The sequence below is a fragment of the Mastigoproctus giganteus genome, unplaced genomic scaffold (genome assembly GCF_048544385.1).
Source record: "Mastigoproctus giganteus isolate SK-2022 unplaced genomic scaffold, ASM4854438v1 scaffold_15, whole genome shotgun sequence".
NCBI lineage: Eukaryota > Metazoa > Arthropoda > Arachnida > Uropygi > Thelyphonidae > Mastigoproctus > Mastigoproctus giganteus.
The window spans coordinates 1,808,772-2,097,129 of NW_028328292.1; the positions used below are offsets into that span (position 1 = coordinate 1,808,772).

The window sequence follows — 288,358 nt, forward strand, 5'->3', positions numbered from 1 at the left end:
GTTCTTTCCTCATTTTCTGGTTCGCTGTTTGACATGGTGGAGATTCAGTTTTGGTGGATGGACAAGTATGGATTTACAGGCACTTCAGATAAGCAGGCAGATTTCAGTCTTTCTTTTTACCAACTACAAGAAGCAAAATGACATGCACACTTGTTCTTCTTAAGATTTAGGCAGTGCATTTTGTGTGAGAAATTCAGGTCAAGAAACAGTTGTTTTCTCCTGGGCGAAAAACGTTTGCTTTTGCTGTGTCTCCCAAGGATTGGAAACAAAGGCTAGGGGTAGCAGAGAGGAAATCACTTTATAGCAGGAGGAGAACAATAGTCTAGACTCTAGGATACTTGAAAGCCCTTAGGCAGTCAAAGAGACCAATGGTCAGCGATCACCTTGTTGCGATGGCAGGCAGTAGTCGAAGAGACACAGTGAGCATATATCATGCATGTAAAAGTTAGAACAAAATTAAATTAAAATATTTATCTCTGGAGTCTTGTATCAAAAAACAACTTATTAACTTCTCAGGACTCTGGACCACTGCTGAAGAACATTGTCAGATTCCAATAAATCACTGTTTTAGAGACAAAATGAGAGGACAAAAATCACTCGGCTAACTAGTCTGATTGTGGGCAGAGAAATGTGATTGGTGAATGTGGCCATCTGTCTGTCTCACATGGGAGTCACCAGAGTCCCCATTCCTCACTACAATACAGGACTCAAATGGGCAAAAGAACATCGGCACTGGACCCCGAATGATTGGAGATGGGTCTCTTGGTCCGATGAGTCCCGTTTTCCAGTTATTTCTAGCGGACAGGAGGGTGCATATCTGGTGGAAACCGCACAAAGTTATGTGCCTGTCATGTCAACAAGGAACTGGTCAGGCAGGTGGACTGTCGGTAATAGTCTGGGCTGTGTTCAAATGGCACACGTTAGGACCTCTGATATGTCTAGTCCCATCTCTGCAGTGGTCCAGGTTATGTGTCCGTCCTTGCAGACCATCTGCATCCCTTCATGGTCATCGTGCACCCACAGGGCAGTGGACTCTTCCATTAGGACAATGTGCTTTCCCCCCAGAGCCGTGGTTCGAAGAGCATTTTGCAGATTTTATTACCATGTAATGGTCCCCTCGTTCATTGGACATGAAACCCCGTGGAGCATCTTTGGAATGCTGTGGAAAGATCCATTTGAGCTTTGGATCCTCTAACCAGGAATGCAACGGGAATTATGGACAGCAGTGCAGCAAGCATGGATATTTACCTATGGAATGCTTTCATGATCTAGTGGACTCAATGCCTCACCGTGTGACTGCCCTTATCCAGGCGAAAGGTGGGCCTACCTGTTACTAGGTAGGTATCCCATGATTTTTGTACATTAGGGTACAGACACAAATACAGGTTTTTACCAGCAAAAACTCTCCTCATCTCTCAATGAGATTATTGTGTACTACAAAAAAACATTTGAGCACAGGTTAGGATACTGACATAGAGGACAATATAGAGGGTTGATTCAGCCTTTTGATAATGATTTTGACATTAATCCTGCTTGTAACGTACAGCAGCAGTGTAAATCTTTTTTTTTCTGCACAGGTGCTGTCATGAACAGGTGCATCAGTTGTAGAAGTTGTTTTAAGTGGACAGAAAACACCGAAGAAACTGCAACCTGCTCCAAGTTGGACGAGGGAGATAGCAAATAGTGGTTGCTAGTTTTTGGTGAAAACCGAAAGAGCTATAGGGTTTTCTCACGTGTGGGAACCTCCCAGTCAACTTTGTCGCATAATCAACGAAAATTTGCAGCTAGAGAAGCACAAGGCCTGTGCACACCACCCAGGAGCAAGGTACATTGCAGAGCAGCAGGTCAGTGCTCTAACTTTATGAAAAATATCTGGCAGCTGAAAGGTGGAAATCGTAGCAACATTGGACGAAGCGTGGGTATACCTATCAGACTGAAACAAAATTCAGGCAATTTATTACTGTCCACGGGGTGACAAGGCCTTTCCAACATGGGCACGTTAGTGCAAGGAAAGTTTTGGCTGAAGTTTTATTGTTGTAGCCAGTTTTTGTTATAACAGCAAATTTGAGTTGCATAGAGCTAAAAATGTAAAAGTCAACTTAGTGTATTACCAGACTGAAGTTCTACAGCTTGTTTGAACGTCAAATACCCACATACGGTTCTGATGCTGAAAAGGTCTGGGTGCACCAGGATAAGATGTCCAGCCACACATCACATTCCACCTATACTTTTTTGCGGAGAATGGAAGCAGCAACAGGTATTCATTCGATCCTGTTTGAAGATATACCTGTTAAATCACCTGACAGCACCCAAGGACTTTTGAAAAGAGCTCTTGGAAACCTGTTTGAAGCCCCTGAACTGTTGAAGGTTTGTGGAAAGTCTGCCAGCAGGAATGGGACAAGATAGACTTGGCAGTGTTGCACCACGTTTTACTTTAATGGAAATTGCAAAGCCGTGCGATAGTCCATGAGCAGGGAAAACAAATAGAACACAACTGGTGGTGGCAGCACAGAATTTCGTAGTTATAAAGGACTGTCAAAATCGTTATCAAAAGGCTGAATCAACCCTCCATATAGTAGTGCATTGGTATTCAACCTATTTTGCTGCCATACCTATGTAAACATGATTGATGAATAAAACAGAACATGACTAACACAAATTTGTCATACAGATATTAAACAAAATTGTGACCTCAATAGCAGCAAAGCTCTCAAGAGTTAGTGTGATTTTACACAGGCTACAGTAATGATGTGAAGTATTATATTAGAATAGTTTTCAGATCATATGTCACATAAACATATGATCACAAAAGTTGACAGTTATTATGGTGCCATGTTCACAACTGGATAATGGAGATGCATTTAAAAACATATACACCATGGATCATCACGGTGATACAAACTGCATCATCCCAAATGTGAAGTAGAAGTGTAATGGAAATGGAATGTCTTTCATGATATGCCATTGGACTGAATTTTAGTAAAATGCATGGATTGTCTAAAATATCACAATAGGACAATATCATACTTCCTTTGCAGCTGGAATTTTATGGGAAGGGCCACACATTTCAACAGAACAATGCAAGAGGCCTGCAGAAAAGATTCTCTCACTTGAATGGCTTGCTCACAGCTCTGAGCAATTGTGGAATGAATTGGAAAGGCATGTGTAAGATTCAGTTAAAAATGCTGACTTCACAAGCTGTGTTAAAAAGATTTCCAAAGGCGTGTGTAAGATTCAGTTAAAAAGGCTGATTTCACAAGCTGTGTTAAAAAGATTTCCTTCACAGGGAAAGGTGGCAAAATATAGTATTTCAATTGAAAGTGTCCAACAATTGGTATAAAGTTTGCCCTACAGATTATCTGCTATCTTTGTGTTTAAAATACAAAAGGCACAAATTTTTATCAACTTGTTTTTATTTTGAAAAACTTAAGAAATATCGCAAAAATATAACTTTGAACAATTCAAAGCATCTATAAATGTATTTTATTTATTAAAAATTTAAAATGAATATTACTCAGTGGCCCATCAAAGTTTTTTTCTACAGCTTTGCTGGTGGATTATTCTCATTTTCTGTAAAAGGAGGAAGTTTGTTGTGATCTAAAACAAAAAAAAAAAATTACATATAATACGAGGTCACAAACATTTTATAACTAGATATGTTTTGTTACAAAACCCTGTAAATACATTTCTTTCAAATTTTATTTGCTTAACAACACTTGCCTTGTAGATAAATCATACTTAAATTATCTAAGGGCAATATCCTTAATATTTAAATCAGCCAAAGGCATTATTTCATCAGATGTGTTAAAAAAAAAAAAAAGACCATAAAGGCCATTGTTACAGGTGGCAATAAGTTCATTTAGTACAATCAATGGAAAGTATTCACATTTGGTAGTATGCTATGGAGACAAAATAAATGGAAACTGTGCAAAAAAAAAAAAAAACTGTTCCAAGTCTATCAGGGAGAAGAGCACTGAAGCTGGTACTATGTTACATTTATATTTGATATGCAGTACATGACCAAAAGTCAGAGGCTCAAATGAGGTGGCTAGGTTATAGGAAAACTGCAACTAATTATTCTCTATCCTGCATAAAAAGTCACCCATCAATTGACCAATGATTAATTCTACTTTCAGGTAACAAACCTTTTAAACTGTAGTGCAGCAACAAAAATCAAAACAATAGAGTTAGATTCATGCCCACACCTTGTACCTAGGTTCTAGGTCTACACATTTTACTGAACTCTGTTATAATTTTAGTGACATTATTGCAGGCAGTAAGTCTTTTGCAACCCTTTCATCTCATGAACTGCCTCATTAAAATAAAAGCAGAATAATTTTTATACTTATAAATGACACAAGCCACTATGATTCATAGAAAATAATTATGAAAGCAAGAAACACCTTCTTTATAGTGATGCATAATTTTGGTTTGCCTGTATATGTGCCCTTAAGATAATGGCTTTCATTCAGTTATTGGTATGTTTCCTAAGTTCTAGGTCTACAAAGTTACTCAGTATTCACAGACTATTCTAAACATTCAAGTAATTAAATACCTGATCAGCATTAAGTAATGAGTACAATTAGAGATAAATGAGTTTTTTTTTTTTTTTTTACTTGCAGCATCCTTGAAATTTCAATTATGTAAGACTAAGTAAAACAAGCCTGAGGTTTCTGTCCATTGAATGTAACATTTTTGAGATAGAGTTATCAGCATTATTCATTTCCGACATATAGGAGCACTCAAAAATGACACTAATTGCAATGTATCAACATTTTATAGAGAGCCCAAATATAAAATGCATGCACTTACCACTTGTGTTAACTACTTCTTGTGGAAGTTTAATTTCCCTTTCAAATATACGGCCCAAGTAAAGTTTAGGATTTAAGTAAAGAAGTAACAATAAAAAGGTAAAATTTTTTTTAAATGTGAGTAAAAAGGTTTAAAATTTTAAGAAGCTAAAAACAGCCTACAAATGGTCATTGTAAGACAATATCTGGCTGAGTGTATAAGGCACAACCAGATTACTAAAAGCGGTAAAATATAAATCACGTTCGTGTCTAAAACGTGGACACTCAGTTAAATATGACGAATAGTTAAAAAGGTGTCAATTCTCACACATAGGAGAGTCATCTGCCCTCACCCCCAAAGGGCAGTGTGGGACTTGAGAGATACCAATGCTGTAACTATGAATTGCAATTGTTCCTAGTTTAGAGTTACTTTCAAAAAATGTCTGCAGATATTTATAGAATTCTCTCACATATGTACATTGTTCTACCATTAATATCCGGACACCCCTCTGTTGATAATTAGTCAAATCCTACCCAAGCATAGTGTATCAGATAACTAATATGGGGTTACCATATTATAACATGGTGGGTAGTGGTCATCCAACAGTCACTATTCACTCTTACTAATGTCAGACACCACCTAGCCTGGCATCAGGCCCACTGTTCTTAGAGCATAGATCAATGGAAAGCTGTGCTTCAAAGTGAGGCATGGTATGTGGTCTACCTGTCTGACAGTCATGCCTGGGTGTGGTGAAAAGTTATCTGCTGGACTGTATTGTCACAACAATGGTGTTTAGTGAAAGCACAATTGGCTGAGGCAGGTTTTCATGGTTTGACCTGGAACCACTGGTTATTTTGGACAAAAGCACAAATTCTGAGGTCTATCTAGATGTCCTGGATAATAATGTTACCTATGTTGTGGCAGCACATCGGGGAAGGCACATACCTGTATCAGCAGGACAAAACTCCATGTCGTACTGCTTGTGTTGTGATGGACTGGCTAACCCAGAGCCACGACATCAATCCCATAGAGAACCTCTGGGATGTGTGTGTTGTGAGGAGAGTCTGCCCACTTTGAAGGCCGAATGGCAGAAGATATCGTAAGACATTTCAAAAACTGGTAATTAAAATTACTGGCTAATTACTATGGAATAAACTGGTGGAGTGTGTTCCATAGTAATTAGAGGCTGTCAAAGTCTAAAGGTTTCAGCATACATTATTAGTTTTCCTGTAAATAAAGGTTAATTGTAGATATGTAGATATAAAATTTTTCTAAGAAAGGAAAGTGCACCTTCCATTCTATGGTTGCCAAATTAAATTAAATGAAGAAAAATAGAAAAATATTTTTCTATTTTTCTTCATTTAATTTAATTAGGCAACTTTAATTCAATCAGGAAGCTTCATTTAAAGTTGCCTAATTAAATTAAATTAAATTAAATGAAGAAAAATAGAAAAATATTTTTCTTAATTTAATTTAATTTAATTTGCCAACTTTAATTTAATCAGGAAGAAAAATATTTTTCTTCATTTAATTTAATTAGGCAACCATAGAATGGAAGGTGCACTTTCCTTCCTTAGAAAAATTTTTATAGCCCATAACTTAGTTTTAAACCCAAAATCCCTGTAAGTTATTAGAATCCTATAACTACTATGCATGTGGTAAAACTCTCCACCAGCTAAGCGGATTACTATGAGGTGAGTGCTGAAAATTAAGCTAAGCTATACATACGATCTAGTTATTACATTACAGCACATAAAAAAAAAAAAAAAAAAAAAAAAAAAAAACCCGAGTCATTTGGATCATTTAAATACAACTGTTACAGCAATATATTCAATGTGTTTTTCCTTCAGGAAAATCATTGAATATATCTTTTCACATCATCAGTTATAGAAAATCTCCAGAGTTCATACAGATGTTAAAATTTTAGTTTTTGCAATTCTGATTGTTCTTTGGTTAAAAAAAAAAAAAAAACTGAAAATAAAAGGAATTTAAATAAATGTTGCACTTTTATATACAGTCTGTCCCCGACATACATAAGAGATACGTTCCAAGGCTTCTTACGTAAGTTGAGTTTTACGTAACTGGGAAATGACTAATAAAATATTGTTACTATATCCCTAATATGCCAAAATTACAAAAACAATATCCTCAGAAGAAAGAAGAAAAATAGTTAAATACCATAACAATTATAAACTTTATCTAGGGACAGCAGTGAAGTACTACCACTTTCACTTATTTATTCCCTTAGGTGGCACCATGATACGGTCAAAATGAAATTTTCTTTAAAGAACTCCACAGGGTTGGAAAAAAAAAAAAAAAAAAGATTCTTGTTTGTACTCTGGCATGACCACCAGGGCAGGAGAGTTTACAATAAATCATCAATACAAACATAATCGGCGAAGGTAAAGAAAGCCCACACGAGAAGCACACAAAAGTTTGATGAAATTTACCAGTAAAAGTATTTTGCGTAACGGCATTTGTATTGTTGCTCGCTCAGTAAACACACAGTGGGTGGTATCAGTCAGGAGTAGAAATTGAATCCCACTCAAAGTGGAGGGGGTAACCTGACCTTTTTTCTTTAGAATCACTGGTGGACTAGTGGATAAACTGTTTATTAAGAAAAAAAAAAGGCAAAGGTAAAGAAAGCCCACACGTCTATCCACTGGCAAACTTCGAAAAAGTTTACCAATGAAACTACGTTACGAACATTTACGATGCCAGAACTTACAATATGACTCTGTCTGTGATTCTAAAGAAAAAGGTCGGGTTACCCCCTCCACTTTGGGAGGGTTTCAGTCTCCCATGGAATTCAATTTCTACTCCTGACCAATAACACTCACCCTCTGTTTACAGAGTGAGCAACAATACAAATGCCATTATGGAAAAGTACTTTTACTGGTAAATTTCATCAAACTTTTGCATGCTTCTCATGTGGGCTTTCTTTACCTTAGCCACGTAATCATATTTAGCAGTCATGGGCTTGAACCCCGGTCCACTCAAAGAGTGTGTGCTACTGCACTCACGCCCCTGACCACTCGGCTACAGATGCTGTCACACCTTATGACATGTGAATGAAGCATGTACTACATGATGATAGTTTGAAGCAAAGTCGTTGAAAATGGTTGGACAACGTGAATTTCAACTTCACCACAATAACTTGATGTGTAATAAATATTACGTACAAAACGCAAACAAAACTGAAGACTCTATAATCAGGAAGGAAAGGATGTAGAGATGAAGCGCTAAAGTGTAATTCTCCTAAGAAATAGCTGATGGGACACAGTCCATGTGGCTTGAATGTTGTGGGGGTTTCTCTGAAGTGCTCTGATGTAGTTCACCTGTTTCTTAAGAATTTTTAAAGCAGAAAATGAAATGTTAACTCTAATTGTTTACCTAGATGCCAGTTACGCTGCAGGTTATTATCCAACATAGTATGGGAATAAAAATTTATACTTATTGCTCCTTCATTTGAATTCACTCTTAAAAATTATACAGAAAGTATCTATGATTTTACCAAAAAAATTTATGCAAGTCTGAAGTAACGTAAGTCAGGGACTAACTGTATATATAGACAGGGTGTCTCAAAAATATTGGTACAAACGTTTAGGGGAGGTAGGTAACATCTCAAGGAATGTGAATTGCATGGGAACCCATAACCGGAAACGTCACAGTAAGTCGGTACACGGCGCTGTTCATCAGTTCGCAAGAGGGAAAATTTCTGGTTTCTCATTCAAGCAGTAGTCGCCGCACGAAGAGCATGCATCGATATACGAACTGTGAGCTGGCAGACATGCACCTAGTGTATGGATTAGCAGAGGGCAATAGACGAGCCGCTCAACAAATTTTTGGAGAACGCTTCCCAGACAGACATGTACCAGACCAGCATTTGTTTGCGGTGTGCATCAAAATTTGTGCGATTATGGGTCATTTAGAGGTAACAGGAGTAGTGCGGGCAGACCACTTTCGACGTGAACTCCTCCCATGGAAGAAAATGTGTTGAATGCCGTCCAGAATAATCCTACTACCAGCACTCATGCCGTTGCCTCTGCCTTAGGAGTGTCTCGTTGCAGTGTACAGCGTGTGGCACGATGATTCCTTACACCACTTTCATCTCCAAAGGGTTCAGTTACTGCTCCCCCAAGATCATCCTGCACGTGTGGCTTTTGCGCAGTGGTTTCTCTAAGAAAGTGTTCAAGACTTGAATTTTCCAGCCTATGTTTTGTTCATGGATGAGGCTTATTTCACTCGGGAAGGCTTATTCAATCAGCACAATGCTCATGTGTGGGCTCACGACAACCTACACGGTTGCGCCCTCATGCGGCACAACATCACTTTGCAATAAATGTGTGGGCAGGTATGGTCGGTGACTGCTTAGTCAGCCCATACCTGTTACTATCCCGCATAAATTCTGCTAAATATCGGATCTTTCTTGAACAAGTTCTACTAGGATTACTTGATGGTGTTACAGCAAATTTGAGACGCAACATTTGGTTTCAATATGATAGGACGCCTGCCCATGATGGAAGGCATGTTTGTGACTATTTGAACAGGCGTTTTGGGCGTCGATGGATTGGCCATGGCAGACCCGTTGCCTGGCCTCCACGCTCACCTGATTTATCGAGCCTTGATTTCTTTCTGTGGGGTGGGGCCCTCAAATCTATCGTGTATAAATCACCTGTGGAGACAGAAATGGATCTCGTGGCGAGACTCGTCTGCGCTGCTGCTACTGTAAAAAAAAAAAACTCCAGGTGTATTCGCCCGTGTCCGCCAATCCATGCTGTGTCGGTGTCAACGCATGCATCGCGTCTCATGGTGGAACCTTCGAGCATCTGTTGTAACATCATGAAATGCATCCATCTCGTACTCCATTGTTAATATTATGTCAAATAAATGTTTGCCACTAATTACTGTCTTGTGTCATTTCTGCTTCTTGTGCCTCTGCTACTACTTTCCCGTGACGTTTCCGGTTATGGGTTCCTATGCGATTCACATTCCTCCCCTAAACGTTTGTAACAATATTTTTGAGACACCCTGTATACATGGTGATTCACTACCAGTGCAACAAACTTGCAGGAGGTGTAGCGGGAACAAAGACGAATCGGAATCACATAGCATTGCAGGGTCCGCCTTCGTCATGCGGTAGAGGACGTTGAACGGGAGGGTGCGTGAACAGCGATCCCGCTGGAAGTCAGCATTTGCGAACCATTTCTGTTGAAGAAACCAAGTAGCAAAAGTCCTCCGGAGTGGATAATCCGCAGGCTACAATGTTTGGACGCGTTGCAGGTGGTATTAACTCATTTGGTTTGTTGACAGTATCCTCCATACAGTGGATTGGAAATACCCATCTGGCGCCACGCATTGCCTGCGTTAGGTTTTCCAAGTCAAACTTCTCTTGGCATGGTTCATCCTCAACCTCGTCCTCAAGAGGTGGAACAAACAACCTCTTCGAGTTCATCACCTGTTAGTGTTGTTGCCTGTCCATCAATTGAATCACTGAAGTCCTTGAAACCTACGCCCCCTACTCTCCCGGCCAAGTCCTTTATTCCTGTGATGGTTTTTTGTGCTGTTCGTCAGACAAACAGCACAAAAAAAGACTGAAGTCATGCACGACTTCTGACAACAAGTTCTTCCAACAGGTGTTTACAGACTGTCCTTGATGGATACCAGCACATGTTTTATTAGGAAGAGACTGTCAGCTATGGTAAAGTCCTTCAAAAACTGAATAACGTAGGTTGCTGTTGCTGTCCACAGCCTCAACGATTCGGTCCCTATGCCTCTTTGTGTAGTTGGCCTTTATTACCCTCTGGTTAAATGGCTGGATAAGGGAGGTAGTGTTAGGGGGTAGAAAGACTACCTCTATGTCTTCATTTGCATAGTCTTGTGCATCGCTTCGGTGTCCTGGGGTATTGTCAAGTAGGAGGAGGACTTTAAAAGGAAGCTCCTTTTCCTCTAGGTATTCCTTGACTTCGGAAATAAAGCAGTGGTGGAACCATTTAAGGAAGATGCCCTTCATCGTCCAGGCTTTTGCATTCCACATCCAGTACACAGGCAGTATATTCTTGTTACGTCCGCTAAGAGCTCTTGGGTTCTGCATGTGGAAAACTGAGCCAGGAATTGTCATATGGCCTGCTGCATTGTTGCAAATTAGTAGCGTACCCTGATTTTTTCGTGCCACCTTGAATCCTTGGGCCTTCTCTTCGACGGCTATATTGGGGTTGTCACAGACATTCTCTCAGATATGCCAGACAAGCTGTACTTGCTACCTGGGAGTCTAAAACCCTGAGGGAACTGATATGTGGTGGAACCCATGTTTGATCTCCAGAGCTAAGTTCCGGTTAACCCTTCCCCATCTCTTTCATCATGAAGTATGACTGATGACTTTTGAGATTGTGATGAACATCATGGCGAGATCCAATTTTCTTACATTTCCAATCTACATTTCGAGAGTACAGCTCTAAAACTGTGTTCGTAGGCCGGCCGCTAGTTAGTACACTGGACCGAACCTATTGATAACTCTTTAAGAAGCTTCCGGATCAGCTAGTGTATATAATCTTGCTACCTCTACTCTGTCAGATATGCGCCTCCATAGCCAGATGGGCTACAGAGGCACATATCTCTGTGAGTGACCAACCCAAATTTTTGGTTGGTCACTCACACACTAGCAAGGCTTTCGTGGATTTATGGATGATTGTTTTCTACATCAGCATGTTCGGGAGGCAACTAGAGGGAGTAATACTCTTGATTTGATTATCAGTAGTGATTCTTCGTGCATTAAGAATCTGCAGATAAAGGAACCACTAGGTGGCAGTGATCACAGTTTGTCGAAGTGGGATTTACTCAAAGCGGTAACTACCATCAGGAGTAAAGGGAAGGGTTTTTGCTTTCATAAAGGCAACTATGGTGGTATGAGACAGTATTTAAATTCTATACGGTGAGGCCAACTGATGATGTTACCAACAGAAAATTAAAAATAGGAAGCATTCAAAGAATTTATCTTGGACGCTACTAGGCTTTACATACCAACTAAAAAATATTGTCCAATATGTAGGCCTAAATGGATGTCAGATGAACTAATGAGACATGGCAGAGAAGAAAAATGCATGGGATACATATAAATTAATGGGCAACATGGAAGCCTATGACAGATATAAGATGGTCTGTAACCAAGTCACAAAGGAGATTGGACAGATTATGAGAAATATTTGACAAAGGATGCAAAGAAAAACAGTAAACTCTAGAAGGAAAGAGATGAATCAGATTGGTCCACTGGATATTGATTGTTCAACTGTTGATGATCATGCTCAGGTGGCTAACAAACTAAATCAGTATTTTGCATCTACATTCACACATGAGAAGTTATTCGGGGAGGGGAATGCCAGAGGTGAGATAGATGATTTGTAATAACTGAGAGGAAAATGGAGGAAAAATTGTAGAAGATAAACATAAAAAAGGCACCCGCGGTGGATGGGATCTATCCAGTTATATTAAAGGAGGCAGCAAAGGAAGTAAGCAAACCCTTAGCCATCATTATAAGAGCTTCTTTGAACTCAGGGGGAGGTACCCATGGACTGGAAATGTGCAAATGTGACCAAAATTCACAAAGGAGGATCAAAGGGCGAACCAAGTAATTATAGACATGTTAGTTTAACTTCTGTTCCAGGAAAATTAATGGAGGCACTGGTTAAAGGACTGCAGGATCATCTAGACAAGATTTCAGTTATAGCTCGGACACAGCATGGTTTTGTTAAGGGAAAGTCTTGCTTAACCAGTTTGATTGGATACTAAATATGATGTGGTCACAAATGAACTGGATGCAGGGAATAACTTTGATATCGTATATTTGGATCTTAGAAAGGCCTTTGATACTGCTGCACTTGGAAGACTGCTGAAGAAATTTGAGCAGTGTGGCATTGGAGGCAAATTGCTGCTTTGGATAAAGGGATGGTTGATTGGGAGAAGACAGAGTGGTAATCAATGGATACTGCTCATCATGGACCAATGTTATTAGTGGAGCCCCTCAGGGTTCAATGTTGGGTCCATTTTTGTTTTCTGTATATATAAATGATATTGATGATGGTGTATCAAGCTTAATGTCCAAGTTTGCAGACAATAGAATGGTTGGCAGGGTTGTTAATGACACTAATGACAGTACGCTGCTGCAACAGGATTTAGAAAAGTTGAGCAGATGGGCTGAGAGGTGGCAAATGAAGTTAAACATTGACAAATCTAAAGTACTACATATGGGAAGCAGTAACCCCAGAGTAATGCATCAACTCTGTGGAAAGGGTTTTTGCTTCCGTAAAGGCGAGTACAGTGGTCTCCGACAGTTTATAAATTCTGTACAGTGGGATCAACTGACGATGTTACCAACAGTAAATTCTAAGTGGGACGCATTCAAGGAATTAATCGTGGAAGCTACTAAAAGTTTCATACCTATTAAGAAATATTGTTCAAGGTTTAGGCCTAAATGGTTGTCAAATGAACTAATGAGACTCGTAACAGAGAAGAAAAATGCATGGGATGCATATAAATTATCAAGCGACTCAGAAGCCTATGGCAGATATAAGTTAATCTGTAATCAGGTCACAAAGGAGGTTCGGCAGGCGAAGGCAGATTACGAGAAATCCTTGGCAAAAGATGCTATGAAAAACAGCAAGGATTTCTTTACTTATATAAACTCTAAAAGGAAGGGTATGAATCTGATTGGTCCACTTCACATCGATGGTTCGACTGTTGATGATCCTGCTCAGATAGCAAACAAACTGAATGAGTATTTTGCATCTACATTCACATGTGAGGAATTATTAAGGTTTGAAAATGGCAGAAGGTTATCAAATTGTAGCAGGATGCTTAATGATCTTGTAATAACTGAGAGCAAAGTGGAAGAGAAATTGTTGAAGTTAAACGTAAGAAAAGCATCTGGGGTGGATGGGATCTATCCAGTTATATTAAAGGAGGCGGCAAGGCAACTAAGCAAACCCTTAGCCATAATTATGAGAGCATCCTTGGACTCAGGGGAGGTTCCCATGGACTGGAGATGTGCAAATGTATCCCCAATTCACAAAGGGGGATCGAAGGGTGACACAAGTAATTACAGACCAGTTAGTTTAACTTCTGTTCCGGGTAAAATAATGGAGTCGCTGGTTAAAGATGCATTGCAGGATCATCTAGACAAGACTGCAGCAATAATTCAGACACAGCATGGGTTTGTTAAGGGAAAGTCTTGTCTGACAAATTTGATAGGATATTATGATGTGGTTACAAAGGAACTGGATACAAAAAACAATTTTGATATCATATATTTGGATTTCAGGAAAGCTTTTGACACTTTTGCGCATGGAAGCCTATTGTACAAATTGGAGCAGAATGGTATTAAGGGTAAGTTGCTACAATGGATAAAAGGATGGTTAAGTGTGAGAAGACAGAGGGTGGTAATCAATGGGTGCTGCTCTTCTTGGACTAATGTTATTAGTGGTGTCCCACAGGGTTCGGTGTTAGGTCCACTGTTGTTTTGTATATTTATCAATGATATTGATGAAGGTATATCAGGCTTAATGTCGAAGTTTGCAGATGATACAAAGGTTGGCAGGGTTGTTAATGACAGTAATGGCAGTCTGCTACTGCAACAGTATCTAGATAATTTAGGCAGATGGGCTAAGAAGTGGCAACTGAAGTTTAACCTTGACAAATGCAAAGTACTGCATATGGGTAGAAATAACCCCAGAGAAACGTACCAACTGTGTGGTACTACACTTAAGGTGGTAGAAAATGAAAAAGACCTGGGAGTAATTGTGCAGTCAGATATGAAGTTCTCTGAGCAATGCAGACAGGCTGCCAGGGCAGGTCATGGGGTTTTGTCAATGATATATAGGAATTTTGCTAGCAGGGAAAAGGAGGTGATTATCCCTCTGTATAAGGCAATGGTCAGGCCACGCCTTGAGTACTGCGTACAGGTCTGGAGACCTCATTTTAGGAAGGATGTAGATTTATTTGAGTGGGTACAGAGAAGGGCAACAAGATTGGTGAGGGGAATGAAAGGATCCTCTTACCAAGAGAGGCTTAAGTTCTGCAAATTGCAGTGGCTGGAGACTAGGCACCTGCGCGGTGATCTGATTGAGGTATATAAGGCCTTGAATGGATTGAGCACGCTGAATTCTGATGGGATCCTTCCACTTGTTCAGATTACGAACCTAAGGGGGCATAAATTCAAATTAAGAAAAGACAGATGTAGAATAGATGTGCGGAAATTTGCCTTTAGCCAGCGGGTGGTTAATTGCTGGAACAAACTTCCATCTGTCGTTGTGGAAGTTGATAGCTTGAATAAATTTAAGGAGGAACTGGACAGGCATTTGGAGGGAATGGTGTGATTTTTTTTTTTTTTTGGCTGATGCTGCATAAGCTCATACATTTGCTTTCTTGCATCACATGCCACTACTACTACTACTACACAGACAGTGGTAGAGAACAAAAAGGACCTGGTGGTAATTGTGCAGGCAGATATGAAGTTTTCTGAGCAGTGCAGACAGTCTGCAAGAGTAGCAGACTGTCTGCTCATGGTGTCTTGTAAATGATATACATGTATTTTTCTAGCAGGGCTAAGGAGGTGATTATCCCCTTGTACAAGGCAATGGTCAGACCACACCTTGAGTACTGTACACAGGTCTGGAGGCCTCATTTTAAGCAGGATGTAGAGTTGTTGGAACAAGTACAGAAAAGGGCAACAAGATTAGTGAATGGGTTGCTCTTACGAAGAAAGGCTTAAGTTTTGCAAATTACAGTGTCTGGAGACGAGGTGATCTGATTGAGGTGTATAAATCTTTGAATGGTTTGAGCATTTGAGCATGCTCAGTGCTGATGGGATTCTTCCTCTTGCTCAGAGTAATCACCTGAGAGGGCATAAATTCAAATTGAGGAAAGACAGATGTAGGATATATGTGTGTGGAAGTTCACCTTTGGCCAGGTAGTTGGTTAGCGGAACAGACTTCCATCCTTTGTTGTGGAAGGTGATAGTCTAAATAAATTTAAGGCAGAGCTGGACAGGTATTTGGAACGAACGAACGGAGGGGTGAAATGAGAAGGGTTTTTTTTTTTTTTTGGCTGATGCTATATAAGCTTGCTTTCTTGCATCATATGCCTCTACTAATGCTAAAGGTTGCGTTTGGCACAAAGGTCTTATAAAAAGATTCCATCTTATGGTTTGCCAACTGTTTTTTGTAATTGGTTATCCAGTTTTCTCTCTAATCGCTCACTGAGGGTGATGGTAGATGGCTCTCTGTCTTCTTACTTCTCCACTAATGCTGGTGTCCCCCAAGGTTCAGTACTTTCCCCCACTCTCTTCCTCTTGTATATTAATGACCTTCTTCCATTGACAGTAAATCCTATCCATAGTGTTGCTGATGGCTGCATTCCACTTTCCATTTTGAAAAACCTTGACCTGCTTAATCAGCTTCAACTTCTCAAATATCCGCTACCAATTCGTCAAATGCTGATCTCCAGGTAATCCTCCAGTGGGGCAAAGACAACTTAGTTGAATTCAATCCTTCTAAAACTCAGTCTTGTCTTATATCTCGCAAAAAGGATTCTTCTGCTCCTATACTTATCTTTAGCGACACTCCGATTTCTAGGCAAAATGATATATCTCTTTTGGGGATTACCCTGACTTCTAATCTCTCTTGGCACAAGCACATTACAAATATTGCTCCCTCTGCATCTAAAAAACTTGGTTTTCTCTTTCGCTCTCAGCATTACTTTTCTTCCAAACAGCTGTTCACTCTGTACAAATTGCAAATTCGCCCTACCATGGAATATTGTTCCCACATCTGGGGTAGTGCCCTCAAAACCTCTCTCAGGCTTCTATCTGCCATTCAGAAAGCAGTTAGGTTAATTAATGACTCAACTCTAACAGAGTCTCTCCACTTGCTGTCTCATAGACTTACTGTTTCTGCTGCATGCCTTTTCTACAGATACTTCCATGGGCACCGTTCTTCTGAATTGGCTTCTATAATATCCGCTCCCTCTCCTTCAAAACAGTCTGAATGCGTGCCGCCACCAACCAACATCCATTTACTGTTCAACTTCAACCTCACAGAACCAACTTTTCATCTTCCTCGTTTATTCATTCAGCTGTTGTTTTCTGGAACACCCTTTCTTCATACATATTTCCTAAAAATTACAGTCTACAGAAGTTCAAGTCTAAAGTCAACAAATATCTTCTTTTGTCTTCTCAACCTCCAACCCAAGAACGGTACTTAGTACTATAGGTTCTAATACCTCTCATGTGTTTGGGGTTTTCATATTAAAAAAAAAAAAAAAAAAGGTACGCTGAAGCATCTTATTCAAGAATAATGGCCGCCTCATCGGCATTGAAAACTTGTCTAGGTTCATGTCTCTTCTCCTCGATTGAATTGTGCAGGGCAGGCCTTAGCAGTTTCGTGATAAGCTGAATCAGATTCACCTGTAATATTGACATTATGCAGTGAATAACGCCTCTCGAATTTCTGGAACCAGCCTTTTCTAGCAATGAAAGTACAGTCAGTCCTCGTATATTCACGTAGTGGTTACACATGTTTACACTACACGAATTCGATCATACACGATTTATAAATAGGGCAATGACATCACACATAACACGAACCGAATTCGCTTATGCACAATTCGCCTTGTGTTTACAAGAAATGGCAGTCGAATGTGAAATCACCCCAACTGAACACACGATAGGAATGAAGAGAAGATTCTGAAAATGTATTTGTTTTTTATATCAGTGAAGGGGAAACACTTTTACCATAATAATATAAAAACCGAAACAATTCCAGCTATTGGTATTATTGCAAATGCAATTAGATCGAGTTTACTACTGTTTATAATAGATTCCACTAACAGAAACGTAACTGGAAATTGTTTTTATTGTTTTATGGTAGTTTTTTTTTTTTTTTTTTTTTTTGATTTGGTAGTTGTTGGCGCATCGGCTTCTGTGGCCATATTGCACCTCCCAAGGTTTTTGCAGTACTTTGATCCAAGCCCGAGGCGGGAATCGAACCCGCGACCTTTGGGTTGCCGGGCAGGTACTTTACCCACTCGGCTAGCCCGGTCGGCTTTATGGTAGTAACCCCCAGTGCTTTAGTAAAATGTGAGCTAGTGAAGTGTTAATGGTGTGTCTCTGCCTTTACGGTGTTGTTTATTCAGTTGCCACACAAGCACAGCTTTGTTTATGTGTATCAAGCGTGCCTTCTCATTTTATAATTGTGCTTTATTCCCTAAAAATGAGTAAAATACTTAAAAGGTGTGAAAAGGAAGCATCCTGGTGAAGACACTACAGATTTAGAGAGAAAAAGAAAAGCAATATCGATAGACACATACCAACTAGGTTAAAAAATCTTACATGGGAAAATTTGTAGCAGCCTGATACTAGTGTTTATGGCCAAAATCACACCAGCCTCCATAATCGTCTGGCCTCCTGCTCACCGGGGTTTCCTCGGTAAGGCTTATAGCCAGTTCGCCTCTATCGATAGAGAAAAAATATCAAATTGTGAAACATTTTGAGCGAAATGAAAGACCATGTGATATTGCACGTGCTACAAGCCTAAATGAGGCAATGCCGAGAATTAGAATGAATGCAGAGAAAATAAAAAGAACTTCTCAAAGTGTAACAAAATCCATTAGATGAAGACACAAAGAATTGGAAGAGATGGAACGACTGTCATCTGTTTGGATAGAAAATCAAAGGAAGAACAAGTTTGCTTATGAAAGAAGCAAAAGCATTATCAATATTTTATTACGATTATTTATTATGTTTGGTAATGTTTTGGTTACAAATGTGTGTTCAATCTTGGGTGTAAAGTAAAGTAAAAAGTAAACTGCAGCCATTATCAACCCACTGCAGGATAGAAGCCTCCTCAACAATTCAAGTTGAAGGAAATGTACCATAATCTGCCACGCTGGTCCAGTGCAGGTTGGCAGATCGACCATATTTAGCAATCAGGGGCTTAAACCCCGGTCTACTCAAAGGGCATGTGCTACTGCACTCCTGCTCATGACCACTTAGCTACGGAAGCCTTGGGTGATCGGCACCTAACCCTATTTTTCCCATAGGGCCTGTTATTTATATTGTATGACTTTGCATTGCACAGGAGTTTCTAGGAACACATTTATCGTGCTATATGAGTACTGACTGTAGTTTCCGCAGTGCTGCTGGTACAGGGGATTTGATGCTTAAAAATGTGTTAAAGAACATGGGCCTTAGCAGAAATCATAATGTTCACAGGCAAGTTTTTCTTGTGCTAGTCTTCGATCCAAATGAACAGTGCATTCGCCATTTTTAACATCACTTCATTATGTACAGTGGCGGACAAAAAAACTGCATCACTTGTGAATTTTGCAAATAATGTTTTGCATTGCATTGTGGGTTGCAGAAATGTTCGAAGTGCATTTGTTATATGGGATATATATCTCTGTGAATAAAATCCAATAAAAAGACTCCACCTGATATACCTAATTTCCATAAATATTTTCCCAAAGAGTAAAATGTGTAATTAATGGAAATATGAGAAATCATGCAAATGAAAATCACAACAACCAAACATACATTTTATTGCATTTATGTGCACAAACAGAAATGACAAGTTAAAAGTTATAGTATTATGTACTGTAAATCAGCAAAATAAGTCCTCAATATTTTGTTGTTCCTCCTCAAGCTGCAATTACAGCCTTGCAACGATCACATAGAGTTAATCAACTTTTGGATATACGGTTGCCCAATTTCATGGTACCACACCCTTACAATGCTCTCCTGCAGCTGAATCTTACTTGTTGGTTTCTTCTGAGCAATTTTAGATGACATTAGGTACCAGCAATTTTCAATGGGGTTCGAATCTGCACTGTTGCCAAGCCAGTCCAACACTGTAATGCCAAAATTTCTGAGGTATGGCTGCACCTTAAAGAAGAAAAATGAGGGAAAACATTGGTGTCAGTATGTTTTAAGTCTTGTGAGATAAGAATATAAACTCATCATTAAATTTAAATAGCATGAAACTTACCAATTTTGCTGTTTGGCAAGGTGCTGAGTCGTGTTGAAGAATGCAGGTTTGGACGTCTCTGTGGTGATCCCTATTAACAGGTTTCAGGCATTCCTCCAAGATAGCAGTGTAGGTTTCTGCATTCATCGTTCGTTAATAAACTTAATTTGTCCCACCCCTTTGCTTGTTAACAATGCATCACCAGACCATCTGACTGGCAAGGAACTTTACAGTCAGTGTTATGCAGTCAGGATGGTATGCCTCCGATTTTTTCTTCTGACATATCGCTTCCCCTCTGAGCCATGCAGGTTGAATTTTGATTTGTCATAAAAGATGGCGCTGTCACGTTGCTCTTTTGTCCATGAAACATGCGTTTTAGCCCAAGCAAGTATCTTCTTCCTCATTTGTTAGGTCAACAAAGGCTTCTTCTTGCCTTGCAATTATTGTCTGATGCAACAGAAGCATTATCTGACACAATACCTTTGCTTTGCGACAAACAAAATGACTGTAATCAAATATCTTATACGTTTCACTACAAACATTACTTTTTTTTTTTAAGATGATACAGTTTTTTGTCTGCCAGTGTACATAAGCCAGCATATTTAGCAGTAAGAATTCTACCAGTTTGCACTGCCTCACTGATCTCCGTTTCTTGTTTTCTTGTGTATCGTATGATACTTTTGTTGATACCTTCGTTCAAAGTCATCACTTTCTTGGCCATTTTGGGCTTCTGTCCATCACCAAATGGACTTCATTTAAAGCCCAAGGGTATTCACATAAGCACAGTAATATTTTAAGCAGAAGTAGCCTAACAGACATACACAACACACAAAGGTCACAAGCCATCCTACTCCGATGACACTCACCACAAGACTGAAGACGCACGTGCCCTACTATCAACTGAGAGTGAGTGCTGTGTGCAGCAGCCAAAATTTTTCAATTTTACTGCCATTATATTCATATATTCCATTTTTCAGATTTTAATTCAGAATAACTTTACTCTTGTTTGAGTTCTTTTTTAGTAGTCTCTCTAATGGAAGGATTATGGAAACCATTGTAAATTATGTTTTGTCTATTGTACACAAAAATATATTGTAAATAGTAAATACATGGGGAAGAAAATCACTTACCTGGTATCTGCCACATAAGTGGTGTGTATAAGTGGCCCCCACAGTCTACTATTATGATGGTTCCAGATATAAAAGAAGCACCAGGTGATAGCAGGAAACATACTGCAGCTGACACCTGCATTGTAACAAAAAAAAAAAAAAAAAAAAAAATGCTTATAAACAAATAGCTAAAACTAAACAAATAAAATTCTATTTATACTCTGCACATCTACTGCAACAAGAAGAGGTTATAAGTCTACCTGCCCCCAACCTCAAGAGGGCTTCTTAAGGTTATTCTAGTTCCTTTGTTCCCCCCCCCCCACCTCTCCCCATACACTGGTTATGCTTTCTATTTTTCCCACTGGTTATGCTTTCTATTTTTCCCACTGGTTATGCTTTCTATTTTTCCCACTGGTTATGCTTTCTATTTTTTGGAACTGAAATCCTATGCACCACACTTCTGTACATTCTGGGATTTCAATACAGATTTTGCCATCTTTATTTTTTTGAACTGTTACTTCTACTGCTTTTATACACAATGTCACATTTTATACTTTATATTGCATTACAGTCATGTTATTTCATTTCTATGTTATAGTTTTGTTTAATTTCAGCATGTCTAATGCTACAGTTTTCTCCATTCCAGTCTTGTGTTCTTTAAGATAGCATATATATTTACTGTATTCAACCTGTATTCATTAGCATGAATACAGATGATCTGCAGCTAAACAATGATCATAAATTAATTTATTCTGTAAGTGACATACAGTGCAAGGAAGATGTAGCAATAAATTTTTGAAACAGTTTGAGTGAAAATTTAAATGATTGAGAAGCATTATTCAGTAGAGTTATGTGGACAAAATTTAAGAGAAAAACTTGGATTATGAATATAATCTTGGAGGCAAACAGTGAGGTTTAAGAAAAACAGGCTATTCCAGGATCAAATATTTATGTTAAGGCAAATTACAGAAAAGACGTGGGTACATAACAACAACCTGCACTTTGAATTTGTTGATCTTAAAAATGCCTAGAAAAAGTACCAAAATATACAGGTAGTTCTTGACTTTACGAGTTAATTCGTTCCTAGCACTGGCTCGTAAAGCGGGAATTTGTTTCCCCATAGACATAAAGTTAAAAATAGGGGTTATGTTCTCAACAAAGAAATTAGTTAGCTAATTAGTTTATGTTTAAACAATGATTGATTTATCCAAAGAAATAAAAACGTAGCCTGTGAAATTAAGCAAATTATAATAATAGAGAAATTATTTATGACTTACAAATGTTAAAGAACATTTCTTCATCATCATCATCAACTAAATGCACACTCTTTGATTTGTTGCACAAGGAGTAGTCTTCTTCAGAAATGCTTCAAGAGGCATTTCTTTCCAAGATAATCTTCTCTTTTCTTTATAAATTTCAATAGCATGTTGAAATGCACTATATTCGTGTGTTTTTTTACGAAACGCACGAATTGCAACTAACACGATTTGTTCAGAGTAACAAGTTTACAAAGCATAAAAAAAAAAAAGAATGAAGAGAAAATTCTGAAAATTTATTGGTTTTTTATACGACTGAAGATTTCAGTAAAGGGGAAACATGTTTCACCATAATAACGTAAAAAAACCCACACAATTTAGTTATCAGTATTATTGCAAATGCAATAACATCGAGTTTACTACCTGTTTATAACTGCTTGCAGTAACAGAAAAGCCCAATAAACCGGAAAGTGCAAATTGTTTTTATTGTTTTATGGTTGTGACCTTCAGAAACGTGCTTTAGAAAAATATCATAAAGCTGTTCAAAATTGGTTCTTATAACAGAGCATATGATAACGATGAAAGTGTAGTGTATTTTAATGATTTGAATTGGTAACTAATACAATTTACACTATAAAAACGACCTTTTAGGGAGTTATACTGCGAAAATTTCAACTTCCGAGGTCATGGAATGAATTACCAAAAAAACAATGTGTATCGGGTTCACATTACGATATTTTTGCGATATGATGGTGTCTCTGGAACGGATTAATATCGTAAAGCGGAGGCACACTGTATCGTATAGCTACGAGCATGGTTTGAAATGCGGTATTTATGAATGTTCAACATTAATTTTTTGCAATTAATGTTTATATTTTTGATTTTGTTGATACTTGATAAAAAATAAAAAAAAAAACTCTTAAACCCGGGAACTCGTAAAGCGGGAACTGCCTGTATTTCAAATTTTAGAAAATTATCGCATCAAAGTTAATCTTCTAAGGGCAATTAAGTCCGTATAAAAATGACAACTGACAAATCTATAAGGACTGAAGGAAGCACTGGAAAATGGCTTAAAATGAAAGTATAAGCATGGCAGGACTGCACTTTTTTTGGCCAACACTTTTTATAATTTTCCAAAATCATTTTAATGAAAAACTGTAAATTATAATTATAGAAAAAGTTTAATACAGAAGATGTAAAAACTGGATCATTAAACTGTAACAAAACAAATCTGTGTTTTTATTTACATTAACTGTTTCTTATATGCATTTTTTGTGCTGAATCCAATCATGCCATTGATTTTTCTCTAATATCAATATTTTGGTGGCAGTTGAAGGTTTATATTTTTGACACATTCATATGTATTACATAAGTACATACCAATACTGTGATATATAACAGCCTTCAGTATTCGTATAATAAATTTTTTTTTTTTTTTAGTTTTCTATGACTGCCAAATGAAGGTAAGTTATCTCCAGATTCATTCTGCTATGTTTGTCAACATAATATAAATCTAAAGCATCATTGGTAGCACCATGTTTAGCAGTAAATATGAAGCCTATTTTGGAAAGCCTATGAGTGACCAAGACAAATTGTGGGCACCTTGTGTCTGCTGTCGTAGTCGCAAGTCAACAAAGAAATGGTTTCACGGCAATCTTTATAATGTACGCATTTTGCTATACCTCAAATATGGTTGATTCATTGATTGATTTAGAGATTTATTAGGTGCATCAGCAACTATAGCCATAGTACGCCACTCAAATATGGAGAGAGCCCACAAACAATCACAATGACTGCTACTTTTGAATGGCGAATATATCAAAGTTTACAAGTAGAAAGTCTGGGGTGGAAAAGCTATAGTGTATCTCAACATACCATCCTCTTTTGCTCTGGTGTCACACAATTTCCCATTCCACCTTCCAGAGAAGAAGCTTCAGAACTGGATGACGAATCTGGTGAACAGGATAAATTGGATTACACCTCAGAAGTCTATTCAAGTAAAAGTTGGTTAACTTAATGCAAGTAAAATTGGATGACTTAGTGCTGCAAGACTTGGGTCTAATCAAATCCACTGCAGAGCTCCTCACATCTCATTTAAAACAGTGGAATCTACTGGATCCCAACTCCTGCAAGACTTCCACAAAAAGAAAACAGATATCGCTTACACACAGTTTTACATTGTAGCAGAATCCCTGGACTGTTTTGACTGGTATTGGTCACAATCCAGAAGAGTGGTATCTTTATATAAAATAAAAGTTTGAAAGCTGTTACTTTGCAATGGGAATATGCACTCACTGATTCCTGTTGTGCACACTATTTGTATTAAAGAAGAATGTGTTTGAGAAGATTAAGTATGACTAGTATAAATGGGATACTTCTGGAGACTTCAAGATGCTGGGTTTATGATCTCCTAAGAATCACAGCTTTATAAAGTGTACTACTTGGTGCATGTTTGAAGAGCCATGAGTAGTGGAGCATAATAAAATCAGAGGATGGCATGTCTGCTTTCGATGCAAAGAGTGCAAGGATATTAAGCTAGCTCAGCATTCTGATGGCATACATGAGGACTTGAAGAACTGGGTTGATGCCCTCAAAGGGAATTAAAATGAGGGATCATCAAGTACTCGGCTGCCCAGTTCAACAGAAGAGCCTATACTCACACATTTGACAATACAGCAACATCTCCAAAGGTAGAAAGCATGGGTCCCACAGGGTGTAGCTACTGTCAGTAACTATTGTTGGGGGAAACAAAAAATATATAGTGCATAAATGATTAGTGGAATATGACCAGGGTGTGTCTGCCAAGGGCAAAAACATTAACAATGCAGAGAAGTATTATCTATCTTTAAAGAGCACAAAAAGTGATATTGTACATATTGGTACTAATAATATCAAAAAGAGATCTGAGGATTTACTTAACAAGTATTGGCAATGATGAGAAAAAATGTGAGTTAGGCTTAAATTTGACAGTTTCCAGAATTTAGCTCAGACATAATAGGAAGGGGTACATGATGAGAGTCCAGTCAATTGTTTCAGGCCCCAGAGAGATTGTATACAAGGCTCATGGGTAGAATTTTTCTCAGTATTGTCTCTGCTTGTACAGAAGAGGTTATCACAGGGTCGGGATAAACTAAAATAGAAAGGGTGCAAGAACATTTCCTAATGCTATCAAGGTAGTGTTGGGTGAGTCAAAAAACTACTAGCTTGGGAGGATACATAGACCACAGTTTAACAGCATCCTCAAGCACAGGTGAAACTGGTACACTACTAGAGATTACATCTTGCTTGGGGGGGGGGGTCCACATGGCACAAGCAACTATGTAGGCTGCGTTAGAGTTAAAAAGAGTAAAAACAGTTGCACATATACTTACTTGTACACTAATGCTAGGAGCATAGGAAATAAATTTGACTAATCTGAAGTACTGGTTAAGCCATCAAATTGAACACTGTAGAGATATCAGAAACACTGTGCCACTCAGACATAAGGGATGCAAAATTTGAAAATGAGTTCAGTGTGTATAGAAAGGGCATTGTGTATCAGTTAAAGTGGCAGTGGAGGTTTCCCTAAACTCTGCAAGATTTTTCTTATGATAAACAGATACTGTAGAGTCAGTCAGTATATGTAATGTGGGTGTGTGGTATAGTGTTGTTATGTTTTATGACTGGCCACTTAGCTGCCAGGGAGCAGCAAAAGCATAAGCACACCTGGCCTTCAGCCTTTGGCATGTGGAGGTGGGCCATTTGTTATATGTAAACTCAGATAGGGTGGTCCTCCATTTGCCTCACTCCACACTGGGATTTCTTTCCCAAGAGAGGGAAATCCCATACTCAGAAGTGGAGTGCCCCAGTGTCAGCATGTTATCAAGTTGATTTGCCAACTAGCAACATGAGTAGCTAAGAAGAAAGATTATGTTACTTGAATATTCTGAGTGAAATGAACCATCGGGGCATGTTGATGAGTGGGCTGTAGGGTAGTATATCTGAGAGCAAAGACAACTTGGATGAACTCTGAAAAGTGTTTCTGAGTCAGTCAGAAAGGGATGTTCTTTGTCACTCAGACAGAACCTCATCTTGATCTGAAGGATGCTCCTAGGGAGATGAGAGGACACTGTAATAGTACACGAGCCGTCTTCTACGTTTCCACACAGGCAGTAAGGATTATTACCAATCCCAAGGGAGTGAAGTTTGCCATTTAGGGACCAATGTTTGGTGATGAGAAAGGTAGTAGTATAAAGTCCCAGTGAAAGCCAGGAATTCTTCTTTATGTTCACAGTGTTCACTGCTGTGGCAAATTTTTTTGTAGTAGCTCCTTCCTCTGTGGCACCTACCTCTCCTGCAGTTTAGCATGAATGGTTTCCTTTTCCTCTTTTCTAATGTCACTTGCAATGTCAGTTATAATTTCTGCAACCTGAGCAGAATACGCAACAACAATTTAGGTCTTTGTATATCTCCTCCAGTCAAAAGGTAGGGTACCAACAATGACCAAGAACATGGTGTAGGTACAGTAGTGCAGGCTCTTGCTATCAAATAGGAGTGTGTGTGTGTGTGTGTGTGTGTGTGTGTGTGTGTGTGTGTGTGTGTGTGTGTGTGTGTGTGTGTGTGTGTGTGTGTGAGAGAGAGAGAGAGAGAGAGAGAGAGAGAGAGAGAGTTTTTTATCTTGCCTTTTGTGTATCTGATGTGAGGAAGGAAGGACAGTTTGTTGTCTACAATGATACATAGAGATTCCATTGCATGTCTTATGGACTGACCAGCTGATCTCACCAAAGGTGGTCTGGTTACACTGGGTTACCTTTTAGAAAGATAGTTTTGGATTTTTCCACAAAGATACGGAGCTTGTAATTGACAAACCACTGCTGTAACTGCTTAAGGACCTGGTTGGCATCATCTTCAAAACTAGAATGTGATTGAGTTCCAAAAATGAGATCAAATTATCAGCAATGGATACCATGTTCATAAAATCCAGTTCCTTAGAAAGCCATTCATCAAGGATAATGGGCTACAAGAAAGGGGCCCAAGACAGAGCAGCCCTAGGTGATCTGCGTAGTAACTTCAAAATGCATAGTATCTTCAAAATCCATGATGGTGAGGGCAGACTACACAGATCTACTACTGAATGGTAACAGTCTTGCTAGTTGAGTAGCTGTGAATAATCCTACAAAGGTTAGGGGGGGTGCCCTCATTCAGGAGAAACACTACAGGACACTTTCTTACCAAATGGAATCAAAGGTTTCTTCAAAATCCATGATGATGGCTAAAAGATATTTCTATGAAGTATATAGTCCACAATGGTCATAATCTTGTGTAGGGCATCCTCAGTGCAGTGGCCCTGCTTAAATCTGAACTGTCAGTTTGACAGAAGGATAGCTTCAAGGTAGTGAGTAGACACACAGGGACACAAGTTTAAATTAAAAAAGGATGGTTACAAGGACGATGTGTGAAAATTTGCTTTCAACCAGAGAGTAATTGACTGTTGAGAAACCTTCAATCTGGTGCTGTGGCAGTGGATAGTGTGAATAAATTTAAGGAAGGATTAGACAAACTATTATGATATAGACAAATGGTGTGGGTAGGGTTTTTTTTTTTTTTTGTTTGTTTTCAGCTGTATAAGCTTACTTCCTTGCATCATTTATTACTATTAATATGTATTAGATTTGTGGAGCAGTGTGGCATTAGAGACAAACTAGTTATTTCTATGGATAAAGGGATGATTGAGTGGTAGAAGACAGAGGGTAGTTATAAATGGCCACTACTCTTCTTGGGCTAATGTTATTAGTGGAGTCCCTCAAGGTTCAGTGCTGGGCACCTTACTGTTTTACAGTATTTACTAACAATATTGATGAAGGCATAACAAGTTTATTGTCTAAGTTTGCAGATGATACAAATGTTGGCAGACTAGTTAATGACAAGAATCAAGACATACTAGAAAAATGCAATAATACCAATTAAATGGCACCACACTGAAGGTAGTGGAAAACAAAAGAAGACCAACAGATAATTATACAGTTTGAAATGAAGTCCTCTGAGAAGTGCGAGAGGCTACAAGAATAGCTCATGGGGTTCTCAATAATATACAGGAACTCTGCCAGCACAGACAAGGAGGTGATTATCCTATTGTATAAGGCAAAGATTAGGCCACATCTTGCATACATCATACAGGTCTGAAGGCCCCATTTTAAGAAAGATGCAGATCTCTTTCAACAGGAGCAGAGAAGAGCAACAGGATTAGTCAAGAACACAAAGGGATACTCTTATCACAAGACTTCAGTTCTCCAAAATTTCAACAATTGGAAACCAGGCACTTGTAGGGAGACTTGAATGAAGTGTTTATAAAAGCTTTAAATGGATTGAATAAACTTAATGATGATGGTATTCTTGAAATTCTCTGGTACAAAATGGTATTCTCTTTCTTAGACAACACACACACACACACACACGCACACACACACGCACACACACACAGGTGGGCATAAATTGAGAAAGGATGCCTGCAGGATAAGATGTGAAAAAATTTGCTGTCAGCCAGTAACTGATCATTGGAACAAACTACCATCTGGTGCTGTAAAAGCGGGTAGTTTGAATAAATTTCAAGAATTGAAAATATTATTAGAGATAAACACAGAGGTGAGGAGCATTCTGATTTTATTTTATTTTGATTATTAGGGTACCTCAGCAGTGCTAGCAAAATTGTACCTGTCATGTATAACCCTAACTGTACCATCAATTTCTATATATTTCATGGTATACTTAGTGTTCCTTTTTCTTTAATAGCCTTGAAACATAGCCACATTTGTCATTATAGTAACCACCTGGCAATCATTTCATTTTGTAGTGAATGGTCTTGATAACATTATTAGTTAAAATTATAAAAAAAATAGTTGAAAAGTTCATTGAAAATTAGGGAAAAATAAGATGCAGAATGTTGATCAAGCTTCATTATTTGCACTCTCACCTGGAATTTTTCCAGACTAAAGGTAAGCAATGTCAGCAAAGAGCATAAGGTGAGATTCCACCAGGACATACAGTCAATGGTGAAGAGGTACCAAGAAAGGCAGGATAAAGCTATGACGAATAGCTATATTTGATTCTCTGTTCGGAATGATCATTCTGATCACATAAGATAAAAATCATTCAAATATACATTTTTTTAAGGAAATTTTTTTTTTTTTGATTATCCTGAGCAGAGTTTCTGCCTTTTAACTTGTGATAAACACTCAATTCTATATAGAAGATAAATATGAATAATAAATATGATATAGTATTATTACATATTTACTTTTCTTCATTTCTTTAATTCTAGGCAAATCATTAATGATATTCAAAAACTAACATGATATTTGGAATCGGTAACCAATTCATAAAAAAAAAAAAAAAAACACTAAGAAATACGGAAATGATATTTTGCTATTGAACAGTAGCTTATAAGATCTACAAGATTCTGTAAACAAATTAGATATAACTTTTAAACAGTTTGCCATTAAAATTAGTTCATTAAAATAAAAGTTATGAAAGCTGTGAGAGACAAGGAAAATTTATGATAAAATCCAAACAAACTAGTTAGTATGTAGTTTAGTTAGCATGTACATATTACAGTACGAATTAATTCTTCCGATTATCACGTATATTCTTCCGAATTTCACATATCATTTAATTTTTTAATTGGTAAGGTAATAAAGGGTAAATTTGTACTTAATATATCTTTACTTTTATAGCCTGTGGATAATATTCCTCCTATTTTCGCTAATTAGAATTGTTGTTTAATTGAATTAAAATTCAATTCACAAACGTGATCACAATGACCGGCGCTTATTAAACATCGTATAATAATCGTGAACGGTACTTTACAATGGTGACTCCATCGTAATGTGATTTGATTGTACGGTAAACCAATTGTAAAGGGGGGGGCGCATTGTATTTTTAACTATTTACATGAAACTTCGGTTAATTGGGGCAGCTGCTTAATCGGGCCAAAATGCACTAGTCACGATGTGTCCCAAATAACCGGAATCGACTGTATTTGGATTTCAAGAAAGGTTTTGACACTGTTGTGCATGGAAGACTATTATACAAATTGGAGCAGAATGGTATTAAGGGTAAGTTGCTACAATGAATAAAAGGATGGCTAAGTGGGAAAAGACAGAGGGTGGTAATCAATGGGTGCTGCTCTTTGTGGACTAATGTTATTAGTGGAGTCCCACAGGGTTCGGTGTTGGGTCCATTGTTGTTTTGTATATTTATCAATGATATTGATGAAGGTATATCAGGCTTAGTGTCGAAGTTTGCAGATGATACAAAGGTTGGCAGGGTTGTTAATGACAGTAATGGCAGTATGCTACTGAAACAGGATCTAGATAATTTGGGCAGATGGGCTAAGAGTGGCAACTGAAGTTTAACCTTGACAAATGCAAAGTACTGCATGTGGGTAGAAGTAACCCGAGAAAAAAATACCAACTGTGTGGTACTACACTTAAGGTGGTAGAAAATGAAAAAGACCTGGGAGTAATTGTGCAGTCAGATATGAAGTTTTCTGAGCAATGCAGACAGGCTGCCAGGGCAGGTCATGGGGGTTTTGTCAATGATATATAGGAATTTTGCTAGAAGGGAAAAGGAGGTGATTATCCCTCTGTATAAGGCAATGGTCAGGCCACGCCTTGAGTACTGCGTACAGGTCTGGGGGCCTCATTTTAGGAAGGATGTAGATTTACTTGAGCGTGTACAGAGAAGGGCAACAAGATTGGTGAGGGGAATGAAGGGATCCTCTTACCAAGAGAGGCTTAAGTTCTGCAAATTGCAGTGGCTGGAGACTAGGCACCTGCGCGGTGATCTGGTCGAGGTGTATAAGGCCTTGAATGGGTTGAGCATGCTGAATTCTGATGGGATCCTTCCACTTGTTCAGATTACGAACCTAAGGGGGCATAAATTCAAATTAAGAAAAGACAGATGTAGAATAGATGTGCGAAAATTTGCCTTTAGCCAGCAGGTGGTTAATTGATGGAACAAACTTCCATCTGTCGTTGTGGAAGTTGATAGGTTGAATAAATTTAAGGAGAAACTGGACACACATTTGGAGAGAATGGTGTGATTTTTTTATTTTTTTTTTATTTTGGCTGATGCTGCATAAGCTCATACACTTGCTTTCTTGCATCACATACTACTACTACTACACCATAAGTATCATTTTGGAACCACTTCCTGATTTTGGGATTTATACAGGTTACATTTGGAATAAGTTTTTTGATTATGACAACTTTACCTTTATTGTTCCAAAGGATTTGCTAAAGTTGATGACATTGTACAGCAGATATCTTTTTAAGGGCTCAAAAGGTGATATTGTTGATGACATTGGTAATGACATTAAGAGTAGGAGACCTGCAGAATTACTTAACAAGTCACCACAGGTCACTTTTAAAAAAAAGTGATGAATTAGGGTTAAATTAGGGTTAAAAAGTGTCTGCAATTCTGCCCAGACATGATAGGAAGGAATATATGATGACAGCCTTGTCAATCAATTTGGCCCTGAAGAGATTGTGCAAGGATTGTAAGGTAGAATTTTTCTCAGCATAGTCTGTGCTTGTTAACAGGAGAGACTACTTCTACAGGGATGGGTTACAGCTAAATAGAAAGGGTGCAAGAATATTTGCTGATGCTATCGAGGCAGTGTTAGGTGGGTGGGAAACTGCTAGCTTGGGGGGGGGATACGCAGACTAATAGATTAACAGTAGTTGCAGTCAGATGAGAAAGTGATTCTTGCACTGCCTCTATTGGAATGAGCAGCAGCCTGGAAGGCAAGTTTCTGCTGGGAGTCATCAAGTCTCAAGAGCTACTGGGAGTCATCAAGAAACAAGTAAACACAGGGGCTGTGTTAGGGTAACTAAGAGTAAGATCAAGTGCATGTATACAGTCAATTCTGCTATAATGCGGTACATGTGTTCCTAAAAATCTCCACGTTATGGCATTTCTTGCATTAACAACAGGGCTTAAGGGAAAAATATGGATGGGGCAGAGCAATCGAAAAATGTTGTGTGGTAAGTAAAACACTAAAAAAAATTAGAAACCCAATAAAATTGCTAACACAGGTTTAAACATCTTCAATTTCTAATAAATAAATATTACAGTAAATATAACACTGTAATATATATTTACTAATTAATATTTCTGTTCACTGACATTTTTTTTTCCCAATTTTAAAATTTAAAACAGTAAAAAAGATAAGCAATCAAAAATGAGGAATGTGGCATGCACCAATAACAAACTGCACAGTAACAGTTTTGCTTATTAAAAATAGGAATGAAGAGATGATTCTAAAAATTTTCGTTTTTTATATGATTAAAAATTTAAGGAAGGAGAAACACATTTCATCTTAATAAAGTAAAAACTCAAAATTCCAGCTATCAGTATTATCACAAATGCAATAAGATCCAGTTTACTACCTGTTTATAATAGATTGCACTAACAGAAAAGCCCAATAAACCGGGAACTGCAAATTCTTTTATGGTAGTGGCCTCCAGAAATATGCTCCTCTGCTCACGGCTATCACACCTCACGAAATTTCTGTTCGAAAATCACGTTATACCTGCATTGTTTCTTAATGTATCAGTGCATTGGAGCACACTTGCATTGCCAAAATGAGCATTATAGCAGAACTGACTGTACTTGCATGAACACCAATGATATGAATATAAATAAATTTGATGAATTTGAAGTGCTGGCCAAGACATCAAAGGCAGATACTGTTCAGATATCAGAGATGTGGTGTCACACAGATATAGGGAATGCCGAATTGGAATTTGGGGAGTACAGAAAGGATAGACAGGATAAGAATGTAGGAGGAGTTATGCTGTTAGTTAAGAAACACATAAAATATAAGGAAGTGCATCCAGTTGACACTGGATGCACTTCCTTACAACATTGCACTGGTGGACAGTGCAATGTTGAGTCAGTTTGGTGTGACATAAGCATGGGAAAGCAAAAATGAGGGAAAGAGTGTGTTATAGGCTTAATGACTCTGATGAGTAAAATGAACAATTATACAGAGAAATAGAGTGGGCCAGTAAATCAGAGTGTCTTATAATAGGGAATTTTAACTTCCCAGATATAGACTGGAACTTGTGAGTTGGTCACTCACACAATAGCAAGGCTTTTGTGGATTTATTGGATGATTGTTTTCTACAGCAGCATGTTAGAGAAGCAACAAGAGGGAGTAACACTCTTGATCTGATTATCAGCAGTGATTATTCATGCATTAAGAATAAACAGATAAAGGAACCACTAGCAGGCAGTGATCACAGTGTACTGGAGGGATTTACTTAAAGATGTAACTACCATTAAGGGTAAAGAGAAGGGTTTTTGTAAAGGTGACTACAGTGGTCTCAGACAGTTTTTAAAATCTATACAGTAGGACCAACTAATGATGTTACCAACAGCAAATTCTAAATAGGAAGCATTCAAGGAATTAATCTTGGAAGCTACAAAACTTTTCATACCAACTAAAAAATACTTATATATAAAACTAGGAAATTCAAGGTTTCGGGTGTCAGATTAACTAATGAGACTTGTGACAGAGAAAAAAAATGAGTAGGATGCATATATATTATCATAAATTATAAATTATCAGGCAAAACAGAAGCCCACAGTAGATATAAGCCATATCATTAAATCATCATATCATAAAATCAAGTCATAAAGGAGGTTAGGCAAGCAAAGGTAGATTGTGAGAAATCTTTGGCAAAGGATGCAAAGAAAAACAGCAGACTTCTTTACTTTTATCAACTCTAGAAAGTAGGGGATGAATCAATTTGGTCAACTTGATATCAATGGTTTGACTGTTGATGATTCTGAGCAGATAGCTGACAAACAATGAGTATTTTGCATCTACATTCACACATGAGGAATTCTCTAGGGAAGTGGAGGACAGAAGCTTATTAAACTCTAACAGGGAGCTAAATTATTTTGTAATAACTAAGAACAAAGTTGAGAACAAACTGTTGAAGTTAAACATAAGAAAGGCACCTGTGGTGGATGGGACCTATCCAGTTATATTAAATGAGGTGGCAAAGGAAGTAAGCAAACCCTTAGCCATAATTATGAGGGCATCTTTGGACTCAGGAGAGGTCTACACAGACTGGAGATGTGCAAATGTATCCCCAATTCACAATGGGGCATCAAAGGGTGACATGAGTAATTACAGATTTGTTAGTTTAACTTGTTCCAGGGAAAATAATGAAGTCACTGGTTAAAAAAGCATTGCAGGATCATCTAGACAAGACTACAGTAATAATTCAGACAGCATGGATTTGTTAAGAGGAAGTCTTGTCTGACCAATTTGATTGGATACTATGGTGTGCTCACAAAGGAAGTGGATGCAAAAATAATTTTGATATCATATACTTGGATTTCAGGAAAGCTTAAGCTTTTGATACTGTTGGGCATGGAAGGCTACTGTATAAATTGGAGCAGTATGGTATTCAGAGCAAGTTGCTACAACAGATAAAAAGATGTATGAGTGAGAGAAGACAGAGAGTGGTAATCAATGGACACTGCTCTTCGTGAACCAATTCAGCTTGACAATATCCTCAGAGAATCAAAAGATCCGGATCCCCTTGTGGACTATCTGCACACTTTCTTCTGATGAATACTTTCGGCAATGGAGTAATGGTTCTATAGCAAATATTAACATCCAACAACTACAATTTGTTCACACACAAAAGTACTCCCACTTTACCAAGATCTATACTGATGGTTCAAAGTCTGACAATCAAGTGGGTGCAGCTACTGTCTTCCATAATACAACTGTTTCAATTTCACTTCCAGCCGAATGCAGCAGTTATATTGTTGAGCTCCATGCCATTAAGCTTGCTCTGAAAAACATCTCACATCTCAATAAAATAATAAATACTGATTCACAGATATATACTGAATAATATATACTGATTCACAGAGTGCTCTTTTAGATTTGAAAAGCACTTCATCACTTAACAATTCTTTATTAAAGCTCATAAGACATAAGCTGATGCATCTTCACAAGCATCAGCAAACTGTTAATCTTCTCTTGGATCCCTGGCCACTGTGGTATTCCAAGAAATGAATGTGCAGATGCTGCAGCAAAACATCCCTCCAACACAGCCTCAACAAATGACCTTGTTGCATATCCTGATTATAGATACAATATACGGAGAACATCTACGGAACAATGAACACTGCTATGGAAAATGCAAACAAATAAACTATTTCAAATAAAACCTGAATAACAATTATGGATTTCTAGCCTTCGTAAAAATAGAAAAGAAGTAATCTTAGCCAGAACCCGAATAGTTCACACTCACCTCATACATGTCTGTCTGCTTACAGGAAATGAACCTCCGCAGTGTGTGCACTGCTCGCAACCACTTACAGTAAAACATATACTCCTTGAATGTAGCCTATTCAACAATGCCCGACGAATGTCTTTTAGTTTAATTTCAGATCTACAACAACCTCTATCTCTCAATGGCATCATAGGCAAAGAAGCAAATCTCTCCGAATTCTTCCTCTATTTAAAACAAATTCGAATGTATGTACTTTTCTAAATGCTGCACAAGCAGTTCTTATATGTAAAGTCAATTGATTTGGGAGGAGCAATATGGCCTAAGTATCCCTTGTGGCAGAAAACACCACCACAACAACAAAACCAACATCGTAGACCAATGTCATTAGTTGAATCCCCCAAAGTTGTGATGAGCACATTGTTGTTTTGTATATTTATGACTGATATTGATGAAGGTATATTAGGCTTAATGTCAAAGTTTGCAGATGACACAAATGTTAGCAGGGTTGTTAATGACAGTATGCTACTGCAACAAGATCTAGAAAAGTTGGGCAGATGGACTGAAAAGTGGCAACTGAAGTTTAACCTTGACAAATGCAAAGTACTGCATACAGCCAGCAGAAACCCCAGAGAAATGTACCAACTGTGTGGTACTCCACTTGGGATAGTGGAGAATGAAAAAGACCTGGGGGTACTTGTGCAGTGAGATGCAGTATTACTGATGACGTTTGAGGTTATGATAAACATCATGGCGAAATCCAATCTTCCTTATATTTCGAGGGTACAGCTCTAAAATGGTGTTCGCAGCAAGCCGGCCACTAGTTAGTACACCGGACCGAACCTATTGGTAACTCTTTAGGAGGCTTCCAGATCAGCTATTGTATAATCCTGCTACCTCTACTCTGCCAGACAGTGACTGGAGGGAGTCCGAGTAGTGTGTATGCAGGGGGCATTGTCGAGGCCACGTTATGTCAAGGATCTGGGCATATTCTTACCATGTGTACACCATATCCAAAAATTTCATTACTTCATACAGCATGTCCCCCCTCCCACCTTTTCTCATTATTGAATACACCATGAATTGTCAAGCTAATAGAGTAAACATATCTGCGAAAAGATCTAAAACTCCTAAACAATTCCTAGTTCATTTCACAAATATGCATGGTCTCAATTCTAATCTCAACAATGTCCATTTCCACTTGCAGTCTGCCAAACCTCATGTACATTTTCTGACAGAATCTCAGGTATCGGTTGATTCAACTACTGCTCATCTCACTTACCCAAACTATTCGCTGTATGATTCCTTTCACCTCAAAGGTGGTACTTGTGCATATGTCTGTTCTGATATTCCCTGTCAGAGATGTGGTAATTTGGAATCTCCTCTTTTCAATCTTCTCTGGCTTAAAATCTCTCTACCTCATTGTGTCAAATTCATCTGTTGTCTCTACCGTTCTCCCAACTCCACTAATCACTTGGAGCTCTTTGACTTCCTCTTTTTGCAACTTCACTTTCTGCAGTCCAACTTTCCTAATAGTGAGGTAATTTTCCTTGGTGACTTTAATGTTCACAATTCCAGCTGGCTTCTGTTTTCTAGTCACACTGACCCAGATGGTTGAGATGCTGAGGCTTTTGCAATTAGTAATGACCTTGCACAGATTGTTCATTTACCTACAAGAATAACGGACAAACCATACAGCCAACACGCTTGATCTTTTTCTCGCAAACAACCCTTCTAAGTACACAGTCAATGTGAGTGGTCCTTTAGGCATCTCACATCACAACCTGGTGATAGTCTCTTCCCCGATGGAGCCTTTATCTCATGGCTATTCCCAACCTCATATTGTTTGGCATTACAAGAATGCAAAATGGGATGACCTGTGAGATTTCTTTTCTTCTTTTCCTTGGTCGGATTACTGTTTCAAAACTTCTGATGTCAATGTTTGCTCAGATTGTGTCAGTGAAATTATTCTTGTAGGAATGGAATTCTTTATCCTTATCTAAACCTTGGTTTTCCAATAAATGTGCTAAGGTTGTTCAAGAGAAGAACATTGCATATTGCAATTGGCTTGTTTCCAATTCTTCAGTTTCATTTTCTACCTACACCAAAGCTCGCAACAATTGTAAAGCAGTTATTAATCAGTCCAAACTAGATTTTGAACAGGCTAAGAGTAGAAAACTTGTTTCTTGCCCTAAAGGAAGCCGAGCATTCTGGTCTCTTGCCAAAGCTATTGGCCACAACTTTTGCCCATTTCTGCTCCCACCTCTGTCAAAATCAGATGGTTCTGTTATCACTTCGGCCAAGGATAAAGCTGACCTGCTAGCATCCCATTTTTCTTCCAACTCATGTATTAATGATCTTGGTAAAACACCTCCCACCATTCCCACCACGCTCCATTCAATGACTCCTGTGGTCTTCCATCAAAAGGATTTTGACAAATCTTATTTCTAAGAAAGCTCTAGATCCTGATGGTATTTCACCACTTGTTCTCAAAACCTGTGCTCCTGAACTTACTTCTGTTCTTTGCCACCTTTTTTCACTTTCTTATTCCAAAGGTGTTTTTCCTTCTGCTTGGAAATTTGCTCATATCCAGCCAGTTCCTAAAAAGGGTGACAAATCCCTCCCATTCAACTATCGTCCCATTGCAATTACTTCTACTTTTTCTAAAGTAATGGAGAAATCAATTAACCGCCAACTCTTAAAACTATATAGAAACCTTCCGTCTGATCAACGATCACCAGTACGGATTCTGTCAGTGTCGATCCACTGGTGATATTCAGGCTTATGTTACCCATTTATGGACAAATTCAATGGAAAAGTTTGGTGAAACACAAGCAGTTGCTCTTGACATCTCAAAGGTTTTCGATCATGTTTGGCATAAAGGACTTCTAAACAAGCTTCCATCTTATGGTTTGTCAAATGTTCTTTGTAATTGGTTATCCAGTTTTCTCTCTGACCACTCACTGAGGGTGATGGTAGATGACTCTGTCTTCTAACTTCACTAATGCTGGTTTCCCCCAAGGTTCAGTTCTTTCCCCTATTCTTTTCCTCTTGTATATTAATGACCTTCTTCCAATGACTGGAAATCCTATCCATAGTTTTGCTGATGATAGCACATTGCATTCCACTTTCCATTTTGAGAACCCTTGCCCTGCTCAATCAGCTTCAACTTCTCGAATATCCGCTACCGATCTCCAGGTAATTCTCTAGTGGGGCAAAGACAATTTAGTTGATTTCAATCCTTCTAAAACTCAGTCTTGTCTTATATCTTGCAAAAAGGATTATTCTGCTCCTATGCTTATCTTTGGTGACCCTCCGATTGCAAAGGCAAAAACTTGGTTTTCTTGGTTTCTAAGCGTCTAAAAAACTTGGTTTTCTCTTTTGCTCTCAGCGTTACTTTTCTTCCAAACAGTTGTTCGCTCTGTACAAATTGCAAATCCGCCCTACCTTGGAATATTGTTCCCACATCTGGGGCGGTGCTCCCAAAACCTCTCTCAGGTTTCTAGATTTCATTCAGAAGAGGGCAGTTAGGTTAATTAATGATTCCTCTCTAACAGTCTCTTCACTCACTGTCTCATAGACAGTACTGTTCCTGCTGCATGCCTTTTCTACAGATACTTCCATGGGCACTGTTCTTCTGAATTGTTTTCTATAATTCCCGCTCTCTCTTTCAAAACAGTCCGAACATGTGCCGTCACCAGCCAACATCCATTTACTGTCCAACTTCAAACTCACAGAACCAACTTTTCATCTTCCCCGTTTATTCATTCAACTGCAGTTGAATGAATAAGTGTATCCTGAAAATTACAGTCTACAGAAGTTTAAGTCTAATGTCAATAAATACAGTGAAACTTCCCTTTAACGGACAGCCATGGGGAACGAAAATGTGTCCGTTAGAGAGAAGTGTCCGCTAACAAGAAGTCTGAGGGAGGGAAAAAAAAAAAAAAAAAATCGTTAAACATTTAATGTAAAATTAAATTAAAATATATACAGATTTTGAACAATATTTTTGTAAATAATATACATACAATTGTGCTATGCATATTATGACTTTATCTTAAGAAAAATACATACAGTAATCACTTATTTTCTTCTGCACCTTCTTCCGGCTGATAATTTTGTTTTCAACATTTGTTTGGAGTGAAGAAACCATCGAAAGTCCTTCAGTATCTTCTTCAGCGGCGAAAAACATTTTTAAACGATTGATTTGTACGAGCGCTTCTTCTATTTTCATCAGTGGTTCGCCGTTAATATGTTCTTTGACAGAATGACCTCCTTCCATTTCTTCATCCTCATGGGGAACTTCTTGAAAAATATCGATGATAATGTCGTAGATATCTACAACACCATCTTCTGTAGTGAGGTTCGAGTCTATATCTTTGTAGCCAGGGTCACTTGTAGCGGAGAAGTATCGTACATTATCAATAGATGTTGAAGTTCTTGTTCTTCTTGGTGCTCCACATTGCTGTTCACAACTTCAATTTTTGCGTTTGAGAAGCCAGACTTTACAAAACAGTTCACGACAGTTTGTTTTCTAATTGCGTTTACTGAAGAGGAAATCCATTGAATCGCATCTAGGATGCTGATTTTCTTTGCAAGGTCACTCGCACATGTTACATCATTCATGTTTGCAACGAGATGTCTTAAAACACGTTTATGTAGTGAAGTTTAAAATTTTTTATTATCCCTTGATCCAAGGGCTGACACTCTGCAGATGTGTTTGGTGGCAGAAAAACGATTTGAATGTTGGACAATTCAATGTGCGGGTGAGATGCAGCATTATCCATGAAAAGAATAATTTTTCTGTTTTGACGAATAATGTTTTGGTTAAAGTGACTTATCCATTCGCTCATGATATCTCGTGTCATCCACGCTTTTTTATTAGACTTCCAGTCAACATTCAAAAGAGTCAACTTTATGCCCTTGAAAGAGGATTTTGTGGTTTTCCTATAACAAGAGGTTGTTCAAAGTCTCCCAGCATATTTGTACACAATAGTACAGTCAATCGTTCCTTAGAAATTTTTCCGCCCTGGCACTTTTCGTTTTTTAGACTCATTGTTTTTTCAGGAAGAGCTTTAAAAAACAACCCTGTTTCGTCACAGTTGTAAATACCCTTAGCTTCAAAATCACGACATAAATCTTCCAATTTGACAGTCACTCTGTTACAACCCCAGTATCAACAGATCCACTTTCACCACTTAGGGTTTTCCAAGAAATTTTATGCGGAGTTTTGAACTTGTCTAGCTATCCCACAGAAGCTTTGAACTCATTTACTCCCATAGATTTCGCAACCTCCAAAGCCTTTTCCCTAATAATAGGCCCATTAATGGGAATTTTTTTAGCACGTTCGCGACAAAACCACTCATACGTAACATTGTCAATTTGAAGTCCAACAGTTTACGGGAATGATTTTGAACCTGATCATTTCCGTGTTGCCAAAATTGTTTGAGCAGTTCATTTTTTTTCTTTAGGATGTCGCTTATCTGTGTCTTCCTGATTTTGAATTTTGCAGCGAGATTGCGAACGCTATTTTTTTGCCGATCATACGCATTAATGAGTTCGACTTTATCTTTTAAAGTTAAATGTTTATGAGAAGACATTGTGCACTTCACACGACACTGAACAAAACTGAAAACTGAAAACTGAAAAGACGAAAGGCCGACCATATTCCCCCCCCTCCTGCACACACCGAATTCATCAGAAGTTTTACATGTGCCTTAAAATTCTTGAAAAAGGGTTTAGAACCACGGCGTAAACCTTGATAAAATTCAGAGAATCGGAAATAGAAAATAAACATACGACTGAGGCAATACGTGGAAGAAAAGTTCCTAGAAAAAGGGCCGTAAGCTCGCCCGCTCTCCGTTATGGGGAGATCAAATTAAGTGCTAATCTAAACGAAATAGTGCAGATTGCCTGTCCGCGTCCGTTACAGAGAATATCCGCTAGACAGAAGCTGCAAACACGTTAAAACCAATGGAGGTGAGTTGGGGAATTTGAAAATGTCCGTTGTAGAGAGATGTCCGTTAACGAGAGGTGTCCGTTAGGAGAAGTTTCACTGTATCTTCTTTCATCTTTTGAACCTCCAACCCAAGCATTGTACTAAGTACTATAGGTTTTAATACCTCTCGTGTTTGGGGTTTTCATTAAAAAAAATATATATATATATGAAGTTTTCTGAGCAATGCAGACAGGGTGCCAGAGCAGGTCATGGTGTTTTGTCAAAAATATGGATTAATTTTGCTAGCAGGCATAAGGAGGTGATTATCTCTTTGTATAAGACGATAGTCAGGCCACACCTTTTGTATGTATAGGTCTGGAGGCCGAGTTTTAGGAAGGATGTAGAGTTGCTAGAATAAGTACAGGGAAGGGCAACAAGATTTTGAGGGAAACAAACAGGTGCTCTTACCAAGAAAGGCTTACTTTCTGCAAATTGCAGTGTCTGGAGACAAGGCACCTGCGAGGTGACCTGATTGAGGTGTAAAATGCCTTGAATGGTTTGAGCAGGCTCAATGTTCACCGCATTCTTTTTCTTGCTCAGATTACGAACCTGAGGGGTCAAACTCAAATTAAGGAAAGACAGTTGTACAACAGATGTGCGAAAATTTGCCTTTAGCTAGCGGGTGGGTGATTGCTGGAACAAACTTCCATCTGTTGTTGTGGAAGTTGATAGCTCAAATATATTCAAGGAAAAACTAGAGAAACCTTTGGAGAGAATGGATGGGTGAAATGGGAAGGGTTTCTTTTTGGCTGATGCTGCATAAGCTTGCTTTCTTGCATCACATGCTTCTACTAATGCTAATTACTCCTTTTCCTTTTTGATATCAATGAATAGGTTAAGCTCAGTGTTAAGATTCTGAGAAGGTCTAACATGAAATATGGCCATAAGGTCCAAAGTAAGCTTACTGGAAAGCACTTGAAGCAGTATGGAAAGGGTGCAACAAGCATGTTATTTATTTTTTTTTTTTTAGGAGCCTTAGCAACTAAGGCCATGTTGCTCCGGGAATATGTGGTGGTCATGGGCTTGAACCCCGGTCTAATCAAGAAGTGTGTGCTACACACTGCTGCTCCTGCCCACCTGGCTATGGAGGCGCTGCAACAAGCATGCACGATGAGAAGTAGCATCTGCCTTTGCATGGAACTCAGTTGCTTATTACCAGAAACCAACTGCATATATGCAGTTGGTTTCTTGATTAAACCGGGTTTCGAGCTCGTCACCACCAAATATGGAGGATGCGGAAAGGTCAGGGAATGACCACCATATATCCCCGGAGAAATATGGCCTTAGTTGCTAATGCTCCTAAAAAAAAAAAAAAAACCAAACCAAACCAAATCTTTATTCTGAGTCTTTTTTTTTTTTTTTTTTTTTTTTAACTTTTCTGAGCTAGGTGGGGACTAAAGAGTAGTTTATGATCTAAAATAAGTGCTTTTATACTTTATCACTGAAACTAGTTTGCTGCTAGGATGACTGGCAGTCCCAGCTCACGGCTTTATCTATGTCCCTTCTCTCACCTTATACATGGTAAAGTGTGTTAGTTGTCTGATGGCACAAGGCGTTTCCCCCATCTCCGCATTGTATTCTTTGTGAGTGATACAGAACTCTGTGGAGGCCAGAGATTTAAAGTGTGTTTGGATTGGTCTGTTGTGTAGTGTTATGTTCTGTTGTTTCTCTGGCCATTTAGCCGTTGGGCCCCTATTGGGACTCATCGTTGCCCATACTTTGCCATGAGGCGGCAGGTTAGGCACCCAGTAAGTACTCTGGCAGGCTCTACCACCTAATTTCCAAGGATTTCAGTGACAAGCCTAAAAAAAAAAGGTGGGGGTGTACACTAGAACATGGCCAAAAGAGATTTACAAAAAAACATGAATTTGAATTAGAATTAGAATTTGGCGACATTGTTAAGGGGTGTACTCTGTTCGTTTAGTCAAAGAAGGGAGGGGAGAGAGAGATGGCGTGTTGGGAGCAACGCCACAGAATATCTTCGTCGGTGTCATGTCCAAGTACTGTCAAATCCGGTAGGAAGGTCAAGCTGCCCATCCTGCTCTGGGGTTGAGATATGTTTGTTGGCAGTGGTTAACCCACCAAGCAAAGGAGTGGGAGAGACACACATTTACTTCATTCATAATCTGCATTCTCACTCTACTTGCATTCTATTTTTATACTTTTTTTTTTTTTCCTCAAGTTTCATATATATATATATATATATATATATATTTCCCCCCCCCACTCCCACTCATTCATCTTTTTCTCACACACCAGGGGGGGGATACAATGATGTGTAATGTAAATTTAAATACTAATTAAAACTAGAATTTGTGGTTTCTGTTCTTTTTCTCACACACTTACACTTTCATTCATTCTTCTGGCTTTCATTTCATTTATTCGACTCTTGCTTTCTGCACTGCACTCTCTGGGCACCTCAACTTGCTGTTATTCTTCAGTTGTGGTGCAGGCCAGTGGAGAATTCAGTGATAGTGTTTGTGTTGTTAGTATATATAAAGCAATGTAATTTATTTTTAACTCTGTATTTTTTCGGCCAATTACATTTGCTCTTCCACTATTCCCATTCACTCTCTCTTTCCCTCATGCTAGGTCACTCTTTCTTTCACCGAAACTGCCATTTATTCTCTTTTACCATAATTCCTAGTTCACTCAGTGCCCAGCCTATTCATTCTACCTTTCATTCTCATTCATTCATTCTTCTTTCATTCTACATTGCATCCCTTTGCTACTAGCTTACTGATATTTTTCAACTAATCTGCTTCCCTGGCTGCCTGTACATCCCCCTCCCTACGTGGTTACTTATTTGGCTTGGGGGCCCCAGGTTCCTACACATGGCAGGGTAGTCCTGGGGAGGTTTGTCATGTCAGGGTGCAGAATACTGCTATCCTGACAGTTTTTAAGTCATCGTCTGGGCGTGGTGGGAAACTTGGAAAATTTTAACTATTGATTAATTGCTTGGGGAGCTGAATTGCCATTCTTTAGATAATTCTGCGCATTTCAAATACTTTCTGTATGAGAGATGTAAAGGCTTTATAATTTTCCCATTCTATGATGAACAGATGTTCTTCTGCCCTGGGAAGGGGGCCAATCTGTGCTATTAGCTCTGTTCTGAGGATGTCATATATTATACATTCATATAGAAAGTGTGCCCAGTCTTCATTCTCACCACAGGTGTGCAGTTTGGGTCATGAGTCAGGCCTAAGGAGGTTAGTTTTGCCTTTAGGGAGCCGTGACCTGTCAATATAAATGTTGCAAAAAGCCCAAGGGCATACCACTTAGGTGGCTTTAGGCTAAAAATTTCCACCCATGGTAGAAACAGTTTGGTAACTAGAAGATGGAAGTCTGTTCCACCAATCAACTACCCGCTGGATAAAGGCAAACTTCGGCACTTCTATCCTACATCTGTCTTTTCTCAATTTGCATTTATGCCCTCTCAGGTGATTATTTTGGGCAAGAGGAAGAATCCCATCAGCATTGAACATGCTCAAACCATTCAAGGCTTTATACGACTCAATCAAATCACCTCGCAGGTGCCTAGTCTCCATACACTGTAATCTGCAAAACTTAAGCCTTTCTTCGTAAAAGCAACCCTTCATTCCATTCACTTTTCTTGTCGCCCTTCTCTGTACTCGTTCCAGCAGCTCTACATCCTTCTTGAAATGACACCTCCAGACCTATATACAGTACTCTAGGGGTGGCCTGACCATTGCCTTATACAAGGGAATAATCACCTCCTTATCCCTGCTAGAAATTTTCCTGTATATCATTGACAAGACACCATGAGCTACTCTTGTAGCCCATCTGCACTGCTCAGAGAACTTCATATCTGCCTGCACAATTACCCGCAGGTCCTTTTCATTCTCTACCACTGTCAGTTAGTACCACAGAGTTGATACGTTGCTCTGGGGTTGCCATGTGTAGTACTTTACATTTGTCAATGTTAAACTTCATTTGCCACCTCTCAGCCCATCTGCTCAACCTTTCCAGATCCTGTTGCAGCAGCATAGTGTCAGTAGTGTCCTTGACAACCCTGCCAACCTTTGTATCGTCTGCAAACTTGGACATTAAGCCCGATATACCATCATCAATATCATTTATAAATACAGAAAACAATAATGGACCCAACACTGAGCCCTGAGGGACTCCACTAATAACATCAGTCCACGATGAGCAGTGTCCATTGATTACCACTCTCTGTCTTCTCCCCCTCAACCACCCCTTTATCCATAGCAGCAATTTGCCTCCAATGTCACACTGCTCCAATTTGTGTAGCAGTCTTCCATGTGCAACAGTATCAAAAGCCTTTCTAAGATCCAAGTATATAATATCAAAGTTATTCCCTGCATCCAGTTCTTTTGTGACTGCATCATAGTATCCAATCAAGTTGGTCAGGCAAGACTTCCCCTTAACAAAACCATGCTGTGTCTGAGCTATAACTGAAGTCTTGTCTAAATGATCCTGCAGTGCTTCTTTAACCAGTGCCTCCATTAATTTTCCTGGAACAGAAGTTAAGCTCACAGTTCTATAATTACTTGTGTCAGCCTTTGATCCTCCTTTGTGAATTGGGGTCACATTTGCACATTTCCAGTCTATGGGTACCTCCCCTGAGTCCAAGGAAGCTCTCATAATTATGGCTAAGGGTTTGCTTACTTCCTTTGCTGCCTCCTTTAATATAACTGGATAGAAACCCTCCACCCCAGGTGCCATTCTTGTGTTTATCTTCAACAATTTCTCCTCCACTTTACTCTCAGTTATTACAAGATTCTCTAGCTTACTGCCAGAGTTGAATACACCTCTGGCATTCCCCTCGCTGAATAACTCCTCATGTGTGAATGTCGATGCAAAATATTCATTTAGTTTGTTAGCTACCTAAGCAGGATCATCAACAGCTGACCCATCGATATCAAGTGGACCAATCTGATTCATCTCCTTCCTTCTAGAGTTTACATAAGTAAAGAACTCTTTGCATCCCTTGCCAAAGATTTCTCGTAATCTGCCTTCGCCTGCCTAACCTCCTTTGTAACTTGGTTACAGATCAACTTGTATCTATCATAGGCTTCTGTGTCACGTGTTAATTTATATGTATCCCATTCATTTTTCTTCTCTGCCATATGTCTCATTAGTTCATCTGACATCTATTTAGGCCTAAACCTTGAACAATATTTCTTAGTTGGTATGTAAAGCCTAGTAGCTTCCAAGATAAGTTCTTTGAATGCTTCCCATTTTGAATTTGCTGTTGGTAACATCATCAGTTGGTCCCACTGTATAGAATTTAAATACTGTCTCAGACCATTGTATTCGCCTTTACGAAAGCAATAGCCCTTCCCTTTACCCCTGATGGTAGTTACCTCTTTGAGTAAATCCCACTTCAGCACACTGTGATCACTGCCACCTAGTGGTTCCTTTATCTGCAGATTCTTAATGCATGTAGAATCACTACTGATAATCAAATTAAGAGTATTACTCCCTCTAGTTGCCTCCCGAATATGCTGATGTAGAAAACAATCATCCAATAATACCCAAAAGCCTTGCTAGTGTGTGAGTGACCAACCCACAAATTCCAGACAATATCTGAGAAATTAAAATCCCCCATTATAAGACTCTCTGATGTACTGGCCCACTCTATTTTCCTGTACAGTTTCTTATTATACTCATCAGAGTCATTAGGCCTATAGCACACTCCTACTCTCAATTTTGATCTCAAAAAGGTTATTTCTCACCAAACTGACTCGACACTGCACTGCACTGTCCAGCGATGTCGACTGGCTTCACTTCCTTGGATTTTGTGTGTTTCTTAACTAAAAGCATAACCCTTCCTCCCTTCCTATCCTGTCTATCCTTTCTGTGAACGTTGTACTCCCCAAATTCCAGTTCTGCATTCCTTATATCTGTGTGACACCACGTCTCTGATATCCCAACAATATCCGCCTTTGATGCTTTGAGCAATACCTCAAATTCATCAAATTTATTTACCCAACTCCTAGCATTGTGTACACGCAAGTATACATGCACCTGTTTCTATTCTTAGCTACCTTAACACAACCCATGTGTTTACTTGTACCGCAATGGCTCCCAGCAGTCTCTGAAATATCCTGCATCTTGTTTTTCAGGCTTCTGCTCATTCCAATAGAAGCAGTGCAAGAATCACTTTCACCTCTGCCAGTGGCTACTGTTAGTCTAGTAGTCTTTGTATCCCCCCAAGCTAGCAGTTTTGCGACCCATCTAACACTGTCTCGATAGCATCAGCAAATATTCTTGCACCCTTTCTATTTAAGTGTATCCCATCCCTGTAGAAGCAGTCTCTCCTGTTAACAAGTACAGTCCAGGCTGAAAAAAAATTCTACCCTTTGAGCCTTGAACAATCTTTCCAGGGCCGAATTGATCGACAAGGCTTTCATCATATACTCCCTCCTGAGAACTACTAGTTCCTCTGGCGTTTATGTGGCAGCTGAGAGTTTGATGGGCACTTCAATTTCATTGTACTCATCAGAGTCATTAGGCCTATAACAAACTCCTACCATCATTTTTGCTTTCCCAGTGCTTATGTCACACCAAACTTACTCAACATTGCACTGTCCATCTATATCAACTGGATGCACGTCCTTGGATTTTGTGTTTCTTAACTAACAGCATAACCCCTCCTCTCTTCCTATCCTTTCTGTACACATTGTACTCCTCAAATTCCAATTCTGCATCCCTTACATCTTAGTGACACCACGTCTCTGATATCTGAACAATATTCGCCTTGGATGTCTTAACCAGCACTTCAAATTCATCAAATTTATTTATATGCTCCTAGCATGGGTGCATGCACCTGTTCTTACTCTTAGTTAATCTAACATGTATTTACTTGTTTCATGACTCCCAGCAGTTCCTGAAATCCCCAGCAACTTGATTTCTGGGCTGCTTCTCATTCCAGTATAAGCAGTGCAAGAATCCCTTTTGTCTCTGTCTGTGGCCACTGTTAACCTTTTAGTCTGTGTATCCCCCCCTCCCGCCAAGCTAACAGTTTTCCGACCCACTGAACATTGCCTCGTAGTATCAGCAAATATTCTTGCACCCTTTCTATTTAAGTGTATCCCATCCCTGTAGAAGCAATCTCTCCTGTTAACAAGCACAGATCACGCTGAGAAAAATTCTACCCCCACGAGCCCTGCACAATCTCTCCAGGGCCGAATTGATTGACAAGTCTGTCATCATATACTCCTTCCTATCGTGTCTGGGCAGGGTTACAGACACTTTCAAATCTAACCTTAACTCGTGACTTTTTTTTCAACATTTACCTGTGCTTTCTAAGTAAATCCACAGATCTCCTACACTTAATGTCATTAGTGCCAATGTGTTCCACAATATCACCTTTTGTGCCCTTAAAAGATGATATCTTCTCTACAACTTCATCAACCTTTGCCCCTAGCAGACATACCCTGGTCCTATTCCACCTATCCTTTTTGCATAATATATTTCCCATTTCCCTGACAATTCAGTCACCAACAATAACTAGCTTTTGTGGGACCAGCGCATTCTGCCCTGAAGATTGCTGCTGTGTTGCCTGGTGCACAAGAGCTCACTCTTGTGCACCAGGCAACATGCACCTTAATTTTGGGGCCGAAATTTGAAAATAAAATGTATTATATAAAGTTATTGAACTCAAGTTTTATTCATCATAAAATTCATACAACTCCTCATCACTGTCAAAACTCCCATCCATTAGCTTATCCTCATCTGTATCTGATGACAAATCACTGTCTTCATATATTGCCTTGTCCTCAGTTCCATCTATGGCATTTGAAATGCCACACTTCTTAAATGACTTGACAACGATCTCAATCTTGATCCCAGGATCTTTTCACCCAAGTACAAACTTCTCCTATAGTTGGTTTCTTCACTCTTCCTGCTGGTGTCAAATTGTCCCTAGAAGACTTCATCCATTGGTTCCATTCGTCTCTCATGGCAGCTTTGAAGGGTTTGTTAATGCTGACATCAAGTGGTTGGAGCTGGGATGTCAAGCCTCCAGGTATGACGGCAAGTTTTGTTTTTTGCTCTGCAGCAATCTTCTTTGTGTTTTTTGTTATGTGTGCCCTGAACTGATCAAGCACCAATAGGGCAGGTTTGCGTAAGAGCTCACCTGGTCTCCTGCTCCAAACTTTCTCAAACCAGATCTTCATCCCATCCTGATCCATCCAACCCTTGTCATGAACGTGGACAATCACTCCTCGAGGAATGTCTTCTTTTGGCATTGTTTTGCGTTTCAAAATCAGCATAGGAGGCAGCTTGGTTCTGTCGGCACAACAAGCTAGAACAACTGTATAATGGCTCTTTTCATGTCCACTTGTCTTCACAGTTACAGTTTTCACCCCCTTCTTATCAACAGTTCTGTTACTTGGGACATCAAATTGAAGGGGGACTTCGTCCATATTTGCAATCTGTCCCAACTCAAACTGATGTGTCTTCCGACATTGAATGACAAAACAATGAAATTCAAGGACCTTCTGCTCATAGCTTTCAGGTATCTTTTGGGCAAGCCTGGTGCGTGTACACATGTTTAGTCCATTCCGTTTCATGAACCTGAAGCACCAATTGTGTCCTTTGAAATCAGTAACTTCTTTTTCATCAGCAATTCTTCTTGCCTCATGCTGAACCATCTTTGTGGACACAGGAATTCCAACTGCCCTTTGTTCTTCAATCCATATCTTCAATTCCCTCTCTAAATCAGGCCATTTTGCTGATTTGCCTCTCATGGCGTTCTGCCGTGGTGTTTTCAGTAGGGTTTCTTCTTCCCATAGCCAGTCTTTGATTGTTTTCTCAGTTGGAGGAGGACCAAACTTACGTTCAGCAGCACGATTTCCATTCACTTTTGCAAACTGGATCACTTTTAACTTGAATTCAGCACTGTATGAAAATCTTTTCTGAGCCATTTGTGGGCAGAACGTGGCAAAACGTAACCTAATATATCGGTAACAAGTGCGAAACAATGAGCGCAAAGACAACAAGTGCGAAAAAGCGGGAAATGCAAGTAAAAAAATCTACAACCACTGTATAAGACGCACCCAGTTTTTAGACCCCAAGTTTTTCGAAAAAGGGTGCGTCTTATACATGGGGAAATACGGTACTTCTATAAAAAAATTATTATGCCAATTAAGTCAATTAAATGGTAAAAATTTAAGAAAAACTTCTCTATTAGCTGGAGCTGTAAAAACTTTGCCTGCACCGAGCTAATCTCATTCCTGAGATTAGCTCGGTTGAGAGATGCTCAACAATGTGACACAATTCTGATTTGAGGGAATGCTTAGGAACCAAAGTAACAAAGTTACACATACATATATAATATATATATTTACATTCTCTTGCCTGGGAGACCATGATCATGAATATACTGAACACACCCTGCACAACAGAAAAGGATATGGAAACAGATAATCAACATATTCGTAAGAGCAGAAAGTAACGCCTATTCATCAAAGGATACTGAATCACCTGAAACTCTGGAAACTAGAATCTACAATAAAAGGAACTAAAAAAGGGCAAGTGCCCAAGCACACCATATTGAAGTGGAAGTTATCACTACACTTTCAAAACTCTTCCCATCTCGAATGCCTGCCTGGCCACATTATTCCATGACTCCTGCCTAAAGAGGACTGGAGAAGCTGCCAATGAGTCTCAGTTCATATACACCTAATGCCCACTACCTAGCTGCTAATCTTGCTTCCAGTCACCAACACAAACTGGATCTGTGTACTGAGGATGCCATTCACAGAATCACTACCACTGCTGAAACTTAAGACTATAAGTATCTTCATGCCATCTGTCAACTGAAGGTGAGTTTGAAACCATTTGGTGGCAGATAATCCCCCAGGAGTTTTGGCAGATGAAGCCCCATAGCCTTTGCAAAATAATCGAAAGTTACTTGGACAGGACTGTAGCTATCTGAACAAGATATAAGACCATAACCAAAAAGATCATTTATGGGCTGTTTTAGGCTATTTTGTTGGACTACTATCTTGGACAAACTCTCTAAAGATTCACTCATGGTTAACATGGTGGCATTTGCAGAAGGTGGATGCTCCCTCTCACAAGGAATTAGAGAACAGAGCAAAAACATCTTTGCAGAACTTTATAACTGGATGTCCATACAAACTAAAGACTTCTTGATCCTAGACAAAAGCCATCTTACTTAAGGACAACTTGGCAAGAACATCAACAGTCAAGCTCAATGACAGGCCCATCCAAGATGTGGAAATATCTGGACATTGTTGTTGATAATAAGCTCTCCTTTTTGTCACACATTAGGCACAAAAAGATTGGAGCTTTTTCATTTTCATTTATGGTCTTGGGGTCTGGTTCAAGTGTGCCAAAAAATTCATTACTTAAAGAAATCTGGAGATCATTCAATGGCATGGCTGATCCTGTTAATCATTACTAGAATATGCAGGACTGTGTGTACCCCTGCCTGATTAATGTATTCATCTGTGGAACTGATGCTGCCTTTATGGTTCAATGAAGAATTAGGTGGTTTGTGCCATTTGAAATGCACCCCCACAGTGAAATTTCGTTCTTGGAAGTAAAGGAACCCCTTGCTTCTTGTGAATTTGAGCTGGGAAAAGCATAGCAGATAGTGGGGGAAAAAATGAGTGGTTCTACTATTGAAGTTGATGCTGAAACACCAGTAGTATATTTCACTGCCTCAGTCATCAGAGGGCATTACCACAAATTAAGGATATAATGGAAATGGAATGTTTTTATTTCAATAGTGAACTTCATTTGACGCAACATCAGTGTTCCACTATTTTCTGGAAGTTACTGAAAGAAGGTATGGTGATGTTCATTATTCAGCAGTAAGACGGTTGAATAGGAGTGAAATGCTGACGTTTTTTTTTTTTTTTTTTACTTATGATCTGAAATAGACATTTTCATGGCAGATAAATGTAAGCCAGTACTTAAAAAGCATAAGTTTAGAGTTTTAATTTAATGTAATTTGTTCACTAAAGCACCGTAGTTCCTGATGAGATTAAGCACCACTGGATAAGATTCTTCTTTGTTTAGATTATATTAAAGTTTGATTCTTGCACTACTTATTTAATTGAAGAACCTTCACAATTAGTGGCTTTTCATTTCATTATTATTTTATTCTATTTTATTTTATAATTTTTTTAAATTATAAAATACATTTAAATGCACTACACGTGAAGGAAATAAGGCAATCTCAGTACACAAATGTCCAAATGTCTTTTTATTGGTGCTTTCTAAATTATTTCAAAATCAACGCAATATACTGCAAAATATATGTATAACTAGCCTTTTTCTTTGGAAAATTTCCTAAAATTAAGCATATATGAACAATATTGATTTAGTCAAAAACAATATTTTCCACAAAATTATTTCTGATGTTATAAAAATTAAGAAAATTTTTTAAAGTATCCTACATGAAATATCTTTTTTGGATTCCTTTATGGTTTAGTTATAATGGATTTAAAATTATTTTTTACAAAATGTCATGAGAGGATGATTATGGTATTAGATTTTCTTGGTAAGAGTACTTATCCATCATTTGTTTAGGAAGGAGGTGGACCTGTTGGAATAAATGCAAGGAGGAGCAATAATTCCAAAAGGTCTACCACCTTCCTAAACAAAAGATGCAAGGAAGCAAGCTTATAAAGCTTATAATGCAAGGAAGCAAGCATCAGCCAAAAAAAAACCTAACCTTATCATCCTCTCCAATATTTAGTTCAAACGTTACTTAAATTAATCCAAACCACTCACTACAACACCAGATGATAGTTTTTTCCAACAAACTACAATGAGTGGACAGAAATCGTGGGATACCTACCTAGTAAAGGGTAGGGCCACCTTTTGCCTGGATAAGGGCAGTCACACGGTGAGGTATTGAGTCCACTAGTTCACGAAAATGTTCCACAGGTATTTCCAACCATGCTTGCTGCAATGCTGTCTATAATTCCGTCGCATTCCAGGGTGGAGGATCCAAAGGTCGAATGGACTTTTCCACAGCATCCCAAAGATGCTCCACAGGGTTCATGTCCAGTGAATGGGGAGGCTTGTTTGTTATTTGGTTTTTAGGAGCATTAGCAACTAAGGCCATATTGCTCCGGGGATATGCGGTGGTCATTCCCTGACCTTTCCGCATCCTCCGTATTTGGTGGTCAGGGGCTCGAACTCCGGTCTAAATCAAGAAGCGTGTGCTACGCACTGCTGCTCCTGCCCACCTGGCTACGGAGGCGCCAATGGGGAGGCAATTCTATGGTGATGTGGAATGCTCTTTGAACCATGTTATAGTCACCACGGCTGTGGGGAGGCACACTGTCCTGCTGGAAGAGTCCATTGCCCTGTGGGTGCACGATGACCATGAAGGGATGCAGATGGTCTGCAAGGATGGACACATAATCTGGACTGTTCAGAGATGCATCTAGATGTACCAGAGGTCTTAATGTGTACCAGTTTAACACACCCCAAACCATTACCGACCATCCACCTGCCTGAACAGTTCCTTGTTGACATGACGGGTGCATAGCTTCGTGTGGTTTCCGCCAAATATGTACCCTCCTGTCTACTCGAAATAACTGGAAATGGGATTCATCAGACTAGGAGACCGACCTCCAATCATCTAAGGTCCAGTGCCAATGTTCTTTTGCCCAGTTAAGGCTTAGGGTCCTGTGTCGTGGTATTAGCAATGGGACTCCAGTGGACCGGTGACTCCATTAACCTATTGTGGCTAATGATCACCTGATGGTCTTGGTCCTGGCACCTTCCTCATTGAAGTCTGCGGTGATTTGTGCCACCGTTGCTCTCCAGTTGGCTGAAACAATGCAAGACAGACATCGACGGCCACATTCATCCACAACCTTTCTCCCCCCACAGCGCTGTCCACGATGAGATGTTATTCCGGAAATGGTGTATTCATGACAACTCTTGATACTGTCGAACATGGATAGTGCAATTTCTGTACCACCTCCACAACAGAGTGACCGATGCTTCAGGCACCCACTATCATCCCTCTTTCAAAATCAGTTAACTCACGACACTTATCCATACTGACATTGAATTACCATCTACGTGAATGCAGTGATGCAGTGTACTTATATACCTGACAACTGGTCAGTTTGTCCACTAGCAAGAGGGGTAACAGCATCATGTCGCCCAAGAACCAGGTATCCCATGAATTCTGTCCTTTCAGTGTATGTATATATTCCCTTTTGACAGTGTTATCTGAGAAAGATTAAAAAGTCATCAACATTTACTTTACTTAATCTATTTAAAGCCTTAAAAACTTCAACCAAGTCTCCTTTCACGTGCTTAGGTTCCAGATGCTACAATTTACAGAACTCAAGTCTTTCTTGGTAAGAGTCTCTTTTGTTTCCCTGATTAATCTTGTTGCTCTTCTTTGCAATCCTTTCAACAGGTCTGCCTCCTTCCTAAAATTAAAGAAGGCTTCCAACACCTGTACATATCCAGACCTGTAAGAAGTAACCAGACTTGTATGCAGTATTCAAGATGTCACCTAACCACTACCTTACACAACAGGGATAATCACCTCTTTGTTCCTGCATGCAAAATTGTTGTGTATCAGTCACTTGCAGGCTGGTGGGAGCTGTTCCATCAGCCTGTCTGCGTTGCTCTGAGAGCTTCATGTTGGACTGTACAATTACCACCCAGGTCTTTCTCATTCTCCTCTACCCTGATTGTGATACCACACAGCTGGTATTGTTAATCTGGGATTACCCCTACTTATCTGAAGTACTTTGCATTAATCAAACTTCAACTGCCCGTCTGCCTAATTTTTCTAGGTCTTGTTGCAATAGAATACTCTGATTATTGTCTACTTACTGCAATAATTAAAGACAAACACCAGTCAAGGAATAAAAAATTTTTACTATAAAAATAATGTGATACACTATCGGAAGACTAAAATATTACAATAAAATAAACTACGATAAAACGTTAAAAATATACCGAAGCAATAAAATTATCTAAAATAAACTGGATTAAAAGCGATAAAACCTGAAGCTTTCGGAGACTGCTGTCTCCTTCTTCAACAGTATACTATTACTGCAATGACACATCCTTAAGTAGCAGACCCATGGCACTCATGCACGTGGTCCATCAGGCACACATGGTCGGCATTCCCCACATACGCATCGGAAATGGAAGTGGCTCGGGAGCGTGTCAAACAGAACCGGTCATCCCGTCTGAGGACAACCGCCTCAAACAGGGGGTGTAAACGTGTCCCCCTGTCCCTGTTAATAGTATTATGACTGGATGAACCGATTCGCAAGCTCTCGAGCCACTTGCATTCCCAAAATCCATGGGTACGGTCCGTAATGACTGCGTCTTCAGGGGAGATCCGATGCTACTTCTCCCAGAAATGCTCTGCCACAGCAGACCTTGCATAATTAGCAGTCTTACAATGACACATCCTTAAGTAGCAGACCCATGGCACTCATGCACATGGTCCATCAGACACATGGTCGGCATTCCCCACGTGCGCATCGGAAACGGAAGTGGCTCGGGAGCGTGTCAAACAGAACCAGTCATCCCGTCACACCCCCTGTTTGAGGAGGTTGTCCTCAGACGGGATGATCGGTTCTGTTTGACACACTCCCGAGCCACTTCCGTTTCCGATGCGCACGTGGGGAATGCCGACCATGTGTCTGATGGACCACGTGCATGAGTGCCATGGGTCTGCTACTTAAGGATGTGTCATTGCAGTAATAGTATACTGTTGAAGAAGGAGACAGCAGTCTCCGAAAGCTTCAGGTTTTATCGCTTTTAATCCAGTTTATTTTAGATAATTTTATTGCTTCGGTATATTTTTAACGTTTTATCGTAGTTTATTTTATCGTAATTTATTGTAATATTTTAGTCTTCCGATAGTGTATCACATTATTTTTATAGTAAAAATTTTTTATTCCTTGGCTGGTGTTTGTCTTTAATTATTGCAGTATGGAATTTCCCAGCCCCATAGGCCTGTTTGAAGATATCTGATTATTGTCACTAGCCAACTTAGACATTAAACTTGATATGCTAATATCAGTAATAAATGCTGAAAAACAATGAAACGCCTAGAGCTGAAAACTGAGGGACTCCACTAATAACATTAGCACATAAAGGGCTGTGGTCATTAATAACCATTCATAGTAGTAATTCGCCCCTAATAAAAGAAAGAAATTGTCCTTAATAAGAAAGGCAAGGCAACAAAATTACTTACCTCTTCAGGTGTTCCTAATCTTTTTGCTGGAATATGGTTCTTAACATAGGAGAACACATCTTTAGGATAATTTCGTGCAGCAGTTTCGGAATAGATCGAACTTCCCTTCAGATACATACAAAAAAAAAAAAAAAAGAAAGGAAATTTGTTTTAATTAAAATGCCTAAAATCAATTTCCTTTAATATATATAAAAAATAACATGTCATACATAGTCACAATTATACAGATGTACATTAAAAAGAGTAATATCGAGAGTAACCAAGAACTAGGCACCATTCTTTGAACTCCACTAAGTATATGTTTTATTACTTAAAAATTATTGGTTTTTTGTTGTATTTATGTTTAAAACTAGTTGCGTGATGAAGTAGATAAAAAAATTTACTTATTCAGGATCGAAATTGCTGAATAACGAGTGTCAGAGTAAGAAGGAATTCTGCCGCTATTGTTGGTGTTAATTGCATAGAGATTTTATATTTCTTTTCATATTCTCTTCTGTAGTTTTGCAAGAATGTAATTACTATTAGAGGTGTAATTAGTAAGACTATAAACTTATTTATATCATTATGAACTTAACTCTATAGCATAATATATATAAAACATAAACTTGGCTGCATAAAATGCATATAATAACATCAACTTCATATTGTAACATGTATTATTGCTGCATAACCAGTGAATAGAGCCATGTTATTATTGCATTTAGATATCTCTTAGCTAAGTACAGTATTCTCAAATTAAGCTGAATTTAAATGGAAATCATGCCTCAGACTAGAACAGCAAAGCAGAGGCTCTAAGTATCAGGAGTGCTGCAGCTCAGGAGAAAACTGAAGGGGACAGTTCACATGTGAATCATGGCCTTACAAATTGTGCTACTTGTTCAATGTTTGTGGCTCAATCTGGAACAAGACATAATACAGACAAAGAAGATATCTTTGTGTGTGTTCTGTGCAAAGAGTGAGATGAAATTAAGTACGAACTCAGCAATCTGATGGGCGTTTATGAGAGCTTGAAGAACAAGGTTGATGCTCTTGAGGGAATTAAAAGGGTGCCCCGAGTTCTTAGTGGCCCACCTCAATGCCAAAGCTCACACTTGGGAATCTGACACCACAACAGCAATCCCAAAGACAGAATGTGCTGGTCCCACAGGAGGTAGTTATTGTCTGCAACTCTATTGTCAGGGAAATGGATAATATATTGTGCAAAAAAGGAAATGGTGAATAGGACCAGGGTATCTCTGCCAGAGGCAAAATCTGATGATGTTATAAACCAGTGGTTTCAACCTTTTTTTTTTTTTTAATAACACCACCCCTAACTCATTTATTTTATTTTGCGGCACCCGTACTCAATTTTCTGCCAGTTAGATCCGATTCTCTGTGTGTGTGTGTGTATATATATATATATATAAAATTCTAATTAAATCCAAATGAATCGAAAATTAGACCGCAGAAATAAGAGCAAAATTAAGTGAAAATAAAAAATAAGGATAGTAGAGCAGACATCAGTGGTAGCAAAAATGCAAAAACCACAACATGTTGCATGTATTTAACTGTAATACTATGTTTCAATAAAAAGAAATGGAAGTATACCAGTAGCGTGGAAAACCAGTAGAGCAAAGAATTTAACACGCAAAATTAAGGATAGAGTAATGTTGGAGAAACATTATTAAATAATTTATAAAATAGAGTCCAAATTAAAGGAAAATTTGGTGGCGCCCCCAGATTTTCGGAAGCACCAGTTTCCGAAACACATGAAATATCACCATATGTAAATGTAACCAGCCAACAATACTGAAATTAATTTAAAATAGAGAAAAAAGTAGAACAAACCATAATATCGATTTGAATAGAAAAGACTAACCATTATGCCCCATCACGAGATGGGACATACTTTTTTCTCTATTTTAAATTAATTTTGGTACTGTTGGCTGGTTACATTTACATATAGTGATATTTCACGTGTTTTGGAAACTGGTGCTTATCTGGGGGAAGCTGGCAAATTTATAGATCACCATAAAATTAAAAAGATGCCGTACACATATTTATAATGAAATAAACATATAAATTAAAAAATAATAATAATAAGTTTAAGCAACTTAAACACAAATTACATAGCACCCTGGAATGTTGTTGTGGCACCTGATTGAAAACCACTGTTATAGACACTAATAATATTAAGAGTAGGAAATCTGAGAATTTACTTAACAAGTACAAAGCAACATTGAGAAAAAGCCAAAAGTCAGGATTAAATTTGAAACTGTCTGTAATTCTGCCTAAATATGACAGGAAGGAGTGCACAATGACAGTCTTGTCAATCAGATCAGCCATGGACAGAGACTGCACAGCTTATGGAAAAGAATTTTTCTCAATATGGTCTGTGCTTGTTAATAGCAAAGACAGTTTTTACAGAGATGGAATACACTTAAATAGAAGGGGTGCAAGAATATATGCTGATGCTATCAAGGCAGTGTGATCAGTACATTCATGTGGGATTTACATAAATTTGTAACTATCATCAAGTGCAATAAGAGGGCTTTTGCTTTCATAAGGGTGACAAACAGCTGATAAATTTTGTTACCAACAGCAAATTCTAAATGGGAAGCATTCAGGGAAGTAATTGTAGAAGTTACTAAATTCCTTATACTAATTAAGAGAAGTTCAAGGATGTTTAATTCTAAGACAAACTAACATTCAAGGCTTAGAATTAAATGGATGACAGACAGATTAACTAATGAAACTCATGGTAGAGAAAAATGCATGTGATGCATAGAAATTATTAGGTGATACAGAAGTCTATAATAGATCAAGTCACAAAGGTTTGGCAAGCCAAAGCAGATTATGAGAAGACTCTAGAATAGAGTGCAAAGAAAAATATCACATACTTCTTTACTTATGTAAGCACTAGAAGGAAGGGGATGAATGTGAATGGTTTAACTGTTGGTGATCCTGCTCAAGTTGCTGATAAAATTAATCAGTATTTTGCATTTACACGAGGAATTCTTTAAGAAAGGGGATACCATAAGTTTATCAAATTCTAACAGTGAGCTAAACAATTTTTTGATAACTGAGAGGAAAGTGAAAAGAACATTGTTGAAGTAAACTATATAAAAAAGTGAGGTGGATGAGATCTATCCAATTATATCAAGGGAGATAGCAAAATAAATTAGCAAACCTTTAGTCCTAATTCAAAGAGCATTGTTGGATTCAGGTCCCTGTGCACTGGAGACATGCAAATGTATTTCCAGTTGACAAAAGGGGGGGAGGGATCAAAAGGTGACATAAATAATTACAGACCTGTTAGCTTAACTTTCATACCAGGGAAAATAATGGAGTCACTGGTTAAGGAAGTAATGCAAGAACATCTAGACAGGCATGTGTTATACTGAAGCCACAGTGCAAAAACTGTTAAGGGATGATCCTGGCTGCCTAACTTGATTGGCTACTATGATGCAGTAACAAAGTAACTGGATTTATTAATGTTTTCTATATTTATTAATGATATGATGAAACATCAAGATTAATGTCTAAGTTTGCAAATGGTACAAAAGTTGGCAGTATGGTTAATAACAGTAATGATGGTATTCTACTTCAACAAGATCTAGAAAAATTAGGCAGATGGGCTGAGAAATGACAACTGAAGTTTAATGTTGACAAACGCAAAGTATTACAACAGTAATCAGAGTAATGTACCAACTATGTAATACTACACTCAGGATAGTGAGAATGAAAAATATCTGGAGGTAATTGTGCAGTGAGATATGAAGTGCTACAAACAGTGCAGACAGGCTGCCACGCCAGCTCATGGGGTTTTGTCAATGACATACAGGAATTCTGCTAGCAAGGATAAGGCAATGGTTAGGCCATATCTTAAATACTGCATACAGGTCTGGAGACCTCATTTTAGGAAGGAGGCAGATCTGTTGAAATGGGTCCAGAGAAGAGCAAAGATTGGTGAGGGGGAAAAAACGGTGCTCTTACCAAGTATGGCTTCAGTTCTGCAAACTGCACTGTCTGAAAACTATGCACCTGCAAGGAGACCTAATTGAAGTATTTAGGGCTTTGAATGGCATGTTTGCACTTGCTACTACAAAAAACTACACACAAGGGGCCATAAATTAAAATTGAAGATAGCTGCAGGATAGATGCATGGCAATCTTCCTTTTTAGTGGGTAGTTGATTGTTGGAACAATTTCCATCAGTTTTCTCGGAAGTAAGTAGTTTCAGTAAATTCAAGGAAGAACTAGACAAACCGTCAGAGAGAATGGACATGTGAAATAGGATCATTTTTTATTTTATTTTATTTTTGATGCTGTATATTTCTTGCATCATTTGTCACTACTAATACTAAATTCTGTTGATAACATGGAATTCACTCATTTTCTAACTCCTCTTTTATATGACCTGTTTTTGGCACATAATAGCCTTAGTTGCTGATATGAAAATAAAACTTAAACTCCTTTTCTAAACAAAGAAATCATTTAGGCAATTCACTCTTGATACTACTTTTGTACCATTCACAAATTGCATCAGGCATCTTGTTATCCCATACCTTATTTTGAAAATAAGTTTGATCTTTTAATTTGATTGTTCATGAGTCGATTGTGGGAGGCGGGGGTTGAACAGGGCCATTACATGAGGATGTGCAAGCTGTACACAATAACACAGAGGTGTCTCATCAAGAGTGCAGAATTTGAAGTTTAACAGTTTACAAATTTTACAATTACAGTAAGTAAAAACTAAAAATGAGAATGATTATTCTCAATTCAGCTAGTACTTTACTATAAACATTACTAAAATTTACTTTTTCATTACATTGTCTACTGAAATTTGTTTTTATCTGCAAATTATAAGAAACAGACTGATAAACATTCCATAACTGCCATTTTTTCAAAAAGCTGTAAATCAAACAACTGTAAGCAGGAGGCCAACAGGAAATTTTTGGGAAAAAACAGGCATAAAATAGGAGGTCCTTTACAAAAAGAGTTCATAGCAAAAACAGTACATTTTTTGGAAAGAGCAGAAGGTGTTTGTAAAGTTCACACTGCATTAGAAATTCAGTTTCACTAACAACACACACTTTATATTAAAAAAAAAAAAAAAAAAAATATATATATATATATATATATATATAGGATTGTTTACCAATGTAATATGTGTTTAAACATTAGATTACCTAACAGCTTTCTATTAGACATCAACTAATTTTGACTGCTTCAAGAAAGATACTTTTGCAGACTTTGCCATCTTCAGAAACCTTGAGTTAAAATTTTGGCTGTCAGGAGTATTTCCAAAACTTCACCAGAAAGAAAAGATCTAACTTCAGTGTTTTTTTTTTTTTTTTTTTGTTGTTGACCTGGATGAATAATCTCTCACGATCAGCACTGCTATGAGAAATTGTTACAATACTAAGCATGAATTGAGATAATTTATTATATTTCAGGCTTCCTTGCACTTGTCCAGTTTCCCAACCAAGGAGCACTGTGCATTAATTCTTTCTTCAAAATAGCATCTGAAAGATTCTCACACTGAAACTGACAGAACCGATGCTGCAAAACATCTATTGCTTTATCTTTAATGACAGCAAGTAGTAGTAGTAGTAGTGGCATGTGATGCAAGAAAGCAAATGTATGAGCTTATGCAGCATCAGCGAACAAAAAAAAAAAAAAAAAAAAATCACACCATTCTCTCCAAATGCCTGTCCAGTTCCTCCTTAAATTTATTCAACCTATCAACTTCCACAATGACAGATGGAAGTTTGTTCCAGCAATTAACCACCCACTGGCTAAAGGCAAATTTCCGCACATCTATTCTACATCTGTCTTTTCTTAATTTGAATTTATGCCCCCTTAGGTTCGTAATCTGAACAAGTGGAAGGATCCCATCAGAATTCAGCGTGCTCAACCCATTCAAGGCCTTATATACCTCAATCAGATCACCACGCAGGTGCCTAGTCTCCAGCCACTGCAATTTGCAGAACTTAAGCCTCTCTTGGTAAGAGGATCCCTTCATTCCCCTCACCAATCTTGTTGCCCTTCTCTGTACACGCTCAAGTAAATCTACATCCTTCCTAAAATGAGGCCCCCAGACCTGTACGCAGTACTCAAGGCGTGGCCTGACCATTGCCTTATACAGAGAGATAATCACCTCCTTTTTCCCTGCTAGCAAAATTCCTATATATCATTGACAAAACCCCATGACCTGCACGGGCAGCCTGTCTGTCTGCATTGCTCAGAAAACTTCATATCTGTCTGCACAATTACTCCCAGGTCTTTTTCATTTTCTACCACCTTAAGTGTAGTACCACACAGTTGGTACGTTTCTCTGGGGTTACTTCTACCCATATGCAGTACTTTGCATTTGTCAAGGTTAAACTTCAGTTGCCACTTCTTAGCCCATCTGCCCAAATTATCTAGATACTGTTGCAGTAGCACACTGCCATTACTGTCATTAACAACCCTGCCAACCTTTGTATCATCTGCAAACTTCGACATTAAGCCTAATATACCTTCATCAATATCATTGATAAATATACAAAACAACAGTGGACCTAACACCGAACCCTGTGGGACACCACTAATAACATTAGTCCAAGAAGAGCAGCACCCATTGATTACCACCCTCTGTCTTCTCCCACTTAACCATCCTTTTATCCATTGTAGCAACTTCCCTTAATACCATTCTGCTCCAATTTGTACAATAGTCTTCCATGCGCAACAGTGTCAGAAGCTTTCCTGAAATCCAAATATATGATATCAAAATTATTTTTTGCATCCAGTTCCTTTGTAACCACATCATAATATCATATCAAATTTGTCAGACAAGACTTTCCCTTAACAAACCCATGCTGTGTCTGAATTATTGCTGCAGTCTTGTCTAGATGATCCTGCAATGCATCTTTAACCAGCGACTCCATTATTCTACCCGGAACAGAAGTTAAACTAACTGGTCTGTAATTACTCATGTCACCCTTCGATCCCCCTTTGTGAATTGGGGATACATTTGCACATCTCCAGTCCATGAGAACCTCCCCTGAGTCCAAGGATGCTCTCATAATTATGGCTAAGGGTTTGCTTAGTTGCTTTGCCGCCTCCTTTAATATAACTGGATAGATCCCATCCACCCCAGGTGCTTTTCTTACGTTTAACTTCAACAATTTCTCTTCCACTTTGCTCTCAGTTAATGCAAAATCATTAAGTATCTTGCTACAATTTGATAACCTTCTGCCATTTTCAAACCTTAATGATTCCTCACGTGTGAATGTAGATGCAAAATACTCATTCAGTTTGTTTGCTATCTGAGCAGGATCATCAACAGTGCTGGAAAGTTGTCCCAAAAATTTTCAAATTTGAAATTTATAAGAACATCATTTTGTACAGAGAACTTGTACACCATGTAGTCACTTGCTGCCAAAAAGAACTTTGGCATATGATGCAAAAAAACAGTTATAAAGCATCAGACAGAAAAAATAACAAAAAAAAAACCTTCCCACATACACCTGTCCATCTTCTCCAGTAATTTGTCTTCCTCACTGAGCCAAAAAAAAAAAAAAAATAATAATTAAAAAAAATAAGTAAATAAATAAAAATAGAATCTTCTCCTCCTGTTTTAGACTTCACAACCTTGGTAATAGAACTACTTATGACTAAATCAGTATCATCCTTTTGGTTTAGTTTGTTATGGTAATCAATTTCCAAACTGGAATGGAAGATTTCAGAACTGTTGGTAAAAAAAATTTGCACATAATATTCTTCAACATAACTGGGAGTAAAGACCTCAGTACACGGAGAGTAGGTAGGTTAGATTGAAAAGCAGCAACGTTCAGATTTTTATATAAGCATAACATTTAAAAGAAACAAAGAAACTGCTACATTCATGCCAGAAGAGAAAAACATGAATAGACTTTCTTCACTTCACAAGTGAGGATAACTCATGCTCAGGTAGCTGATAAACTGACATATATACATTCACATATGATAAGCTGATATATACATTCACATATGAGGTGAATGTATATGAAAGTTTATCAAACTCTAATAGGGCACTAAGTGATTTTATAATAACTGAGAGCAAAGTGGAGGAGAAATTGTTGAAGTTAAACATAAGGAAGGCACCTGGGGTGGACGGGATCTATCCAGTTATATTAAAGGAGGCAGCAAAGGAAGTAAGCAAACCCTTAGCCATAATTATGAGAGCTTCCTTGGACTGGAGGTGTGCAAATGTATCACCAATTCACAAAGGGGATTCAAAAGGTGACACAAGTAATATAGATCTGTTAGTTTAACTTGTGTTCCGGGGAAAATAATGGAGTCACTGGTTAAAGAAGCATTGCAGGATCATTTAGACAAGACTGTGGTAATAGTTAAGACACAGCATGGGTTTGTTAAAGGGAGGTATTGTCTGACCAATTTGATTGGATACTATGATGTGGTCACAAAGGATCTGGATGCAGACAATAATTCTGGTATCATATACTTGGATTTCAGGAAAGCTTTTGATACTGTTGCACATGGAAGACTTCTGTACAAATTGGAGGCATTAAGGGTAAGTTGCTACAATGGATAAAGGGATGGTTGAGTGGAGATGACAGAGAGTGGTAATCAATGGACACTGCTCTTCGTGGACAAACGTTATTAGTGGAGTTCCCCAGGGTTCGGCGCTGGGCCCATTGTTGTTTTGTGTATTCATCAATGATATTGATTAAGGTATATCAGGATTAATGTTCAAGTTTGCAGATGATACAAAGGTTGGAAGGGTTGTTAATGACAGTAAAGACACATATCTTTACTGTCATTACAACAACTTATCTAGATCCATTTGCAGTAGCAAATGGATCTAGATAAGTTGGGCAACTGGGCTGAGAAGTGACAACTGAAGTTTAACATTGACAAATGCAAAGTACTGCAGATGGGTAGCAATAACTAAATAAAAACGTACCAACTATGTAGTACTACACTCAGGGAAGTGGAAAAGACTTGGGTATAACTGTGCAGTCAAATATGAAGTTTGCTAAGCAGCATGGCTGCCAGGGCAGGTCAATGGAGTCTTGTCAATGATATATAGGAATTTTGCTAGCAGGGACAGGGAAGTGATTATCCTGTTGTACAAAGCAATAGGATAGGGCGCTGCAGTCGTGGAAGTGTACGGATGCATCTGCACAAAGCTCCGCTTGATGTAAACGGCAGACGGCGATAGACGATATTGCATGATCTTCGATTTATTCAAGTATTACAACATGGATTTTTAAGGTTTGAAGAGTATCACAGATGACGGTAAGTAAATTAAGTCGGGTAAGAATAGTTTTTGTGATTGTATTTGCCAATTTTTGCTCTTTTGAGATGTTTTTGCTCAGTGCGATCACTACAGCACCAGCAGTAGCAAACCCACTGGCATAGCCACTGATTTGAGTACATCTCAAAAGTCGAATTTTGAATATATTATACTTCAAACTGATTGTGATAAGGTTATTTTGTGTGGAAAATATAATACTAGTGACGGAATTAACTTATACTTAGTTTATAAGAGAGTTTTCTTTGTCTACTGGCGTTTCCCGTCAAAACTGGAAAATCATGATATTTGACTTCTAGTGGGCCTACACTGGAAATAAGTACTCCAAACCACTACTTAAAACGTCAGCAATTGACTTATTGCTACGCAAGCGAATTTAATTCAGAAATTATGGCTGAAAAATCAAATAATGACAAAATTCTGAACAATGACTTAAAAGACTCCTCTGAAAACGAAGCTAGAGTGCTCAGGGAGAAAGCCCCTATTAATGAGGAAATTGGTAATGAACTGGATAGCTGGCCTCCTCCGTATTAAGAAGGGCAGGAAAGGGAAAAATCAAGAAACTATAGAAATTCCAGAGATGCAACAAAAGACAGAAGAAGAACTAAAACTAGACTACTTAACAAATTTGACTGACCCTATCAAACAGGCAAAGGAAACCAGAGTGTATCTAGAATAATATATGCACAAGCAAACCAACCGGATTACTTCTGCAATTAGGCTGCAGATAGTGAACTGTTGGTCACTACTTGAGCAGCACCTGATTGAATTAAACACAGATTTTTTTTTTTTTTTTTTGTAGTTGTTGGCGCATCGGCTTCTGTGGCCATAATGCACCTCCCAAGGTTTTTGCAGTACTTTGATCCAAGCCCAAGGCGGGATTCGAACCCGCGACCTTTGGGTTGCCAGGCAGGTGCTTTACCCACCTGGCTAGCCCGGTCGGCGAATTAAACACAGAGAACCAAGTGTTAAAATCCATATTAGAGATTACAACTGAGGAGAAAAACAACTATAAAACAATGAACACATTAACCTATGCTCAATGTGCAAAGGTTAATGGCAAACAAGACATAACTAGAGCAAAACAAATAGCTACTAAGCAACCTAATATAAACAAGGAAAGCAACATTATTATTCTGAAAGCAAAAAGTGACTCTACTCATAAAACCAGTGAGACAGTTAAGGACACAGTGGTAACAAAGTTGAGGCCTCATCTGACAGAAATAAAGATAAATAACATGCAAAAAATCTGGAATAGTGGAGTCCTGATAGAGGTAGCAAGCATAGATCTAAGAAAAATAGAAAACCATCCTGTGGTGGAAAAACTGGGCTTGCCCCCTGAAAAACCAAAAGGGGAAAACCCAAATATTATAATCTTTGATGTACCGGTGTTAGTAATAGAAAAAGAATTCATGATGGACATCTACTTCAAAAACTTTAACAATGAAATGACCATAGATGAATTTGCTGCTGAATTCCTGCTCAAAAGAGCAACAAAAAACAAAAGGAATGGACAGCTCAACATAATTGCAGAAATTACACCAAAAATTTGGAAGGTATTGCAGGGACAACAGAGAATCTATGCTGGCTGGACCAGTCACAGATTTAGGGAACACTTCCCTATCCAAAGATGCTTTAACTGCCATAAATACGGTAACATCGCCAGAGACTAAAGTCAGAAAGAACCTGTTTGTGCAGTAGCTGGCCATGATTACAAAAATTGCAAAAATAAGTCTCAGCAGCCAAAATGTGCTACCTGCAAGGCAGCACAGCTCACTGACTATACACATAGTATGTGATGATAAATGCCCCAGTTATAAAAAAATGGCAAAACTTATACAATCTAAGACTAACTATGGGCCATATTGAAAACATAAATGTGACTAGGGCTCTAAATCTCATCCAATTGAATGCTCAAAGAGCAAGAGCCGCTGTAGATCAGATAAAACTCAAATTAGAAGAAAATAATATAGATATCTTGGTACTCCAGGAGCCCTACACACATATGGGTAGAGTTCAGGGATACCCAGGAGGCTATAAAATAATAGAATACACCTCAGGTGTCCCTTCTACAGCAATAGTAGTTAAAAATACTGACCTTACAGTCACAAAGGGGTCACCTCTGCTCCCCAGTGGGAGTGTGTGCCCATATCACCAGTGCTGCAGGACAGTTTTACATTATTTCACTATATTCCAGACCAGGTGAAGATATAAATCCAACTATTGAATTCCTACAAGCAGTCACAAACTTGCTACCTACTGCAAATATCATAGTGTGTGCTGATATCAACTGCTGGTCAGCCTTATGGCATAGCTGTATGGAAGACAAAGCAGGCACACACAATGGCCAGATACTTTCAGACTATATAGCTACCTTACCAACTAAAAAACCTCCCAACTTTTAGCAGTACCATGTGGGAGAGTGACATTGATGTTACTCTTGCCACCAATTCAATAGGCGGCGCCTCCGTAGCCAGGTGGGAAGGAGAAGCAGTGCATAGCACACGCTTCTTGATTAGACCAAGGTTCGAGCCCGTCACCACCAAATACGGAGGATGCAGAAAGGTCAGGGAATGACCACCGCATATCCCGGAGCAATATGGCCTTAGTTGCTAATGCTCCTAAAAACCAAATAACAAACATAACAAACAATTCAATAGCTTATAAAATCACAGACTGGTGTGTCCAGACAGCATGGATTCACATCAGATCATAGAGCCATTTCCTTCAAACTAAACAGGTACAAACAACCCAACACTCCCTGTTGGATATCAAAATATATAACCTTAAAAAGGCAAACTGGCAGATTTTCGCAGAACATACAGCAGCTGAGCTGCAAAAACAGGAAAATGAGCGGTCTAAATCAGGCAACTATAGTTCAGACGAGCAAGCACTGACTATGACAAACATTTTAACAAAAACAGCAACCCTGTCTATCCCATGGAAAAAACCAAGCAAGCAGGCAGTTCCCTGGTGATGCCCCGAACTGACTATACTCAGAAGTAGGGTACACCAGGCAAAGAGAAATTTTCAGAGCCAGAACATCTTGGCCACAAAATGAGGTGGATGCACTGAGAGATTCTTATAGAACTCTCAGGAATCAGTATACAGCCCTCATAAGAGACAAGAAAAAGGAGTGCTGGAGGCACTTAGCGGGAACTACTGGTGGGCCTCCGTAGCCGAATGGTCGGGAGCAGGAGTGCAGTAACACACGTTCTTTGAGCTATGTCGGGGTTCAAGCCCCTGATTGCTAAATATGGTGGATCTGCCAACCTGCACTGGACCAGCATGACAGATTATGGTCCATTTCCTTCAGCATGAATTGTTGAGGAGGATTCCATCCTGCAGTGGGTTGATAATGGCTGCAGTTTACCTTTTTTTTTTTTTTTTTTACTGGAAACAATAACCCTTGGGGAGTTGTCTACAGAATAATGACCAACAAGCTGCCAAGAGGAGATGTCTTAGAAACTACTGTCAAACCAGATGGAACCCCAACCCTGTGTTGGGTGGATTCTGTAAATAATATCCTAGACAGTATCATTCAGACTGAAACTGGGAATCATTCCCCCACCCAGCTAGACATTATAAAAGAAAACACTGAATATGATAATGCCAATATTGAACCTCTGTTTACTATACAAGACTTAGAAATAGCACTATCTAAAACCAAAAACAATAAATGCCCAGGTTTTGATCTCTTAGAGGTTGAGATTATCAAAAAATTAGCCGAAATAGCACCAGACAAATTAATAGCACTATATAATAACTGTATGACAGAAGGTGTATTCCCAAAAATATGGAAAAAAGCAGTGTTAAGATTAATTCTCAAAAACCCTGAAAAACTCCCTACTGATCCCAAATCATATAGACCAGGAGTGGCCTACTTAATTTGTGATGCGATCTACTTTTTTTCCTTCAAAATGTGCCACGATCTACTATCTCAAAAATTACATTGTACAAGGTGCACAAATCGAGGAGGTATGACTGTATATTTAAAATTCGTCATGATCAACCAAAATTAAATCCGCGATCGACTCGTTGGCCACCCCTGATGTAGACCAATAGCCCTACTCCCTGTAGTAGGGAAAATATATGAAAGACTAATATATAGCAGATTAGCTCAATATTACACAGAAGCAGGTTTACATTCCAACAATCAGTATGGTTTTAAGCAGGGCAATTCTACAGAGGATGCCATGCACCACCTACTGACAACAGTTAAAAACACAGAGGAGAAATATATGCTAGCAATCTCCATTGACTTTGCTGGGACATTTGACTCACTCTGGTGGCCTAGTGTCCTTAGGAGACTCCGCCAGGCAAATGCCCCACAAAACCTCTATAAGGTAATAAACAGCTATCTTACAGACAGAAGTGTCTCAGTATACACAAAGTTCAAGGAATTGACACGCCCTGTGAATAAAGGCTGCCCGCAGGGTTCAATCCTTAGCCCTTTCTTCTGGAACATTGTTCTGGACGAATTTCTGGCCTTGGATCTGGGCCCCATGGAAAGTCTGGCCTTTGCAGATGACATGATTTTCCTTGTAAAAGTTAACACGCAAGTGGTTGTAGAGCAAAGATCAAATGCCACCCTCTCGCAGCTGCAGGAGTGGGCACAAATGCACATGCTCAAAATATTGCCTGAAAAAACCAAACAAATACTTCTAAAAGGCAATTTGGACATAAGAAGACCGATGACCCAAACTGCACCTGTGGTGAGAGTGAAGCCTGGGCACACATTTTATATGAATGTATAATATACAACATCCCCAGAACAGAGCTAATAGCACAGATTGGCCCCTTCCCAGGGGAGAAGAACATCTGTTCATCATAGAAGAGAAAAATTATAAAGCCTTTACATCTTTCACACAGAAAGTATTTGAAATGCGCAGAACAATCCAAAGAATGGCAATTCAGTCCTCCAGCAATTAAGCAATAATCGATAGTTAAAATTGCCCAAGTTTCCCACCACGCCCAGACGATGACTTAAAAACTGACAGGATAACAGAATTCTGCACCCTGGAAACCTGACATGACAAAACTCCCCAGGACTACCCTACCATGTGTAGGAACCTGGGGCTCCACACCAAATAAGTAACCATGTAGGGAAGGGAGATGTACTGGCAGCTAGATTAGCTGAAAAATATCAGTAAGCTGGTAGCAAGGGGATGCAATTTAGAATGAATGAATGAAAGACAGAATGAATAGGTTGGGCACTGAGTGAACTAGGTTTTGGTTTTGGTTTTTTTTGGGAGCATTAGCAACTAAGGCCATATTGCTCTGGAATATGCGGTGGTCATTCTCTGACCTTTCCGCATCCTCCGTATTTGGTGGTGACGGGCTCGAACCCCGGTCTAATCAAGAAGCGTGTGCTACGCACTGCTGCTCCTTCCCACCTGGCTACAGAGACGCCAGTGAACTAGGAATTATGGTAAAAGGGAATAAATGGCAGTTTTGGTGAAAAAAAGAGTGACCTAGCATGAGGGAAAGGGAGAGTGAATGGGAATGAATGGAAGAGCAAATGTGGTTGGCCGAGATTGGGAATAACTTAAATTACTTTATATAGTGGATTCCGGTTATTTTGGCCACCGGTTAATTGGGGCAGCTGTTTATTTGGGGCAAATATTAAAAAACAGAAACCAATCGAGAAAATAGTCAGGGTTTACTTCGCTTAATTGGGACAGCATGCCGTTTAATCGGGGCAGGAGACCTCAGCACTGGAGATACCCTACGATTGTCTCCGACGATCCCATGTGGTTCAGTCGAAATTCTGGAAGTCACAACCATTAAATTATAAAACAATTAGCAGTCACCTGTTTATTGGGCTTTTCTGTTAGTGAAATCTATTATAAACGGACAGTAAACTCGATCTTATTGAATATGCGATAATACCGACAGCTGGAATTCTGTGGGTTATTATGATGAAATGTGTTTACACTTCCATCAAATCTTCAATCATATAAAAAAATTAATTTTAAGATCTTCTCTTCATTCCTATTTTTAAAGCTTTGTAACTCGTTACTCCGTTCTCACTTGAACGTATTATGTTACTTGCAATTTGTGTGCCGTGTTCTTTGTTATTGATTGCTTATCTTTTTACTGTTTTAAATTTTAACCCCCCCCACAAATGTCAGTGAACAGAAATGTCAACTAGTTCGTATGTACATATTACAGTACGTATTAATTATTCCGATTATCACGTATATTCTTCCGATTTTCAAGTATCATTTAATTTTTTAATTGGTAAGGTAATAAAGGGTAAATTTGTGCTTAATATATCTTTGCTTTTATAGCCTATGGATAATATTCTTCCTATTTTCGCTAATTAGAATCGCTGTTTAATAGAATTAAAATTCAATTCACAAACGTGATCACAATGACCAGCGCTTACTACACATCGTATAGTGAACAGTACTTTACTATGTTGAGTTCGTCGTAATGTTGATTTGATTGTACAGTGAACCAATTGTGTAAAAAAAAGGGGGGTACATTGTATTTTTAACTATTTACGTGAAACTTTGGATAATTGGGGCAGCCGCTTAATCGGGCCAAAATGCACTAGTCCCAATATGTCCCAAATAACCCGAATGGACTGTATATACTAACCACACAAACACTGCATTCTCCCCTGGCCTGCAAAAAACTTGCAGCTAGGCTTGCACCACAACTGAAAAATTACAGTAAATTGAGGTGCCCTGAGAGTGCAGTGCAGAAAGCAAGGGTCGAATGAATGAAATGAAAGCTAGAAGGATGAGGAAAGTGTAAGTGTGTGAGAAAAAGAACACAAACCATAAATGCTACAGTTAAGTACACACTAACCCTAGTTTTAATTAGTATGTAAATTTACATTACACATCATTGCATTCCTCCCCTGATGTGTGAGAAAAAGATGAATGAGTGTGAGGGGAAAAAAAAAAAAAATATATATATATATATATATATATATATATATATATATATATATATATATATATATATATATATATATATATAAAACTTGAAAAAAAAATATATAAAATATAAGAAAAAAAAGTTTTAAAAAAAATGAATGCAAGTAGAGAGAGAATGCAGATTATGAATAAAGTAAATGTGTCTCTCCCCTACCCCTTTGCCTGGTGGGTTCCCGCTGCCAGCTAACATATCCCACCCCCAGAGCGGGTTGGGCAGCTTGACCTTCTTACTGGATTAGACACTACATGAACATGACAACCATCCCTAATGAAGACATACTGCGTCTTTGCTGCCGACACGCCATTTGGCGATCTGAACTGAGTATGGGTACTCTAACCCGGTTCCCTTTAAAACCCCATCCCCAGGCAGGGAGGGGAGGAGACAGAGACCTGTCTCCTCCCTCCCCCCATACGTTGCCTGGTGGGCTCGTCTCCACTGACCACTTTAGGGATGCCTACTCTATCGTCCCTATTCTTCTATCTGTTTTCCCCCCAGTCTTCAGTCTCCCCCTCTCTCACTAAACCGACTGAGTACATCCCTTAGCAATGCCGGCAAATTCTAATCAACGTCTAAATTCTACCGTTTTCATATAAATCTCTTTCGGCCAAATTCTAGTGTACACCCCCCCCCCTTTTGGCAAAATGTGGGCAATGGTGAGTCCCAATAGGGGACAATTAACACTATTATCTTTCATCTAGCATATAGCCTCATGTCTAAATTTAATAACATCAAAATTTTGCCCACCCTATTAGGCCTTTTAACACCTCTCTAACGTTCAACTCCAACAAGCGATTTCATAACAGCAATCCCATTAAGCATTAATGTCAAATGCATGATTTTTTTTTTGATTTTTTTTTTTTTATAGGTGCTAGCCACTGAAATCCCAGGAAACTAGGTGGCAAGACCTGCCAGAGCAATTTGTGATACTGGACACACCCGGCTAGCCTCCACGTGCGAGGTATAGGCAACGTCGGGCCCCACTAGGGGGCCTGGTGGCCAATAAGCCAGACAAACAATGGGCACAACACAACACATCACACTGCACAGACATGGCCCACACCCTTTCAAGTCTCTTCTCTGGCTTGACAGTGTACTGTCCTCGATACAGCGAACACACGCGGAGTTGGGAGAAATTCCAGGTGCCGTCTGACACGAACATACCTTACATACAAAGCAATGGGTCAGGCCACACCTAGAGTACTGTGTACAGGTCTGGAGGCCTCATTTTAGGAAGGATATAGAGATGCTAGAACGAGTACAATGAAGGGTAACAAGATTGGTGAGGGGAACAACGTGGTGCTCTTATCAAGAAAGGCTTAAGTTCTGCAAATTGCAGCGCCTGGAGAGTATGCACCTGCGAGTGATCTGATTGAGGTGTATAAGGCCTTGAATTGGTTGAGCAAGCTGAATGCTGACAGGATCCTTCCTCTTGCTCAGATTAAGAACCTGAGAGGGCATAGATTCAAATTCAGGAAAGACAGTTGTAGAACAGATGTGCAGAAATTTGCCTTTAGCCAGCGGGTGGTTGATTCGTGGAACAGACTTCCATCTTTTGTTGTGGAAGTTGATAGCCTAAATAAATTTAAGGCTGAGCTGGACAGGCATCTTTCTTGCATTGTATGCCTCTAATAATGCTAATAAGACCGTTAAGATTTCAGTGACCTAACAAATTAGGTCACTAAGTAAAAAAAAAAAAAAAAAAGGCATAACACTAAAAGTATCTCAAAATCGTATATAAGGTACATTTTATAAACTAAGGCAATTGTTTTGCATGAAGCAATTGGACTACGCTTATGATTCCCTATTGAACGGTCAGTGCTTTTGCACCATGGTTTGTTCATAGTGAACTGTTCAAGTCGATAATTGGCATCATTTTAATTGTATCTCATATTGTGAATCAACCTTCACAGAGTTGCTGAGGTATTGCACTGCTTTGAATAAGTAATGCTTCACCAGTGGAGAAACTAATGCTACTTATTCTTGGTGGATCCCACCACCCAGATGGCACTGTTTCGAAGCTTGTTGGCTTACTCATCAGTGGGTGGACAGGTACAACGTTGTTGCAATAGTGACAACCCAGTTATGAAGTATACATTCACAATAAGAGAGATATGCCTATGGTCCGTGACAGTATAAACTAAGACAATTATTTTGCATGAAGCAATGGGACTACACTTAAGATTCACTATTGAACGGTCAGTGCTTTTTGCACCATGTTTTATTCGTAGTGAACTGTTCAAATTGATAACTGGTATCGTTTTAATTGTATATCATATCGTGACTTCATAATTGGGTTGTCACTATTGCAACAACAGGGTACTTGCCTACCCACTGATGAGTAAGCCAACAAGTTTTGAAACGGTGCCTCTGGTGGTGGTATCCGCCGAGAATAAGTAACATTAATCTTCTCCACTGGTGAAGCATTACTTATTCAAAGCAGTTCAATACTTCAGCAACTCGTTGTGAAGGTTGATTCACAATATGAGATCCAATTAAAATGATGCCACTTATCGACTTGAACAGTTCACTATGAACAAAACATGGTGCATGACCATTCAATAATAATAAGGTACATTTTAAATAAGAGTAAAAAGATTTAAAGCATTTAAGTAATTAAAACAGCTGACACTTGGTCATTGCCAGATAAAATCTGACTAAGCCAAAAGCAGTGAAGTATGAAATATCAGATGAACTAAAAGCAGTAAAATATAAAACACATTCATGTCAATAATGTATGGTTAAAAATGTATCACATTTTCTCACACATAGGGTAGTAATCTGCCCTCAGCAGGAATGAATGTGTAAGAGGGCCGTTTCCTATGCAAAGACAAGCAAGAACAACTTCCTCTTTGCAGTTCCTGCAGACTAGACTGTCAGCGTTTAATTACAGATTCTCTGATACAGCTCATTCGTGACCTGCTCATGCCAAAATTGTTGCCACTCAGAGAGTAATCTACTGTGTATTACTTGACTGCAGTCTGTACAGGGAACTAACAAGTTAGGGTTGTTCTGGGGCTGTGGAGGCCTGGCTGCAGTGTCATCTAGTTCATTACACTTGATCCCAATGTGGCTTGGGATCCAGCAGAAATGGGTGCCAACATTCAGAAAGAGAATTTAGCATCTGCTGGACCTGGGTCAGGTATGGATAGGGATTATATCTTATCCCCAATAAAGCCCGTAGTATATTTAAGTATAACCCATACATCCTTTGGTAACTGTGAATTTTAATATGGCCCAAAGCTAATTCTACATTTGTCGGACATTTTCTCAGATATGGTGCTATATGGGAAGATGGTAGCAGACCCGACAGATGACTATAACCTCAAGCCATCAGTGAAGACAGACAAGAAGTGAAAAGTATTCCCCTCAGTGGGCAGTATAGAATTGTTAGTGGAGTTAGTTGGTAGTATTTGGAGTGGTGGCTTTTCCCCAAATTTTAACAAAGAAGCTGCATGATGGATATTTGAACATGATAGTGTGGTGGTGATTGCCTTGATGACTCAGCCACACTGTTTACCGTGATGTTCAATTCTTTTAGTAAATCTTAGATATGAATAAGAATACCAAAGGGACAGTTGGCAGTCTTGTGATTGTTAAAGAGGTTTTCCCAACATAGGTCAAAAACAGATGCCCATGTGGGGTGGTTTGGCAGGGATTTAGTTAGGTATACTATAATGACAATTGCATTTGTCAAAGAAACAAGGATGGTTTGACTGCTTCAACATACCAACTCTGGACAGGAGATGTTTGGAATGCTCCAGTAGCAACATGAATGACTGAGAGAGAGAGAGAGAGAGAGAGAGAGAGAGAGAGAGAGAGAGAGAGAGAGAGAGAGACAGAGAGAGAGAGAGAGAGAGAGAGAGAGAGAGAGAGAGAGAGAGAGAGAGAGAGAGAGAGAGACAGAGAGAGAGAGAGAGAGAGAGAGAGAGAGAGAGAGAGAGAGAGAGTTCTACACAAACTTGGAATGACTGGTTTGAGAGGAAAATTTCAATAAAATGTCCCCTAAGACTAAAATTGTAAATATCATTAAAAATTCAAATCTCCAAAGCCATGTCACGCTTTTTTTCACATCAAATAAAACCAACACCTAGCATCAAGAATAGATGTTTCCAGTAGGATTAAATGGTTGAGTGTTAACCTGTATCTTCAGAAGCCACACTGTGTCCTGGAAAGGAGGTTGTTAGCTTCTAAATACCACAAGTTGAGTGTTGACCATTCTTTCCAAAATCTTTCACAAGCAGCTGGTCGGTCAGAACTAAAGGCCAATAATTATTTTGGTATTTTTGAATCCCTTTCCTGATTTAGGAAAGGCAAGAGATGTTTAATCATCTCATAATGGATATAGTCCAGCCTGATGGCACTCATCTGGAATAGAGTGCTGCTTTAAGTTTCCATTTGTAAAAGGTTAACTGCAAGCTTCACTGCCATTTGAGGACAGCTTCGACTGCGTTTTATCAGATTTTTGCTTGAAGGCCAGAAACTCTGGGATGTAGGATGCCTTGGCAGACGCTCAGCAAATATGAGGAGCCATTTAGCAAATATCTCCCCAAAGTGTTTACAATTGAGGTTGGGTCTGCAATTCCACATCCATTATGCTCTAGGACTGATGAAGGGTGTGATGTGTATTTGCCTTTCATTTTCCAGACTTTGTCCCAGATGACTTTTGGTGTTGCTGCCCAGCTGATGGAAGATATGAAGCAGATCCTAGATTCCTTTTGAATATGACGTCTTAGATGATGTGCGTTGATGTGTGCATGTTTGAAGACTATTAGATTTTCTGTGGTAGGATATCAATGAAACATCCCCCACTCCTTGTTTTGTGCCTTTCTTGCTGCTGTGCATTCTGCATTCCACCATGGTTTTGGAAATGGCAGAAACTAAGTCAATGTCTTTGAAATTGTGGTTAAGTGGTGATGCAGTTAAATAATTAATGATGGCTCCTCACTGACTATGGTTGTATTAAACACTGCCAGATGTTTGAAGGCATTCCACATGATTGATCTTCCACCATGATATCCTAGATGGGCGGTATAGTTTCCCATTGCAACTGGTGTATATCACAGGGAAGTGATCACTACCATAAAGTTTTCTTCAATCCCCCCATGTACAGACAGGGAGGAGGGAAGCAGAGCAGATGGAAAAATCAATACAGCAGTAAACGTAAAGGTAACCAGCTGAAAAAGGATATTAGAGCCTGCAGTCAGAAAGGCAAGGTGACTGCTTTCTAGCATATACACACTATAATCTGACCCCCTTCCATTATTGTCAGTGCTACTCTACTATATCCATTGAAATCCCCTAGTAATAGAAAAGGGTGGCAACTGCTTAATGAGATTATCAAGGTTCGCCTGGGGATATCATTCCCAGGTGGAAAACAGATTGAGCAAGTAGAAGAAACCCTACTGTGAGATGAATTGCTATGGCCTCTATGGTAGTGATCAGTGGCATAGGTTGACCACTGGGTGGGTGGTCAACCTAAGCCGCTGTACACAGGGATGGTGATTCCTCAATGGACAGATCCATCCTCAGGCCTGACCTTCCAAATGATACTTCAGCTATGCACGTAAGTGTCCTTATGTGCCTTTAAATGCTTCCTGTAAGCAGAAGCATGTTGGCTCATACTTACACAGGAGGGCCTTAATGTCTTCACAATAGCCACGGCAGTTCCACTACAGAAATTTGAATATGGACATTATTTAGAATTTCTGGGTCCATTTGTGGACTTCTGAGGAGTTCAGGGCTTTGCTTTCTCAGTCTTTTTCTTACTCAGACTTTTTCTCAGTCAGATTTATCCTTTTTGGGGAAGTACGGATGTTATCCGTGTCCATATCTTTCTATACATAAAGTTCCAAGAGAGCATCTTCATTTTGTTTCCTTCGCATCTATCGCCATGTTTCCATTTGTTGTGGGCAGTAAGTCAGGTTTTTGGGCCTTCTCTGTATTATTTGGTTTAGTTAGAGGTGGAAGAGTAAGTGATATTGATATATGTAGGCTTATTGTTGCTTATTGGCATTTTCAGTTTTCTGACCTCCTGATATTGAATATTCGAGCTCTGCTTTGTGTCACTGTATTTGCTTTTCTTGTTTCCACCGCTGCCATGCCCTTGAATATGCAGGGTGCTCACCTGACAGTTGACACAAGGGGATTTGGTGGCTGTTCATGGTCTTTTGCACTGCACCAAGCATAGGCAGGCACTCCACAGCAGGCCATCTGTGAATGCTCATATATCTGCATTGGAAACATCATAGCAGGTTTGGGATGTATAATCCTTACTGTGCAATTTATGTACCCAGCTGTAATTGAATTAGGAGGTGTTAGAGAATTAAACTTAAGGATGAGGTTTCCGGTTCGTACTAAAATCCCATCCTATGCACAGAAATTTTTTTAATAGCCATCACTCCCTGTAGCTTTAGTTATCAGATTTCCTCCTCAATAACCTCAACTAGATCCCACTCTGAGATGGCACCTCTTGATGAATTTAGTATTCTGTGTGGTACACTAAATTCATCAAGATGTATTCCTCAGATTGAAGTGTCTCACAGTGCCTGTCATTTTTGGTTTCAATTAAGAGATCCCCAGAATGAAGCCTCTTAACTGATTTCAGGGAACCTGCTAACTCCTCTAAACCCTCCTCTGTTTTTACAGAGAAGGGTTTAGAGGGGGTTAGCAGGTTCCTTTTAAATGCATTTAAATTTAAACCCATTAAATTTTAAATGCAGGGAAACTGCATGCAGGATCCCTGCATTTAAAATGGGTAACGTTTTCCCAATAGGTTTCTCAGTTTGTGAATACATGATTAAGAATCTAGGAATGGGACCTGACAGTACTTCAGTGAAGGCTCATTGCTGCATTGGCATTGTCTATTCCTCAATTTTTATTTTCTGATAGAGACCATGTTGGGGCCCCAGAATAAATAATATTATCAGGATTCATAGTAGTTCAGTACCCAACCACAGAACCCAAACGGATGCCAACTACCTGGCAAGCAATAAATGCACTTAGGAGTGATATGCCAGGACTACCCAGACACCATACCCGCACTGTTGCTAGACTGAATCCTGTCCTTTGCACCATGAGGGTAGAGGCATGGCAATGACACTGTTGACCTTTGCAACCAAACTCCCTAGCCGATTGAGCCTAGGAGAGCCATCCCAGGTCCACCCATCTTGTCAAAGCAGGGCTAAAGTGGTGTGTTGAAGCTGGGCTCCTCAACTACCAGATCCCCTTTCTGAGTTTCCATAGGTTGCAGCACACAGCAAACATGCCAGATTCCTATGATGTTAACCTGGAATCTAGGCACTAGGCATTCTGTTATTAGTAGTGTCCTTCACGGTTCAGTACTAGGTCCCTTACTGCTTAGTATTTATTAACAATATTCGTGAAGGTATATTAAACTTATTATCTAAGTGTGCAGATGACACAAAAGCAAGATGGGTAACCTCAGCAATCAAGCTATGATTTAACTTTTAAATTTCAACAAGATCTAGAAAAGTTAGCTAGATGAAGTGGCAAATGAAGCAGTATTTTATCAATGATAAAATACTGCTCATATGCAGTATTTTATCATTGATAAATATAAAATACTGCATACGAGCAGCAATAATCTCAGAATAACATACCAAATGGGAGGTGCCACACTCAAAGTGTTGGAGAATGAAAAACACCTAAGGGTAATTGTACAATCCAACACTGAGTTCTCTGAGCAGTGCTGACAGGCTGTATGGAGTTCTGTCTGTGATATACAAGAATTTTTCCAGCAGGGACAATGTGTCTATCACACTGTATAAGGCAATGGTTAGAGTGCAACTTGATTATGGCATACAGGTCTGGAAGCCTAATTTTAAGAAGGATATGAATCTGTTGGAATGGGTGCAAAGATGAGCAGCTACAAGTCAAGGACACAAAAGGGTGTTCTTACCATGAAAGACTTCAGTTCTGCAAACTGCAGCACTTGGAAACCAAGCATCCAGGAAGAGATGTGATTGAACTTTTTAAGGCTTTAAATGGATTGAGTAAACTAAATATGCTGATGGAATTCTTACTCTTTCTCATACACCATGTATAAAGGAACACAGATTTAAATTGAAAAAAAGGATGGTTGCTAGACAGATGTGCAAATGTTTGCTTTCAGCTAGAGAGTCATCAATTGTTGGAACAAACTTCCATCTGGTCTTGTGGAAGTGGTTCTTTGTTTGTTTGTTTGTTTGTTATTTGGTTTTTAGGAGCATTAGCAACTAAGGCCAAATTGCTCCGAGGATATGCGGTAGTCATTCCCTGACCTTTCCGCATCCTCCGTATTTGGTGGTCATGGGGTTGAACCCCAGTCTAATCAAGAAGCGTGTGCTACGCACTACTGCTCCTGCCCAACCTGGCTATGGAGGCACCTTGTGGAAGTGGATAGTCTGAATAAATTTAAGGAAGAATAATACATAAATTACTGGAGGAGATATTCAGATGAGGCAGATAGGTTTCCCTACAGATAGGATCTGCAGTCAGTGGAAGAAGGTCATTAACATATAAGAGAAAAGAGTGGAAAAAAGAACTTAACTTTGATAACACCATCATTAGCAGAGAAGTTAGAAGACAGAGAACCAGCTGACATCACTTACAGTGACTTCTCAGAGAGAAAAATGGATTGCCAATTGTGAAAAACAGTCAGCAGTCCATAAGATGGAAGCTTGTTTAGAAGACTTTCATGACATATGCAATCAATTCCACTGATCCACTGAATCTGCCCATTAGATGGGTAACATAAGCCAATATATTACTAGTGGATTGACAATGACAGAATCCACATCAGTGATCACTGATCTGATGTAAGGTTGAGAGTTCAGAAATCTCCATTAATTTGGAAAGAGTAGAGGTAAGTGCAAATAGGACAATAACTGGATGGGAGGGTTTTGTCACTCTTTTTAGGAACTGGCTGGATATGAGAAAACTTCCAAGATGGAAAAACACAAGTAGAATAAAAAAAAAAGTGGAAAAAGATGACACAGAACAGTAGTAAGCTCAGAGCACAAATGTCGAGAACAAGTGGGGAAATACCATCAGGACCTGGTGCTCTCTTGGCATCAAGATTATTCAAAATTATTCTGATATCCTTTTGACAGAGGACCACAGGAAGCATACTGGAATGGTAGGAGGTGGTTTACCAGCCAAGATCACTGATACAAGAATTTAAAGAAAAGTAGAATGCTAATAAATCAGCATTATTCTGAGAATACAACAGAACCATCTAGTTGTAATAGAGGTTGCAGTATTGATGGACAGAATTTGTAGCCAATAGCTTTGGCAAGAGATCCAAATGCTTGATTACCATTTGGACAAGAAGCAAAAACTCTCACCCTGCTGAAAATTAAATCTGAGCTTATTAATAATTGTTGCAAGCTTTACTGTAGGCAGAAAATGAAGCTGGTGATTTGGATAAAAGCTAATTGCAATATGCTATGTACTTATCTTGAACAGCCATAGCACATTTATTGGAAAACCAAGGTTTAGATAAGGGACAAGATTTTAGAGTTTTAGAATAAAGAATTTCATCGCCCCCTAAAAGAATAATTTCACTGACATGATCTGAGCAAAAATTGAGATCAGAAGGTTTAAAGCAGTAATCCAAGGAAAGAATAATATAAATCATGCAGCCTATTCCATTTTGCATTCTTCGAATACCAAACAACACAAGGCTGAGAATGGCACTGTACTTTGAAAAATAAAAATATCAAAGTGTTGTGAGAGTGATTCGGATTGTCTGGTATCATGTTAGGTTAATGAACAAGATGTGTGAGGTTATTATTAATTGCAAAAGCCTTGGCATCTCAAACCAGGCTTCATGTAACTAAAAAACTAAAGCCATTGTGAACATTAAAATCACAAAGAAAAACTACCTCACTGTTAGGAGAGTTAGACTGGAGAAAGTTGAATTTCAAAGAAAGGACATCAAAGAGTTCTGCGTGATTAGTGCAGATGGAAGAATGATAGGGGTAAGATGAATTTGATAGAACAGGGCAGAGAAATTTTAAGCGATGAAAAAAAAGGAGATTACAAATTAGAAAGTCTGATAAGGAATATCAGAGCAAATATATGGACAAATACCTCCTAAGCGAAAGGAATCATAGAGCAAATAGTTGGGATAACTGAGATGAGTAACAGTTCAGGCAACTAATAATTGAGACTTTAGGTGGAAATGGACATCACTGAGCTTGGAACTGAGACCACATGTAGGGCTGCCAGCCGTCCTCATTTTCCCGGACATGTTATCATTTTTTACGTATCATGGACTGTCCAGGAGGAATTTCTAAAATTTTGAAAATATCCAGAATTTTGGCTTTTAAAATTTGAAATTCTGATTATTATTAGACATATGGTGTAAGGAAGCCTGAGGCTTATGCTGCACCATCCAAAAAAAAATTCAAGAGTTATCCTGTGTGTGTGTGTGAGAGAGAGAGAGAGAGAGAGAGAGAGAGAGAGAGAGAGAGAGAGAGAGAGAGAGAGAGAGAGAGAGAGAGAGAGAGAGAGAGAGAGAGAGAAATGATGATGATATCCAGCTCAGGACCCTGGGTGTGCCAAGCCCATACTCACCAGATGTGAGTTCCTGGGGTGATCCTTATCTTTCATAAAATTTGTAAGGTGTACACCAATCAGCTTTGCAGAAGTAATCCCATGAATATCCACTTCTAGCTGTAAACAACACAGATCACACATTGAGGAGTTTATCATACGTTTGGAGTTATTGACATTTTGTTCATGCGGTTTGATTTTTTCACTTGATTTTTTTTTTTTTATTCTCTTTTACATTCTTGGTGAGTAGACAATTCAACATAAATTTTCTCTAGTTATTTATTTTACTTGAAATTTATTCTAAATTAAAATTATGGCTTTTTTAAGAGATCTCACATTTTCTATTCTTCTTTCAGCAGTTCGTATAAACAATAATTTGATACGTCCAGCTTCAATTTGTTGTATTTATTTACGAGTAAGCATAGTTTTTGTAATATCTAATTGTAAAAATACTGCTTTTACAAAACCTATAGTCGTTTCAAAATGGCTTTATAATTTTAAAATGTTTCAACTATTAATGTTTCATGAAATTTTTAAAAATGTCACAAATTTATTCTTTCTTATGAATGCAATATTTCTTAATTATCATTTGATGAAGTAATCAGTCACTTTTCAAATAATTTTTTATTTCTACTATTTAAATTTAAATAATTCTTTAATTTATATAAATTCAGGAATACCCATTATGCCAAAAAGGAAGTGCAAGTTTACAGATGACCTGAGAATGAAATATCCAGGTTTTCGAAAGAGAAGAGTAGATGAGGGGGCGGAATGCATGCATCGTTTGCAGGCCAGGCAGCTACATCTCAGTTGCTAACAAGGGTTCAGGTGATTTGGACATCCACATGAATTCAGAGAAACATAAGAACATTAGATTTAAAAAAGCTTGCAGCAAGGTAACAGACTGTTTAGTAAATGCCCCTAAAAGGCTTGATGCAAGAGTTTCTGTTGCTGTAGGAACCCCTGCCTTTCATACAGTCGCACATCACCACAGCTATAAATTGATGTCTTGTACAGCAGAATTATTAAAGTCGATATGCTCTAATTCAGATATTGCTAGGAGGTTATCTTATGCAAAAACAAAGACTGAAACCATAATTAACTCTGTCTTAGCAGTCCATTCAGTTGAAGAAGTTGTTAAGTCCCTGCAGAATGTACAGTTTTTTGGAATTTCCACTGACGCCAGTAATCATGGATTTCTGAAAATTCTCTAACCTTGTGCATTATTTTGACTGGAAAAATGGTGGCTCAAAGGTTAAGCTAGCAGAATTAAAAAGCAAGTCAGATTAGACAGCAGCTACTATTTCTGGCTATGTTTATAAGACCTTGTTTAAAAGTGGACTGGATAAAAAATGGCATTTGGTGGAGATAACTGTAACACCATGTTTGGAGGAGTGCGGAGATACAATGGGAATAATGTATTTTAAAATTTACAAAGATTATTTGGTCGATAGCTAATAGGAGTGGGCTGCCCTGCCCACATTCTGCATAACTGTATCCAGCATGGAGCAGATGCTGATATTGACTCCATTGTTCTTAACATTTTTAATTACGTCAGCCCGGTTATCGACCTGTTGCTGTTCTTTCTGAAATTCCCCGATGATCCTATATATGCCAACATGTGCTCATCCAACTATACACTCCCATCTTCTATGCCAAGCCTCAACACTGTTTTGAGTGCGTGGAATTCCCAGTTGAATGGAAGCGCATACAAACCATAATGTTGGCGGAAATAATGGCAGAGTGCGAGTTACCGTACCATTACGCATATACCATCTACTTCTTCCATACATATAATTGTCTTAAAACCACTCTATCACATTACTAGCTTCCCTCGGTAAATGCCAAGGCACACAAATGTTGAAGCAGTAAACTAAATTCTTCATCAGTGCCATACTGAGATGCCAGTCCACTTGCTTGAATGTCCCAGGTGAAAAAAACAGACCTTATTAGGCATGTTAGGGAACTCATCTTTGGAGGCATTTATTGCAGCTAATTCCAGGTCAGGCCTGTGGTCTCGATTCAATTTCATTTTCTTCAGCAAAGTCAATCATATCTTGAAACAAACATTTAGAATTTTCTTCACTCTTATTCGTCAAGGGAAGAATTCGAAGGTTTTCATTACTGACTGGTGCATGTATCGTATATAATTGATAAAAAATTGTGGGCAGGGTTTTAAATGTACCATTCATAATCCAATATTGAGCACACGATAGGAGTTGAACGTTTACTTTTGTTGTAAATAGAATAATTCTTTCCTCTCTCACCGCAGAAACTTTAGCAAGAAATCCCATCATGTCTAATGTACTTGTCAACGAAATTCGTGAAAGTACAGCTAATAACAAATACCTGTATAATTACAGTTTTAGTTACGCTAATGATATTTATGACAAATGTCATGCAGCTGCAAAAATACATTACTCTAAATTTTTCGTATTCTTATTTCAAGTTTTTTTATCTTTAGCATTTCAATGCTATACCTATAATTATTGCTCAGACGGCCTATACAAATACCAAAATTCAACTTGAAAAATTACCAATTAAATGCAATATAATAAAGTAAAATTAATTAAGTCATTTTTATTTGCTGATCTTATTTTAAAACTGTTTGTTTCTGTAACAGAAAACATGATCTTCAAATTGAGAGAGGTATTTGTCGTTAATTTTTATTTTTTATATTCTTTCTACAAAATTAATCTAATAAGGTAAATTTTTACTTACTAAAAACTAATAAATATATAGAATTATATTCATATATTTTTACAATAGAGTAGATACTGTCGGAATTCTGGGCTGTTGGGATTTTGGGACAGACCCGGTACGGACACCACTATTTGTTTGGACTTAGTCCATTAATGGTAGTGCCTGAAACCATGAGGTTCATGACCTCCTTGAATACTGCAGACAATCACGTGCCACCTACACACTACTACACAAAAGGGCCATCTCAATAATAGAATGACAACACTCAATGTCATACAGGATTGGTTCACGTAAAATTATATAAAAAGTTGAACTAGCTGGCTCAGAGCATGAATCTCAACTCCACTCAACATGGAATGAACTGGAATGCTAAAATAGACTAATCAAAACAGCCCTCTTCCAAACTGGTTCTGACAGCTACTTTTCAGAAAAAATGGTGGCAAATCCCAGCTTGTTTGTTTGTTTGTTTGTTTGTTTGGAGTTTTTAGCGCATTAGCAACTAAGGCTACAATGCGCCAAGGCCAGGTAATATCTAAATCAAAAGGAAATCCCAGCTGACATCCATCAGAGGTTGGTAAAAAATATGGGTGGGAATGAAAGGGGGGAGACAAGGCTATCTCCAAGGCATAAAGGCCAAAGTGGACCTTATGCTTTAGGTTTTTGAATTAAAATGCCTTTTTGCAACTACTTGTAGGTGTCCAAATACTATAACGGATAATCAAGATTTGAATTTCACCTTATGGGATTTTTGTATTTTAACTAACAGATAAAATATTATCTGCTAACTTTATAAACAATGAAGGAATTTTAAGGAAATTATACAAATCTAACTGTAAAAAATGTCCTTGATAAAACTGAGGTGATGGCCACTGTTGCGAAAACCAAAATACATATTTTTGCATCAGTAATTTTATGCAGTTCACACCAAAATAAATTTCAAGAATGTTTTATAGACAACTAACATTGCAATCTTCAATTAAAATGCCAAGTATTTAAACAATACCTACTGGAGCAACAGCATTTACTCTAATTCCATTTTCTGCCCATTCAATAGCAAGAGATTTTGTAAGATTCATAACACCAGCTCTGGATGCTCCAGAATGCCTGCAAAGAAACATTGCAAGAGGCAAAAATTATAAGGTAATATATAATATATTGATAGGTATCAATTCAATGAAAGTCATAAATAAATGAATCCTTAATTTATATATGAAAGTATGTTTCTGCACAAAAAATAAAAGCAAAATCTCTATAACAAAAATTTAAGGCTTAGAGTAAGTAATTTGCAGTATTTGAAATTTTAAAAAGAGAAAGTAAAATATAAGAATTTTACATTGGTCAATGTAAAATTACTATTATTTAAGGTGATATATACTATATAGATAAAAAAATAAAAACAATATAGTTTTAAATGAAACAATATAGTGACCTAAGACTACACTGTTTCTATTTTTTTTTTTTTTAATTTGGTGTTCCACGTTTTTTCACAAAATAAAAAATATAAAAAAAAGGAATGAAAAATTTAGTTGACTTCATATTTGTAATATCCATCAACCAAAACAAAGGAAAATTATTTTTTGTGATGATATTACTGTATTATTTTACAGCTAATCTTGTAATTCCTATATACAGCCACTCCCCGACTCAAGTAAGGATTGCATTCCACGGAACTCTACATAAGTTGAATTTTACGTAAGTCGGAATTTCCCTAAATGCTTATGCAGCACTCGCAATTATGTGTGCTGAATTTGATTGAAGCAAAAAAAAAAAAAAAAAAAAATGTTCGATGAACATGTAAATAGAATATTTATTAAATTTTTTTATCTCATGCGCAGGAAAAATTACAAAAGTGTACAAATTTACAAAGGTGTGCAATTACAAATATTTTACTTTTGGAAACCAGCGCGATGCTTGAACCTAATAAACCACCCGCTGCTTGCCAAGAACTTTGCATGAGGTTCACCGTACTTATCCTTAATATCTTCATTAATACTTCTTGCTTTTGCTTGAATGGCCATTAGTCTCAGGGGCATTTGCTTCTGAATCTGATTTTCCATCCTATTATTAATAGCTATTCCACCTTCGATATAGCAGCTGAACACTATTTTGTGATTCCTCTTGATCTTAAATGCATTGATCCTTCAACACATTCTACTATATACGTACTCCTTTAAAATAGTATTCACTGTTGAAGCAGCGACACCTAATTCCCATGCAATAGATGACAAACTTTGCCCTGCTTCGTATTTCTTAATCATTTTCATCTTCATTTCAAAATCAATTTTGTTTGGTTTCCTAACACTGCCACCACTTGCACTTTACATTGGTCACTTTCCCTTCATCATTGTAATAAGTAAAGAAGAATGAAGAAAAGATTCTGAAAATTTATTTAAGTTTTTTTATATGAATGAAGATTTCAATGAAGGGGAAACATATTTCACCATAATAACAGCCGACCGGGCTAGCCGAGTGGGTAAAGTACCTGCCCGGCAACCCAAAGGTCGCGGGTTCGATTCCCGCCTCGGGCTTGGATCAAAGTACTGCAAAAACCTTGGGAGGTGCAATATGGCCACAGAAGCCGATGCGCCAACAACTACTACCAAATCAAAAAAAAAAAAAAAAAAAAAAAAACCATAATAACAGAAAAACCCACAGAATTCCAGCTATCGGTATTATCGCAAATGCAATAAGATCAACTTTACTACCCATTTATAATAGATTGCACTAACAGAAAAGCCCAATAAACTGGAAAGCGCAAACTGTTTTTAGTTTTTATGGTCATGACCTATTGAAAATGTACTTTAGAAAAATGGCATTCAAAACTGATTCGTATAACAGAACATATGATAACGAAGAAAGTGTAATAATTCACCAGCCGGACCATGTAGCCCTTCCTCTCGGCCAATAGCAGTGTTTGTAAACGTGTTGATTGTGTGTTTTTTTTTTTTGCGTACTTTAGTTAAAAGTGATTTTTGTGTTGACCTTATTTGACATAAACTTATATAAAACTAATACAATTTCCATTATAAAAATTACCTTTTAGAGAGTAATATAGCGATAATTTCAACTTCCAAGGTCTTGGAACAAATTACCAAAAAAAAAAAAAATGCGTTATTGGGTTCACATTACAAAATTTTCACAATACCTCCATTTATTCCTATGGGATTCAAAATACGTTTCCATATTTTTTTCATTTACCACTGGCCTGCAAAAACTTACGTAAAGTTGAATTTACACAAGTCAGGAAGTGGTGTATTAATGTTTTTATTACCACAGTGTTAAAGAAAAAATTGACATGTAGTGCAGACTTTTTTTTTTTTTATTATTATTATTAACTGCTCCTATGACATTACTTTTTTTTTTGTGAAACAAGACCAAAATCGAGACACCTGATACATACTGCTTGTCTTGTATCACTTGTTCACATTTATTTCATTTGTTTCTCCAGTTCATATGAGTTTGTTAGGTTGTATAGCGTAATATAAATATAGTGAAATCTCCCTTAATAGATGACTCTCTAAAAGGGAGACCTCTTGTTGTAGATAATCAGGCTTGGATCCTGGCCAGAAATATCAGAAATTACATGCCAGATGACCTCTCTAAAACAGACATTATAATATTAGCATTAGTAGAGGCATATGATGCAAGAAAGCAAGCTTATGCAGCATCAGCCAAAAAAAAAAAAAAAAAAACCCTCCCATTTCACCCCTCCATTCATTCCAAATGCCATATTCATTCCAGCTCAGCCTTAAATTTATTTAGGCTATCAACTTCCACAACAAAAGATGGAAGTCTGTTCCACCAATCAACTACCTGCTGGCTAAAGGCAAATTTCCACACATCTATTATACAACTGTCTTTCCTCAATTTGAATCTGTGCCCCCTCAGGTTCTTAATCTGAGCAAGAGGAAGAATCCCATAAGCATTCAGCTTGCTCAACCCATTCAAGGCATTATACACCTCAATCAGATCACCTCGCAGGTGCCTACTCTCTAGATGCTGCAATTTGCAAAACTTAAGCCTTTCTTGGTAAGAGCACCAATTTGTTCCCCTCAACAATCTTGTTGACCTTCTTTGTACTCGTTTTACCAACTCTACATCCTTCCTAAAACGAGGCCTCCAGACCTGTACACAGTGCTCTAGGTGTGGCCAGACCATTGCCTTGTATAATGGGATAATCACCTCCCTGTCCCTGCTAGCAAAATTCCTATATATCATTAACAAGACTCCATGACCTTCCCCAGCAGCCCCTCTGCACTGCTCGGCTAACTTTATATTTTACTGCAAAATTGCCCCCAGATCTTTTTCACTTTCCACTTACCTGAGTGAAGTACCACACAGTTGGTATGTTTCTCTTCGGTTATTGCTACCCATAAGCAGTAATTTGCATTTGTCAATGTTAAACTTCAGTTGCACTTTTCAGCCCATTTGCCAAACTTATCTAGATCCAGTTGCAGTAGCATACTGTCTTTACTGTCATTATCAACCCTGCCAACCTTTGTATCATCTGCAAACTTCGACATTAAGCCTGATATACCTTCATCAATATCATTGATAAATATACAAAACAACAATGGGCCCAACACAGAACCCTGGGGAACTCCACTAATAACATTTGTCCACGAAGAGCAGTGTCCATTGATTATCACTCTCTGTCGTCTCCCACTCAACCATCCCTTTATCCATTGTAGCAAACTTACCCTTAATGCCATACCTCTCCAATTTGTACAGCAGTCTTCAATGTGTAACAGTATCAAAAGCTTTCCTGAAATCCAAGTATATGATATCAAAATTATCTTTGGCATTCAATTCCTTTGCAACCACATCATAGTATCCAATTAAATTGGTCAGACAAGACCTCCCTTTAACAAACCCATGCTATCTTAACTATTACTGCAGCCTTGTCTAGATGATACTGCAATGCTTCTTTAACCAGTGATTCCATTATTTACCTCGGAACACAAGTTAAACTAACAGGTCTATAGTTACCTGTGTCACCTTTTGAACCAAGTTTGTTAACTGGTGATACATTTGCACAACTCCAGTCCATGGGGACCTCCCCTGAGTCCCAGGAAGCTCTCATAATTATGGCTAAGGGCTTGCTTACTTCCTTTGCTGCCTCCTTTAATATAACTGGATAGATCCCATCCACCCCGGATGCCTTTCTTATGTTTAACTTCAACAATTTCTCCTCCATTTGCACCTCCGTAGCCAGGTGGGAAGGAGCAGCAGTGCATAGCACACGCTTCTTGACTAGACCGGGGTTCGAGCCCGTCACCACCAAATACGGAGGATGTGGAAAGGTCAGGGAATGACCACCGCATATCCTGGAGCAATATGGCCTTAGTTGCTAATGCTCCTAAAAACCAAATAACTAACTAACTGCTCCATTTTGCTCTCAGTTATTACAAAATCACTTAGCTCCCTGTTAGAGTTTGATAAACTTCTGACACTCCCCTCATTGAATAACTCCTCATGTGGGAACATTGATGCAAAATACTCAATCAATTTATCAGTTACCTGAACATCATCATTAGTAGTCAACCCATCTATGTTAATTGGTCCAATCTGATTCATCCCTTTTCTTCTAGAGTTTACACAAGTAATGAACTCTTTGCTGTTTTTCTTTGCATTCTTTGCCAAGGATTTCTCATAATCTGCCTTCACCTGCCTAACCTCCTTTATTTCTTGATTACAGACTAGTTTATATCTTCCATAGGCTTCTGTGTCACCTGATACTTTATATGCATCCCATACATTTTTCTTCTCTGCCACGAGCCTCATTAGTTCATTTGACATCCATTTAGGCCTAAACCTTGAACAGTATTTTTTAGTTGGAATGAAAAGCCTAGTAGCCTCCAAAATTAAGTCCCTGAAGGCTTCTCATTTAGAATTCAATGTTCGTAGCATCATCAATTAATCCCACTGTACAGAATTTAAAAACTGTTTGAGACCCCTGTAGTCACCTTCACAAAAGCAAAAGCCCTTCCCTTTAGCCTTGATGGTAGTTAGATTTTTAAGTATTTCCCACATCAGTTACATTGTGATCACTGTCACCAAGTGGTTCTTTTATCTTCAAATTTTTAATGCATGAATAATCACCACCGATAATCAGATCACGAGTATTACTCCCTCTGGTTGCCTCTTGAACATGTTGCTGTAGAAAACATGTCATCCAATAAATCCATAAAAGTCTTGCTAGTGTGTGAGTGACCAATCCACAAGTTCCAGTCAATATCTGAAAAGTTAAAATACCCCACTATAAGACTGATTTACATGCCCACTATTTCTCTGCACAATTACTCATTATACTCATCAGGCCTATAACACACACCTACTCTCATTTTTCCTTTTATGTTACACCAAACAGACTCAACATTGCTTTGTCCACCAACATCAATTGGATGCACTTCCTTAGATTTTGTGTGTTTCTTAACTAGCAGCATAACCCCTCCTCCCTTCCTGTCCTATCTATCCTTTCTGTACACATTGTACTCCCCATATTCCAATTCTGCACTGCTTATGTCTGTGTGATACCATGTCTCTGATATCCCAACCATATCTGCCTTTGATGTCTTGAATAACACTTCAAGCTTACCAAATTTATTAACTATACTCCTAGCATTGGTGTACCTGCAAGTATACATGCACCTGTTTCTACTCTTAGTTACCCTAACACAGCCCACGTATTTATTTGTCCCACTATGACTCCCAGCAGTCCTGGAAATCTCCATTGCCTTGCTTACCAGGCTGCTGCTCATTTTAATAGAAGCAGTGCAAGAATCACTTTTGCCTCTGCCTGCAGCCACTGTTAACCTTTTAGTCTGTGTATCCCTCCCCCAAGGTAGCAGTTTTCCGACCCACCTTATACTGCCTCGATTGTCAGCAAATATTCTTGCACCCTTTCTATTTAAGTGTACTCCCATCCCTGTAGAAACAGACTCTCCTGTCAACAAGCACAGACCTGGCTGAAAAAATTTCTACTCCTAAATATGAACATGGACACTTTAATATATGTCCTTTTGGTACTTTTAACCTTACTAAATAGAACACTTTCAAGGGTAATTGACAAACATACATATATTCTTTAGTCAACAAATGAAAGAAAGTGAAGGTCAAGGTAATTACAGTAATACTACCATTAGCAGTGGCATATGATGCAAGAAAGCAAGCTTATAAAAGTATCAGCCAAAAAAAAAAACAACTTCCCATTTCACCTATCCATTCCCTCCAATAGTTTGTCTAGTTCTTCCTTCAATTTATTTAAGCTATCAATTTCCAGAACAAAAGACTGAAGTTTATTCCAACAATCGAACACTCACTGGCTAAAGGCAAACTTCCCTATATCTATTCTCAACCATCCTCCCTCAACTTGAATTTATGCCCCCTTGTGTGTAATCTGAGCAAGAGGAAAAATCTCTTCAGCACTGAGCTTGCTCAATCCATTCAAGGCTGACCGGGCTAGCTGGGTGGGTAAAGTGCCTGCCTGGCAACCCAAAGGTCGCGGGTTCGAATCCCGCCTCGGGCTTGGATCAGAGTAGTGCAAAAAACCTTGGGAGGTGCATTACGGCCACAGAAGCCGTGCATTATGGCCACCAACAATTAACAAAAAAAAAAAAAAAAATCCATTCAAGGCCATACACAACCTCAATCAGATCACTTCACAGGTGCCTAGTCTCTAGAAGATGCAATTTGCAGAACTGAAGTCTCTAGGAAACCACACCCTTTTGCTCCCTTCACCAATCCAGTTGTCCTTCTCTGCACCTGTTCCAGATCTACATCCTTCCTAATGTGAGGCCTCCAGAACTGTATGCTGTATTCAAGATGTGGCCTGACCATTACCTTATACAATGGTATAATCACCCCTTATCTCTGCTAGCAAAATTCTTGTATACCATTGACAAAACTGACCTCTGCAAAGCAGACACCTCCCTGTAGTGGACACTTTTCTGACCTAAAGGTGTCTGCTGTAGAGGTTTAATAGGATACAATAGTCAGTGAAGGCCATAAAGCATGTATCAGAATGCAAACTGACAAACAGAAAGTGAAATGTTTTGTTTGATAAGCTTCTGTGATAAATTTAGGGTGTAGACACCCCAAATAATATACCCAAAAATCACTCCCAAGTGATAGAGAACATCTTCAAGTCTTTATTCACCAACTGAAAAATGCATGTGTTGCAGTAGAAGACAGCATAATTTAGTATTCCAAAATTGACTGCAGATGAACTAATGAGACTTGTGGCAGAGAATAAAAATACAAGGGATGTACATAAATTATTAGGTGATACAGAAGCCTATAGTAGATGTAAACTAATCTGTAATCAAGTCACAAAGCAGGTCAGGCAAGTTAAGGCAGATTATGAGAAATATTTGGCAATGTAAAAAAAAAAAAAAAAAAAAAAGAAAGAAAGAAAGAAAGAAAGAAAAAAAAAAGTAAAGACTTTTTACTATGTAAACACTAGAAGGAAGAGAATGAATCACATTAGTCTACTTGATATCGATGACTCAACTGTTGATAAGCCTAGTCTGGTTGCTGACAAACTGAATAAGTAATTTGTATCTACATTCACACATGGGGAATTCTTTAGGAAAATGGAGGCCAGAAGTTTAACAACTCTCACAGGGAGGAAAGTGGAAGAAAAATTGCTGAAGGTAAACATAAGAAAGGCACTTGTTATGGGTGAGATCTATCCAATTATATTAAGGGAGGCAGCAATGAGGAAAGCAAACCCTTGGCAATAATTATGAGAGCATCCTTGGATTCAGGGGAAGTCCTTGTGGACCATAGATCTGTGAATGTTTCCCCAATTCACACAGGTGGATCAGTGGGTGATGAAGTAATTACAGACGTGTCAGCTTAACTTCTGTTCCAAGGAAATTGATGGAGTCACTGATTAAAGAAGTAATGCATGACCATCTAGACAGGTGTGAGGTTATACTTGTCATAGTATGGGTTTGTCAAGGGGAAATCTTGTCTGACAAATCTGATTGGTTATTACAACGCAGTCACAAAGGAACTGGATGCAAAAAATAATTCTGATATCATATACTTAGATCTCGGGAAAGTGTTGATACTGTTGCATATAAAAGACTACTGTACAAATTTGGAACAGAGTGGTATTAAGGGCAAGTTACTGCTATGGATAAAGGGATGGTTAAGTGGGAGAAGACAGAGTGGTTATCAATGGACAATGCTCTTCATGGACTAATGCTATTGGAGGAGTCCCCCAGGGTTTGGTGCTAGGTTAAATACATAATTAAATGTTTTAGTTTTTTTTCTAATATGTCTACTTATTAGGCAACAGTTTGAAGAAAAGAATCAAAAAGGATAGGATTGGAATAAATGTCTGGAATATGTAAAATCAAAATGTACAATAAAATATAATTGTGCAATATATTTATGTAGCCTCTATAAAATAGTATAGCATAGCCTTTTACAAAAAATCTGAAACTTCTTTCTTCGGGACCTTGTTGAAGAAAATTAATCGATAATCAGATTAAAATCTGCTTCCCGAGCGGTCTTGTTTTCAATACTCAAAACAGAAAGTCCAGTGAGTCGCTCCTGTGACACTGTACTTCTAAGATAGCTCTTGATTAGCATCAGTTTTGAAAACAATCTCTCAGCTGTCGCAGTCGTCACAGGCAATATGGCGAATAAAACGTAAGCTGTACAAACCTCGGGGAAACTGGCAGACAAAGTTGAATTTTGACAAATAATGGCTTTAGCCAGTTGTCTGATATTTTCGACATTTTTAATTTCTTTCCATCAGATCCCTATTATATTCGTCACTTAAACATTTTGATAAGTGGTAAAGCTCATTGTCACTAACTCTGTCTAAAATTTTGGGACTCAAAATTTGTTCATTATTTGTCTGAACGACTCAAAACTTTCTCATTTGGGAAATTAGAATGTCCAGCACTTTAAAATAAACCTCTATTTTGAACTTCTTTTCACTATCTTCAATTCTTTCGTCTTGACTAAGTTCGTCAAAGTGCTTTTTTACTCAACAGAGTCTCTTCTTTTGAAACTTAGGATCTATTCCCCATGAAAGTGCAAGTTCTATACTTTAGTCCTTAATTTCTTCAAAAGAATCCCTTAATTACCTTAGCTCCTCATAAACATTGTTGAGGTAGGTTTCAGCATCTTATATCAATAGACTTTGACTGAAGGTACTTACTCAGTGGGTTACAAAGGAAAATATTTTAGAAAACATTACAACTAAAGAAATAAAACTGAAATTCTCAAGTTGGCTTTTGAGATCTCGGGCTTCTGCTTCTTCTTCATGGTTATTTGATTTTAAAATGATTTCTGTTATGATTTTATGACATCTTTGTATCTAAATCGAACCGGAGTGGTGTCAAGTACTATTGAAAAAAACGAAGTGTCTTTGAGCTCATCCAACAATGTTTTTTTAACACTTTCCGAAATGAGATTAATGAGCTCGTTCTGTACATCGTGACTCAAGTATTTGATTTCTCCTTCAGGTTTTTGCATTAGTAGAGGCATATGATGCAAGAAAGCAAGCTTATGCAGCATCAGCCAAAAAAAAAAAATCTGTTCCCATTTCATCCCTCTGTTTGTTCCAAATACCTGTCCAGCTCAGCCTTAAATTTATTTAGGCTATCAACTTCCACAACAAAGGATGGAAGTGTGTTCCACCAATCAACTACCCACTGGCTAAAGGCAAACTTCCGCACATCTATCCTACATCTGTCTTTCCTCAATTTGAATTTATGCCTTCTCAGGTGATTATTCTGAGCAAGAGGAAGAATCCCATGAGCATTGAGCATGCTCAAACCATTCAAGGCTTTATACGACTCAATCAGATCACCTCGCAGGTGCTTAGTCTCCAGACACTGTAATTTGCAAAACTTAAGCCTTTCTTCGTAAGAGCAACCCTTTGTTCCATTCACTAATCTTGTTGCGCTTCTCTGTACTCGTTCCAACAGCTCTACGTCCTTCTTAAAATGAAGCCTCCAGACCTGTATACAGTACTCAAGGTGTGGCCTTATACAAAGGGATAATCACCTCCTTATCCCTGCTAGTAAAATTCCTGTATATCATTGACAAGACACCATAAGCTACTCTTGCCGGCTGTCTGCACTGCTCAGAAAACTTCATATCTGACTGCACAATTACCCCCTGGTCCTTTTCATTCTCTACCACTCCCAGTGTAGTACCACAGAGTTGATACATTACTCTGGGGTTACTGCTTCCCATATGTAGTACTTTACATTTATCAATGTTAAAATTCATTTGCCACCTCTCAGCCCATCTGCTCAACTTTTTTAGATCCTGTTGCAGCAGCGTACTGTCATTAGTGTCCTTGACAACCCTGTCAACTTTCATATCAGCTGCAAACTTGGACATTAAGCTTGATATACCATCATCAATATCATTTATAAATGCAGAAAACAAAAATGGACCCAACACTGAACCCTGAGGGACTGCACTAATAACATTAGTCCACGATGAGCAGTGTCCACTGATTACCACTCTCTGTCTTCTCCCATTCAATCATCCTTTTATCCATAGCAGCAATTTGTCTCCAAAGCCACACTGCTCAAATTTGTTCAGCAGTCTTCCACGTGCAACAGTATCAAAAGCCTTTCTAAGATCCAAGAATATAATATCAAAGTTATTCCCTGCATCCAGTTCCTTTGTGACCACATCGTAGCATACAATCAAATTGGTCAGGCAAGACTTTCCCTTAACAAAATCATGCTGTGTCCAAGCTATAATTGAAGTCTAGTCTAGATGATCCTGCAGTGCTTCTTTAACCAGTGCTTCCATTAATTTTCCTGGTCTATAATTACTTGTGTCGTCCTTCGATCCTCCTTTGTGAATTGGGATCACATTTGCACATCTCCAATCCATGGGTACCTCCCCTGAGTCCAAAGAAGCTCTCATAATTATGGCTAAGGGTTTTCTTACTTCCTTTGCTGCCTCCTTTAACATAACTGGATAGATCCCATCCACCCTGGGTGCCTTTTTTATTTTTATCTTCAACAATTTCTGCTCCACATCTGTTAACACTGGCATGAAAAAGTTGTAGAAACAGTCCAGTGTGTCAAAAAAAGCAGTGACTTCGGGAACCCCTTTTACAGTATAATTCACAATGAGATTGATATTGTGAGCTGCACGACGAACAAATTTTGCACTTGTAGTCTGTTGTAAGCACCTGCCATAACACTTGCGGCATCGTAGGCATGTCCCCTGCACTTGTTTAGGTCTATACCATGTTTGCCAAAAAAAATTAATAATATTATCTTTTAGTCCAAATGCTGAATGGTCACACACCACACAGGACAAAAACCCAGAAACAATTCTTTTACTTTCAGGTCAACTGGATTTCCCTTCTGATCAACCATAACTTTAACATACCGGAAAACAATGCTTAACTGGTCAACATTGGTAATATCTGGAGTGATGTCAAGTACTATTAAAAAAAACGAAATGTCTTTGAGCTCATCATGTCATGGAACTAAAGGTACCATGTGCTCGCAGAACTAAATGTACCATGTGCTCAGTGTCCCCCCCTCCATAAACATTCCATGGAAGAGACAGATCTCTCTCTCTAGTTATTGTTCCAAGAGTAAAACTGATTTTACCAGCGTGATTAGCGCCTCCAAAAGCCATAACAGGAAGTAACCCCGTGTTTCTAGGAGCACTTTTATACCTAGGTGTTTCTCTCCCCCCCCAGCTGATTGAGGGGATAGCCCAAAACTCCCATAACCAACTGTGTACCTTCAAATTAAGCCACGGACTTGTGGTGGGTATCATTGGCCATCATTTTCAGTGGCCTATCTTACTATCCTACCATACACCCGATAATCCTAACTGTACTGGTTATCCGAATTTCATGAAATGGAAGGAAGAACAGGAATACACAATGATCCCCAGGACGAAGAGGAGGACCCCTGTTCTGGATCCCAACTAACCAAGCGGAAAAATCGAAATCAACTGATCCCTAGATTGGGGCGGGAAACACGTTCCCAGACAGAGACTAAAGAACAGCCAGAAATAGCCGCATCACAAAAAGACCCAAAAGAAGACAAACAGCAGGACTCACCCCTCGACCCTGTCATACCAGAGAGTACCATATACGAAAAGACGCTCTTTCTAAAAACCACACTGAGAACATTTTCAAGGAAAACTCAAATAGAGTGTCAGCAGCACTCAAATCTGAGATTGAATCTTCCACAAGATGGAGACAATCCTACATGATGAACACCTTGACAAAGAGATAGCTACCACACGGCTACAGGCCTATATGGAATGTGGGGCAAGTCAAATGCCACAGCACGCTCTGACATATTCTGATGCGCTGAGGAATCAAACTGCAACAACAATGGCTATCACAAACACCACCAAGTCTGCACCCAGGAAGATGCTGCTCCCTACACCACATCTTGTGGTTCTTAAACCAACCACTACTTAAAACTAGCGAAGAGGTCAAGAAGAAAGTCACTGACTCTCTGACACAAGAATTCAAAACAGCCAAGATTAGAGCCATCAGGAAAACGCATAACACTGGAGTAATAATTGAGACGGAAACAAAAGACGATGCCAACTTGATCATAAATAACGCCAAGATACCAATGCTCGGACTCTCTGCTGAGCTGCCTAGAGGAAAAAGCCCCTCAATCGTTATATTCGGCATAGACCCGGATCTAATCCCCACTTCCATCTGCGAGGAGATATACACAAGAAACCTCCAACAACATCTACCAGACAGAGACCATGCAAGTCTACTAGTATCTAAACACCAAACCATGAGCGGGAATGGCAGCTCAATAAACTGGGTGGTCGGACTGGCCCCCGAGGCACGGAGGGTGATAACATAACAAGAGAGGATATATATAAAATGGAGATCCAACCACTTCAGGGAACACATCGCAGTCCCAAAGTGCTTTCGGTGTTGCCAATTCGGCCACACCACCCACACATGCATCCAGCAGGAGCCAACTTGTGGACACTGTGCTGAGAAGGGGCACAATTATGCAAACTGTCCAAATAAACAAAGCGACCCAGCCTGCGCAAACTGCAAGTGGCAAAAACTTCCCCACACACATTCAGTCAGAGATAACAAATGCCCGTATATATTAAAGCAAGAAGCACCCAACAATCAAGAATATATTATGGGGACTCTTCCTAAAAGTTACAACAACAGCTGCATTAAATTCCTCCAACTTAATGCACAACGAGCCATCGCTGTAGTGGGACAGATAAGGAAAAGGGCCGAAGAAGAAAATCTAGATATTCTCCTGCTGCAGGAACCTCATACCTGTGCAGGCACTGTCCGAGGATACCCACCCAGCTATAAAACTGTCCAAATGGATGGAGCAACCCCATGGGCTGCAGTTGTTGTACGAAACCCCAACATAACTGTCACCAAGATCTCACACCTGTGTCACGAGTGGGCATCCTGTGCACACAACATAACTTCTCTAGGAGAACTCTACATCATTTCCCTGTACTGTCGTCCAGAAGCAGATATCCTCCTGTACATTCAATATCTACATAAAGCGCAAACCAAACTAACAGGAGCCAAGATCCTCGTATCCGCCTACTTAAACTGCCACTCACTTTTGTGGCACAGTAAGACCCCCAGAGCGTAGAGGCTCCAGAAATGGGCAACACATGGAGGAGTTCCTGGTTTACCAACATTCAGTTCGACTCTCTGGGAGGCCACACTGGATGCCACCATGGCAACTAGATCCCTAGCCGGTCACTTCAATGACTGGAAGGTGCAGGAGGATTGGACCTCCTCCGACCACAGGGCTATCATCTTTACTATGCATAGGTCACTGCACCGTACTCAGACAAACTGCTACAAACAGAATAGATATGCTGTCAACAAAGCAGACTGGGGAAAATTCAAAGAGGACATCAATAGAAATGCACAAAACTTGCCATCCAACCAGCTCCACAAACAAACTCCAGACCAACACCAACGCGCTGGCACCAATGCCATTGTTAATGCGGCTAATCAAGCAATCAGGAACAGGACCCCTCGGCCGGGAGCCGTCCCGTGGTGGTCGCAAGAACTTGATCTTTTAAGAAGAGAAATGAACCAGAAGAGACGCACCTTCCAAAGAACCAGACGGACCTGCCCCCCCCAACAGTTAACCCATCGATATCAAATGGATATCAATCTGATTCATCCCCTTCCTTCTAGAGTTTACATAAGTAAAGAACTCTTTGCTGTTTTTCTTTGCATCCCTTGCCAAAGATTTCTTGTAATCTGCCTTCGCCTGCCTAACCTCCTTTGTAACTTGGTTACAGATCAATTTGTATCTATCATAGGCTTCTGTGTCACGTGTTAATTTGTATGTATCCCATGCATTTTACTTCTCTGCCATATGTCTCATTAGTTCATCTGACAACAATTTGGGCCTAAACCTTGAACAATATTTCTTAGTTGGTATGTAAAGCCTGGTAGCTTCCAAGATTAGTTCTTTGAATGCTTCCCATTTTGAATTTGCTGTTGGTAACATCATCAGTTGGTCCCACTGTATAGAATTTAAATACTGTCTCAGTCCATCGTAGTCACCTGTACAAAAGCAAAAACCCTTCCCTTTACCCCTGATGGTAGTTACCTCTTTGAGTAAATCCCACTTCAGCACACTGTGATCACTGCCACCTAGTGGTTCATTTATCTGCAGATTCTTAATGCATGAAGAATCACTACTGATAATCAGATCAAGAGTATTACTCCCTCTAGTTGCCTCCCGAACATGCTGATGTAGAAAACAATCATCCAATAAATCCACAAAAGCCTTGCTAGTGTGTGAGTGACCAGCCCCCAAATTCCAGTCAATATCTGGGAAATTAAAATCCCCCATTATAAGACTCTCTGATTTACTGGCCCACTCTATTTTCCCTGTACAGTTTCTTATTATACTCATCAGAGTCATTAGGCCTATAGCACACTTCTACTCTCAATTTTGATCTCCCAATGCTTATGTCACACCAAACTGACTCGACACTGCACTGTCCAGCGATGTCGACTGGCTTCACTTCCTTGGATTTTATGTTTCTTAACTAATAGCATAACCCCTCCTCCCTTCCTATCCTGTCTATCCTTTCTGTAGATGTTGTACTCCCCACATTCCAATTCTGCATTCCTTATATCTGTGTGACACCACGTCTCTGATATCCCAACAACATCTGCCTTTGATGTTTTGAGCAATATTCAAATACATAAATGCAACAAATTTATTTACTAAACTCCTAGCATTGGTGTACACGCAAGTATACATGCACCTGTTTCTATTCTTAGCTACCCTAACACAACCCATGTGTTTACTTGTACCGCAATGACTCCCAGCAGTCTCTGAAATATCCTGCATCTTGTTTGCATTTGCAACCTTTATACAACAATTTTGGTAAACACAACAATTATGGCTGGAATGTTATCAGAATCCCTCAATTTGGTTCAGTTTATCATTTTAAATGGAAAACAAAATGAAAAGTTCACCAGGTAACTAATATTTAGTTGAACCGCCTCTGGACCTGATAACAGCAGCACACCATCGAGGCATTGACAAGATCAATTTCTGAAGATAATCAACTGATACCCCGTTTGTGGTTCCAAACATGAATTATGGCTTCCTGAAGTTCACGAAGGGTCATTGGTTTCTTTCTGGCAACTGCAGATTCCACACAATGCCAACAGTTCTCCATAGGATTTAGGTTCAGCCGAGCTGTTTCCTGGCCAGCTAACAGTTGTAATGGACCGTTATTCCAACCATTTTTTCACCTGTAACAAATGTAAACACATTACTGTCGAACCTCTAATGCAGAAATGAAACTAAAGTAACTACAGAATTGCCTACTTACACTTTTCACCTGATGACAAGGAGCAGAGTTGTCCTGAAAGATGCAGTTACTTGGCAGGTTGAAATGGTCTCTAATGGTTGGCAGCAATTTTCCTTCCAATATAGCCAGGTATCCATTGGCATTTATGGAACCTTTTATAAACTGCAGGTGACCTACTCTGTGATACAAAATGCATCCCCATATCATTTGGCTGGTAGGGAATTTCACTGTAGATACCATACAGTCTGGATGGTATTCTTCACCACGTCTACAGCAAACCATTTGTCTGCCATCAGAGCCATGCAGGTTGAATTTCTTCTAATCTGAGAAAATAACTGACTCCCACTGCTCAGGGGTCCATTTGACATGCCCCTTACACCAAATGAATTGGGCCTATAAGAAAAAAGGATAGGCCTTCCGGGGCCTATCCCTTTTTTCCTATCAGCAGAACCATTATTCTTGAGTTTGGAAAGAAATCTACTCACTGTCGACTGATTACAAGGCACTCTATAAGCAATATGATAGGAAGAACATCCTTCCTCAAGTAAAGCAACAATAGCACCCTTTCTTCGTGGCATCAACTGCATGTAAATTTCCATCCTGACACAAGCAAGGAATGACCGCAACTCTTGCGGAGCGTGATTATATAGCTGAAAGCAATAGCAGATGCAATATTACATCATCACCTACGCATGTCAATCTTATCTGATGCAATCTGTTAGAAATATTGCCATATACTTAAGTTATTCGAAAGACAATTACAATTTTAAGGGGGATGCACTTTCCTTGAACACCAGTGTATAACCTGAATTATGGGCTCCATAATTTTTCCTACCACAGAAGTTAAACTTACAGGTCTACAAAGTATGGGTACAGTCAGAAAGTTCCTAGGCTGGCTGCATAGTGCTACAATCAATAAATACAGTAAATAAATACGATTAAGATAAGACAGAGCTACAGGGTTCAATAGATTCTACGTTGATATTTAAAAGAATAAAAGAGAGATTACCTCAATCTGGTCCGTAGAATAACTTCAGTACAATGCTCTCCAAATATAAACGGCTAAAATAATTTTAATAAATTCTTACACTCAAAGCATCATAAATGATTCCTCATATCCCGGGATCAAAGGTGAAAGCCCAACCCAACTCCAAAACACTGAGTGATAGAAGAATTTAACGTTATTCTATCCTGAAGTTATTCTATGGACCAGACTGAGGTAATCTCGCTTTTATTCTTTTAAGTAAATAAATACAAATTACAAGTTTCAACCCATACTTACATGTATATAGAAGTCTGAGAATCATTCAGTACATCTTTTGGTGCTGTGTGCATTTGAAGTGCACTTATTTTATAATATCTGACTGCAAAAAATGAAAAATTTAGAACATTGAAAATAATGTCATATTTATGGAGAAGAAATTCTCCTTTTCATCCACTGTATTTGAATGGTACAAATTCAAAGGGGGAAGAAAAAGTTTAGCAGATGATTCTAAACTTTTTCTTCCATATCCCCCTTAACTTGTCTGACTTCTCACCACGTAATTCTTTTTATTTTCCGAAAATGAAACGTTTCACTTCCACAACAATTAAGATGTGACTGATGCAACTCAAGATTCTTTCCAAACTATCCAGCTAAGAAGAGTTCCACAACTGTTGTACCAATTGTACGAGCAATTATACCAACAGGAGCAAAAGCACATTTATTGCTCAAGGGGAATACTTTGAGAGACTGAGATTTGGGAACTTTTTTGACTACACCACATATAATTACCCAATTTGCCCTTGTAACTGACTGTAAATTGAAGGGACATTTGCACATTTCCAGTCTTTAGAAATTTCCCTTCAGTTGAGTGATGTTCTCATTAAATTAACAGATACAAAGGTTTGATGACTTAACTTGCTGCTTTTATTAACATAACTGAATAAATCGCAACTCTTCGTGCTTTGTTCACATTCACATGTGATAATTTCAATGCCAATGTCCTCTCATTAATCACAAAATTGTTTAATTCCTAACTGCTGCAAAAAAATAATTTTTATATATAGTTTTGCTATGAGTTTTTTTTTTAAACTAGACTGTAGTAAAGGAATATTATTTTTACCATTTTTCCATGACAAGACTTCAATTATTATTATTATATATAGGATATTTGACTGGAGGTCATTACAGGGTTATCAGCAGCATAGATTGACTGATTATGATTTTATTGGTGCATTAGCATCTATCAGCAACACAGAAGGACTAAGTGAAGTTAATAACAAACTCGTATGGAAGTTGGTAATTAACATGCCTTTTTATTAAAAGAAATCAAGTCACTATCTCTCTCTCGATTCAATAATGTAATAATTGAAAAAAAAAAAAAAAAAAAAAGCTTTAAATATTAACAATGATTGAAATTAACTTTTATAATTTTTAAATAATGAAAAGGTTAGTGCAATTGCATCGTGTTTTTTCGTAAGTGAATTACCAAATTGATAAAATGGCATTGTTTTTATTATATCTCATATTGTGAATACCTTCACAACAAGTTGCCTGATATTGCACTACCTCGAATAAGTAACGCTTCCCCAATGGAAAAAGACTGTTGTTACTTATTCTCGGTGGATATCACCACCCATGGATATAACGGATATACCCATGGGTGGTGAATACATGGATATCCACTGAGAATAAGTAACGATAGTCTTCTCCATTGGGGAAGCGTTACTTATTCAAGGGAATGCAATATCAGGCAACTCGTCATATTCACAATATGAGATATGATAAAAACAATGCCATTTTACCAATTTGGTAATTCACTTAAGAAAAAACATGATGCAATTACACTAACCTTTTCATTAAGTGAATCTTTACATAGGTTGAGGCTATAGCCCTGCCAAACTCTTTCAGTTTTAATTTTTAAATTTAAGAACCAATGAAAGATTTTAGAATGCAACTTATGTATCTTGCATAAAGTGAGTTAACTGGAGAATATCAAGAAAAGACAATACTTTTGAATGCAATTTTTTTTTTTTTTTTTAATATACCGGGCTGGCAATTGCAGGTTTGATGTCATTAAACGGCATGTCATTTGGCATCATTAAATGCCGTGTGTTTAATGATGCCAAAATCTAAATCTAGAGTACACCAATTACTGGTGCACCCTAGCAAGAAAAATGGAGTACTCTACTGCACAGTGCAATTTTTGTGTGAAAATGCAATAGTAGTATTTATTAACTATAAATTTTGTCAGTACAATGTGAGTTTAAAGTGATATTTGGTTGAAGAAAAGATCTAGAAGATCAACAATTTTGTAAGTAGAGATTAGTAAAGAAGTTTGAACAGTCTAGTTCAGTGGCAGAAAAAAAATCTGTGAGGTCACCTAACAAATCTTCCTGAATAGCACAGTTAATGCAAAAAGCAACCTGAAACTTCTTTAAGACCACTTTGTTTCAATTCTTCAATGTGTGAATGTGGAAGAATCATTTTTCTAACAACATGGGGAAAAACTATATACAGGAAATATGGCCCTTCATTTTCTGAAAAACATTTTAATGACAGGGTCACATCTAAACAATATCCTGAATAACATGGGATTGGACAGTCTTGACCACCATATTTGCCAGATTTGAATCCTGTGATTATTTCCTGTGGAAATCCTAAAGAACAATGTCTAGAGGAATAATCTACATACTGCTGAAGAATTGAAAGGCAAAGTTACAGTTGGTATGGGGATGAGATCTCTGAAGAAATAGGAACTTATAGGAAATGTCAACTGAATTTCTGCAATTAGTCTTTAGGTTCACAAGAATCATCACGCACTGAATATGTATTTTCTTGAATAACCAGCTTCCATGTCTCACATGTTTAAAGACATCAAATTTACTGTGATAGTGCAATAAATATACACAATCAAAAGTGTTATATCTTTTCTTGATAGCTTTGTATATATTGGGTAATAAATTTGTTCACGTTAAAAGGATGTAAGTCACTTACGCCATCATAGGAAATCCTCTAATGTTATCCATTACAATATTTACTATAACTCCACCATGATCCTTCATCCACTGTTTATACACTAGAAAGAAAAAGACATAGTTAATATGACAAAAACAACTGACAACACATTTAACCCTCTCACAAATGTGAATATATTATACAGATACTTTTGGGAAGAGGCTATATGGAGTAAAGGAATATCTATATCATTTGAAGGTTGTTTCATAGTAACATAGTGTTTTGTGAAGGGCATCACCTGTGGTTTCCCACATCTGCACCATGGTACTTTGTGAAGAAGTGAAGAATCTCTGTAAAAGCCAGAAAAAGTGTAATGTCTGGTTTCTGTCAAAGTAGTGTTATGTTTTGTTGTGTCTCTGTCTGCTTGGCCGCAGAGCCCCTAGTGAGACCCCACGTTGCCCGCCGCCACCACTGGGAGGTGAGCCAGGCTGTCCATTATACTCTGGCTGGCCTTTGCCAGGGTTGCCTGAGCTTCCTGACAGAGGCTAAGTTAAAAAAAAAAGGGGGGGGGGGACATAGAACAGGGGTACAAGTTAGAAGGAACAGAAAGAGGGAAAAGGAGGACGGGCTGAAGTTGAGGAGCAGTCCGCTCTTTGTGAGGTGAAAATAGGGGTCTGGGAGTGGGAGTTAAAGTCGCAGGGGACAGGTGCCCCTCCATGATCACTAGAGGCCAGTGGACTCTGCATCGCGCACTCAGTTCTCCAGAGTGTCAGCAATCCCGCACCAGAAGGTTGTTTCAATGTAATTTCAACAAATTGCACCTGTATAGATTGTCTTGAAACTCTACAAGGATATACAGTCATCTATTACCATTAAAGATGTGAGCCAACAATAAGCAGAGGATAAAGTGCCATCCACATCACAAGGTAACTTGTACCACATATATATATATATATATAGAGGAATGCCTGACTCTCTGTGTTATCAGGCAATACCAGATAATAGATGACTCTCATCATGAAGTGCAATACATCACTTCGCATATTGGCAGCCTTAAGTGGAAAGCCACGTTTAATCTCCAAAGCACAACTCCGGCAACTCCCCCATCTCTTCTAACATGCAGTATAAGTCATGTCTTTTGACATCATAATGCATACACCATGGTGAAATCCAATATTCCTTATGTTTCAAGGGAACAGCTTTAAAACAGTTTTCACAGACTAGCCTCTGACCAAACATATCAATAATTTTCTAGGCGACATCTAGATTAACTAGCATATGATCTTGCTGCTTCTACTCTGCCAGCTAGTGACTGGTGGGAGTTCAAGAGTATGCAACTTGTTAGCAGTATGTAATGTGGCCATGTGGTGAGGGAACCTCCCAGTGATGCTGCTAGTGTTCCAGATTAGCATCACTGGAATCTAATGCCCATATCTTCATTCCAAAGTTCCATGCACCACAACCTGTGGAAACTCAGAAAATGGGAATCTAGTGGTTGAGGGACCCTAGACCTAATACACCATTGTCCTCCCCCCCCCCCCAACTTCGACAATATAGATCCCAGAATGGCCCAACTAGAATCAATGTGTGGTTCTTACTGCTAGAGTAAACTGTTTGTTTGTTTGTTATTTGGTTTTTAGGAGCATTAGCAACTAAGGCCATATTGCTCCGGGATATGCGGTGGTCATTCCCTGACCTTTCCGCATCCTCCGTATTTGGTGGTGACGGGCTCGAACCCCGGTCTAATCAAGAAGCGTGTGCTATGCACTGCTGCTCCTTCCCACCTGGCTACGGAAGCGCCTAGAGTAAACTGCATTCCAACTGACCTCCTTCCCTTTGGTCCTGGGACAGAGTCAAGACTTACTGGGAGTGAGAGTACGATGGCCTAAACAAACTTGGCATCATTTGCATATACAGTATCTGCTAGTTTGCAAATGGGCATCCTTTGTATAGCTCTGTGGGGGGGGTGAGGTACTTAGGGCATTTGAAACTTTTCTTTACTCTTATGAGTAATTTAAATCCTTCTTCTTCTGGGGACCCATCTGGCAAAAGACCCAGAACTGAGGCTACACCATCAGTGACACCACTTTTTCCTCATTCTCAATTCCACTAAAAAGCATGGCAATTGGGAAAATATCACTCTTCTTCTTCATCTAGAAAGGATTAGAAGGATTGGCAGATCACCAAAATCTGTAAAAAGGCTGTTTTCTACTGCTCTTTTAGTTGAAGCCTCATGTCTCAAACATGCCCAGCAAATTCTGAAAGTTCCACTGATGAGGGGATACCTATTATCACAATCCCCATAAAAATCTGAACTCTTTGTGAGGTGTCATTTCAAAGTAAGATCTTCTTCTTGTCTCTGAAGAAGAGCTCTGCTCTAAATTGAAGGTTCAAGGTGTGACAGCTGTCAATGAATATTGGATAGGATAGGACAAGGATAGGAATCTTGTTCCTACTCAAGTTCTTATCATTACCCCACAATTCAGCACACAGTCTCAAAGTTCCCAAGGCAGGCTACTTAAACTGCCCAGTAAGCAATTACATTCCAAATCTACTGAAGAGTTTTTAGTGCCAAAAGTATGGCCACTTGCAAATAGCCTGTAGTGGAAACACTGCCTGTGCACTTCTGTGACTAAGGCATTAATGTGCCAAGACCATGACATAAAAAAGTATAAAAAATAAAAATTTCAGCAACATCCTTCAAGATTTAGGAAGTTACCTGATCAAAAAATATATAAGCATAAAAATTAATAAAAAGGTGGTATTTGAACTAAAAATAAATGCTCTAAATTATATATAACTACATGAGTAGTTAATAATTTGTGAAAACTTAACAGTAGTTGACACAGAATCACTGTCAGATAAAACTTGACTGGGTGTATAAGGCTCAGTCATATGAGTAAAAGTAGTAAAGCATATATTTTGTGTACTGATAGAATTTGCACTCTTGAGTAAAATATGTTGATAATATGGTGTCAAAGGACTTGCACATAGGAGGGTCATTAGCCCTTGGCTGAAAAGAATGTGTAAAATGGCTGTATTGTATGCAGAGCCAAGCTAGAACAACTTCCTCTTTACAATTCATGCGCAGACAAGACTGCCATGTTTTTATTACACGCTTAATGTGGTATAATTTGTTGGTGTTTGTCCTTGCCACAAATCTTTCCATTGGAAAATTAATGTATTACATATATTATTTATTTTTTTTTTTAGAAAACCCCAAACACAAGTGGTATTAGAACCTATAGTACTTAGTACCATGCATGGGTTGGAGATTGAGAAGATGAAAGAAGATATTTGTTGACATTAGATTTGAACTTCTGTAGACTGTCATTTTCAGGAAATATGTATGAAAGAAGTTGTTCCAGAAAACAGCAATTCATTGAATACACGAAGAAGATGAAAAGTTGGTCCTGTGAATTGAAAGTCAGACAGTAAATGGATGTTGGCGGTACATGTCCTGACTGTTTTGAAAGAGAGAGCAGGAATTATACAAGCCAATTCAGAAGAACAGTGCTTATGGAAGTATCTATAGAAAAGGCATGCAGCAGAAACAGTACATCTATGAGACAGCGAGTGGAGAGACTGTTAGAGAGGAGTCATTCATTAACCTAACTGCCCTCTTCTGAATGGAATCTAGAAGCCTGAGAGAGGTTTTGGGAGCACTGCCCCAGATGTGGAAACAGTATTCCATGTTAGGGCAGATTTGCAATTTGTACAGAGTGAACAGCTGTTTGGAAGAAAAGTAACGTCGAGAGCGAAATAGAAAAAAAAGTTTTTTGAATTCAGAGGAAGCAACATTTGTAATGTGCTTGTGCCAAAAGAGATTAGAAGTCAGGGTAATCCCCAAAAGAGATATATCATCTTGCCTAGAAATTGGAGTGTCACCAAAGATAAGCATAGAGCAGAAGAATCCTTTTTGAGAGATATAAAACAGGACTGGGTTTTAGAAGGATTGAAATCAACTAAATTGTCTTTGCCCTACTGGAGGATTAACTGGAGATCAGCATTTAAGGAATTGGTAGCGGATATTCGAGAAGTTGAAGCTGATTGAGCAGGGAGGTTTCTCAAACTGGAAGGTGGAATGCAATGTGCTATCATCAGCAAAACTATGGATAGGATTTCCATTCAATCGAAGAAGGTCATTAATATACAAGAGGAAAAGAGAGGGGGAAATAACTGAACTTTGGGGGACACCAGCATTAGTGGAGAAGTTAGAAGACAGAGAGCCATCTACCATCACCCTCAGTGAGCTATCAGAGAGAAAACTGGATAATCAGTTATTAAAAACAGTTGGCAAACCATAAGATGGAAGCTTGTTTAGAAGACCTTTATGCCAAACATGATCTAAAGCCTTTGAGATGTCAAGAGCAACTACTTGTGTTTCACAGAACCTTTGCATTGAAATAGCCCATAAATGGGTAACATAAGCCAGAATATCACCAGTAGATCAACACTGACAGAATCCATGCTGGTGATTGTTGATCAGATGGAAGGTTTCTAGGTAGTTTAAGAGTTGGCGGTTAACTGATTTCTCCATTACTTTAGAAAGAGTAGGAGTAATTGCAATGGGACAATAATTGGATGGGAGTAATTTGTCACCCTTTTTAGGAACTGGATATGAGCAAATTTCCAATCAGAAGGAAAAACACCTTTGAAATAAGAAAGTGAAAAAAGGTGGCAAAAACAGGAGTAAGTTCAGGAGCACAGGTTTTGAGAACAAGTGGAGAAATACCATAAGGACCTGGAGCTTTCTTAGCATCAAGTTCATCAAAATCCTTCTGACATCCTTTTGACAGAAGACCACAGGAGGCATTGAATGGAGCATGTTGGAAATGGTGGGAGTTGTTTTACCAACAATCATTAATACATGAGTTGAAAGAAAAATGAGATACTAGCAGGTCAGCTTTATCCTTGGCTGAAGTGACAATAGAACCATCTCGTTTTGACAGAGGTGGGAGCAGAGATGGGCAAAAATGGGCAAAAATTGCTGCAAATAGCTTTGGAAAGAGACCAGAATGCTCACCTACCATTAGGGCAAGAAGCAAGTTTTCTGCACTTAGCCTGTTCAAAATCTAGTTTGGACTGATTAATAACTGCTTTACAATTGTTGCTAGCATTGGTGTATGCAGAAAATGAAACTGAATAATTGGAAGCCAATTACCACATGCAACATTCTTCTCATGAACAGCCTTTGCACATTTATTGGAAAACCATGGTTTAGATAAAGGATGAGATTTTAAAGTGGAGTGTGGAATAAAGGATTCCATTCCTACAAGAATAATTTCACTGACACGATTTGAGCAAACGTTGACATCAGAAGTTTTGAAACAGTAATCCGACCAAAGAAAAGAAATCTCACAGGTCATCCCATTTTGCATTCTTGTAATGCCAAACAATACAAGGTTGGGAATAGCCATGAGCTCAGATCACAACTTGATAATTGGCACCACTGGAGAAGAGCCAATTACCAAGTTGTGATCTGAGGTACGTAAAGGATCATTCACTTCGACCATGTACTTAGAAGGGTTGTTTGTGAGAAAAAGATCATGCATGTTGGCTGTATGGTTAGGATTGTCCTCTTTAAGGTGCTGAGAGACCAAATTTTTTGTAGGAGTCAATTTTGCTGCAGTAGCAGCCAAACCTTTTCCTCAAATACCAATGTGGCTAGGGATCCAATTGAAGGTTTCAAATTCCAGTTCATAAAGAGGCTGCATCATATACTTAACTCAAGACAGACTCCTCATCCAAGGACTGGACTCACTTGTCCAAGTGAGTTCAATATCATATTGCTGATAAAGCCAGTAACATGCTGAAAAAAATCAGTATATACACTAGACTCCCGCTAGTCCGAACTAATTGGGACCGAGCCCTGTTCGGATTAGCAGAATTTCGGATTAGCCAAATAACTGCAATAAATGCAGAAGCAAGCAGTAAAACAGGTCTGGTTTATTAAGGAATGAATGTATAGTAAGCCTACTAGCGTTTGTACGTGAGCGTAACACACTGGAAGCAAACTCCCCCCTCCACGCTATGACTAATTGGACGCGACATTGTGCATTAAACGTGAATGTTTATATCTTCGCTCTACATTACATTTTATAGTTTAGTTTAGTTCAGTCTGCTGCCACAATGGCCACGAAACGGAAACACACAACGTGTATGTTGAAAGATAAGCTGGAAGTTTTGAAAAGGTTGGACAAGGGGGAAAGTGCAATGAAATTAGCAATAGAGTTTGGAGTGGGCAAGGCCACAGTAACTGACTGGAAAAAAAAACGTGCAAAGATCGAGCAGTTTTGTACCTCTACTTCAGAAAAATCAGTTGAAAATCGACAAACAGTAAGGCCCTCAACGTTTGACAAGCTTGATGAAGCCTTATTCACGTGGTTCACTCAGGAAAGAGGAAGGGGAACACCCCTAAGTGAACCTCGTTAGAGAAAAGGCCATTCATCTCAACAAACTAATGAAAGGTGATGAATCATTTAGTGCGAGTACCGGTTGGTTTGATCGCTGGAAGAAGCGCCATGGGATTCGCCAGCTAACAATCACCAGGGAGCAATTATCAGCTGATCATGCTGCAGCAGAGAAATATTTGGGTGAGTTCGCTGATTTGGTATCACATTATTCACCTCAGCAGATATATAACGCTGATGAGACAAGTTTAAATTTTAAGGCTTTGCCCACAAAAAGTCTAGCATCTCAACAAGAAATGTGTGCCCCAGGTTTTAAAATGAATAAGGAGCGAGTGACGTTGATAGCTTGTAGTAATGCTTCAGGAAATCACAAGCTACCTTTGATGATGATCGGTAAATCAGCGAAGCGGAGAGCTTTTAAAAATATGAACATTAACAATCTTCCAGTTCATTATAAAAGTCAAAAAAAAGCTTGGATGAACAGACAGCTTTTCATTGAGTGGTTTCATAATCAATTTGTCCCAGCAGTGAAACGTTTCAGCAATGAAAACGATTTGCCACCTCGTGCCATTCTCCTCACAGACAATGCGCCGTCCCACCCAGACGTTTCCGAGTTGACATCAGAGGATATAAAGGCAGCTTTTTTACCGCCTAATGTAACACCGTTATTACAGCCCATGGACCAGGGGGTGTTACAGTCTATCAAGCTTGCATACAGAAAGAAATATCTTAGGTCCTTGATAGAAGATAACACCAATTCACTTTCTTTACATGAGAAAATGAAACAAGTGAACTTAAAAGATGTTGTATATTGGGTTGCTGAGTCTTGGAGGGTTTTAAGCGAGCAGTCCATACAAAGATCATGGAAGAAATTATGGCCCTCTCTCAGCTTTGTCGATAGCTCTGACGAAAACAATGACATAGAACAATTAATTCAGATCGTACAGGAAATTCCCGGGTGCAAGGAAGCAATAGAATCTGACGTTAACGAGTGGATTGCAGCGGATGGAATAGGTCATGAAAACCTGTCGGATGAGGACATCGTGGCAGCTGGCACCCAAGAAGACTCCAAGCAGAATGATGACGAGCCCGGTGTTTCTGCGGAACAACTTGTGTCGCACACAGACGCGACAGCGGCCCTTGACCTCGCTTTACGCTACTTAGAACAACATCCCGGCGCTACACCGGCAGACTACATGTTTATGAAGCGGTGGCGAAACATAGCATCATCTAGCCGATTTTCATCGTTACATCAAAAGAAACTAACAGAGTTTGTTACTTCTGAAAAATGACTTTTGTTCCTGTTTTGGTTTGTAAGTATAGATCTGTAATTTTAATAGACCATGTCAAACACTGATTTATTAATTTTGTATTAGTACAGTACTACAATATAATACAATTGTTTTGTGGAATTCTAAATGTTTTTGTACCATTAATGCCATTTAAATTTAACTGGAAAATACAAAAAACGTATATTTTGCGAACTAAAAAATTTCCTCTCCGCTTACTGAAACGTGTTCGGATTAGGCGGATGTTCGGATTAGCGGGAGTCCACTGTATAATACACCAGCAGTATTGGCAAGTTCTTATGTGATCCAAAGCTAACTCTATGGTATGCGACTCTGCAGTGTATATGCTGCATTCACAGTTAATCTTCTTGGCCATAGCAGTGTTTGAAAACAGCAGCTGGTCCCACATATTTCTGACTTCAAGTAATCTGCATAAACTGGCAAGAAAGATGTTTAGCTGTGTGCTGAAAGGGTGTAGCAGATATAGCAAAAAGCAGAATATCAGATTTTCTCAAGCTATTGTTGGGATATCAGAGATATGATGTCACACATATATAAAGAATGCAGAATTGGAATTTGGGGAGTACAATGTGGACAGCGTTGATAGGAAGGGAGATGGGGTTATGCCATTAGCTAAGAAATGCACAAAATCTAAGGAAGTGCAGCCAGTTGACATAGGTGGACAGTGCAGTGTTGAGTCAGTTTACTGAGACATAAGCACTGTGAAAGCAAAATTGAGAATAGGAGTGTGTTATAGGCCTAATGACTTTGATGACTATAATGAACAACTGTACAGAGAAATAAAGTGGGCCAGTAAATCAGATTGTCTTATAATGGGGGATTTCAATTTCCCACATATTGACTGGGACTTGTGGGTCGGCCACTCATACACTAGCAAGGCTTTTGGATGATTGTTTTCTATAGCAGCATGTTCAGAAAGCAACCAGAGAGAGTAATACTCTATATCTGATTATCAGTAGTGATTCTTCATGCATTAAGAATCTGCAGATAAAGGATCCACTAGGTGGCAGTGATCACAATGTGCTGATGTGGGATTTACTAAAAGAGGTAACTGCCATCAGGGGTAAAGGGAAGATTTGTTTGTTTGTTTGTTTGTTATTTGGTTTTTAGGAGCATTAGAAACTAAGGCCATATTGCTCCGGGGATATGCAGTGGTCATTCCCTGACCTTTCTGCATCCTCTGTATTTGGTGGTCACGGGCCCAAACCCCAGTCTAATCAAGAAGCGTGTGCTACGCACTGCTGCTCCTGCCCACCAGTCTATGGAGGTGCCGTAATGGGAAGGGTTTTTGCTTTTGTAAAGGTGACTATGGTGGTATGAGACGGTCTTTAAATTCTATACAGTGGGACCAAATGATGATGTTACCAACAGCAAATTCTAAATGGGAAGCATTCAAAGAATTAAAGCTACTAAAGAATGGAGGCTACTAGGCTTTTCATACAAACTAAGAAATATTGTTCAAGGTTTAGGCCTAAATGGATGTCAGATGAACTAAAGAGACATGTAGTAGAGAAGAAAAATGCATGGGATACATATAAATTAACAGGTGACACAGAAGCCTAGGGTAGATATAAGCTGGTCTGTAATCAAGTCACAAAGGAGGTTGGGCAGGCAAAGGCAGATTACAAGAAATCTTTGGCAAAAACAACAAAGAGTTCTTTACTTACATAAACTCTAGAAGGAAGGGGATGAATTAGATTGGTGCACTTGATATCAATGGTTCAACTGCTGATGATCCTGCTCAGGTAGCTAACAAACTGAATGAGTATTTTGCATCAACATGTACACATGAGGAGTTATTCTGGGAAGGAAATGCCAGAGGTGTATTAAACTCTGGTAGTGAGATAAATGATTTTGTAAATAATGAGAGCAAAGTGATGCAGAAATTGTTTCAAATAAACATAAGAAAGACACCTAGGGTGGATGGGATCTATCCAGTTTTATTAAAGGAGGCAGCAAAGCAAGTAAGCAAACCCTTAGCCATAATTATGAGAACTTCCTTGGACTCAGGAAAGGTACCCATGGACTGGAGATGTGAAAATGTGACCCCAATTCACAAAGGAGGATCAAAGGGTGACAAAAGTTTCCTAGCAATTCAGTGAATCTCCCCATATTAAACTTTACAAAGGCAGCCACCACATGGGCTCCCCATAGGGCAGTCTGAATGTGTTTTAGCACATGGCACCGTTTCGGGGCTATTTGGCCCTTCTTCGGTGGGTGGGTGGGTGGGTAGGTACCCAAGTGATGCAATAATGGCAAAACAGTTATGAAGTATAACTCCACAATATGAGAGATGCCTGATGGTGTATGATGTATTTAGACTAAGATGCATTTAGGGCTAAAGCCTCAAGCTGCGAGCAAATTTAGACTATGTATATATTAAGAGCAATAGCATCATTAATACGCAGCCATTTCTGAATAAACAGAATATTTATAAGGCAGCATCGTTTTAAGTTATATCTCATATTGTGAATACCTTCACAACGAGCCTTAAACACTTCAATCAAGTCTCCTCTCTAAGGTACCTAGTTTCCAAGCTCTGCAATCCACATATTCGAAGTCTTTCCTCATATGGATGCCCTTTTTCTGATCTCACCAGGCGAGTTACCAGTCTTTGGACCCTTTCAAGAAGCACAATGACTTTCTTTAGGTGTGTTCTCCATACTTGAACACAGTATTCCAAGTGTGGTCTTTAGACCACACTTGGAATACTGTGTTATTGAGATAAGGACATCATAATGGGATTATGATGACCTTATCTCTACTAGCAATTGTTCAATAAATCATTGATAGGATACCATGGGCCCTCCTTGCAACCAAGTCTACAATGCTTGCAGAACTTCATGTCCATTCCTGAAGTCTGTCTAGGTCACTCTAAAGCTCTGCTGTTTTTTTTTTGTTTTAGTTAGTTGTTGGCACATCGGTTTCTGTGGCCATAATGCACCTCCCAAGGTTTTTGCAGTACTCTGATCCAAGCCCGAGGCGGGATTCGAACCCGCAACCTTTGGATTGCCAGGCAGGCACTTTATCCACCCGGCCAGCCCGTCGGCTAAAGCTCTGCTTGGTGGTGATCAATAACTACTCTACTAATCTTTACATCATCTGCAAATTTAGACATCGCACTCTCGATCCCTTCATCGATGTAATTTATGAAAATCAAAAACAACAGTGATCCTAATACTGATCCTTGGGCAACCCCAATTCTTACATCAACCCAATGTGAGGAATACCCATTCATCACAACCCTCCGCCTCCTGCCATGAAGTCATTCAACTATTGATCTAAGGATTTTCCCTCCGATTCCAACCTGTTTCAGTTTACAGAGTAACCACTCATATGAGACCGAGTCAAATGTTTTGCTGAAATCCAAATTAACCATGTCAAAATTATTCCCCAATTCCAGTTCTTGAGTGACCCTGTCAAAATAGCTAACCAGATTAGTTAAACATTTTCCCTTTACAAAACCATGCTGAGTATCTTCAGAATTCCATTTCTATCTAAGTGATCCTGAATTCCATCCTTGATCATAGTCTCCATAATTTTCCCCACTACTGAAGTTAGACTAACCGGCCGGTAATTTCCCACTTCACTCTTAGAACCGCCCTTATGTATTGGAGATACATTGGCACTTTTCCAATCCAACAGAATCACTCCCGAGTCCAGTAATGCTCTCATAATTCACCTCAATGGTTCAATGCACTCACTTGCCGCCTCCCTTAAGGTTATAGGGTAATTGCCATCAACCCTAGGAGCCTTACTGGCCTGTAGGCTCAAAAGTTTTTTCATTAAATAAACATGTGAAATTTCAACATCACTAATTACATTTTTTTCAACTTCACTCCCATAATTTCTCATTGACGTAAAAGACTTTTCTTTATAAATATCGATGCAAAGTAACTGTTGAGTTCATCTGCAACATCAGCTGGGGTATCTAATACTATCCCACGTCCATTACATAAGGGTCCAATCTGGTTTGTCCTTCCCTTCTTTGCATTTATATATGTGAAGAATTCCTTATCCCCACAGTTTGCTCTGTTTGCCAGCAATTTCTCATAATCTACCTTTGCCAGCCTAACCTTTTCTGTGACACTATTACAGGCTTCAGTACTTTTTATTGCTCTGTAACTTTTCCATGCCATCTTTTTCTGCTCAGGTAATCTGGCAACTTCATTATTCATCCAACTTGGAATCCTCCTTGTTGAGTAATTTTTTTATGGTATGTAAGAATTCAAGGCTTCTGTGATTAATGTTTTAAACTTATACCACAATTCAATTGTATTCGCTCTCTGTGAGATATCTACTCAGTTAATAGAGGCCATGTAGCACCTTAAGGCATCATAATTTCCTTTCCTGAAATTATAACCCATTCCTTTGCCTTAACTACTGCTACTTATCTCTCTTCATCGTGGACCGTAGAACTCCATGATCACTTGCTGCTACTGGTTCCTGTACTGTCAGCCCTATTGTGTCATTGGTTCATGGGTGATGATGAGGTCTAGAGTATTCATTTCCCTGGTACTTTCCCTGACATGTTGTTACAAATAGCAATCATCTAGTTGATCTAAAAATTTTGTCCCCCATGTGGAGTTTCCCTCCCATTTGATCCAATCAATTAGAGGCAAATTAAAATTACCCATTATAAGACATTCATGCTTACTTGCCCATTCCATTTGCAGGTAGAGGCTCTCATTATAATCTTCACAATCACCTGGCCTGTAGATTACTCCCACTCTCGTAATACCTTTGCTTCCAACTATCTCACACCATACAGATTATATACTAGCATGCGAAACGTCTGAATCCAGGAAAGCTTCCATCGCACTCAAGTAGCTTTTGATAAGAAGCATGACCCCACCACCCCTTCTATCTTTCCTCTCCTTCCTAAATACATTATACATACCGTAATGAAACTCATCATCCCCTATCTCCGGGTGGCACCACGTTTCTGTAAGTCCTATTATATTAGCGTTACTTGTCCTAACCAGCATTTCAAATTCACTCATTTTATTGACGACACTTCTGACATTACTATATAAACAATTAAGACTTAATGTTCTTGTATAGTTAACTACCCTGACACAACTCTTAAAGCTCGCTTCCCTAGCATTTGCTGCCCGCTCATTTGAAATGTTTCTGCCCTCAGAACATCTTGTTACTATGTTCTGTTGCAGTAACAAACAAATACTGTTGAGTTATGTGCAAGCATTAATTTGACCAATACTATCAGATAAATGCATATCTATATTACCTTTGTCCTCCCCAAACTAGCAGTTCCCTGAACCTTTAAGGTATCCTCAATAATGCTGGCAAAAACTCTTGCACCACCTTTGTTTAAATGTATCCCGTCTCTACAAAACAGATTCCTTCTACTTACAAATGTGGCCAAGCTGATAGAAATTTCCCCCCAAAAGCTTTGCAGAGTCCTTCAAGTCTTGAGTTAATCCACAAGGCTTTCAGTATATAATCCCTCCTATATCATGCCTGGGCAGAATTGCAGACACATGGACATTGTGACTTAACTTGCGACATTTCTTCAACATGTTCCTGTATTTGTCTAACAAATCGTTAGAATGTGTATGCTTAATGTCATTAGTCCCCACATGGATAATAATATTCTCTTTTCCCCCCTTAAAATCTGACAGTCTGTTGGTGACATTATTAATAGTTTTTCCCGGCAGACATACCTGATTCTAGTCCACCTATCCTTATTACAAAAAATATTTCCCATTTCCCTCACAATAGAGTCTCCTAATAAAACTAAGTCTTTTTTAACCAGAGTAATTTGCTCTTGGTTATTCTGTTCTGGGTCCCCAAATTGGGAGTGTATCACTTGGTAGGTTGCTAGAGTCTTGAGGTGCTTCCAGTTGCATTATTCTTGAGGGCAAGCACCTGTTTATTCAGTGACTCAAATTGTTCTAGCAATGCACCAAATTGTAACTTAAGATTGGTGCACTCCTTACAATGGTGACAAAGAAAAGAATCTCCATGTGAGCTAGGATTATCCACTAGGTCGACCTTGGAATACATGTCACAGGTTCCGAAAAGTATAAAATCATGACTCACCCGGAAATGGTCATCGGCTATTTCTGTATGAGTCATGGTATCCTCTGACGAAGTGTTCAAGGTGGATCTTGTAATAACCATTATAAAATTTACTAATTATTAATAAAAGAAACTTTCAAAAAATTATATTTGTAATATAAAAAAAAAAAAAAAAAAAATCAAACTATTACAGGAAAAAAAAAAAAAAAAAAAACTTTACAATATACAGGCAACCCCCATATAACACAGTACTTCATGGTACTACCCGTATAGCATGGTTTTGCTTACGATTGATAAAGTGCGGAAATCCTTGCACAACAAGGTACTTGTATAACACAGCTTCATTCTAACACGGTTAGAGAATTTTGGTGGCCAACCGGGCTAGCTGGGTGGGTAAAGTGCCTGCCTGGCAACCCAAAGGTCACGGATTCGAATTCCACCTTGGGCTTGGATCAAAGTAGAAAATGCAAAAACTTGGGGAGGTGCATTATGGCCACAGAAGCTGATGCACCAACAACTAACAAAAAAAAAAAAAAAAAAGAATTTTGGCAACCTCACATAATACGGTATTTTTGAGCTTTTGTTTGGGTAAGTTTTCAACATTTCCATTCTTTTTTGTGATTCCCCGCTTTTGGCTCGCTCATCATTATGCAAAAAACAAATTATTGGGAAATCCTCATGTTAGGTTCTGTGTTATTGACTTTTGTGGAAAAATCTAGATTTCAAAATGTTATTACTATTGGATAACGCACTAGGCCATCCAAAAGATTTAATTCATCCACACGTTGAAGTAATGTTCCTACCACGTAGTACAACTTTAATTAGATAAGGCATTATATCTACCTTTGAAACTCATTACATCAGAAAATCTTTACAATGGATTTTTGAAAATATTGATTCCAAATTGAATTGTTGGAAAACTGAAGTGATGAAGGCATGGAAACATTTTTCAATTGTGGACTGTATCGGAATCATAGTTTATCGCTCAAAGGAGTAAAACTGTCAACATTAAATGAGTGTTGGAAAAATGTATGGCTAGAGTCAGTTCATTCAGGAAATATGGTCGAACCAACAGAAAATGGAATCCATGCGGTAATAGAACTTGCTAATTCAGTTGGAGGGGAAGGTTTTGATGATATGACTACTGAAGCCCTCGTGGGTAGCAGTTGGTAGAATCACCATCACCCCCACTCAGGTGGAAAAGACCAAAGTTCGAATCCCGTCGATGACGAGAGGAATTTTTATGGGTATTTTTTACAACATGGCTGAGTTAGTCGGTCTCAGGTGAGGGTAGCATGGTTTTTTCTCCTGGAAACTTGGGTTTTTTGTCCAGAAAAATAGAAAATCGACCTCCGAACACACAGAGCTGATGCTCCTTAAAAAAAAAAATAAAATAAATAAATAAATAAAAATATGACTACTGAAGATGTTCAAGAATTACTGGTAGTAAAAGCTGGTGAAGTGGATTTGGTGGAAATGGCATCGGAGGCAAATCAAATCAATTCAGGGGATGACAAAGCAGATGAAAATTATGAACTTTCCAATTTTATACTAAAAAGTATACGGACAGGCATAAAGTTAGCCGAGCAATTAGAATCTTATTTTTTGAATACAGATTCTTCGACTGAAAAGAGCCCAAAGTTCAAAAATGCTTAGTTCCATACAATGAAATTACAAAGATCTATCAAGCAAAAGCAAACAAACCCAAATTAATGATTTTTTAAAGAGAGCAGAAGATACACGAAATGGTGTATTTTTGTTAGCTCTTGGAACGTAACCAACTTTTTGTACTGGTTCTTAGTCCCGTATAACACAGTTTTGCACTACACAAGATTTTATAAGAACCTAACTATGGTGTTATACGAGGGATACCTGTACTAAATAACCTTTGAAATCCTGCGCTAGTTCACTAATCCTGCTTTAATCCCTTCTTATCTATACTTATCTTTAATCCCCTCTTATCTAGACATTAAATTCTTTAATGTCACTAAGACATTAAAGAAGTATAGATAGATGTGCCTGTAATAGGCACGTCTGTCGAACGAACTGATCGAAATCTAACCAGGAAATCTTATTTACCTTATTATTAGTAAATCTTATCTTATTATTAATAAATAGAAATAATTCATAATTTATAAAAAATAAGTCAACTCATCGATATGAAAATTTGTTACAAAGATTCCCATCATATATTCTAAGTAAGCAGTGAAATTTTGAAATAGAGCAGAGCACCTGTTCCAAATTTATAGTAATAGTTCTGTAGAGAACCGTATGAAATTGGAATCAAACTTAAAACCATCCCAGGGCCAACATAATATATGTTTAAAATTTTGTAGCAATCTGTATTTTTCTTCTGTCGATTAATGTGAACACACATTCATTTATGCCAATTTTTGTTAGGTGGAGAAGAACAAGGATTGTGAAATCGTAACTGGACCTGAATTTGCTGAAGGACCAACAGAAGAACATAGGTTGAAAATTTGGCTTTTATCTGACTTTCTCATCCTAGGATAATCGGCGGCCCAACAAAACATACAATGAAAATGCGATATCGACCGAACATTAAGTAATGTTTAAACATCTGATAGCATATTTCCATTACAAGGTAGGTAATTTACAGTGTGTTACATCTCAGGCACAATCTATTTTTTTTCTTAAAATTAATTACATTTCTTTCCTCAAGGAGGTGGAGAGAGAAAGAGATCTAGAGGTAATTGTACAGTTTAACATGAAGTTCTCTGAGCAACAGACGGGCAGCTAGAACAGCTCATAGGATTCTGTCAGCAAAAACAAGGAAGTGGTTGCCTGCTGTTTAAGACAATGGTTAGACTGTATTGTAAGTACTGCATACAAGTGATTCCCCCCCCCCTTCTCTCTCTCTCTGTAATTTAGAAAATTTTTTTTTGGCTGGTGCAGCATAAGCCTCAGGCTTCCTTGCACCATATGGCTAAATAATAGTCTGGAAGTCTCATTTTAGGAAATATGTCAACCTGTTGGAAGGGTACAGAGAAGAGCAAAAAGATTAGTCAAAAGTCACAAAAGAATACTGTTACCATAAAAGACTTCAATTCTACCAATTACAGTGCTTAGAAACTAAGAACCTGCAAGAATACTTGACTGAAGTGTTTAGGGCTTAAACTGGATTGAGTAAACTAAATGTTGAGGACATCCTTAGTCTTTTTCGGATAACCCACGTAAATATAGATGGGTGAAAATTGGCTTTCAATCAGAGATAGACATTTGTTCCAACAATCAGTCAATCTGTCGTGGAAGTGGGCAGGTTTGAATAAATTTAAGAATTAGACAAAGCATTAGAGGGATGAAGAAATGACATGAGTAACTTTTTCTTCTTTTTTTTTGGTTGATGCTGTATTATAGCTTGCCTCTTTGCATCACTTTCCACTAACAATACGAATAATAAATTTCTAGTTGGAACTCTATTCATTGATTTTTTCCTCTTGTCTACTTGCTATTCAAATTTTTTTTTTGTTGTTTATTTTACCCTTAACCTAAGACTCAATATATATAATGTAATGCAAGTTGTGGTAACAAGTTTTACCTTCTTTACACATAAGAAAAGTTCCTTTTAAATTTGTCTCTATAACAGCATCCCATCCTTTGGATGTTATATCTGCAGCAGGAGATAAGAACTGACCACCACCATTGTTGACCAAATAGTCCACCTTACCATAAGTTTTTAGTGTTTCAGCAATAAGATTATTAACCTTTAGATAAGAATAAAATTTCAAAAGATGAACATACAATCATTCAGACAGAAATAATTTTGCATATTAAAAAATATATATTCAACTAAAAATATGTTTATAAAATTTTTTTAAATGCCTTCCACAGAAATAAAGAAATAAGTTCTAGGTTAAGTAAACAATATCATTCACCTGCAAGAGGAATGACAACTCAAAAATCTTTGTTTTTAAGATTTAAAGCATAATAGATTGCAAAAAGGGTAATTTTTTTTTTTTTTTTTTTTTTTTTACAAATAAAGGTTTTGTGAGTAAAACTCTAATAATGTATGGTAGAGAGCACTGGAATCATTATTCCTATACACTACACTTGCGCTGCACCAAATGGAAAAGCATAATTTCTCAAAAAATGCAACATATTGAATCACCTTTCTTGCTAGTAAGCAATATAAGTTTGTTTGACACTGAAATCATTCTGTTACTTTTCACTATTCCATGTCTGTATCATGTATTTTCATTGTATTTTTCTTCTCAAAGTTCCCTTTATACTATTTATGCCCTTTTTAAATGCCAGAACTACTTTATATTCAGTACAAAATTAAAATCAATGGAAAGGACTAAGAAGAACTTAATTAAAAGAATGGACAAATATGAGCTTAAGTTTATTTGGCAAAAGAATACAAATTTCTGGAAATTGGTGAAATAATGAGCGCTTAAACCTGTGTGGAGTGTAATCTGCTTTTAATTTCTTAAAGAATTACAGATTATTCTCATATGTTTCATGGTACTTCCTGTACCACTTCTTCAGTGAACTCCTATAATTGGTCAGATGGAAGTTTTCTAGATAATTTAAGATGAAATATTCATTTACTTTTATATTTTGTCTGAGATCATGTATTGTAAACCCCTGGCACCACCATGCCATGATATGTACTAATTGTATGCATGTCATGCTGCAATTAAAGATTCAATTCTATTCTATTCAATTAAAAATTCTTAACCATTTTGTGGATAACTGAAAAGTATTAGCCATTATATACACTGTAAGTACACATGCCAAAGTAAAGAAAAATTAGGCAGCTGGACTGAGAAATGGCAGTTGATTTCAAATTTTGACAAATGCAAGGTACTGCATATGGATAGTAATACCAGATCACACCTACACGCAAGGTAATGGAAAATGAAAAAGACCTGGGGGTAATTGTGCCGTAAGATATTAAGTTCTCTGAGCAATGCAGGCAGGCTGCCAGGGCAGTTCATGGGATTTTGTAAATGATATATATACAGGAACTTTGCTAGTAGGGTTAAGGAGGTGATTAACCTATCATACAAGGCAATGGTAGCATACATTGCTAGCAGGGTTAAGGAGGTGATTATCCCATCATACAAGGCAATGGTTAGGCTGAATCTTGAGTACTGCATACTGATCTGGAAGCCTCATTTTACGAAGGATGTGATCTGCTGGCAAATACAGAGAAGGGCAACAAGATTGGTAAAGGGAATGAAAGACAGGTCTTACCAAGAAAGGCTTCACATCTGCAAACTGCAGCATGTAGAGAATAGGCAGCACCTGCCAACCAAGTGATCTTATTGAGGTGTTTAAGGATTTGAATGGATTGAGCAAGTTCAATGCTGATGACATTCTTCCTCTTGCTACACATGAGGAGACAAATTCAAACTGAGGGAGGATGGTTGCAGGAAAGATTACAGAAGTTTGACTTCAGCCAGAGGGTGAATAATTGTAGGAACAGATTTTCATCTGTTTTTTGTGGAAGTGGGCAGATTGAATAAATTAAAGGAAGAAATAGATTGTTTGAGAGGAATGACAGGTGATGTGGGAAGTTTTTTTTTTTTTTTTTTTTTTTTGGCTGCACTGAGCTGAATGATTCTGAAAGACAGCAGTGAAGTAAGGAACCTTAGCACATCTCAATTAATGTAGAAATGTTTAAGAAAAGTGATGATACCATCAAAGGCAGTACATCACTTTTCTTAAAGAAATGCTGATACTGTCAACGGCAGCTTTTCAGTCAACATGTGAGTACCATTTCTGCTTTGCATTTTTTTGCATGTGGCTGCCATTACTACATATGCCATTTATTTCTGCTTTGGCATTAAAGCTGTAAGAATGGAATGGTGACTGCCAGAAAGTTTGTAACTGTTGAGCAGTTGTAAAAAGAATTGGGAATCTGTACAGGCTTGTGTTGGAGAACTTTATTTGTCAGAATTGGAAGTAATACCCCCTTTAATAGTTTAAGCAGGGTGGATACAATATAAATAGATCTGAAATGGCTCAGGTGTTTTGGGTGCTAAGTTTTTGGTAGTGGTCTCACAGAATACCTATTCCACAATGGTGGGTAATAACTCTGAAAGAGAACTGCATTACAGATGCAGAGCAGCAGGTTCCAAAATAAATTGCCTATGTAGTTCATCTAGTTCATCTTTTAAAATCTCATTGAAGTCGGGCAATTTCTTATTTTGGAAAGAATTTGCAAAACACTGATGTTCTGTTCCATGTTGGTCTTCCATGGTTGAATTATGCTCATCATTTTCTGAAGGAGAAAGACGTTTTATTAAGCAAAGTATAATTTTCACTATAGTATCTTTACTGAGTCCGGGAGAGAGCAAAGAGTGGGGATAAGGAATAAAGAAGAGAGTAAAAAAGTGCAGTTAAGGAATTCTTCACATATATGAATGCAAAAAAGAGAAGAACAAATCAGTTCGGACTCATATGTAATTGCATGAGATAGTATTAGATACCACAACTGATGTTGCAAATGAACTCAGTTACTTTGCATCCATATATACAGAAAAAAAAAAAAACCCTTTGTGTCAATGAGATATTATGGAAGTGAAGTTGAAAAAAAAATATAATTAATGATGTTGAAATTTCAAATGATTATTTAATGAGAAAACTTTCACGCCTACAGGCAAGTAAGGCTTCTGTGGTTGATGGCATATACCCTATAATCTTAAAGGAGGCAGCAAGTGAGTGCATTGAACCAGTTATGAGAGCATTACTGGACTCAGGAGGGATTCCGTTGGATTGGTGTAAATTGAAAAATAAATGTGGTTCTAGGAGTATAACGGAAAATTACTGACCAGCCAGTCTAACTTCAGTAGTAGGGAAAATCATGGAGGCAATGATCAAGGGTGGAATTCAGGAACATTTAGATGGAAATGGAATTCTGTAGGATACACAGCATGGTTTTATAAAGAAAAAAATCATGTTTAACAAATCTGGTTAGCCATTTTGACAGGTCACTCATGAGCTGGCTTTAGGGAATAATTTTGACATCGTTTATTTAGATTTTAGCAAAGCATTTGACTCAGTCCCACATGAGTGGTTACTTTATAAGTAGGAGCAGACTGGAATCATAGGGAAAATCCTTAGATGGATAGCACAATGGCTTGAGGGCACCAGGCAGAGGGTTGTGATAAATGGTTAGCCCTCAGTTGGGTTAATGTGAATAAGTAGGGTTCCCCAAAGATCAGTATTGGGACCACTATTGTTTTTGATTATATTAAATAGCATCTATGAAGGGATAGAGGGCGTGATATCTAAACTTGTATATGATGTAAAGATCAGTAGGGTAGTTAATGATCGCCGCACAAGCAGAGCTTCTTCAGAGTGACCTAGATAGACTTCCGGGATGGTCAGAAAAGTGGCAGCTATGCTTTAATTCAGCAAAGTGCAAGGTCTTGCACCTATGGAACAGCAAACAAAATAACTTATACACTTGGTGGAGTTGAACTAAAGTCAGTAGTGGAGAAATGGGACTTGGAAGTTATGATTCGGTCAGACATGAAGTTGTCCAAGAATTGTGGACAGGTTGCAATGCTGCATGGTGTCCTATCGACGATTTATCAAACATTTGCTAGTAGAGATAAGGACATCATAATCACATAATGGTGATTTTATAGCTTTTATGTGATTAAATTATAAACAGTTATTTTTTTAAAATTAGCACCAAAAACTGGTATTTTTGTATCAATACCGGTATTTGAATACCGGAAAATTGAATGGCCACGATTTCAGTATTGTCAGCCCTAGCTGGCACTAATGACATTAAATGTAGGAGATCTGCGGATTTACTAAGCTGTTTGTTGTTTGTTTGTTATTTGGTTTTTAGGAGCATTAGCAACTAAGGCCATATTGCTCCGGGATATGCGGTGGCCATTCCCTGACCTTTCCGCATCCTCCGTATTTGGTGGTGACGGGCTTGAACCCCAGTCTAATCAAGAAGCGTGTGCTATGCACTGCTGCTCCTTCCCACCTGGCTACGGAAGCGCCTGATTTACTAAGCAAGTACAGGTCAATGCTGGAAAAAAAAAAAAAAAAAAAAAAAAAAAAAGGTCACAAGTTAGGGTTAAATTTGAAAGTGTCTGCAATCCTGCCCAGACACGATAGTAGGGAGTTGGAAAGATTGTGTGGGGCTCATGGGCTAGAATTTTTCTCAGCGTGGACTGTACTTGTTAACAGGAGGGATTGCTTCTACAGGGATGGGATACACTTAAATAGAAGGGGAGAAAGAATATTTGCTGATGCTACCGAGGCAGTGTTAGGTGGGTTGGATTCACAGACTAATAGATTAACAGTAGGCAGAGGTGGAAATGATTCTTACACTGCTTCTACTGAAATGAGCAGCAGCCCAGAAAGCCAGTTTCTGGGGATTTCAGGACCTGAGGGTCATTAAACAAGTAAATACATGGACTCTATTAGAGTAACACAGTGTAAGATCAGGTACATGTATACTTGCATGTACAGCAATGCTAGGAGTATAGTAAATAAATGTGATGATTTTGAAGTGCTGGTTAAGACATTTAAGGCAGATATTGTTGGGATGTTGTTGTTGGTTTGGATTTTATTGGCGCATTAGCATCCAAGGCTATAATGCGCCAAGACCAATATTGTTGGGATATCACAGACGTGGTGCCACTCAGATATAAGGGATGCAGATTGGAATTTGGGGAGTACAATGTGCACAGACAGGATAGACAGGATACAAAGGGAGGGATTATGCTGTTAGTTAAGAAACACATAAAATCTAAATAAGTGCATCCAGTTGACATAGGTGGACAGTGCAATGTTGAGTCAGTTTGGTGTGACATAAGCACTGGGAAAGCAAAAATGAGGGTAGGAGTTTGTTATAGGCCTAATGACTCTGATGAGTACAATGACCAATTATACAGAGAAATAGTGTCTCATAATGGTGGATTGTGACTTCCCAGATATAGACTGGAACTTGTGGGTTGGTCACTAGCAAGGTTTTGTGGATTTATTGGATGATTGTTTTCTACAGCAGCATGTTAGAGAGGCAACAAGAGGGAGCAACACTCTTGATCTGATTATCAGCAGTGATTATTCATGCTTAAGAATTTATTGATAAAGGAACCACTAAGTGACAATGATCACAATGTATTGATGTGGGATTTACTTAAAGATGCAACTACCATCAGGGGTAAAGGGAAGGGTTTTTGCCTTTATAAAGGTGACTACAGTGGTCGCAGAGATTTTTTAGGTTCTATACAGTAGGACCAACTAATGATGTTACCAACAACAAAATCTAAATGGGAAGCATTAAAGGAAGTAATTTTGGAAGCTATTGGTTTTTTGTTCCAACTAAGATATACTGCTCTAGGTTTAGGCCCAGATGGATATTAGATGAACTAATGAGACTTGTGCCAGAGAAGAAAAATGCATGGAATGCACATAAATTGTCATGCGACACATAAGCCTATGGCAGATACAAGCTAGTCTGTAATCAAGTCACAAAGGAGGTTAGGCAAGCGAAGGCAGATTATGAAAAATCTTTGGCAAAGGATGCAAAGAAAAACAGCAAAGACTTCTTTACTTATATAAACTCTAAAAGGAAGAGAAGAACTCTAAAATCATTCTCAGACAGCTGCCGAACTAAATGAGTATTTTGCATCTACATTCACACATGAGGAGTTATTCAAAGAGGAGAGGACCAGATATTTATCAAATCCTAACAGGGAGTTAAAATGATTTTGTAATAATTTTAAAATAACTGGATCCCATCTACCTCAGGCACCTGGGGTAGATGGGATCTATCCAGTTATTTTAAAGGAGGTAGCAAAGGAAGTAAGCAAACCCTTAGCCATAATTATGAGAGCATCCTTGGGCTTGGGGGAAGTCCCCACAGACTGGAAATGTGCAAATGTATCTCCAATTCACAAAGGGAGATCAAAGGGTGACACGAGTAATTATAGACCTGTTAGTTTGACTTCTGTTCCAGGAAAAATAACGGAGTCGCAGGTTAAAGAAGCATTGTGGGATCGTCTAGACAAGACAGCAGTAATAATTCAGACAGCATGGGTTTGTCAAGGCGAAGTTTTGTCTGACCAATTTGATTGGATACAAAGGAACTGGATACAAAAAATAATTTTGATATCATATACTTGGATTTTAGGAAAGCTTTTGTTGCTTTTGCACATGGACAACTACCATACAAATTGGAGCAGTATGGCATTAAGGGCAAGTTGCTACAATGGATAAAAGGATGATTGAGTGGGAGAAGACAGAGTGGCAATCAATGGATACTGCTCAACATGGACTAATGCTATCAGTGGTGTCCCTCAGGGTTCGGTGTTGGGCCCATCGTTGTTTTGTATATTTATCAATGATATTGATGAAGGTATATCAAACTTAATGTCGAAGTTTGCAGATGATGCTAAGGTTGGCAGGGTTGTTAATGACAGTGTGCTACTGCAACAGGACAGAAAATTTGGGCAGATGAGCTGAGAAGTGGCAACTGAAGTTTAACATTGACAAATGCAAAGTACTGCATATGGGTAGAAGTAACCCCAGAGGAACGTACCAACTATATGGTGTTACACTCAGGGTAGAGGAGAATGAAAGAGACCCGTGGGTAATTGTGCAGTCAGATATGAAGTTTTCTGAGCAGTGCAGACAGGCTGCCAGAGTAGGTCATGGGGTCTTTTCAATGATATACAGGAATTTTGCAAGCAGGGATAAGGAGGTGATTATCCCCTTGTATAAGGTAATGGTCAGACCACACCTTGAGTACTGCGTACAAGTCTAGAAGTCTCATTTTAGGAAGGATGTAGAGTTACTAGAATGAGTACAGAGAAAGGCAACAAGACTGGTTTTTTTTTTTTTGGTAGTTGTTGGCGCATCGGCTTCTGTGGCCATAATGCACCTCCCAAGGTTTTTGCAGTACTTTGATCCAAGCCCGAGGCGGGATTCAAACCCGCGACCTTTGGGTTGCCAGGCAGGCACTTTACCCACCAGGCTAGCCCGGTCAGCAACAAGACTGGTGAAGGGAACAAAGGGATACTCTTGTGAAGAAACGCTTAAATTCTGCAAATTGCAGCTTCTGGAGACTAGGCCCCTGAGAGGCAATCTAATTGAGGTATATAAGGCCTTAAATGGATTGAGCAGGCTCAATGCTAATGGGATTCTTCCTCTTACTCAGATTACAAATCTGAGGGGGCATAGGTTCGAACTGAGGAAAAACAGTTGTAGAATAGAAGTGTGGAAGTTTGCCTTTAGCCAGCGAGTAGTTGCTTGCTGGAACAAACTTCCATCTGTTGTGGAAGTTGATAGATTAAATAAATTCAAGGCAGAACTAGACAAACATCTAGAATGAATGGATCAGTGAAATGGGAAGGGGTTTTTTTTTTTTTTTTTTGGCTGATGCTGTATAAGCCTGCTTTCTTGCATCATGTGCCTCTACTAATGCTAATGCAGTGTTAAGTTAAATCAAACTGTTAACTATTAAAAAAAACAAAACTGCACTACTGTGCAGATTTTCTTAATTTAGTCATTAGTTTTATTTAATAGTCAATTTGCACTATTGTCAATGTGTATGTGAGGTTTATAGCAGTTGACAGTTAAAATTAGTAGAACTAATGGGAGATGATCATTATGCATGTAGCTTCATTGTCAGAGAAAATCAACCAATCAAGAGTTTGCTACAGAAAACTTTGTTGACAGTCCTAGACATCTTTGCAAAAATTTATGCCATTCCCTTTTCTGTGGTTAACCAGACACCTCACAAGATGTCCTTCAAAAATAAAGTTCCCATGTTAACCATTAATCAATATTATTGTTATTTGGTTTTTAAGAGCATTAGCAACTAAGGCCATATTGCTCCGGGGATATGCAGTGGTCATTCCCTGACCTTTCCGCATCCTCCATAATTGGTGGGCACGGGCTCAAATACCGGTCTAATCAAGAAACGTGTGCTACGCACTGCTGCTCCTGCCCACCTGGCTAGTTAATGAATGATTAAAACTCAAAACTTTTGTTCTATCTTCCTAAGTAGAGTCAGTTTTTTATTGCAGTAGTTTCCGATGTGATTTTAAGGAGATTAAAAGATTCATATACAGCCGCTCCCTGACTTACGTAAGGGTTAAGTTCTGTGGAACTTTACATATGGAAATTCCATAAGTCGGAATTTCTCTAATGCTTATGCAGCACTCGCAAATTTGATTGAAGTAAAAAAGAAATGTCCGACAAACATGTAAATAGAATTATTTATTCAATTTTTTTTTTATCTCATGTGCAGGAAAAATACAAAAGTGTACAAAAATTTCAAAATTATAAAACTGCAGAAAGAGAGAGGAGACAGGCATAACGTCAGCAAATTTTACCTTTCAAGCATCGTTGCCAGAATTAACTCTCCAGCTGATAAGCACATCACTGCAGAAGTTTAGGGCTGTAGAGATTTAGAAGGGATTTTTTCCAACACATCACAAAATTTCTCTACAGCTGCAGAATCGGCACTGGCGACTTCGCTGCATACTTTAATGTTTTGGAAACCAGGGCGATGCCTATTTGGAAACCTATTAAACCACCCATTGCTTGCCACGCACTTGGCTTGGGGTTCACTGTACTTATCCTTAATATCTTCATTAATACTTCTGGCTTTTGCTTGAATGGCCATTAGTCTCAGGGGCACTTCGGAATCTGATTTTCCATCCATATTATTAATAGCTTTTCCATCTTCAATACAGCACCTGAATGCTGTTTTGTGATCACAGTAGATCTTATATGCATTGATCCTTTAACATGTTCTTTTATATGCACACTGTCCCTTAAAATAGTATTCACTGTTGAAGCAGCAAGACCTAATCCATGCAATAGATGACAAACTTTTTCCTGCTTCACACTTCTTAATTAATCATCATTCTAAATCAATTTTGTTTAGTTTCCTAGCACTGCCAGCACTTGCACTTTCCATTGGTCCCTTTCCCTTCACCATTGTAATAAGTAAATTGGAATGAAGAGAAGATTCTGAAAATTTATTTACGTTTTTTTATATGATTGAAGTTTTCAGTGAAGGGGAATTCATTTCATCATAATACTGTAATTTCATCATAATACTGTAATCCACAGAATTCCAGTTATCGGTATTATCGCAAATGCAATAAGATACTACCCATTTATAATAGATTGAGCTAACAAAAAGCCCAATAAACTGGAAAGTGCAAATTGTGTTTATTGTTTTATGGTAGTGACCTCCAGAAATGTGCTTTAGAAAAATATCACAAAGGCGTTCAAAATTGATTTTTATAACGGAACATATGATGATAAAGAAAGTGTAGTGAAATTTCCATTATAAAAATTACCTTTTAGAGAGATAAATAGCTTAGTTATATCGCAAAAATTTCAACTTCCAAAGTCTTAAAACGAATTACCAAAAAAAAAAAAAAAAAAAAAAAACCAATGTCTTATTGAGTTCACATTACAATATTTTCACAATACCCCCATTTATTCCTATGGGATGCAAAATACGTTTCCACAATTTTTTTATTTGCACTGACTGACAAAAACTTACGTGAAGTTGAATTTCCGTAAGTCGAGTATTACGTAAGCCGGAGAGTGGCTGTACTGAATTTACAAATGGTTTTCATACAGAAATAAATGCGAGAACCTGTGAGGTACTCCATCACAATTTTTGCAACTGCTTAGATTTCATTTAAAGAATGGCATGGTACAGACAAGTGCTGATGCTGTGTTTCTGTAAAGTTTCAGGTTACTTGTTTTTCCTCTTCAACTGGGTCAATAAACATCTACCATTTTACTCTTGTCATTTTTGAAAGATTTTGTATTGTTTTCACATCATAAAGACATAAATACAAAACCCAGTATTCTCTCAAAATGGTGACTAGTCTGTGGGAAGCAACATAGTTTCAAATTTTGCACACTCTGAAGAACACCAAATTAGAAATAAATTTTGAAATAACAGCCTGAAAATGAGAATACCTAATAGTATTAAATATACCTGTTTTTTTAAATTTTTTAAATAATATTTATATATGTAATAAGCAGAAATATATGCACATGTGTAATTTGAATTTCATTCACCTAACAGCCTTTTTAACTAGAAAATGGAAGAGAGTATGAGACTGATGTTTCTATTTTGTCTAACACTTTTTTTGTAATATTTAGCAAAATTAAAATTTTTTTTTTTTTTTGGTTTTTTTTGAAAATAAAATATGTAAAACATACTGTGTATGTTAAAAATGTTAATATTCTTTAAAACTTAAGTTACATTCAATAAATATTGAAATCCATTAAGAAAGGATGAAATATTGATATTTTCAAGCAGAATAAAAAAAAAAAACTGAAATGTTATCTATAAATTAAAAATAAAAAACGGGCACCTCTTTGGTGCCCTGCCACTGTCCTTGCAACAAATGGAGGCACCACCACTTCTGGATGGTAGTGGGGGCAACACTATTAAGTCGATTAAAATACATTTAAAACAACTATTAAGGAGATTAAAACACAATGATCAACTTGAATACTTTATTAATTATAGTATCAAAAGTAACTTAATTTTAACCCTGTAGTAAGCATGCAAAATTCAAATCCATCAGCGGGCCCTTGTACATTTTATACATTAATCAGTTTTTTTTGGGCATGAAAGGCAAGAAATAGTATGACATGGGAAGCTTTACAATTTTAATTCTAACAGTACATTATAAAATAAGACCAGAAAACATCATTAGAAACAACAGTTTTGTAATTAAAAAAAAAATTATAATTCCTATTGAACCATAATAAACAAAAATAGGCTGCAAATGGCTAAAAAAGAAGGGAACCAAACTCCATGTAAGTTTTCATAACAACAGTACTTTCTGATGTACATTATTTTTTTTTTTCAGCTAAACTTTCAAATCAAATAATAATTAATGATGGAAATCAAAAGTGAATATCATACTGAGGAATACTAAAATTCACACTGATGTACGAGTAATTCTAATAGAAGTTTAAATATTTAAGTTTTTCTGTTTTTGATATAAACTAGGATGAACCAGGATGATAGCTAACACATTAGCATTAGCATTAGTAGAGGCATTTGATGCAAGAAAGCAAGCTTATGCAGCATCAGCCAAAAAAAAAAAAAAAAAAACCCACTTCCACTTCACCCCTCTGTTCGTTCAAAATACCTGTCCAGCTGAGCCTTAAACTTATTTAGGCTATCAACCTCCACCACAAGGGATGGAAGTCTGTTCCACCAACCAACCACCCGCTGGCTAAAGGCAAATTTCCGCAAATAACGAATCAACCATTACAATTAATGATGAGTTAGAACAGTAAGTAAAACATTTAGAACAGCAATTCTCAACTGGTGTGCCACAAGATTAGGAAAAGCTCCATTCAAATCAATTGTAAAGATCCTTCAGGTGTTTACAACTGATTGGAATATAGTGTGACACAAGTACAGCCTTTTAACTGATTTGATGCCCTTAACCTCTGACTTTAATGCACCAAATTCAAAACCTTGGTACGAAGTCAAGCTAGACTGCAGAGGGCAAAGATATTTTTGGACTTTCTTCTCACTATGTCTTAATTAGTCAGCCTCTAGCAAAGGTTGGTTGACAAAAATATCTGGTTTTTATTCTTGAAAAAAACCAGGTGGTCTTTCATCCATGTGTATTAAAAAACCTTCACACATACATGCATCAACCAGCAATGACTGTTAATATCTAGTGTGTCTTGAGTGACAAAAGTATGAAACCTACTCATTTTGTGGATAAATAAGATGCAATTAAAAAATAAATTTTCATTAACTTCTTAGTAATTTTACACTTTAATCAGCAACTGAATTACCTGATCTTCTTTTCGTATATTACATGGAATGTTTATCAGTTGTGGTGGTACAGAAGGTTCCAAGTATTTTCCTATATCATCTACAGCTGCTTTTAAATTTTCTTCATTTCGAGATGCTATGACTACTCTGCATCCTTAAGTATTGAAAAAGGATAAATTTTAAAATGAATCATCATACAACATCGCCTATTAATTAGAATTTCTTTTAGACAGATAATTTTTTACATTTAAAAGTAACAAGAAATGCAGAAAAAACTGAAGTCCACATTCTTCAAATAACAATTTAGGAAATCTTTTATTTTTATAACAAGAGAACACACCTGATATTAATAATGTCTATGAAAAACTCAATTAATATAAAATACTTAATTAAATCAAGTTAAAAAAAATTATATTAACAGCAAAAAAATATATAAAGGTTGTTTGCATGAAACATATAAAATGTTCAGTGCAATGGCTCTGTATGCCCATGGTAATATTAGTTGCAGTAATTATCACTAATTCTTATCTGGGTTCAATTGATTTCAAAACCGTACCAATATTTTCATCAGCAATAAGCAATTATAAAGGAAAAAATAAAGAGAGAGAGATCTGCATGGCAAAAGGTAAAAATCCAAGGTATATATCTTAAAATTGTTAAATCATTTTTAACAGAATACATTTCTACATGGCCGACTGTGCTAGCCAAGTGGGTAAAGTGCTTGCCTGGCAACCCAAAGGTCGCGGGTTCGAATCCCGCCTCGGGCTTGGATCAGAGTAGATAATGCAAAACCTTTGAGAGGTGCAATATGGCCACAGAAGTCGATGCGCCAACAACTAACACAAAACAAAAAACATTTCTACACAGAAAAAGATTTCACTGTAGTGTTTAAAATTTTTTTGTAATTTTAGGTCTACATGTTTTACCTTTTATTTTGTGTATTTAAAAAAAAATTTTTTTTAAACTTCTTATTGCATTAAAACACCTGTAGAGGTGTTGAAACCTTTCAGTTCATTAAAAATGTTTCCATTTTATTATGTCATGGAAGAGTAACTCATTACATTAAACAATGTACACATTTTTTTGTGATGTAATAAGAGTCACACTTCCATGTATTTTGTAAGGGACCAAAGACATTGCAATCATATATAAAAGATTATGAGTGCTAACCAATGAAACCAGTCTCATTGGAGTCTTTGTAACCCTCACCATGAGAGGAGCACATTGTATAGCAGTGCAACACCAGCAATCCATGCCTGAACACCTACCCTTTGCTGCCTTCATTTAACCATCACAAAAATCATGCTATCACCAAATAAGTGACCATGTCAGAGAGGCCTTGCAGTGGACTGGTGACATCCTATTCTTCATATTACTGTAAAGCACTGCATGCCTCAGGCACCATTTCTCATAATTTTCACATGATGAAAAATTATCTTGGGGTAGTCCTGCAATCAGAAACTGCACTCACAGCACATAGCATTCAGATCCATGAATGCACCCATAGCAGAGGATGTTGGCAGGGCTAAAGCACCCTCCCAAAGAATTCTGTTTTATTTTATATAACTGTACTATTATTAGTAGTGCAGAAGTAGTGGCAAATAATTAAGGAAGCATGTTTATATGGCATCACCAAAAACAGCTATCATGAATGACATAAAAGCTACCAATGGGGAATGTATAAAACCCCACCAAAATAAAATTTATGGGTGCATCACGGCTAAGATCCACCATGTGCACTATATCTTTGTATATGCATAAAAGGCATCTATATAGTCAGTTCCTCCCTGTTTGACATTTCTGAAGTAACTATTTCAAGGCATTACATAGGCTAAGTGTTAATAGGAAATCCGTCTAAAATCCTCAGAGGTAAGTGGAGGCTATTTTGTGTTACAATTTGCTTTTATAGTGATATCGTAATCAGAATGATGTACATTTTTATTACAGTAACAATATAAAGGCAGATTTTAACTATGAATAACCTCTAGTCACTATGGGAATGGAAATATGTAATAATTTCTGAAACCACTAGTGATAACCAATGATTACCTTCTCAACATTTTGCCACAGTTTATGTTCCTTCCTATTAATGCTTTTAATAAATTGCATTTCATTTGAGGGGGAGGGAAACACAGTACGTGTAGGGGGAGCCAAACAGCCCCACGGCAAATGGCACTATGAGATGCACCTTTCCCTTCTAATTACTTTCTAATAAAAGCTCCCAAATTAAAGACAAGGGGCTTGAATTTTGGGATCTTTCACCTAACGAGCCTCTCCACACTCTTCTCTCTTTTGACGCTCTTGATAGTATCGTTATTATTATCAGCCATACGGTGCAAGGAAGGCTGAGACTTATGAAGCACCAGCCAAAAAATATTTCTGAGTTACCCAGAGTGAGAGTGTGAGAAGTAGAAAGGAGTCACCCAGAAAGAGAAGAATGATGATATCCAGCTCAGGACCCTGGGTGTGCCAAGACCATACTCACCAGATGCAGCCCCATAGTACAATGTCCAAAAACTAGATATTTCAAGATTGGATCTTTTTCCTCCCCTAAACCAATTCATTTTAAATTAATGCAAACTTATTCTTCGAGTAATGCTGTTGTTGTTATTTGGTTTTTAGGAGCATTAGCAACTAGGGGCATATTGCTCCGGGATATGCGGTGGTCATTTACTGACCTTTCAGCATCCTCTGTATTTGGTGGTGATGGGCTTGAATCTCCTTCCCACCTGGCTACCGAGGCGCCTTTCGAGTAATGTAATAGCATTACTAGGAGAATAAGATCACAGCCTGTCCTGGGTCAGAAAGTCAGTTGACAACCCTAGAGTTGCTGTACGTAGCAGAATAACTATATAATTTGGGTGTAAAAACACTATAGACAACTCTTAAAGAAAAAAAAAAAAAAAAATTACGATAGCATAATATTTTATTATTTTTTTTTTCATTTAAGAGTGTTCTATCACATACATAATATTATATACATAATTATAACTCTTAAAAATATTATGCCCTGTTGCATTGTCTTACAAAAGTGTGTCTCCTCCCCCCCCCCCCCAAGTTGTTCATCCCGTTCATAGCAAAATCAAGAGAAATTTCGCAACAAAGTATCGATCCATTAACTTTACCTAGATAAAGTAATTCTTTCGTAATTGCCTGCCCAATTCCAGTTGCACCTCCTGTTACAATGGCTACTCTATTTGAAAACAATGAATTCTTAAATACTGAAGAAACCCTCAAACTCGACATAACGATGCAGTTGTAAGACAAATATGTATTGCAAATTGAATGAAATTTTGGTTACCATTTACAAACTGCCCGGCCAAAATAAACGGGCAATAATGGTGAATGAACTGAAATCACAATGACAGTTAATAACACATCACGCTTCTACTAATACCCGTTCAAACCACAAATACATTGAAAAAACAGACAGCCACAGTTGCTATAGACCAGAGTACTACTACTCTGTGCTATAAACAAACAGCGCATGATTTCCACGCGATCGCTAGAAAGTGTAACCGGAAAGCGTTTGGCGTAAAATTTATGTTTTTTGAGGGTGACAAGCGATTTAGTCGGCTGTAGTCAAATATTCAAATAGAATATTGACTGTACAGCAGCGACAAGCATATTTTAAACTAAGAAACGTGATCTTGAGTGTTCAGGTGATTTCGTTTACGTCACAGAGTAGTATTTTATTACTCCGTGGTTTACATGTACCCACAGTGTACTATTCTGTGCATGTACGAACAGCACATGCTGTTACAAGTAGTAAGATATCTGTATATATTAAGTGCAATAGCATCATTAATACACAGCCATTTCTGAGTAAACAGAATATTTATAAGGCGGCATCGTTTTAAGTTATATCTCATATTGTGAATACCTTCACAACGAGTTGCCATTATATTGCACTGCTTCGAATAAGTAACGTTTCGCCTAAGGAGAAGACTAATGTTACTTATTCTCAGATAGGTACCACCACCCAGACGGCACCGTTTCAGGGATATTTTGTATATATGTGTGGGATAATAACTCGACTATCCACTTGTCCCTATTAGAGTTAGAAAAGCAAAAAGGTAGAGGGTTTGTTTGTTTGTTATTTGGCTTTTAGAAGCATTAGCAACTATGGCCATATTGCTCCAGGATATGCGGTGGTCATTCCCTGACCTTTCCGCATCCTCCGTATTTGGTGGTGACGGGCTCGAATCCCGGTCTAATCAAGAAGCGTGTGCTACGCACTGCTGCTCCTTCCCACCTGGCTACGGAGGCGCCTAAGGTAGAGGGAAAGTAATAGTAGGAGTGGAAGAGGAAAAGAAACAGTGTAGAAGAATGAAAGGGACAGTAACTCCTTCAACTCACACCACTCAAAAACTCAAACTTCTCGAATAGGCAACGCTTCTCCAGTGGAGAAGGACTGTTGTTACCTATTCTTGGAAACTCCGGACATCATCGGGCTCCCCCTGGTGCCGTTTCAGGGCTATTTTGCCCTTCTTCAGTGGGTGAGTAGATACCCAACTGTTTCAGGGCTATTTGGCCCTTCTTCGGTGGGTGGGTAGGTACCCAAGTAATGCAATGATGACAAAACAGTTATGAAGTATAACTCCACAATATGAGTGATGCCTGATGGTGTATGATGTATTTAGACTAAGATGCAGTTATGATACTATTGCACTTAATATATACATAGTCTAAATTTGCTAGCAGCTTGAGGCTTTAGCCCTAAATGCATCTTAGTCTACATACATCATACACCATCAGGCATCTCTCATATTGTGGAGTTATACTTCATAACTGTTTTGCCATCATTGCATCACTTGGGTAAGTACCTACCTACCCACCGAAGAAGGGCCAAATAGCCCTCAAACGGCACCAGGGGGAGCCTGATGATGTCGAGAGTTTCCAAGAATAGGTAACAACAGCCTTCTCCACTGGAGAAGCGTTGCCTATTCGAGGAGTTTTTGAGTGGTGTGAGTTGAAGGAGTTACTGTCCCTTTTATTCTCTACACCGTTTCTTCCACTCCTACTATTACTTTCCCTCTATCTTTTTGCTTTTCTAAGTCTAATAGGGACAACTGGATAGTCGAGTTATTATCCCACACAAATACAAAATAGCCCTGAAACAGCACCAGGGGGAGCCTGGTGATGTCCGGAGTTTCCAAGAATAGGTAACAACAGCTTTCTCTACTGGGGAAGCGTTGCCTATTCGAGGAGTTTTTGAGTGGTGTGAGTTGAAGGAATTACTGTCCCTTTCATTCTTCTACACCTTTTCTTTTCCTCTTGTGGGGGGGAGATTTTTTTCTTTCTTTATTTCTTTTTTTTATATTATTATGATATTTATTTTAACCCCTTTTGTTATTTATATTCTCCCTTATATTTATTATTACCTAATAAAGTTACTTTGCAATACCCCACTTTGCAATCTGACTCGTATGTCTATCAGGAGCTTTCAGGTTCAAAGGGGTTTCTATATTATTATGTTCCTCCATTGGATTTGGCTGTATGTTCAAAATGACTAAACAAAGACTTCGTTTAAAATATACACAAGATTTTATTACTTATATTTACATAAACGAAATTTTTCAATGATCCAGTACTTATTATAATTAATATTGTTCTTGTAATTGGTATTAGTACCGTATTAGTAATGTACTGTACAAGCATAAAATGATTGGTTAAGTTCAGTTATATTCTTGTACAACTTCTTCCATTATATTACAGGGCTAACAACATCTTTCTTATGCCACTCTTTTTATACATTACTTAGTAAAACATTCTCTGAGTAAATCATTTTTTTATTCTAATAGATCAGGCTTGTCTCTCACATTCCAATCTTCCTTTTCTCTTTCTTTTTTTTTTTTTTTTTTTTTTTTTTTAACAATAAGATTTCTCTGTTAACAACATTAAGGGTATCTCTTTCTAATTTTTATTAGAAAATATTATTTATCTTTTCTAATACATTAGCATTCATCTTTTAAATCAATAGTTATCTCAATCCCTAAGTTATGCTAACAACCTTACTTCTGACTTGTCAGCTTATGACAGTTCAGTGTATCACATATATATACAGTGAAACTTCCCTTTAACGGACAGCCATGGGGAACGAAAATGTGTCCGTTAGAGAGAAGTGTCCGCTAACAAAAGTCTGAGGGAGAAAAAAAAAAAGAAAGAAAGAAAAATCGTTTAATGTAAAATTAAATTAAAATATATACAGATTTTGAACAATATTTTGTAAATAATATACAATTACATACACAAGAGATAAAGAAAAATCGTTAAACGTTTAATGTAAAATTAAATTACAGATTTTGCACAATATTTTTGTAAATAATATACATACAATTGTGCTATGCATATTATGACTTTATCTTAAGAAAAATACATACAGTAATCACTTATTTTCTTCTGCACCTTCTTCCGGCTGATAATTTTGTTTTCAACATTTGTTTGGAGTGAAGAAACCATCGAAATTCCTTCAGTATCTTCTTCAACGGCAAAAAACATTTTTAAACGATTGATTTGTATGAGCGCTTCTGTTTTCATCGGTGGTTCGTCGTTAATATGTTCTTCGACAGAATGACCTTCCATTTCTTCACCCTCATGAGGAACTTCTTGAAAAATATCGATGATGTTGTTGATATCTATAGCACCATCTTCTGTAGTGAGGTTCGAGTCTATATCTTTGTAGCCAGGGTCACTTGCAGCGGAAGTATCGTACATTATCAATAGATGTTGAAGTTCTTGTTCTTCTTGGTGCTCCACATTGCTGTTCACAACTTCAATTTTTGCGTTTGAGAAGCCAGACGTTACAAAACAGTTCATGACAGTTTGTTTTCTGATTGCGTTTACTGAAGAGGAAATCTACTGAATCGCATCTAGGATGGTGATTTTCTTTGCAAGGTCACTCGTACATGTTACATCGTTCATGTTTGCAATGAGATGTCTTAAAACACGTTTTCTGTAGTGAAGTTTAAAATTTTTTATTATCCCTTGATCAAAGGGCTGACACTCAGCAGATGTGTTTGGTGGCAGAAAAACGATTTGAATGATACAATTCAATGTGTGGGTGAGATGCAGCATTATCCATGAAAAGAATAATTTTTCTGTTTTGACGAATCATGTTTTGGTTAAATTGACATCCATTCGCTCATGATATCTCATGTCATCCACGCTTTTTTATTAGACTTCCAGTCAACATTCAAAAGAGTCAACTTTATGCCCTTGAAACAACGAGGATTTTGTGGGTTTCCTATAACAAGAGGTTGTTCAAAGTCTCCCAGCATATTTGTACACAATAGTACAGTCAAGCGTTCCTTAGAAATTTTTCCGCCCTGGCACTTTTCGTTTTTTAGACTCATTGTTTTTTTCAGGAAGAGCTTTAAAAAACAACCCTCTTTCGTCACAGTTGTAAATACCCTTAGCTTCAAAATCACGACATAAATCTTCCAATTGGACGGTCCACTCTGTTACAACCCCAGTATCAACAGATCCACCTTCACCGCTTACGGTTTTCCAAGAAATTTTATGCCGAGTTTTGAACTTGTCTAGCCATCCCACAGAAGCTTTGAACTCATTTACTCCCATAGATTTCGCAACCTCCAAAGCCTTTTCCCTAATAATAGGCCCATTAATGGGAATTTTTTTAGCACGTTCGCGACAAAACCACTCATACGTAACATTGTCAATTTGAAGTCCAACAGTTTTCGGGAATGATTTTTGAACCTGATTATTTCCGTGTTGCCAAAATTGTTTGAGCAGTTCATTTTTTTTCTTTAGGATGTCGCTTACCTGCGTCTTCCAGATTTTGAATTTTGCAGCGAGATTGCGAACACTATTTTTTTGCCGACCATACGCATTGAGTTCGACTTTATCTTTTAAAGTTAAATGTTTACGAGAAGACATTGTGCACTTCACACGACACTGAACAAAACTGGAAACTGAAAAGACGAAAGGCCGACCAAATTCTCCCCCCCCCTCTGCACACACCGAATTCATCAGAAGTTTTACACGTGCCTTAAAATTCTCGAAAAAACTGGGGTTTAGAACCGCGACGTAAACCTTGATAAAATTCAGAAAATCGGAAATAGAAAATAAACACACGATTGAGGCAATACGTGGAAGAAACGTTCCTAGAAAAAGGGCCGTGAGCTCGCCCGCTGCCCGTTATGGGGAGATCAAATTAAGTGCTAATCTAAACGAAACAGTGCAGATTGCCTGTCCGCGTCCGTTACAGAGAATGTCCGCTAGACAGAAGCTGCAAACACGTTAAAACCAATGGAGGTGAGTTGGGGAATTTGAAAATGTCCGTTGTAGAGAGATGTCCGTTAACGAGAGGTGTCCGTTAGGAGAAGTTTCACTGTATATATATATATAACACTCTTTCTATAAAATCTCTGAATTATCCCGCTTCCAAAACTGTTACCTTACTTTACATTACTCACGAAAATTTTCTACCTCTATGAATCTCCCTCTCTTTACCTTTATCTACAGAACCTTATCTTAATTGCACTTTTTTTTTAAGTACATATCTCTTATTATATATGTTATAATGTCCCTCTTATAAATCCTAACCCTTCTTTAGAGTTGTATAATTTACAAGTGAATACTCATGTTAATTAGACACTTACTTCTGATACTGAACAGGATCTTTTGGTAGGGCCTTTCGTTTCTCAATGGGCTGTAGTCTAAGTCTGGATAGGATCACTGAGTCTCTTGGGAATTTATGGGTTGGTCTTCGATACTGCTACTTAGTCTTCGGTTCAGCTATTCTGGTGGGCTCAGGACTACAACTTTACCTTCTCAGCTCACTTATCTGCGCATTGGCCTTTATCACTGCCTTCAGATGACGGACTAGGGTTATTTCTCTCCTTACACAACTCTTATTTTCACGCTGGCCACTTTCACTACCTTCCGATTACGGACTAGGCTTATTTTCTCCTTACCAAGGCTCCTACTTTCAACTTCACAAGGCTGCTTCTTTCGGTTTACCAACGTTCCTTCTTTCACTTATTTGCAGCCTGGCCACTTTCACTGTCTTCCGATGGCGGACTAGGCTTATTTCTCCTTACACTTCACTCATTTACATACGGGCCACTTTCACTACCTTCCGATTACGGACTAGGCATATTTCTCCTTACGATATTTCTTCTATCACCAACCATATGACCTACTACTCGACTGTTCTCTTCTATCATGAAACTTATCTAACCTTTCTTAACTTACTGACTGCACTTAAACTTATCTAACCCTACACAACTTACTACTCCATTTTAACTTTGTCAGAACTTTCTCAACTGGCTGACAGGATAGGATTCTTGGCTATGCGCGCTCTCTTTTTGGTCTCCGAATTTGTGTACCGCCCTTTTTTTTTGTTTTCCCACCTTCGCTCAGAAATTTAACCACTCATACTTCAATATTTAAATTTACATCCCGACTATTCACTAGTGTGGGTTTCTCATGCTGTCTCCATCCCCGCTAGATCCAACCTCCCATTTTAATATCAATATTCCTTTCCCAGGCAGTCGCTCCTTTTTGAAGTCGGCCGCACCACAGGCACCTGTTACTACTTCGCACTTAACCCAAATTTCTGGGGAACAAGCTATTGCCGACAACCAGACGCTAGCCCTATTGTTTTGGACACGGTATTAGTCGTATACTTACTACATGTTTGTCTCCCGGAGTCTCTGATCAAAGGGATGCTCCGACTAATCTGACTCACCTTTCTATTGTTGTTCTCGAGCGACCCTGCTACCCGTTTTAGACCTTCAGATTTGTTTACGGTACTTGTAGCTGAGTGTTTATCCATCTGTTGGTAGAAATTTTCGTGCAGTAATTCCCACGACTCTCCCTTCCCTTCGATTAGCCCTCTCCTTAATTTAATCTCCCCCCCTTTTTTAACGATCCACTTTATTCAATTTATTTGATTTGTTATATTTTATTTTACAATATAACTATTCCTGACGTATCCTTTCTTATTAAATTTCTCAGTTTGGGAACGACGATCTATTATCTTTATATACAATTTACTTGTAAGATTTTATATCTTACACTCTTCCACTCCGACTATTACTTTCCCTCTACCTTTTTGCTTTTCTAAGTCTAATAGGGACAACTGGATAGTCGAGTTATTATCCTACACAAATACAAAATAGCCCTGAAACGGTGCCGTCTGGGTGGTGGTACCTATCTGTGAATAAGTAACATTAGTCTTCTCCTTAGGTGAAGCGTTACTTATTCGAAGTAGTGCAATATCATGGCAACTCGTTGTGAAGGTATTCACAATATGAGATATAACTTAAAATGATGCCGCCTTATAAATATTCTGTTTACTCAGAAATGGCTGTGTATTAATGATGCTATTTCACGTAATATATACATAGTTTAAATTTGCTCGCAGCTTGAGGCTTTAGCCCTAAATGCATCTCAGTAGTAAGATATCTTACTACACTGTGAGCACTTGTTTCCTTTATCAAGTAGAGTCTACCTGAATAGAATATAGATTACGCAAGCCAGTATTACATTATGTCGAGCCTTTTACTGTGTAGAAAATGTTCTAAAATATAATGGCATACAGGCAATAATTGGGAAAAAAAAAAACAAAAAACTGTATTACCAATCCCCAAAAAACTAGCGCGAAATTGCTAAAGAACTTGATGTGGAACTATAAAGATCGGTCGTGTGTTCGGGACGCGATGTACTTCGCGGACGGCGATTGAGGGTTGGAGGAATTATCCGCTTTGTGCAAACATTTTGAATCAGAAGTTAACTATTCGGGATTATTAATCCGACTTTTAATCTGGAATTTCTTAACCATTTAGCACTAATGATCGATATCCTGCAGGAGCTCTCTTACCTTTCAGAAGCTTTACAGAATCACTATGGTAAAAGCAGATAAATTAATTATTCGAACTGTCAATGCAATTGCTAATTTGAAAATTTCTGATGGAAATTATGAAGCTAAAGTTGAGAGCATGTTGAAGTTGAAAGAATTTGAAGGAATAAAAATCGAAAGTAAAAAAAAAAAAAACCTCCTGCCAAGTTATTAAATGCATTATTTTATCCTTAAAGGATAAGTTATTAATGCAACAGGGTGATTTTAAATTAAAAAATAAAGAAAATTACGATAACGTTGAAAGAAATTTTAAACATATGCTACCCCGAAATCGTGGAATGTGAAAAAAACTTTCGTCTCAGTTACAAAACGGTGAAAACCGAAAAAGAAATTTAAGTTTTTTGATAAAATATGAAATAAAAATTAATGATTTTAGAGATTTTGTCGAAGACAGTTTATCTTTAAAATCGAGTGAAGTTCCATTTTCAATTAAGAAAGCTAGAAATCCCTTTGAAACCATTGCGATTAGCAGTGCTGAAGCTGATTGAGCTTTCAGTGTAATGAATAATATTGTGACAAATGAACGCGTTGCAGATTATGATGACCATACATCTAAATGGAAAACCATTGCTTCAATTTGATCCGGATCCAGAGGCGGATTTAACAGCGGGCGCACCGGGCGCGCGCCCTGGGCCCCAACTTCTGAAGGGCCCACGCAAAACCCCAACTTTATACGCAAAACCCCAACAAATTAGTTGAACTAATATGTTCAACTATTAGTTCAAAACTTTGTGATTATTATTATGGAATTATTAATTACATTATACATATATTATATTCAAATTTTATTGGAAATAAAACATTAATAGTACATAATATTTTTTATTTATTTAAAAAATGGTTAACATGTATTTTTATTTTCCCTGTCTCTCTCTTTTCTTTAAGGGACCCAATATTTTGTTTTGCGCCCGGGGCCTCAACCGACCTAATCCGCTACTGTCCGGATCGTTACGTCAAATCATTCCTCTGTAATCATCCCTCAGCTATTGAACAAAGCAGAAGATCGACAACAAATATTAATAAAGAAGTAAATTGGCAATTTTTAGAATAAATTTTTCTTGAATATTTGTGAAATAATTTTTTTTCCATGAAATCTGTGATTTTTTGTGTATTTTTTTCTAGAAAGTTTGTTTTTTATGTAATATTTGTTTTTATATTGTGCAATGTTTTGTGACAGTTTTCATGTTATTTGTGATGTGGGTAATATTTCATGTTAATTTGTATTCGCATTATTAAAATTTTAACACGAAAAAAATGTATCCATTATATTTCCCTAGTTGTTAAAAAAAAGACCAATAAAAAAGTTCCGCGTGTGCCGAGCACGTGCGGTAGATGGTTTATGCGAAACATCCTTCGCGTTTCTTTTAGAATGTTGATTTGTATATATTGATTACGAAATAAAAGAGCTTTTTTTATTGTAATTATTTTATTGATCATTCACAGATGTCATAATTTCTGGAAGACAAGATACAATGGATTTATGATAACTATAGTAAGAGACATATACTTACAAGTGCAACGTATCTAAATATCTCTGTAAAACAACACCGATTGATGTACCCGATCGTGTATTTGAAGCGATATACGCAGCCGTTAGGGGAACCTAACAATGGAATGTAACGAAAATGCGAGACGAAAAAAAAGGAAAGTGATTACAAATATTTGTATTGTTGTAATCATACTTACTGCAGTAATAACTTCAGGAAGCAATGATTATGACGTCATACTATTCAAATATTCTAAAAAGTTAGAACTCCAGACACTGTCGTATTCAGCTATCATCGAAAGGCCAGGCATGACAACCAAGTTTTAAGTTTTTTTTTTTTTTTTTGATAGACCTCGAAATGTTTTACACATTCACTTATACACATGGTTAAGGGAGGTAATAAGCCGCATCTGTCCACCCCTTAAATCAATCCCTGACTCGAGATATCATACCGGTCACGAAAAATGCGTCACGCGCTCTAATCACACTACCAGTGGTGCGAGCGTGGGAAGCGCCTCTAGTGGAAGGCGCTGATGACGTCACTTCCGTGAACGATCAAATTTACTCGGTAGAAAGTCGGAAAAACTGCGAGCCCATTGTTAAAATAACCACAGGCGCTCACATCTGGTGAGTATGGGCTTGGCACACTCAGGGTCCTGAGCTGGATATCATCATTCTTCTCTTTCTTGGTGATTCCTCTCACTCTCTCTCTCTCTCTCTCTCTCAGCGTAACTCGGGAATTTCTTTTTTTTGCTGGTGCAGCATAAGCCTCAGGCTTCCTTGCACCATATGGCTAATAATAATAATAATAATATTCACAGCTCACCACTGGTTATAACCATTTAGAAAACGCTTCTGGCGCTCCCTCCTGTATCGAAGCCCTGTAAGATATCTGCAGGTAATCCTGCACTTTAGTGTCGTGAGTCACGGTCAGCCCGCAAGTCACCGCCAGCTCCAACCTGGCGTGAATCGCATTCTGACAGGCAGTTCCGACTTGACAGCATGAGCGACACCGACTATATACTGGCAATGTACGTACGTGAAGTAATTTTTTTTTTTTTTTTTTTCATTTTCAAAAGGAATAAAAAAATTTCTTCACTACATGAAAATTTGATTATAAAAATAAAAGTAGATAGTTATAAAAACGATAATGGAAATAGGAAATTATTATTTTCAGGTAATATATTTTGAAAATAATAATATGAGAATATTTTGTGATTATTTGTATACATTTGTAATTATTTGTGAATTATTACATTTCTGAAAAGATGAATTAAAGTACATATAGAATTTAATGCTATAGCTCCAATGATTTTAACTTTATACAGGGTGTCTCAAAAATATTGGTACAAACGTTTAGGGGAGGTTGGTAACATCTAAAGGAATGTGAATCACATCATCATCATCAGCCATTTTCAATCCACTGCAGGATGAAGGCCTCTCCAGCAACTTTCCAGTTCCTTCTGTTTTGAGCACTGGCCATCCATTTACTACTCAAAAACTCATGAATTTCATCTATCCATCTCCGCCTTTGTCTTCCAGGTTTTCTTCTAGCTTCTCTTGGGTACCATTCTGTTATTTTCTTAGTCCATCTGTCATCATGTCTTCGAGCTATGTGTCCTGCCCAAGACCATTTTAGTTCTTTAGTTTTGATAAGAATGTCCTTTACTTGAGTTTGCTGCCTAATCCATGTGTTTCTCTTCTTATCTAACAGTCTGATTCCCAATATAATTCGTTCCATTCTTCGCTGTGTAGTTCTCAGCTTCTCTTCCATTCTTTTGGTGAGTGCCCAAGTTTCACTTCCATAAGTCATGGTGGAGAGTATACATTGGTTCATTATTTTACGTTTCAGACAAACTGGGATATTGCCCTTCAGTATGTGACTATATTTCGTGAATGCTATCCATCCAAAATTTATTCTTCTCTTGACTTCCAGCCATTTATCATTATTACAGCTAAAAACTTGTCCCAGATAAGTATATGACTCCACCTTTTCAATTACTGCTCCTTCAATCATTATTTCCCTTTCTGTGGCATACTTGTTCATCATTACTTTTGTTTTAGCCATATTCATCTTTAGTCCAAAATCCTTACTAACTGTGCATAACCGATTAAGATTTTCCTCTAATTCTTTGGGATCGTGGCTTATGACCACAATGTTATCTGCAAATCGTAAATGGTTTAGGTACTCTCCGTTCACATTGACTCCTTTCTGCGACCAGTCTAATCTTCTGAAAGCTTCCTCAAGGGCAGCAGTATTAGTATTAGTATTAGTATTAGTAACGGCCGCATGGTGCAAGAAAGCCTATGGCTTATGCTGCACCAGCCAAAAAAAAAAAAAATAAAAATAAAAAATAATAAAAAAAATATAAATCCGAACAAAACAATGATAAAAACAAAAAAAAAAAAAAATAAATAAATAATAATAATTAATAAAATAAAAAATAAATAAAAAGGAAATTAAACCTATCATCCTATGTGCTTCCCTTACCCGAAAGTACTATCCAGATGACCTTTGAATTTCCCCAAACTGTCGGCCTCTACCACCCATGAAGGCAACTTATTCCAGTAATTTATAACTCGCTGGCTAAAATAGAACTTCCTGCAATCCAATCTAAACATTTCCCCCCGTAACTTGAATTTATGTCCCCTAGTTCTAGCATCATTTGTAATCTTGAAAATTTTGTCCTCATTCATTTTACTGATGCCTCTCAGAGCCTTAAACACCTCAATCAAATCTCCTCTAAGGTGTCTAGTTTCCAAACTCTGCAACCCACATATTCGAAGTCTTTCTTCATAAGGACGCCCTTTTGCCGATCTCACCAGGCGAGTTACCCTTCTTTGCACCCTTTCAAGAAGCTCGATGTCTTTCTTCAGGTGCGGTCTCCATACTTGAACACAGTATTCCAAGTGTGGTCTAACATAAGCCTTATATAATGGGATTATCACGTCCCTATCTCTACTTGCAAAAGTTCGATAGATCATTGATAGGACACCATGGGCCTTCCTTGCAACCTGTTTACAATGCTCAGAGAATTTCATGTCTGACCGTATCGTAACACCCAAGTCCCTTTCCTCCAGTACTGGCTTTAGTTGAACTCCACCAAGTGAATAAGTTATTTTGGGATTACTGTTTCCCAGGTGTAATACCTTACACTTTGTTGGATTAAAGCACAGCTGCCATTTTTCTGACCATTCCTGAAGTCTATCTAGGTCTCTCTGAAGAAGCTCAGCTTGACAGTGATCATTAACTACTCTACCAATTTTAACATCATCTGCAAATTTAGACATCACGCCCTCTATCCCTTCATCAATGTCGTTTATGAAAATTAAAAACAACAGTGGTCCTAATACTGATCCTTGGGGAACCCCACTTCTTACATCAACCCAATCTGAGGAATAGCCATTTATCACAACCCTCTGCCTCCTGCCCTGAAGCCATCCTTCTATCCATCTAAGGATTTTCCCAGTGATTCCAACCTGTTCCAGCTTATAAAGCAACCGCTCATGTGGGACTGAGTCAAAAGCTTTGCTGAAATCTAAATAAACAATGTCGAAATTATTCCCTAAATCCAGCTCGTGAGTGACCCTTTCGAAATAGCGAACCAGATTTTTTAAACATGATTTTCCCTTTACGAAACCATGCTGAGTATCCTTGAGAATTTCAATTCGATCCAAATGATCCTGAATTCCACCCTTGATCATTGCCTCCATGATTTTCCCTACTACTGAAGTCAGACTGACAGGTCGATAATTTCCAACTTCACTTTTAGAGCCACCCTTATGTATGGGAGATACATTTGCACTTTTCCAATCCAAGGGGATCTCCCCAGAGTCTAATGATGCTCGCATAATTAGCCTCAATGGTTCAATGCACTCGCTTGCCGCCTCTCTTAAGATTATAGGGTATATTCCATCAACTCCAGGAGCCTTACTGGTCTGTAGGCTCGAAGGTTTTTTCATTAAATAATCTTGCGAAATTTCAATATCATTAATTACATATTTTTTAACTTCGCTCCCACAATTTCCCTTTGCCACAAAAGGCTTTTCATTTGTAAATATCGATGCAAAATAACTGTTGAGTTCATCTGCAACGGCAGCTGGTGTATTTATTACTATCCCCTTTCCCTTACATAAAGGTCCGATCTGGTTTGTCCTGCTCTTCTTGGCATTTATATATGTGAAGAATTCTTTATCCCCCCTCTTTGCTCTGTTTGCTAGTGATTTCTCAGTAAACAGCTTCGGAGATATTGTGTCTCCTTGTCGAACTCCTTTCTCGATTTTAAATTTGCTACTGTCTTTGTCTAGTCTAATAAAGGATGTAGCACTCTCATATATTTTCTTCAAAATCATAATATATGGAGTATCTATGCCTTGTCTTTCCAGTGCCCGAAACATTGCCTTATGCCATATGGAGTCAAATGCCTTTTCATAATCCACAAATGCCAGGCATAATGGTGTTTTATATTCATTTGCTTTCTCCATTAGCTGTGATATTACGTGAAGGTAATCCATAGTTGAGAATCCTGTCCTAAAGCCAGCTTGCTCTTTCGGTTGATTCTCATCAAGTATTCTTTCTAATCTGTTAGTAATGACCCTTGTGAACAATTTGTAGATGTTGGATAACAAGCTAATTGGTCTATAATTTCCAATTTCTCATTTATCTCCTTTCTTATGCAGCAAAACTATGATTGCGTTATTCCACTGCTTAGGCATCACACCTTTTCTAATGCACTTTGTGAAGAGCCTTGCCAGTTTTTGTGTCATGTCTCTTCCTCCCAATTTTAACAACTCTACAGTAACTTCATCTTCCCCCGGGGCTTTCCGATTCTTCATTTTCTTCAATGCATGTTCTACCTCATCAGGAAGAATATCGGGTATGTCGTATGTGTTGCTACTTTGCAATCCATCTTCCCCACTGCTGGTATCATTCCCTCGCTCCTTGTATAATTCTCTATAGTAGTCTTCTGTTATTTGAATTATGCCTTCTCTGCTGTTTATAAGTACACCATTGCTATTCTTCAGTTTCAGTATCATTTGTCTTTCTGTATTACTGCTTATGGCTGCTGATTTAAATCCTTTGTTTTCCCTTAATGCTTGTTCTACTTTTCTTGTGTTAAATCTTCTTATGTCCTCTCTGAGTCTCTTTCTAATGGCTTTGCATAACTCAGTATACTCAATTTTCTCCCTGTCAGTGTTTTTCTTGCTCTTCATTTGTCGTCTTTGGTTCATCATGACAAGTGTTTCTTGACTAATTTTCTCTTCTTTGGATTTCTGTTTCCCTATAGGTTTCTTGGGCTTTATCACTTTCAGAAAGTTGCAATATTCCTCGTCGATATCTTGGTCCTGAGCAGTCTGCAGAAGCTCAAACTTGTTCTTAAATTCCAGTACATACTGCTTTTTCTCCTCCTCTGTTATTTCAAAGACCTTTGTATTATTTACTCGAGTCAGTTTTTTCCTTTCCTCTCCTACATCTATATCAAGTGTACATCTTACCATTCTGTGATCACTTCCAACATTTACCTTATTCAGGACGGTAACATCATTCACAATATATCTTCTGTTAGTGAGGATGAAGTCGATTTCATTAGTTGTTAATCCATTTGGACTCTTCCATGTCCACTTTCTGTTCACCCTTTTCTTGAAAAAAGTGTTCATTACTGACATTCCTTGAGATTCTGCAAATTCCACAAGTCTTTCACCTCTTTTATTTCTTTCACCAATTCCAAAATTTCCTATAGTTCCTCTTTCTGCGCTGTTTTGCCTTTTTCCAACCTTAGCATTGAAGTCCCCCATAATAATAGTGTAGTGGGTTTTCTGCTCATCTAGAAGACTCTCAATTTCAGTGTACATTTCTTCAACCTCTTCATCATCATGGCTCGATGTTGGTGCATAAATCATTATAATCTTTAGCTTGTACCTCTTAGAAATCTTGAGTATTAATCTTGACACCCTTGGTGATGTACTTTTGAATTCCAAAATGTTGTTTTTAAAATCTTTATGGACCAGAAACCCAACTCCACCTTCACTCTTTTCACTGTTTCCATTGGTGTACAGCAGATTTCCACTTGATAAACTTATAAGTGATTCATTTCTTCTTCTTGTTTCAGCCAAACCGATGATATTCCAATTCACATTTTCTAATTCCTTTTCCAGCTCTAATATCCTGTCTTCACCGATGAGTGATCGTACGTTATAACAGGCCAAGTTCAATTTCCGTGCATGGCAACCTGGTCGTACCCAGAGATTCTTAGCACCCTCTGCTTCCACTCTGATCCTCTCGCTGCCGTAAGAGGGAGAGTGAAAGCTGCTGGGGACTGAGGGCCATTTGTATTGTTGTGCTCTCATTGCTGGAGGGTTTGGTCTTTTCCTCTTCACGCTGACCAGGCGTCTTGAAGAGAACTACTCTACACGCTCGTTGCCACCTAAGTGACGTAACAGGGCTTACCATCGAGAAGGTGTGCATGAGTGGATTTTAGGGAGGCAGGCCAACCGGACTTCTCCTAAATCTTCTGTAATAGAGAGATATTGGATCCATCAGTGTTTTAGGCTGTCTGATAACACACAGGATACCTGTTCCCCTCTAAGCCCCTTGAATCATAGGAACCCATAACCGGAAACGTCACCGTAAGTCGGTACACGGCGCTGTTCATCATTTCGTGAGAGGGAATATATCTGATTTACTCATTCAAGCAGTAGTCGCCGCACAAAGAGCATGCATCGATATACGAATTGGAAGCTGACAGACATGCACCTAATGTATGGATTAGCAGAGGGCAATGGATGAGCCGCTCAACGAATTTATGGAGAACGCTTCGCAGACAGACATATTCACAAGGGAGGATCAAAGGCTGCCACAAGTAATTATAGACCTGTTAGTTTAACTTCTGTTCCCGGAAAATTAATGGAGGCACTGGTTAAAGAAGCACTGCAGGATCATCTAGACAAGACTTCAGTTATAGCTCGGACACAGCATGGTTTTGTTAAGGGGAAGTCTTGCCTGACCAATTTGATTGGATACTATGATGCAGTCACAAAAGAACTGGATGCAGGGAATAACTTTGATATTATATACTTGGATATTAGAAAGGCTTTTGACACTGTTGCACATGGAAGACTGCTGCACAAATTGGAGCAGTGTGGCATTGGAGGCAAATTGCTGCGATGGATAAAGGGGTGGCTGAGGGGGAGAAGACAGAGAGTGGTAATCAATGGACACTGCTCATCGTGGACTAATGTTATTAGTGGAGTCCCTCACGGTTCAGTATTGGGTCCTTTATTGTTCTCTGTATTTATAAATGATATTGATGATGGTATATCAAGCTTAATGTCCAAGTTTGCAGACAATACGAAGGTTGGCTGGGTTGTCAAGGACACTACTGACACTATGTTGCTGCAACAGGATCTGGAAAGGTTGAGCAGATGGGCTGAGAGGTGGCAAATGAAGTTTAACATTGACAAATGTAAAGTACTACATATGGGAAACAGCAAACCCAGAGCAACGTATCAACTCTGTGGTACTACATTGACAGTGGTAGAGAATGAAAGGGACCTGGGGGTGGTTGTGCAGGCAGATATGAAGTTCTCTGAGCAGGGCAGACGGGCTGCAAGAGTAGCTCATGGTGTATTGTCAATGATATACAAAGGGTACTAGGAAAGTTTTGCAATATGACGCAACAATGAATCACAGGAAGCTGCTTGTTGCTGCATGTTGAGACATGTTAATACGTGCATAGTAGCCGCCGCGCCAAGTCGATGGGCTCAGTTATTCATTAGTAGTGAGAGTGTAAAGTGCTTGCGATGGCATCGTGGTCACGAAATGAGATAAGGACAGTTTTGCGGTATAATTTCGTGCGTGGTTTAACCATAGACCAGTGCTTAGAAGAAATGACTCTTGCACTAGATAATGATTGTCCACATCGTACAACGATATTCAGGTGGTATAGAGAATTCCAAAGGGGAAATTTCATTCTGGAGGATTCTGAGAGGCCGGGAAGGCCACGAACGTCAGTTACGGAGGAAAACGTTACTGCTGTGAGGAAAATGCTTGACGAAAACAGGCGAATGACCTACCAACAGATAGAGCAGTGTTTCTCAATCTTTTTACTCTCGTGGCACATTTTCCAAAGAAGAAAAATTTCGCGGCACACCTACGTAGTCATAGAAGAAGAAATTTCTAAATTAAATAAATAGAACGAAAAATAATATTAAATTTTTTTTTATTTATACTTATATTATATCTGTGTTATATATTATTATTATTATTTTAGGGTTGCCCGTAATTAAATACATTAACCCGTATTTGTGTCTGTAAATTGCGTATGTTCTATGGTCGATTTGCCTGTTTTGCTGGACGAAAAAACCCCAGTTACTGGGGAGAAATACCTTGCTATCTACACCTGAGACCGACTAACTCAGCCACGGAGTGAAAAAAGCCCATTAAAGTTCCTCGCGTCATCGACGGGATTCGAACCCAGGCCTTTTCCACCCGGTGTGGGGAGGACGGTGACGATACCACTGTGCTACCCGCGCAGATTATATCTGTGTTATGCAAACAATTCTTACAACCAAAATAAAATATTCGGACAATGATGTTAAAATAAACACGACGCTAGTTTTTTTTTAAGATTTCGCGGCACACTTGGAAAATTTTGCGGCACATTAATGTGACGTGGCATACCCTTTGAGAAACACTGAGATAGAGGATACTTTGGGCCTAAATGCACCAGCAATTCGTTCGATTCTGCAAGATCATTTGCACGTGAAGAAACTTTGTTCTCTCTGGGTGCCGCATCAACTGACTGAAGAGCAGATGACACGACGTGTGACTTGGTGCCGGGAGATGTTAAAAAAGTTTGATAAGGGACAATCTCGGTATGTGAACAACATCGTGACAGGTGACGAGACTTGGCTGTACTATTACGATCTGCCGACCAAGGCTCAAAACAAAGTTTGGGTCTTTGATGATGACGACACACCCGTAATTGTCAGAAAATCCCGATCTGTAAAGAAGAAAATGATAGCTGTATTTTTCAAATCGAGTGGAATTGTGGAACGTGTCGTTTTGGACACGCAGAAGACAGTCACAGCTAAGTGGTATACTGAACAATGCCTGCCTAAAGTCATTGGATCTATGAAGAACCTGCGGCCAAAATCAAGAATGGAGAACTGGTACCTCCATCACGATAATGCTCCAGGTCACCGCGCCAAAGCCTGCACCGAATATTTGACCACGACAGGACTGAAACTTCTCGAGCACCCTCCCTACAGTCCAGACCTTGCTCCCTGTGACTTTGCACTGTTCCCGCATGTGAAAATGAAGCTAAAAGGGAGGCGACTTTCCAGTGATGAGGACCTTCTACGGGCTTGGGACAACGAGTGTGCTTTACTCCCTAGTGAAACTTGGCAGAACTGGTTTAAAGATTGGTTTCGGAGGATGGAGAGGTGTATTGAATGTAGAGGAAATTACTTTGAAAAAATTAAATAAACAAAGCTGTATTGCAAAACTTTCCTAGTACCCTTTGTATAGGAATTTTTCTAGCAGAGATAAAGAGGTGATTATTCCCTTGTATAAGGCAATGGTCAGGCCACACCTAGAGTACTGTATACAGGCCTGGAGGCCTCATTTCAAGAAGGATGTAGAGCTGCTGGAACGAGTACAGAGAAGGGCAACAAGATTAGTGAATGGAACAAAGGGGTGCTCTTACGAAGAAAGGCTTAAGTTTTGCGAATTACAGTGTCTGGAGACTAGGCACAGGCGAGGTGATCTGATAGAGGTGTACAAAGCCTTGAATGGTTTGAGCATGCTCAAAGCTGATGGGATTGTTCCTCTTGTTCAGAATAATCACCTGAGAGGGCATAAATTCAAATTGAGGAAAGATAGATGTAGGATAGATGTGCCGAAATTTGCCTTTAGCCAGCGGGTGGTTGGTTGGTGGAACAGACTTCCATCCCTTGTCGTGGAAGTTGATAGCCTAAATAAGTTTAAGGCACAGCTGGACAGGTATTTCGGTGAAGTGGAAGTGGTTATTTTTTATTTATTTACTTTTTTTTTTTTTTTGGCTGATGCTGCATAAACTTGCTTTCTTGCATCAAATGCCTCTACTAATGCTAATGCTAATGCTAATATACCGGCCCACCGTTTGTTTGTGCGTGTGCATCAAAATTTGTGCGATTATGGGTCATTTAGAGGTAACAGGTGTAGTGCGGGCAGACCACGTTCAACGCGAATCCCGCCATGGAAGAAAGTGTGTTGAATGCCGTCCAGAATAATCCTACTACCAGCACACGTGCCGTTGCCTCTGCCTTAGGAGTGTCTCGTTGCAGTGTACAGCGTGTCTGGCACGACGATTCCTTACACCCCTTTCATCTCCAAAGGGTTCAGTTACTGCTCCCCCAAGATCATCCTGCACGTGTGGCTTTTGCGCAGTGTTTCTCCAAGAAAGTGTTCAAGACTTGAATTTTCCAGCCTATGTTTTGTTCACGGATGAGGCTTATTTCACTCGGGAAGGCTTATTTCAATCGGCACAATCCTCATGTGTGGGCTCACGACAACCTACACGGTGTGCGCCCCCATGCGGCACAAAACGCTTCGCAATAAATGTGTGGGCAGGTATGGTCGGTGACTGCTTAGTCGGCCCATACCTGTTACCATCCCGCATGAACTCCGCTAAATATCGGATCTTTCTTGAACAAGTTCTACCAGGGTTACTTGACGATGCAAGGTTACTTGAAGACGCAACATTTGGTTTCAACATGAAGGGGTGCCTGCCCATTATGGAAGGTGTGTTCGTGATCATTTGAACAGGCGTTTTGGGCGTCGATGGAGTGGCAGTGGTGGACCCGTTGCCTGGCCCCACGCTCACCTGATTTATCGAACCTTGATTTCTTTCTGTGGGGCGGGCTCTCAAATCTATCGTGTATGAATCGCCTGTGGAGATGGAAATGGATCTCGTGGCGAGACTGGTCTGTCTGTGCTGCTGCTACTCTCAAAGAAACTGCAGGTGTGTTCGACTGTGTCCGCCAATCCATGGTGCGTCGGTGTCAGCATGCATCGCGTCTCATGGTGGATCCTTCGAGCATCTGTTGTAACATCATGAAATGCATCCATCTCGTACTCCATTGTTAATATTATGTCAAATAAATGTTTGCCACTAATTACTGTCTTGTGTCATTTCTGCTTCTCGTGCCTCTGCTACTACTTTCCCGTGACGTTTCCAGTAATGGGTTCCTATGCGATTCACATTCCTTTAGATGTTACCTATCTCCCTAAACGTTTGTGCCAATATTTTTGAGACACCCTGTATATATATACACATGTATCTTCCCCAATTGATTCAGGAGTTTTCTGTTATTGAAACTTATCCATAGGAGAAAAAAATTACTGCGAGTACGTAGTACATTACCACTATACAGGGTGTCTCAAAAAATATTGGTACAAACGTTTAGGGGAGGTAAGTAACATCTAAAGAAATGTGAATCGCATAGAAACCCATAACCGGAAAGGTCACGGGAAAGTAGTAGCACAGGCACAAGAAGCAAAAATGACACAAAACAGTAATATTTCGTGGCAAACATTTATTTGACATAAAATTAACAATGGAGTACGAGATGGATGCATTTCACGATGTAGCAGTAGTAGTGGCATGCGATGCAAGAAAGTAAGTGTATGAGCTTATGCAGCATCAGCCAAAAAAAAAAAAAAAAAAAATCACACCATTCCCTCCAAATGCCTGTCCAGTTCCTCCTTAAATTTATTTAACCTACCAACTTCCACAACGACAGATGGAAGTTTGTTCCAGCAATTAACCACCCACAGGCTAAAGGCAAATTTCCGCACATCTATTCTACATCTGTCCTTTCTTAATTTGAATTTAAGCCCCTTAGGTTCGTATTCTGAACAAGTGGATGGAGCCCATCAGAATTCACCGTGCTCAACCCATTGAAGGCCTTATACACCTAAATCAGATCACCGAGCAGGTGATCTGATTGAGGTGTAAAAGGCCTTGAATGGGTTGAGCATTCAAAGAGTGAATGCTCAACCCATTCAAAAACCCTTGAAAGAGTTCATTCCCCTCACCAATCTTGTTGCCCTTCTCTGTACACGCTCAAGTAAATCTACATCCTTCCTAAAATTAGGCCTCCAGACCTGTACGCTGTACTCAAGGCGTGGCCTGACCATTGCCTTATACACAGGGACAATCACCTTTTCCCTGCTAGCAAAATTTCTATATATCATTGACAAAAACCCCATGACTTGCCCTGTCAGCCTGTCTGCATTGTTCAGAAAACTTCATATCTGACTGCACAATTACTCCCAGGTCTTTTTCATTTTCTACCACCTTAAGTGCAGTACAACACAGTTGGTACGTTTCTCTGGGGTTACTTCTACCCATATGCAGTACTTTGCATTTGTCAAGCTTAAACTTCAGTTGCCACTTCTTAGCCCATCTTCCCAATTTATCTGGATCCCTTTGCAGTAGCACACTGCCATTACTGTCATTAACAACCGTGCAAACCTTTGTATCATCTGCAAACTTCGACATTAAGCCTGATATACTTTCATAAATATCATCGATAAATATACAAAACAGCAGTGGACCCAACACCGAACCCTGTGGGACTCCACTAATAACATTAGTCCACGAAGAGCAGCACCCATTGATTACCACCCTTTGTCTTCTCCCACTTAACCATTCTTTTATCCATTGTAGCAACTTATCCTTAATACCATTCTGCTCTAATTTGTACAATAGTCTTCCATGCGCAACAGTGTCAAAAGCTTTCCTGAAATCGAAATATATGATATCAAAATTATTTTTTTGCATCTAGTTCCTTTGTAACCAGATCATAATATCCTATCAAATTTGTCAGACAAGACTTTCCCTTAACAAACCGATGCTGTGTCTGAATTATTGCTGCAGTCTTGTCTAGATGATCCTGCAATGCATCTTTAACCAGTGACTCCATTATTTTACCCAGAACAGAAGTTAAACTAACTGGTCTGTAATTACTCGTGTCACCCTTCGATCCCCCTTTGTGGATTGGTGATACATTTGCACATCTCCATTCCGTGGGAAGCTCCCCTGAGTCCAAGGATGCTCTCATAATTTTGGCTAATGGTTTGCTTAGTTGCTTTTATCCACCATGTCCTTCAAACTCTCATATATATTACAACAGATGCTCGAATGTTCCACCATGAGACGCGATACATGCGTGACACCGACGGAGCATGGATTGGCGGACACGGTCGAACACACCTGGAGTTTCTTTGACAGTAGCAGCAGCGCAGACGAGGCTCGTCACGAGATCCATTTCCGCCTCCACAGGCGATTCATCACGCGGAGACTCCCAACAATTCCAGTGCCAATCCCAACACGCGGAGACTCCCAACAATTCCAGTGCATCACTTCTCGTGGTTCTAGGGCCACTTGTCTTGAACCTAGTTGCGGACAGGGCCGGTTCTGGTAGGTGTGCATGCATGCAAGCAGGCGGCCAAATCCCTAGAGCGGCCGATAGTGCACTTTAAAGGATAAAATTAAAATGTAATTTAATATTATTTTAATCTAGTGGTCGGCGATGAAATAGAGAACGTGGCATTGTTAATAAATAATATTGTATTCCCTAAAGACCCATTCACAATGCAAATTAAACATACAAATAACGTATTAAACGTTACCGTAAAATTAAGAAGTCATCCAACATTCACAACGGGAACATAAACATGACCATAAACATATTTGGTAACCATGGAAACACAACATGCTCTTCTTTCATACTTCAAAAAATTGATGTTTGCACGATATAACTGTGCAGTTTATGGTTATAAATAACGCCGATGCATACATGTTAGGTGTTTTGCATCAGAAAACTTACAAGTGAAAGCACAGGCGATGGTGGATTCATCCGTTGAACCAGAGACGGATTCAACAATGGGACTTCCATAACCTCTACGATTGTGTCTTGTTTTAAACCATGTAAACAAAAGCATAAAAGCTTGGAGTTTGCAAACTTTCATGTTAACATCTTATGATTAAGTTTAAGGTTTCATTTACGAATTCATTACGAATGGTTTCATTAAATAACATATTTACAAGTTTTATGCTTATGTTATGTTTAATTTTCATTATGAATGGGCCTTTATTCCCGTACCGTTAATCATAAAGCGATACTTACATCATTGTTTTAATTGTTGACGGATCCGAAATGGAATTTAAATAAAGAGAGAAATGTGCACGAACGTTATTAATTTAAATATTCACCCAACAATGAATTCTCTTATCGACCATTTCAACATTTTCAGAGCAAAAAGTTCATTGCTACTGATCCGCATTGATAGGGACGGCCAAATATCTCTAGCACGTAAGCAGTAAACAGCCCAAAACCGGCCCTGGTTCCGGACGAGTGACTCCTGTGGTCTTTGTCATCTGTAACTGAGCTAGCGTCTGCGCGTGTAGCACAGTGGTATCGTCACCGTTCTCCCCACACCGAGTGGAAAAGGCCCGGATTCGAATCCCGTCGATGACGCGAGGAACTTTAATGGGCTTTATTCACTCCGTGGCTGAGGTAGTCGGTCTCAGGCGTAGATAGCAAGTTTTTCCCCCAGAAACTGGGGTTTTTCGACCAGCAAACAGACAAATCGACCATAGAACACACACGCAATTAACAGACGTAAGACACAGCACGGCAGATGAATTTAATTATTCGGGTGGCCTAAATATAATAATTTGGTTTTTTGTAACTGAGCTAGCTTATGTATTTATAGATAGAATACACAGAACAATAGGCTTTAGTCGCTGGTACTCCTAAAAACTTTACTACCACTACTACTACTACTACGACAGCTTATGTCGGGGCGCCTCCGTAGCCAGGTGGGTAGGAGCAGCAGTGCGTAGCACACGTTTCTTGATTAAACCGGGGTTCGAGCCTGTGACCACCAGATACGGAGGATGCTGAAAGGTCAGAGAATGACCACCGCATATCCCCGGAGCAATATGGCCTTAGTTGCTAATGCTCCTAAAAACCAACAAAACAAACAAAAAACAAGTTTATGTCGATGATCTTACCCTGCTTGCTTAGGGTAGTGAACGCTCTTCTCTCAAAAACTACCGCTGATGTGTTTCATGGCTGATTTATGTTGTTCACGATCTGTCATCAATGAATTATCCATATATACTGAAAAAAAAAAAAACAAAGCCAACGTAGCTGAAAGTTAATGTAAATTTTGATATTCGTTGCTCACCACATGTCAGTTGTCAAACTGTTAACAAGTCTCTCTCTCTCTCTCTCTTGTTTATTTTCCACAAGTTTCTTGGCTGCATACTGAATCCTAACTTGTAATTAGCACATATAATTCGTGTTTCTAATTGAACTTGGTGACTTAATTTCAGGACTCTCTTCATAACTTCATAACAGGATAGTATAGCATTATTCATAACTTCAGGACTATATAGCTTCTAAACAAGTTAGTCGTTTTCGCCATGTATACCTACGAGGGGTTTCCGAAAAGTAAGGTAACACATTTTTTTTCTTAGTAATGGTGAAAAGGAATTAGATAAAACGTGGTGGACAGATAGACCCGTTAATAGCGTGCAAAAAGACCGCCAGTGCAGTATTGCGGTACTGTCACCTGACAGCAGATTCCAGTTACGAAATGGCGGCTACCGTTCGAGTGTGGTCCAAATCAGGTGTTCGTGAAGTTATTCGCTTTTTGCAAGCAAAAGGGTCTTCACCAACTGACTTTCACTGTGAACTGGTTGACACCCGGCTAGCCTCCACGTGGTGAGGTTTGGGCACCGTCGGGCCCCACTAGGGGCCCTGGCTGCCAATAAGCCGGACAAACAATGGGTACAACACATCACACTGTACAGCATGCCCCACTGTCGTCGATACAGCGAACATATGCGGAGATGGGAGAAATCCCAGGTGCCGTCTGTACCTGTGAACTGGTTGCTGTGTATGGCGAAAAGGTGATGACAAAGAAGCAGATGTGCTTTTGGTGCAATTAGACAGTGCAATAATTTAAAGCGGGAAGTCGATCAAGACAGAAGACAACATTTCGCGCATTAAGGGCATCGTTCTTAAAAACAGGCGAGTGAAACAGCGTGAAATTGCACAAATAGTAAACATGAGTAAGTCGACTGTTCAGGAAATTGTTCACGATGTCCTTGGCTCCCGAAAGGTGTGCTGCGGCTGGGTGCCCCGACAATTGTCAGAGGAGGACAAAGCAAAACGCATGGAGCTGTGTCTAGAGAACCTGTTGCGATACAGCGAAGAACGAGAAAATTTTCTCGCTCGCATAGTCACAACAGACGAAACGTGGGTTGATCACTTTACCCCGGAAAGCAAACAAGACTCCATGGCCTATTTTTTATTTTTTTCAAATTATTATTTTAGGGTTGCCCGTAATTGAATAAATTAACCAGTATTTGTGTCTGTAAATTGCATGTGTTCTATGGTCGATTTACCTGTTTTGCTGGACGAAAAACCCCCCAGTTTCTGGGGAGGAAACCTTGCTATCTACGCCTGAGACCAACTAACTCAGCCACAGAGTGAGAAAAGCCCATTAAAGTTTCTCGCGTCATCGACGGAATTCGAACGCGGTTTCTCCACCCGGTGTGCGGAGGACTGTGAAGATGCCACTATGCTATGCGCGCAGTCAACTCCATGACCTGGAAACATCCAGAATCTCCTGTGCGCAAAAAATTCAAAACTGTTCCCAGTGTCCGAAAAGCCATGGCCACAGTGTTCTGGGATCGCCAAGGCGTCTTGTTAGTGGATTTCTTGCCGAAAGGAGGATAAATCAACCCACAGCTTTACCGTGCAACGTTGGAAAAACTGAAAGCCAACATTCGACGCAATCGACCAGCATTCCTAAGCTACGTAATTTTGTTGCACGACAACGCAACGACACACTGGACACATCACTCGTGACTGGTTGCCCCGTAATCGTTGGGAAACTCTGTCACATCCCTCCTACAGCCCAGACTTAGTGCCTTCAGGTGTCCATTTGTTCGGCTCTCTGAAAAAACATCTTTCAGGAAAGCATTTCACCACGGATGAGGATGTTAATCAGGCGGTGCGATGTTGGGTACTGCTTGTGGGCACTGACTTCTTTAGTACTGGTATTGATAAAGTGCCCCATCTTTGGGACAAGTGCATCAATAAAACTGGAGACTTTTTGGAGAAGTACTGCAAGTTCACTTATTTCTTGATGTGTAATTTCAACTTCGTATTATCAAACATCCTTGAGAGAAAAAGTGTGTTACCTTACTTTTTGGAAACCCCTCGTATGAAGCTGACGTCTGATTCTGGGTTTTAGTCCTCGTCAGCAGCAGACTTCGTAGTTCCTCCCCACACCAGAGTACAGGGCTGGTTTATGAGAGGGGAAATTTTTTGAGCCATTTTCACAACGTGGCAGAGTTAGTCAGAGTCCGGCGAGGTAGCATGGTTTTTTCTTCCAGAAAGTCTGGTTTTAATTCAAGAAAACAGAAAATCAACCACAGAACACATACAATTTAGAGAATTTATGCAAGGAGCAATCTGGCCTTATCAGCAGATGCTCCTAAAACCCTGCTACTACAACAATACAACATACTGATGTTTTACATCAATTTGGGGATTTTAATATAATGGGGAATTTTAATATCTCAGATATTGATTGGAGCTTGTGAATTGGTCACTCAAACACTAGCAAGGCTTGTGTGGTTTTATTATATGATTCTTTTACATCGCAAAATGTTCGAGAAACAACTAGAGGGAGTAATATTCTTGATCTGATTATCAGCAGTGATTCTTCATCCAATAAGAATCTGCAGATAAAAGAACCACTAAGTGGCAGTGATCACAGTGTGCTGATGTGGGATTTAATTAAAGATGTAACTACCATCAGAGATAAAGGGAAGGGTTTTTGCTTTCGTAAAGGTGATTACAATGGTTTCAGATAGTTTAACTTCCATACAATGGGACCAACTAATTATGTCACCAACAGATAATTCTAAATGGGAAGCATCCAAGGAAATAATCTTGGAAGCTACTAGACTTTTTGTCCCAAACAAAAATACTGTTCAACTTTTAGGTCTAAATGGACGGCAAATGAGTTAGTGAGAATCGTGGCAAAGAAGAAAAATTTCATTGGATATATACAAATTATCATGACGACCGGGCTAACAGATGGTAAAGTGCCTGCCCGGCAACCCAAAGGTCGCGGTTCGAATCCCACCTCGGGCTTGGATCAGAGTAAAATGCAAAAACTTTGGGAGGTGCATTATGGCCATAGAAGCCGATGGGCCAGCAACTAACAAAAAAATAAAAAAATAATAATTATCATCATTATTCGCCATATGGTGCAAGGAAGCCTGAGGCTTTTGCAGCACCAGGCAAAAAAAAATTTCTGAGTAACTGTGAAAGACAGAGGGAGAGAGAGAGAAGAATGGTGATATCCAGCTCAGGACTAAGGGTGTGCCAAGCCCGTCTCACCTGATGTGAGCTCTGGGGTTATTAGGTGACACAGAACACTATGGCAGATATATGCTTTTCTGTAATCAAGTCACAAATAAGGATATCTAAGTAAACATAGATTAGGAGACATCTTTAGGAAATTTTCCATTTTTTTCATTTATTTACACACATAATTTTATGTACATGCTCATGATATGAACAATTTATATACAGTTTTACAGACCTTATCATATATATATATATATACAAAAATATATAATATATATTTATATATATATAATATATATTTATATATATGTAATATATATATATATATATATATATCCATTCTATATAATGGTAAGCAAGGTACTGTGTGTGTGTTTGCATGTGTGTTCTTATATCGGGGTGGCTCCTAGGCCTTAGCCCATCTTCACCTTTGTACTCTATTATGGTGCAGAAACACTGCATAATGGGACTGAAAAGTGTCACGGTATGTTTGCAATATTAATGTATGTTGTTTTGTTTGTGTCAAGCTATTATGCCACCAGGGTGCAGCCAACGTATGAGCAGCTGCTGCCTGGTGCCCGTCCCTACACTGAGCCTGGGTCAACAGTCCTCCTGTACCGGTGTTATTACCACAGAAAATCTCGCACCCGCCAGAGGGAGAGCAATACTGGTGAATGCCTGCAATCCCGCTCCCAGGTTGCCCTTACCGGAGAGCCAGCAAAAAAAAAAAAAAAAAAAAACTAGTAGTTATATACATTATGGTCTGAGTATTTCGATCTCACTCCTGTTCTTAGGAGATAGGTAATTTTGGTCCTGAGTCACCAAGTCCAACCATTCCAAGGCTAGGAGGATGTTCTAGCAAAACAATTGTAACAATTATATTAACATATATACATGATTTCCTAGTCTTAGTCTTTTTCACCACGGTTCAATTATTCTCAGCATTTTCTTATTTTCAGATGAAGTCACAAGTTGAACTGTCCAGTTTGATTTCATTCAAGAAAGAAGTCATTTCTAGTAGTCTTTCGCGGTTCTCAGCTGGTTGGAAGTCGCAGATCGGATGCTTCGATAGAACTCTAATGAGAGGATTTACATGTACCCACGGGTGTTAACATGATTCTCATCAGGATGTTGATTGGTTCTGGGGCGTGATACCTGAAATTAAAAACTAAGGAACTAGATGGAAACATAGTTTACAAGCATAACTTCTTCTGAAACTTTTGGAGTTATACCTTGTGTGGTCTTAAGTGACATGTAGATCTGTAACCATATAGATATGAACTACTACATTATCTTACCTATGGACTGTCATTGGAATTCCAAATCATACACAAGTAAGGACTATAGGGAAAAAGAATAATTAGAAGTCTTCAGCTACTAGAAGAGAACCACCTGAAGAAGAGTTTTAAGATATGTTGGCTCAGAACGGAGAAGACCACTGGGACTTTAATAATTCATCTGTACATCCTACATCTAATTTCCTCGAGGGTGAAGGGATCTTATTTCTAGTCTTCTTTTAAAAACAGCCACTGAAAATGTCTGTAAAGCATTAAAATTCCTACAGCTTTCTACCAAGGGACTTAAGTTATCTTCTGTCAGATCCGATACACTGCTAAACAACTCTAAACGTGCCTGAAGATACTGTGGGCAGTCAAATAAAACATGAGACCAAGTTTTCACACCCCCACAAGTGCAGTAAGCATCTGGCTCAAGTCCACGTTCATGTAACTTGGCTCTGAGGGATCCATGTCCCGTTAATAAGTACGTTGTATTCATCGAAGGAGCAAACCAAGGATTTATTTCCTTGGCGGCAGTAAAGTCCACATTGGTTATAAATTGCCTAGTAACTGTTCCATGTTCGCTGGCATTCCACTGATCCTGCCACACAGATGTTAGATGTTCCCACAATCTTATCTTTTCTTGTTTGACCTCGTTCACTGGATCAGATGTTATTCCCATTAGTTCCGAAGCCAAACCTTTCCTAAGCCGACCTGTCATCCCCTTGAATACGATATACAGATCCATGGAAATGGTTCCTGCTAAGACTTGTAATGCGTTGTTTGATTCAGTTCTAGGGGAATTTAAAACAGATAATAACATGGATCTTTGAAGAGAAATAAGTTTCCTTTTATCATTTTAACCGTTATGACTCTGTGATACCAAATGGTTGCAGCATATGAGACTATTGGCAGAAATATTGTTTTATAATATTAAAACAAGATCCTTTTACTAAGTCCCCATTCTTTCCTTGATATTCTTATTATCGAGGCAGTAAAATTCCTTATTTTATCTGTAAGTTTACATACATGTGGCAGAAAGCTTAATTTATCATCGATTAGGATGCCTAAATATTTGTTTCGGGATACATATGGCATTTGAGAGTTGTCTATCAAGATCTTAGGAGGTCGATTATAGTTAAAATGAGCTTTGAAGGTCATAAATTTGGTCTTTGTTGGTGATATTTTTAGTTTGTTAAGTTTGGTCCATACAAATAGATCATTTAATATAATTTGCATTTTTTTTCTCGAGTATCCTCCTCGAACGGCCCACTATAGCAATTACTAAGTCGTCGGCGTAAGCGATTTTAATAGCCTCCTCGTGGTATTTTGTCATCCACTGATCTAAGACTGCGTTCCAGAGGAGAGGCCCCAGTACCGACCCCTGAGGACATCCTCTGGAAACGGTAGCTGAATACACTAGGTGTTTTGCACAAATTCTGATGGATCTGTCTTGGAAGTAGGACCTGATGATTCTATATGTATAGTTGTCACATCTTTCCAAGCGCAGTGACACAAGGGCACTCTCCCACCATACCATGTCAAAAGCCCCCTCAAAGTCAATAAACACTGCCAACAGGTAGCTAGCTTGGGAGTTTTCTACATAGTTCTTGAGAGTGGCAATGGCATCTTCTGTTGAAGAACTTTTTTTAAACCCGAACTGATTAATTGAACATAGATGGTTATCCTGTAACGTTTTTTTGTATTCTTGGAGAGAGCAGCCTTTCAAAAAGTTTCCCCAAGTTTGCTAATAGGGAGATTGGTCTGTATGCCCTGGGATTAGATGTCGACTTCCCAGGCTTATGTAAAACTTTAAGTAGGGCAATCTTCCATAGTCTTGGAAAGACTCCCTCGATATAACACTTGTTCATGAGATTGAGGAGGATATTGGGAAATAGGTAATAAAATTTGACTATTATCTGGTTTTCTATCAGATCCATCCGTGGACATTTTTTGCTGTTTAGTTTGGAAACAGCTGTTCCTAGTTCAACAAGAGTACAAAGATTGACGTCCCATGTTCAAATATATTGTTGATTGTCTCTCCTAATTTCTGCTTGTTTGTTCGGGAGAATCATCCTCTGGATTGTCTTGAGGAAAAAGCTTATTTACAATAGTACCAACAGTAAAGTAACAGTCGGTAGTTTCTTGTCCGTTCAATATAACAGTGTTATATATGTCTCCGGAGATTAACTTGTTCCTGGAAATCTTGTACACTAGACCCCACGGTTCGGTGTTTCCCGTGTTATGAACAAAGTTTTGCCAACATTCAATTTTTGCATCTGCGACGGCTTTATGTGTCCTTTTCCTTAGATCACTGTATTGTTGTTTTAGTCTCTAGACATCAGTGTCTGCCAGGTGCCTGTTTCGTTGGTAAGTTTTCCTAGCATTCATGGTTTGGGTTCTTAACGCAGTAAGTTCCGAAGTCCACCAGGGGACAGATGGTCGTCTGGATTTTCTACGTTTAGAAGAGTAGCTCATAGCAAGGAATAAGTGTGACTGAACATAGTTTGAATATTCTATGGCAGATAAGGAATTTAAAGTAGCAGCCACCTCAGGACGAAAGAACAAATTTAGAAAATTCTTAAACTTGTCCCATTTAATTTTTTCCATGGAATATCTTCTCAAGTCCACCAGCTGTAGATCCGCATTTCTAACTGTGGGTTTGATACTGAATACTATAGCGTTATGATCACTGTTAATAAGTGATGGTAGAACATTCCAATTAGTTATCTGCCCGTCCAGTTTAACAGAGGTGATAGTTGCATCAATGTTTGATATTCCATTTAAGGACGAGAATGTGTAAGGTCTGTTTGGCAAATTTTGAACTACTAAATTGTAAGGCAATATTAAATCTTACATAGCAGAACCTATGTTGTCTGAAATTCTGCTGTGCCAAAAAGATGATTTGGCATTTAAATCAGCGCATATAATTATATTCCCTGAAGCAAATTTTGTGCATATACGATCCAGCTGATGTAAGGACGTTTGAATATCTGCTGACGGAGGGCAATACAGAGAAACTAGATGAAAAGTAATAATTGGAGACGAGATCAAAAGACAAGTTATAGTGTCGTACACTCTCCCGAGATGGTTGTCACTACTAATTCATGATTGCATATTGCTATTGCAGTTTTAGGACTGGTTTCTATAGAATGAACAATTCTGAGGGATGACAGGAATCCCATAACCCTGTGAATCAAGACCCCTACTTGAGTCGAATAATAAGGTTCTTGAAAACATATAAGATCATAGTTGTTTTCAATCATCGCCACTCTTACTTCATCCATGACCAAAATTTGTAGTGGCCGTATTATTCATTATGAGTTTTTTGTTTTACTAGTTCAACAGCTCTTTTATACTCCGGACAGTTATTGTCTCTGACTGAATGCTGACAATCTCTGTTGCGTCTTTTACAATTGACACACTGAGGGGGTTCTACCCTGTGTGTGCATTCAGCAAACACATGTCCACCACCTCCACAGTGGCCACAAGACACGGTCTTATGTGTGCAATTTAAAGTTGAGTGGCCATAGGCCAGACAGCGGAAACATTTAGTAACCACTGTGAAACGACGGAATTTATGAGAAGTGAAGCCAAGAAAGATACGATCATTCTGTATTAAGCGTTTAAAAATTTGGGGGGGGGGGGTGAATCCTATTACCCAGTTTGTTATTTTATTTCCACAGCCTGAACTAAATCTGAACGTTGGACCTTTTTTAACTTCCTCTTGTTCAAATCCATGATCTTTTAGGTTCTTTATAAACAAATCTTCTAATATATCCACCGTGGGGTTTAGTAACCATTAGCGCATATAATTAGTAACCATAGTAACCATAGTTTTAGTAACCATAGGCAAACCTGCATTTGTCAGCTGCGTCATTTTGCTAATTTTATTTGCATCCATGGGATTAGTAGTTTCAATTAAGAGACCTTTGTTTCTTAGCAACCTCATATTTTTGATTTTAATATCTCGACGTTGTTTTTTGAACACCTCTGTCACTTTAATTCTAACATCCTGACTGGATGAAATTTCAGAATCGGCATTCGGTCTCAATATAATGATGTTTTTAGGGTCATTAAATTTATTTTTTGAAAATCTTTAGGAAAGGATGCCAAAAAAACACAGCAAAGATTTTGTTCAACAGGTTTTCTTCTGTTTTAACGTGCCTGCCAATTAGCGTTCTCAATGAATCACTCGGCTTCCGACAAGGCTGCACGCTAATATGTGTTTCCAGAAGACCTGGGTTTAATATGACCATCTAACAGTTACTTCAGGTCAATAAATCTTGTGTTCTAAATTTACTCTGAGAAGTAAAGAGCAAATTGCAACATCAAGATGTGTTGTGATTTTCACCCAGAGTTACCTCTTAGATAAGGGGGCCCCCGGAGTGACCGCAATTAATGGTTCTTTAAATAAGCTTATTCAGTGAATTATGTGCAACTAGGAAGAATGGTCATGAGACAAAAAGGGTAAACAAACAAAACAGGGTTTATTAAAAAAATACAAAATTATACAGCAGATTATTAAAAAAACATATGTCATGATTTGTGTGACACTTGTAAGAGGCAGATTAGATACAAATAGATAGCAGGTTAAAATATTACTGCTGTTGGTATATCTGGACAGAGTGTTCTTCATGTCGGCTTTTTGCTTGTCACTCTTACAGGTATCAAAAGATTGTTGTTTGTCATAACATACAACTGTTCTAATACTAGAACAGGAAACTATATTAACTTAATAGTGTAATTGGTATTTTGACAACTAGGTTGATATGGCACATTATCTGTTAAAACTTAGTATTAAGAAAATGATACAATTGTCTGATAGTCTATGAGGAAAGATGTCTTGTATTAAAACGAGTGTAAAAGGATAGATTCGACTTTGGGCAATTTAGTATTGTTTGTTCTTAAGCAACCAGAGTTGACTTACCCGAATAATTCTGCACCGACTCGGGGGGGGGGGAGAGAAGTTCTGGACCAAACGTTCATTGTGGCTCTTTTCACATCTTTTCTTAGAGATTATTCTCCTTCTTCTTTGCTCACACACTCTCAAAAATCGGCCAAAAACTCCCACTGCTCACTCCCTTCTGTCAAGTCTCACCCAAAGTTAACTCTCTTGCCTTCCCCTTTAAAATTATATATATATCTGCGTCCCGCTAACTGAAATTTCCCATGACCTTTCTCATCTCACGCATCAACAATGTGGGGAAAAGCATTACACTCGTGACTGCCAACTCGTGGGATTTGACACTCTAAAAATGATATGTTATCTTAATGTGTTTATAGAGTTCTGATTACGTAAGACGTGCTGTGTCTTGTTCTGCTAATTCTACTCTTATAACAATAGTCGCCTTCTGCCTACACCGTTCTTGGGACATTACGTGTTCGACGCTTGCCCTTTACACAGGAGAACGGCGTGATGTCATCGACCGACCAATAGTGGTGTAATATTTCAGCGGTCGCATCCCCTGGAGCGTTCAAAACGAAAGTAAAATGCACAAGCTCCGAAAGTGACATTATTTCTTTTAATTGTACAGGTAGCGGCAAAAGTATAGGGCACTATGAGGAATGAATGCTTCTCGAATCAAGCGAAAGGGATAGAAATGAAAATATTTTTCATAATTTCCTTACTTATGTAAACTCTATAAGGAAAGGGATGAATAACATTGGTCGATCTGTTCTGCAGGCTTTCCCGTTATAGTGTGCTTGCTGGACAACCTTCATCACATAATGATTAAGACAATCAATTCATACGGTTACTCAACCTTCAATGTTCCAAAAAAAAAAAGGGTTACTGGGCCAGTTCTATCACTAATATTAGCATTCCAGGAAACCTGGGTTTCATATGATCGGCTAGTGGCTTATAATAGGACAAAGTCTTGTGTCCTGAAGAGCTATTCTGGGACGTGGAGAATAGTCTCGCAACAGACAAGACTGCGTTGTGATTTCCACTAAGGGGTCCTCGCAGATGATTGGACTGCAGAGCGGCCGCAAATGGTGGTTCTTTTCTATGATTAGTGCTGTGGGTAGTGTGTAGCAAAAGAATGGCTAAGAGGCAAAAGTGAACAGAAAATGGTTTATTGAATATATTTTACAGGATAATGGGAATCATTCACTTAATGACTCACAATAAGAGAAAGGGAGATCACACTACTTTTATACAGATTACAATGTTTAGGTTACATGTGTTTAATTCGGTTCGTGTTCTTCATGTGGCCCTTGGTAGATAGTTATTGCTCGTACTCAAAGGGATCGGCAGGCATCTCGCTGTCCGAATATTTATGTACCTGTGTAGAGTTAACCTGTAAGTCTGACAATGACTGATAGTACCACACTCAATAGTGTGTAGTACTGATAATGCATTCTAGTGCCTGTGCACAACAAGATTCTTTTAACAACGGTCACTTCTAATAGGTCCAATTCAGGGCATTTGCCATCACGCAAAGTCGCAACAGAAGACCTACCTTGTCTCTGTCAAAATCGTCTTCGTGGCTTTGGCCTACGTAGGAAAGATGTTCTAAACGAATGCCTGTTTGTACCGGACTTTCTGGTACAGTTTCATCCTGCATAATCAATACATCCAAAATTGTTTCCATAGTCTTGGCCCATGTCAGAGTTTCAGAGTTATCAGGTCTAAGTACAGAGGAGAATATTTCCTCTGGGTGAATTTTTTCTAGAGTCAGTTTGTAGATCAAGCCCCACGGCTCCCGGTCCATAGTTTGTTTAACTAAGCGTTCCCAAGCGGAGCGTTTTTGTTTGTAAATATTGTTGAAATATGTCCTTGTCACATTTTTGTATATTTCATTCTGTCGGTTTATCTCATCTTCAGATCTACTAGCTCTCTGAACATCTCGTCTTGCACTCCTTGTATCATTCCTTAAAGTAGAAAGGTTCTGGGACCACCATGGAACCGAATTTTGTCTTCTCTGTTTCTTCTTAATCGTCTCTTCACATATTTCGGTGATCATTGCTATCAATTCTTTTCGATGTTGGTCCAAAGTAAGATCTGTCAGATTTGTCAGTTTTTCATCCGTAAATTTTTCCTTAAGTAGTTTATCAAAAGGATTCCAATTGATTTGTCGAGTTTTGTATAGGAAGTCATGAGTGACTCTCAAAGCTGTTGTGTTTTTATTAGATATTATGTCAAAGGTTATTACATTGTGGTTGCTTACCGACCAAGAGGATCGAACAGTCCAGTTTTCTATGCATCTCCCGAATATTGCATTCGACAAAGTGACATCTATGTAAGACTGACCAGAAGGGGATGAGTAAGTGGGCAGATGCCTAGGGGAGTTCCAGACAATCAATCCGTTATTTATTATGAATTCTCCAGTAATTCACCTTTATTATTCGTTATGGGCCTGTTCCACATGGTGGAAGAAGCATTTGCGTCGGTCATAACAACTATCTTTTTGCCTAATAACATAATTAAAGCTGTCTCAAGGAAGTTTAGATAAGGCTCAATTTATTGAGAATGCCGTGAGCACTGCATGTAGATTGAGATGAAGAATATTTGTCCAAAACTACCTTCCAAGCCTGCACATGCCACATGCTCGGAGCATGCGGTATGTACTTTATTGTGCCTGTTGTCCGGGTTTCTCTTCGGTGCGAGCCTTAGAACTCGCTGCAGAGCCCTCTACATAGGGATACTTTAGTTTTAACAACCCTGTATTTTAAACAAAGTTTTAGGACACAGAACTAGCATCTTGGCAATCATTTAGAGCAGCTCTGCATAGATTTCCTGGAAAAAGGAAAGAGATAATTATGAATCTCTAGTGTCAACTTTACTATTTTAATGTTATAAAGATATAAAATATCTTTATAACATTGCACTGCTAAATGTCTTTGTAAATTCATTTTCTTTATTCCCATCTCAGTTTTTCCCTTCAAAACTTGGGAGATACATATAAGTGATGAGCAAGGGAGAACACTCATGAGGACATATCCAAGTTGAAGTGTTACCATGGGATACTGCCATGGTAGATCACTGCTGGTTTCTTAAAAAGAAAGCGAAATGGACTATAAGAAAAACTGTCAGAGTGGCAAATATTTCTAATGAAACAAAATGTATGTAATGTAGTACATTATATGATTAAAATATTTTAAATGAATAAGACTCATTTTTAAGATAGCATATATGTTATTTATTTATGATATTTGAAACTGGTCAGTGATAAAGTTACTAAAATTTCAGTATATCTTTCAGTGGAGGGACAATTTTGGTTTTTGGTATTTTTGGAATCAGCAGAGGTATGAAAAAAAAATTTTTTTTTGTTGACCAGTGTAATCAAAGCTGGCAGTGCATAAATGTTGGTGGGCAACATACCATTTGTCATCAGCATGGCAGCTGCACCCCAAAAAAATTCTGTATTTGTATGATTTGATAATCCTGATGCCAAATATCACTAACTCTTAGATCTAAAAATTTTTGGAGTAAAAATGGAAAAGTTAGATGATCTTGTAAGCAAAGCTAATCCTGAGAATTCCAGACCTGATAAATTAAAACTCTTAAAGTCAATTGTAAAGAATATTTATTACCATACCTATAAACATATGGTCCTAATTCTTGAAGTCTCGGAATTTTCCCTTCTGTAACTTCATGGGGATTTGTAACATTAAATAAATAAACTTCAGTAAATATAGGTACTGGAGGGTTCCTCCACATCTCCAGAAATTCAGATCCATTCCTTAATATTAGAGCCTGCAAAAGTATCCATATATTAATAAAAGTACTCATATATTATATATTTGATTATTTACCAACAGAATTATCTAAAAAAAAAAAAAAAAAAAAACAGTTATCAATACATTATGCAGGTAGCCCTCATATAACACAATTATTGGGTTCCTATAAAATGTTGTTGTGCAAAGCTGTTATATGGAATGACCACCGCATATCCCGGAGCAATGTGGCCTTGGTTGCTGATGCTCCTAAAAACCAAATAACAAACAAACAAACAAACAACAACAAGCAACTCATTGCAACGACGTTTGTTCTGCCACGAGAATTAAGAACCATTGCATTATCATGCAGTTTAAATTCTGATGGCTACATAAACAGATTAAAGGACAAGAAAGTTCAGCAAACATCTTATTTCTCTCTTTATAAGATTTCATGCAAAATGATATTTCTTTCTTTACATCATTTTGCATGAATTAAACAAATGTAACTATTGATATCAGTGCTGGATTGCCATCTTAATATTTCCAGATTGTTGTTGTTATTTGTTTTTTTAGGAGTATTAGCAACTGGGGCCGTGTTGCTTCGGGGATATGCGGTAGTCATTCCCTGACCTTTCCGCATCCTCTGTATTTGTGACGGGCTCGAATCCTGGTCTAATCAAGAAGTATGTGCTACGCACTGCTGCTCCTGCCCACCTGGCTACAGAGGCACCTTTCCAGATTGTAAAATGCTGATGTTTTTATAAAATGTGCTAGATTTCACCTGTGTGCTGCGAGTATGCTTGAAGTGTGCCGTGAAAAATGAAAAATAAAAAAAAATAAATAAATCCAATTTTATAATAAAATTTAATTCAAACAGAAATTCATTTACTGAGTGGAAGGTGCTTGGATTGGCTGCATCACATCCGGGGGCATTCCAGCAGTCAATGTGACATCACGTTTTGATTCTTAGTACTAGATCTGTTCACCAAATACTACACAAATGATAAGTGTATTATTAAACATACCCAACAGAAATAAGTTTATGTTTGTGAATATAAGTATGGTAATGATTTTAATTATAGTGTGCCACAGCAACGAAAAGGTTAAGAAACACTGGTTTACTGTATAATTAAGTTAACAAATTTTTTGGTGAGTTGCTATAGGTGAACAGGATAACAACAGTTAGTGGGTTCAGCTGTATCTCTTTTTCTTATATTAGAAATCCAGATGCAGCAAACTCTTTCACTAACTGCACTATTTGGCAGGAACAGCAAGAATTAAATCCCACCCACTTTCCCACAAAGGGGAGAAATGTACCTGGCAAAGACTGGATGAATCCATATGCCCTAAAATGTTATCTGCCATCTTGACCCAAATGATACTGTATCATTTATGAAAATTTGCATATTGTTTCACATTGGAAGAAACTACAAAATCATTTCACAACAGCTTCGGAACTGGTGAGAGGATTTGCATCCCCCATTTAAAATTCTAAATACTCAATCATTTCTTTTGAAGATCATACTTAGTAGTTGGCTGTGTAGAGAAATGATGCACTTGTACTAACTTACATGTCATTTCTTTTTAATTAATGATATGAATATATATTTTGAAAAAATAATTTTAATAAACAGTAAAAAATACATGATGATGATTTTATATGAGTGACAATAAGCTACCTAAATTATACACAAATTCTGAATTTCCAGCAATGAATGCAATCCTAAAGGGCTAGTGTTCTTTTAAGCTGCAATTTTTAGGAAACTTTTAGTGGTTTTGCACTCAAAAGATTCGATTTTTTTGTGTTGTTTCAATTTCTTATTCTGCATCACTGCGTGAAAACTGCATAATCAGAAGTGCAATATAAGGCACTATATAAATAATAAGAGATAATTCTGAAATAGAAAAAGGACATTTATTTCTTACACTTTTCACTGGCACACCATATTAAGAAGGAGAGAGTTAAAAAAAGATAACTTTTGCATATGTACATGATTTATAAAACTATCAGTAGTAGAGTAGGGTTGTATGAATTCAATTTTCACAATAAAAATGGATACATACCTCATAATTTAGCAAATAATGTTAGTTAGGAAAAAAACTTATTTCACATTAGTCTTTATTTAATTTATGATTTATCATATTTTTGGTACTACTATATTAAGTTATTTATAATCAAAAAAATAGAACCACACCCAATCTGCAAGATTAAGTACTGAAACCCGAACCGTATTATGGGTAACTCACAAGGTACCAGACTCGATGCAGGGTTCACCCATACATAAAACTATAAATACGCTTGATACATGACAGTGCCTGTAGTTGCTGTGATTCGCAATAGAAAGAAGACACAAATATCGATTGCTAGTCGGTATGTACTGAAAAGAGAAATTAGATGAAGACAATCTTTAGAATAAACACATTCGGAATGAGTCTAACTTAGATCTAACAATATTGCTATAATCACTTGCTAACTTGAATTTGTTTCTTTATATTGACTTGGAAAGCCAGACAACTGATGTCTAAAGGAGGATGCCAGTTCGGAAAGCTGAACTGTCTGGATTAAAGACAGATATGCGGTAACCCTATTAGTTCGGTACTGGACCAAATTACACTCCACATCTCATAACAGCTGGAATGTCACTTTAAGGACACTTTCAGAGGCTTACTGGGGAAACCCCAGTGGGCTGATGTGATTTTGGCCATAAAAACAGTAGTATGAGACCACACAAATTTGCCCCGATATGGATTGTTGACCCTGTCTGCCCCTGGACACTTTTGATAGCAATATGCTGCCACGCACAGTTCAACAAATTTAAGTGGCATGTTTTTTTTTTTTTTAATTTAGACATCATTAGTTGATCACACTACATTAAATTTATACTTTTAATTTTAGCTTTTGTTCCCTTATGGATTAGAATACATCTGCAGATTACGAAAGCATACATCACAATTACCCCTCCCCCCTTTGAGAAACTTGAAAGATTAGCAAAATAGAGGATTTAGAAGGGACCCCTCCACCACGAACAGTGTACTACAAAAACTGTCTTTACACAGGGCTTGGAATGGAGGTAGGGTTACCATCCATACTCTTTTTCGGGTGGTGAAACAGCGTACTCTTATTTTTCACTTATCAAAGCCGAACATACTCTTTTTGAAACTTTTAAATCATAAAATAAAAAAATCAGTTGAATGCCCAGCTCAAATCTTCACAAGTGTGTACAACATGCCTTTGATGGTCTACCAATCGATACTGAATCTTTGATGATGAAAATTTATAACTACTTTTCCATTTATACCATCTCAACCGAGGCTCTAAAAGCCTTCGCGATTTTGTTGAGGTAGCAGAATATCCCAGGGGCTCACATCTGGCGAGTGTGGGCTTGGCACACCCAGGGTCCTAGGCTGGATATCATCATTCTTCTCTTTCTTGGTGATTCCCTTCTACTTCTCTCTCTCTCTTAGGGTAACTCGGATTTTTTTTTTTTTTTAGCTGGTGCAGCATAAGCCTCTGGTTTCCTTGCACTATATGGCTAGTAATAATAATAATAATAATAATAATAATAGTATCACAACATGTGTATTTTTTGTAAAGGGCGACTTCTTGAACGTCAGTTCATTTCCGCCTCGTATCTCTGTGAAGAACAGTATTACTACAAATGGGCCAGATATGTGTGTGACGGAGTTTTGTTTGTATTATGTGTGAGTTGTGTTGTTCTGTTCTGGCCACTTGGCTACCCAGAAGCATCAGTCACCTGGACAGATGATTTTGTGTACTCGTCTACACCACGAGAGTGGGCAAGTCCCAATAGCGCTCTATTGGGCAAGTCCTAGTTGTGCTCGTGATGTCTAAATTCGAGACTCTGACCCACCTGATGTTGCCAAAAGGTGGGTCAGATTCCTCTGGGGGCCCACTCCAGAGAGGAAAAAAAAAATAAGAAAGAATTTGCAACAACCCCTCGCAGACAGCAAGTTGGTAAAATCGCCGGTCACCCCACACTGGGTGGAAAAGACTTGAGTTCGAATTCCGCCAATGACGTGAGGAATTTTTAAGGGCCGATTTCATAATGTGGCTTTGTGAGTTGGCCTCAGGCGAGAATATCATGATTTTTCTTCTTCCAGCGAACAAACACATCGACCACAGAATATATACAATTTGTAGAAATAATTTATACACTGCAATGTGTCCAAGACACCAATGAGCCTAAACCCATAGAACAATCAATCGACGAAGTTGAATTAGCGTTAGGGAGCATTAGCATTAATAAGGGCAGATGATGCAAGAAAGCAACCTTATATAGCATCAGCCGAAAACACACACACACACACACACACACACACACACACACACACACACACACACACACACACACACACACACACACACACACACACACACACACACACACACACACACACACTTCTCATTTCACCCATCCACTCGCTCTAAATGTTTGTCTAGTTCTGCCTCAAAACTGTTTAAGCTATCAACTTCTACAACGAAAGATGGAAGTTTGTTCCAGCAATGAACCACGCGCTGGATGATGGCAAACTTCCGCACATCTATCCTACAATTGCCTTTCCTCAATTGGAATTTATGCCCTCTCAGGCGATTATTCTGAGCAAGAGGAAGGATTCCATCAGCACTGAGCATGCTCAAACCATTCAAGGGTTTATACACCTCAATCAGTTCACCTCGCAGGTGTTAGTCTCCAGACACTGTAATTTGCAAAACTTGAAGCCTTTCTCCGTAAGAGCAACCCTTTGTTCCATTCACTAATCTTGTTGCCATACTCGTGCGAACAGCTCTACATCCTTCTCAAAATGAGACCTACACACTTTTATACAGTACTCAAGGTGTTGCTTAAACATTGCCTTATACAAGGGGAAAATCACCTCCTTATCGCTGCTAGAAAAATTCCTGTATATCATTAACAAGACACCATGAGCTACTATTGCAGGCCGTTTGCACTGCTTAGAAAACTTCATATCTGCCTGCACAATTACCCACAGGTCCTTTTCAGTCTCAACCACTGTCAGTACTACCGCAGAGTTGATACGTTACTCTGGGGTTACTTCTTCCCATATGCAGTACTTTACTTTTGCCAATGTCAAACTTCAGTTGCCACATCTCAGACCATTTTCTCAACTTTTCTAGATCCTGTTCAGCAGCGTATTGGCATTAGTGTTATTAACAATCCTGTTAACTTTTGTATCGTCTGCAAACTTGGATATAAAGCCTGATATACCATCATCAATATCATTGATGAATACAGAAAACAACAATGAACCCAAAACTGAACTCTGGGGGGGGGGGGACTTAAATAAACATTAGTCCCCGAAGAGCAGTTTTCATTGATTACTACTCTCTATCTCCCATTCAACCATCCCTTTATCCATAGCAGCAATTTGCTTACAATGCTATACTGCTCCAATTCGTGCAGCAATCTTCCATGTGCAACAGAATCAAAAGCCTCTCTAAGATCCAAATATATGATATCAAAATTATTCTTTGCATCCATTTCCTTTGTGACTACATCATAGTATCCAATCAAATTGGTCAGACAAGTCTTCCACTTAACAAACCCATGCTAGGTCCGATCTATAACTGAAATCTTGTCTAGATGATCCTGCAATGCTTCTTTAACCAGTGCCTCCATTAATTTCCCTGGAACAGAAGTTAAACTAATGGGTCTGTATTTACCAGTGTCTCCCTTTGATCCTCCTTTGTGCTTTGGGTCACATTTATACATCTCCAGTCCATGGATACTGCCTCTGAGCCCAAGGAAGCTCTCCTAATTAAGACTAAGAGTTTGCTTACTTTCTTTGCTGCGTGCTTTAATATAACTGGATAGATTCCATCCACCCCAGGTGCCTTCCTTATGTCAAGCTTCAACAATTTCTCCTCTATTTAATTCTCAGTTATTACTAGATTATTTAGCTTACTGCCAGAGTTTAGCTCACCTCTGGCATTCGCCTCCCTGAATAACTCATGTGTGAATGTAGATGCAAAATATTCATTTAGTTTGTTAGCTATATGAGCAAGATCATCAACAGTTGAATCGTCGATATCAAGTGAACAAATTTGATTCATCCCTTTCTATCATAGGCTTCTGTATCACCTTTTAATTTATATGTATCCCATCATTTGTTTTCTCTGCCACGTGTCTAATTATTTAATTTGACATCCATTTAGGCCTAAATCTTGAACATTTTTTTTGTTGGTATGAAAAGGTTAGAAGCTTCCACGATTAATTCTTTGAATGCTTCCCATTTTGAATTTGGTGTTTGTAACATCATCATATGGTCCTACCGTATAGAATTTAAATACTGTCTCAGACCACTGTAGTCACATTTACGAAATCAAAACCCTTTCCTTTACCCCTGATGGTAGTTACCTCTTTGAGTAAATCCCACTTCAGCACATTGTGATCAATACCACCTAGTGGTCCCTTTATCTGCAGATCCTTAATTCTTGAATAATCACTGCTGAGAATCAGATCAAGAGTATTACTCCCTCTAGTTATTTCCCGAACGTGCTGCTGCAGAAACCAATCATTCAATAAATCCACAAAAGCCTTGCTAGTGTGTGAGTGACCAACCCAGAAGTTCCTGTCAATCTTTGGGAAATTAAAATCCCCCATTATAAGACACCCTGATTTACTGGCCCACTCTATTTCTCTGCAGAATTGCTCATTATACTCCTCAGATTCATTTCGCCTATAACACACACACCTACCCTCAATTTTCCTTTCCCAGTGCTTGTCACCGCAAACAGACTCAACATTGCATTGTCCACCAACGTCAACTGGATGCACTTGCTTAGATTTAGTGTTTCTTAACTTACAGCATAACAGCAAACATGCTTTGTAAAAAGGATAGGTGGAATAGGACCAGGGTATGTCTGCCAGGGGCAAAGGTTGATGACGTTGTAGAGCGGATATCATCTTTTAAGGGCACAAAAGGTGATATAGTTGTACACGTTGGCACTAATGATATTAAGAGTAGGAGACCGGCGGAATTACTTAGCAAGTACAGGTCACTGTTGAAAAAAAGCCGTGAATTAGGGTTGAACTTGAAAGTGTCTGCAATTCTGCCCAGACACGATAGGAGAGAGTATATGATGAGAGCCTTGTCGATCAATTCGGCCCTGGAGGGATTGTGCAAAGCTCAAGGGAATTTTTGCTGATGCTGTCGAGGCAGTGTTAGGTGGGTCGGAAAACTGCTAGTTGGGGGGAATACAAGGACTAATAGATTAACAGTAGCCACTGGCAGAGGTGGAATTGATTCTTGCACTGCTTCTATTCAAATGAGCAGAAGTCTGAAAAACAAGATGCAGGATATTTCAGAGACTGCTGGTAGTCATTGCGTTACAAGTAAACACATGGGTTGTGTTAGGGTAGCTAAGAATAGAAACAGGTGCATGTATACCTGCGTGTACACCAATGCTAGGAGTTTGGTAAATAAATTTGATGAATTTGAGGTATTGCTCAAAACATCAAAGGCAGATATCGTTGGGATATCAGAGACGTGGTGTCACACAGATATAAGTAATGCGGAACTGGAATTTGGGGAATACAATGTATATAGAAAGGATAGACAGGACAGGAGGGGAGGAGGGGTTGGTTATGCTATTAATTAAGAAACACATAAAGTCAAAGGAAGTGAAGCCAGTTGACATCGTTGGACAGGGCAGTGTCGAGTCAGTTTGGTGTGACATAAGCATAGGGAAATCAAAATTGAGAGTAGGAGTGTGCTATAGGCCTAATGACTCTGATGAGTATAATAATATATTGTACAGGGAAATAGAGTGGGCCAGTAAATAAGACAGTCTTATAATGGGGGATTTTAATTTCCCAGATATTGACTGGAATTTGTGGGTTGGTCACTCGCACACTAGCAAGGCTTTTGTGGATTTATTGGATGATTGTTTTCTACATCAGCATGTTCGTGAGGCAACAAGAGGGAGCAATACTCTTGATCTGATTATCAGTAGTGATTCTTCATGCATTAAGAACCTGCAGATAAATGAACCACTAGGTGGCAGTGATCACAGTGTGTTGAAGTGGGATTTACTCAAGGAGGTAACTACCATCAGAGGTAAAGGGAAGGGTTTTTGTTTTCGTAAAGGCGACTATGATGGTCTGAGACAGTATTTAAATTCTATACAGTGGGACCAACTGATGATGTTACCAACAGCAAACTCAAAATGGGAAGCATTCAAGGAACTAATCTTGGTGGCTACCAGGCTTTACATACCAACTAAGAAATATTGTTCAAGGTTTAGGCCTAAATGGTTGTCAGATGGACTAATGAGACATGTGGCAGAGAAGAAAAATGCATGGGATACATACAAATTAATGGGTGACATGGAAGCCTATGATAGATATAAGTTGGTCTGTAACCAAGTCACAAAGGAGATTAGGCAGGCAAAGGCAGACTACGAAAAATCCTTGGCAAAGGATGCAAAGAAAAACAGAAAGGAGTTCTTTACATACTTGAACTCGAGAAGGAAAGGGATGAATCAGATTGGTCCACTGGATATTGATGGTTCAACAGTTCAGGATCCTGCTCAGGTGGCTAACAATCTAAACGAGTATTATGCATCTACATTCACGCATGAGGAGTTATTCAGGAAGGAGAATGATGTAGGTAAAGTAAACATTGGCAGTGAGCTGGATGATTTTGTAATAACTGAGAGGAAAGTGGAGGAGAGATTGTTGAGGATAAACATAAAAAAGGCACCTGGGGTGGATGGGATCTATCCAGTTATATTAAAGGAGGCAGCAAAGGAAGTATGCAAACCCCTAGCCATAATTATGAGAGCTTCTTTGGACTCAGGGGAGGTACCCATAGACTGGAGATGTGCAAATGTAACCCCAATTCACAAAGGAGGATCAAAGGCTGACACAAGTAATTATAGACCTGTTAGTTTAACTTCTGTTCCAGGTAAATTAATGGAGGCACTGGTTAAAGAAGCACTGCAGGATCATCTAGACAAGAATTCAGTTATAGATCAGACGCAGCATGGTTTTGTTAAGGGCAGGTCTTGCCTGACCAATTTGATTGGATACTATGATGTAGTCACAAAAGAACTGGATGCAGGGAATAACTTGGATATTATATATTTGGATCTTAGAAAGGCTTTTGATACTGTTGCACATGGAAGACTGCTGCACAAATTGGAGCAGTGTGGCATTGGAGGCAAAGTGCTGCTATGGATAAGGGGATGGTTGAGTGGCAGAAGACAGAGAGTGGTAATCAATGGACACTGCTCAACGTGGACTAATGTTATTAGTGGAGTTCCTCAAGGTTCAATGTTGGGTCCATTGTTGTTTTCGGTGTTTATGAATGATATTGATGATGGGATATCAAGTTTAATGTCTAAGTTTGCTGATGATACAAAGGTTGGCAGGGTCGTTAAGGACACTACGGACGCTATGCTGCTGCAACAGCATCTGGAAAGGTTGAACAGATGGGCTGAGAGGTGGCAAATGAAGTTTAACATTGACAAATGTAAAGTACTACATATGGGTAACAGTAACCCCAGAGCAATGTATCAACTCTGCGGTACTACACTGACAGTGGTGGAGAATGAAAAGGACCTGGGGGTAATTGTGCAGGCAGATATGAAGTTCTCTGAGCAGTGCAGACGAGCTGCAAGAGTAGCTCATGGTGTCTTGTCAATGATATACAGGAATTTTTCTAGCAGGGATAAGGAGGTGATTATTCCCTTGTATAAGGCAATGGTTAGGCCACATCTTGAGTACTGTATACAGGTCTGGAGGCCTCATTTCAAGAAGGATGTAGAGCTGCTGGAACGGGTACAGAGAAGGGCAACAAGATTAGTAAATGGAACAAAGGGTTGCTCTTACGAAGAAAGGCTTAAGTTTTGCAAATTACAGAGTCTGGAGACTAGGCACCGGCGAGGTGATCTGATAGAGGTGTATAAGGCTTTGAATGGTTTGAGCATGCTCAATGCCAATGGGATTCTTCATCTTTCTCAGAATAATCACCTCAGAGGGCATAAATTCAAATTGAGGAAGGACGGATGTCGGATAGATGTGCGGAAATTTGCCTTTGGCCAGCGGGTGGTTGGTTGGTGGAACCGACTTCCATCACTTGTTGTTGAAGTTGATAGCCTAAACAAATTTAAAGCTCAACTAGACAGGTATTTCGAACGAACGGAGGGGTGAAATGGGAGAGGGTTTTTTTTTTTTTTTTGGCTGATGCTGAATAAGCTTGCTTTCTTGCATCATATGCCTCTACTAATGCTAATGCTAATGCTAATAAGAATGGCATCTAGGGTGGATAGCATCTATCCAGTTATATTAAAGGAAGCAGCAAATGAAGTAAGCAAACCCTTAGCCATAATTATGAGAGCTTCCTTAAACTCTCTAAGAATTAATAAGAATCAATTTTGAACGCTTTTGTGATATTTTTCTAAAGCACGTTTGTGTAGATCACCACCAAAAATCAATAAAAACAATTTTCACTTTCCGCTTCTTTGGGCTTTTTTTTAGCGCAATCTGTTATAAACGGGTAGTAACCTCGATCTTATTGCTATTTGCGATAATACCGATAACTAGAATTGTGTGGGGTTTTACCTGTGGGTATTAAGGTGAAATGAGTTCCCCTTCGCTGAAATCTTCAATCACATAAAAAACAAATTTTCGGAAGAACATGTCAAAGGATCAACGCACTTAAAATCAACAGTGATCACAAAGCAGTGTTCAAGTGCTATATCGAAGATGGAACAGCTATTAATAATCTGGATGGAAAATCAGATTCAGAAGCAAGTGCTTCTGAGTCTAATGGCCATTCAAGCAAAAGCAAGAAGTATTTATCAAGATATTAAGGATATGTAAGGCGAACCCCAAGTCAAGTTCGTGGCAAGCAACGAGTGGTTTAATAGTTTCAAGCATCGCACTGGTTTCCAAAACATTAAAGTATGTGGTGAAGTCGTCAGTGCCGATTCTGCAGCTGCAGAGAAATTTTGTGATGTGTTGGAAAAAATTATTGATGAAGCTGGTTATTCAACGCAGCAAATTTTTAACGTCGAAGAGACTGCTCTGTATTGAAAAAAATGTCGGATCGAACATACATTGCCAAAGATGAAAAGACAATGCCAGGTTTTAAGGCTTCAAAAGATAGGGCCATGCACTTGCTTAGGGCTAATGCAGCGGAAGATTACAGATTAATATCACTGCTTGGGTTTACCATTCTGGAAATCCTCGTGCATTTAAGGGCATCAATAAAGCCACCCTAACCGTGCATTTCCGATTGAACCAGAGGCATGGATAACAATATCTCTTTTTGAGGATTGGTTTAAATGCTGCTTCATTCACGAGGTTGAAAAATATTGTAAAGACGACGTTCCTTCCAAGATTTTGCTTCTATTAGATAATGCTCCTGGACATCCTACACATCTTGATGATTTCAATTCAAATATGAGTCATTTCTATCGTCAAACACGACTTCACTTATCTAACCTATGGGTGAGGATGTTATTTCAAATTAAAAAGCATACTATATACACATAACATTTGCTCAGGCATTGTCTGCAGTAGACGGTGAGAAAAATTCTGCATTAAAATTTTTGGAAATCTTACAATATTTACCACACCATCTTAAACAATAAGGTCTGGGCGGAAATTAATAAAAGTTGTTTAAATGGCGTATGGAGGAAAATATGCCCATGGCACATAAAAGGTTTCGAAGAGTTTGAAAAAGACGAATCATATGAAGAGGTTACAGATAAGATTGTAAAGGTTGCAGAGCTACTTCAGTTGTAGGTTGTTGGCAAAGACGTGGAGTTAATAGAGGAAGAAGAGAAGGAATTATCTAGTGAAGAACTTATTTGCAGGCAGCAATAGCGAAAGAAGAAAAATCTGACGAAGCTCAAGCTGAACAAAATGAAGACCGAGACGCTTCATCACCAGACAGATGGCAATGGCAAGGTTTGAGAATATGGATCCTGACAGCAAACGATTCTTAAAAGTTAACAGAGGAGTGAATGATATGCTTGCTTGCTACAAATAAATCTACGATGAAAAGAAAAAAAACCACCATCCAGTCATCCATTAATATCTTCTTTCGTAAGGTTGAATGGCTTCTAAATCTCCACAGCCCTCAACCTCTGCAGTGGCATACTTATCAGCTGAAGACATCGATTCTGGCAGCGATGCTCGAGAAGTAAAACTTACTGACTGTTATTCCTGTCTCCTTTTTTTTTTTGTAAATTTATAATTTTGAAATTTTTTTTAAATTGCATGCTTTTGTAATTTTTTCTGCACATGATATAAAATTGAATAAATACAATAATTCTAATCACATATTCGTTGAACATTTCTTTTTTGATTCAATCAATTCAGCGAGCACAGTTGCGAGTGCTGCACAAGCATGGAGAAAATTCCAACTTACATAAAATCTGACATGCAGAGTTCCGCGGAGAGTGGAACCTTTACGTATTTCGGAGAGTGGGTGTATTTGTTTTAAGTATGGTATATTTTTAATCATTTTAATTTTCGAATTGTGCATAAACAAGGAGAGTTAGGAAGAGAAGCAATCCTATGAAGTAAAATAGAGGTAACTCATCAATTTTTAATTAGTATTAAATATTGTACCATATCATGATCTTATCCAGGTATCATTGTAGGGGGGGCATGACGAGGTTTTTTTTTAGATAGACACCTAGTAACACTTATATGCATGATTAAGGTGGGCATATTTCCTATCTGCCCACCCCTGAATATGGCCTGTACCATATTAACCATCGGCAGCAGATGCTGTGAGTTGATAAAAGGAGAGGAAATGATTTTTTTTTACCAAGATGGCCTTCACACAAAGATGCAATAAGGAGGATGCCAAACACCAATTTAAGAAAAGTTGCAATAGCTTGTGTGTAGGTGCATGCATCAAGACCTGGAAGGGTCCTGCCAGAAGATTGTTGACTTATTCCCCAGGCCATATTTGGCAACACTGCCATATTGGATGGCAATGTTGCCCCAGAAATTTCCATTTCCATTCATCCCCTTTTCCAGTTCTTATATACATGGTTGGCACCATATATATAAGTAGGTGCATGGCAGTTGGGCATTGTTCATCATTGTGGAAACTGTTGTTGGAGCACGAGCCCTCCAAAATTGCAACTTTCAAAAAGTCTAACTTTAGCCAGCAGTCCTGTTTAATTTTGATACAAAATTTCACATAAAAGGGAGAAAGACAAGAGCAAACCCAAACCATGTTATGTTCCGTTAGTAAGTCCCTTTTCCTGTTTTGATGTCAACAGAGCACTTTAAAGACCAGGGCTGCATAAGATGGGTATTTGTGCACTTATGTGTGAGTTCTGTTGTTTTGCTTTACCTAGCCACTTCACTATTGAGAACTGGTAATCACCAGGAGGCTGCTTCCTGGTACCCCTCCCTAGCCATGTGGAGGTGGGTCACAACAAGTGCATCTGCCTGGTCTGAGAAAATGTAGGATCAAAAAAAAAAAAAAAAAAAGGGCTCAGAACAGGTACAGAGAAAAATATCTCCCCCCCCACACACACACACCAAGGGAGAAGCTCCTCCTTTCTTCATGGGCAAATTCCTGGATACGAATGAGTTAACATTCACGTTCAGGCTCAAAGATTTTCAGACACTCGCCCTTTTCATAAAATAGTTTATAATGTGTTGCTTTGCATTAAGGGAGCTATGTTCAGTAATGGGGTATGAGAGTTGCAGGGAGAATTACTTGCTAGCAGTAGACATTTACAGTATCTTATGGAGATGAGCAGCTCCTGAACACCAGTTCAACTCCATCATGTAAATTTTGATGATACAAAACTCTGTAAAAAGACTAGAAATGTAATGTTAGGTTTGTGTAGCATAGAGATTGAAGTGCTGTTTAGTTGTTTCTGGCCACTTTGCTACCAGAAAGACCTGCCCAAGAGTCAGGTTGCAACTAAGCACGAACCATGGCAGACTTCGACTATCACGTACTGAAATATCCAAAGCAAGTTTGGAACCATTCAGAATCCTATACCAGCACATGCGGACTCCCGCACAATCACTCTTCTGACAGGACAGCAGAAAACAAAGAAAAGTAAAGAAAACAGCACAAAGGGAAAAAAATAGGAATAAGCCAGTGCCAGCAGTATGATTCTGCATTGATGGATTTGGCTAATCCCTCACAGGAATTAGAGGAACAGTAAGTCTCAGATGGCACAGCTGCAGGATTGGAAAAATCTTAAAAGCAAACCAAAGTCAGGAACGGTAACATGATAGTAACACTTTGGAACCAGCTTGTGTCAAGCAGAGAGGTAGGCCATGAGTTGCATTTGCAGTAGAAAATTTTCTTGGAAAAGTTTCATAATGCTGCAAAGATATCTTGGTTGGCATTGAGTTGATGTTCATGGCTAGGAGAAAAATTATGAAATTCAGTGCATAAATTCTCTTATATTCTGATTAGGGCAACAATACAAAACATGGCTCTAATCCTCAAGAGCACCACAAGTGCATTTGGCTGTTGTTTATTAGATTAAATTTAAAAAAAGACGAATTTTAAGGGATCCATGTACGGTGAGTATGTACATTTGAAGATCTGGATTTAATGGCCGAGTAGCTTCTGATCCTTTTGATCAGAAGCTACTCGGCCTAAACATTTGATCCTTTTATAGAATTTGTCCACCTGCTTAGCCAGTGCTTATGTAATTCTAACATTTTGCTTTTTCAGATTTAGGGCCTTCTGGGAGGGAATTGTATGTAATTCCAAAAAAAGAAAAAGGGCAACCTTTGCTGATATACATGTCCTCAAAGATGACATATACAAGTCTAAGGAAAAAATACCAGCCAGTACCTGCAAAGAAGACAGACACTGTATGCAAGGAGAAAGCAGTATTGAACAGTGGCTAGCTTGGATTGAAAAGTTATGCTTTACTCTATGGTACCAAATATTTGCACCACAAGAAAAAATACTTATAAAAACAGGATAGAGCAATTTTAATATTGCATCCTTGAGATCCTAGTTTTGTCTAGAGAAACAGAAGAACATTGAAAAGAGTATTTAACTTTGTTTTGAAGGTTCTTAATGTGGTAGGAAAGATAATTTTTTGCCAATAACAGCTCTTAGATGTTTATGAGCATTGACAAAGGGAAGTTTTTAATCTTCGAAGGTCTAAGTTCGACTTTTTATTCCGTAGAAAATCATCGTAGAGATTTAGTTGAAGAGACAGTTTGTTTTCATGACCTTTTAGAATAGAAAGTGCACCATGTATGGCATTAGCATGTAATTTTAACACATTCTTTGAATTTCCATGTACAAATATTGTAAGATCATCAGAGCAAACTATCATCTGGATGATAAGCAGATCAGAATTAGAAGTTTAGAAGTCAGCTAATCAAGTACAGAATTCCAAACTAGGAGTCCATTCTTGGTTCCCTTCATCAGATTTGACTTCTGACCTGTAATTCTTTCCAAATTGTAAGTTAGAGGTCAAACCTGATTCCAGCAAGATTTGGTTGTATCTAAGGGCCATAGTAATTTAGTCTGAGTAATTTATCTGTGTGACGAGAGTGATATTGGTCTGTAAGACTTTGGATCATTAGGCAATTTGTTGGTTTTTTATTACGATTTTTAATAGTGAAGACTTCCAAACTGATGGAAAACAGCCAGAATTGAGACAATCATTAAGTAGCTTTAGTAAATGGTTCGGTCAAAGACAAAAAAAATTCTTAATAAAAGTGCATATGATATCAAAATATCAGTACCAGGACACTTGAATTCATTCTCGTTATAGCAACGGCACTTTTCTTCCATTACAAAAGTTGGTGTAGTGATAGAATTAAAGTGTTCATTTTGTAATCTAACCTGGACATGAAAAGAAGTACCACAAATTCCACTGTTGACAGAAAAATGTTAAGAATAGCATCAGCAAAAAAAAAAAAAAAACGCCAAACCCAGATCACTTGTCCATCCTTAAGAAATTTATAGTTCTTCCTTAAAATTGTTCAAAGTACTCACTTCCACAAAATGGAAATTTGTTCCAACAACCTGCTGCTAGTTGAAGGCAAATTTTCACACATCTATCCTGCAACCAACTTTCCTTCATTTATGTCTTCTTGTGTGTTGTCTGTGCAAGAGGAAGAATGCCAATGGCACTGACCTTACTCAATCCATTCATAAATAGCCATAAATACCTCATTCGGATCTCCTCATGATTGGTTTCCAGATGCCGCAATTTGCAAAACTGAATTAGCAAGCACTCTTTTGTCCCTCTCTAATCTTGTTGCCCTTCTCTTCACCCATTCCGATTCACACCGTTACTAAATTGAGGCCTCTAGACCTATATGCATTACTCAAAATTCTAGTATATCATTGACAAAGCCTCCATGAGTTGTCATAGCAGCCTGTCTGCATTAGGTTTTTTTCCCCCCATCACCTTCTGGTTGTACCACACAATTGGTATTTTATTCATGAATTACTTTAGTTAGGCTTTGTGTGAGTAAAAGTATGAGGTGCAGCTTTTATATGTAAAAGCTGCTTTTATATTTTATTTGAGGTGCAGCTTTTATATGTAAAAGCTGCACCTCATAAATCCAAAATAACTTTATAAATGCTAAATACTGTCTAGAGTGGTATTGAATCCACTGCTTTTGGATTCCATAATAAAAGATGGGTTATAGAGTGATCAGTTGTGCCCACATTATTCATGTTAGTCTTTGTGTGAATTTAGAGAGTGCCTAGAGAAAAGAAACTCTCTAAATTACTTTTACTAAGCAAATTGTTTGTAAATATACAGAGGAAAGATCATGAGGAAGCATTTAGCTACAAATGCTATTCAAAAGAGTGCTCTAGCAATAGGCGGAATGAAGAAGCTCCATTGCTACAGGCCAGGTACTTCTGCTCTTTGTGACATTCACCACTGCTGGATTGTCTATGGAAAAAGTTTCCATTCCAGAACCTTTTCCATGGGTTAGCCCAGGACTTCAAAAGTGATATCTTGCAGAGATTTCTGTACAGCCATAACAGCAGAACTCTGTTTCCAGAGTTCTGATGTTATGGCTCAGCAAGAATTAACAAAGATCACTTAGTAAGTTTGTTTGAAGACTTGTGATAAACTCACACTAAATGTGTGACTATTATACCTAAATATATTAACTAGCTAGGCATATTTGAAGAGAATGTCCTTAAATAAAATTTAATACAGCGCAACCTCAATACATAATGTAAGTGTCAGGAGGAAACTTTAATAGCCACGTTACAAGCAAAGCATGTTACAGCTGAAATTTTTTACCATTTTCCTGTTGTTTTTTTTTTTTAACATAAATACACTTTACTTAGTAAATAAATACAGGTAGCCCTCGTTTTGCACTGGTTCGATTTGCACCGATTCGCAATAGCACCGATCACTGATCACAATGCCATTTTTATTTTTGCAATAATCGTCAGACAAAATTTATCAGCATCATACTATGCTATGTATCGTGCACTGTTCATGTGATTTAGGACAATCTGAGCCAATCAGCAATTAGCGCATTCGTATCAGAAACGAGAAAGATCCCCGCCCTCAAAGTAACCACTTGTGGATGCGGGTGGTAAAGGTCCACGCGGGGAAGCATTCAGTTAGTTGTTGTTTATGCTGTTTACATGTGTTGGGTTGGAAATTTATTACGCTAACATTTTTTAATTAATTGTGCTATTAATAAATTAAATAATAATAACAGTGATAAACGTGTGCAATTTTTTCCAATTGTGTTATAAAGTTTTTAATTTAATAGAATAAAGACGCCATGTCTGGTAAAAGTAGTTAATTGAATCCTAGTGCAACATTCGGAGGATAGAATCTGATGAAAGCCGCCCTAATGTGTGTGGGCTATGAACATGCCTCCATCGAATATTACTACAACTATGAAGAATACTAATAAAATAAAACAATCGATTCAAAGTGGTAGGTAAAATTTTTGGTGCCTGGAACCTAACCCTGTGATTTCCAATTGACTCCATTATATAAAGGGTTCCATTTGCGCCTGTCCCACCAGGAACCTAACTCTGACGTAAATCGAGGGTTTGTTATTTGGTTTTTAGGAGCATTAGCAACTAAGGCCAAATTGCTTTGGGGATATGCGGTGGTCATTCCCTGACCTTTCCGCATCCTCCGTATTTAGTGGTCACGGGCTCGAACCCTGGTCTAATCAAGAAGCATGTGCTATGCACTGCTGTTCCTGTTCATCTGGCTACAGAGGTGCCTCTAAATCAAGGGCTAGCTGTACTTTATTTACTAATGTTTAATGGTTATATAGACTAAAAGACAAAGTATTAAAGGTTATATCATTTCCTTTACATTCTACTAATATACAATGCTGTTATGGACTTACATTTTATGCATCCATTCTGAGTAATGTAATTTAGTTAGCCAGAACTGATGACAGCATTTTTTCAATACATAATTCTTAATAATGGTCAAATGCAATAAATGAAGATGTTCACTGTCACTCTGATGTTCTAACCACACCATCACCTCATTAATGTATTCAAGTGATTTATTAATTTCTGGTGCTTTTCCTTACACAGTCATCCATTATCTTCTGAGTCACTCCTTATGTCACTTCCCTTCTGTTTGTCAATTGTTTTCCCATTGTTCACAGAGGCTGCGATTTCTTCCTCACTCAGGTAATGTGCAACTGGAGCTTCCGCATCCACCTCAACCCAAGTAGCGAAGTCATTTTCTCCAAGACTGCCACCAAATACGTTACAAGAAGCCTTTGCTTCTTGTTTTGAATATGCTGCTAATTCAAGATTATTAGTGATCTCATCTTTTCCGATACGTTTTTCCCAGAAGTTTTCAATTGCTATTGGGCTTACCTTTTTCCATGTTAATCCAATATAGTACGCAACATCTTTCAGTGATAATGTTTTCAGAAATTCTAGAACTTGAATTTCTGAGTTCACAATGCCAGCAAGTAGCTCACCACAACAGTAGGCTCTGAAGGCTCGAATAATGCCCTGATCCAAGGGCTGAATTAGTGCAGTTGTTCCTTGGTAGAAATGTGACTCTAATCTTGCCATCTTTCAATTTCAGAACATCAGCTGAAAGTTGAGCTGGGCAGTAATCCAAGTAAGAGAGCCTTTTCAAGTTTTTTGGAAAGCAAGTGGCATCTCACTGATGTTACAAGCTCATTTCAATCCACAAACAAAAATATCACTCATCATCCAAGCGCTGGAGCTATTTTTATAAATCACAAGTAGAGATTTCATGTTGACATGCTTAAAACACCGGGGACTTTGAATTTACCAATGCACAATGGCTTTAGCTTGTGATTTCTAGTCTTATTTGTGCACAGTAACAATAATTCTTGTTGTTCGTTTTAATTCCTGTTTTGTTGGGTGCCTTTTAAATTTATAGTATAGCGATGTTTCACACAGTTGTATAGCTGTTCATCTGTGAATTCACCATTTTGAATTAGATTATGCAAAAATTCAGAAAATGCTTCCATTGCTGCAATGTCACCAAATGCAGATTTCTCTACAAAACTAACCTGGGATATCCTATGACGAGCCTTCTATCTCCAAAGCCACCCATCAGATGCTTTAAATGTGTCATCATCTCCACCAAGTAGTTTATGAAATTTAAGTGTCTGGGTTTTCAAAATTACCCCATTTATCAGTATTCCTTCACTATGCATCTGTAGAAACCACTTGCATAAGCATTGGACTAATTCACTGGTTTCACATAGTCTAGTTTTCTTTCTTTGGAGGCCTACTTTATCTTCTACAAAGTCTGTGAATGAATGCAATTTTTTTTCCTCTTTCATCCAACTACAGGTCATTTCTTCCGAAGTTCCACACTCATAAAATATACATTTTGATAATCTTTTCTTCAACTGTATAATTTTTTTTTCTGACAGTCATTACTTCAGTACTACTGATTTACTAATGTTGCTGTGTATTTATTTCTAATGTCCTAGAATTTAACATGTTTTGAGAAAACTAAATCAAAGCAACTGTCCAGCCTATCATAGTGCCAAAGTGAAGGCACGTGATTTCCTCCATAAATCATTTGTCAGTTCACGTATATTTTTGTCTAGTTTAGTCATTAGCAGTTTTTGCTATCTGAAGTGTAACTCCTAGGATGTCATGTGCTGCTGTTTACAAAAATTTACTTTGTAATGTAATGTACTTGATGAATGGTAGCTGTATTCTCTCCAGAGGTAGTTGTTTGTAATTAGCTTTCCATTGATATACTCTTTTATTGCATCTCTAGCTGAGGGAAGAAACTGGATATCCACAGTAATTAGTCTCTAACAAGAGTCCTGTTGTTCACAAAAATTACTCTTCAACTGAATATATCAAAGTGAATTTTCCCCTTTGGAAATATGGTAGTAGGATGTACAGTAGATATGAGTATACAGTATTCACTTTTTCCAGTTTCCAATATGAAATTGCTAGTTCTTTGAACACACCATTTTTTTGTTCATAATCCATTTTGGGGAACATGATCATACCAGCAGTATGATTGTGTCCCCCAAAACGCAGTTTCTGTATTTCTGAAACTGCGGTATGAACAAGAGTGTTAATCTAGGTTGCACTGTATATAAAATTTATAAATACTAAATAATAAAAAACAGATAATTAAGATAACAAGAGAAGTTCCAAGGTAATAAAATAATAAGCTCCAAGATATGATAAAAAGCTTGTAAGAATCCAATTTTAAGAAAATAAAGTTGTAGAATTTCCAGCCTAAAATGAAACCTAATTGAATTTCCATAAAAACTTTGAAGACAAGCTGTAATACAGAACTGAAGCACAGTTGTGGCATTCTTGTTTAACTGATGTCCAAATACTTTTGAAAGCATAGTGTTCTTCACTGATTCTGAAAAGCATCCCTTGTCAAGGGATTTGAAAAATTTTAAATAATCCTATATTTTTAGGTTTATATATAAAAGCTGCACCTCATAAATCCAACACAACTTTTTAAATGCTAAATACTGTCTAGAGCAGTGTACTGTCCACTGTTTTTGGATTTAATAATAAAAGATGGGTTAATAATAAAAAAATTTAAAGAATTACTCATAGTAATGCTAAATTTAAGAATTATTTTATTCATTTTCCAAACCCCACAGCATGAAAAAGCCTTGCATCAAATATAAACAAGTGAAGGCAAGGTTATAAATATAGATCAACTATTAAGACCAAGACTGAAAAGTAAAATCAAAAAGATTTCTTTTATATATTTATCAAAAAACATTGTCATCAATAAAAATGAATTTAAATTGGAAAGCATAATAATGTGCACCAAAAATTGTTTTTAGTTTCCTCCACCACTCTATCACAAGTAAAAAAAAAAAAAAAAAAAAAAAAAAAATCTAGAAAAGTAAATTGATATCAAAAATTTATATAAATTGATATAAAAGTCAGTTAAAACATCACAGATTTGCTTTCTTTTTATAATTTACTAAGTACAAAAATTATTGTAAACTAGAAAATTTCCTCCTCTACAATAATGTAGGAGTGTATATACTAAGGAGCATTAAAGGGTACTATACCAGAAGTAAGGTGTAAACCAGGTTTTTCTGAGGAACTAGGACAATCTTTTTCTCAAAATTATTATTAAGCTCTAAGAATTTTAGCAAAATAATAACAAGTAAAATTGTATACATTGCTTTTCTTTTTTATACTAGTTTATCTGAATATACAGCCAAATTCTGATCAATAGAAATAAATGTGAGTAAAAGGGAGGGAGGGGGTCATTTGAAAGGTTTATACAACTCAACTATGAAATAGTTTTCACAACTTTTTGCTAAAACAAAATTGAATTTTTTTTTCCTTTCGCAAATTAATCTTTGTATTGGGGTAATGGGCTTCCTTTAAGACTAACCTGTATTAAATTAATTGATTCGATCAGATAACATTAATTGGAGAGCACCCCATATTGCTATGTAATTAGTTTAGAATGCAACTAATAATTTACTTTAGAAAGCACAGAACTCCACTAAAATCATTAAACATTAACTGTAATTAATAGTTGTCAATCTTCCAATTCTTCCATTCGGCAGTGTATAGCTGTATCCACAACTTCAAGACCAGCATAATCTAATTCCTTAATGAGACAAAGGATTGCTGATAAAATATTGGAATTCTGAAAAAATTAAAAACACTCTATTACTATAACATCATAACTCTGAAAAATTTTTAGAATAGTCAAATATTATTAGTATCAGTAGAATTTGGGCCATTTTAACACGAGTGCACCTGGCAGACACAAGGGGCCTCGGCCTACTGGGAGCCTCACTTAGAGTTAGGAATGCGACTAAGAGAGACCCAGAAAAAAAATTAAAACAAAATTTAAACTGAATAGGGACCACATTTGGAAATTTGCCGGGGGGGGGGAGAGTTCTTAAAACGGCCCTGAGCAGAATGCCAGTTAACTGAAACTTCAATTATCTGAATTAAAAAAAAAAAAAACATTTATTTTTTACACTTTTATTTCTTTCCCTAATAACATTCACAGAAACCAACACATTTAATATTTAACTGTAAGAAACAAAACCATTTACAAGGGGAACAAAATGTTAATTGTGTTCTCTCTCCCTCTTGGTGTCACCTCTTTAATTCAACCCGTGGAACTGAGGGGGGTTTAAACAGTTCTATAGAAAGATGTAATTATGACTCCTACTTCTTAGTTCTGATGAAGCAGCAATAAAGCATTTAAAAAATTAATTTCAAGAATTAAGTTATATGACAGCTTCTGCACGAAAAAATATTTTGGATGTAATACTGAAGAGAACTTGGAGATAAAACTTTAAAATACCAATCATGGAATTTTATAAAGGATAAATAATAAATGCATATTACTATAATTTTCTCTCATTAATTTTTTTATTGTTTACTCTATTTATATTGTAAACAGATTGGAATTAATTATTCAAAAATTCAACTATCCGAACAATTTTTGGCCCACAGTTTCAGAAAACTGGGATTCTGTTGTATATAACAGCATTACCAGCAAGGAACATTATATTAATATACAAAATGGTAAATAAAGTTACTGTTAGAGAGGAAATAACAGGAATCCAAACTGCTACAGGACTATGTGATATGTAAGAAAAAGCTGTGAGCTGTTTGAAAAGCTAGACTAAAGCATATCTGGTATTGTATTTTGAAAGTTAACAGAATCAACTCAGTAACTGACAGCATAAAAAAGTCATCTGCAAACTCAGAGCATAAACAGTTTGTGCATTTCTACTAATCATTACTTCCACAAAAGTCATTCACAACCACACACAAATAAAGTGAAATCCAGGACTTGCCAGATCCAAAAGCTGAGGTGGAGAAGAGGTGTAAATGTGGTACATTCAGAGGAAAAACATGCATTATCCTTTATGGTGTGCTATCCTGTGAAGTAGTAGCATAACAATTGCATAACAATATATATATATTTTGTAGTTGTTGGCACATCGGCCTCTGTGGCCATAATGCACCTCCCAAGGCTTTTGCAGTACTTTGATCCACGCCCAAGGCAGGATTCGAACACGTGACCTTTGGGTTGCTAGGCAGGCACTTTACCCACCCGGCTAGCCCGGTCGGCAGAATAATATTTACTGCAACAATAAGAACAATGTATGTTAACTATTGTTACCGGTAAAGGCATGGATTTTAATTTCAGAAGTGGGGCTACAACAGTTTAAGATGCTACATGGTCTGTACCAACTGAACAGTTAGCACAGGGAAGGTGAACACATTAGAACTATGGAATATTTTTACCATCCGTATGCATATACACCGACGAGCCAAAACATTATGACCAGTGAGTCGTCATGCAACTTGAAGCAACTGCTGGTGAACTATGGCGCATGTGTGGGTTGGGACACGGTATAAAAAACATCTCATACTGAGCTCCGTTAATCAGTGTTACTCTTGTTCTTCAGATGGGAAAGGCAGCAGACTTAAGCGAGTTTGACAAAGGCCAAATTGTAATGGCCAGACGACTGGGTCAGAGCATATCCGAAATGGCAAGGCTGGTAGGATGCTCACAGTCAGTCGTGGTTAGTATCTACCAAAAGTGGTCCAAGGAGGGGAAACCCACAAGCCGCCGGTGAGGTGTTGAACGACCATGGCTCATCGATGCTCGAGGTGAGCGAAGGCTCTCCCGGATGGCACGTGGCAACAGAAGGGTGACCGTGGCACAACTTTCTAGTAATTGGAATGCTGGTGATGGGAGTAATGTGTCACAACACAAAGTACATCGAACCCTGCTGAAAATGGGATGTGTAGCCATAAGCTGATCTGAGTGCCCATGCTAACCACGGTTCACCAGCAACAGTGCCTACAATGGGCACGCGAGCATTGAAACTGGACCTTGAGTGATTGGAAATAGGTTGTCTGGTCCAATGAATCGCATTTCCTGTTGCACCATGTGGATGGCCGGGTATGTGTGTGCGTCATTTACCTGGGGCCTGGATGCACCATGAGACGAAAACAAGCTGGTGGCGGCGGTGTCATGCTTTGGGTGATGTTCTGCTGGGATACCCTGGGTCCAGTCATCCATTATGCCAGGCACTCTGATGTCTACCACCTACCTAAACATCAGGCATCAAGCTTCTTGAACATCTCCTGTGAAACAGGATAGAGAAGCACTATAGAAACGCAGGCCTAGAGTCACCCAAAAAATTTGGATTTCGAAAAGGATACTCCACCACCGATGCCCTACGCAGTATCATCAACGCTGCAACAGAAACAGACCGCAAATACTTTCTTGCCATCGCGGTTGACTTTGCCGGGGTGTTTGACACCCTCTGGTGGCCAAGCGTCCTCAGCAGGCTCCGTGAGGCCAAACTCCCAAGTAATCTATACAACCGCATCAGCAGTTACCTGTGTGACAGGTCAGTAAAAGTCATTGCTCCTTACTGTACAATAACCAGACGCATCTACAGAGGATGCCCACAGGGCTCCGTCCTGGGCCCACTGCTCTGGAACGTGGTCCTGGACGGATTCCTCAACCTCGGAAATGCAGCCTCCCAGGCATATGCGGATGATCTTGTCCTGACACTGGCAGAAAACTCCAGGGCACAGCTGGAAAACACAGCAAACCGGGCGCTCGCCACTCTACAACAATGGGCTGACGAAAATAACCTGAAGATATCATCCACTAAGACAAGCTCCATCCTACTTCGGGGAACCCTGGACACCAGGAGACCCCCCCCTCCAAATAAAAGTACAAGGAACCACCGTCAAGATGACCACAGAAATGAAATTTCTCGGGGTTGTCCTTGATAGAAACCTATCCTTCACTCCCCACCTTAACTATCTCAGAAATAAAATCAGAAATTACTCGTCACTATTTGCAAGAATCACCCGCAAGGACTGGGGCATAAAGAAGAAAACTCTTGCTCTTTTTCACAAAACTGTGTTCCTGCCAGTCATCCTCTATGCCTCGGGTGTCTGGTACAAGAAATCAACCACTGCAACTAATAAAAGAATACTAGAAACCATACAGAGGTACATCTTGCTGACTATCTCACGAGCTTGCAACACAGTGAGTACACACACACACACTTCAGGTGCTCACGGGTTCCCTCCCCTTGGACCTGGAAGTGATACGCAGTGGACTCCTCTACAGCCTTTCCAGAGGCATACCGGATACCTGTCTAAATTTCACATTAAATGTAGCCAGCAAACTGAAAATAGAGAAAAGAAGACTAACTGTACATCTCCAGAAAACCTGGCAAACACGGTAGCAAAACTCAACAAAAGGGCAAATAATGCGAAAATTCCTCCCAACTGTCTCGGCCGTATACCCAAAATACCCAAGCTGACTCTCCCCAGGATTGTTGGCCACGTACCTCCTAACTGGCCACGGCGCCATCAGATTCAAACCGATGACCTTTGGACTGAGCACCACTGCCCTCTGTCATTGTGGCTTAGTGGAAACGTGGGAGCATTTAATGTACCACTGCAAGCTTTATGAAGACCTCCGATGCCGACTAATTACAGAATTACATTATGTACCAGAGAATCAAGAGGAACGCTTACTGGAGGAGGAGCACAGCTACAAAGCACTGGCAAACTTTGCACAAGATCTTTTTGACAGAAGGCATACTCTTCTGCCCCCACAGCCACAATAGCGATTCTCAGGCCCAAAATATATGACTTTGCAAACAACCATATAAGGTGCACGGACAGTCACCATCAAGACAATCCACAAAGGGATTGCATCCCAGGAAGAAACAGCATAAACTGAAGAAATCACATACTGGATCAAACAGCAACCACAGACCTGACTAATGGACCTTTCCTGGTGCTAAGTGACAACTACGGACAGGATCCTACACCCGGACTCGACAAACTCTGATCCAACAAATGGACCTAGGATCCAATAACTAATGACCATGACTCCAGACAGAGATATAAGTAACCAGACTGGACTAAATACCCACAACTACGGACCTGACTAAGGCATCTGTCCTGCTGCCAAGTGACAACCACAGACAGGAACCTACACACGGATTGGACAACTAGGACCCAACCAAGGACCTGACTCAAGCAGACATGCAGCCGCCAGGCCATAAGGCGACCTGTGCCGGCTCCCTTACCGGGCACGCTTTCCTCCCTCCCCTGGCAGAGGGGGAGGCGACAGCCTTCTTGTTGCCTCCCCCCTGCCATCCCACATCTTTCTCTCTGGTGGGGCATGGGCATGCCCCACTGGCACATGCTGGGGTCATCTACTCTATTGACCCCAGTCTTACCTAGCTATTCCCCCCCCTAGCCTTCAGTCTCCGCCCCTCTCTATGCCAGCGCAAGACCCACACCAAAATTCTAGCTTCTTTAAATTATTTCGCCCTCTCCTCGGCCATTAAATTTTCAAACACAACCCCTTCAAACCAGGAAACATGTATGTGATCAACATATAACGTGCAAATTTTTTTTTTTTTTAATAGGACCTTGCCATTGAAATCTCAGGAAAATAGGTGGCAGGACCTGCCAGAGTAAATGCAAATTACTAGGTACCTGGTCTGCCTCCACGGGGCGAAAGTGGGGCAACGTCGGGCCTCAGCAGGGGCCTGGCGGCTAAATGGCCAGAAGGACAACGGTACATGACACCACACTTTTAAATCTCTGGCCTTTACAGTGAACTGTATCACCACACAAAGTAAACTACGCGGAGATGGGGGAAACCCCTTGTGCCGTTTGACCCTAGATACACTTTACACTTTACCTAAACATCATTGCTGACCAGGTACACCCTTTCATGGCAACGGTCTTCCCCTCTGGTGGTGCCGTCTTTCAGCAGAATAATGTGCCATGCCACATCACCCGGATTGTTTGAGACTGGTTTGCGGAACATGAGGAAGACTTTTGGGTATTGCCCTGGCCTCCAAATTCCCCAGACATCAATCCCATCGAGCATCTGTGGTTTGAGTTGGAACAGCAACTCCGAATGGCGTTGTACAGGAGTAATTAACTCTGTCTTTTGGAGAGTAACATTCTACTCAATGTGAGTATCTCAGAGCCTGTGTTTTGCAACAAAAAAAGCTTGATGGATATTTCATTAATAAGTACAGTTAGCAAATAAATTGAATCTGGATTCGGATTTGTATATCAAGGATTCCCAATATAAGAAGGAAGTTTGTAAAGAGATTACAAGCTTATTGGACTAAATTTGTATCTGGTTTGATAATTTTTTTCATGTATGTGAATAAAAAGAAGAAAACAAATCAGATTGGAGCCTTACATAATGGGTGTGGGAAAGTCTTTGATAAACCAGATGTTTTTGATAAATTGAATGAGTACTTTGCACTGACCTTTACAGAAAAAAGACTCTTCAAAATGAGAAGAGGCTACATAAGAGAAGTTGTGCAGTATGAAATTTGCAATTTCAAGCCTAAAGGCATATACACCTAGTTATTTTTAAGTGGCAGCAAGAGAGTGGACCAAACCATTAAGGTTAATATGAGGATATCTTTAGATTCAGAAGAGATTGTTTAGGAATGGGAAAAGAGCCAGCATATTGCTTATGTATAAAAGTGGTTCTAACGGCAAAGTGGATAACTACAATTTTGTGAAGTCCGACTTCAGCGGTAGTAAAAAATCATGGAGACAATGATCAATAAGCTGGAAATAATTTTAACATTGTTTATGTGGATTTTAGCAAAGCATTGACTCAGATCCTCATGAGGTTACTGTATAAGTTGGAACACGGGATCATGAATATGAGTCTAAGATGGATTGCAGGGCTGCTGCAAAGCAGGAGGCAGAGGCATGTGATTAATGGTTACTCTTCAGACTGGGCTATGTTAGATGTGGGGTCTCACAAGGATGGTTTCTGGGTTGTCTCTGATTTTCTTAAATGACGTCAACAAAAGAAAAAGGATATGACTTCTAAATTTGCAGATGATTTAAATATTGGCAGAGTAGTCAATGATCAGCAAAAAATAGTACTCCTTCAGGATGACTTGAATTGCTTTAAGGTAGTCTAAAATGCAGTAGCTATGTTTTAGTGGAAATATTTTATCTTTATGCAAGCCCCTTCTGGCCATGCTATACAGGATGGGTCTCTCTCGTTCTTTTATTATATAAATATCCATGTTGACCTGGTTGACTAATAAACTGATATTTGTGTGCTACAGCAGTGTTTAATTGACTGGAAAATGACTATCTGTTATAATCAGATACAATCTGTTATAATCAAAATCATATTTTACTCAGTAAGCTTTTAATTTCCATGTTATTGTTATATTAAATGGTGAAACATCATGTATTCAAATTATAGAGATCACTGCTAAGCAGATGTTCACAAACTATCCAGTGAAAAAGCAAGAACAAGATTGATGAATATAAGGATGTGCCAATAGCCAAGATTGTTTCTGTAGGAAAATATAAGTATGAGAGCCATTACTTAGGCATGCAAGATTTTGTCAGTCCAACAGTTTTTATATAAGCAAGCTTTATGCATCTGTATGATGGGATCCCCACAGGGGGGATGGTGACTATTTACATCTCCCAGAATGCAAATTTTGGCAGTAAATGGATTAATAGATTTTCCATATGATCATTGAATTATGACCACCTAATACCATGTTAGGCCATTGTTTGCACAGATAAAAACTGCTATTAATCTAGGCACTGACTTCACTACATGTCTGAAACATCCGTAGGGATCTGCAGCCATGCTGCCTGCAAGGCTTTCCAGTGTTGGAATAGACGGTTGCCATATGATGATATCCTTAGCTGGATATCATCATTCTTCTCTTTCTTGGTGATTCCCTTTTACTTTTGACTCTCTCTCTCTCTCTCTCTCTCTCTCTCTCTCAGGGTAACTAGGGGAATTTTTTTGTTTGGCTGGTGCAGCATAAGCCTCAGGCTTCCTTGCACCATATAGCTAATAATAATAATAATAATAATATAACCCACTTCCTGTTCCAAAACATCCCACAGGTATTCAACTGGATTGATATCAGGCAAATTTGAAGGCCAATCAAGATATCTTCACTGTGTTCTTTGAACCACTAGTGCACAGTGTGCATCCAACGACATGGTGCATTATTGTCTTGGAAGATCCTGTTTCTGTCCAAGAAAAAATGCAACATGGCAGAGTGTATATAGTCTCCTAAGAGCTGTAAAGTGTGTTTAGGGTCTCAAGGCACCAGGGCTCCCCCCCCCCATCTCCACGTTTTTTTTTTTTTTTTATTATTATTATTATTAGCCTTATGGTGCAAGGAAGCCTGAGGCTTTTTCTGCACTAGCCAAAAAAAAATTTCAGTTACCCCAGACAGAGACAGAGAGAGAGAAATAGAAGGAAATCACCAAGAAAGAGAAGAATGATGATATCCAGCTTAGGACCCTGGGTGTGCCAAGCCCATACTCACCAGATGTGAGCCCCTGGGGCAGATGTGAGTTTTCATTGTATGTGTGAGACATGTACATTGCCCACACACTTTTAAACCTCTGTCAAGGTCAGAGGTTTAAAAGTGTGTGGGCAATGTACATGTGTAGTGTTGTGTACCGCTGCCCTTTTATCTGTTGAGCCCCGTGAGGGACCCAACATTACCACACTTTGCTGCAGGGAGGTAGGTCAAGTACCCAGTAGATTTTTATACATACTCTGGCAGGCCCTGCCACCTAGTTTCCTGAGATTTCAGTGGCTAGGGCCTAAAAAAAGAGGGGTGGGGGTGATTGTTGGCTGGAGTTTGGCTGAGAGGTTTAAGAAAATTGGTGTGCAAAATTTGACAGTAAGTTGTAATTTATTGCTTCTTGGTATTTTGGCTAAGATCAAGTGTAGTAAGTTATAATTTATATAATTTTTTAGGGCTTACTCTGTTGGTAGAAACTTTGAGTGGGGAGGGAGATAGTTGGAAATATGGGTTCAACAGAGTAGGCATCCTAGTCAGTGGGGACGAGCCCCACCAGGAGAAAATAAGGGAGGGGACAGGGAGGAAAGTGACTGGATTAGCGTACCCGACTCTGATCGCCTAATGGCATTTTGGTAGCATTTCTGCGAGGTCATGGATCAATCCAAGGAGATCATATCTGAGAGGAATAACAGGCCAACTTATGAAGTTAAATAAACTGAATGAGATCTACAAAGAAAACAGGAGAACATACCACAGAACCATCTACCATGAAAAGTGCTCTGCCTAGGAAAGGCTTGTAGAGAGGAACTGAAACTCAGACCCATGGGGTCTGAGTTTCAGTTCCTCTGACTTATAGGATATCATTACTGAGAAGCTCCACCCAGGGGAGATCTACTCATCCATCCAAGATGGAAATAATGCTGAGACCTTCTTGTGGGAACAATCGACTTTAAAGATTCTGGACTCTGTTATTAACTGAAATGACAGTAGAAAAGAATCAAACATCCAAACTGATATATGTATTGATGATCTTGCCTATCAGGGAAACCCCTATAAAAAGAAACTTTGACAGAGAGGAAATTGAAAGTGCAATAGCTACAACTAAACCTAGAAAATGCCCAGGTCTAGACCAAATTGAAGTCGAGGTCATCAAAAAGCTCTGACACTTCTCTCTAGCTATAAAGCAAAACCTTTTCAACTCTTGCCTGTGTGATGGAGTCTTCCTCACCATCTGGAAGTGCACTCATCTTAAAATATTGCTTAAGAAAGACAACCCAGAGGATCACTAGAGTCCCTGGCAAAATACAAAAAAAATTACTGGCTCAGAGGTTCTCTGTAACCTACCAGGAAAAGGATTTTCCATACTCCCAGCATTTGGCTTCAAAAAGGTTTGCTGTATGGAGGATGCAATTCATGCTCTGCTTAATGCAAGAAACATAGATATGAAATACATCCTAGGGGATGTATTTCATATCTGTGGTCATATTTGCTAGGGGCTTTTGACACCGTTTGGTGGCCAAGTGTCCTGGAGAGGTTCAGGGAGGTGAGAATATCCAAATCCATATACCTACTCATGTCCAGTTACCTCAACAACAGAAGCCTCATTGTGAGAACCACCAATTTCCAGATAAACAGACACATTATCAGAGGATGTCCTCAAGGCTCGAGAGCCTCTCTGTTGGAATGTCTTCTTTGATAAATGGCTGAAAAGAACCCACAACAATATTAGCAATCTGGCTTATGCTGATACCCTGCTGTATACGAAATTCCAGATTTCAACTTGAGACTGCTGCCAACAACATCTTGGATGAGCTTGCAGAGCAGAGCGAAGTAAACAAACTAATAGTCTCCACCACCAAGACCTCACAAATGCTCATCAAGGGTACAATGAACACCCAACAACCACCAAGAGTAAAGTACAGATGTATCCAGATCAAATAAACAAGAACACACAAAATACCTAGGCATAATACTGGATGACAACAACTCTTTCAATAACGCATTGTGACTACCTCAAAGAAAATATCAAGAACGTAACTGGAATGATGACTAGAGTTACATGGAGAAATTGGGGCCCTAAAGCCCACTCTCAGGATCTACTATAAGTGTCTATGCCTGTCTATTTTGACCTTCAGTGCCGACAGATGGGGATACTGCATTGAGAACAAGTCTGTCCACAAGAAACTAACTCAAGAACAGAAGATAATCCTCCTAAGTGTCCAGGGCCTGTTGACCATCTCCACTCTAGCACTGCAGGCTGTGGAAAATTGCCCATCCACTTTGAGATCATGCATTCATATCTCAAATATCATGAGAACTGGAATCATGGCAGAAATAAATGGAGTCTCTCTGGACCTGACCATCTCCCCAGTGACTGAAATGAGGAGAATCTGTGCCCAGCTTGTCCAAATATGGCAGCAGAACTGGAGCAACAGCCTACTTGGTAAATCACATTCTACTTTATCCCTGCAGTCAAGGAGCTTAATAAGCAGTTCCTCTCATGGTTCAACCCAGGATTACATGCAACATATATCCTCATTAGACACAGTAGCCTCAATGCCAAGCTGGATGACTTCTACTCTCTCAAACTCGCTATTGCACTTGTGACTCTTAGGAGCACATACTAATAGAATGTCCACACTATGCTGATCTTCAGCAGCCACTTCAGTTGCTAACTAAGGTTTATTCACTTCAAGGGGGCACCCAATTTGCTAGATTCCAGGGAAAACTACAATGCTTTCTCACACTATGTGCCAACGAAATCTTCAAGAGAAGAAGACATCTGGTGCTGAACAACCCCCATAACCCTGAACGAATTCTCCTGGTATCTTAACAGAGGATCTACTTGCTTTCTCCATATGGACTTGACAAGCACTACCTGAAGAGACCCACCTGGACTGGGTTACATCTGACAAACTTTGCTTACCATTTTAATTGTGCTGTATGTGCTTACCAACTGACAAACTCTACTACCAATATCGATCCACAAAGATAGTGACTTGAGACTTCACTATTTATACTGACTGCTCACTAAACTGGACTACTGATCCACTACATCTCAACAAGACTTGTCAACTGCTGACCCCTACCTCCAAGAGTTGGAACTCTGCAAGACTTGCTTGCTTCTGCTGACCCTGCAAACCAGTTGGGTGGGATCTTTGTTGGCTCTGATGTTTTGCTCAGAGTAGAATGATAGACAACCCTCTTGGGGACCTGCTGACCTTGATAGTCCATGGTGGAACCCTTCTGCTGGTCCCTTTGGGGGTGGAATTACCGGATGCCCCTGTCCACACTTTCTTTGCTTTTACTTTTCTTTATTGTTCTTGTAACTTCTACTTTTCTTGGGGATGTATCCTTCTTTCGGCCCTACCTTTCTGTCTACTTGCTCACCTCCATTTTATCCCACTCTTTGCCAACTATTTCCTACTTCATTCAATGTTTCTTTTGGATTTCTCCAGAATTTTCTGAAAGTCCAGTGTGAGAACTGTCCTGGATGGTAGTTCCAGGCATGGCTCCATGTGGCTGAGGTTGGAAGACAAGGGTAGAAAAACAGCCGTTTATGTTTTTTGTGATGTGTCACAAAAAACATAACATTTACAGACCTACACTATGCTTACACAGCCAGCTTTGAAATTTGTCAAGTTTTTTTTTTTTTTTTTTTTATCTAAACTCCAAACACGAGAGGTATTGGAACCTATACCTATACTGTACTTAGTACTGTGCTTGGGTTGGAGGTTGAGAAGATGAAAGGAGATATTTGTTGACAGTAGACTTGAACTTCTGTAGACTATAATTTTCAGGAAATACGTACACAGGAAGGTTGTTCCAGAAAACGGCAGTTGAATGAATAAACGAGGAAGATGAAAAGTTGGTTCTGTGAGTTTGAAGTTGGACAGTAAATGGATGTTGGCTGGTGGTGGCACGTGTTCGGACTGTTTTGAAAGAGTGAGAGCGGGAGTTATAGAAGCTAATTCAGAAGAACAGTGCCCATGGAAGTACCTGTAGAAGAGGCATGCAGCAGAAACAGTATGTCTATGAGACAGCGAGTGGAGAGACTCTGTGAGAGATGAATCATTAATTAACCTAACTGCCCTCTTCTGAACGGAATCAAGAAGCCTGAGAGAGGTTTTGGGGGCACCGCCCTAGATGTGGGAACAATATTCCATGGTAGGGCGGATTTGTGATTTGTACAGAGTGAACAGCTGTTTGGAAGAAAAGTAACACTAAGAGCGAAAGAGAAAACCAAGTTTTTTAGATGCAGAGGAAGCAATATTTGTAATGTGCTTGTGCCAAGAGAGATTAGAAGTCAGGGTAATCCCCAAAAGAGATATATCATTTTGCCTAGAAATCGGAGTCACCAAAGATAAGCATAGGAGTAGAAGAATCCTTTTTTGCGAGATATAAGACAAGACTGAGTTTTAGAAGAATTAAAATCAATTAAGTTGTCTTTGCCCCAATGGAGATGGGCATTTAAGGAATTGGTAGCAGATTTTCGAGAAGTTGAAGATGATTGAGCAGAACAAGGTTTCTTAAAATATAAAGTAGAATGCAATGTGCTATCACTGGCAAAACTAGGGATAGGATTTCCAGTCAATGGAAGAAGTTCATTAATATACAAGAGGAAAAGAGTGGGGGAAAGAACTGAACCTTGGGGGACACTGGCATTGGTGAAGAAGTTAGAAGACAGAGAGCCATCTACCGTCACTCTCAGTGCACGATTAGAGAGAAAACTGGATAACCAATTACAAAAAACAGTTGGCAAACCATAAGATGGAAGCTTGTTTAGAAGACCTTTATGCCAAACATGATCGAGAGCCTTTGAGATGTCAAGAGCAACTGCTTGTGTTTCACCGAACTTTTCCATTGAATTTGTCCATAAATAGGTAACATAAGCCAGAATATCACCAGTGGATCGACACTGACTGAATCCATACTGGCGATCGTTGATCAGACGGAAGGTTTCTAGGTAGTTTAAGAGTTGGCGGTTAATTGATTTCTTCATTACTTTAGAAAGAGTAGAAGTAATTGCAATGGGACGATAATTGGATGGGAGGGATTTGTTCCCTTTTTAGGAACTGGCTGGATATGAGCAAATTTCCAAGCAGAAGGAAAAACACCTTTGGAATAAGAAAGTGAAAAAAGGCGGCAAAGAACAGGAGTAAGTTCCGGAGCACAGGTTTTGAGAACAATTGGAGAAATACCATCAGGACCAGGAGCTTTCCTAGCATCAAGATTCGTCAAAATCCTTCTGACATCCTTTTGACGGAAGATCACAGGAGTCATTGAATGGAGCGTGTTGGGAATGGTGTGAGGTGTTTTACCAAGATCATTAATACGCGAGTTGGAAGAAAAATGGGATGCTAGCAGGAGAGCTTTATCCTTTGCCGAAGTGACAACAGAACCATCTGGTTTGGACAGAGGTGGGAGCAAAGATGGGCAAAAGTTGCGGCCAATAGCTTTGGCAAGAGACCAGAATGCTCGGCTACCATTAGGGCAAGAATCAACTTTTCTACTCTTAGCCTGTTCAAACTTTCGTTTGGACTGATTAACAACTGCTTTACAATTGTTGTGAGCTTTGGTGTAGGCAGAAAATGAAACTGAAGAATTAGAAACAAGCCAATTACGGTATGCAACGTTCTTCTCTTGAACAGCCTTAGCACATTTATTGGAAAACTAAGATTTAGATAAAGGAAGAGATTTTAAAATGGAGTGTGGGATAAAGGATTCCATTCCTGCAAGAATAATTTCACTAACACGTTCTAAGCAAACATTGACATCAGAAGTTTTGAAACAGTAATCCGACCAAGGAAAAGAAGAAAAGAAATCTAGCAGGTCATCCCATTTTGCATTCTTGTAATGCCAAAAAATACGAAGTTGGGAATAGCCATGAGATAAAGGCTCCATTGGAGAAGATTTTTGTTTGTTTGTTATTTGGTTTTTAGGAGCATTAGCAACTAAGGCCATATTGCTCCGGGATATGCGGTGGTCATTCCCTGGCCTTTCCGCATCCTCCATATTTTGGCACTTGGGGCCTCCATATGGTGCAAAGAAGTCTGAGGCTTATGCTGCACAGGCCAAAAAAAATTCCCGAGTTACCCTGAGAGAGAGAGAGAGAGAGAGAGAGAGAGAGAGAGAGAGAGAGAGAGAGAGAGAGAGAGAGAGAGAGAGTGTCAGAAATAGAAAGGAATCACCAAGAAAGAGAATGATGATATCCAACTCAGGACCCTGGGTGTGCCAAGCCCATACTCACCAGATGTGAGCCTCTGGGGTTAAATTTTTCTCTGCATTCTTTGTAATGCTCTGCATTGCCCCAATTAGGCCTATAGCACATGCAATATCACATGGTTTTTCATTTCGCTCAGTGTTTCACAATTTCATATTTTTTTCTCTATCGACAGAGGCGGACTGGCCATATGCCTTACCAGGGAAACCGCGGTGGGTCGGAGGCCAGTGTGATTTTGGTCATAAATGCTAATATGAGGCCACTACAAATTTTCGCGGGTAAGAATTTTTGACCTAGTTCGCCTCTGTTTATCGATATTGCTTTTCCTTTTCTCTCTGAATCTGTAGTGTCTTCACCAGGACGCTTCCTTTTCACACCTTTTAAATATTTTACTCATTTTTAGGGAATAAAGCTGCTGCTGTTTTTTTTTTTTTTTTTTTTTTATGTGAACCCCAAACACGAGAGGTATTAGGACCTATAGTACTTAGTACCGTGCTTGGGTTTGAGGTTAAGAAGACGAAAGAAGATATTTGTTGACATTGGACTTGAACTTCTGTAGATTGTAATTTTCAGGAAATACGTATGAAGGAAGGTTGTTCCAGAAAACGGCAGTTGAATGAATAAACGAGGAAGATGAAAAGTTGGTTCTGTGGGTTTGAAGTTGGACAGTAAATGGATGTTGGCTGGTGGCGGCACGTGTTCGGACTGTTTTGAAAGAGAGAGCAGGAATTATAGAAGCCAATTCAGAAGAACAGTGCCCATGGAAGTATCTGTAGAAGAGGCATGCAGCAGAAACAGTGCGTCTATGAGAAAGCGGGCGGAGAGACTCTGTTAGAGATGAATCATTAATTAACCTAACTGCCCTCTTCTGAATGGAATCAAGAAGCCGGAGAGAGGTTTTGGGGGCACCACCCCAGATATGGGAACAATATTCCATGGCAGGGCGAATTTGCGATTTATACAGAGTGAGCAGCTGTTTGGAAGAAAAGTAACGCCGAGAGCGAAAGAGAAAACCAAGTTTTTTAGATGCAGAGGAAGCAATATTTGTAATGTGCTTGTGCCAAGAGAGATTAGAAGTCAGGGTAATCCCCAAAAGAGATATATCATTTTGCCTAGAAATCGGAGTGTCACTAAAGATAAGCATAGGAGTAGAAGAATCCTTTTTGCGAGATATAAGACAAGACTGAGTTTTAGAAGGGTTGAAATCAACTAAGTTGTCTTTGCCCCACTGGAGAATTACCTGAAGATCGGCATTTAAGGAATTGGTAGCAGATTTTCGAGAAGTTGAAGCTGATTGAGCAGGACAAGGTTTCTCAAAATGGAAAGTTGAATGCAATGTGCTATCATCAGCAAAACTATGGATAGGATTTCCAGTCAATGGAAGAAGGTCATTGATATACAAGAGGAAAAGAGTGGGGGAAAGAACTGAACCTTGGGGGACACCGGAATTAGTAGAGAAGTTAGAAGACAGAGAGCCATCTACCATCACCCTCAGTGAGCGATCAGAGAGAAAACTGGATAACCAATTACTAAAAACACTTAGCAAACCATAAGATGGAAGTTTGTTTAGAAGACCTTTATGCCAAACACGATCAAAAGCCTTTGAGATGTCAAGAGCAACTACTTGTGTTTCACCGAACCTTTCCATTGAATTAGTCCATAAATGGGTAACATAAGCCAGAATATCTCCAGTGGATCGACACTGACGGAATCCATACTGGTGATCGTTGATCAGACGGAAGGTTTCTAGGTAGTTTAAGAGTTGGCGGTTAATTGATTTCTCCATTACTTTAGAAAGAGTAGAAGTAATTGCAATGGGAAGATAATTGGATGGGAGGGATTTGTCACCCTTTTTAGGAACTGGCTGGATATGAGCAAATTTCCAAGCAGAAGGAAAAACGCCTTTGGAATAAGAAAGTGAAAAAAGGCGGCAAAGAATAGGAGTAAGTTCAGGAGCACAGGTTTTGAGAACAAGTGGAGAAATACCATCAGGACCTGGAGCTTTCTTAGCATCAAGATTCATCAAAATCCTTCTGATATCCTTTTGACGGAAGACCACAGGAGGCATTGAATGGAGCGTGTTGGGAATGGTGGGAGGTGTTTTACCAAGATCATTAATACATGAGCTGGAAGAAAAATGGGATGCTAGAAGGTCAGCTTTATCCTTGGCTGAAGTGGCAACAGAACCATCTGGTTTGGACAGAGGTGGGAGTAAAGATGGGCAAAAGTTGCGACCAATAGCTTTGGCAAGAGACCAGAATGCTCGGCTACCATTAGGGCAAGAAGCAAGTTTTCTACTCTTAGCCTGTTCAAACTCTAGTTTGGACTGGTTAATAACTGCTTTACAACTGTTGCGAGCTTTGGTGTAGGCAGAAAATGAAACTGAAGAATTAGAAACAAGCCAATTACGATATGCAACATTCTTCTCTTGGACAGCATTAGCACATTTATTGGAAAACCAAGGTTTAGATAAAGGACGAGATTTTAAAGTGGAGTGTGGGATAAAGGATTCCATTCCTACAAGAATAATTTCACTGACACGATCTGAGCAAACGTTGACATCAGAAGTTTTGAAACAGTAATCCGACCAAGGAAAAGAAGAAAAGAAGTCTCGCAGGTCATCCCATTTTGCATTCTTGTAATGCCAAACAACACGTGGTTGGGAATAGCCATGAGATAAAGGTTCCATTGGAGAAGAGACAATCACCAAGTTGTGATCTGAAGTGCCTAAAGGACCTCTCACTTTGACCGTGTACTTAGAAGGGTTGTTTGTGAGAAAAAGATCAAGCGTATTGGCTGTATGATTAGGATTGTCCGGTATTCTTGTAGGTAAATGAACAATCTGTGCTAGGTCATTAGTAATTGCAAAAGCCTCAGCATCTCGACCTGCTGGGTCGGTGTGACTAGAAAACGGAAGCCAGCTGGAGTTGTGAACATTAAAATCACCAAGGAAAATTACTTCGCTGTTAGGAAAGTTGGACTGGAGAAAGTCAAGTTGCAAAGAGAGGAAGTCAAAGAGCTCCAAGTGATTAGTAGAGTTGGGAGAACGGTAGAGACAACAGATGAATTTGACACAATGAGGTAGAGAGATTTTAAGCCAGAGAAGATCAAAGAGAGGAGATTCCAAATTGCCAAGTCTCTGACAGGGAATATCAGAACGGACATATGCACAAGTACCACCTTTGAGGCGAAAGGAATCATACAACGAATAATTTGGGCATCTGAGATGAGCAGTAGATGAATCAACCGATAACTGAGATTCTGTCAGAAAAAGTACATGGGGTTTGGCAGACTGCAAGTGGAAATGGACATCGTTGAGATTAGAATTGAGACCACGTATATTTGTGAAATGAATTAGGAAGTCCTTGGGAGGTTTAGATCTTTTCGCAGATAAGCTTGCTCTATTAGTTTGACAATTCACGGTGTGTTCAATAGTAAGGAAAAGTAGGTGGGACATGCTGTATGAAGTAATGAAATTTTTGGATATGGCGTACATGTGGTAAGAATATACCCAGATCCTTGACATAACGTGGCCTCGACAATGCTCCCCGCATACACACTACTCGGACTCCCTCCAGTCACTATCTGGCAGAGTAGAGGCAGCAAGATTATACACTAGCTGATCCGGAAGCTTCCTAGAGAGTTACCAATAGGTTCAGTCCGGTGTACTAACTAGCGGCCGGCCTGCGAACACCGTTTTAGAGCTGTACCCTCGAAATGTAAGGAATATTGGATCTCGCCACGACGTTCATCATAACCTCAAAAGTCATCAATCATACTGCATGATGGAAGAGATAGGGAAAGGTTGACCGGAACTGTTGTTGTTGTTATTTGGTTTTTAGGAGCATTCGCAACTAGCATTAGCATTAGTAGAGGCATTTGATGCAAGAAAGCAAGCTTCTGCAGCATCAGCCAAAAAAAAAAAAAAAAAACCCACTTCCACTTCACCCCTCTGTTTGTTCAAAATACCTGTCCAGTTGAGCCTTAAACTTATTTAGGCTATCAACCTCCACTACAAGGGATGGAAGTCTATTCCACCAACCAATTTGGTGGTGACGGGCTCGAACCCCGGTCTAATCAAGAAGAGTGTGCTATGCACTGCTGCTCCTTCCCACCTGGCTACGGAGGCGCCCCATTGGAGAAGAGACAATCGCCAAGTTGTGATCTGAGGTGCCTAAAGGACCACTCACTTCAACCGTGTACTTAGAAGGGTTGTTTGTGAGAAAAAGATTAAGGGTGTTGGCTGTATGGTTAGGATTGTCCGTTATTCTTGTATATAAATGAACAATCTGTGCAAGGTCATTAGTAATTGCAAAAGCCTCGGAATCTCGACCAGCTGGGTCGGTGTGACCAGAAAACGGAAGCCAGTTGGAGTTGTGAACATTAAAATCACCAAGGAAAATTGCCTCACTGTTAGGAAAGTTGGACTGGAGAAAGTAAAGTTGCAAAGAGAGGAAGTCAAAGAGTTCCAAGTGATTAGTGCAGTTGGAGACAACAGATGAATTTGACACAGTGAGGTAGAGAGAGTTTAAGCCAGAGAAGTTCGAAGAGAGGAGATTCCAAATTGCCAATTCTTTGACAGGGAATATTGGAATGGACATATGCAGAAGTACCACCTTTGAGGTGAAAGGAATCATAGAGCGAATAATTTGGGAAACTGAGATGAGCAGTAATTGAATCAACTGATAACTGAGATTCTGTCAGAAAAAGTACATGGGATTTGGCAGTCTGCAGGTGGAAATGGACATCGTTGAGATTAGAATTGAGACCACGTTTATTTGTGAAATGAATTAGAAAGTGTTTGTGAGGTTTAGATCTTTTCGCAGATAAGCTTACTCTGTTAGTTTGACAATTCATGGTGTATCCAATGGTAAGAAAAAGTACGTGAGACATGCTGTATGAAGTAATGAAATTTTTTGGTTATGGCGTACACATGGTAAGAATATACCCAGATCCTTGATATAATGTGGCCTCGACAATGTCCCCCGCTTACACATTACTCGGACTCCCTCCAGTCAGTATCTGGCAGAGTAGAAGTAGCAAGATTATACACTAGCTGATCGGGAAGTCTCCTAGAGAGTTACCAATAGGTTCAGTCCGGTGTACTAACTAGCGGCCGGCCTGCGAACACCGTTTTAGAGCTGTACCCTCGAAATGTAAGGAAGATTGGATCTCACCACGACGTTCCTCATAACCTCAAAAGTCATCAATCACACTGCATGATGGAAGAGATGGGGAAGGGTTGACCGGAACTTAGCTCTGGAGACTAAACGTGGGTTCCACCACTTCAAGCCTCCAATAAGCAAAGTGGTGGTATTGCACCAGTTGATGAGAGTCATCTACCACCTAGTACTGCCTGGTAACACAAAGGGTGGCATTCCTCCATGTGGTGTGAGCGCCACACCTCGACCCCTACTTACGTTGGTTCACACCTGGGTGGTCACCCACCATGTGTTTGTGCATGGAGGTTATATCCAGGATTACTAACAGTCCCACCATCGTGAAGGTGCAAGCAGGGATTTGGCTACCACAGTTCAGATGATACCAACTTAGAATAACACACACAAATGCAAAAAAAAAAAAAAAAAAGAGACCACACCAGTGAAACATTGATTGACATGCACCAGGGTCCTAGTTCTTTTTCCAGAAAAACATGCACCATATTAAGCAACCACTGCCACCTGTGAGGATAGTGAGCATCATGCACGATGAGTCCATCGACATGTGTTGCTTACGCCACACATGAAGACATCCATTGGGGTGTTACACCACGTATTTGGACTCATCTGACCAGCACACTCATTTCCAGTCCTCTAATATCCAGTAGCATGTTGTTGACACCACAGCATTCACTGTGGATGATGATCAGTGGTGAGGAGAGTCTCTTATTCATCTGCTATGGAACCCCATATGTCTGAGTGTGCCAGGTATCATCATTTGGGATATTGTGTATTCCCCATATTGTATTGCGATGAATACTGTTGCACAGTGACCTACTGTTGAGCCCATAAAACAAGTTGTACCCTTCACACACACCATAAACATCCACCTTGCATAATCCTTTACCGTGCTACTGCTAAGTGAATCATGATGAAAACTGCAACCACTTCTAACAACTTCCAAAGATGTCTATGATGGGATATGTTTGAGGAATCCTTGAGTCTACCAAAATAGCTACCCCTCCATGAGGGTCACTTGAGATGGTTTGATCTCGCTTACATACATTATAGCCTTTTACAATGGCATTTACTTTTGTGACTAAATTTGTTTCCTGAAGACTTCTGTTCCGGGTAAAATAATGGAGTCACTTGTTAAAGATGCATTGCAGGATCATCTAGACAAGACTGCAGCAATAATTCAGACACAGCATTGGTTTGTTAAGGGAAAGTTTTGACTAACAAATTTGATAGGATATTATGATGTGGTTACAAAGGAACTGAATGCAAAAAATAATTTTGATATCATATATTTGGATTTCAGAAAAGCTTTTGACACTGTTGCGCATGGAAGACTATTGTACAAATTGGAGCAGAATGGTATTAATGGTAAGTTGCTACAATGGATAAAAGGATGGTTAAGTGGGAGAAGACAGAGGGTGGTAACTAATGGGTGCTGCTCTTTGTGGACTAATGTTATTAGTGGAGTCCCACAGGATTCGGTGTTGGGTCCTCTGTTCTTTTATATATTTATCAATGATATTGATGAAGGTATATCAGGCTTAGTGTCGAAGTTTGCAGATGATACAAAGGTTGGCAGGGTTGTTAATGACAGTAATGACAGTGTGCTACTGCAACAGGATCTAGATAATTTGGGCAGATGGGCTAAGAAGTGGCAACTGAAGTTTAACCTTGACAAATGCAAAGTACTGCATATGGGTAGAAGTAACCCCAGAGAAATGTACCAACTGCGTGGTACTACACTTAAGGTGGTAGAAAATGAAAAAGACCTGGGAGTAATTGTGCAGTCAGATATGAAGTTTTCTGAGCAATGCAGACAGGCTGCCAGGTCATGGGGTTTTGTCAATGATATATAGGAATTTCGCTATCAGGGAAAAGGATGTGATTGTCCCTCTGTATAAGGCAATGGTCAGGCCACACCTTGAGTACTGCGTACAGGTCTGGAGGCCTCATTTTAGGAAGGATGTAGATTTGCTTGAGCATGTACAGAGAAGGGCAACAAGATTGGTGAGGGGGAATGAAGGGATCCTCTTACCAAGAGAGGCTTAGGTTCTGCAAATTGCCTTGGCTGGAGACTAGGCACCTGCACGGTGATCTGATTGAGGTGTATTAAGGCCTTGAATGGATTGAGCACGCTGAATTCTGATGGGATCCTTCGACTTGTTCAGATTACGAACCTAAGGGGGCATAAATTCAAATTAAGAAAAGACTGATGTAGAATAGATGTGCGGAAATTTGTCTTTAGCCAGTGGGTGGTTAATTGCTGGAAAAAACTTCCATCTGTCGTGGAGGTTGATAGGTCAAATAAATTTAAGGAGGAACTGGACAGGCATTTGGAGGGAATGGTGTGTTTTTTTTTTTTTTTTTTTTGGCTGATGCTGTATAAGCTCATACACTTGCTTTCTTGCATCACATGCCACTACTACTACTACAGTTGCCTGCAGGATTATATTGAGCAAAAAAATTGCAAATATGATCTATATTACTTCAGAAACCTCAGCATTTCCATCAAATGATTATACAAATTTTGTATATTACTTAGGTTTATGTATTGCTTCTGTTTGAATCTGAGAGGTGGTGCATTTTTGGTTGATCAATTCTTGCCAGCTCTCTTTTTTGGGAAATACTAGGCAGCTTGATTCTATATATCATCTTCAATGTGTTCAATACTGTAAATCAGGATAATTTAATCCTGAAACTATACATACCAGGATCAAGTTATCCTGATTTACAGTATCATATATCACCACATGGTTAGAATGAGACTGCTTTTACCCTTTGCTTCCAGGTCTTCATATTTGATGGTCAGCAGAATTTATGCTCAATTGGAACTATATCTGGTGGAATTGTGATTGGGGTATTGTTGGCTTTGCTTGAGACTAGCAATACAGAAGTTTATGTTGAAATTAATATTGAGCAAGCAGTCCAGTTAGATGTCATTCAAGGGAACTGAGACTTCAGTTTGAGTTGCAATTTTTGTTTCAGCTGTAGAAGTGTTGCTGCATATGAACAAGTGATAGAATTTAACCCAGCAGTAGTCACACAGAATCTGACATGTGCACAATTTTGTTTTTTGTTTATGGAAAAAGTTTTTGGTTTTATTTTAATTTTTCCTTACAGCATACCAATATTTCTTCTTTTCTTAATGGAGTGCAGTACTTACTGTATGTAATTTTTTAATATTTAACAAAAAATAAAAATATTTAAAACTGCAGTTTTTTTCATTATTAAAAAAAAACAAAAAAAATTAATACCCGAAAAAGAGAAAACAAAATTATAGTCATAAAATATAAACATGAAACTAACGGTTGCTTGCATTTTTCAGTTCAGAAAACCATTATGAGCAAGAATTTTAAAACTTATGTTTGACCACATATTAATGTGTTTTTTCTAACAAATGAAGGAATAAACATATAAATAATAATCAAAGCAAGAAACCATTTTACAAAAATAATAATCAAAGCAAGAAACCATTTTACAAAAATAATAATTCAAACAAAAAACGCATTTAGTACAACAATCCAACATGAAACAAAGAGGAACTACTTTCCACAGCAGATGCCTCCACCACATCAGCTGACATTCCCATTATGACCATGGCTAGTAATGGGAATACCAGTAACATATTTTTTTTAACAGGTCACAGCTCACATAAGAGCAAACTGAAAGATCTTAATTCATCAATAGTTCATAACTTTTTTTTTAAACCCCAAAACACGAGATGCATTAGAGCCTATACTACTTAGTACTGTGACTGGGTTGAAGGTTGGGGAGATCAGAGAAGATATTTGTTGACATTAGGCTTGAACTTCTGTATATTAACTTTCAGGAAATACATATGAAGGAAGGTTGTACCAGAAAACGGAAGTTGAATAAATAAATGAGGAAGAAGAAAATTTGGTTCTGTGAGTTTGAACAGTAAAAGGATGCTGACTGGTTGTGGGACGTGTTCAGATTATTAAAATAAAATTTGATTTATTTTATTATATAATAAAACAGCATTTTTTATTTTATTATATAATAAAATAACACTATTATACCATGTGAAAATTCTTAACAAATAGGTTTTATTAAACTCATATAATACAAGCTCAATATAGTTGTAGATGATAATTATTTATTTCATATTTAACTCAAAGCATTGAAGATAGAAATGCTGCTCCTTACAACTCAGCGTCTTTCCATTTATCAGTGGATTTTTTTTTTTTTTTTTAATTCACTTTTTTTTTTAAATTCAACATTTTTGTAAACTTTCCTTACTGATTCGATAGTGCATATCTTTTGTGTTTGTATATGTGCTCAATGTGGCATCAATTAATTTTGATAATGAGCATTATTATTATGCTAATACTACATTGTGTTTATCTGGTAATACTCAAGATGTTTAATTTAATTTAATAAAATATTTTTAAAAATTGTCATTTTCTTTTTGACAGCATACAAAGAAATGTTGAAAGTGCTAAAAAAGCAAACACAATACAGGTTTACAACTTACATATAAACCAGTTTCATAAACACTGCAAAAAAGGCTAAAATGTGTGTACATTTGTGTTTTAGAGAGCACTTAGAATTACTCGATCACTGAAACTTGCTCACTTGACACCTGGGTAATTAGATGTATGTATATATATGCATGTAAGAATAGGTAAGTCTGATAAAGTTTGCACAGATAGAGGTGAAAATTACACGAAGTGCCAAGCACTAGAAGGGTAAGGATAGTAGAAAAAAAAAGTAATGTAGATTTGAAAAAGGTGAAAGAATGTTAATATCCTAAAAGTTATGATGAATTAAGAAAATTATGGGCTGAATTGCAAAGCCAATTTGGAGGTGAAGGAACTGTAAAGTAAAATAAAATAAAATAAAAGGTGGTAGAGCTGTGATCAGATATGGGTGGGCAAATTTAGTTATAAGTCGAATACAGGGATGGCGAAAATGCAAAACCTGATGTCAGCAGAAGTAAATATTGATACATGGTCAGGTTACGGATTTCCTGATACATGGTCAGGTGTAGTCTCCTGATGTATTACCTGACCATGTATCAATATTTACTTCTGCTGACATCAGATTTTGCATTTTTGCCATCTCTGTATTCGACTTATAACTAAATTTGCCCACCCATATCTGACAGTTCTACCATTTTTTATTTTACTTTTCTTTTTTTTTTTTTTACTTTATTTTGCTTAATTATTTGGTATTAATATTTTTACTTTACAGTTCCTTCACCTCCAAATTGGCTTTGCAATTCAGCCCATAATTTTCTTAATTCATCATAACTTTTATGATATTAACATTCTTTTGCCTTTTTCAAATCTACATTACTTCTTTTTTTCTACTATCCTTTTTTCTACTATCCTTCCAAGGACTAGAAGGGTAACCTTCTAGTCCTTGGCACTTTGTGTAATTTTCACCTCCATCTATTCTTACATGTTTATATACTTTTGCATCCTTTACTCCTGCTTTGCACATTTTGGTGCATTTGTCATACCTGATTATTCATTTTTTATTTTTCCATCAACTGTTACTTTAACTTTAAATTACATTTAATATACACACACACACACACATATATATATATATAGAGAGAGAGAGAGAGAGAGAGATTACATGAACTGCATATTACATACCCTATTTTTTCCTCCTCTCGGAAGCATACGTACAGGAGAGATTCTTTCATTTTTAGGAGAAAATGATTCTGTTACACCATCTTCTATCACATTAATATGAAGATTTTCTCCAAACTGTTCCTGAGTGATCATTTCAGATGACATACAACCAGAGTCAACAGTATCTGACCCATTTCTCAATTCCTGATTAGTTTTATCTCCCAGTGTGAAGCTGCTATTATTCTCAGCGCAAGGTTTTGGAGGGACACAACCAGAATGACTAACAAGATTTTGAACTCTTGCCTGAAATACCTGTGGATAAGGTGAGACTGATTCCCCGGACCCTTCAGGACACATTTTATTACACAGGGAAAAGTCCTGTGTAATGCGACAATCACGATCATCCTTGTTTATTGTAGGCTTTTCTTCTTTTGTTTTTGTGGCTAACAGCTGGCTAAAAAATGGAAAATATCTGTTAGTGATATGTATTTTCTAATTTTTAAATTTCTATATACATCCCTATACATACAAACAAAATAAGTATGTAATATGACCAAATAGTATAGTGAAAAATCCGTTTTACTTTAAGTCAGTTAATTTTAATAGTAGTGTGAGTACTAATGTCATGGGAACGTGAGAATTATTATGAGATTTTGGTATTATGAGACGAGCATATTCAATGGGTTTGGATCAGAATTAGATCCAAAATGGAATAAGAAAAGAAAAATTCACTTAGCTCTAAATACAGGTATTTGTTTCTTAGGCATTTAAACACATTCCTTATCATTAGCATCATAAGACATAAGCAACATGTGGACATTTAAATGATATCTCATTCGAGGAATAACCTTCAAGTGAGCACGCCCCTTCAAATTTAAGAATTGAAATATCTATCAGAGTGCCATGACTGCACTTACATTAAGGGAGGGAAGGACACCATTGCCGTTATGACTATATCTTAATACTACAGATTAGAGAATTTCACTAAAGAAAAAGGGAAAAAAAATAAAAGTATTTAAACTTCACATTATAAAATATGAGACATTGCCAAGTTTCAAGTGTAGTTTAAAAGCTGCAACTTCTATGCAAGATTTGTATTCTGTTGGTGAGTCAGTTTATCCTGAGATAACAAATGTAATTTCACAGGAGAACATCACCATCACAGGCTATAGTGACAGAAAAAAAAATCAGCGTCTATCTTACTTTGCATACAAAAGAAAAAAAAATATGCACTATTCATAAAAAAATTGTTGCAAACAGTATCATTATACTATCTCTTACAAATGTGTTTGAACTGGTAGCAAATTTTAATGGGAAAAAACATCCATTGGCAGCCACATTATAAAATTCCAAAAATTGGTGGCAAATAAAAATAAAATGGATTAATTCCTGAGTCTTTCAGCATCACAGACCAGTCCATTCGTACACAAGGGGGTGTTGCTAATGCAAAGCCAACTGTGCATACACATACGCACAATGAAGGCGCCTCCGTAGCCAGGTGGGCAGGAGCAGCAGTGCGTATCACATGCTTCTTGATTAAACCGGGGCTCGAGCCTGTGACCACCAAATACAGAGGATGCAGAAAGGTCAGGGAATGACCACCGCATATCCCTGTAGCAATATGGCCTTGGTTGCTAATGCTCCTAAAAACCAAATAACAAACAAACAAACAAACACACAATGAGTTGGCTTTGCATGCAACGCCCACTTGTGTATGAATGGACTGGTCTATGATGCTTGAAGGCTCAAAATCAGGAATGGCTGACATTGTAATTTTATTTACAGACTTCAAAGGTGTTTTCGATACACTATGGTGGGGAGTGTCCTTTGTTGTTGTCTTAGAGCTGCAAATTTCCCTCAGTTATTATACCTTCTCATTTTGGTACTTGCTCCGTTTGGTAATTGGTAATTGCTCTGTTTTGGTACCAACTAAATACCAATCTGTATCCAGACATATTACTCAAGGCTGCCCCAGGGGTCTATCTTAGGCCGCTAGTGTGAAACTTAGTCCTAAATCATTGGCTTCTCCTCAATGATGACCCAACAAACATAAATACAATAGCTTACACCAATGACTTCTCCATTCTTGTCCACAGAAATTCCAAAAGGGATCTAAAAACTTCTGCAAACAATATTCTCTCCAAACTAAATGACGGGGCCACTGAAAATAAGCTCACAGTTTCAGTGACAAAACCAAAAATGATGACCTTTAAGGGAAGACTAAATTATTGTAGGCCTCCAGTGATAAAATATCAAGGAAATTTGCTTTCTTTAGTGTCCACACACAAACACCTTGGTGTTCACCTAGATGACTGTCTGGCCTTCTCTTTGCACTTACAGCATCTCTCTAAAAAGATAAAGAACTTTACATCAATGCTATTCAGAATTTCTAGGAAAAAATGGAGACTAAACAAAAATTATCATTAGCATTAGTAGAGGCATATGATGCAAGAAAGCAAGCTTATGTAAAAACAATTTCACCCCTCCATTCATTCCAAATGCCTGTCCAGCTCAGCCTTAAATTTATTTATGCTATCAACTTCCACAACAAAAGATGGAATTCTGTTCCACCAATCAACCACCCGCTGGTTAAAGTCAAATTTCTGCACATCTATTCTACAACTGTTTTTCCTCAATTTGAATCTATGCCACCTCAAGTTCTTAATCTGAGCAAGAGGAAGAATCCCATCAGCATTCACCTTGCTCAACCCATTCAAGGCCTTATATACCTCAATCAGATCATCTTGCAGGTGCCTACTCTCCAGGTGCTGCAATTTGCAGAACTTAAGCCTTTCTTGGTAAGAGCACCCCTTTGTTCAACTCACCAACCTTGTTGCCCTTCTTTGTACTCATTCTAGCAACTCTACATCCTTCCTAAAATGAGGCCTCCAGACCTGTACACAGTACTCTAGGTGTGGCCTGACCACTGCTTTGTACAATGGGATAATCACCTCCCTGTCCCTGCTAGCAAAATTCCTATATATCATTGAAAAGACTCCATGACCTGCCCTGGCAGCCCGTCTGCAGTACTCAGCAAATTTCATATTTGACAGCGCAATTACTCCCAGGTATTTTTTATTTTCCACTTCCCTGAGTGTAGTACCACACAGTTGGTACATTTCTTTTGGGTTATTGCTACCCATACACAGTACTTTGCATTTGTCAATGTTAAACTTCAGTTGCTACTTCTCAGCATACTTGACCAACTTATCTAGATCCATTTGCAGTAGCATACTGTCTTTACTGCTGTTAACAACCCTGCCAACCTTTGTATCATCTGCAAACTTGGACATTAATCCTGATATACCTTCATCAATATCACTGATGAATACACAAAACAACAATGGGCCCAGCACCGAACCCTAGGAAACTCCACTAATAACATTTGTCCATGAAGAGAAGTGTCCATTGATTACCACTCTTTGTTGTCTCCCACTCAACCATCCTTTATCCATTGTAGCAACTTACCCTTAATGCCATACTGCTTAAATTTGTACAGAAGTCTTCCATGTGCAACAGTATCAAAAGCTTTCCTGAAATCCAAGTATATGATATCAAAATTATTTTTGACATTCGGTTCCATTGTGACCACATCATAGTATCCAATAAAATTGATCAGACAAGACCTACCTTTAACAAACCCATGCTGTGTCTTAACTATTACTGCAGTCTTGTCTAGATGATCCTGCAATGCTTCTTTAACTCCAGTTCTTTAACTTCTTTATCTCCAGTCTGTAGGCAGTTTGCTGCCTCCTATATTAAAGGAGGCAGCAAAGGAAGTAAGCAATCCGTTAGCCATAATTATGAGAGCTTCCTTGGACTCAGGGGAGGTACCCACAGACTGGAGATGTGCAAATGTAACCCCAATTCACAAAGGAGGATCAAAGGCTGACACAAGTAATTATAGACCTGTTAGTTTAACTTCTGTTCCAGGAAAATTAATGGAAGCACTGGTTAAAGAAGCACTGCAGGATCATCTTGAGAATAATTCAGTTATAGCTCAGACACAGCATGGTTTTGTTAAGGGAAGGTCTTGCCTGACCAATTTCATTGGATACTATGATGTAGTCACAAAAGAATTGGATGCAGGGAATAACTTTGATATTATATATTTGGATCTTAGAAAGGCTTTTGATACTGTTGCACATGGAAGACTGCTGCACAAAATGGAGCAGTGTGGCATTGGTGGCAAATTATTGCTATGGAAAAAGGAATGGTTGAGTGGCAGAAGACAGAGAGTGGTAATTAATGGACACTGCTCATCGTGGACTAATGTTAGTAGTGGTGTCCCTCAGGGTTCAGTGTTGGGTCCATTGTTGTTTTCTGTATTTATAAATAATATTGATGATGGTATATCAAGCTTAATGTACAAGTTTGCAGACAATACAAAGGTTGGCAGGGTTGTTAAGGATGCTACTGACGCTATGCTGCTGCAACAGGATCTGGAAAGGTTGAGCAGATGGGCTGAGAGGTGGCAAATGAAGTTTAACATCGACAAATGTAAAGTACTACATATGGGAAATAGCAACCCCAGAGCAACGTATCAACTCTGTGGTACTACACTGACAGTGGTAGAGAATGAAAAGGACCTGAGGGTAATTGTGCAGGCAGATATGAAGTTCTCTGAGCAGTGCAGACGGGCTGCAAGAGTAGCTCATGGTGTCTTATCAATGATATACAGGAATTTTTCTAGCAGGGATAGGGAGGTGATTATTCCCTTGTATAAGGCAATGGTCAGGCCGCACCTTGAGTACTGCATACAGGTTTGGAGGCCTCATTTCAAGAAGGATGTAGAGCTGCTGGAACGAGTACAGAGAAGGACAACAAGGTTAGTGAACGGAACGAAGAGTTGCTCTTACAAAGAAGACTTAAGTTTTGCAAATTACAGTGTCTGGAGACTAGGCACCGGCGAGGTGATCTGATAGAGGTGTGCACAAAGCCTTGAATGGTTTGAGCATGCTCAATGGTGATAGGATACTGCCTCTTACTCAGAATAATCACCTGAGAGGGCATAAATTCAAATTGAGGAAAGACAGATGTAGGATAGATGTGTGGAAATTTGCCTTTTATCCAGTGGGTAGTTGGTTGGTGGAACAGACTTCCATCCCTTGTTGTGGAAGTTGATAGCCTAAATAAATTTAAGGCTCAGTTGGACAGGTATTTCGAACGAACAGAGGGGTGAAGTGAAAGGGTTTTTTTTTTTTTTTGGCTGATGCTGCATAAGCTCGCTTTCTTGCATCATATGCCTGTACTAATGCTAATGCTAACAAGTGACTCCATTATTTTCCCTGAAACACAAGTTAAACTAACAGGTCTATAGTTACTTGTGTCACCTTTTGAAACCCCTTTGTGAATTGGTGATACATTTGCACACCTCCAGTCCATGAGGACCTCCCCTGAGTCCAAGGAAGCTCTCATAATTATGGCTAAGGATTTGCTTATTTCCTTTGCTGCCTCCTTTAATATAACTGGATACTAAGTTGTTACTAAGTTGTCTGTAACACACACTTACTCTCATTTTTCCTTTCCCAGTGTTTATGTCACACTAAACAGACTCAACATTGCATTATCCACCAACATCAACTGGATGCATTTTCTTAAAGTTTGTGTTTCTTAATAACAGCATAACCCCTCCTCCCTTCCTGTCCTATCTATCCTTTCTGTACACATTGTACTCCCCAAATTCCAATTCTGCACTGCTTATATCTGTGTGACATCATGTTTCCGATATCCCAACAATATCTGCCTTTGATGTCTTGACCAGCACTTCAAGCTCATCAGATTTATCAACTATACTCCTAGCATTGGTGTACATTCAAGTATACATGCACCTGTTTCTACTCTTAGTTATCCTAACACAGCCCATGTATTTATTTGTTTCACTGTGACTCCCAACAGTCCTGGAAATCTCCATTGCCTTGCTTTCCATGCTGCTGGTCATTCTAACAGAATGAGCAGGAGAGTATTGGAGAGCTCATTCTAATAGAATGAGATCTCCAATACTCTCCATATCTTGTATCGTACTGTCTTTATCCTTCTATCATATGACTGAAATTTCAGTTACCTGTTCCAACATTGTACAGAAATGGTTCTTCCCCAATCGCTGCACATCATACTTAATTATAGGGCATGGATCATTGAATGTGAAGCTCCTACAGTTTAATCTCACCTCCACAGATTCTTGCTTATGCAGTGGCATCAAGGACTGGCAACACGTGATTTATTCTTGCAAAATCTACCAAGACCTTTGGCAATAAATCTCAACTACATCTTGTCATTTTAATCCTGGAAATGAACACGATTTAATTACAAATAAGGAAACTTTTGAAATCTTAAAAGAATTTTCAGTTTTTTGTTTTTTAACGTTTGTTTTTTCTGAGAAAGAGATGAGGGGTATACAGTAATACCAAGAGTGGGTTATTATCAGAATGGTTGGCTATTCCTTTATATTATCCTCAACCACAGGAGTTATCAACACCTGTGGTGAGCATTTTCTCATCTCATAACATAGTGATGCACCGCACTGGCCCAGCTAAACACCCAGTACAACATAGAAACAGTATGACCAATATCCATATGGACTATGTGGTAGACATCAGCTCTTTTAGGCTGTGGCATTTGAGGGCCATCACAGGTATCCATGCCAACTGTGAGACACAAGAAACTATGCCTTGCATGGGCACATCAGCACCAACACTGGATCATCATCATGTGGAAATCTATCGCCTGGTCTGATGAACCCATTTTCAACTCTATCATGTTAATGGTTGCATCCACATTTGAAGAAAGCAATATGAGGTTATGGCACCTGGATGCCCTGTTCATGCTTGGCAGACTGAAGGCAGTGGTATTATGGTTTGGGGACACTTTACGTGGTATGCTCTGGGTCCTCTGATCACCATTAATCAACGGCTCAATGGAAACACTTAACTTTCCATTGTCACCGAACAAGTACACCCCTTCATGATGACAGTACATGAACAACTCCAGCATCTAGCAACAAGACAACATGCCATGTGACAAGGCCCAGCAAGTTGCTAACTAGTTTTGGGAACATGACTCTGAATTCTCCATTCTCCCATGACCACTCAACTCAACCAATCTGAACCTAATTGAACAAGTTGGGGATCCACTGGAAAAGGACATTCAATGCTACGACCTACCTGACAATGTACAGGCATTACTAGACACATTGTGCAACACATGGGTAGCACTACCACAGTGCACCCTACATTACCTTGTTAAGTCCATGCCAATCTTTGAACAGACTGTATTACAGCCTGTACAGATCTTGGCATGGAGGTATTAGGTAGGTGTTGCTAATGCAAAGCCAACTCAGTGTAAGTATGCATTCATGGGGGATCCATTAAAAAAACTACATATACTTGGATATTCATGAAAGAGAATTTTGGCAGAATAATCTGCAAATTATTCTGCCAAATGTGCAATGCAAATGATGAAGAATTTGAACATCTTTTATTCCACACAGAAGTAAGATGGCTCTCAATAGTAAATTGTTTGAAAAGATTTTATGCACTATTTCAGTGGTTCCCAAACTACTGAGATCTATGGACCCTTTCAAAAATCAAAAAAGTTTACGGACCCCTTCAAAAAAAAAAATAAATAAATAAATAAATAAAAAAGTTTGCAAACCCCTATATATAACATATGCATATATATATGGTTGACCACCATTTCATAGACACGCTGGAATTGGTCTATGGACCCCAGTTTGGGAAATGCTGCACTATTTGAAACAGTTGTAGAATTTCTTGATTCTGTTAATCAAAAATTAAGCAACGGCATTGAATTCTTATGAAATGATGTGGCATTTCTTTCAGATATATTCAAAAAATTAAATAAAGTTCTTCTCAAGCTAGTAGGAAACAAGATCAATCTTGTTTCCTTGCAGCTTGAGAAGGAAACAAGATTAATTTTATTAAGGTTAAAGGAATTATAATAGGATTTATTAACAAACTTACACTATTTAAAAATAATCTCGGTCTCTGGGATTTTCTCAATTTTCATCTTTGCAACAGTTAGATAAGAATAGAATCAAGGACACTGATTTCGAAATATATTGTTCTCACACTGATGCTATTAAACAAGATATGATAAGTAGATTTAAAGATTTGCATGAACTTACAATACCAGATTGGGTGATTAATCTGCTTCTAACAGATGTGTAACATGTGAGTTAACATTTGCAAGAAGAATTAATTGAGTTGCAAAATGATTTTGAGGTCAAAGTAAAATTTAATCAAACTGATTATGAAATTTTTTGGATCCACAAATGTCTCTCATTCCCTCTCCTGTGGCAAGAAACTAAATTACTTATTAGAGCATTTTCAACATCACACTTAGTAGAAGGGGTTCAGTGCAGTAGTAGTACAATTATTAACAAAGCAAAGAAACCATCTGAAAATATGTAAGAAAGGAGATTTAGACTAGTTTTAACAAATTTAGAGCCAAATATAAATAAATTAGCCAAGTCATGTGAAATGCAAGGATCTCATTAAATTATAAAGTTTTTTTTTTTTTTGGTAGTTGTTGGCGCATCAGCTTCTGTGGCCATAGTGCACCTCCCAAGGTTTTTGTAGTACTTTGATCCAAGCCCGAGGCGGGATTCGAACCCACGACCTTTGGGTTGTCAGGCAGGCACTTTACCCACCTGGCTAGCCCGGTCGGCAAAATAAAGAATTAAAACGAGAAACTATAGATTTTTTCAAAATTTACATTAAAACGAAACAGTAAATGTTACTCATGAAATTAGATTCAAGTGAATAAAGGGGATGGTATTAAATATTTGTTATAAAAAGTGGGGGCATTTGGCTCTCTAGGGTTGAGAATCACTGGTCTAAAGTGATATCAATGATAAAGATTGGTTTTATGCTAATTTTATGAAACAACTGATCTAATTTGCATAGCCACAAGAATGTGTACATGGGGTGACTAAAAATTTTTGAGGCAAACTATGAACGATGTAAATAAGAAAGATGGAAAAAAAAGTGGAAATCTGATGGTAGATAATAGGAGAATAAGACAGAACTCACAATACCAAATTGTTCCTGAATCATTGATTAGTGTGGTGCATATTTTCCTCTGTGAGCTTTCCACAACACTTACCACTTGATATTGCTATGAAACATACAAAAAAATTTCATAGTATCAAGACTAGAAAGGATAATGTTCTCCAGATACTGTTTAGCTATTTTATAAATAATCCACTAACAAGCAAACCTTAAAAATAGAGGATTGATGGCATCATCCTGTCACATGAAGAATAGACCTGCCATTCCATCAGTTGGAAAACAAATGACTGTGATGAGTACAATGAATAGCAGTAGTACAGTGAAATAGAGTGGGCCAGTAAATCAGAATGTCTTATAATGGAGGATTGTAACTTTCCAGATATTGACTGGAATTTATGGGTTGGTCACTCGTGCTCTAGCAAGACTTTTGAGGATTTATTGGATGACTGTTTTGTACAGCAGCATATTAGAGAGGCAACAAGAGAGAGAGAGAGAGAGAGAGAGAGAGTAATACTTTTGATCTCATTATGAGCAGTGATTCTTTATCCACTGAGAATCTGCAGATAAAAGAGCCACTGGGTGGCAGTGATCATAGTGTATTGATGTGGGATTTACTTAAAGATGTAACTACCACCATGGCAAGTGGAAAGGATTTTGCTTTCATAAAGATGAGTAAAGTAGTCTCACAGTTTTTTAATTCTGTACATTGGGCCCAATTAATGTTGTTACCAACAACAATTCTAAATGGGGTGCATTCAGGGAAGTAGTCATTGAAGCTACCAGACTTTTCATACCAACTAAGAAATACTGTTCAAGTCTTAGACCTAAATGGATGTCAGATGAACTATTGAGACAAGAGATGGAGAAGAAAAATATATGTAATGCATATAAATTATCAGGTGATACAGAGGCCTATGGTAAATATAAACTAGTATGCACTAAAGTCACAAAGGAAGTTAGACAAGCCGAGGTGGATTATGAGAAGTTTCTGGCAAAGAAAAGCAGCAAAGACTTCTTTACTTGTATTAACAGTAGAAAGAAAGGGCTGAATCACATTGGTGGACTTGATTACTGCGGTTTAACTGCTGACGATCCTTCTCAGGTTGGTGAAAAATTGAATAGGTATTTTTGCATTTACATTCACTCATGAGGAATTCTTTAGGGAGGGGGATGCCAGAAGTTTATCAAACTCTAACAGGCAGCTAAACAATTTTGTGATAATTGAGAGGAAAGTGGAAGAGAAATTGTTGAAGTTAAACATAAAAAAGGCACCTGTGATGGTTGGGATCCATCCAATTATATTTAGGGAGGCAGTAAAGGAGGTAAGCAAACAATTAGCCATAATTATGAGAGCACCTTTGGATTCAGAGAATGACCGTGTGGACTGAAGATGTGTGAATGTATCTGCAAATTCACTAAGGGGATCAAAGGGTGAGATGAGTAATTACAGACCTGTTAGCTTAACTTCTGTTGCAGGGAAAATAATGGAGTCACTGGTTAAAGAAGTAATGCAGGTCCATCTAGATAGGAGTGCAGTTATACTTCAGTCTTATCATGGAGAGATCTTGCAGTTATACTTCAGTCATAGCAAGAGGAGATCTTGTCTGACTAATTTGGATTCTGTGATGCAATGATAAAGGAAATGGAAACAAAAATATAATTTTGATATCATATACTTGGATTTGAGGAAAGTATTTGATACTGTTGCACATAATAGACTACTGTACAAATTGGAGCTTTTTTTTTTTTTTGTTTTGGTTTTTTGGAGCATTAGCAACTAAGGCCATATTGCTCCGTGATATGCGGTGGTCATTCCCTGACCTTTCCGCATCCTCCGTATTTGGTGGTGACGGGCTCGAACCCCGGTCTAATCAAGAAGCGTGTGCTACGCACTGCTGCTCCTTCCCACCTGGCTACGGAGGCGCCTCTCCACAAATTGGAGCACTGTGGCATTAAGGGCAAGTTACTGCTACAGACAAAGCATTAGCATTAGTAGAGGCATTTGATGCAAGAAAGCAAGCTTATGCAGCATCAGCCAAAAAAAAAAAAATAAAATAAAATAAAATAAAATAAATAAATAAAAAATAACCATTTCCACTTCACCCCTCTGTTCGTTCGAAATACCTGTCCAGCTGAGCCTTAAACTTATTTAGGCTATCAACTTCCACGACAAGGGATGGAAGTCTGTTCCACCAACCAACCACCCGCTGGCTAAATGCAAATTTCCTCACGTCTATCCTACATCTGTCCTTCCTCAATTTGAATTTATGCCCTCTCAGGTGATTATTCTGAGCAAGAGGAAGAATCCCATCAGCATTGAGCATGCTCAAACCATTCAAGGCTTTATACACCTCTATCAGATCACCTCGCTGGTGCCTAGTCTCCAACACTGTAATTTGCAAAACTTAAGCCTTTCTTCGTAAGAGCACCCCTTTGTTCCATTCACTAATCTTGTTGCCCTTCTCTGTACTCGTTCCAGCATCTCTACGTCCTTCATGAAATGAGGCCTCCAGGCCTGTATACAGTACTCTAGGTGTGGCCTGACCATTGCCTTATACAAGGGAATAATCACCTCCTTATCCCTGCTAGAAAAATTCCGATATATCATCGACAATACACCATGAGCTACTCTTGCAGCCCATCTGCATTGCTCAGAAAACTTCATATCTGCCTGCACCCCCAGGTCCCTTTCATTCTCTACCACTGTCAGTGTAGTACCACAGAGTTGATACGTTGCTCTGGGGTTGCTGTTTCCCATATGTAGTACTTTACATTTGTCAATGTTAAACTTCATTTGCCACCTCTCAGCCCATCTGCTCAACCTTTCCAGATTCTGTTGCAGCAGCATAGTGTCAGTAGTGTCCTTGATAACCCTGCTAACCTTCGTATCGTCTGCAAACTTGGACATTAAGCTTGATATACCATCATCAATATCATTTATAAATACAGAAAACAATAATGGACCCAATACTGAACCCTGAGGAACTCCACTAATAGCATTAGTCCCCGATGAGCAGTGTCCATTGATTACCACTCTCTGTCTTCTCCCCCTCAACCTTCCTTTTATCCATAGCAGCAATTTGCCTCCAATGCCACACTGCTCCAATTTGTGCAGCAGTCTTCCATGTGCAGCAGTATCAAAAGCCTTTCTAAGATCCAAGTATATAATATCAAAGTTATTCCCTGCATCCAGTTCTTTTGTGACTGCATCATAGTATCTAATGAAATTGGTCAGGCAAAACTTCCCCTTAACAAAACCATGCTGTGTCTGAGCTATAACTGAAGTCTTGTCTAGATGATCCTGCAGTGCTTCTTTAACCAGTGCCTCCATTAATTTTCCAGGAACAGAAGTTAAACTAACAGGTCTATAATTACTTTTGTCGCCCTTTGATCCTCCTTTGTGAATTGGGGGTCACATTTGCACATCTCCAGTCCATGGGTACTTCCCCTGAGTCCAAGGAAGCTCTCATAATTATGGCTAAGGGTTTGCTTACTTCCTTTGCTGCCTCCTTTAATATAACTGGATAGATCCCATCCACCCCAGGTGCCTTCCTTGTATTTATCTTCAACAATTTCTCCTCCACTTTACTCTCAGTTATTACAAGATTCTCTAGCTTACTGCCAGAGTTGAATACACCTCTCGCATTCCCCTCGCTGAATAACTCCTCATGTGCGAATGCCGATGCAAAATATTCATTTAGTTTGTTAGCTACCTGAGCAGGATCATCAATAGTTGACCCATCGATATCAAGTGGACCAATCTGATTCATCCCCTTCCTTCTAGAGTTTACATAAGTAAAGAACTCTTTGCTGTTTTTCTTTGCCTCCCTTGCCAAAGATTTCTCGTAATCTGCCTTCGCCTGCCTAACCTCCTTTGTAACTTGGTTACAGATCAACTTGTATCTATCATAGGCTTCTGTGTCACGTGTTAATTTGTATGTATCCCATGCAATTTTCTTCTCTGCCATATGTCCCATTAGTTCATCTGACATCCACTTAGGCCTAAACCCTGAACAATATTTCTTAGTTGGTATGTAAAGCCTAGTAGCTTCCAAGATAAGTTCTTTGAATGCTTACCATTTTGAATTTGCTGTTGGTAACATAATCAGTTGGTCCCACTGTATAGAATTTAAATACTGTCTCAGTCCATCGTAGTCACCTTTACGAAAGCAATAACCCTTCCCTTTACCCCTAATGGTAGTTACCTCTTTGAGTAAATCCCACTTCAGCACAAAGGAATGATTGAGTGGGAGAAGACAGAGTTGTTATCCATGGACAATGCTCTTTGTGGTCAGTAGACTATCCCAGAGTTTGGTGTTGGGTCCATTGTTGTTTCTGTATTTATTAATGATATTGAAGATGGTATATCAGGCTTAATGTCTAAGTTTGCAGATGATACAAAGGTTGGCAGGGTAGTTAATGACAATAATGATGGTATGCTACAGCATACCATCTAGAAAAATTAAGCAGATGGGCTGAGGAATGGCAAATGACGTTTAACATTGAAAAATGAAAGATACTGCATATAGGTAGCAATATCCCAGAGTAGCATATCAACTGTTGGTACACTCAGGGCAGTGGAAAATGAAAAGTACCAGGAGATAATTGTGCAGTATGATATGAAGTTCTCTGAGCAGTGCCAGAACAGCTCATGGGGTTTTGTCAATGATATACAAGAATTTTGCTAGAAGGGATAAGTAGGTGTTTATCCCATTTTAAAAGGAAATGGTCAGGCCACATCTTGAATATTACATACATGTCTGGAGGCTTCATTTGAGGAAGGATGTAGAGCTGCTGGAAAGGGTACAGAGAAAGGCAACAAGATTAGTGAGGGGGAACAAAGGTGTACTCGTACCAAGAAAGGCTTCAGTTCTGCAAATTGCAGAGTTGGAGGCCAGGTACCTGCAAGGTCATCTGATTGAGGTTTTTAAGGCTTTGAATGACTTGAGCAAACTCAATGCTGACAAGACTCTTCCTCTTGTTAAGGCTATGCATATGAGGAGGAATAAATTGAAACTGAGGAAGGATGATTGCAGAATAGATGTGTATGGAAGTTTACCTTCAGCCAACAGGTTGTTGATTGCTGGAACAGAATTTAATCTGTCAGCCCATAGCAGCAATAAGGGTTGTAATCTAGTCTCAAGGAAAGGAATTTCCCTTGAAGGATTTATGTTTAGGTGGTATGAAGGTTGGGGCAGGTAAAGATGGGTACCTCCACTACTTAAACTGTTTTCCTCTCTCTAGCTGAAAGTGGCAGATTTAGATCTCATCTCAAGTCTAGCCATGAAATTCTTTGAAAATGTTGAAGATATCCCATAAGAGCCTATATTTTAATAATTTTTCCTCAGGTGTCAAAAGCTTGGAAACCCAATGTGTAGAAACCTTCATTTCTAGGACATTACTCAGCTCTAGCTCATTACTCTTTCCTGTGATATCTCAAGGGTATTGTGGCTATTATAATATATATAATAATATTGTGGCTATATAGTGGGTAGTCAATCTTTTGTCTTCCATTTATCATGTCTTGGATCTGATAGAAAATTTATTTTTTGTCAGTGTAGGTATCGTGGGGCATCATCCTTAATACATTAACCATATCCTGATATATGTCCTTGGATGGTAGTCCTTTCTCCTGAAGATATTCGGATAATGCACAATTGCAGATTTTTTTTTACTATCATTTTAATATTCACTTTCTTCTCATTTCATCATGTTGGGCACCTGTAAAAAAATATGCTGACTCGTAACAAACTGGAAGTGCTTCCTGTGCAACTGTGTTAGTGACCACCCAGGAAGGAAGAAGACACCAACGCATGAAGTGGAGCATTGAAATGTATATGTTCATCATGCAAGCATACTATGAAATAACCAAGCTATAAACTGATATGACAATGTACAGGCCGAAACTACAAACCAAGTGGTTGGAACAATTCCTGAATATTCCGGTCATCAAACAGCAAATAGCAAACCGGAGAAGGACCATTGTCACAAAAAACCTGATAGCTCCTGCAATTTTGGAAAACATCAAGCAGGGTGTGAGCAATCAGCTACAAAGAATATGGACAACATGCAACCAGAGGAGGAAGGGCAAGAAGATACAACCCAGAAAAGCTGAAGTGGAAAGAGACAAAATCATGATATCCAAACAGAATTTGAAGGAATGGACCCCACAAAGACCCATGTGATACCAAAGCAAAGACCCAATAGAATTCTGTGGAGAGTCACAGGCCACCTCAATTAGCAAATATCACATTACCTTAACAACAATAGTGCAACACTTGAGGCCATCGACACAGGCATACAGTGTGCTGCCACAGCAGCCACTAGGATTAATGGAAGAGAAATGAGAGACCAGCAGCAGAAGAACCTAAAAAAAAAAAAAGAAACCTCCAGCTTGGGAAAAGATCAGCAGAAGACAAGAATTACGAGTCAAGATAAGACAACTGACCCAGTACCAACAGGGACTTGAGTGTCTTGAGTAAGAAACTGATTGGAAAAGTGAAGAGCATCCTCAAGAGGGACAACGTCCACAGCAAACATGAGACCAAAAATCAGAGAATAGGAGAATACTTAGACACGCTGAATTAGAACCTGCCTGCACTCAGCAAGAGACTACAGCAATACAGAGAGAACTCCCAGAGGAAAATAAACAACCAAATCTTTGATGAAAACCAAAGAACCCCGAGCAGAAGACGATTGAGGAGTTCTGGAGCAACATATGGAGCAGTGAAGTAAGACATAACAGCTGAAACCCCTGGATAGAAATGGAACAGAACAAAACAAAGAACATACAAGAGATGAGAGATTTGGGAGGAAAAACTACAGCAGTCAATCAGGAAGTCTCAACAACTGGCAAACTCCAGGAATAGATAATGTCCACAACTACTAGTACAAGAAGCTTACTTGCGCACGCACGCACGCACGCACACGCACACACACACACACACACAAGCACTTAGCAGAGCATTTACCCGAACGATAAGGCACCAGATACAATCCCTGAGTTTCTTACTCAGGGAATCACATATCTGAAGGCTAAAGACCAAGATACAAGAAATCCAGCAGCTGATCACCTGTCTCCCAACGATGTCAGACCACTTGGAGAGCAGAACATCATGGCTGAACAGCAAAAACGATGCAAGCAGATGAGTAAAGGAAGAAAGGAGCAATTAACCATTGATGCTGCAGTTATAGAGCAAGCCTACAAGAAGTATCATAACCTATACATGTCCTATATCAGTTCTTGCAATGCCTTTGACTAGTGCCTCACAGCTGGATAATAGAGATGCTTAAGAACTGAAAAGTCAATCTGACAGTGACAAACTTCCTAAATGCAACTATGGCGAAATGGAGTACCATCGTCAAGATCAAGAACATCACAACCAGACTGATCCCATCAAGAGAGGAATCTTTAAGGGAGATGCCCTAAGCCCACTGTGGTTCTGTCTAGCACTCAACAGCTATCCACCATGCTCAACAAAAGCAAGTATGAATATAACCTCAAAGAAAGAAGGGAAAAACCTGTATACCCTCTCCAACCTGATGTACACGGATGACATCAAGTGCTACACAGCAACCGAGAAGCAATTCCAGCAATTACTCCGGATCACCGAAGAATTCAGCAACATCAGGATGGAATTTGGTCTAAACAAATGCAAGAGCCATGCACTGCATTAGGGAAAATTATTTGGCTGAAACTATCAGCTGCAGACTGGTAAAGAGATTGAAGCCATGCCAGGGGGAGAGACCTACAAATAACTGGGGACGATGCAGGCTCAGCAGTTAAAGCACAAGGAGATCAAGGTCTGCCTGACCGAAAGTGTACCATATTATAAGTTGAACCCCAGGCCATACTAGACACCCACAAGCTGTACTGGGACTGCGCCATAATAATGGACAAGACAATCCTGCACAACAGACAACATAACCCTTGTGAACAAGAAGGAAAAGGCTACCTATCCAATTGACATAGTGGTGCCAACACTGGCAACTTCCAGAAAACCCACGAGGAAAAGATCAGGAAGTACAGGAATCTAAGGCAGGAGATCAAAGAGATGTGGTATATGCAAAAAGTAACAACCATCCCCATCATCATGCACCACTGGTATCATACGAAAGACCCTACATAACAGCCTAGTAGCAATATTTCTCTCAGAGAACACCTACAAGGAACTCCAGAAAGTCACAATTTTGAACCCCCTGTGGGATAATCAGAGTTCCTTGACCAAAAGTAACAGTGGACACAACAACCACCTTGTGCATTAGGTAGCAGTACTCACCAAGGGGTGGAACCCCCCAATCAGGGAAAAATAATAACAATAAATAAATATATATATATATTGTTTTTTATTATTATTAAAGCCTACGTGATTATTTCTTCTTTATCCCTTGCTACGTTAATGCTATTGTCATGTGGCAATTATGCATTATACGTGCTTGATTATTACAGGTTAATTGAACAAATTGCTTTGATAAAATCGATTTAATCTATTTTCTGGTATTTATTTATTATCTATATAGGTATCTAGGTGTATAGGGAACAGGAAAACCAGTTAGCATGTGTAGTCTAACTTCTTCCTGGGGGTCTGTACATGTAATGGTAATAATAATAAATGAAGCTAATATTATATATATATTTCAAACAAACATTAAATAAACATCAAATCAATGTCAACTAACATTCCTTTATCTGGTCATCTATCCGCTACTTATATATATATATATATATATATATATATATATATAAAAAGTAGGGATAAATGTAAAAGTTTTTTTTCCAGATCAGATTAATGCCATCAATAGTAGATTGAACATTACATCAGTCTGTAATCTAGTTATTATAATATACTGTTTTGGGTTTAAATTTATTTAATTTAATTAGTTTGTCCTTTAGTCTTCAGAACTACGAGGGCACTGTTGTCACTAATTGTTTGGTATAAAGTAACATGTGCTCAACATTTTCATTCAATGAAAGAGTTCAATGTGGTAAGCTGATTTTTCCTGTTTATTGATATATTTGGTTATTCTAAATTAACTATGTTTAATTACCTGTTCAGCACAGAACATACAGTCAGTCCTCGTATAACACGTGTTTACATTACACGAATTCGATCATACACGATTTATAAATAGGGGAACGATATCTTATATAACACGAACAGAATTCGCTTAGGCACAATTCGCCTTTGTGTTTACAAGAAATGGCAGTCGAATGCAATACGATAGGAATGAAGAGAAGATTCTGAAAATGTATTTATATTTTTTATATCAGTGAAGGAGAAACATTTCACCATAATAACGTAAAAACCAACACAATTCCAGCTATCGGTATAATGGCAAATGCAATTAGATCGAATTTACTACCAGTTTATACCAGATCCACTAATCCCCAGAAATGTGCTTTAGTAAAATGTGAGGTGTTAATAGTGTATCTCTGCCTTTACGGTGTTGTTTATTCAGTTGCTACATGTGCAGCTTTGTTTATGTGTATCAAGCGTGCCTCCTCGTTTTCTAATTGTGCTTTATTCCCTAAAAATGAGTAAAATACTTAAAAGGTGTGAAAAGGAAGCATCCTGGTGACGACACTGCAGATTCAGAGAGAAAAAGAAAAGCAATATCGAAAAACAGAGGCAGACTGGGTCAAAAATTCTTACCCGGGAAAATTTGTAGTGGCCTCATACTATGGCTTATGGCCAAAATAACACTGGCCCCTGGCCCACCGGGGTTTTCCCGGTAAGGCTTATGGCCAGTCCGCCTCTGTCGATAGAGAAAAATATGAAATTGTGAAACGCTTTGAGCGAAATGAAAGATAATGTGATATTGCACGTGCTACAAACCTAAATGAGGCAACGCTGGGAATTACAAAGAATGCAGAGAAAATAAAAAGAACTTTCATAGCTGAACAACTCAAAGTGTAATTAAAATCCCTTAGATTAAGACACAAAGAATTGGAAGAGATGGAACGGCTGTCATCTGTTTGGATAGAAAATCAAACAAAAAACAAGTTTACTTACGATTGAAGCAAAAGCATTAGCAATATTTTATTACGTAATAGTCGTAATAAAATACTTACGTATTTTATTATGATTATTTATTGTGTTTGGTTACAAATGTGTGTTCAATCTTGGGTGGTCGGCACCTAACCCTATTTTTTCCATAGGGCCTATTGTTTATATTGCACGATTTTGCATTGCACGAGAGTTTCTAGGAACACAACTATCGTGCTATACGAGGACTGACTGTATCTCTCATTTATCTGGGGCAACATTTGCTTTATAGAATTGGAAAACATTCTCTGTTCCCAACGATAAGGAATACTCACTCTTGCTTTGTGCGCCAAGAAAAACAAAAACGAGTGCTGCTTAAAATGAATTTTTTTTGAAAAAAAATTATATATTCTTTCTTTGATGGCATTGCATATAATAAGGGTTTGAGGAAATTTATCTATTGGCAGTTGCAGTATAAACTTATGAAAACTGATGTCAAACTGAAACTTTAGTTTACATACAAAAGGGGAAAAAAGCATGTGCTATTAATAAGAAATTGATTTTAAAAGTAATTTGTTTGGTTAAATAATCTTTCTGTTGCATATATTTGAGTAAATAACAAAATTTCAAGGCAAATTTTCTATTGAAAGCTGCACTATAAACTTCCAAAACCCGGAATCAAATCAAAAAACAGAAAAGAACAAAATCGAATAAATATAATTTTTTTTTACAAAATAACTACTGTGACTATTAAAATTTGTTTGTGTCAGCTAGATAGTATCCAGAAAAAAAAAAAAATTAAGAAATTTTCATAAATGTCAATGTGGTATCAAGTTTATTTTCTGGATGTTTTTCAACTCAGGTAGACTACCAAAATTAATATTAAATTTGTCTTTACCGTAACAATAGAATGGAAAACTGCTTTGTTTACATATTTTTGCCTTAGGTTTAACAAAACAAAAGAAGACTAAAATAAAATACAAAATAAGAATTTATGGTAACCAGTGCATATCAGTTTAGTGCCATAAATCTATTCCCTATACGGTTGATATGCATTTAACACACTTCACATTACATAACAAAAATAATTTTGGTACAGCTCAACACATTTCATATGAATAAATGTACTTGTAGAGTCTACTGTCACGGTGGAAATGTATGAAAAAAGAAATAAGCACAAAGAGAAAGATGAAAAAGTAAATTTAATGTGTATACATCTTCAAGTGCCATGGCTACTAAAGAAGAATGTACAGCAAAATATATGGACATTCAAAAGAGTTGTGGACTGAGTATGGTGACATGTTCCATGCACAAGATACCAACCTAAAAGAAAAATATTAATAATAATAATAAATATGCATATAAATAATACCTAAATTGGATAAACTACCATAGCAAATATTGTCAGGAGACTACAAGCATGATAATCTATCCTCTTTCGATTTTATATATATATATATATATAGTTATTATAGTAAAAGTATAATGTGTACTATTATAGATACTGAATATGTGTATAAACATAACGGTATACTGCGGGCCATTAGGCCAAAATAACTTATAAAGGCTACGATAGCCTGTGTAGGTTTACAATGCCATACCCTGGAAATAAACATATAATTAGTAATAATATATAAATATATAATACAATAATGATTATGTAGCTAATTATTTATAAACAGATACATTGAAAGGGACTTTTTCAAGGACCTTTCAATATATCCCACAAATAATTAACAGAGCTATCTGTTTCTGATTGCTATCTGCCTGTTTAACTACGTCCAATTCTTAAACTTATACATAAGACTAATTTGGTTATAAATTTAGCAGCAAATAGGCAAGATAACATTTAGTCAGATAGATAACTTCAAAACAAATATATAGAAATTAGAAGGCCAACTATAATTTTCAATTCCTGTTGTGGTAGTTTTTATTTGATTTATATTTATGCAAAAGAAAGCTACTGCTGACATATGGAGAAAGGAAGTAGAGATAAGTATAGTTATAGTACCTTAATTTCCCACAATCTTGAAGTATGAAAAATTAGGGTTAGATAGTAAAAGGTGAAAGTAAAGAAAACAGCTTTATATAATTGTACTTAGGATATATACCGGGAGCGTAACTGCCCGACCCTTTAGAAAGGGATCCTGGTGTCTCTAATAGGACTCCAGTAGGTGTTTAATAGATAGAGATAATGATAAAATAAAGAATAATATGGAATAATAAGGAAATAAAGGAATGGCTAATTCCAAATACCTAAATATTAACTGATTTTATAATAAATTATAGACAATCTTTATAGATCATTTAAATTATCCCATTACTTCTAAATAGCATACAGTCAGTACTTGTATAGCACGATAATTGTGTTCCTAGAAACCCTCATGCAATGCAAAATCGTGCAATATAAACAACAGGCCCTATGGGGAAAATAGGGTTAGGTGTCGAACACCCAAGGCTGAACACACATTTTTAACCAAAACATTACCAAACACAATAAATAATCGTAATAAAATACGTAAGTATTTTATTACGACTATTATGTAATAAAATTTTGCTAATGCTTTTGCTTCTGTCGTAAGCAAACTTGTTTTTTGTTTCATTTTCTATCCAAAAAGATGACAGCCGTTCCATCTCTTCCAATTCTTTGTGTCTAATGAATTTTAATTACACTTTAAGTTGTTCCTCATATGAAAGTTGTTTTTATGCATCTTTCTAATTCTCGGCATTGCCTCATTTAGGCCTGTAGCACGTACAATATCACATGGTCTTTAATTTCGCTCAAAGCGTTTCACAATTTCATATTTTTTTCTCTATCGACAGAGGCAGACTGACCATAAGCCTTGCCGGGGAAACTCCGGTGGGCTGGAGGGATTTTGGCCATAAACGCTAGTATGAGGCCACTATCAATTTTCCGGGGTAAGAATTTTTGACCCAGTCTGCCTCTGTTTATCGATATTGCTTTTCTTTTTCTCTCTGAATCTGTAGTGTCTTCACCAGGATGCTTCCTTGTCACACCTTTTAAGTATTTTACTCATTTTTAGGGAATAAAGCACAATTACAAAACGAGGAGGCATGCTTGATACATATAAACAAAGCTGGGCATGTAGCAACCGAATAAACAACACCGTAAAGACAGAGATACACTATTAACACCTCACATTTTACTAAAGCACATTTCTGGGGGTTACTACCATAAAACAATAAAAACAATTTCCAGTTGTGTTTCTGCTAGTGGAATCTGTTATAAACTGGTGGTAAACTCGATCTAATTGCACACTGGACACTGCTCATCGTGGACTAATGTTATTAGTGGAGTCCCTCAGGGCTCAATGTTGGGTCCATTATTGTTTTCTGTATTTATAAATGATATTGTTGATGGTATATCAAACTTAATGTCCAAGTTTGCAAGGACACTACTGACACTATGCTGCTGCAACAGGATCTGGAAAGGTTGAGCAGATGGGCTGAGAGGTGGCAAATGAAGTTTAACATTGACAAATGTAAAGTACTACACATGGGAAACAGCAACCCCAGAGCAACGTATCAACTCTGTGGTACTACACTGACAGTGGTAGAGAATGAAAGGGACTTGGGGGTGGTTGTGCAGGCAGATATGAAGTTCTCTGAGCAGTGCAGACGGGCTGCAAGAGTAGCTCATGGAGTATTGTCAATGATATACAGGAATTTTTCCTGCAGGGATAAGGAGGTGATTATTCCCTTGTATAAGGCAATGGTCAGGCCACACCTAGAGTACTGTATACAGGTCTGGAGGCCTCATTTCAAGAAGGATGTAGAGCTGCTGGAACGAGTACAGAGAAGGGCAACAAGATTAGTGAATGGAACAAAGGGGTGCTCTTACGAAGAAAGGCTTAAGTTTTGCAAATTACAGTGTCTGGAGACTAGGCACCAGCGAGGTGATCTAGTAGAGGTGTATAAAGCCTTGAATGGTTTGAGCATGCTCAATGCTGATGGGATTCTTCCTCTAGCTCAGAATAATCACCTGAGAGGGCATAAATTCAAATTGAGGAAAGACAGATGTAGGATAGACGTGCGGAAATTTGCTTTTAGCCAGCGGGTGGTTGGTTGGTGGAACAGACTTCCATCCCTTGTAGTGGAAGTTGATAGCCTAAATAAGTTTAAGGCTCAGCTGGACAGGTATTTTGAACGAACAGAGGGGTGAAGTGGAAGTGGGGTTTTTTTTTTTTTTTTTTGGCTGATGCTGCATAAGCTTGCTTTCTTGCATCAAATGCCTCTACTAATGCTAATGCTAATTGCATTTGCGATAATACCAATAGCAGAAATTTTACGTTATTATGGTGAAATGTGCTTCGCCTTCACTGATATAAAAAACAAATACATTTTCAGAATCTTCTCTTCATTCCTATCGTGTTGTGTTCAGTTGGGGTGATTCTGCGTTCGACTGCCATTTCTTGTAAACACAAAGGCGAATCGTGTTATTCACGATATCGTTCCCCTATTTATAAATCGTGTATGATCAAATTTGTGTAGTGTAAACACGTGTTATATGAGGACTGACTGTACCGTGCTTGTGTTGGAGGTTGAGAAGAAGAAAGAAGATATTTGTTGACATTAGACTTGAACTTCTGTAGACTGTAATTTTCAGAAAATACATATGAAGGAAGGTTGTTCCAGAAAATGGCAGTCAAATGAATAAACGAGAAAGATGAAAAGTTGGTTCTGTGAGTTTGAAGTTGGACAGTAAATGGATGTTGGCTGGTGGCAGCACGTGTTCGGACTGTTTTGAAAGAGAGAGAGCAGGAATTATAGAAGCCAATTCAGAAGAACAGTGCCCATGGAAGTATCTGTAGAAAAGGCATGCATCAGAAACAGTACATCTATGAGACAGCGAGTGGAGAGACTCTGTTAGAGAGGAGTCATTAATTAACCTAACTGCCCTCTTCTGGATGGAATCTAGAAGCCTGAGAGAGGTTTTGGGGGCACCACCCCAGATATGGGAACAATATTCCATGGTAGGGCGGATTTGCGATTTGTACAGAGCGAACAGCTGTTTGGAAGAAAAGTAATGCCGAGAGTGAAAGAGAAAACCAAGTTTTTTAGATGCAGAGGCAGCAATCTTTGTAATGTGCTTGTGCCAAGAGAGAGAGATTAGAAGTCAGGATAATCCCCAAAAGAGATATATCATTTTGCCTAGAAATCGGAGTGTCACCAAAGATAAGCATAGGAGCAGAAGAACCCTTTTTGCGAGATATAAGAAAAGACTGAGTTTTAGAAGGATTGAAATCAACTAAGTTGTCTTTGCCCCACTGGAAAATTATTTGGAGAACGGCATTTAAGGAATTGGTAGCGGATATTCAAGAAGTTGAAGCTGATTGAGCAGGGCAAGGTTTCTCAAAATGGAAAGTGGAATGCAATGTGCTATCATCGGCAAAACTATAGATAGGATTTCCAGTCAATGGAAGTTCATTAATATACAAGAGGAAAAGAATGGGGGGAAAGAACTGAACCTTGGGGGACACCAGCATTAGTGAAGAAGTTAGAAGGCAGAGAGCCATCTACCACCACACTCAGTGAGCGATCAGAGAGAAAACTGGATAACCAATTACAATAAACAGTTGGCAAACCATAAGATGGAAGCTTGTTTAGAAGACCTTTATGCCAAACATGATCAAAAGCCTTTGAGATGAAAAGAGCAACTGCTTGGGTTTCACCGAACTTTTCCATTGAATTTGTCTTTGAAGAAAAAGTAGAAGTAATTGCAATGGGGCGATAATTGGATGGGAGGGATTTGTCACCCTTTTTTTAAGGAACTGGCTGGATATGAGCAAATTTCCAAGCAGAAGAAAAAACACCTTTGGAATAAGAAAGTGAAAAAAGGCACAGGAGTAAGTTCAGGAGTACAGGTTTTGAAAACAAGTGGAGAAATACCATCAGGACCTGGAGCTTTCTTAGAATCAAGATTAGTAACATCCTTTTGACAGAAGACCACAGGAGGCATTGAATGGAGCATGTTGGGAATGGTGGGAGGTGTTTTACCAAGATCATTAATACATGAGTTAGACGAAAAATGTGTTGCTAGCAGGTCAACTTTATCCTTGGCTGAAGTGACAACAGAACCATCTGGATTTGACAGAGGTGGGAGCAGAGATGGGCAAAAATTGTGGCCAATAGCTTTGGCAAGAGACCAGAATGCTCAGCTACCATTAGAGCAAGAAGCAAGTTTTCTACTCTTAGCCCGTTCAAAATCTAGTTTGGACTGATTAATAACTGCTTTACAATTGTTGCGGGCTTTGGTGTAGGCAGAAAATGAAATCGAAGAATTGACAAGCCAATTACGATATGCAACGTTCTTCTCTTGAACAGCCTTAGCACATTTATTGAAAAACCTAGGTTTAGATAAAGGACGAGATTTTAAAGTGGGGTGTAGGATAAACACTTAACAAATATAATTTCCCCGACACAATCTAAGCAAACGTTGACATCAGAAGTTTTGGAACAGCAATCCGACGAAGGGAAAGAAGAAAAGAAATCTCGCAGGTCATCCCATTTTGCATTTTTGTAATGACAAACAATACGAGGTAGGGAATAGCCATAAGATAAAGGCTGCATTGGAGATGTTTGTTTGTTATTTGGTTTTTAGGAGCATTAGCAACTAAGGCCATATTGCTCCGAGGATATGCAATGGTCATTCCCTGACCTTTCCGCATCCTCCATATTTGGTGATCACGGGCTCGAACCCCAGTCTAATCAAGAAGCGTGTGCTACACACTGCTGCTCTTGCCCACCTGGCTACGGAAGCGCCATTGGAGAAGAGACAATCAGTAAGTTGTTATCTGAGGTGCCTAAAGGATTGCTCATTTCTACGGTGTACTTAGAAGGGTTGTTTGTTAAAAAAAAAGATCAAGCGTGTTGGCTGTATGATTAGGATTGTCTGTTATTCTTGTATGTAAATGAACAATCTGTGCAAGGTCATTTGTAATTGCAAAAGCCTCAGCATCTTGACAAGCTGGGTCGGTGTTACTAGAAAATGGAAGCCAGCCGGAGTTGTGAACATTAAAATCACCAAGGAAAATTCACCAAGGAAAATTGCCTCACTATTAGGAAAGTTGGACTGGAGAAAGTTAAGTTGCAAAGAGAGGAAGTCAAAGAGTTCCAAGTGATTAGCAGAGTTGGGAGAACACTAGAAACAACAGATGAATTTGACACAATGAGGTAGAGAGATTTGAAGTAAGAGAAGATCAAAAAGAGGAGATTCCAAATTACCAAGTCTCTGACAGGGAATATCGGAACGGACATATGCACAAGTACCACCTTTGAGGCAAAAGCAATCATACAGCGAATAGTTTGGGCAACTGGCTGAGCAGTCGTTGAATCAACCAATAACTGAGATTCTGTCAGAAAAAGTACATGGGGTTTGGCAGACTGCAAGTGGAAATGGACATCATTGAGATTAGAACTGAGACCACGTATATTTGTGAGATGAACCAGGAAGTGTTTGGGAGGTTTAGATATTTTTGCAGATAAGCTTACTCTATTAGTTTGTCAATTTATGGCATATTCAATAGTAAGAAAAAGTTGGGGGAACATGCTGTATGAAATAATGAAATTTTTGGATATGGCGTACACATGGTAACAATATACCCAGATTCTTGACATAACGTGACCTCGACAATGCTTCCTGCATACACACTACTCGGACTTCCTCCAGTCAATAGGTTCGGTCTGGTGTACTAACTAGCAGCTGGCCTGCGAACACCGTTTTAGAGCTGTACCCTCGAAATGTAAGGAAGATTGGATCTCGCCACAATGTTCATCATAACCTCAAAAGTCATCAGTCATACTGCATGATGGAAGAGATGGGGAAGGGTTGACTAGAACTTAGCTCTGGAGACTAAACATGGGTTCCACCACTTCAAGCCTCCAATAAGCAAAGTGGTGGTATTGCACCGGTTGATGAGAGTTATCTACCACCTAGTATTGGCTGGTAACACAGAGGGGCGGCATTCCTCCATGTGGTGTGGGCGCCACACCTCGCCCCCTGCTTACGTTGGTTCATACCTGGGTGCTACAAACATGCCTGTATCAAACAATGAGACTTTTTCGCCTTTTACTTGTATTCTGCTTTCAGAGCATCCCTTTTTACCATCCAACAATAATCGGCTAACATGGTGGCACTCCATTTGCTTTCATATCTTTGTTACACTGTGATGTCTTGATGGAAGCACTCATCACATTCATCACTGATGGCACCACAGTTTGGTTAGAAGAAATCCAGGTGTGAGTGCAAGAAATGCATCTTCAATGACTTGCACCCCAGTTTTTCGTAAAAAGTAATGAGATCTTCCACAGGCTGCCTATAACATTAACATTGTGAACTAACATTTCCTAGAAAACCAGTCAAAACATTTAAAAAGGCTTTCCACACTGATTTCTCGCTATCACTAAGGACATGCTTGACCTGTTTGTCTTTGAAAAGTTGCCTTAGAAAAGTTGTCTTGGAAACTTCTCTTGCAAGTATCTGATTGTATTCACATACTTGCAACCATTCACTTATAAAGCCTTCACGAAATATTTCATGAGCCCCAGTTTGATGTGGAGTGGTGGAAGCAAAACTTTATTTGGATCCACCAGAGGTTCAAATGCTACGTTCTTCGTTCCATGTCTTAATGATTTTCATTTAGGCCAACTCATCTCATAGTGCATGACTATCCCACTTGCAGAGCAAGCAATGATACTAGTACAACCCTTTTGTAGTCCTAATAAAATGACAATTACCTTTAAATTACCACATATCTATCACTCATAACTCTGATAGTGTACACCTAAGAGGTTGTTCTGTTTGCATATGCTTCTTTTTTGTGGACAGCATAAGGAAGAGGTATTGAAAGCAGCATATTTCCATTGTATAATAACAGCCTTAAGGCTAACCTTAGAAGCATCTATAAATAGTCACCATTCTTCCAGAATGGTGCCTCATGTTCATTTCTGCCATTAGACCATCAGAATCCTTACAGCCTTAAGGCTAACCTTAGAAGCATCTATAAATAGTCACCATTCTTCCAGAATGGTGCCTATTTATAGATGCTTCAATGAACATGAGGCACCATTCTTCCAGAATGGTGCCTCATGTTCATTGCTGCCATTAGACCATCAGAATCCTTACAAACAGTTGAGTTCACTTTCTGTTTGATAGAATTTATCTAGTCTTTATTTAGAGTACGAAATGTTGTCACTTTCACAGAATGATCTAGAAGATTCAACTGTTGTAACCTCAAGGCCAAAAGCTCTTCCTTATTCTTTGGCAGTTCGAGATCCTGATGAGGTCATTAAGCTCACTTTCTGTGATCTTATGTTGTTCAGAAGGATAAAGGTTTGGACAAATTGGTGGATCCCTTGACGTAGATGGCTGCTGTACTTCTTCGTGTATATCAAGTTGATGTTCATCAGTTCCTTCATCTTCATCAAAGTGTAGAGAAAAACGGTCGGGTGGTTCAGGAATAGATAATACTTCACTGTGAGGCATGGGATGAATTGCAGATGTATATTTGGGTGTGTTACTGTCCACTTTTTCTTCGTTGTCATCCCTTTTCTAATATAAGGCACCATACAGAAGTAACAGTCCGTGACATAATTTGTTGGCTCACTCGTCGCCACTGTAATAATAATGCCTGATCACTGCGTTTTTTATGTCATCATAAGTGGGTCACAAGAAGTACATAAAGCTACATCGCTGCACAGAATTGAGAAAAGTGAAAGCAAGAGTTGAATGCAAATCTACTTTATTTTCTGTACATAACGGAAAGATAATATATGTTGCAAGGGACAATATGAAAAAATAAATAAGATGAATAAATAAAAAATATCAGTTTTGATAATTAACTGTGATAATTTTTGTTAATCATAACATTCTGAAAAAATAAAGACAACATTTAAAGTTAACTATTTTATTACATTTTGAATGTTTTACATGTAATTTGTAATCCAACTAATGGATTACAAATAAATGTATATTCTTTAAATCTAATAATTTGGTTACTATAATTGAACAAAAATTATTTTACTTTTAAATTTAGCTCACTATCAATGTTTGAAGTTTACGTTTATGTGTTGCTTTTAATACATCATTTTTCTTTTTAAAATAATTGTTGAGCAAAATATCGATAATGGTATTAATTAAAAAATTTTAAATTATTTTTTATGTTAATTGAAATATTATCACTTACAATTGCTACAACATTATAACCAATTTTCTTCAAGCCCACAATAACTTTCTCAAAACAATGTAATTTTTCTGCAGTAATTTTTTTTAGGGATAAAGCATAAATGACACCTTTGTAATTTGACAATAAGTTTAGAATCATAAATACATATGCACTTGTAGCTGTACCAAGTACTATCAAAAGAATTTCCCAATACGTTTCCACCTTTGTAATCAATATAAGATATCAGAGACGTGGTGTCACACAGATATAAGGAATGCGGAACTGGAATTTGGGGAATACAATGTGTATAGAAAGGATAGACAGGACAGGAGGGGAGGAGGGGTTATGCTATTAGTTAAGAAACACATAAAGTCCAAGGAAGTGAAGCCAGTCGACATTGATGGACAAGGCAGTGTCGAGTCAGTTTGGTGTGACATAAGCATAGGGAAATCTAAATTGAGAGTAGGAGTGTGCTATAGGCCTAATGACTCTGATGAGTATAATAAGATATTGTACAGGGAAATAGAGTGGGCCAGTAAATCAGAGAGTCTTATAATGGGGGATTTTAATTTCCCAGATATTGACTGGAATTTGTGGGTTGGTCACTCGCACACTAGCAAGGCTTTTGTGGATATATTGGATGATTGTTTTCTACATCAGCATGTTCGTGAGGCAACAAGAGAGAGCAATACTCTTGATCTGATTATCAGTAGTGATTCTTCATGCATTAAGAATCTGCAGATAAATGAACCACTAGGTGGCAGTGATCACAGTGTGTTGAAGTGGGATTTACTCAAGGAGGTAACTACCATCAGGGGAGGTACCCATAGACTGGAGATGTGCAAATGTAACTCCAATTCACAAAGGAGGATCAAAGGCTGACACAAGTAATCATAGACCTGTTAGTTTAACTTCTGTTCCAGGTAAATTAATGGAGGCACTGGTTAAAGAAGCACTGCGGGATCATCTAGACAAGAATTCAGTTATAGCTCAGACGCAGCATGGTTTTGTTAAAGGCAGGTCTTGCCTGACCAATTTGATTGGATACTATGATGTAGTCACAAAAGAACTGGATGCAGGGAATAACTTTGATATTATATATTTGGATCTTAGAAAGGCTTTTGATACTGTTGCACATGGAAGACTGCTGCACAAATTGGAGCAGTGTGGCATTGGAGGCAAATTGCTGCTATGGATAAGGGGATGGTTGAGTGGCAGAAGACAGAGAGTGGTAATCAATGGACACTGCTCAACGTGGACTAATGTTATTAGTGGAGTTCCTCAGGGTTCAGTGTTGGGTCCGTTGTTGTTTTCGGTATTTATGAATGATATTGATGATGGGATATCAAGTTTAATGTCCAAGTTTGCAGATGATACAATGGTTGGCAGGGTTGTTAAGGACACCACTGACGCTATGATGCTGCAACAGGATCTGGAAAGGTTGAGCAGATGGGCTGAGAGGTGGCAAATGAAGTTTAACATTGACAAATGTAAAGTACTACATATGGGAAACAGTAACCCCAGAGCAACGTATCAACTCTGCGGTACTACACTGACAATGGTTGAGAATGAAAAGGACCTGGGGGTAATTGTGCAGGCAGATATGAAGTTCTCTGAGCAGTGCAGACGAGCTGCAAGAGTAGCTCATGGTGTCTTGTCAATGATATACAGGAATTTTTCTAGCAGGGATAAGGAGGTGATTATTCCCTTGTATAAGGCAATGGTTAGGCCACATCTTGAGTACTGTATACAGGTCTGGAGGCCTCATTTCAAGAAGGATGTAGAGCTGCTAGAACGAGTACAGAGAAGGGCAACAAGATTAGTGAATGGAACAAAGGGTTGCTCTTACGAAGAAAGGCTTAAGTTTTGCAAATTACAGACTCTGGAGACTAGGCACCGGCGAGGTGATCTGATAGAGGTGTATAAGGCTTTGAATGGTTTGAGCATGCTCAATGCCAATGGGATTCTTCATCTTGCTCAGAATAATCAGCTCAGAGGGCATAAATTCAAATTGAGGAAGGACGGATGTCGGATAGATGTGCGGAAATTTGCCTTTGGCCAGCGGGTGGTTGGTTGGTGGAACCGACTTCCATCACTTGTTGTTGAAGTTGATAGCCTAAACAAATTTAAGGCTCAACTGGACAGGTATTTCGAGCGAACGGAGGGGTGAAATGGGAGTGGTGTGTTTTTTTTTTTTTTTGGCTGATGCTGAATAAGCTTGCGTTCTTGCATCATATGCCTCTACTAATGCTAATGCTAATAAGATTTCAGATGAATTTCATCGATCATTAAAACTAATTTTGCTTTCTAAAGAATTTAAAAAAGCCAATTTCTGTTTAGCATACATCAGAAAATGATTCTCTTGGTGGTCATCTGGAATTTTTGGGTTTAGAGAAGAGCCTACGAATAGTACTTGGATGAGGAAGAAGTGCATGCTGTAGAAATTTGTAGGCATATGTAGATATCGAAAACACCAAAGACGAAAATATTAACACTTCGGTGGAATATCTGTATGCATCCTTTTCACAATCTAACAAATGTAATTGTTCACATATGAATTTAAACACTGATGCTCTCTCGCTATTAATGACCCCCGTAATTGAATTCAGTAAACTACAAGCAGCATTTAAAACAAAAGAAATATTATTAACATCACTGCTGTTGGCAATTACTGGTATATACTCTAAGATGTCAGTAATCTGATAGAATCTATTCACCTTCATAGGAAGTTCCATTGACGGACTTTCCTAAATTATGAATTTCAGCACTCTGTACAAATACCGACAACATCAAATCTTCACTAATCACGACTGAATAGGCAATGAAAGGTGCTGGCTGAAATATTAAATATAAAAACACAATACAGTTATTTCTTGAAATAACTTGCCAGCATTCAGGTGCTGTATGTCTTATTCAGGCACTCTGCTAGTTGCGGGACTGTACGTAATTTTCAAACTTTTTCATAATCATGTTTACTCTTAATACTATTTTCCAGGGCCTTCTCAAAGTTTTTTCTTCTAATCTTCGCTTCTTCTTTTCAGGACTGTCTCTTATAAATGCCTGTGATAAAAAATAGCTTGGACAGTTCAGAAAATGTGATGGAACAGCTCCGTGAATTAATTTTGGATGCTTGAAATCTACGGGCGATTCTCTTTTTTTTTTTTTTTTTTCATCAAATTAAGATGCCCATCTAACTATCTTGGATGGCTTGAAATGAATCTGACATACCTGTAACAATATGAAATATATAAATAAAATGTTATGCTCTCTTCCGAATTTCACTTTACTTATTATTAGCATCTCTTAGACGATTGTTATTAGCTTTTACAACTAAGGATACCTCAGTCCGCATACACAGGCCTATAGTTTATCAATATAATATATCGAAATGTATTATATTGCATATAATGCATTTCGTGTATTTATCTACACTAAAAGTTTCAATAAATAAAATTAATATTATGTATCACACAAATATTGAGATTTTTTGATTTCTTAAACAAGCATGCATGCACTTTTCTTCAGCGTATCCAATATATGAAAGGAATATTTTATATATAAACGAAACCACAAAAGCCGAAATCCTGACGAAATTTACTTCTATATTCTGAGAATGTATCTATTTCACATTCTTATATATTATCGTTCCATTATTGTTAAAATGCTCCTATTTAAGATAACTACTGTTAATGTACCACAAACTTACTTTAGCAAACTTACCTTTGAATGTTCAGATGGCACAAAGTCTTTCCTTGGTATAGCCATTTGTTAACCATTTTTCAACCATTTGTTAGTTAAAACAGCATCCTTCAACGGAAATCCAAAGACGTGTACTTTCGGACCACCTTTATAATTTCCACGGCATCCAGGAACAAAACATTTTCCAGGCATTATTAAAAACTTCAAAGCACTTTTATGAAATGAAATAACACAAGACAGCTGCACTGATATAGCAATGAACAAAGGCAGAGGGGCTTAAGCTCTATCTACTAGAATTACTGTAGTTCTTGACCTTTACCCCTTGGCCCACTTAGAATAACGGATTAGCCTACTGATGACATAGTGATAAGGCATTATTATTACGGTGGCGATGGCTCACTCCATATCATGGGCACTGCGAAAGGAATAAAACATCCCTTTCAATTCACCCACACATTGAGTTTTGATGAACAGTTACTGCAGTTTATGTGTGGACCCCAGTTCTTGTCCTGGTTGCCTACTTTACAACCAAAGTACAAGTAGGCCTTTTTTATGGCTCGAGTTAAGGGTTGCTTTCTTGAAGCTAATGTGACTTCACATAGGTAACAGAAGTCATCCAGACTATTCACACAATTACGGGGTATATTAATCTTACATGACACAAATACTGCACAAGTAGGAATCTCACAGAGAACAACTATTAATTAAAAACAAATCACCAGTATCTAGCCGTACTCGAGGATTACAGCAACAGAGCTGACAACAACTTATCACGTGATGTAGAGCGAGGTGACAGTTGCCAGTCATGTGATAAGAGCATGGTGATACTGAAACCGCAGTGTTGCCATGAGTTTTGCCAAGAGCCATAGTTGATAATTTGAAAACAAGAGCCAACTGACAAATTTTAATGTGATTTTTGTGTTCAGCAGCATGAAATTATCCAAAACTGGGTATTCCGCTTTTGCAACATTTTATGTGTTGACCAGTGTTATCTTTGTTTGCTACTCCTAATGGAAAATGGAACCTTTCAAACAGTTATAGATAATACAGAATTTTTCCTGAAAATTTTGTGATTATGTCAAAGACAAAGAAATATTTATTTTGCATGCAAAGTTACACGGGAGGTGAAGGTTTCAGATTTGACACTACGTATGGCTACTGTATGCTAACTAGTTCTCATTCGTTGTAGTAAGTAAGCACAGCACTGACACTTCAAAAATTATAATGCCAGTTTAGCAAGGACCACACTTACTTGTTTATGCTAAAATTAAACTAAAAAAAAAACAGGCTTAATAGTTCCAACATTTTTCCAATTTTCTTAATAACTGACTGAAATTTGTGGAATTTTAAATGGGGAAATCAAAGAAAACATTTTTGTTGAAAGGTAGTAGGAGTTTTAACTGTGTAGACAGAGAAGAAATTATAACATGAAATCGCTTGATCTGGGTCTAATAGCCTCAGGTGGACTACCAAAGACTTAAAAAAACTGTTCTGATTTACAAACAAAAAATTGGGTGTAATTAAAAATTATACATACTATGAAGCTGTTTATTTAACAGCTTGGCATTCCTCCCTTGTGTTCTATGCAGTGTAACCCACATAATCTTTCACTATTGAAAGATTATGTTGGTTTGCACACACAATCTTTTATTATGCCTACTATATTCTCTGTTGATAACCACTCCAAAGTAAGAGCTAAGACATCCGAAATTGAATAGTGATATATTTTTTTCCCACGTTAAACCAAAAATGAATAAATAAAAAGTAAGTAAACTGAGAAATAACTTATGAATGAATCGACAGTGTTATTCTTGTTAAATGAATAATTTTATAAATACATGTGAAAAGAAAATATTTTCTGGGGTACTGAAGAGTACAGTATTAAACGTGCTAATCCATTACAAAATAAATGTGCTAATCCACTCAAAAATATTTAAAATACATAAATAAATTTACGTTTTGAATTATATTTTGGGTATAGAGTAACCAGTATTTTGATTATATTGAATTAGTGACTGTTTGTGAATTTTTAAATTAATGATTTTTAAACTGTTTTTAAATAATTTAACTTTCACTGTATAATACAAAATAACCTAGATTCAGATCATTAATAACATATTTTACCTGTTAACAGATTCTTTATGTAAAACTGTGTCTTCTGCAACAGTTTCCAGTTGCAAATTAGTTTCTTCATCTTTAGCAATCTGTGCTAACCCTTGTGTTTTATTATCTCCAGCAGAACTAACTGCTGAAGATTCCTTGGGTTTAAGTGCTTCACCTGGATGAACTAAAGTGGTACCATTAATTTTAGCAGCTTCCCGATCTTCTGGACGAATAGCTAAAAAATATTAAAGGAATATTCCAGGGTCAAAAACTATGATAATTTTCAGCAATACTCAAACATTAGTACTTGTATTGGTATTTAAGGACACAAGGGCATCTGTGGCCAAAATGTGACAGTTCCCATATTATCATTCTATAATTATATAATAATTTGGCCAGTTTGGTATCAGAGGAATTCATATAAGTGTATTTGTTTAAGGAAGGTATACAGTTCAGCTAGATTAGCATTATTTCCAATGATGTGGGAAAGCGATAGAGGTTCTTGCAATTATGACTGACAGTGGAAAGTATTTTTTCTGAATTGGAAAAAGTGTGTACATTCTAAAAGTATATGTTTGATTGTAAGTGATGATGTACAGTGCATACATTGAGGTGGGTTGTCCCTAGCGAGATGTTGTTATGGTTTTTAGGAGCATTAGCAACTAAGGCCATATTGCTCCGGGGATATGCGGTGGTCATTCCATGACCTTTCTGTATCCTCTGTATTTGGTGGTCATGGGCTCGAACCCCGGTCTAATCAAGAAGCATGTGCTACACACTGCTGCTCCTGCCCACCTGGAGCAGAAGAAACATATGGGTTAGGTGAGTATGTCCTATCCTTAGTCTTGATAGTACAAATCTTTCCTGTCTGTTTTGTCTGAAGCTGGAATTCCATAATGTTGGTTCCTCTTTGATTTGGAGCAATGTGTTATTCCTTTGCGACTTCCATATTTCTGACCACTGAAATGTACACACTTTTTTTTATATGTTTCAAATAATCCACGTACGGTACTTGGTAATGTGATGGTATTGTACGTTTTGGATGTTCGGCTGCCTAGTCTGCTCTCTCATTACCTGTGATACCAGAATGCCTTGGGATCCAGCAAAATTTCACAGAATGATTTTTATTCCATAGATGATTTAAACAGGAAAGATTTGTTTTATGATGGGATGCATCTCAAATCTGCTTCCCAAATATTTTGTGAACAGTAAGAGATAGAAATATTGTCAGTATACATATACAGTTCTACAGTATTGGGGATGTTCTGTGTTATGGTGTTCAGTCTAAGTGAAAATAGGGTAAAACTAAGTACTGATTCTTGTGGGACACATTTTTCTTGAGTGTAGGATCGAGAAAGTACAGATCGACAGCGGACCTGAAAGGTTCTCTGTTGAAGAAAATTTCTAATGAATTATGGTAAGTGCCCTTGCAATCCTACGGAAAAAAGTTCTCTCAATATGTCATGCCTCCAGGGAGTGTTCAAAGCCTTTTCTATACCCCCAGGGGCTTACATCTGGTGAGTATGGGCTTGGCACACCCAGGGTCCTGAGCTGGATATCATCATTCTTCTCTTTCTTGGTGATTCCTTTCTACTTCTCTCTCTCTCTCTCTCTCTCTCTCTCTCTCTCTCTCTCTCTCTCTCTCAGGGTAATAGGGAAATTTTTTTTGGCCAGTGAAGCATAAGCCTCAGGCTTCCTTGCACCATATGGCTAATAATAATAATATCAAGACTTACCATAAGAAGATTTTCATTTTTGACTTAAGCATTATGGATATTAGTATCCGCTTTCACATTAGATCCAAAGTGGTTCTGTTTTGTCGGATTGGAATCCAAACTGATTGCTGTTCATAACTGTTTTAGTTTCAAGAAACCAGGTAAGCCGTCTGCGTATCATTCTTTCTAGAGTTTTACTTAGGCAGCTGGTGAGTGAGATAGATCGGTAATTTTGTGACAGTGATTTGATCTTTTCCTGGTTTAGGAAAGGCTAAAATAACAGTGACACCAGACGGATATGTACCTTCAAGAAAAATCCGATTATAGAATATTAATAGAAAATTCATAAATTCAAGGCAGTACTGTTTTTATGTTTCAGCATTACATAATAGATTCCATCAGATCCAGCTGCACTATTATGTGATCTATTTAATGCTGTTTGTAGTTCAAATAGGTTAATTATAGGCATGATATTGGGTGGTATGGAAATTTATCTTGTAAAGCAAATGCTTTGTCAAGCGTTTGCTTTAAGCCTTTTATACTGAATTAGATTGTTGGTAGTTGGAAACTTTTAAAACAGGTTCCAAGCTTTATTATTTTCCTTTTTCACATTGCTACAAGCTTCATTTCATCTGTGACGTCAACAATGGATTGCAGTTTAATTAATTTGCTATCAAAAGAAAGACGGGTTAAATATTTTTCCCAATCTGCTTTTGAAAATCTCCATTTTATCCGATGATCAGGGCATCGGGTTTGCAGTGTTTGGATTCTACATACAATTGGGAAGTGATCACTATTGTGTGAATCATTTAAAATTGTCCATTCTATACCTGGATACAATATGGGGGAACAAATTGTTAAATCAATTGCTCACATAGATTCAGTGGGAAGGTGAGTATAAGTATTTTGACCAGTGTTTAGTAATGTTAGGTTCAGTTGGTCTAATATCATCTCAATCAAGTGTCCTCTATTGTCCATGTGGGCAGATCCCCATAGTGGATGGTGTGCATTGAAGTCACCAAGAAGACAAAAGGGTAGTAGTATTTGTTTTATTACATCTTCTAGTTCTTTAAACATACAGATATTGTTAGGTGAAAGGTACAGTGATGCTAGAGTTGGTGTTTGTCCAACTGATACACGTACTGCAACAGCTTCTAAGTGGGTTTGAAGTGGAATGTTCCTAGAAGGTATTTTATATTTAACTAAAATTGCAACACCTCCATGTGCAGATAACATAGAGTTTCAATCTTTTCTATAATTTTTGTTTGATGGAGTTACTTTTGGAGTTAGATTAGGCTCTTGTAAGCAAAGAGCTATAGGATTATACCAGGAGTTTAATCATAGATGTCATCGGTATTGCTGCATAAACCTCTACAATTCCATTGTATATTGTGCTCCATTATCTGGTTTTGAAGAGGGAAGGTAAGTCTATTTGCTTCTTGTGAGTGGTTTTTTGCTTTTGACGGTCATATTTTATTTTATCTTTTTTTGGAAAAAGAGGGCGTCTGGAATCTGTACTCTCTTCTAAATCAATATTTTGACCAGGTGAAAATCCAGTCTCTATATCATCTTCTGCACGAAGAACAAGTACTGCTTCATCTTGAGCACTGTTAGGTGATCTGTTTATATCTTCGGAGTCCATGCTTTTTTGATTTTGGTTTTGGCAAAACAGTGGCTTGTTGCCTTCTTGGTTTATTTGGCATTTTATCATGTGGTATAATTTTAGGTGAACCTGTGATAGGGGTATTATTTATTTCATCAACTAAAACAAGTTTGGTAGTAGGTTGATGTGTCGATAGTACAGATCGTGCCCATTCTGCAATGGATGTATTAAGCGGAATTGATACCTCAGTTTGGGTTAACACAGCCTGGCACTTTTGTGTAGCAGAAGAGTATGTGCATTTTGGAATTGTTGCCTTTATTTGTTTTCTTGCTTCTTGATATGTGACTTTATTCTCAATCTTATACTTTTGTATTCTTTTTTCCATTTTACAGAGGTCACATGATTTTGAATATGCTGGATGATCACCCTTGCAATTTGGACATTCCGGAGCCTTTGCAGTACACTCTGTTTGTGAATTATTTTTTGGCCCATAATTAGGAGAAGTAATTTCGCCTCTGCATGTTGTCTGGGAGTGACCAAATTTTTGGCACTTAAACATCTTAAAGGGTTTGGAATGCATGGTCAGATATGACAGTGCAAGGTAGCCTGCTTTAATTGAGGTTGGCAAATTAGGTGTGCTGAAGGTCAATATAATATTACATGTTGGAACAAGCTTATCATCCTTCCAGATCATAATTCTTCTTTCTTGAGTTACTTTCTGCTCTTGTAATTCCATGACTATCTCCTCTTCGGTGACTTCAATAGATCCCGCCCACTTATCACTCCCTTTGAGGAGTTTAAGGTGTTATGTGGCGAGACTTGAATCAGGATTCCGTTCATATATGACAGTTTCAATAACTGTTCAGAACGTCTTGCTTGCGTGGTTTAAATTAACAGATCTCCTGCCCGGAATCGTTTTACTATTTTTGGTGTACCTGATGCATTTTAAAGACATCTCTGAATGACAAAGGGAGACAATTTGTTTACCAGTTGAGTCAATAATGAATCCATTATCAGAAAAGCTGGTGGTTCTGATTTGCTACAGTCTTTTTTTCATTATTTTTGGGAGACTGAACTAGTCTTCCATTCTACAGGTATCAGTATGCTGAGAGCCTACTGGTTCTAGTGGTGGATATTCGTCGCAATCCACTGTTGCTCCTTTTAGCCCTGGGAGAGAAGCTTCCTTCTCCCAAGTTACTGGCCCCGCCACGTGGAGGCAGGAGCGGTGCCAACAAGTGACCAAGCGATCAGAAAAATAAGAAAGCAGTTACATTGCTAGCGAGGATAGCAGTAACAATGTGAGCAAGGCAAGCAGTAACACTGCAAGCGATCATCACACATTAGTAACAAAAGACTTCCCTCATTTAAAAATTTTTCACAGATTCCCTAAGTTTCAAAATTTCTTTTTAGTCTTTCACATATATAGCATATATATATATATATATATATATATATATGCTTTCCATATATATATATATATGTATGCTTTCCATATATATATATATATATATATATATAGATAGATAGATAGACATTAGGCATATATGTATATATGCCTATTATCTTCACCATGTCTGTCCATCTGTCTGTTGTCCATGAAACAGAGGAAATCCCAGTGCACGGATTTTCATGAAATTTTATATTTGGACCTTCCAAAAATATTTGTCTAGCCATTCCAAATTTCATTAAAACCAGACCAACAGAAATCCTGCAAGTATTATTATTTTTTTTTCCATACAATTTTTATGTAAAAAAGAAATTCATTTAATTTTTCAATGCATCGCATTAGCTACAAACAGTCTGTGCATGCTTTGCATGTATTGTTAAGACTTGTGAATGCAGTGTCTCTTGTGAAGAGATACATACATATAGAGAGAAAAGAGGGAGTTCGAAGAATGTAGTAGTAGTGGCACATGATGCAAGAAAGCAAGTGTATGAACTTATGCAGCATCAGCCTAAAAAAAAAAAAAAAAAAAATCACACCATTCCCTCCAAATGCCTGCCCAGTTCCTCCTTAAATTTAATTAACCTATCAACTTCCACAATGACAGATGGAAGTTTGTTCCGGCAATTAACCACCCGCTGGCTAAAGGCAAATTTCTGCACATCTGTTCTACATCTGTCTTTTCTTAATTTGAATTTATGCCCACTTAAGTTCGTAATCTGAACAAGTGGAAGGATCCCATCAGAATTCAGCGTGCTGAACCAATTCAAGGCCTTATACACCTCAATCAGATCACCGCGCAGGTGCCTAGTCTCCAGCCACTGCAATTTGCAGAACTTAAGCCTCACTTGGTAAGAGGATCTCTTCATTCCCCTCACCAATCTTGTTCCCCTTCTCTGTACACGCTCAAGCAAATCTACATCCTTCCTAAAATGAGGCCTCCACACCAGTACACAGTACTCCAGGCACAACCTGACCAAGGACAATCACCTCCTTCTCCCTGCTAGCAAAATTCCTATATATCATTGACAAAACCCCATGTCCTGCCCTGTCAGCCTGTCTGCATTGCTCAGAAAACTTCATATCTGACTGCACAATTACTCCCAGGTCTTTTTTATTTTCTACCACATTAAGTGTAGTACCACACAGTTGGTATGTTTCTCTGGGGTTACTTCTACCCATATGCAGTACTTTGCATTTGTCAAGGTTAAACTTCAGTTGCCACTTCTTAGCCCATCTGCCCAAATTATATAGATACTGTTGCAGTAGCACACTGCCATTACTGTCATTAACAACCCTGCCAACCTTTGTATCATCTGCAAACTTCAACACTAAGCCTGATATACCTTCATCAATATCATTGATAAATATACAAAACAAAAGTGGACTCAAAACTGAACCCTGTGGGGCTCCGCTAATAACATTAGTCCACGAAGAGCAGCACCCATTAATTACCACCCTCTGTCTTCTCCCACTCAACCATCCTTTTATCCATTGTAGCAACTTACCCTTAATACCATTCTGCTCCAATTTGTACAATAGTCTTCCATGCGCAACAGTGTCAAAAGCTTTCCTGAAATCCAAATATATGATATCAAAATTATTTTTTGCATCCAGTTTCTTTGTAACCACATCATAATATCCCATCAAATTTGTCAGACACCGGCTTAACAAACCCATGCTGTGTCTGAATTATTGCTACAGTCTTGTCTAGATGATCCTGCAATGCATCTTTAACCAGTGATTCCATTATTTTACCCGTAACAGAAGTTAAACTAACTGGTCGGTAATTACTCGTGTCACCCTTCGATAACCCTTTGTGAATTTGGGGATACATTTGCACATCTCCAGTTTGTGGAGACCTCACCCGAGTCCAAGGAAGCTCTCATAATTATGGATAAAAGTTTGCTTACTTCCTTTGTTGCCTCCTTTAATATAACTGGATAGATCCCATCCATCCCAGGTGCCTTCCTTATGTTTAACTTCAACAATTTCTCCTCCACTCTGCTCTCAGTTATTACAAAATTATTAAGCACCCTGCGACAATTTGATAACCTTCTGCCATTTTCAAACCCCTTAATAACTCCTCATGTGTGAATGTAAATGCAAAATACTCATTCAGTTTGTTTGCTATCTGAGCAGGATCATCAACAGCCGTACCATCGATATCCAGTGGACCAATCAGATTCATCCCCTTCCTTTTAGAGTTTATATAACTAAAGAAATCCTTGCTGTTTTTCTTAGCATATTTTGCCAAAGATTTCTCATAATCTGCCTTTGCCTGCCTAACCTCCTTTGTGACCTGATTACAGACTAGCTTATATCTGCCATAGGCTTCTGAGTCGCTTGATTATTTATATGCATCCCATGCATTTTTCTTTTCTGTTGCGAGTCTCATTTGTTCATTTGATAACCATTTAGGCCTAAACCTTGAACAATATTTCTTAATAGGTATGAAACTTAAAAAGTAGCATCCACGATTAATTCGTTGAATGCTTCCCACTTAGAATTTACTGTTGGTAACATCGTCAGTTGATCCCACTGTACAGAATTTAAAAACGGTCTGAGACCACTGTACTCACCGTTACGAAAGCAAAAACCCTTTCCTTTACCCCTGATGGTAATTATATCTTTAAGTAAATCCCACATCAGTACATTGTGATCACTGCCACCTAGTGGTTTCTTTATCTGCAAATTCTTAATACATGAATGATCACTGCTGATAACCAGATCAAGAGTTTTACCCTCACTGGTTGTCTCTCGAACATGCTGCTGCAGAAAACAATCATCCAATAAATCCACAAAAGTCTGACTAGTGTGTGAGTGCCCAACCCACAAGTTCCAGTCAATATCTGGGAAGTTAAAATCCCCCACTATAAGACATTTTGATTTACTGGCCCACTCTATTTCTCTGTATAATTGTTCATTGTACTCGCTCGAGTCATTAGGCCTATAACACACTCCTACTCTTATTTTTGCTTTTGCAGTGCTTATGTCACACCAAACTGACTCATCTGTGCACTGTTCATCTATATCAACTGGGTGCACGTCTTTTGATTTTATGTTTTTCTAAATTAACAGCATAACACCTCCTCCCTTCCTATCCTGTCTATCCTTTCTGTACACATTGTACTCCCAAAATTCCAGTTCTGCATTCCTTATATCTGTGTGACACCACGTCTCTGCTATTCCAACAATATCCGCCTTTGATGTCTTGACCAACACTTCAAATTCATCAAATTTATTTACTATACTTCTAGCATTGGTATACATGCAAGCACACATGCTCTTATTCCTATTCCTAGTTACCCTAACACATCCCATATACCCACCTATTTCAGGATGACTGCCATCCGTCCCTGAAACCCCCAACACCACTCGCTCCAGGTCGCTACTTATTCTAATAGAAGTTGTGCAAGAATCACCTTCACCTCTGCCTATGGCTACTGTTAAACTATTAGTCCTTGTATCCCCCCAAGCTATCAGTTTTCCGATCCACCTAACACTGCCTCGATAGCATAAGCAAATATTCTTGCACCCTTTCTATTTAAGTGTATCCCATCCCTGTAGAAGCAGTCTCTCCTGTTAACAAGTACAGACCAGGCTGAAAAAAATTCTATCCCTTGAGCCTTGCACAATCTTTCCAGGGCCGAATTGATCGACAAGGCTCTCATCATATACTCCCTCCTATCGTGTCTGGGCAGAATTGCAGACACTTTCAAATTCAACCCTAATTCTCGACTTTGGTTCAACAGTGACCTGTACTTGTTAAGTAATTCTGCCGGTCTCCTACTCTTAATATCATTAGTGCCAATGTGTACAACTATATCACCTTTTGTGCCCTTAAAAGATGATATCCGCTCTACAATGCCATCAACCTTTGCCCCTGGCAGACATACCCTGGTCCTGTTCCGCCTATCTTTTTTACAAAGCATGTTCCCCGTTTTCCTGACAATAGAGTCACCAACAACTACTAGTTCCTGTGGGACCAGCGCATTCTGCCTTGGAGGTTGCAGCTGTGTTGCGTGATGACCAAGTGCAAGCTCTGGCATTGAGGGCAGCTGAGAGCCTGATGGCCCCTCAATTTAGATCTTTCGAGGGCATCCACCCTGTCTTTCAAACTCTCATATAGGCCCATAACAACGCTGAGTTTTCGCCTGATTTCCTTACACTCCTTACATTGCAATCATATTCAGGCCTTCCATGGACCTGAATATGATTACAAATTCAAGTGATAATACAGTATGATCACATTCACTAAATGCTTGGAGGACAATGATGTAGAAAAAGAGTCCACTTTAAGTATATGTTGGAAAATCTTTGACATCAAAAAAGCAACAGAAAACATTTTAATTGTTTGTAATGAAATTAGTTCCTCTAATAAGTGCTACATAAAGGAAGTTATGGCCTGGATGCACTGCAAATTTTCCTAGATTTCCTTGAAAAATTGCAGGAAAGGATGGTTCAGTATAGAAATACAGTCCTGTGATATTAAAAAATCACTGGTAGTACATGCTGAAAAGCTCAACACCTGAGACTTGGCTGAACTTAGTGATTCAAGGCCTCAAAGGCAACCTTCACAATCTGTGTAATGAAGAAATGGAGAAGAGAAAACTAAAAACTTCAGTGTTGATGAATTTCTTAAGCATATATACATATGAGAAAGGAGTAATATTATTAACTGTAACAGTAGAGACATAAAAATGGGAGTATAGTTCCTGTGAAACATTAAATTTTAAAAATCTAAAAACGACACATAGCTTTGCATTATCAACACCCCCCCATGTGTAGGAGTGAACTGTTCTGTGATGCCGGTGTAAACTGAAAGCTGGGAAATGGCTGATATAAGATTGTAGTTCACACGTGTGATGATCAGTTTTTGAGTATCTCTGTGAGGAAGAAAGGGTCGGTGTTAAGATATTTCCGACATGGAACGTGGAATGACTGTGGGTGCAAGGCTGCGTATCTTGACAACAGTGACATGGTAGAATGCTCTCATCCCATTCTGAGTTGTCATGAGCAGGGCTGTAGTAGAGGATATATGTGGGTATACGCTGTATACCCTTTGGATTTTTTTTTTAGGTGGTTTTTTTTTTTTAGGATTTTTTTTTTGGCAGCATCAGCCAAAAAAAAAAAACCACCTCCCATTTCACTTGTCTATTCAGTCCAAATGCTTATCCAGTTAAGCCTTAAATTTATTTAAGCTATCAACTTCCACAACAAACCAGCTGGCTAAAGGCAAATTTCCACACATCTATTCTACAACTGTCTTTCCTCAATTTGAATCTATGCCCCCTCAAATTCTTAATCTGAGCAAGAGGAAGAATCCTATCAGCATTCAGCTTGCTCAACCAATATAAGGCTCTATACACCTCAATCAGATCAACATGCATGTGCCTAGTCTCCAGGCACTAGAATTTTCAGAACTTAAGCCTATCTTGGTAAGAGCACCCCTTTGTTCCCTTTCTTTGTACTTGTTCTAGCAACTCTACATCCTTCCTAAAATGAGGCCTCCACAAATGTGTACACAGTATTCAAGATGTGGCTTGACCACTGCCATGTACAACAGGATAATCACCTCTTTGTCCCTGCCAGCATCATTGACAAGGCACCATGACCTGCTCTGGCAGACCGTCTCAACAACTCAACAACTCAACTTTTCTATTTTCACATAAATATATAACTTTATTTATCATCAAATTTACTGCTCAATGAACTTCATATCTGACTGCACAATTACCCCCAGGTCTTTTTCACTCTCCACTTCTCTGAGTGTAGTGCCACACAGTTTGTTACTTTTCTCTTGGGTTACTACAACCCATATGAAGTACTTTGCATTTGTCAATGTTAAACTTCAGTTGCCACTTCTCAGCCCATTTTCTCAACTTATCTAGATCCATTTGCAGTAGCATACTGTATTTACTGTCATTAACAACCCTGCCAACCTTTGTATCATCTGTAAACTTGGACATTCAGCCTGATATACTCTCATCAAATATCGTTGATGAATACACAAAACAACAATGGGCCCAGCACTGAACCCAGGAGAACTCCACTAATAACACTTGTCCACAAAGAGCAGTGTCCGTTGATTACCACTATCTGTCTTCTCCCACTCAACCATCCCTTTATCCATTGTAGAAACTTGCCCTTAATGCCATACTGCTCCAATTTGTTCAGCATCTTCCATGTGCAACAGTATCAAAAGCTTTCCTGAAATCCAAGTATATGATATCAAAATTATTTTTTGCATCCAGTTTCTTTGTGACCACATCACAGTATCCAATCAAATTGGTCAGACAAGACCTCCCTTTAACAAACCCATGCTGTCTTAACTACTACTGCAGTCTTGTCTAGATGATCCTGCAATGCTTCTTTAACCAGTGACTCCATTATTTTCCCCAGAACACAAGTTAAACTAACAGGTCTATAGTTACTTGTGTCACCTTTTGAATCCCCTTTGTGAATTGGTGATACATTTGCACACCTCCAGTCCATGGGGACCTCCCCCTGAATATAAGGAAGCTCTCATAATTATGGCTAAAGGTTTGCTTACTTCCTTTGCTGCCTTCTTTAATATAACTGGATAGATCCCATCTACCCCAAGTGCCTTCCTTATATTTAACTTCAATAATTTCTCCTCCGCTTTGCTCTCAGTTATTACAAAAATCACTTAGCTCCCCATTAGAGTTTGATAAGCTTCTAGCATTCCCCTCGTTGAATAACTCCTCGTGTGTGAATTTAGATGTAAAATACTCATTCAGTTGATCAGCTACCTGAGCATGATCATCAATAGTCAAACCATCTATGTTAAGTGAACCAATCTGATTCATCCCTTTCCTTCTAGGTTTATATAAGTAATGAACCCTTTGCTGTTTTTCTTTGCATCCCTTGCCAAAGATTTCTCGTAATCTGCCTTCACCTGCATAACCTCATTTGTGGCTTGATTACAGACCAGCTTATATCTGCCATAGGCTTGTGTCGCCTGATAATTCATATGCATCCCATGCATTTTTTTTCTCTTCCACGAGTCTCATTAGTTTATCTGAAATCCATTTAGTCCTAAACCTTGAATGCATAGGTCAGAATGTACTATAAATATGCTTGAAAGCCTTTCAGGAGACAGTAGTATAATTGTGAATGCAAGATGCACGGTCAATGATGATAACAGACTTCGAGCACAGAATGATAATAGTGCCACATCAAGCAGCTGGTCTGTACATGAAATTTTAAGTGCACTGAAGTTCAATTGGTGATGCCGTCTGCAAATGGAAGAAGACTAGTGCTGAAACCGCTACAAAACAACCTAGAAAACATCAGAGGCTGAAGGAATGTGACAGGAGAGCCCTGCAAAGAACTGTCTACTAGAACACACACATACGAGGGGGGGACATCAAAAAGCTTGTACCCTGACCTAGATAAAACATCAGTAGGAAGATTCCATTTTAATATAAGTAGTCTACATATTCAGTAACTAACATGTGAAATTTCAATCCCTTTCAATTCTGCAAAGAATTGTCTACTAGAACACACACGTACGAGGGGGGGGGCATCAAAAAAGCTTGTACCCTGACCTAGATAAAACATCAGTAGGAAGATTCCATTTTAATATAAGTAGTCTACATATTCAGTAACTAACATGTGAAATTTCAATCCCGTAGGTGATCATACACCAGAGGTGGAGCCCAGAATCTGAGGAAGGACGCTATGGTTGACAAAGTGGAGTATTGAGCAGTGATTAAGTACCTGCAATTGCAGGGCACAAAGCTCAGGAAATTGATTAGTTGGTGACAAATGACGAATGCTGGTGTACCAGTATGATCCGGAGACTAAAGACATGTCAAAGCAGTGGAAGCACACCTCCTCCCCACCTCCCAAAAAGGCAAAGACCACTTCATCTGCGAAGAAGGTGATGTTGTCAGTGTTTTGAGACAGAAAAGGGGTTATCCTGACAGATTACCTACCTTGTGGTTCCACACTTACTGGAGAATACTACAGAAATCTTTTGAAAAAGTTACACGATGCTTTGAAGGTGAAATGGCTTAGAATGTTAAACAAAGTGTCCATCTTCTGTCAGACAATGCACCGGCTCACACAGCCATTTCCACCACTAACTTTGTTGCCCAGTGCAGCTTCAAACTACAGCAGCACCCACCCTATTCTGCTGACCTAGCATCGTCAGACTTCTTGTTTTGAGAAATGAAACAACTACTGCATGGACGGTGCGTTGATTCGTCTCAGGAAGTCATTAATGAAGTGGAATCGTGGTTTCAAGAAAAACATGCGAACTTCTATGATCAAGGTATTAAACAACTGATCCATAAATGGGAGAAATGTGTTACTGTACATGGAGAGTACATAGAAAAGGATTAAAGTTCCTGTGAAGTTTCACCTTTCTAGGTAAGGGTACAAACCTTTTGATACTCTCTCGTATATCAACATTGCTGCAGCACACATCATGCCCTCGGTCAGCACCAGTATAATATGCAGGGTGCAGTACAATATGGATTACCATAGTCATGCACCCATCCACAAGCCACTATCATTCAACTAATGCCAGATGCCATGTAGCTTGAAGTGATACCCATTACTTTTGGATTGTAGACTAAACTAACAAAAAGCTATGCTTTTGAGTGAGGAATCATGGTACATAGTCTACCGGTCTGACGGTCATGCCTGGGTGTGGCAAATCTATATGCTGGACGGTGTCATCCTGACAAGGAATTTTGGCAGCAGCTTGGTTTGGTTTGGTTTGGTTTTTTAATGGCGCATTGGCAGCTAAGGCCATAATGCGCCAAGTCAAATTTAAAATGCTATTAAACATTTTGGTAGCCAAGGCTACCACGTCAAACAATTAATTATTATGTTAAAAAGGTATAAAAGTAAAAGCATAAAACTTAGATCTTTGTATAAAAATTAATAAATTGTAAAAAGTTAAAAACATCAGACATATTGTGTCTATCACCTATAATCTGACTGAGTGTAAATGGCTCAGTCAAATTATTAAAAGCGGTAAAATACAAGCGTCGTGCTTCTATAAAAACAGGACATTTTATTAAAATATGACGGACGGTTAAAATAACATTGCACATCTCGCACATAGGTGGGTCATCCGCCCTCAGCAAGTAGGAATGGGTTAGATGACTATGACCTATGCAGAGCCGAGCAAGAACAACTTCCTCTCTTCGGACCCTGCGTAGACTGGACTGCCATTGCATAATTACAGGCTTGATGTGATGTAATTTATTTGTGGCCTGTCCATGCCAAGAATCTTGCCATTGGGAAAGTAATTTAGAAAGTATTATTTGCCTGTAGTCTGTATAAGGGACTGACAGGCAATGATTATCCAGGGAAATGGCTGATTTGGCAGCGGCATCAGCCGATTCATTTCCCCGGATCCCAATGTGGCTTGGGATCCAGCAAAAGCGAATATCGAATTCTAATTTCTTGAGAGAAAAAAGAATCTGCCGGATCCTGGACAGGATCGGATGAGGGTTAAAACTCACCGATACCAGAGCCTGTAACACGCTCGATGAATCACAATAAATCATATACCTCTGGTAGTCGCGATTTTTAATGTGATCTAGGGCTGTTTGTATTGCATGCAACTCTGCAGTATAAATGCTAGTTTCTTGTGGGATCTTATAGGATAATGTTTTGTGAGGGAACACAACAGCAGATCCCACGTGACATTCTAACTTTGAGCCATCTGTATAGATTGGCAGAAAGTCAGAATACTGCCGTCTATGTGATGCAAAGAGTTGCTGGTAGACAGATGGCGGTGTAGTAGCCTTCTCCTAGATCTTAAGGGAGAAGTCGCAAGTTGGAAAATAAGCATGCCAGGGTGGAAAGAATTGCCCTGGTGACTGGGCAACGTTGTCTACCATCAAGTTCAGCTCATTCAGCAGCCCTTGAATGCGAATACCAAAAGGTTTGTTGGCAGTCCGACAGGTGTTGTAGAGGTTTTCCCAGCACGGCTCAAAAACGGATGGCCACGTGGGATAATCGGGCAGGGATTTTAATTTGAAGGCATACTGTAAGGACAACTGCTTACGTCGAAGAGACAGAGATGGTTCATTTGCTTCAACGTAAGGGCTTTGGACAGGAGATGTGCGAAATGCTCCAGTGGCTGTCCGGATGGCTTGATGGTGGATTGGATCTAACCACCGAAGTGCACTATCTCTAGCAGAACCATAAACCTGAGACCCACAGTCGAGTTTGGAACGGACAAGTGCTCGGTAAAGATGAAGAAGGGTAGAACGATCTGCGCCCCATGAAGGATGTTAAGCCCTTTGACACATCTTGTCCTCAGCTGACGAATATGTTGTAAAAATGTCAGCTTTTTGTCGAAAATAAGTCCAAGGAATTTGAATTCTGCTACAACTGGGATGTTATTTTGACCAAGCCTTTATTCTGGGTCAGGATGAAGATTATGTTTGCGACAGAAGTGTACACAAACAGTCTTCTGTGATGAAAATCTGAACCCATTAGCCAAAGACCAAGCTGTAAGATGGTCAATGGTTTTCTGCAGTTGCCTTTCAATGACCCTCATATTGCATGAATGACAAAATATAGCAAAGTCGTCAACATAGAGGGCATTGTTTAGAGTGGGTGGAAGTTGTTCTGCGATAGAGTTTATTTTGATTGCAAAAAGCGTGACACTTAGAACGGATCCTTGTGGGACTCCCTCTTCCTGAGAGAAAACTAGAGAGAGGGTGGATCCTAAACGGACTTGAAATTGGCGATTCGAAAGAAAGTTTTTAATAAAAACAGGAAGGTTACCTCTAAGACCAAAGTTACAGAGGTCTTTTAAAATCCCAAATTGCCAGGCTGTGTCGTACGCTTTTTCAATATCAAAGAAAACTGCTACCAAATGCTCGGATTTAATAAAAGCATCACGAATGGACATTTCCAATCGGATTAAATGATCCAGAGTGGATCGATTTCTTCAGAAGCCGCACTGTGTCCTGGAAAGCAGACCATTTGTTTCTAAATACCATACGAGGCGTACATTAACCATTCTTTCCAGGACTTTGCACAAACAGCTTGTCAGAGCAATAGGACGATAGTTACTTGGATTGCTAGGGTCTTTTCCTGGTTTTGGGAAAGCAAGGACGATAGCCCTTTGCCAGGAATCCAGAAATTGTTTGTGAATAAAAATTCTGTTAAACAGAATTAAAAGGTGATCCTTAGATTGTGGTGAGAGGTGTTTTAACATTTCGTAGTGGATGTCATCGGGCCCCACAGCACTTGCATGCGTGAGAGCGTGCTGCATTTAACTCTTCCTGTAAAAAGGGCTTGTTATACGATTCAAGCCCTTTTGAAGAGAAGTTCGGTGGGTTTTTCTCAATTTTCTTTTTCAGGGCCAAAAACTCTGCGGGAAAAGATGTTATTGCAGAGATTTTTGCAAATGTTTCCCCTAAAATATTTGCAACTGCAGTTCGATCTGCAATTGGACATCCGTTGTGCTTGAGGATCACTGAAGGGCATGGTGAATATTTTCCCTTCATTTTCCGGATCTTATCCCAGACTACTTTTGAGCTAGCAGCCTGAGTTATGGAAGATGTAAAACGAATCCAAGATTTCCTTTGGCTCTGACGTCGTACATAACGCGCTTTCGCACGTGCACGTTTGAATGATATTAAATTTTCAGTCGTGGGATATCGGCGGAATATCCCCCATGCTTTGTTTTGTGCTTTTTTTGCTGCCGTGCATTCTGAATTCCACCAAGGTTTGGGAAATAGTGGGAACCGGCTGGATGATTTTGGGATTGCAATTGCAGCTGCTTGGACAATCGTTTCTGTGACATACATGACTGCTTCATTGATTGGCTCCTGACTGACTGTAGCGATGTCAAAGTTTGCCAGATATTGAAAGGCATTCCAGTCAGCCTGATCAATCTTCCACCGCCGGTAAACTAAATGGCAGACAGGGTCTACCACTAGTTAGGGTTGTTATCACGGGGAAGTGATCGCTTCCATATGGATTTTCTTCTACCTCCCAAGAAAGTGAAGGAAGGAGAGAAGGGGAGCAGATAGAAAGATCAATGGCAGAGAATGTACGGGTAGGCATGTGGAAGAAGGTGTTTGTTCCCACATTTAAGAGGGAGAGGTCATTGTCAGTGAGCATATGCTCTATGACTCGTTCCCTTCGATTGATGTTAGCACCACCCCACAGAGTATTATGTCCATTGAAATCCCCTAAGAATTAAACAAGGGGAAGGCAATTGCATGATAAGATCATCAAGGCCTTTCTGGGGGATGTCAATCCCAGGTGGCAAATAAACGGAGCAGACAGTTAATAAGAACCCCACTGAAAGGCGAACTGCTACAGCCTCAAAGCTAGTTGTAAGCTGCAAAGGCTGAAATGGGATCTGGTTGCCAATGAGGATTGCGACTCCTCCGTGAGCAGGACCATCCACAATTCTATCCTTACAAATGATGGTAATGTTATGCATAGTGGGGTCATCATTTGACTTTAAATAAGTCTCCTGTATGCAAAAGCAAGCTGGTTTGTGCTTTTGCAGGAGTGCCTTGATGTCATCAGTATTTTGCCAGACTCCACGACAGTTCCACTGTAGGAATTTAGCCATTATTTTGGCTTGGTGGGTCCATCAGGCGGCTTCCGAGGTGCTGAGGGCTTACCTTTTTCAGTTCTGGCTTTCTCCTTCCTGGGGAAGTATGGACGCTGTCCAGTGTCCATTTCCTGCTCAGCAAAGAGCTCCAAAACTGAGTCTTCTTGTACCTCCTTCTGCTCGACATCCATGTTTTCCTGGGTATTAAGGGATGCTTCACCTTTCTTATTCTTTTCTTTTCCAGTTGCTTTTGTTATTTGCGGAGCATTAGGAGGTACCGATATAGGAGTGGCAGCTGATTGGTCCTTCTGTGCTGGTTTTTGGGAGCTTAAGAGATAACGTGCGATGGGAGTAAATGATTCTTTTGGAGGGATGGACATGTCCGTCTGAGTTCCAATGGAACACCTCCCTGCTACCTTCTGGGCATAGGTAGGTTTGTTGATGTTTAGAGGTTTCACCGCTTTCCTTGCCTCCTGGTACGATATGTTTAGCTCTGCCTTCAGCCGTTCAATTTCTTTTTCTTCTTTCCACCTCTGGCATGCTCGTGAATAGGCTGGGTGTTCTCCCTCACAGTTAATGCAGGTGGGTTTTGTGGCTGAACATGCTGTTGTTTCGTGGTCCTTTGCACCACATCGAGCGCATGCAAGGACTCCACGGCATTTGAGAATGTCCATATTTCTGGCATTTAAAACACCGTAAAGGGTTTGGAACATATGGATGCACTGGACAGTTGATGTAGCCAGCTTTAATCTCATCAGGAGGTTTGGGCGAGTTAAAAGTCAGGATAATGCTCCTGGTTTTAACCAGTTTCCCATCCCTATGCGCACTAATTCTCTTGACGGCAATAACTCCCTGTGGTTTCAATTCCAAGCAGATTTCCTCCTCGGTTACGTCGAGAAGGTCCCATTCTGAAATGACACCTCTCGATGAATTTAGTGTTCTATGTGGTGTCACTGTTATGGGTACTCCTCCGATTGATGTTGCTCGGAGTAGCTGCTCAGATTGCCAGTCAGTTTTAGTTTCAATTAAAAGGTCTCCAGAGCGGAGCCTCTTAACTGATTTGGGTGACCCTGCTAACCCATCTAAATCTTTTTGTATAAAAAAGGGTGACATTTTACCAATCGGTGTTTCATTGGTAGAATGTATAATTAGAAATCTTGGAATAAGCCCTGATGATATTTCTGTTCGCTGCCTCTTTGTAGCAATAATGCTATCTGAATCTTTATCTATGTTTTCAGATAGGGACTGGGTTGGGGCCCCTGAAGAAATATGTTTATCAGGATTCATGAAGTTTTGAAGTGGTTCAGTGCCCGGGCTCCCCACCCACCACGGAGCCCAAAGGGACGCCCACTACCCGGCATGCAATAAATGCGCTCGGGAGTGGAACGCCAGGGCTACCCAGACACCATACCCACACCGCCACCAGCCTGAATCCTGTCCCACGGACCATGAGGGTAGGGGCGTGGCATTGACACGGTTGACCCTCGCAGGCGAGCCTACTAGCCGATTGATCCTAGCCGGGCCTTCCAGGACCACCCGTCTTGTCGAAGCAGGGGCCAAAGTGTTGTATTGAAGCTGGGCCCCTCAACCACCAGGATCCCCCTTTCCGAATTTCCACGGGTCGCAGTACACGGCAAACACGCTGGATTCCATTGATGTAAGCCTGGAACCTGGGCTGTGGGCGTTGGATCCCAGTAATGCTAGTCTGGAAGTCCAGCAGCGTCACTGGGAGGTCCCCTCACCACGTACAGGTGCCCACGTTGAGGGGATTTGGCAGCAGCAGCATGTTAGTCTGGGGCTATTTTTCATCATTTGACCTGGAGCTATTGGTTGTTTTGAACAAAACCATGAATACTGAGGATCATATATCTAGATGTTATGGGCAATAATGTGCTACCTATGTAGAAGCATATCAGGGAATGCTCATACCTGTATCGGCAGGAACATTCCATGTTATACTGCTCTCATTGCAATGGACTGGTTTGAGAACATGATCATCGATAAGTTGGACCAGTTTGAGGACATAAGCATCGATAAGTTGGACTGGTGAGCACAGAGCTGAACTTGTCGCTGCTTTGAAGACAGAATGGCAGAAAATACTGGAGGACATTTACAAAAAATTGATGGAGACTAGTGGCTGTCATAAAGACTAAAAGTTTCAGCACTAAAAGTTTTATTAGTTTTTCTGTAAATAAAGGTTATTTGTAGATATACAGGTGGCTGAATATTAATGGTAGGGCAGCAAGTGTGTGCGTACATATATAAAAAACTCTGCACATTAGGATTCAGAAGACAAAAAATATACCGAATGTATTCACAACTATTTTTTTTTGTTAAGAAAGAACACATTTTTAACACATTTGGTCCTTGAGGATGTCACAGACATTCTCTCAGATATGCCAGACAAGCTGTACTGGCTACCTGGGAGTCTAAAATGCTGATGGAACTGATATTCGGGTGACATTCAAGTCAAGTAGACCCAATTTGGGTGAAGTCCAGACGGTCTGTGATAACCAAATCCTCTGTTTGCCTTCACGATGGTGGAACTGTTAGTAATACTGGGTATAACCTCCACGAACAAGCACACTGTGGGTGACCATCCAGATATGAAACAATGTAAGCCGGAGTTGAGGTGTGGCGCCCACACCACATGGAGGAATGCCGCCCCTCTGTGTTACCAGGCAATACTAGGTGGTAGACGACTCTCATCAACCAGTGAAATACCACCATTTTGCTTATTGGAGGTTTGAAGTGGTGAACCCATGTTTAGTCTCTAGAGCTAAGTTCCGGTCAACCATTCCCCCATCTCTTCAATCATGCAGTATGACCGAAGACTTTGGAGGTTATGATGAACATTGTGGCTAGATCCAATCTTCATTACATTTCAAGGGTACAGCTCTAAAACAGTGTTCGCAAGCCGCTAGTTAGTACACTGGACCGAACCAATTGGTAACTCTTTAGGAGGCTTCCAGATCAGCTAGTGTATAATCTTGCTACCTCTACTCTGCCACATAGTGACTGGAGGGAGTCCGAGTATTGTGTATGTGGTGGGGGCATTGTCAAAGCCACGTTATGTCAAGGATCTGGGTATATTCTTACCATGTGTATGCCATATCCAAAAATTTCGTTACTTCAATACAGCATGTCCCCCCCCCTCTTTTTCTTACTAATGAATACATCATGAATTGTCAAACTAATAGAGTAAGCTTATCGGCGAAAAGATCTAAACCTCCCAAATACTTCCTAGTTCATTTCACAAATACATGGTCTCAATTCTAATCTCAACGATGTCCATTTCCACTTGCAGTTTGCCAAACCCCATGTACTTTTTCTGACAGAATTTCAGTTATCAGTTAATTCAACTACCGCTCATCTCAGTTGCCCAAATTATTCACTGCATGATTCCTTTCGCTTCAAAGGTGGTACTTGTGCATATGTCCATTCCGATATTCCCTGTCAAAGAATTGGTAATTTGGAATCTCCTCTCTTCGAACTTCTCTGGATTAAAATCTCTCTACCTCACTGTGTCAAATTCATCTGTTGTCTCCAACTCCACTAATCACTTGGAGCTCTTTGACTTCCTCTCTTTGCAACTTTACTTTCTCCAGTCCAACTTTCCTAACAGTGAGGTACTTTTCCTTGGTGATTTTAATGTTCACAACTCCAGCTGGCTTCCGTTTTCTAGTCACACCTACCCAGCTGGTCAAGATGCCAAGACTTTTGCAATTTCTAATGATCTTGCACAGATTGTTCATTTACCTACAAGAATACTGGACAATCCTAACCATACAGCCAACACACATCTTTTTCTCACAAACAACCCTTCTAAGTACACGGTTGAAGTGAGTGGTCCTTTAGGTACCTCAGATCACAACTTGGTGATTGTCTCTTCTCCAACGGAGCCTTTATCTCATGGCTATTCCCAACCTCGTATTGTTTGGCATCATCATCATCATCAGCCATTTTCAATCCACTGCAGGATGAAGGCCTCTCCAGCAACTTTCCAGTTCCTTCTGTTTTGAGCACTGGACATCCATTTACTACCCACAAACTCATGAATTTCATCTATCCATCTCCGCCTTTGTCTTCCAGGTTTTCTTCTAGCTCCTCTTGGATACCATTCTGTTATTTTCTTAGTCCATCTGTCATCATGTCTTCGAGCTATGTGTCCTGCCCAAGACCATTTTAGTTCTTTAGTTTTGATAAGAATGTCCTTTACTTGAGTTTGTTGCCTAATCCATGTGTTTCTCTTCTTATCTAACAGTCTTATTCCCAATATGATTCGTTCCATTCTTCGCTGTGTGGTTCTCAGTTTCTCTTCCATTCTTTTAGTGAGTGCCCAAGTTTCACTTCCATAAGTCATGGTAGGGAGTATACATTGGTATATTATTTTACGTTTCAGACAAACTGGGATATTGCTCTTCAGTATGTGACTATATTTCCTGAATGCTATCCATCCAAAATTTATTCTTCTCTTGACTTCCAGCCATTTATCATTATTACAGCTAATAACTTGTCCCAGATAAGTATATGACTCCACCTTTTCAATTACTGCTCCTTCAATCATTATTTCCCTTTCTGTGGCATACTTGTTCATCATTACTTTTGTTTTAGCCATATTCATCTTTAGTCCAAAATCCTTACTAGCTGTGCATAACTGATTAAGATTTTCCTCTAATTCTTTGGGATCATGGCTTATGACCACAATGTCATCTGCAAATCGCAAATGGTTTAGGTACTCTCCGTTCACATTGACTCCTTTCTGCGACCAGTCTAATCTTTTGAAAGCTTCCTCAAGGGCAGCAGTAAACAGCTTCGGAGATATTGTGTCTCCTTGTCGAACTCCTTTCTCAATTTTAAATTTCCTACTGTCTTTGTCTAGACTAATAAAGGAGGTAGCACTCTCGTATATTTTCTTCAAAATCATAATATATGGGGTATCAATGCCTTCTCTTTCCAGTGCCCGAAACATTGCCTTATGCTGTATGGAGTCAAATGCCTTTTCATAATCCACAAATGCCAGGCATAATGGTGTTTTATATTCATTTGCTTTCTCCATTAGCTGTGATATTACATGAAGGTGATCCATAGTTGAGAATCCTGTCCTAAAGCCAGCTTGCTCTTCCGGTTGATTCTCATCCAGTATTCTTTCTAATCTGTTAGTAATGACCCTTGTGAACAACTTGTAGATGTGGGATAACAAGCTAATTGGTCTATAATTTCCAATTTCTGATTTATCTCCTTTCTTATGCAGCAAAACTATGATTGCATTATTCCACTGCTTAGGCGTCACACCTTTTCTAATGCACTTTGTGAAGAGCCTTGCCAGTTTTTGTGTTATGTCTCTTCCTCCCAATTTTAACAACTCTACAGTAACTTCATCTTCCCCTGGGGCTTTCTGATTCTTCATTTTCTTCAATGCATGTTCTACCTCATCAGGAAGAATATTGGGTATGTCGTATGTGTTGCTACTTTGCAATCCATCTTCCCCACTGCTGGCATCATTCCCCTGCTCCATGTATAATTCTCTATAGTAGTCTTCTGCTATTTGAATTATGCCTTCTCTGCTGTTTATAAGTACACCATTGCTATTCTTCAGTTTCAGTATCATTTGTCTTTCTGTATTACTGCTCATGGCTGCTGATTTAAATCCTTTGTTTTCCCTTAATGCTTGTTCTACTTTTCTTGTGTTAAATCTTCTTATGTCCTCTTTGAGTCTCTTTCTAATGGCTTTGCATAACTCAGTATACTCAATTTTCTCCCTGTCAGTGTTTTTCTTACTTTTCATTTGTCGTCTTCGGTTCATCATGACAAGTGTTTCTTGACTAATTTTTTCTTCTTTGGATTTCTTTTTCCCTATAGGTTTCTTGGGCTTTATCACTTTCAAAAAGTTGTAATATTCCTCGTCGATATCTTGGTCCTCAGCAGTCTGCAGAAGCTCAAACTTGTTCTTAAGTTCCAGTACATACTGCTTTTTCTCCTCTTCTGTTATCTCAAAGACCTTTGTATTATTTACTCGAGTCAGTTTTTTCCTTTCCTTTCCTACATCTATATCAAGTGTACATCTTTCCTTTCCTACATCTATATCAAGTGTATTGTTTGGCATAGAAGAATGCAAAATGGGATGACCTGCAAGATATTTTTTCTACTTTTCCTTGGCCGGACTACTATTTCAAAACTTCTGATGTCAATGTTTGCTCAGATCGTAGCAGTGAAATTATTCTTGCAGGAATGGAATCCTTTATCCCACACTCCATTTTAAAATCTCTTCCTTTATCTAAACCTTGGTTTTCCAATAAATGTGCTAAGGCTGTTCAAGAGAAGAACGCTGCATACCGTAATTGGCTTGTTTCCAATTCTTCGGTTTAATTTTCTGCCTACACCAAAGCTCGCAATAATTGTAAAGCAGTCATTAATCAGTCCAAACTAGATTTTGAACAGGCTAAGAGTAGAAAACTTGCTTCTTATCCCAATGGTAGCCGAGCATTCTGGTCCCTTGCCAAAGCTATTGGCCGCAACTTTTGCCCACCTCTGCTCCCACCTCTATAAAGCTGACCTACTAAGTTCCCATTTCTCTTCCAACTCATGTATTAATGATCTTGGTAAAACACCTCCCACCATTCCCAACACGCTCCATTCAATGCCTCCTGTGGTCTTCCGTCAAAAGGATGTCAGAATGATTTTGATGACTCAATGGTAAGAGAGCTCCAGATCCTGATGATATTTCTCCACTTGTTCTCAAAACCTGTGCTCCTCAACTTACTCCTGTTCTTTGCCACCTTTTTTCACTTTCTTATTCCAAAGGTGTTTTTCCTCATGCTTGGAAATTTGCTCATATTCAGTCAGTTTCTAAAAAGGGTGACAAATCCCTCCCATCCAATTATCGTCCCATTGCAATTACTTCTACTCTTTCTAAAGTAATGGAGAAATCAATTAACCGCCAACTCTTAAACTACCTAGAAATCTTCATTCTGATCAACGATCACCAGCATGGATTCCGTCAGTGTCGATCTAATGGTGATATTCTGGCTTATGTTACCCATTTATGGACTAATTCAATGGAAAGGTTCGGTGAAACACAAGTAGTTGCTCTTGACATCTCAAAGGCTTTCGATCGTGTTTGGCATAAAGGTCTTATAAACAAGCTTCCATCTTCTGGTTTGTGAACTGTTTTTAGTAACTGGTTATCCAGTTTTCTCTCTGATCGCTCACTGAGGGTAATGGTAGATGGCTCTCTATGTTCTAACGTCTCCACTAATGCCAGTGTCCCGCAAGGTTCAGTTCTTTCCCCCACTCTTTTCCTCTTGTATATTAATGACCTTCTTCCATTGACTGGAAATCCTATCCATAGTTTTGCTGATGATAGCACATTGCATTCCACTTTCCATTTTGAGAAACCTTGCCCTGCTCAATCAGCTTCAACTTCTCAAATATCCGCTACCAATTCCTTAAATGCTGATCTCCAGGTAATTCTCTAGTGGGGCAAAGACAACTTAGTTGATTTCAATCCTTCTAAAACTAAGTCTTGTCTTATATCTCGCAAAAAGGATTCTTCTTCTCCTATGCTTATCTTTGGTGACACTCTGATTTCTAGGCAAAATGGTATATCTCTTTTGGGGATTACCCTGATTTCTAATCTCTCTCTCTCTCTTGGCACAAGCACATTACAAATATTGCTGCCTCTGCATCTAAAAAACTTGGTTTTCTCTTTCACTCTCGGCGTTACTTTTCTTCCAAACAGCTGTTCGCTCTGTACAAATCGCAAATCCGCCCTACCATGGAATATTGTTCCCACATCTGGGGTGGTGCCCCCAAAACCTCTCTCAGGCTTCTAGATTTCATTCAGAAGAGGGCAGTTAGGTTAATTAATGACTCCTCTATCATCTATGAGGAGATGATAGAGGAGTCATTAATTAACATTAACATTAAAGAGGAGTCATGCATCAGAAACAGTACATCTATGAGACAGCGAGTCTCTCCACTCGCTGTCTCATAGATGTACTGTCTCTGATGCATGCCTTTTCTACAGATACTTCCATGGGCACTGTTCTTCTGAATTGGCTTCTATAATTCCTGCTCTCTCTCTCTCTCTTTCAAAACAGTCCGAACACGTGCTGCCACCAGCCACCATCTATTTACTGTCCAATTTCAAACTCACAGAACCAACTTTTAATCTTTCTCATTTATTCATTTGACTGCCATTTTCTGGAACAACCTTCCTTCATGTATTTTCTGAAAATTACAGTCTACAGAAGTTCAAGTCTAATGTCAACAAATATCTTCTTTCATCTTCTCAACCTCCAACCCACGCACGGTACTAAGTACTATAGGTTCTAATACCTCTCGTGTTTGGGGTTTTCATAAAAAAAAAAGAAAAAAAAAATGATATAAAAGTAAACATTGTTATACACACATACACTTATATAAAAAATTTTTACTTATGTTATCCAGCTTTTGTAGATTTGGCAAGGTATGAATAACAGCAAGACGATATCCATCTTTCTCGGAACAAGGATTATCTGCCAACCACAGACTGTGAAGTTTATCCAGTCCTTTCAAATAATATATCTCATTCAGATCACATATGTTATTCTTACGAATATATAATTCCTGCAAATTCCTGCAGTGGGAAAAATCTTCCAAAGTTGAAATGCTATTGACACTACATGAAAAAAAAAACAAAAACATACATATATATGTTGTTTGATAAATATTATAATACCAATATAATTTGCTGCTTGCAGCCACATTAAAAAATTTCAAAAATATCTGAAGAGCAATTACTGTATAAAAAACAACAGTTTTGACACAGTCATTATAAAAATAATAATTAGGAATAATTGCTAAGAAGTTAAAATACCAAGAAAAGGATTTTTAAAAATTAAATGCTAAAAATGTATTAACAATATTTAACATTCAACATGTCTTTAAATGTTAAATATTGAGTTAATACATTTTTGGTTAAATACTAAACGTGATATAATACAATAAACTACCAATCATTCAGACTAATGGTGTCAAGTGGTATAATTATTTTATTTTTTTATCATTGGTGTTTTTTTTTTGATAAAACATAAAATGGGCAGCTTTCAGCTCTATCTCTGCACTTACAAAGTGCAGCAATAAAGTTCCTGCACTGGTGCTATGTTCTCTTTATTGCATCTGCAATAAAGAGAACACAAAGTGAAGGAGCTCAAAAATAGTTTTATTTTTATTCAAAATAATCACCACCTGACTGAATGCACTTATTACACTATTCTAAACATTTCTGAAAAGAACAGTGAATTTGTCCAAAGAGATTATGCTCAGTTCAGCAGTTACATTTTTATTTATGTCCTAAACATCCTGAAATCTCCTTCCTTTGAGAGCAGTTTTCACCTTGGGAAAAAGGAAGATGGCTGCTGGTGCTACATCATGAGAGTAGGGGTGTTGGTTAATCTGTATAATGCCATGTATAAATTCATTAGAAATGCCTTCACAAGAGCAGAATGGGTGAAGGCATTGTTGTGCAACAAGAATCAGCTATCTTTCTCTCAAAATTGCAGCCTCACTTGGAAATGCACTTCAATAGTCTTTGAAGAACCTGAACACAGAATACAGCATTCACTGTCACTCTCTCTTTCTCTCTCCTTAAAATTAAATCTGTGATGTGAGATTTTAAGTGATCCAACACCAAAAGTGAATTTTTTTCACCAATGCTCCATTTCTTCGGTTCCACACCTTTTCTATTCACTTCTTCATTCCATCTTCGTTCATCCATCCATTTTCATGCATGTTTAGAATTATTCCAAGTGGTGTTTTTCTCTTAAATATTAGAAAGGGTGGCAGTTTGTTCAGTCAACGCGACATGACAACACAACTGTGAATCTAGTTTTTTCATGCCTGCTAGTTTTTATGCAAATTGACTTTTCACCTTTACAGTTCACTGTTTTATTTGATGGTACGTCAAAGGTTACTGGTGTTTCAGCCAAATTAGCAATCTGAACTATTTCAATAATTTTCTTCTGTCTGCACTTGATGAAGTATTTGTGAAAAGAAATAATTTTACCTTCATATTCAGGGGGCATTTTTTGAGCCAACTTTGTTTGAGGTCTCGTGGAAAGCCCATTTCTCTTCATAAAACGGTAGCACTAAGATGGTCCACCTTTGAAGTCTAAGATACCGTGGGTTAAGGTAAATTTATGGGCTTCTATTTGTATCATCTTAGTAGATATTGCTATTCCATTTTTATAGTGGTTTAAAACCCAATCCAAAATAGCTGCTTCTACTGCCGGCCACTGTGCCTCTTTGCCTAGTAAATATCCTTTTGCTTTGTTTATTGAAGTTAAAATATCTTTTTGTTGACGGCAAATTCTAATAATTTTTTTGGTTGGTGGGGGCCCAAAATGATATGTAGCTGCTCTATTGCCATGTATCTACTCGTAAACTACTACAAGCAACTTATAGCCCACGGTATAAGAAATCCTCTTATTCTTATTTAACTCGGCCATTATCCGTGAATAAAAAAATAAGGTTTCCACTTCCTTCAAAATAAAGTTACACTTTAATGCCTTTAATACTTTTGGCCATAATTATGAGGGCATCCTTGCAATCATGAGAGAACACTATAGATTGAAGATATGCAAAGTCTCTCTCCTATTCACAGAGGGGAGATCAGAGTGAAGTAACTAGAGATACTGACTTCTATTACAGGTAAATTAATGGAGTCAGTGGTTAAAGAAGTATTGCAGGATTATCTTGAGAGAAATGCAGTTATAAAAAATAACATGGATTTGTTTAAGTGTGATCTTGTCTGATCAATCTAATTGGCTACTATGATGCAATAATAGAGGGACCAATGCAAAATATAATTTTGCATCGGCCCCTCTGCTACTGCATCACAGTGGCTAATCATATACTTAGATTTCAGTATTAATGCTTTTGACACTATTACACATGAAAGACTTGTACAAACTGGAGCAGTGTGGCACTGGGGGAAAGTTACTGTTATAGATAAAGGAATGATTGAGTGGCAGAAGACAATGGTTATAGATGGGCACTGCTCCTCTTGGACAAATGACTTGAACCCGGTGTGGAGTCCCGCAGGGTTCAGCACTGAATCTCTTACAGTTTTCAATATTTATTAATGATATTGAGAAAGGCATATGAAGCTTACTTTCTAAGTTTGGAAATGACACAAAGGTTGGCAGGGTGGTTAATGATAGGAATCAAGGTGTACTATATAAATAACTACATATAATAGAATATTGCAACAAGCACAAGAAAAATTGAACAGATGGGTTGAGAATTGGCAATTGAAGTTTAATTTTGATAAATGCAAGATACTACACATGGGCAGCAGTAATCCCAGAGTAATGTACCAACCGTGTGGTACATTACTCTGGAAATGTATTGCAGGATTATCTTGAGAGAAATGCAATTATAAAAAATAACAACATGGATTTGTTTAAGTGTGATCTTGTCTGATCAGTCATATCGGCTATTATGATGCAGTAACAGAGGTGCCAATGCAAAATTATATTTTGCATGCATCAGCCCCTCTGTTACTGCATCATAATATGGCACCTCCATAGCCAGGTGGGAAGGAGCAGCAGTGCATAGCACATGCTTCTTGTTTAAACTGGGGTTCGAGCCCGTCACCACCAAATATAGAGGATGCAGAAAGGTCAGGGAATGACCACCGCATATCCCGGAGCAATATGGCCTTAGTTGCTAATGCTCCTAAAAACCAAATAACAACAACAACAGCATCATAATACACTCAGGGTAGTGGAAAAATAAAAAAGACCTAGGGGTAATTGTATAGTTTGATGTGAAGTTTTCTGAGCAGTTCAGACATGCTGCTGGGACAGCTCATGGGGTTCTGTCAATGATATACAGGAATTTTGCCAGCAGCAACAAGGAGTTGATTGTCCCTTTGTACAAGG

At 38.6% G+C, this 288,358-nt stretch overlaps 2 protein-coding genes across 2 annotated transcripts in view; both read right to left on the reverse strand.

Moving 5' to 3' along the window:
• Positions 1-3,501: 3,501 nt before the first annotated feature.
• LOC150074907 (peroxisomal trans-2-enoyl-CoA reductase-like) lies at positions 3,502-139,927 on the reverse strand. The gene is made up of 8 exons (XM_090389335.1): positions 139,621-139,927; positions 136,516-136,649; positions 124,268-124,433; positions 106,983-107,064; positions 87,184-87,280; positions 56,684-56,788; positions 20,933-21,047; positions 3,502-3,597 (listed from the first exon to the last, which is right to left on the reverse strand). Exons 1-8 carry the CDS (start codon positions 139,739-139,741, stop codon positions 3,539-3,541), a joined length of 879 nt encoding a protein of 292 aa, XP_090245461.1. The 5' UTR covers positions 139,742-139,927; the 3' UTR covers positions 3,502-3,538.
• A 59,061-nt stretch (positions 139,928-198,988) lies between these two features.
• The window catches only part of LOC150074908 (uncharacterized), a 108,291-nt gene continuing 18,921 nt past the window's right edge, over positions 198,989-288,358 (reverse strand). The window contains exons 3-6 of the mRNA XM_090389379.1: positions 284,870-285,093; positions 259,117-259,330; positions 224,113-224,545; positions 198,989-199,377 (exon numbers count right to left, since the gene is read on the reverse strand). Of these exons, the coding sequence (XP_090245505.1) occupies positions 199,267-199,377; positions 224,113-224,545; positions 259,117-259,330; positions 284,870-285,093 (982 nt within the window). The 3' untranslated portion in view covers positions 198,989-199,266. The remainder of the gene's footprint in view (positions 199,378-224,112; positions 224,546-259,116; positions 259,331-284,869; positions 285,094-288,358) is intronic.

Excerpts from the sequence above, each read along its gene's own strand:
- LOC150074907 (XM_090389335.1), bottom strand. The coding sequence starts at position 139,741 with ATGTCGAGTTTGAGGGTTTCTTCAGTATTTAAGAATTCATTGTTTTCA. Across the intron at positions 124,434-136,515 it reads ATATACGAAAAGAAGATCAG|GTTAATAATCTTATTGCTGA; the intron begins GTAATTCAGTTG and ends TCTTATCTAAAG. Across the intron at positions 87,281-106,982 it reads AGAGGATTTCCTATGATGGC|GCATTCTGGAGCATCCAGAG; the intron begins GTAAGTGACTTA and ends GTTTCTTTGCAG.